The sequence below is a fragment of the Crocodylus siamensis genome, chromosome 14 (genome assembly GCF_052110815.1).
Source record: "Crocodylus siamensis isolate JL-2025a chromosome 14, ASM5211081v1, whole genome shotgun sequence".
NCBI classification, from domain to species: Eukaryota; Metazoa; Chordata; order Crocodylia; family Crocodylidae; genus Crocodylus; species Crocodylus siamensis.
This window is the reverse complement of record NC_143408.1, coordinates 13,657,875-13,873,644: the sequence shown is the minus strand read 5'-3', so window position 1 is coordinate 13,873,644 and position 215,770 is coordinate 13,657,875. Positions and strand designations below refer to the sequence as shown.

General features: G+C 48.4%; 2 protein-coding genes across 5 annotated transcripts; one reads left to right on the top strand and one right to left on the bottom strand.

Moving 5' to 3' along the window:
* Positions 1-7,280: 7,280 nt before the first annotated feature.
* HEPACAM (hepatic and glial cell adhesion molecule) lies at positions 7,281-117,861 on the bottom strand. 2 transcript variants are annotated; one of them, XM_090027045.1, is made up of 7 exons: positions 117,011-117,861; positions 81,053-81,394; positions 54,819-55,100; positions 22,654-22,747; positions 18,926-18,999; positions 14,802-14,872; positions 7,281-10,116 (listed from the first exon to the last, which is right to left on the bottom strand). In XM_090027045.1, exons 1-7 carry the CDS (start codon positions 117,192-117,194, stop codon positions 9,814-9,816), a joined length of 1,350 nt encoding a protein of 449 aa, XP_089883171.1. In that variant the 5' UTR covers positions 117,195-117,861; the 3' UTR covers positions 7,281-9,813. The 2 variants fall into 2 exon arrangements, with proteins under 2 accessions (XP_089883171.1, XP_089883172.1); XM_090027046.1 differs by lacking the exon at positions 117,011-117,861 and adding an exon at positions 103,914-104,013 and having other exon boundaries at positions 7,282-10,116.
* Positions 117,862-117,911: 50 nt separating this feature from the next.
* On the top strand, positions 117,912-166,814 carry CCDC15 (coiled-coil domain containing 15). Of its 3 annotated transcripts, none has more exons than XM_090027043.1 (10): positions 117,912-118,080; positions 119,579-119,728; positions 125,453-125,659; positions 127,730-127,846; positions 134,597-134,764; positions 137,435-137,554; positions 145,813-145,916; positions 164,318-164,494; positions 164,600-164,748; positions 166,238-166,814. In XM_090027043.1, exons 1-10 carry the CDS (start codon positions 118,000-118,002, stop codon positions 166,357-166,359), a joined length of 1,395 nt encoding a protein of 464 aa, XP_089883169.1. In that variant the 5' UTR covers positions 117,912-117,999; the 3' UTR covers positions 166,360-166,814. The 3 variants fall into 3 exon arrangements, with proteins under 3 accessions (XP_089883169.1, XP_089883168.1, XP_089883170.1); XM_090027042.1 differs by having other exon boundaries at positions 117,912-118,164; XM_090027044.1 differs by lacking the exon at positions 125,453-125,659 and having other exon boundaries at positions 117,912-118,164.
* Positions 166,815-215,770: the final 48,956 nt, after the last annotated feature.

The following is a 215,770-nucleotide window of genomic DNA, read 5'->3' as shown; positions in this document are numbered from 1 at the left end:
CAGAACTTATAGGGCCATCCTTACTTATTTACTTGTTGCCTTTTTACCAAGGCTTAGAGTTCATTGACAGAATGTGGTGCCTCACCATGGTGAGGCAAGGCCCCACTTCATTCACCCATACTAATATGGTATTGTGGCTCTTCCAGTCATCCTGCTGATGCTATGCTTCTATGGCTTATGCAGCCTGAACATCTGGATTGCAAAATGAAGCTAAGTAGCTCTACCCTAAACAGCTACAGGATGACAGGGGAATGAGCACTGTAACACCTCGGGGACCCAGCCTCCTACCCTGGTGCTGTGTGTAACAACTTGCAGTTTGAAACCAGACTAGTAGGAAGTAGGGCTGTGCAAGGCTTTGGGGTCCAAAGCAGCATGTTGGGGTCAAAGTGCTGGCCTCATTAGGCTTCCTGAAGCAGTTCAGAGCCACCTGCGAGATCTGGCCATAGGGTATAATGGGGAAACAAAATATCTATAACTTTGTTTTTGTCCAATTTGGATGAAATTTGCAGAGGTGGTAGACTCATGCAGAGAGCATAAAGCCTTGCCAAGCTTCAAGATCAGTGCAGGGGTTTGGGGGAACTGCCTCAAGCTGTGGACAAGCAAAACTTGTCACCAAGGCACTGCAGGGATGGTAGCCCCTGCTTCAGCCACGACACCTGCCAGCTGTTGAGGAGATAGATGCAAGGGCTTCTGGGGCCCTGCACCCCTCGCTGCTGACGGGCAAAACTCATGCCATGGATGCTTGTGGGACTGACTATGTCTGTCTTTGTGGGAGACACTACTGCAGGCCTGGCTGTTAAGCTACTATGTTACCAGTTACCAATCAGTCATGATTCACTTGGGGACCAGCTCAATACACAGTCAGTCCCACAAGCACCCATGTCGCAAGTTCAGTGTGTCAGCAGATGCGGTTGCAGGGCCCTACAACCCCTCTGCACTAATCTCAACAGCTGGCAGGCATTGTGGCCTCAGCAGGGGCCACCATCCCTGCAGCCGTCACCCTGCTGTGCCTTAACACACACAGGGTCACCCATGTCATGAGTTTTGCTTGTCTGTAGCTTAAGGTGTAGTTCCCTCCAAACCCTTTACTGATCTCCTTGAAACTTGGCAGGCTTTGTGGCCTCAGTAAGAGCTACCAGCCCTGCTGTTTTCACTCCCCTGTGGTGTAACACAGCTGTGACATGAGTTTGGCTTTCAGGAATTTGGTGCAGGGGTTGTGGGGGGGAGGGAACTGTACCCCAATCTTCTTGAAACCTGGCAGGTTTCATGCTCTTAGCAGAGGCATCCCTGCTAGTTCCATCCAAATCGAATACAAAACAACAATGTTATAGATACTTCAGTTCTGCCCCCCCCCATTATACCCTGTGGCTGGATCTCCGAGGAGGCTTTGGAGCTGCCAGTAATCTGTGGAGCAGCATGAAGTGAGGCTCACACCTTCAGACTGTTGCTAGCTGGTAGGATACAGATCTGCTCAGTCCTTAGTCTCATCTCATTCCTTTCTGGAGAGGCTGACCAAAGAACCCTTGTCACCTATTCCCAGTCTACATGATTCCAGCAACTGTGGCTCTGCACGCTGTCACACATGCCAATTCAGGCACTTCTGAGGCCTAGGTGCTCTGAGGGATGCTGTGACTTGCTTTAAAGAGCTGAAGGGCCAGTTCCAGGGCTAGAGAAAGCACTGCAGTATCTGTTCTTGAAGCCACACCCCATGGTATTTTGAGCCCCACATTTTGACTGGTTAGAAGCAGTGTGTACAGGCCATAAGAGAACCCCCTTTCTTGGTGTACCCCTTCCCAGCTGCATAAGGGCCTGGCCCACAAGACCCAGGCTTCTACTGGGACCAGGTTTGGACACTTGGCCACAGGAGTATACGTGGTACTTACTTGTGCCCACCTCGTTCCTTGCAACTCTCTGTGGCTCCTGCCTGCCTGCATCTGTGCTTACAGTGTGCAAGGGCAACACCTTCTGTTGATCTTGGTGTATTCAGTAATGGAAGTAGGTTGCAGAATTGTTCTTAAGTCACTGTCAGCCTTTTGCCGATCAGGTGCCACAGGGGTTTGCCTCCAGAGCAGAGCAGGGCAGATGCTGCCCTAAAGGGTCTGTCAGCTGTTGGGATTGGAGCCCCCTGCTCCAATGGTGGGGTCTCCCATCATGTACTGTTCTATTTTTGCCATAGAAACTGTAGTACTTGTAAAACTAGAAATAGTTTTCTTACAGGTAGTGTGAAAACCTGGAAAGGGCTTCCAAGGGAGGTGGTGCTCTCCCTTACCTTGGGGGTCTTTAAGAGGAGACTGGACAAGCGATCTCTTCTTCCCAGGGCAGGGAGTCGTACTCAATGATCTGCTGAGGTCCCTTCTGACCTTAACATCTATGAAGACAATGGCTTACCTACAAAGAACTCTGTGGTAATTTCCAAGACTCACAAAATAAGGGGTCACAAATGGAGGGATCACTAGCTTCCTGCAAGAGCCTCAAATCAGAGCTGAACTAGCAACCATAGATAAGTCTGAGGTTTCCCTCCCAGCAGGAAATGGGAACCTTCACAACAGGAAATGAAGAGGCTTATTTTCAGAGTTGTAGCTCATTGTTCTGTGCTGCAAGTCAGGCCTCCTGTCTTCTTCCACCAAAACAAATATTGCTTTGATTGACACCATTTGATCCAGGGTATCCTTTTTTCTTTTTTTTTTGGTAGAGGACAAAAAGCCACAGCCAGAAATGAAGTGCACTGAAACTTGATAAGACATTTTTAAGACAGAAGAGACCACTTAAGCCCCTCTGGCCTGACCCCTAGGTAACGCAGGACCACTCTATCTTGCACTGGGCCCTGTACTGAGTCCCTGACTCCATGGGAATGCTATTTCCTGCTGCTAACCTGCTTGGCTTTAGTGCCATGCAGCCTGCGAAGTCTCAGACCCTTGCAGTGCTCACTCTCTCCCCTGCCCTCTGGGCCTTAGTTTTCCCTACTGCAGAGTGCTTCCCAGGCACCCTCCACCTCTGGCCTCCTTGCCACTTGAGCCTCCAGTTCTATGCCAGCTACTATTCAAACATAAGCCCCTTCCTGGGTCTCAGCAAACTCCTGTCCTGTAACTGCTGGCTTTCTGTAGCTTCCAAAGGTACCTGTGTTGCCTGGGTGTCCCTTCTCTCGGCTCAGGCCAGTAAGCATTCTGGCCTCAGCAGAAATTAAGACCAGACTGAGCTCTCCAGCTCAGAAACTAGGATTTTAGTATGCTGTGACTACCCCTTTTGGTCATGTGGCCTTCACCTTTCCATGGGGTTTGCAATCAGCCTAGTACTCAGCCTGTTCTGGTTTACTTTGGTTTGCCCTCAAGTGTGGTAACTTCACTTCTGGAGCTGCAGTTATTTCCTTCTTACCTGCCTGGAGCTTTTTCTGCCTCTGCCCATATGGCTAGTATTCCAGCAGTCCCTGCTGCACTTCCAGCTTCTATTTGTGGCTTCCCCTGGCTAATTACTCAGAGGCTGACTCCTGTTCAGCAGCTGACCTGAGTACAGCTCTTTGATACCAGCTTTCAACTCTCTAAGTAGCTGAGCTTAGGGGACCCTGCTATACCTGCCCATCTCAGTGCTCTGTGTATACCAGTAGAGGCCAACCTTTTAGGCAGGCAATACCACAAGGTGAGCCTTAACCCTCTGAGTGCTGCTCTCTTTCCCTGCCTGAACTGTTGCTGTGTTCCCTGCTCCCTCCTTGATCTGCCGTGTGCCATGCACACAGGCTGCTTGTGCCACTCATGGCAACATGCTGAAAGTTGGCCTGCAACCAACACTTTTATTCCCAGTGTTAGCACTGCCTGTCTTGCAAATGTTGAATAGATCCATTCTGAGCCCCATGATGCTGTCTTAGGTAGAGCCTCCATTTGCTCTAAACCAGTTTCTTTCACTCAGATTGCCGTGGCACCCTGGGGTGACTTAAGCCCCTTCCAGAGGTGTTGCAATGCGGGTGATGCCACAGCCAAGGTGATGCGCTCTACATACTTCCTGTAAAAACAGATCAGGAAGCAGTTGCTTGGTCTTATGTCCCTCTGTTTCCAGGAGGAGCATGCAAGGTTGAACTGGGTTGGGTCACAGGAAGAGTGGGAGCTCTGGCCACAGCTCTTTGCACTGCCTGTCAAAATAGTTGCAGTGTGCCCTGATTCTAAAAAGGTTGAAAACCCCTACTCTAAATGCTATCCTCCAAAAAAAGGACTGAAACACAGAAAACCTGACTCTTAGCCTTTTTCCATATTCTACTGCTAGTCATACTCCTTTTCCACAGTAGGAGATATAACCCAGGATTCCTGACTCCCAACCCCACTTCTCCAACCACAAGACCGACGCCCTTGTACTCTCAGACACAAAGACAGACCCAGACAGAACACCACTGCCTCTGTGACTTCTAGCAGATCTTTCTAGTCATTCAACTCCAGTGTCCCCTGAGACATGAGTATCAAACCCAGGAGTTCTGATTCCTAGCCCCCTGCTCTAGAAGAATGCAGCCTAGTGGTTGGAGTAGGGTACAGAACCCTGAACTCTTAGTTTTCTGTTATAGTAGGGAGGGTAATAGAACCCATCTTCCCTAGAAATGTAAACCACTCCAACGTATTTACTTCCAGCCCCTCCTACTCTAACCCCCAGATAAGCTTGATGCCTATACTTCGGACTGAACCAAGGACTCTGGTTCCTAGACCCCACTGTAGTCACTGATCACATTCCCACCCAAGGCTGGCACTGGAATCCTGACTCCCAGCCCCCTCCCTTCTCAGAAGACTACTGCTCTCTCAAACCCTGCATTGAGGAGCTTTCAACTTCCAGCCCCCCACCTATTTTTACTAGTAGATAACCCCTCCCTGCCATTCTGCTGAGGGAGAACCCAGGAGTATTGGCTCCCAGCTCCTACTTCCAACTACTAGATCCCACTGCCTTCTCTGATGTAAAAATAAAACCCAAAAGACCTGGCTCCAAGACCTCCGTTCTAACCACGAGGTTCCATTCCCCTTAAAGAGCTAGGAAAGAATCCAGGAATCCTGGTATCTGTTCCCCTCTCTAGTTCTAAGTACTAATCTTCTCCCACATTCCAGGAGTCCTGGCTCCCAACACTTGCCAGCTTCCCCAGCTGTAACCACTAAACAAACCCCACTCTCTGCTCTCTAGCTGTCAAGAATTTATGTTCAATACTTGGACTGGACATGTCTATTCCCAGAACCCTATCCTGTCTCCATGATGGGTGTTTCACCCATGCTATAAGCATGCCCTTCCTTAGCCCTTCACTTCTGTCTTAGAAGGATATGTATGTACAGCGCACCAAGCCTACCGGCTCTCACCTCAACGTGATCTGAACACTCTGTATCTGTCAGGCACCAGGTGTATCTGGTGCTCTCAGGTCCATGTCCCTGGCTCTGCACAGAGTATCTGTACCAAGAAGCAAACATTGCAGTGTTTCTGTGCTAGGCACCAAGCATTTGAGTTCTCGGTTCCCCATCCTTTCTCAGTGTTAACTTTTCCATGCAGCAGTAATTCAAGTTCTCTGCCCTATTGCCCTCTCAACATTGTGTTGATGCCCTACATTTAGCCTGCCCAGTCTCTGGGCTCCCACACCTGTGTTAATACTAGATGTTTGCACAAGATACAAACCATATACATGCTTTGTCCCCTCATGCCTCTTGATGCTTTTTGTTTGTACCATGTAATAAGAATGCCTAGCTTACCAACCTGATGCAGCAGTGTGGAGCTTTGTCACGTACTAAGCATGTTTGTTCTTAACTTTGTCCCATCTCAGGTCTATTTGTGCCATGTATCAAACATCTGCACCCATTGGTGACATGTAGGGGGTACACACAGGTGCACACGCATCCCTGAGATTGGCCATGCACCCCCTGAGAGGAGAGAAGAGAAGCACTGGCAGCACTTCCGCTGGCAGCAGTGATCAGCACCCCCCCCACCCCCAGTCGGTGATTGGCTGCTGGAACCCTCCCCACCTCCTGGTCAACAATCGGGCCGCTGGTGCCTCCCCAGTATTAGGAGGCACCGCTTGCCCATGTCCGCACCTGTCTCTACAGTCTCTGTGCCATGCAGCGAGTTCATGCTTCCTTAGCTCTCCACCCAATCTCAGTATGTTTTCTGTGCCATGATGAGCATTTCTGTTCTTTACTCCCACCTCCCTCTCGGATTGTGTACCTCGGCTGTGCCCTTAGCACGCCCATTATCAGCTCTCCACCCAGGTCTCTCTGTTGTGTGCCCATTAATGCATTGAGCATGATTCTCAGCTCCTTACATTAGTCTCAGTGCCAGCTGCCTGTGCCAGGTTCAAGAGTACCCATTCTCAGATTCCCAATTCTGGGGCATCATTTTGTGCTTGTGCTATGCCTCTTCTCAGCTCTCTACTCCTGCCTAAAGCAGTTAGATTTGTTCCAGGCACAAAGTCATGGCTGTTTGTAACGGAAAACATTTGTAGGTATGGAGCAAAATCTTGAAGAACTTCTCGTACAGTATGCCCTGCTGAGAAGGGAGCCATGCTTTCTGGGTGTGCGTGGAAGTTAAGCCCCCTGAACAAATTGTCTCTGTTCCCACCAGAGAATAGTATTTACTTACTCAGTCCTAATGGTGACACCAAGGTTTTTTTTCCTTGTAAGGGGCAAAATTGGATCAAATAAGAATTTCTTTTTAATCTTGGACTTAACAAAATCTTGCCGAGCTTTGCAGGGTGCCCAGAATAGGTTCTGGAAGGGGGGGTGCTGAAACTTTGGCAAAGGTTTCCTTCATTCAGAATATCAATCAGGCATTGCAGTTAAATGATTGTTACTAACAAACAAGTCCAGCGGTACCAGTGTCTGACAAGTATTTGAGTACTGCTACTAGTCCCTGCTTCCCCCATATGGTCTCTTCACGTCTTGCTCACTGGTTGCCATGGGCTGAATCTGAATATCTAAGCCCAAAATCAGTTAATTTTACCTGCCTCCTCAGTGTCTTTCTTTGTCCTTACACAGAAGCAAAATGGGCACAGATTATGGGGACCTCCCACAGCCCTTAGATGGCTGCTACATATACAGCCAGTCTCATGCCCTGGCCACAAAGCTGGCAGTGTGTCTCTAGGGCCTCTACATGGGTGCAGAGCTACTGCGAAGCTTGAGGTCTGAGACACTCCCCCACCAAGACCCAGAATTCAGGATTGAGTGAACCAGTGGCTCTCCATCCAGCCCCTGCAGGCTCGCCTAGCACAAGTCAATGGGTTGGGGTAGCCTTCCCCTTCTCAGCAATAGGGGTGATGCCCCAGAGGTCTTGGTTGGGCCAAACCCATCTGTCTATAAGGAGCACAGCAGGGGGTTTGGCAAGTCCCAGAGGATGTGTCCACTAAAGAGATCAGGCCACCAGGTAGTAGGTTTAGTTTATTAGTTGGTAAAGTCTGCTCTTACAGGTCCATGCAGCACAAGCTCTTGGGTGGGGGTACAGTGCCCTACACAGTCCCACTAGACTGAATAGCTTCTCTTCCATTGCAGCTGTGGGGCATATTTCTGCTACATTTGTTTCCCAATAAAATCTAATAGAAAGGCAACATTTAAAATGTGAACATGCATGCAAATCACAAGCAATTTTCACAGAAAATAAAGACACGACAGAGCTGGAGGAAGAAGAGACTATAATGAAACGGAGCTCAGAGCCCAGCAGGTTCAGAGGAAGCGCTCAGCAGTTGATTAAACACAGAAGAAGCACAGCAGTCTCTACTGAGGATGGAAACTCAGAGCAGATCTGCAGTTGAGTGCCATACCTCAAGTTACTCAATAGACATTGGTTGATGGTCCTGAACTTTAAGAGGGGACTTCTGGACAGGAAGCCTGTGATACTGAATTGAACTGATCCTGTGGGCAGAAGAAATTTAAAATAGCAGCCTTTAGCATCCTTCCAGCAGGTGCAGCCATTAGCACAGACACCACGGTACCACTGGCTTAGGTTGCAGAACTGACCTGCTCTCCTGCCCAAGTATGGCAGGGACCCTGGTGGGGCCTGCTCCATAGTAACTCCATTGGGACAAAACAAATCCATGCTGCTGAGGCAGTGACTATGATTTGGGCCACTTTGTTTTTTAGCTCCTCTTCTGGTTCAAAGAGCTGGCAAGCTGCGGACTCCCTAGTTGAAGGGTCCTCAGGAATAGCTTGCTGTCACCCATTTTCTCAGTTGGCATACTGGTCCCTCAGGGCTATGATCACTGTGTGGCCTTGAGACCAGATGCTGTTTTAAAATATGTTTGGACAAGCGTATGGACTTGGGCCAACCCAGAACTGGTCACATGACCAGGAGCTTCCAACTACCCTCCACCAACGCTCTGGTCTTGGCTTCTATTCTATCTGTTCTTGGCCTGTTTGCACTTATTCCTGGAATGGCTCTCTACAGTGCCTCCTTAGGTGTCTCCCAGCCTAGTACGTGCTGGAAGGAGATGCTCAAACAGCAGTGGGGGTTCAGTACTATGCCATGTGCCAACATTGCTAACTCAGAGCGGGCACACACCAGCTTGCCTGTAGCTCAAGTACAGGAAAGTGAGCCAGAGAGTTGGTAGGGGTGATGCTGATATCATTGAACACTGAGAGCATCACTCACCCACTCCAGGGCTTGCTCCCTTCTGCCAGGCTAAGCTGTGAATGTAGGCTTCATTACCCAGGTCTTGACTGTCATCCATCCTGCAATTTGCAACCCAGCATCTCCAGGGGCCTACACTCTTCTCATGGCCAGGACACACACTGTAACCATACTAACCACAGCAATCTACCCAAAAGCTGCCCCTCCCATGGACTGGCCCACATAGAGCTTTGCTTCTGCTGGGCTGTGGGCTTTGCTTCTGCACTGCTGATGACCCTCACTCCCCAAACTGAGCCAGGCTACAAAGGGCAGATCCTCCTCACCCTTTCCATAATTCCCCAGCTCTGAAACCAGCATTACTATTTTTTTCATAAAAGTCTGCAGCCACATACAGTGATGCCTGCACACACATAGAAAGATGGGCTCTGTGCTGGGGCACACCTGTGCACAAATACCTGGGAACAGCCTCCCAGAGGTGTGTGCATAAAAAGATGCATTCCTGTCCCATGTGATTACTTGATGCAGCAAGACATCCACGGGGGTGGGGGCGGGGAGGGTGTGCATGCGCATGTGAAAGATCTCATCTAATGTCTCTCCTTGTCCTTCCACACAGGCATACATGTGCAGTCATACTAGATGCACATAAGTGCAGATTTCCACACCAGTGCTTCTGACACATGCAGTAACGTGGATGCTTCTGTTTGTGCACATGCTGCATGCACACTTTTCCACACTCTCTTCAAGCATGAGACCTTGCATCTAGAGATGAATGTTCATGCAAACACATATACATTCTCACCCTGGAAACACCTATGCTCATTGATTTGCTCTCTGCCATGTATGCTTGCAGGCTGACTCAGGCACACACACATGAATGGAATGGAATGGAAAGCTATAGAAGGAAAACTCTTGAGCTGAAGTGCAGTTAGTCTGACACCATAGGAGGCCAAAGCTTAGGTGAGCTCTGTGTGATCACTAGGGTGTTAAATAGGAATTAGCAACTTTTAAATGCCTGAACATAGAAGCTACTGTAAGTTCTTAACTGGGTTCATTCAGCCAGCTGAGCAATGTCACTCACCTTGATCTACAGGCCATGCCTGGGGCCTGCTCACTGCACATGGGACTTTTATGCACACACGCATGCGTGTGTGTGTACATACACACACACACGTCTGAAGCACATTACATTGCCACCAGTCAGAAACACCTCCCTCACCAGTGGTATCTCCATGGCACACCTGCAGGATGCTCTCAGGCACTGATTTCAACAGCATTGGCCTCCTCCTGCTCCCGGATTATATGAACCCCAGCAGTCCGCACCATGCGCGTGGCACTCCGGGAATGCACAGGGGAGCCTGGAGATCGGGTTGGGGATTTGTGTGTTCTGGAGGAAGCTGGTAATCTGGCTGGGGAGCGGTGGTATCTATGAGCTGATCGTACAGGAGGCCTGGGGGATCTGCCAGGAGGTGTTGGGGAGCTGGAGTAGCTGGGCGGCCCCAGCTCGGCTGTGCCTTGTGATTCGGGAGGGGAATCTTCATCCAGCTCAGGGGAATCCTGCAGAGACAAGAGCAAGGAGGTGAGTGCAGGCAAGCCAGACTAGGACTGCAGCACCATTGCCTTTGGCACTGGCTTCAAACAACTGCGGGAAAGGGTTCTTGTTAGGTGCTCTGGCTCAGCCAGAGCACCAAGCACCACTCAAGGCTTTTTTCCAATGTGTCTAAATATGCCAAGAGGTCAAGCTGTGGACATATTCTGCATTCACAGTATTCATTGCTATTGATGACCTCAGCCGTTGCTTGCAGTCATCTCCCTTCCCCTGTCAGGGAGCAAAGGCTGAGTGTTACAGAAGCCATATCTAAACCCCAGCAATTATGCTCACTGGAATACAAGACCCCAAGAACTCAGAGACGCCTCTCAGCAGATGTCAGCTCTAAGTTCAGGTCAAGATGGTCTTTTTCAATCTCACGAACTATAGACTCTCCCCAGCTCCCCACAGAGTACCAGATTGCAGAGGATTGGAGTTAGGTTACATGTTGCCCTCCTGTAATGTTGCTCTGGGATGCTCTACAATGCCCTACTCCCAGTACATCTACCAGCAGGTGTCACTCATGAGTCACAGTGTGCATGGCACTTCGCAGTCTTTAGTAACTGCAAGTCAGTCTCTGGGTTATGAGCATGAGGGCCACATTATCAGGGCCTATATGTGCCAGTTTTCTATCCCTCCCTTCTAACATCCTGTAAAAAATCTATTCTGTTTGCAATGCCTCAAGCGAGGAGAGAGGAGTGGAAGAGAGCCTGGGCTAAGCCATCTGAGCTGTTGTGAAGCTGAAGGAATTTGAAAAATTGGTGGATTTTCAGTTTCTAACCATCTTGCACTGTTCACTGTCTCCCCGTTGTCTGTCTGGGCTGGAGGCTGGGAATGCCCTGATTGTCTGACAGTTAGTTTTAGAATGTGCTTGCCTAGGTGTCTCTGAGCAGAGCAGGATAGCCTGTGACCATGGACAGATCTGGAGGTGGATCCACCTGTAACTATGGGTAGATCTTTGGCAATGTAATTCATCTGCAGTGAACTCTCAGCTCACTAGCTTTTCAGCATGGCTGCCAGACCCTGTGTTGGTGTGGCCCTGAAATCCAGGAGGTTAGCACCACTGCTGCTCGCCCCCACATCCCCTTGCCCACAGCCAGATTTGGCAGCATGTGAAAAGGAGAGGGTGAGTGGTGGCAGCATGCATCTCCTGGATTGCAGAGCCTCACCAACAGGCTCTGACAGCTGTGATGATGAGACAGTGAGCTTGCTGAGCATGCATCATGCCACCAAAGATGGGGGGTGCTGCTGCATTCCTTGCACCTCCCTATGAATTTCTCATTTGCCTGTGCAGTTGTGGTGCTCCCATGTTCACTGAGCACTGAAAGAGTTCACGGTCCCAGGAGTATGAAGTAAAACAGCCTGGTGGCCAGTGTCCAAGAAGCCCAATTTTTAACCCAAGGTGGAAGCACTAACATTGTACGCATAATCTGTTGTGCAAAGTAATAGGGAGAGGGCTTCTGGAGCTGCATACAAGTGAAAGAAAGTCAGAGAAGTGTTTGCACTGTACATCACATCTCTTGAGATTCAATAAGGTTAAGTAAGGACAAGTGCAAAATCCTGCACTTAGGACAGAACAATCCTATGCATGGGTACAGGTTGGCACTGACTGCAGATAGCAGCTCTGCAGAAAAGGACCTAGGGGTTACAGTGAACAATAAGCTGAATATAAGCCAACAGTGTGCCCTTGTTGCCAAGAAGATTAAGGGCATACTAGGCTGCATTGGTAGCAGTGCAAGGGAAGTGATTATTCTCCTCTACTTAGCACTGGTGAGGCCACATTTGCAGTACTGTGTCCAGTTTTGGCCCCCTTACTACAGAAAGGATATGGAGAAATTGGAGAGAGTCCAGCAGATGGCAACAAAAATGGTTCAGGGGCTGGGGCACATGACTTCTGAGGAGAAGCTAAGGGAACCCGGGCTTATTTAGCCTAGGGAAGACTGAGAGGGAAGAGCAGCCTTTAACTACCTGACAGGGGGTTCCAGAGAAGATGGAGCTGGACTGTTGTCAGTGGCAGCAGATGACAGAACAAGGAGCAATTGTCTCAACTTGCAGCAAGGAAAGTTTAGGTTACATATTAGGAAAAACTTGCTTGCTAGGAGGGTAGTAAAGCACTGGAACAAGCTACTCAGCGAAGTGGTAGAATCCCCATCCATGGATGTTTTTAAGACCCAGCTAGACAAAGGGGATCATCTAATTGGGGATGGTCTTGCTTTGAGTAGGGGGTTGGGCTAGATGACCTCCTGAGGTCCATTCCAACCCTAATTTTCTATGATTCTATGGCATTTAAGTCCTGAACAGCACGTTTAAATATTTGGGGTGAAATGTTCTTCTCTGAGCACACGTGCACACAAAGGTTTCTTTCATCACAGTGATTTATAGAACACCCTTCTAATGGGAGGAATAGATGCAAGATACCAAGCTAGTTTGAAGACAAAATTTATGAGCAGAGTGACATGACACCCTTGTCTGTGATAGCAGGGGCTGGACTCAGTGACCCAGGAGGTCCTTTCTACTCTGAGGCTCCTATATAAGTCACAGGACCCGTAAGTCTCATTACTACATGGACCTGGAGCATACTGACAAAGCAGCTTCCTTGTTGCCACGGCCAAATGTAGCCCAGCAGCTTGCAGTGCATAACAGCAAAGGACACTCCTTGGGGCTGGGCTCCTGTTAATCTGAGAGGCTCCAGGTTTTACTTCAAGTTTCTGGTTCAAATACATTCAAAATCCCAGGATGAAGGTGTCCAATGTTTCAGCTTCGTCTGGCCTCATGGGAAACCTCAATCCTGGGCCTCTGTGCCAAGCGAAAAGCTGACTGAAGCATGCATCACAAAGCCCATTTTTTCCAAACAGTTCAGAGGCGTCCTCCAAGCAGGTCTGCAAACGAAGTCTGTTGGGGCCCAGATCCTGTTTCAGCTAGTGGGCATTCAAGTGGACTTATGCACCTAAGTGATATGGTATCCTATCTTGGTAAAGTCCCTAAAAGTCTATTAATGCATTTATTTTAGTAATATGCTATCATGGGGTTTTTCTAGAAGTGCAATTAATGTGCACGAATAAACTTTGGAGATTACTGCTCAGGAGTTATGGCTCCCAGGCACTACATCTTCATATGCCCCTGGGACTGCAGCAAACTAAGCCAGGTCAGAGCAGCTGTGGCTGGCAAAGGACCCAGGGGTCAGCCTACCAGCCTAGGACTACTCCCCCTGGCTCAACATGATGTGGAGGCACTGGCTGGGGCACAAGGGTGTTTTAGTGTGAGACTAGCCAGCTGGCAGCCCCCACACTGAAGCACCCTCATGCCCAGCCAGCCAAGGCAGCATCTACATGTGTGCTGCTGCGGAGTAAAAAAAACTCCACAGCATGATAGTACTTGTATTTACAAGTGCTAGCCGGCTGCAAAGTAAATTGGTTTACTCCAGACTAATAGGGGCACAGATGTAGATGCATGCTAATAGCTAATTAGTCTACTGCACAGTAAACGTCTTGTGTAGATGTGCCCATGGACTTGCAGGCAGAGACACTCGAGAGGATTCTGTGGCTCCCCTGAAGGCAGGTGGCAAGGAGGCTGGGTGGGATGCTCTGGGGCTGAAGAGAGGGGGGTCCCAGTGAGGAGAGGGAAAGTGGAAGTCCCCAGTGAAGGGAGACAGCAGTGACTGAGGGGAGGTTTACCCCAGAGAATTTTTACAAGAATTTTTATGGGGGCTCAATGGTAGTCTGAACATAAGGTAAGGATTTTGTCAGTTTTGTTTTACCACACTGTGGTCAAAACATTTGATAATATTTTTTTCTTTTTCATACCATTTGTTCTTCCTTGTAATAAACCCTTTTGTTTTTCTGTTACTTTCCCAAAGTGCCTGTGGTAAATCATGACATCTGAGCAAATTAATAATCTGGGTATTAATCTGGGTATATCCATTCGACAGAGTGGAGGACCAAGACAAACCTGCTCTGGATGCAGCTCAGGGTTTTGCCATACCATTGTCCTACCCTTAGGATTGAGTCACTAAAGCAGGGGTAGGCAAAATACAGCCTGCAAACCAGATCCAGGCCAACAGGCAATTTCATCTGGCCCACAGGCACCCACCAATTAATTATACCCTGCCCAGCCCACGCACCTCACCAGGGGAGCTGCAGCTGGGTGCGAGCATGTAGCTGTCAGGAGCGTGGAGCTTGCACCCAGGGGGGTGGTGGGAGCACAGACCTCGGGTGGGCAGGGTGGGTGGGCAGGGTGTGAGTGTGAGGGAGGGCAGGGATGTGTGGGGACCCCCCCACTCTCCTTCCCCATGGTGCACAGCCCCCACCATAGTGTCTAAAAGCAGTAAGTAGAAGGTGAACCCATGGCTTTTTGCATTAACTGGTTTTCAGGGATTTGAGCAGGGTGCAGTAGAATCTACTTAGTTGCTTAAGTCCATTTACTTGCCTAATAGATGGGACAGAATATGGCCCTTGGGACTACATATAGTTTTAAGGCCCCATGACAGTAGCCACATCTGCAAAACCAAGGCAGGTGTTTTCTCTTTGACTTTGCTGTGAATAAAGAATGAAGCTATTCCAGCCCCTCATGCCACAAAAGATCCCCCTCTGCCTTGTTAAGGGAAAGCTGCTTCATTTCTGGCTCACAGGTCCTAGGTTTTTCGCAGTACACTTACCTTGTCCTTTAGGATGTAGAGAGCAACTGGGTTCTTGCGTTCATGTTCTCCAGTGTGAGGGATAATCTCAACTGCACAAAAACAGCAGAAAACATTTGTGACATGTTCCTACCGATGGGAAAAGTAATCTATACACACACCCAACATGTATGTGCATGTGTATGGATGTGGGTGAGGGCGTGTGCTGAAAACTGCTGGAATATTCCTGCACTCCTTGAGTTCCAGGAGCAATTTCCTACCCATCTTCCAGGTTCCTGCATCTCAGGCTTCCCAAGCTTAATTTTGGCAATTGTATAAATTGTCTGGAGGAGAGAGTGACATGTTAGGGGTAGTCATAGGTTGCCTAGCACAAGATCATTTACAAAGAGAAGGCAAATATGTCCATATGCATTGGAGTGCACAAAAAAGTAGCCCAGGAGAGGTTAGGGCTTGCAGCATCAGCTCCAGGGAGTAAATTTCAGTAAAAGTTGTGGGCAGTTGCGCAGTGTCAAACAAATGGTGGGAGTGGGGGTTGAGGGCCATTAGGCCTCACAGGAGCAGAGGTGTTATACCAGGAGCCTGAGATCATGCTAAGTCATTGCTGAGTCTGGGGGAGCAGAACAGCAGTAGGAGAGCCCAGAGAAGTACAGAAACCTCTCCACTCCTGAGCCTAATAGGAGAAATGGGCCCAGTAAGGGAAATGGGGCATGTTATACTAATGCATGGTCTGTAAAGCAATTTAGGAAGGTAAACATAATCCTAGGTTCTATGTGCTGGCAAACAGGTGTCCCCAGCTGGAGCAGGGACCCATCAAACAGGTCTCATCACAACACTAGCCTTGGGTGGCCTCCTGTTCTTGAAACTGCAGCAAAGTAGACTTAGACTGGAGATCAGGAAAAACTTTTTCACTCTTAGAACAGTGAAGCAGTGGAATAGGCTACCTAGGGAAGTTGTGAACTCTCCATCACTGGAGGTATTCAAGAAGAGGTTGGATAAGCATTGGTCAGGCATGATTTAAGAATATAAATGCCTGGAATGGGGCTATGAAGAGGAACCACTGGAAGCTCAGAAGACCCCCACACACACATTGCTCAAAGAAGAGCTCTGCAGACCAGAACAGAAATTGGAGGAATATGTTCAGCCACAGAAGAATGAAGCAGAGTTCCACAACTGACTTGGTTATGAAAAAAGACTAAAGAACAAGGACAAGTTTACGTGGGGAATAGGATGAAAAAAAGAGTTCTGGCTCTCCAGTTAGGTTGTATGATGCATGTGGCTATGTATCTGGTCCTCAGGTTCCAGTGCAGGTAGATGTTTGGTGATCCCATAATTCCAGCCTTTGTTGGTCACCTTATGGGGATGGGAAGATTGTTTTCCCCTCCTTTGCTACAGGTGTCAAGGTTTTTTGCTTTTCTCAGAAGCACTGTCTGTTGGCTATAGCCAAGGCAGGAGATTTTGACTGGGATGTGCCAGTGGTACTTCTGGGACTAAAAAACCCCAGAGGTTCCTGGCTAGAGGGCCTTACTCCTCTGTTCAGGGTCAGACTGATGTTTGGGATCAGGGAGGAATTGTACCCTGCAGTCAGATCAGCATGGATGGGAGTGTGTGTGTGTGGGGGGGACAGGACTGGCACAGGGGAAAATGTCTTCCTCTGAAATGAGGGGCATGGTTCTCTTCTTTGGATCTCTGAATGTATTTTATAAAACTCCTATTTTTCCTTGAAGTACTGGTGCTCTCATTCTCCTGCCTTACCTTAGAATGTTTTGATGTTTTTGGAAGTTGTACAAGAGGGTTGTTTGTGCAGGTTTAAGACTAGATTAGACAAATATTGTCTAAAATAGCTTGGAGAGGGATGATCCTGTCTTGAGCAGGTGGGAAGGCTTGATCGGGGTTACCTAAACGCAGTACAAGTGCCACAAGTAGCATGGGCAGCCTTTCCATGTGGCACAAATCAGAGGGAGCAGGCAGCATAAAAGCAATAGGGCAGAAAGCAGAAAGCAGATCAGGTATGGGAGGAAGTTCAGAGTGGCACAAAGAGGGCAGGGTAAGGGCAAATTTGTGGCATGCCTGTCAAAAAGCTTGTCCCCACAGGACTAGATGACCAGTCCAGTTGAGCCCAGCTTTTCTATGATTCTATTCCTCATGCATGTTTTTGGAGTCATCTCTAACAGAAAACGGTCTCACAGAAGAGACTGGAAGAACGACGGTTCTTGCTTTGTGCACACAATGAGAAGCCTGGAATTGCTCACCCAGAATAATGCATGGGACATATGAGCTAGCTGCCAGGAAAGTTTGAAAAGAGTTTTTGTGAGAACTTCATGCCACAGTGTCTCATCCACAGCTTCAGCTATCAAATATCCCCACCGTGCCCAAAATGTAGAGCAGTGGTATGTTGCATGACAACTCCAGACCAGGAGCTTACAATTGACGGCAGAAAGAAAGCACAACTAAAAGAATGTGCATGGAAAACACAACGTACACTGAGTATTCAAATGTGGCAGGAAACCCTGGCCTTGTTCTCCCCACTTGTCCATTTATTTGATTGGTTTGGGTTGACTTCCTGAAAAAAGAGATTGATTAAATCCGTTGCCCACTTACCTGTTTCTGTTACTTCGAACTGCATCCAGGGCCTCCTGGCAGGCAGGCTTTACAAACACATTGATGATTCTGGGTTGTGATTTTATTTTATTATTATTCTTAAATTAATTTCCTTTTTCATACAACCCTTGAATGTCAACTAGGGTTCAGGGTGCATTTGAATCCCCCTTAGATATTCAGGGGCAAAATCTCTAATTTTACTACCCCAGAACCTGATCTTGCTGACACTAGGTGGTGGGTACTATGCTTCCTATTGGGAGAACTGCAGACCCCAGGGAGCCCTCCCAGCAAATTTGTATTTCCAGGATTGGGCCATAGATCATACAAACCATCAGGTAAGACGCAAATCAGTAAGGATCCCTGAAAAGATGTTACCTTTTGTTAGGGGGCCCCGGTGTGTGGACTCAGGATGTCCCTCATTTGTATAAAGGAGAGGTGGGCAAAATACAGCATGCAGGCTGGATATAGCCCACCACATGAATCTATCCAGTCTGCGGCAGGTCCTTCAGCTGCCAAGAGCAGAGGGTGCTCACATATGTTTCTTGGGCATGCTGGGACATGTATTTCGTTGGGCCAGTGGCATTGCAGTGGGGCAGAGGTGGCACAGCAGCCAGATTCAGCTTCCTGGCACCCCCCATGGTGGTGGCTCCTTCTGGCTGCCATTGTCAATGTCTTTGCCACTGCCACTGGACCCAGCCCTGCTGCTCAGGCACCCTGGCTCATCTGTCCTACACTCACTGCTGGGGGTGCCAGACGGAGTGGGTGGGTGAGTGGGTGGGCAGGCAGGTGGGGTCTCCATGAAGACTGGCTTGGGACCCCTGCAAACAAACTGCACTTGGTTGGGCAAGTGGGATGGAGTCATAGGTGGGCGGGGTGCAGCCTCCAGGAGCCAGGCAGTGACAGAACAGGGCTGGGGCCTGGGGCAGAGCTGCACTCTGCTCCCTGCACATCCCTGCAATGCATGCCAGCCACTGCCCATAGAACTGGCGTTCATCACGGGGATGTGAGGGGAGCGGATTGCAGCTTTGCCCTAGGACCAGGGCCCCAGGTCCCAGCCCTGTGTTGTCAGCACCCCGTGATCCAAGGCCTGGCCTTGCAAGTCTATCCCGCTCTTGGACGCTGCTCCCTGCCTGCCCATGGCTCCATCCCATCTATCTAGCTGAGCACATCCTGTCCACAGTGGTCCCAGGCTGGCCTCCATGAAGACCTTGCCCACCTGCCCACTCTGTCCAGCATACCCAGCAGTGGGTGCAGGGCACATGTGTCCAGGGTAGGAAAGGATCAACTGACATCTCCCCATTCTCTTCCTTCACTCTCCACACTGGGTGGTGTAAACACCAATGATGGGAGACCCAGGCCAAATCAGCACCTGCTCCCCCTCCCCCTCCCCTGCCCCTGTACAACTCACCAAAGCTCTTTAAGTAGTCCTTAAAATAACTGCCCACCCCTCATATAGCAGCAGTACTTAATGGCTGCAATTAGCAACAAAGACTACATAGGCCCCAGCCCTGATCCACAGATACTTGATCCATGGGACAATTATTTACCTTCATGCTTTAAGTGCTCTTCATTCTGATCCACATGTTCAGAAGAGCTCTGCTGGTCCAGTTTCCGTTTGTCCCTATAAAATGTAGAAGGTGCCTGGTGAAAAACAAAGCAGGAGGCTTGTGTGGAAAAGTTTTTTCAGAACAGCTTTTTTCACATTCTCCTCATTGAGCCCCAGCATTTCTGGGAGAAGCTCTGCTCAGTGTGCCAGCTGTTTGTGCCAGGCCTGTAGCACATCTGCTCTGAGGAAGTAATGAGCACTGAGATGCTGCTGTCTGGAAGACTTCCCCAGCTGTACACAAAGCAAAAGCCTCTGCTGGGGAGTGAATTCACTGGATGAGTGGAACAGAAGTCAAGAGACCTGCAAAATGGAAGGAGGGTGATTGCAGCCTAAAGTTAGTGTACTTGGTGCTCTGGGCCTATTTCCTCTGCTGCTGTAAAATTCAGCAAATTCCTAAAACAAAGCAATGGTTTTAAACTCCTTAAGGTTACACAGCAAGGGAGCAGGAAGAAACTAATGGAGCTTAAGTATTAGATTACTGTACCAATGGCACAGTATTTGCTTGGGATCAAAGAGAGCTCCTAGCTCTATATCAGGAGAAAGGAACGCTGGAAAGATTAGTTGTTACAGAGCATATACTAGAAATGAGCTAAGCTAGGCCCATCTGCGGGTGTACTGGCTGGACAGCCAAGATCCTGTTTTGGAGCTTGGGTTCCCTAGTGGGACTGGCCAGAACAGGCTCAGAGTTGGGCTGTTTCATAAGGACAATCCTGTAGCGTGTTCATGGATCTACCCCAGATGCTGGGGTGGGTTGGGATAGGGACAAAAATTACACCTAAACTGGTTTAAGTGATCAGAAACTGCTTTAAATCTGTGACAGAACAGATGTTCAGTGCACATAAACCAGTTTCAAAATGGCTGAAACTGGTTTGTGAAAAAATGGGTTGAACATAGTATCAGACTCAACTGATTGAGATCAAACCAGTTTATGCAATGTCTGCCCCAGATCCCTTGCTGGTTTAAGTTAAACCAGGGGCCCCCAGCATCCTGGCATGCAGGGCTGGCCCCACCCCTCTGCTCCCCAGCTGGAGCAGGGACAGGCAGAGACAGGGGGGTCTGGCCAAACTCTGGCCTTGGACGGGATCAGGGAAGAAGTTTATTCCTCCCCTCCCTCCCCTGTCCCACCAGCATGGACCTCTACTTCTCCATGCTGGCTGCTCCAGCAGCAGGGGCATGGCCAGTTCCAGCAGTAGTTTTGGCTGAACTGGCCACAGAGTGGTTTAATTCCACCCTCCCTGTTCCACCAGCAGGGACCCAAGCTGGGTCTTCCAGGCACTCCCTGTCCTTGTCATGGCACTCCACTCCCAGCAGCACCTGTCATGGCTTCCTGCAGTTGTGGAGCAGGGAAGGTTGCTGCAGACCGTGGTGGTGGCACTGGGGAGGTGTGGGGCTGTGGCCTCCTCCAAACCCCAGTGCTGCATGCACAGTCTGCTGCAGCTCTGCCATCCCCACAGCATCTGGCCGTGCCTGGTCCCACCTCTGCAGCAGCGTGGGGGAATGCCCGGCAGACCTGGCTTGGGTCCCTGCTGGTGGGATGGGGAGGGGGGAGCCTGGGCTGGCCACACTGTCTCTCCCCTTCCCGCCCCAGCACAGCTTCCCTGCAGTCAAGGGTGCACTCTACCGCCCCCTGGTGCCTGGTCTGAGCAACTGCAGGCATGGCCTGCATTTCTTCAGTCCAAAGGGAATGTCTGTACAGTTACAAATCAGTTCAACCTAGGCAGGTTAGACTAACCTGCAAAGATTGAATTAATTCAGGCTCCAGCTTTTTGAATATCTGTCCCTAGCCCTGGAGCTCCCTGGGGTCTGACCCACCTCCTGCATTCCCCAGCCCCTTCTCCCCCACAACCTCTCCAGTCTCTTTCTTCCCTTGTCTTTGTTGTTATACTGAGGAGGCAGTCCCTGGAAGCTGGGAATAGCTTCTGTGATGCTACTCATTCCTGGCTTTGTCCTTGAGCTTCTCTCCCTCACACTCAGTCCTAGGGTTCTTTATCCAAGGACCTAGGCTGGCAGCTCCTTCACAGAGCTATCGTGTGTGTCTGGCATGGCTTATGACAACCCCCAACATGTGCCCATTCTATGAGCAGAGGGAGACCCTGGCACACATGTTCCTTGAGTGCACCAGGTTGTAACCCCTGCACCTCTTCCTTCAGAACTTCTTATTGAGATTTTGACTGCACTTTTCCCCACACTTTTTCACACCCTATCCATGTGTGTGAATTTTTTCATACCCTATCTGTGGCCCTACCAAGCCCCGGGACCTCCTGGTCAACCTCCTCCTGGACCTGGCCAAGCTGGCCACCTATCTTTCTTGCTGGGATCCTATGATCCCTGCTGACTTCCTGCCCCTGGGGCAGGGGGCTGGACTCAATGATCTTCCAAGGTCCCTTCCAGCCCCAGTGTCTATGAATCTATGAATCCTACCAGGAAGGATGCTGGCTGGGAGGATCTCCAGGAACTGTAGGGCCGTTTTCCTGGGCCTCCTACATTCCCGTCTCTGAGCAGAGCACCACTGGGCAGTAGCCACCGGCTAAGTGTAAATTAGTGGGTTTGCCCACATGAAAAAGGTCACAAATAGGCCTAGGGGTCTCTATGCTTCTGCCAGGAGTGTTTCCCCTTTAAGGTAACTCCCCTCAGGCCTCAGAGTATTTGCTGGTGCTTCACCTGTCCCAGTCTTGGACCCCTTTTCTCTAGCTGAGCACTCAGCTCCAGTCCACTGCCTTGGACCTTGGTTCCCCAGTCTCAGCCATTCATGACCCTGCCAAGAGCAGGTCTCTTCCTGCAGAGCACCCCTAGCACACTGTCAGCCACTATCCAAACCTCCAGTAAAATCTGAACACACAACACCAACCCAGACAGTTCTAACTCAAATATAAACCTCTCCTTGGGTCTCTGGTTTCTCCAGCCCTCCTACCTAGGCAGGCTTGTTTCCCCACAGCACAGCAGGTACCTCACCTGGGCTAGCCACACTCCAAACTGAAGCCAGTTCCACACAGAGCTCCTTGCTCTATGACAGCCAGGATAAGGTCACCTCCCAGATCCAGAGGCTGAGCTTATATACCCCCAAGCCAAAACCCCTTCTGGTCATCTGACCCAGCTTTCAAGGGCATGGCAGCATGTGCAAGTCATGGCTGCCCCTATGTGGCCTGATGCCCCAAGCATCTGGCTTCATTGTTATGAACATTTACCTCTCTGGTTCCAAACAACTCCCTCTTTCTAGGGGCCTAACTGCTCTGAGCCTCAGGTCCCATTAGTGTTCTGTTCTCTTCCCACATAATATTGGAGAAGGAAGTAGTCAGCAAGCTCATTTTCACAGGCTCTTATTTGTCAGAGAAAGGGTGGAGGGGATCCTAGTAGGTCAAGTCCTGTCTGATTGTGGAGGGGTGCACAGAAGAGGACAACCCAGGGAGTGGGGTGGGGGGAGGCTATTAATACACTGCTGGGAGTATTTTTGACTTGGTGGCTTGGGGAGGCACTAGCAAATATAGAACTTGTATAGCTGAATCCCATGCCTCTGTGGGAAACTCCTCCTGCCTTGAGTGCAGCATAGCAGTAGGGAGAAGCATAGGAAGAGCTAGGCTCCAGTGCAATCCCAAGGCAAGGCAGAGAGCTGGCAGCCAGAAATGGGGAGCAAGTCACAACCATTTTATTCAAGCTATTCAAAATTCCTACTTTTTTGAGGGTTTCCAACAGGCACAAACAGTCACCAAGGTGACGAGGAGGAAAATGCCCCCAGTGGAGAGGATTATGTAGAGAGAGCTCCTTCCTACAAGAGAAAACATGAGAGCAGGATTATGGTCCACATCCCCACAGAGGACTGTAGCTTGGTTTACAAACATCAGTGAGCAGCCCTAGTGGCTGGACAGTGGGGTTGTTTGGGGTCCTGGAGACCCAGATGACTCTGAAGGTGCGTTGACCAACTGGGGGTTGCACCAAAGGATGCAAGGATTAACAATGCAAGAGCTGAGCCACAGCACACCCCTCCCAGCTCAGCCAGGAAAATACTTCATTTCTTTTGCATTTAACTCTTGTGCCCAGGAAGAGCCAAGTCAGTACATGGGCATGTTGGGGAACATTTAGTGAAAGCAAACTCTGAAACCGGAAATTTGTCTTCATCCCAGAAACCATTGTAATGCTCACCAATACTGCAAGAGGAACAGCCCCATCTGACAGAGGCTTCCCATCCATGGTACTAGACAGGCACCTGCCATCTGTTTGGAGGCATGCGTGCACCCACCACCAGCAAATGGGCTAAGCTGGCACTCTGCAGACTTTGGTGAAGCAGCTTGCAGCCTCCCAGCTGCCTGCCACAGTCTACCTGGGCTCTGGGAAGGCCCCTGCTGCCCACCAAGAAGCCTGGGCAACTTGCAACAGGCAGCAGGGGGGCTGCAAGTTGATGGACCGAAGACAAGGACAACAAAACCCAACTACCTGTGGGGGCACGTGCCTCACGAAAAAAACGCTCTGCCTCCAGTCCCTCAGGCCTGATCCTAAGAGGGAACAAATTATAATGCAAACCACTTTTCAGAGCTGGGCCTATGAAATGCACTTCATCAGCCTCCTAAGTAGTAGGTACAGAAACTCATGGACTCAGTATACACAGTGGAGTGCTGGCACACTGCGACCTGCTGAACATCTGACACCCCAGGCACCTCTGCACCTTTACCTGTGCTGCTACATCCCCCTTTCCCCCCTACCTCGCACCTCAGCCTGTTCCTCACCTCCTGATGCCTCTATTTCCATTTTCACTGACTGGCTTCCTTGCTTGCATTGCAGGCCAGACCAGCCTCTGGTTTCTTTACTATTCCTTCCATCCAGGACCAACTGCAGGTACTTCCTCAGCCTGACAAAGGGGTTTTCAACCCTAAAGCTGGCATCCTGGGCAGCTAAGCTGAGCTCACCAGGAGCCTCACAACTGCACTGCAGCCAACAAACGTCAGGCCTGTCAAAGACGTGACAGATCTGGGCATTCCCCAGCCAGGACTTTGTGTGTGCATGCATTAGCTGGAGGTTATGGCACCTCCTATCTGCCTTTCACCAGGGGATCATTGTTTCTGGCATTTATGGAGTTGTCACACTGCCAGCAGCCCCATCAGACCTCCCTACCCTGGCAGGGTGCAGTTTTAGTGGTCATGCCCAGGACCTGGGGCCTCCTCCTTTCCCATAGCCCCAATCCTATACCTTTAAGTTCGTCATGGCAGGGGAATGAGCTCAGCAGGAACATGTTTTTCCCCTGCTGGCTGGTGATGCAGTTAATGCCCCCTCCAGCTGAGGGCAGGGCATTACTCAGCTTTTAAAAAACTCAAAAAAGGAAATTGGTGCAGATGGAGTGAGAAGGGTGGTACTCAGTCCATCTGCAGGTGGAGCTTGGGGAACCTCTTGGGAGCTAGGAGCAGCGGGGAGAGGAAGGACACAGACACACATGTGTCTTACACACACGTGTGCCCCCTTACCTGACCCGGAGCAGAGGCGAGAGCAGCAGAAGTGAACGGAGCAGCAGCGGGGGAAGCAGCAGCTGATCCCCCTAAGGTAAGTGGGGCAGAGGAACTGACGCAGCTGAGCTGTATCCGGAGGGGAAGCCCCCTGGATCCCTCTTAGCTGAGCCGGTAGGGAGCCATGCGAACAGAGCGCGTAAACAGGTGCGATCTGTAAGAGCGCTCTGGCATGTGCGCCGGAGGGAGAGCAGGAGGGGCCCAGAGGCTGACTCGTGTTAGTGCGGGGCAGAGGACCCAAACTCAGCTAGAAACTCAGAGACTCCTACGATGGTGTTGACACGGAGTGCTGCCAGGGCCCCTGCCCGGGGGGGCGCGGCCTTCCCGGGGCTTGTCTGAGGCCTCCACCCAGACGGAGCCCACGGGGGGGCTGGCGTCCCCCAACCCCTTGGCCTGCGGGAGCTGCCCAGCAAGGCCTGGGGGGGCAGGGACTGGAGACCCCCACATCTGTCCTGCAGGCGCCTGTCTTAGGGCCCTGGAGGCGCAGGTGAGGGAGCTCCAGGAGGAGGTTAGCAGGCTGAGGGGAATCAGGGAGGCAGAGGAGGAAATTGACAGATATTTTCTTTCCCTGCAGGGTTGTACGACCAAGGAAGATGCACCTCAAAATGAGCCCTCCACTGCTAAGTGGCAGACAGTCACCTCCCGTGCCAGGGCTGCTCGAGACACAGCAGCACCAGTTCCTCCAGTCCGGCTGGAGAACAGGTACGAAGCCCTGGCAGCCCTGGAGGAGGAGGAAGGAGAGGACGATACTGGGGAGGAGGCAACTCCACACTCACTGCGTCCCATGCAAGCTGAAGGAGGCAAGAAGGCCAGGAGGAAGAAGCGTCGTGTGATTGTCAGAAGCATCCTGAGAGGTACGGGGGGCCCCATCTGTTGCCGGGACCCCTCGGCACACAAGGTATACTGCCTACCTGGAGCGAGGATTCAGGACGTGAAAGGGATGCTTCAAACCATAATCCAGCCCACTGATTATTACCCCATGGTCCTAGTCCATGTGGGCACTAACGATGCGGCCAGCAGGAGCCCTGATCGCCTGATGGAGGACTACCACACTCTGGGGTGCGTGCTGAAGGAGATGGGTGCACAGGTGGTTTTCTCTTCTATCCTGCCAGTGAGTGGATGAGGCAGACGGCATGAAATGTGTATCGCGGAGACCAACTAGCAGCTGCAGGAATGGTGCTTCGAGGAGGGCTTTGGCTTCCTCAGCCATGACTGGCACATCACGATGAGAGACATGCTGGGATGGGATGGGCTCCACCTTTCCCCTAAAGGTAAGCGTGTGTTCTCTTCTAGATTGGTGGACCTCCTCCGGCGGGCTTTAAACTAGGCTCGTCGGGGGAAGGGGAAGATAAGGGCGGAGGAAACATCAGACTGCCAGACCAAACAGCAACCACAACTACAGCCCAGCCCAGCCCAACAAGCAAAGTGAATAAACAGGTAAGAGATAGGGGGCCAGGGTAACGCTGGGACTAGGGGTCAGTACACACACCCACAGGAGGCCTCAAATGCCTCTACACAAACGCTCATAGTATGGGTAACAAGCAGGAGGAACTCACCCTCCTGCTGGCTGACACCAACCCAGACATAGTGGGGATTACGGAAACGTGGTGGGACGCAACGCATGATTGGGCGATGAATGTCAAGGGCTATAGGCTGTACAGGAGGGACAGAATAGGAAAGAGAGGTGGGGGCATAGCACTCTATATTAAAGAGGAATACACATCCTCGTCAATTAGCAAGGAGTCAGGTGAGGGGCACTTTGAAGTGCTTTGGGTTAGAGTACAAGGCAGTCAAGGGGAAAGAGACTTAACGGTGGGGGTCTAGTACAGACCTCCCAACCAGGGAGAAGAGCTTGACCAGGAATTCTTGGGTCAGCTCACAGAGGTAGTGAAGGCTAAGGATGTGGTAGTCATGGGGGACCTGAACTTCCCGGACATCTGCTGGGAAGAGCAGTCAGCCAGGTCTGAACGCTCACGTAGGTTCTTAGACAGAGTGCAAGACCTCCATCTAACCCAGGAGGTGCACAGCCCCACCAGGGCAGACCCCTTATTGGACCTAGTGCTGGCCACGGGTGATGACCTGGTGCGGAGGCTGCGGGTGCTCAACCACCTGGGCGACAGTGATCATCGCCTGCTGGAATTCACCATCCAGCGCAAGGTGGCAAAGGCATGCAGTAAGGCAGCGGCCCTAGATTTTAGGAGGGCAAACTTCAACAAGCTAAGGAGGATAGCTGGAGAAGCGCTGAGGTCCCGGAGGGGAGGGGAGCCAGGTGTCCAAGGAGAGTGGTCGTTCCTTAAGGAGACGATCCTCCAAGCCCAAAGGAAGGTAATCCCGACAAGGATCAAAGGGAGCAAGAGAGCACACAAGCCTCCGTGGCTCACCAAAAGCATCCGGGAATGTCTCCTTGCTAAAAAGGAGGCTTACACCAAATGGAAAGAAGGGATCATCACCAGGGAGGACTATTCTGTAGTTGCTCGGGGAAGTAGGGGGGTAGTTAGGAAGGCCAAGGCAGAGATGGAACTGGGACTAGCTTCCCAGATTAAGGACAATAAGAAGTCCTTTTTTAAATACATAGGGGGTAAAAAGAAGGTCCCAGGTAATGTGGGGCCCTTGCAGGACGCATTGGGAAACTTGGTCATCACACCAGATGGCAAAGCTAACATGTTTAACAATTTCTTTGCCTCCGTCTTCCTAAGTAGGGACCAGAACAGCCACCTCCCTGCTGGGCCCCCCTAGGGCGCCGGGAGAGGCACACCTGGGCCACGGGTTAGCGAGGACTTAGTCAGGGAGCTTCTGGAGGGGCTGGACGTATTCAAGTCAGCCGGTCCGGATGATCTCCACCCTAGAGTTCTAAAGAAACTGGCCGAGGTCATTGCAAGTCCCCTGGCACGGCTTTACGAGCACTCGTGGTGCTCTGGTGAGGTACCGGAGGACTGGAAGAGGGCCAACGTGGTCCCCATCTTCAAAAAAGGCAGGAAGGAGGACCCGGGAAACTATAGGCCAGTTAGTCTTACCTCGATCCTAGGCAAGCTGTTCGAGAAAATTATTCTGGCACACATCCATGAGGGGCCAGCAGGGGACTGCATGCTTAGGGGCAACCAACACGGGTTCATCAGTGGCAGGTCCTGTCAGACCAACCTGGTGGCCTTTTACAATCAGATTACCAGATCATTAGATGCAGGGGTAGCAGTGGATAAAGTCTTCCTGGACTTCTGGAAGGCTTTCAACACTGTCTCTCACCCTGTTCTCATTAAGAAACTGGGGAGCTGTGGTGTAGACACCCACACAGTCAAATGGGTCACCAACTGGCTGGAGGGCCGCACCCAGAGGGTAGTAGTGGATGGGTCCTTCTCAACCTGGAAGGACGTGGGCAGCAGTGGGGTTCCGAAGGGCTCGGTCCTCGGGCCCACACTGTTCAACATCTTCATCAGTGATTTGGACAAGGGGGTAAAAGGCACCCTGTTCAAATTTGCTGATGACACTAAGATGTTGGGGACATGGGCACACTGGAAGGATGCAACAGGCTACAATCAGACCTCGACAGGTTACAAGGGTGGGCGGATGAGAATAGGATGGGTTTCAACACAGACAAGTGCAAGGTGATGCACCTCAGGAGGAACAACCGGCACCATACCTACAGGTTGGGGAACTCCCCTCTTGTCAGCACGGAGGCGGAAAAGGATCTTGGGGTCATCACTGACTCCAAGAAGAACATGGGCCGGCAGTGTGGGGAGGCAGTTAGGAAGGCCAACCACACCCTGGCATGCATCCACAGATGCATCTTGAGCAGGTCCAAAGAGGTGATCCTCCCCCTCTATGCGGCACTGGTCAGGCCGCAGTTGGAGTACTGCATCCAGTTCTGGGCGCCACACTTCAAGAGGGATGTCGATGGCATGGAGAGAGTCCAGAGGATGCCACTCGCATGATCAGGGGACAGCAGGACAGGCCCTATGAGGAGAGGCTACGGGACCTGAACGTGTTCAGCCTCCAAAAGAGAAGGCTGAGCGGGGATCTTGTGGCCTGTTATAAACTAGTCAGGGGGGATCAGCAGGCATTGGGGGAGTCACTGTTCCCCCGAGCACCGCCAGGAGTGACCAGGAATAACGGTCACAAGCTGGCAGAGGGTAGGTTTAGGTTAGATATCAGGAGGCGCTACTTCACGATCAGGGCGGCTAGGGTCTGGAACCAACTTCCAAGAGAAGTGGTGCAGGCTCCTACCCTGGGGGTGTTTAAGAGGAGATTAGGTGAACATCTTGCTGGGGTTGTTTGACCCCAATATTCTTTCCTGCCATGGCAGGGGGTCAGACTAGATTATCTGCTCAGGTGCCTTCTGACCCTAGAAACTATGAAACCCCAGCAGTGGGAGGTTCACCTTTAGGAACACCAGCTGCTCCACCAATGTAGGATCCAAGCAGGTGTGGTGGGGTGTCAAAACATCCCCAGCAATGCTGAACACCCTCTTGCTTGGAGCACTGGTTGGTGGACAGGACAGGTTTTGCCAGGCAACCATGGCCAGATTCTGCCACATCTGCCTGCGGTTTGCCCAGTAGGCTAAGGGATCGCAGTCCAGTGGCTCCACATCCTCAGCGAGATAGTCACCAAAGCCTCGGTGCTACCTGTCCAAAGCTGGGGTCTGGTGCATTTGGACCCCAGCATTGAAGCCACGTCCATGGCCCACATTGGCAGTGGCTGGCATGGAGGAGACTGGCTGGTACTGGTGCCGGTGCTGGGAGTGCTGGCATGGGAAAGTGGATCTCCCTCTTCCACATCCCCTCCCCTCTGCACTTTGGCCCCCCTGACTTTGTTCACCAGCACCTGTGTCCAGTGATCAAGGATTTGGGGACTACCAGTGCACATGCTCCCCTTCATCCTTGGGTCGCACATGCCCACCATCATGTGGACCATACTGGACCGCAAGGGATCCAGCTATCTCCTGCTGCCCTCTTTCAGCCACCTCACCAGTGCCTGCACATCTGGTGATATCGGCCTGCCCCAGCCAAGAACTTCTCCATTTGGTTCTCAAGTTCCCTTACTATGGGGTTCACCTAGCTGAGGAGGGCATCACTAGCGCTAAGAGTCTCGGTGGCCTCGAGGAAGGGCTTGAGGACCACCAAGATCTGGGAGATGGTACCCAACTCAGCTCTATTCAGGGGGCCGCTGATCCAAAACTCCCCAAGCAAGGCCATCTCACGGATGGCCTTCTGTTGCTTCACCAACCTTCCGAGCATCAAGTATGTGGAGTTCCACGAAGTCTCCACATCCTGCATGATTCTGTGCTGCGGGATGCTCAGCTCTGCCTGTTTCTCCCGCCGCATCTTTCCCCTTGATGCTGCGGTGGGAGTAGCCTGCCACCTTCCTGCATTTTGAAATCAGCTGGCTTGTAGCAGTAGTGGTGATGGTGCCATCACCGGCAACTCTGTCCCCCTCCCTCTTCTAACTCAGTTAAGTTGTCTCAAGCATCCGAATCATTTCCGAAGTGCTTCGGATGTTCCCAACCACTTTGGACAACTTAACTGAGCCTGCCTTTTGATCCAGGCATGCTGCTTTGGATGCTGAAGCAGCCCCGAATCCAAAGCGCAGTCTGAAGCCTCACAGAGCCCTACTGGTTCTGGTCAAAGGGGATGATCTGGTGAGGAATCTGAGGATCGAGGGCAGGCTAGGTGACTGCAACCATGAACTGATCACTTTCTCTGTCCAGTGCAGAGTTGGCAAATCCCTCAGCAAAACAGAAATACTCAACTTTGGGAAGGCTGACTTTCAAAAACTCAGGAGACTGGTCAGTCAAGCATTAAGAGACCATGGCCCCTCAGAAAGCTGATGTCTGATGCCCAAGGAAAAGCCAATCTCCTAAATGATTACTTTGTGTCAGTTTTCCACCTGCCCAAGGGGGTCACACTATCAGACAGGATGCAAAACACCCAGGGAGAAGGAGATGGGCCCACAATTGACATAGATCTGATGAAGGAACACCTGGAGAGGTTAGACATCCATAAGTCTGTGGGCCCACACAGAATGCACCAAAGAGCCTTGAAGGAGCTGGAGGATATCATAGCATCATTTTGAAGATATTCAAAAATTCGTGGTGTTCGGGTGAGGTTCTGGAAGACTGGAAAAGAGCCAACGTGGTCCCAATCTTCAAGAAAGGAAGGAAGGAAGGAAGCTCCAGAAAATTACAGGCCAATCGGTCTGATGTCCATCCCTGGAAAGATCTTGGAGAAAATCATCAAGGGATCCATCAGCAACAGGCTAACAGAAGACAACCTTCTGAATGCCAGTCAACATGGCTTTGTTACTGGCAGGTCTTCCCTGACCAACTGTGTTTCCTTCTATAACTAGGTGACACATTGCCTGGACAAAGGAGATGAGGTTGATCTCATATATCTGGATTTCAAGAAAGCCTTTGACTTAGTCTCCCATGATGTCCTCATGGTTAAGCTGGGGAGCTGCAGCCTCAACCATATCATGGTCCAATGGCTGGGGAACTGGTTTCGGGGTTGGATCCAAAGAGTACTAGTTGATGGGAGTGAATCAACATGGCATGAGGTGACCAGCGTTGACCCTCAGGGATTAGTAATCAAGCCAATACTCTTCAACATTTTCATTAATGATCTGGATTCAGGCGTCAGATGCACACTGGCAAAGTTCACAAAGAACACTAAGCTGTGTGGGAAGGTGGTCACACTAGAAGACAGGCTGGGGATACAGGCTGACCTGGACATACTTACAAAGTGGGCAAACCAAAACCTGATGGCCTTCAACGTAGGAAGTGCAGGGTGCTCCACCTTGGAAGGGAGAACCAGCAGCGTACTTATAGACTCACCAGTGCTACATTCACCAGCACCTCAACCAAAAGAGACTTGTGGGTCTTGATTGATCACAAGATGAATGTGAGCCACCAATGCGATACTCTGGCTGCCAAAGCAAACCAAACACTGGCATGCCTGCATCAATGCATCTCAAGCAAAACCAGGGAAGTCATCCTCCCACTCTACTCAGCCTTAGTAAGGCTGCAGCTGGAGTACTGTGTCCAGTTTTGGGCTCTCCACTTCAGGAGGGATGTGGATAAGCTTGAGAGAGTCCAAAGGAAAGCCATCCATATGATCAAAGGCCAGGAGAGCAAGCCTTATGAGGAGAGACTGAGGGACATGGGACTCTTCAGCCAGGAGAAGAGAAGGCTCAGGGGGGACTTAGTAGCAGCCTACAAGTATATAAGGGGAATACATCAGGACCTGGGAGAACAGTTGTTCACCAGGGCCCCCCAAGGGATAACAATGTGTAATGGCCACAAACTAAACTAGACATAAGGAAAAACTTCTTTACAATCCAAGTGTCCAGGGTCTAGAACAGACTTCCCCAGAGGTGGTGCAAGGGCATACTGTTGGCTCATATGAAGTCTATGAAGTAGACCAGGGGTGGGCAAAATACAGCCCGCAGGCCAGATCTGGCCCACTAGGCCATTCTATCCAGTCCGCGGGGCATCTAAAAAATTTAGAAAATTAGTATTGATCCTGTCAAAGATGACAGGAACCAGGGGAAATAAGACCCAGGGGAAGCCCCAGCAGGTTCCTGCAACAGCAGGGCCCACCTGTTCCCGCCTCACCAGCTGGAAGCCCCAGCAGGGACTTCTGGCTTGGGACCATGTGGCTCCTCAGCTGCACCGGCATGGGAAACTCAGGTAAGGGGGCGGGGAAGGGCAGGGAACAGCTGGTGCTGAGCATGTGGAAAAGTGGCCCTTCCCTTGACCTGTGGCCCATGCTCCCTGCACAGTCAGCCCCATGTGGGCTGTGAGCAGCTGCAGCGCAGGGTGCCAGCCACAGGGCAGAGGAGGGGACACTCTTCCCCACGCTCAGCACCAACTTGTAACTGACCCCTGCCACCAGCCTGGGCAGGCCCCCTGTGCCAGCTCTGGGCTCGCCCATCAGGGCTGCGCCACAGCAGCTGTGCCCCCCCATCCCACCCACTTGCCACACTGGGCAGTGTTTGCTTCTGCTGCCTGGCCAAAGCTCGTGCCGCAGTAGGCTGCAACTGCCACTTTCGTGCTGCCCAGTGTGGGAACTCCGGGCAGGCAGCAGCAGGAAACACTGCCCAGAGCAGTGAGTGGGGGGGCCACTTTCCTCTGCGCTGAGCAGCTGCTGCTGCTGTGGTACAACCCCGATGGGTGAGCCCGGAGCCCATGCAGGGCCCAGGCTGGCAGCAGGGGCAGGTTACAAGCTGGAGCTGAGTGCGGGGGTGGAGAAAAGCATCTTCGCCCCTGCCCTGTGGCCAGCGCACTGCACTGCAGCCACTCACAGCCCATGTGGAACTGCCTGTGCCTGCTCAGGACAGCCCTTGAGCTGCTGCAGCAGGGAGTGCTCCCCATGGGGTGGGGGAGGGGCTGCTTCCCCCCCTTCCCTCAGCACCAGCTTGTTCCTTGCTGGTGAGCATGGGGTCAGGGCTGTATGCTGTGCCCTGAGGGGATGAGGGGGGCACTGGGAGTGAGCAGGCACAGGAGCCAGCAGGAGCACAGGGCCCGCACTGGTGTCCTGGGTCAAGTACTGGCAGGGCCCAGAGCAGGGCAACAGGAGTACAGGGTCCCAGCCAGAAGGGGCTTTATGGAGCCAAGCCAGCTCCCCCCTCTCCCTGCTGGTGCAGCCCAGCCTGGCTCCACAGACCCCTGCCAGCCTGTGCCCCACTCTGGGCCCCGCCAGTGCTGGCCCTGGGACATTGGTCCCAAGATGGTGACCAGGAGGCGGGGCACCTGTCAAGGAACAGGGCAGAGCTACCCATGCAGCCCTCGACAGCTTGCAAAACTGGGTAAGCGGCCCTCTGCCCAATTCAGAACTCTTTGGAGCAGGAGCTCACTCTGTTTCTGTACTGTGTCCTGCACAAAGCAGGCTGATCTTGCTTCAAGCCTCTAGACACTAGCAGAATACAAATAATTAATCATTTAAACAACAGTAGGCATCTTTCACAGTGATCCCATGAGTTAGTCAATGAATAATTGCAAATACATTTGGAGGGGGTTAAAGATGGGACAATTTCTAGCCAGGCATCATATATATATCCATGTGTGTGTGTGTGTGTGCGCATGCGCACGCATGTTCTTCTATTAGTTTGTCATAAATGACATAGATAATACCATTAACATAACTCATTAAAAAGCCTGTAGAGCAGTGATTGGTGGCCTTTTTGTGGCTGCTGGTTGGAATGACCCACCGTGGTTCAGAGGTGGACAGGCAGGCACTAGGACCTATTTGCAGCTACTGTTTCTCCCAGTGGTGGCACAGGGAAACTGCCCACAGATGAAGACCCCCCCTCCACCCTTGCCTGCTGAATGCTGCCAAAGTCCCATGTCATTGGGCTGGAACCAAGAAGTCATTGACCCTTGCTGTAGACTGTTTAACTTGTGATTAGTCTTCCCCCTCCCGTAGGCACAGTTCAGTTCACTCCACAGATAAGGGTGGTGTTCCTGCCCTCACTTTCTTTACTGAAAGAAAAGACATGGCAGAAGTGCTAAGCTCCAGGGGGACAGACCCAAACCACTGCTCTCCTGAGACTTTAGCTGCCCCCAAGAGCCTGGCTAAATGCCATAATTTCTCAAAATATACAAAGTCCCATCTCACTTATTTTACAGCCAGACTTTGCTGTGGAGAGCATCATTTCAGCATGATGATCCTTCTGTGTGAGAGCAGCATCCAGACAATCCTGCCATCCTTCTGCAAACACTCTGCTTAGTCCTCTATTACCCATGATTTACAACTGGCATTTCTTTCTAGAGACATTACTTCAGTCTGACTAAGCCATTATGTTTAAGAATGTGGGAAGAGACCCTGCCTTGATCCCTCATGCTAACCCAGGGCACTGTTGGCTGGCAATGAAAGAAATGTAACATTCTACATTCCAAGAGTTACTCTGAGTCCGAATGAATGACGCTGCCAAGGGTGAATGGGTCTTGGGACTGGACAGGCTCTTCTACCAGAAAGAAAAGAGAAGGCCCCCCATTTTATCTTTCCCCTCACACCCCTCCCCTGGCTTGTATGCTCAGGGCTTCTCTGGCAATGATACAATCAGGCTTTGTGTCCTGGCTACAGGAAACAGAGGTTGAGTGAAAAGAAAGAGGCTACAGTAAGCAATGGCATAAGTCAAGCTCTATGTACCCTGCAGTTCTGAAGACAAGTTCAGCACAACACCGACTTTTTCTCACTCCAGAGTAGACTTAAAGAGGATGCAGACTCCTGGTTTCTTTTCTTCAGCTGCTTCCAAAACGGAGCCATACTATTTGTGACCAGCAGAGTTCTTCATATCACAGAAGAGATCAGCAGAGTGGCTTACATTTGGTTGGTTGCTTGGGTTGGGAATCACTTGCATCTGTTAACTTTTGGAGAGCTGTGAGTTCAGATCATGTGTGTCAAGTTGATATTAATATCCCTTTGTAAATTAATCATATAGATCAAACAGATTTTTATATAGACCAGGGCAAAGATGTATATCTAGGAAGGAAGAATGCAGGCCTGGCATTCTTCAGCATGGAGGCCTATTTCCTCAAAAGCAGAGATTCTAAAAAAAACATATAGGGCTCAGAACCGAAAAGTATTTCAACACAAGCTCTCAGTGTGAGGTCAGTGTGGTAAAAGGCCCAATACAATCCTTCAATGAATAAATGAGGGGTGGACAGGTAATGAGTTAAATAAAGAGGAGATTTTATCTCCATATATGGCACTGGTAAAATTAATGCTGGAACACTAGGTACAGTTCTGGTATTCCCACATTAAAAGGGATGTTTAAAAATTGAAAATATTATAAAATATCCACAAAAATGATCTGATGCCTGAAGGAAATGCGTTAGAGTGAGAGACAAGCTCCATTGTTCAGCTTGTTACAAAGAAGATTGAGAGGTGACTTAATCATAGCATTTAAGAACTTTCATGAGCGGTATCAAGCACTATCCAATCTAATGGGGAGGTTACACGTTACAATTAGACCATGCTAAAGGCATTTAAAACCCTATGTCTGCACATTAAGGCTCATTAATAAATGCTAAGTCCCTCTAGGCATCTTAAAGTTATGTCACATTGGGCAAGGATTATTTTTGAACCCTGCTACCTAACTCAACTTACTGGGGTCTCTGGCGTGCCAGCTGGAGGAGCTCCAGGCCACAGCCCAGAGACTGCGTGCCATCAGGGACTGCGAGCAGGAGACAGACTCCTACTGCCAGGCCCTTCTCCCTTGGGAGCCACAGGGTAGAGCACCGTCTCCCTCCACGACTAAGGAGGACTCTGGGACCTCCCGCTCTGCCCAGTCAGGGGCATGGACCAAGGTGGTCAAGGGCCTCAAGGCCCGCCGCACCAAGGCTCCCTCCTCGCCAGAGCTTAGCAACAGGTTCGCACCTCTTGCAGCCCCAGCAGAAACTGCTCAGTTGCTGGCTCCCATCAGGCAACCCAGGCTCAACCACAGCTACTGGCCCCGCTCTCCCCAAGTCAAAGCGAAAGGTGTTTGTTGTGGGAGACTCCATCCTGCGGGGCACTGAGGGGGCAATCTGCAGCCCTGACCCCTTAGCCCGGGAAGTCTGCTGCTTCCCGGGGGCCTGCATCCGAGACATTGTGGAGAGGATCCCACAGCTCCTCCGGCCCACAGACCACTACCGCATGCTCCTCATTCACGTGGGCACCAATGACACGGCTCGGAGCACCCCCAGCCAGGTCAGGAGGCGCTACAGGGAGTTGGGAGCAGGGCTTTGGGGTCTGGGAGCTCAGGTGGTGTTTTCATCGATCCTCCCAGTCTCAGGCTATGGGCTGAGGAGGGAGAGGAGGATCCACGCGGTGAACCAAAGACTGCGGCGCTGCTGTCATCGGGAAGGCTTTGGCTTCCATGACCACAGCCCGCTCTTTGGCGAGAGAGGCAGCGAGCTGCTGGGAAGAGATGGCCTCCACCTCTCTCCCCTGGGGAGGAGGCTCTTCTCAGCCAGGCTGGCTGACCTGCTCCACCGGGCTTTAAACTAAGCCCGCTGGGGGATGGGGGGACTACTGCCACTGCTGGCCCGCTGAACGGCCCTTGCAAAGCCAGCGGACCAAGGCACTTAAGGGAGCCCACCCCTGCCCCAACCCTGGCACAATCTGTGGGCAAGGCAAGAGCCCCCAAGGGCACACTTGCCTGCCTGTACACTAATGCCAGGAGCCTGGGCAACAAGCAGGACGAGCTCGTCCTCCTGCTCATTGCAAAGAAATATGATGTCATTGGGATAACGGAGACCTGGTGGGACTCCACCCATGACTGGACCACGGGTATAGAGGGCTATACCCTGTACAGGAGGGATCGTGTTGACAAAAGGGGCAGGGGTGTAGCTCTCTATGTGAAGGAAAGCTACATGTCCCTGCAAGCTGATGTTGGCGACCGCCATGGACAGCTAGAGACCCTCTGGGTAAAAATTCGTGGGGAATTCGGCACAGGGGACACAACGGTGGGAGTCTACTACAGACCTCCCACTCAAAGTCCTGAGCTTGACCAGGAGTTCGCCCGGGAACTGACTGAGGCCGCTTGCTCCAGGACCTTGGTTGTCATGGGTGACTTCAATTACCCGGACATCTCGTGGGAAGATCACTCAGCTAAATCTGAGCAGGCGCAAAACTTTCTCTCGTGCATGGATGACCTCTACCTGACTCAAGAAGTCTATGGGCCAACGAGAGGCAAAGCGCTGCTCGACCTGGTACTGGCTACGGGGGACGACCTAATCGGCGACCTAGTGATCGATGGGAAGCTGGGTGACAGCGACCACGAGCTGATCACCTTCACCATCCGCCGTAAAGCTGGCAAGTCAGTCAGCAACACAGAAGTCCTTGACTTCAGAAAAGCCGACTTTGACAAGCTCAGGAGGCTTGTTGGTCGGGCCCTCAGGGACCATGACCCCAGGGAAATGGGAGTTCAAGAAGAGTGGTTGCTTCTCAAGGAAGCGATCCTCAGTGCACAAGCTAAATCTATTCTAACACGGAGGAAAGGCAGCAAGAAGGCACAGCAGCCCTCCTGGCTCTCTAGGGACCTAGCAGACCTCCTGCGGCTAAAAAGGAAAGCCTACAAAGGATGGAGGATGGGATTCACCTCCAAGGAGGATTATTCTGCACTGGTCCGGTCCTGCAGGGAGCAAACCAGGAAAGCCAAGGCTGCAACTGAATTCCAATTGCTTCAAGCATCAAGGACAACAAAAATTCCTTTTTCAGATATGTGGGGAGCCAGAGGAAAAGCAAGGGCAATGTTGGACCCCTGCTAAACCAGATGGGGCAACTGACAACTGACGCCCAGGAAAAAGCCAACCTATTCAATAGGTACTTTGCGTCAGTCTTTCATCAGTCCCATGGGACGCCCATGCCTGCTATGGGACAGGGAGATCCGGGTGATGGGGATCCCCTTCCCTCCATAAATGCTGACCTCATGAAGGAACACCTTGAGAAGCTGGATACCTTCAAGTCAGCTGGCCCTGACAATCTGCACTCCAGGGTACTCAAGGAGCTGGCGAGCGTCATAGCCCAGCCCCTGGCACGGGTCTTTGAGAGCTCCTGGCGCTCTGGTATAGTGCCTGAAGACTGGAAGAAGGCCAATGTGGTGCCAATCTTCAAGAAAGGGAGGAGAGTGGATCCGGCTAACTACAGGCCCATTAGCCTGACTTCTATCCTGGGGAAGATCTTAGAAAAGTTTATTAAGGAGGCCATCCTTGAGGGACTGGCCCAGGCTAACCATCCTAAGGGAGAGCCAGCACGGGTTTGTTGCGGGTAGGTCTTGTTTGACCAATCTCATTTCCTTCTATGACCAGGTGACCTATCACCTGGACAAGGGAGAAGAGATTGATGTCATATATCTTGATTTCAAAAAAGCCTTTGATCTGGTATCCTATGATCACCTCTTGGCCAAACTGCCCAGTTGTGGTCTTGGCTCCACCACGATCCGCTGGCTGGGAAATTGGCTCTGTGGTTGGACCCAGAGGGTTGTAATCGATGGCAGTCACTCATCGTGGTGCCCTGTGACCAGTGGGGTCCCTCAAGGCTCTGTCCTGGGACCCATACTGTTCAACATCTTCATTAATGATGTGGACATTGGAGTCAGGAGTGGACTGGCCAAGTTCGCTGATGACACCAAACTTTGGGGCAAAGCATCCACACCAGAAGACAGGCGGGTGATCCTGGCTGACCTGGACAAGCTCAGCAAATGGGCGGACGAGAACCTCATGGTGTTTAACACCGATAAATGCAAGGTTCTCCACCTTGGGAGGAAAAACCTGCAGCACCCTTATAGGCTCGGCAGTTCTACGTTGGATAGCACTACAGAAGAAAGAGACTTGTGGGTCATCATTGACCACAAAATGAACATGAGCCTCCAATGCAATGCTGTGGCTAGTAAAGCAACCAAAACGCTGGCTTGCATCCATAGATGCTTCTCGAGCAAATCCCGGGACGTCATTCTCCCCTTGTACTCGGCCTTGGGGAGGCCGCAGCTGGAGTACTGCGTCCAGTTTTGGGCTCCACAATTCAAAAAGGATGTGGAGAAGCTTGAGAGAGTCCAGAGGAGAGCCACGCGCATGATCAGAGGTCAGGAAAACAGATCTTATGATGATAGGCTGAGAGACATGGGGCTCTTTATCCTGGAAAAGCGTAGGCTCAGGGGTGATCTGATGGCCACCTATAAGTTTATCGGGGTGACCACCAGGATCTGGGGGAACGGTTGTTCACCAAAGCGCCCCAAGGGATGACGAGGTCAAACGGTCACAAACTCCTGCAAAGCCGTTTCAGGCTGGACATAAGGAAGAATTTCTTTACTGTCCGAGCCCCCAAGGTCTGGAACAGTCTGCCAGCGGAGGTGGTTCAAGCACCTACATTGAACACCTTCAAGAGTAAATTGGATGCTTATCTTGCTGGGATCCTATGACCCCAGCTGACTTCCTGCCCTTTGGGCAGGGGGCTGGACTCGATGATTTCCCAAGGTCTCTTCCAGCCCTAATGTCTATGAAATCTATGAAACTTCTGGCTGTTCGACTGAAATAAAATGACCAATTTTCAGTCCTCCAGCATCCCAGGAGGCAACTGCTCCCAGCGTGAACTATCTTTTCTGCCTTGCAGGGAGCTGCTGGGTAGCTGCTGTGGGGGGGTGGGCCGGCAGCTCCAGGGTTTGGCACGGGCAGGGGGCTGGCTCGCTGGGCACAAGGGCTACCCATCATACCCACCCATCACTGGGAATGAGCTACAAGGAGCCTGGGAGCAGGCAGGGAGGGGGAACCCCCTTCCCCATGGAGTGGGGGGACCAGATGGCAAGGGGCAATCTGAATGGTGGGGGGAGTAATCTGAACAGTGGGAGGGTGATCCAAGTACCGAGGGAGTGGTAAGAGGGTGATCAGAAGAGGGGATCCAAGGAGTGGGGGTGGGGCATTAGGGAGTGGAGGGGTGATCCAAGCTGCAGGAGGGTGACTGGGGGACAATCCAGCCCTACCCCCTTCCTTCACTCACCCCCTTCCTACCTTCCCACCTTGCCTTTACTGTCGCCAGAGTTGGCAAGCTGTGCAGGCACAGAGCAGACTTGAAAGCTCCTAGCCACACCCCTGCTCAGCAGCCCTCCAGCAGCAGGTCAGAGCTGTGCATGTTAGAGAGGGTATTAACCCTTACTACGCAACTGTTAACTTTAACATGTGCTAAATTTAATACAAACTATCCTTCCTTAGAGTGAACACCTATTAACTGTAATGTGTAACTGCACCTTAAGAAATAAAGCCCAACAAATTCATATTACACACATGGCAGAGATTTTTAACAGGGAGGACAATTAACACTTGGCACAAACCTTCTAGTGAAGAGGTGGATTCTGTATCATTTGATGTCTTCAGCTCAAGACAGTCTGCCTTTCTTGAAGACAGGCTTTAGTTAAAAATATATGATTAGCCCCAAGCCTGTATGACTAGATAAGATTTTGTTTGCTAGTCAGACTAGATGATCAATGTTTTTTTCTGCACTTTCACACACTTTTCCAAAGGCTTTCCTTTTCTCAGCAACTAATAATTCCTCATAGTTGTTAGAAATATTATTAAAAATGCATTATCAATAGCAGATTTAGAAAAAAAACACAGCTGCTACCCCTCCTTGTCTCCTTAATGGGAGAGGGAAGGAGGGGGTTGGAAATTGAAGGGAAAAACCACCAAAGGCCCTTTGTACTAAGGTATCACTCCCTCTCTGTTCTGCAAATTTACTATCTCTTTGTTACACTAAATCACACTTTCTTTCATGACCCCCACATTCTTAGGCTAAGATAAGAGCAAATGCCATTTTTGCCTTCAGGTTGAACCTTGAGTAACCTTGGGTCCCATCTACGCACGCGTGATAACCTAATGCATATTAAGCCTACCCGCCCCGCATACTTAAGTAGTTAATTATAATGCACATGGGACGTATGAAGCGACATGTTTACATATATGTTTGTAAAACCGGAAATGAGTTGTAAAAATTCCTCCTTCTGCACACGTGGTCAGGAGAGAGGGGATAAAAGCCTGCTAATGATTGTGCCCGGGGGCAGAGTGATTGATCTTTTGTCTCTCTCTCTGACCCTATTTGCAAATATATACCTTTTGTGTTGCTAATAAAGTGTGTCTGTAGCTGAAGATTTTTTTCCGCCTCCCGAGAAACGAACCACGATTTTTAATTCATAATGATGACTTGATACTGATGTGCAAACAAAAATCAGAGGAGTGTGAATGATCCTGTTTTCTGCAGGGAAGCACTTCCGTGGCTGTTCTACCTCAAGTGACTTGCTCCATAAGCAAATGCAATGAATCGAGGGATCCAAACTCTGCCAAAGCCCATGGCCAAGGAGGAATGCTCCAATTCCACATGCTACTGGCAACAAGCTGGAACAAAGCCACATGATGTGCAATATCTATTTGACTCTATCCTTGCCACATGTGAATATGAAAGTATTCTGTCAACACTACAAAAGATATGTACACAAGAGCAGCACAGAGAGGGCTTTGTGCCCAAAATACCCAATAGGCACATCTATACAAGATGTTTACCATTGAGTAGACTAATTAGCTGTGCAGTAAATGTCTCAGCATCTACACATGTGCCCCTGTTAGGCTGGAGTAAACTAATTTAATCCACAGCAGGATATTACTGATAAATACAACTACTATTCTGCTGTGGAATAAAAAACTAGCAGTGCATGTGTAAACACTACCCTGGCTGCCAGCTGGCTAGCCCTTCACTGAAGTACCCTTGTACCCCAGCCAGCCCCTCCACAGCCCATTGAGCCAGGGGGAGCAACCTCAGCCTGGCAAGCTGACCCCAGGGCCCCTCTGCCAGCTGGGACTGTTCTGGCCCAGCTCAGTGTGCTGCAGTCCTGGGCATACATGTGAATGGCAATAAGTTCTGGAGTTTATTACTTCACATTAATTGCATGTGCAGCTGCACCCAGTGAGGTAGCATACAACTCACTCAGACTAAAATGCTGTGGGATTTCCAGCATCCGCTGGGAAACTGCATCACAACTGTTTGGAGATACTCCTACTCCATGCTAGTCACATCCTTTTTATGTGGTCCAGATGGTGTTGCTAGACAGGGTGTGATACAGTTACCACATTACCAGGGCCCTGAACCATACGTATCATGGGAAGATTCCAACAAAGCCTTTCTGCTGGGAAAGGCTGAGCAACCTACAAAGCCTGCCAGTCTGAACCTGAGACCACCACTCTCAAAGACTGGTAACATGCATTACAAATTATCAGAATTGCACATAAGGTGTATGTTGTAGTTTTAATTACATGAATAATAATTATAGAACTGTGTAATCCTGTGTAATTCATATACTAGCTGAAATCTGCAAAACACTTCCAATTAAATTTTTATTACAAAAGTCTTTATTTAAATACAGGACTTTTAGTTATCTTTTGACTGAATACTTTAACGGAATCAAAACTTCTCACCCTCAAATAGGCTACATAAAGCTGACAGAGGCTTAGGAATATAAATACACATTTTGTCAAACATCTGACCTTATGACTTGTTTACACATGACTTTTGTACACATGAGGAAATTGCCCCTTTAGTGGTTTAATTGACCTTTTTAACAATTTAATTGTGTAACAGTGTACATGTTCAGCAGCATGTTATGATTAAATTTCATAACAGTGTACATATTTGGTGGTGCATTTTGCTTTAAATTACTTTTTTACATAGCAAACTAAAACACATCCCATGTATTTTAATTGCCTTTGTAACAAATTAAAAGCAATATTCCTCATGTGTAAAAGGGCCCTATCTGGAAAAGGCAGTAGGGATTGTGTGCAGAGCGATGGAAGTCTGGGCATGCTTGGAGAAGCTTGGGCTTGGCAGGCTTCTGGTGCCCTGTGCACCATCCCTATTGCCTTTTCCAGCTAGCAGCACACCCAGCTGCCCTCCTGTCACTTTCCTGGGGCAGCCAGCCCATTCCCACATGGTCCCAGGCAGTAGGAAGCCAGCAGGGACAGTGCGTGGGGTGTTGGAAGTCCACCAAGCCCAAGCTTTCCCGAGCATGCCTGGGCTCCCAGTGCCCCATGCACTGTTGGATCTGGCAGGTGCTGCCTGTGAGCTGGGGCTGCACCCATGCAGTTAGCACCCAGCCTGGGTGGCCCCAGGGGGCACTGCCGCTGTGGAGGGAAACTCCAGGCCCCCCTGCAGCTTAGGAACTGCGCGACCCAGTGGCAGTTCATATGGGCAGGCTCCGCTGAGGGAAAAAATAAAACAAAAGCAGTGAGGGGCCTGATCTTTTTTTTTCTCCCAGAGCCTGCCTGTCTCCTGTGGCTGGGGAGTGAACTGCCAGTGGGTCGTGCAGCCCATGAGCTGTGTGGGACCCTGGTGCTTCCCTTCACCACAGCAGAGCCCCAGGCAGTCCCAGGGGAAGCCGCTGCCATAGAGGGAAACACTGGGGCCCCCAACAGCTTGGAGGTCACTAGCAGCTCACCCCACGGCCATGGGAGAGGCGGGCAGGCTCTGGGGGAAAAAAAAGGATTGGGCTGTCACCGCTTTTTTTTTTCCTTTTGACGGATCCTGCCCGCTCCGTGGCAGGGGGCCCTGGTGCTTCATTTTACCTCTGACTTGCTGCGTTTCTGTTCGAAATGCCTCAGGATCTATAATAATAACAACACACTTTGTCTGTCTGTCTGGAGTACTCTGATTGGTTGTTTCAGTAAGCACTGTTATTGGCTGCCAAGACAACCAATCAGAGTGCTCCGGACAGACAGACTAAGCCCATTATTATTATAGATTGTTATGTATTTATATGAACCCAAGCTAACTTTCCCAGATGCTTCTGAGACAAGTACAGTGCAAATAGGAGTGGCACAAATTTGAGCCAGGGATTTTTACCTCAGCGTATGTGCCTGGACAAGCATTTTGGTATGGAGCAAGTTGTGCCACTTGGTGCAAAATAACCCTGCCCAGCTCCTCCGGGATCTGCAGCCGGGGAAAGCTAGAGCCTGGGGAGTGGTTGGGACACCACAGTGGCTGAGTCTGTACTCCACCCTCATCCCACGAGGCCACTGGGGACCTCAGCTGGCAGCTCCTCTATGGACCTCAGCTGGTGGCTCCTCCCAGTCCCCCCACAGGGCCAAGAGCCCCCTGCCGGTCCCCCCCCAGCCCCAGCCCCAGCCCCAGCCCCCCCGCACTGCCTGCAGCTTAGCAGCAGCAGTGATTTGGGGCACTCAGGGCCTCATGGCACAGCCCCACCACATGGCACAGGGCAGCATGGGGCAGTGTGGATCATCTCTGCCAGCCTGACACCCACGCTGCCTCTGCCACATTGCGCAGGTGCAGCTTGGCTCAGTGCTATGCACTTTCGGGCAGTTCAGAGTCACTTGGGCTGTCACCTGGGACCCCTCCCCATTTGTGGGGACTTCCTGCCATGTTGAGCCAGGTCCAGTATGCACGGAACCAGCCCAGCCCAATGGCACATGGGGCCTATGCACGCAGGACCTGGCCTGGTGTGGCAGGCAGTCCCTGTGAGCAGCGCAGGTCCCCGGGTGACAGCCTGAGTGGCCCTGAGCTGCCTGAAAGTGCATAGTGCTGCGCAGCACGACACTGAGCCAGGTCACACCTGCGTAATGTGGCAGAGCCAGGAGGCCTGGGATAAGCTGTACTGCTGTGTGGGGGACTGCCATGAGGCCCTGAGTGCCCCGACTGGTGCTGCTGGTAAGCTGTAGGTAGTGCAGGGGGGCTGGTGTCAGGCGGGGGAGGGGGTTGGGGGGCTGGGGGCATTTGGGCCCTATGGGGGGTGGGGGACCCACCCCTCCTGAGTTGCCCCCCCTACTTACCTGGAATGGAGCCCAGGTCCAGGTCACTGCAGCTCGCACCACTGTTTGCCCTGCATGGGCAGGCAGCATGCTTCAGTAGTGGGGCAAGGGCCAGCCATAAAGACACTCTGGCTGGCTTCCAGAGTGTCTCTATGGAGGACCTGAGCCTCTGATTGCCTCAGGGCATGGTCCATGACTGTGCCCTGCCCTGCTTTTTTCCCCCAGGTTATTTTTTGATACCTGGATCTCTAGGTATCAAATTTTGACCCTGCGCTGAACTTTTTTTGTTCCCAGCATGCCTCTTGCATCATCTCAAACTGGTTTTGGATGCTGCAAAAGGCACATGCACCCTCATCTGGACATGCCCTACCTGTTCTAATTGCTAGAATTGACAAGGAATCTCTTAGTGTTGTACCTGCTAGGTATGGCAATTTGTCCAAGTCTGCAATAATTTTGTAGAACAAAGTCAAAAAAAAATAAGGAACAGTCAGTAAACTAGAAAGAAGTGAGAACCGAAGTGAAATGAATGGTATGTTATGTTTTATATATGCCACAATCAGTAAGCACATTCATAAACTGAAGGACTAAATTTAGAAGTGGAGAAAACAACCACAAAGTCTTCCAGGAAGCACAAGCTGCCTCCAATTCTGGGTCATAATTCAATTCTACCTGATCAGCTTTGCCACACCAGAGATTCTGGAGTCACAGCTGAAATGCCTTGTATGCAGTTCTAAATCCATCATATTGCATTTTGATTTGGCCATCACCTTCACCAACAGTCTCTGCCCTCTATCAAATTCCAAACTTGTGTCTTCATTTCCTCTATCACAGAAATGGTCTCTGAGGTTTGAAGCAGAGCCAGCACTATGAGGATCAGCCTGGGCCTGTAGGGTGTGGGGGGCTCTGGCCATGGTTGGGCCCCAGGGGGACAAGCTGACCTGGGTGCTGCCCCCCTCCCTGGCCCAGGGTGGCCCTGATCCCAATCCCACCTCCCCTGGCTCCTCCCAACAGTTCCCCTTGCCTGAGGCAGCCTGTGCCCTGCACCTGCCCACATTCCCAGACAGCCCCGCCTTGGCCCCACCAGGCCCCAGTGGTTCCTCCTGTCCTACTGCCCCGCTTTGGGAAGCTGGCAGTGTGGGGAGCCACAGGGACACCACTGGGCAGCAGGTGCCAGCCAGGACCAGCTGCTGCCCCCCGAGCTCCAGCTCTGCTCCGCTCCCCAGGGGTTGAGCTGGGCTGAGCTGGCTGCTCACAGGGGGTTGCTCATCACCCTGGGCCAGGTGGGTGGAGCCCCCAGGGGAAGGGGCCAGGAGCTGAGGCTGGAGCCCTGAGTGCTGGGGCAAGAGTTCCCCAGCTGCAACTTTCCTGCTGGGATAGACATTTGCTGCCCCAACACGTGTGTGCAGCAGCCCTGTGCACCTACACCCACTGCTCAACCCACCCCACCCCCACCACCCAACACACGCGTGTGTGCTACTCCCATGCACCCACTGCTCAACCAACCCTGCACCCACCCAACCTGAACCTTGGCAGCCATAGCAATGCAGCATTTTCTCCAGTGCTGGGTCCTGCCCACTGGGTGGTTCCTGCCCAGTGTGGGTCCGGCCAGGCTGCAGCTCTATACCCTGTGCCCCACTGTGGGCACAGAAATCTGCAGGGACCCGTGCCTTCCCTCACCCCCCCTCCAACATGGTGCCTTTGCCCCCCCACCCCACCACTTATCAACTATACCTCCCCTTCCCCACATACCCATCCCATTACCCACACACCTATATTCCTTTCCTCACACTCTGGGGGGCTGGGGCCTGAAGCAGTGGGTTGAGAGTCATAGAATCATAGAAGTAGGGTTGGAAGGGACCCTGTAGATCTTCAAGTCTGACCCCCCGCCTGGGCGGGAGAAAAGACTGGACTCAAATGAGTCCAGCCAGGTAGTCATCAAGCCTCTTCTTAAAGATTCCCAGGGTAGGAGCCAGCACCACTTCCCTAGGAAGTTGGTTCCAGCTTCTAGCTGCCCTAACTGTGAAGTTGTTCTTGCGGATGTCTAATCTAAACCTACTCTCTAATAATTTGTGTCCATTGTTCCTTGTCATGCCAGGGGGTGCTAGGGGAAACAGTGTCTCCCCTAAACCCTTCTGGTCCCCCCTAGTGAGTTTACAGACAGTCACCAGGTCCCCCCTCAGCCTTCTCTTGTGACAGGCAACAACAGGGCTGTGGGGATGGGGGCTGTGGGTTGGGAGTGAGACCACTGGCTGAGTCAGGGCTACAGGTCAGGAGTGAGGGGCACCAGCAGTGCTGGGAGGGATGGGAGACAAGGGTTGGAAATGAGGGACACCAACAGGGCCAGGGGGCTGTGTGTAGGGAGTGAGGGGCACCAACAGGGCTAGGAGACTGTGGGTTGGGAGTGGGGCACTGGTGGAGATGAAGGACTGAGGTTTAGGAGTGAGAAGCACTGGCAGGGCTGTGGGGGTCAGGGATTTTTAAACAGACATCCATGATCCCTGCTTATGACTTGGTGGGCGTGTCTACACATGCGCTTTAATGTGCAATAGCCTATTTTACTGCACTTTAAAGCATCATTTAAAAACTGTGTGAGTCCACTAATGGGCAGTAAAATAGGTTAGTGCACATAAAGGGTCAATTAAAAACCATGCACATTTGTTACTGCACATTAAGGTAGCCTAATGTGCATTTGCTTAGTACCTCACATTGGAGGTATTAATTTAATGCATATTAAGAAAAGCAACAAAAGATCAGCCCACCGGGAGTGGTATAGCAGGAAGATACAGAAGAGAGACTGCAGGATGCTCGTTCAAAGTAGAAACTACTGATAAGGACAACATTAACTGGTAACACCCCCCTCCAGGATCCACAAGAATCAGAAAGGTACAATGGAAGAAGAGGAGAAGGGAGAGACCAATATAGAAATGGTTGAGGAAACTCCATGGGTGGGGAAAATGAAGATGGAGGGAAGCAGAACCTCCGTAATAGAGGCTGCACAAGAGAGAACTGAAGATGATATGGAAGGGGAGGAGAGAACAGCAATCAAAACACATGGAGATGGGAGAGGGGAAGAAAGAAGAAGGAGGCAGTCAACAAAAGTGGAGATGGAGCGAGGAAAAGAGCCAGAGAGACAGACGGGGGGAAAGGAATAAAGTGCAGGGACAAAAAGTCAGGAAAGAGAAACCTGATAAAGGAGGAGAGCCAGAGAGCAGCTTCCTGCTATTAACTCCCCCCTTAGGGTAGAAAGCAGAAACTGAGAAGTGGTAGGGAAATGGGAAAATGGAAGCTTTCTTATCTGCAAAAGCTTGTAAGAGCAACAGGTATGTGAAGGGGATGAGGGGGACTTAACTATGATGAGCAGCAATACAGAGGATACTTAAAGGGACAGGTGCATTCAGTTTAACACAAGCACAATTTCACTGACTATAGTTTCAATCAATGCCAGGAGTGTTAAAGAAGGGAACAGATGAAACCAATGTTATATCAAGTAAAGGCAGATGTAATCTGCCTACAAGAATGTGGTATACTGTGGGAGAGGGATTATAAACTTCTTGAGAAGAAGTGGAGATAGTGACCATTGCCAAGTGGCAGTACCATTCAAGAATTCAGAGGTGAAAGCACAGCATGTGGAAGACATTATCAGTGGCAGAATGATAATATCAGTGGGGAATACAGAATTAGAAGTTTTCAGTGTATATATATCACCAGAGTGGGAGGGGAGGAAGGCTCTGCTTAGACAGCCAGCAGTTTGCAGTTGGAGGGAGACTATGGATTATAGCAGGGGACTTCAACTGCATAATAGAAGCATGTAACATACAGAACAGGGGAAGGAGGAAGTGGAACTTGAGACAGTTCATCTAGATCCATAACAAATATATAATTAAGGAGTCACTAAGAGATGTGTTGGCAGGGGAGAAAGTTTTCACTAAAACTGACCCTAGGGAAAAGAAATAAAGAATTGACTTAGTATTTGTATTATAAGCAAAAGAGACAAGGAAAAAAGAAACCATGTGTAGCATTTATTGATCACCAGATGCTGAAGGCAAAACTGAGTCTTGGTGTAACCAGTGCTCACTTGACAGTGTGCAACCAGGTGCATGGGGCTCTAGTTTTCACCTTCTGGGAACTTATTCAACAGCCAATGTTGCATTTAATGTCTGCACCTGTATGCTAAGCCCCTGTTCTCACCCACCACAACTTGGATTTTATTTTATTTAAACTGGGAGGCTTCCACTGCTTAGGGTTTTCAGGTGAGACTAATGGCTGCTTCCTCAGGGCTCCTACCTCCCCTTTCACCCTGGCCATGCACCAACCAGATCTTACTATGTACATAGTTCAAAGTCCTGCTATATCAATTCTGTACTAATGTATTTATACCTAATTAATAAACTCAATAAAAGTCTTATCGTAATTTATAAAGAAAACCATATTACCAATAAACTCACGATTAGGTGTTTTCTGATATTGTTTCTCTATTTCTTATCACGTGCTTTTTCCAGGAATTCCATGGTCTGGGTCCTGCTCCGGAGTCCTGTAAGCCAATCAATTCTCCAAGTAACTGGACTTAGACTGCTCGGCGTCTATCCTCTCATTGTGGTAGACTGCCTATGCCAGGCCACTCCTGGTCCCTTGGCCAGGCAGTCTCCTTTTCCTGGCTTCTGAGTCTGTGTGGATCTTCCCTGGCTTGCCAGCTCTGATGCCAGTCTTCCCCAGCTTGGCTGCTCCGATGCCAGTCTTCCCTGGCTCACAGGCACAGCTGCCTTTGCCAGTCTTCCCCGGCTTGCTTCCCCTGAGCTGTTTGTTGGTTTTCTTTTGAAGCTGGCTTGCTGCTTCTGGCCAAACCAGAAACAGCTGACTGCTCCCTCACGTGCAGCAAGAAAACGCTTTTAAAGCATGCTGGAGGCTACATGGGCATTGTCCACTGCTCTTCTGACACTGCCCGAGCATCCTCCTGCCTGTGAGTAGCAATCACGGCCCTTTTCGGGCCCTCAGTTTTCTTCTTGGGGTCCAACAGCTTTCCCTCTGCCAGTCCCCATTTGGGACTCTCTCAGAGCATGGAGGTGCACTCCCACACTTGATAAGAGTCCCATAAGAGGAAGGGGAGTGCAAAAGTTAAATGTTCAACTGTTGGGGAAATATGTCAAGCATACACGAGACAGTATGAGGGGTGGGCAACACTGAAGAAATATTTTAAGAGTATCAGAGAATGGTGGAGGATGGTGAAGAAGGGGATAGGATAATTCTTTAGGAAGGAACACCGAAGACCCATGGGGAAAAGAACAAAAAAGCTGAAAGAGCTACAAAGAAAGATGCAGGAGCTGCTAAAGGAAGCCACAGAAGGAAGACAGGTATGAGAAGAACTAGAAGAAACAAAGCAAGAGAGACAATGTTTTTAGCATAAATACCCTGGGTGGGAGAAAATGAAGAGTGGGTCTGATACTTTTTGGCCAGATTGAAGATGGCAAAAGAATTAAAAATTGTGTAGGAAGAAGGTGGTAGCCAAGAGGAAAGCAGAAGGTGTTAGAGGCAACAAAAAGATTTTATAAAGAGCTATGCCAGAAGAAGGAAATAAACAGGAAGAAGAAGGGTTTATTGGAAAAGACTGAAGAAAAAGTAGAGGAGGAGGAAGCAAAGATGATGAAAGAAAAGACAAGTTTAAAGGAAGTGGAGGAGTACTTAAAAACCTTCAAAACAGGGAAATCACCAAGAACAGAGGGTTTATTTATGAAATTCTATGAGAAGTTTTGGGTGAGGTAGAGAGGGATATAGAGGAAATATTTGAGGAAATATAGGTTCCCCTAGCTTTCTGTGGGTTCTGTATGTGCGAATTTGCTCTTATGCGATGACCCTTTTTATACCAAAAATTCATGATATGCGAGGTAAATTCACTCTTACATGATCAGTGTGATGGAAACCTGTAGTCAGCTGCTTAGTGAGGTGCACTGTGGGAGTGACATGCACCAAAGTATAGTCTCTTGTGTAGACCTGTGCTCCTCACTCATTGTCTGCGACATGTGTTTCTGTAGATGCCATCCCCATTACAATAGTGCTCTGTGCTTGTGTGTACAGTTTGTTGTTGGTGAGTACCAAAATTGTCTTGTAAAAATGGTAGAAAGTGCTGCACTTTGCTCTCTGCTGCACCTGCCCTGGGAGCAGCCAACGCCACAGAATGAATCATGATTACATATTTGAAGTGGCAGGAAAAATAGAGTTCCCAGAGCAATTTATGTTGGATAAGGTTATTGTATAGAGAAGCAGAGAATCAACTCTAAATTAATGGGCATCTAAGCAAAGCCTTTAGAATCCATCCAGGGATGAGGCAAGGGTGCCTCCTGTCACCACTACTATTGTGCGCAGCATGGACCATTAGCCCAAAGAATAAGAAAAAACAAAGACATAAGCAGAGTAAAGATACTCAGAGAGGGAGAGGTCAAATGGGTATTATACATGGATGATATAAGTGTAGTAGTTAGAGACAGACCTTCGATGGGAATGGTGCTAAAGCATACATCAGAGTATGGAGACTACTCTGAGGAACTAAACTAAATAGATCAAAAAGCACCATAACAGGAGTGGGGAACTTTAAGGTCTTGGAGAAGTTGGGCCTTCAAATGGTAGAGAGAAAATCAGGGTGCTAGGGATCCAGATGGATGCCAAGAGCAAAGGTAATGCAGCATGGGAAGAGATGACAGTAAGGATATGGTGAACACTTTGGTTATGGTTGAGAAGGACACTGTCCATTGCTAGAAAAGTAGCATTTTTAAGGATGTGCTACTGCTGATTATTCTACATACAAGCATTGAATTTCCTCAGAAATTGTGGCAGATAGCAAAAGTACAGGGGCAAATGTGTGTGTTCTTTGGAATGCCAAAAGAGAAAAGGTGGCTAGATTTGAACTGTACAAAGAAAGAGAGATGGGGGGGGGGAGGCTACCAGACTTTTCATCTATGTGAAATATGTAAGCATGATATTAGGCCCATGTGAAGAGGCTAGTATTCACTTCAGATTCAGATTAAGCCAATTTGGGGGACAGTGATTCAATAGGTGATTCAAACCACTGTCCTGAATCAATTTGGAGATTCAGCTGCCGCCAAAGTGGCCAAATTGGTCTTATCCCCTGCCCGCTCTCCCAGCCCTGTCAATGGCTGCCCCACCCTGCCCAGCTCCTGGCTTTTTGAAAAAAAAGCCTGGCACTCACCAGCTGCTACAAGGTCGGGGGAGATCCCCACTGCCCCACATGGTGTGGGGGGCTCTGCCATGAGCCCTCATCCCCCACCCACTCTTGCAGGCCCAGCTCCTGGCTCTTTAAAAAAAAAAAAAAGCAACAAAAAAGCCCCCAATCACTATTCCATCTCAGAGGAAAGGCAGCAAGAGGGCACAGCAGTCCCCTTGGCTCTCCAGGGACCTAGCAGACCTCCTGAGGCTAAAAAGAAAGGCCTACAAAGGATGGAGGATGGGAGTCACCTCCAAAGAGAATTATTCTGCACTGCTCCGGTCCTGCAGGGAGCAAACCAGGAAAGCCAAAGCTGCAACTGAACTCCAACTAGCTTCAAGTATCAAGTACAATAAAAAGTCCTTTTTCAGATAAGTGGGGAGCTGGAGGAAAAGCAAGGGCAACATTTGACCCCTGCTGAACCAGACGGGGCAACTGACAACTGACGCCCAGGAAAAAGCCAACCTATTAAATGGGTACTTTGTGTCGGTCTTTCATCAGTCCCATGGGACGCCCATGCCTGCTACGGGACAGGGAGGTCCAGGTGATGGAGATCCCCTGCCCTCGTGAAGGAACACCTTGAGAAGCTGGATACCTTCAAGTCAGCCAGCCCTGACAATCTACACCCCAGGGTACTCAAGGAGCTGGAGAGCATCATAGCCCAGCCAGGCAGGGTGGGGCAATCCCTGCTGCTCCATGCCATGTGGGGGCTCTGCCATGAGACCCCTGACCCCCACCCGCTCTCCCAGCCTCCTTCCCCCCCCGGGTTGATGGGCACTCAGGAGGTTTGGGGGAGCAGGAAGGGGATGGAGCCTTGCAGAGATCCCCCCATGGTCCCCTACCCCCTCCTCCAGCCCCCCTCTCCTGCCCCCTACTTACCAGCATGGAGTTCATGTCCAGTTCCCTGCAGCAGCGAGCAGGGACTGAAGCTCTCTGAATCTTTTCCAGATCGATTCAGAGAGCTCAAATTGATTCAGACCTTTTAATTGGTCTCCTGATTCAAGTCGGATTTGGAGATTCAGCTGCCGAATCTTCTCCGACTCGAATCAGCACCCAAAGTTTTGCACAGCCCTACATGATATACAGGCCAACAATGGAAGTAGAGGGGAAAGCAGGGCATATTACCAAATTACATACACCTGCAATTTTGAGGAAATGGGGAGTATATCAGACCTCTGTGAAGAGTCCATGGGCATGGCAACCACAGATTCATTACATCAGGATGGAAGGTTTCATGCACAGGTATAAAGTATGGAAGGTAGGGCTGGAGGTCTTGAAGGATCATAACAAATTGCTGAAGGGAGAGAGACATGATGGCACCAGTGAGAAACTTCACTGAAGGACAAGTGAAGAAGGTGTGGGGAACTGTGGCTGGTAAACAACTAAAAGGGGAACATGCTGTCTTAGCATGGATGATTGTAATAAATATTTTACTGATGAGAGAAGTGCAACACAGATGGGGCTTGACAAGCTCAGCTTAGGTTCACAAGAAAGAGGGTCAGCGACAAAGAAACGGTGGGGATGTATTTTGGGAGTGTACCTATGTCAAGGGGGTGTGGGAAAGTGTCTGCCACTGTCTGAGCATCACCAAAATAAATTTGTTAGTGCAGGAGATAGTCCTATATGGACTCATACCAAAGGGACCAGAGGAAATGTTACTAAGGACTTTATTACCATGTTTTAAAACTAGTTTATAGAAAATAAGAAACCTCCACTTTTTTAAGCAGCTGGCTTTCACTGAAAGAGAGTGCCTGAAGCTTGGGCTACATGAATTGAAATACTACATCAATTGGGACAAGGAAGAGATTGGAGAGGAAGAGGTGGAGAAGAAGTGAAGGAAAAAAGACTGGACACACTTGTTTTACTAAGCCAACAGAGAGGACTGATGGGACTGATGGGAGAGTCAGAGAGTTTCAGGTGGTTGCTGAGCAACCCTAATTTTCTATGGTTTTTTTTATTCTAAGCTGATGCATTCTAATTGGAAAATGAGGTTTACATAAAGTATCCCATGGTCACGCTTAAATGCACGGGGGCTTAATACACAAGATGCTGTATTAAGCATCTTCCCCCACCCCTAAGCATATGTATCCGCAGTCAAACACTGCAGGAATGGGTACCAACAAGAAGTCCAGAAGGGAAATACTCCCCCTAGTTAAGGCAAGACACATGTCAGAGGTTCACTCATTCCTTAATAAGGGGAAAATTTTCTTGTCCCTTCTCATTAGTCCCCCAACCAACCTAATTCCCATGCCTTATAGGCTGTTCCCATCCCTCCAAGCCTGGTCTTCTCAGTCCCTATGGACCCAGATCCTCTGTTGTAGCTCCCTCCCTTATGATGCCTCTTCACTGTGGCCAGGCAGTTTCTCCTTTTCTCTGCGCCTCTTGGTCCCTGTAAGTTCTGGTGCCCAGTGCCACAGTGATTCCTAAGGATCTGGAGAAGCAATTGCAAGAATAGTTTTACTGTTCCCTATGCTCCAGTCCTGGACACTGTTCAATGTGACTGAACAGTTTTGCCCCAGGAGGGTCATTTCAAAGGGACAGTGCTGGATGGTGGGCCATGTCAAAGGGGCTCACAGTCTGGATTTAGTCCAGAGGTCAAACTTTGGGAACACTTGGTCTAGGATATTAGCTGCCAGTTTAACAAATGCCTAGTGAGCATGAGGAAATAAAGATTGTTGGATGCCAAATCCAAGCAGATTTACATGGGGACAGCAAACTCACCTCCCTTAAATGTTGTTTAAAACCACCAGATTGTATTCCCTTGTTACCCAGCTCTGGAGAGTTTCTGAAGCCCGTGGAACAAACATGTCACTTCACAAGTTTTATACCTTCCCCAAAGTGTCCATGCTTTAGGAATACTTACTATATACTGTTAGCTTTACTGGGGCACTGCGCCCACTACTAATTGGGTTTTCAACTACACAGCTGTAAATGTCATCATCAGACATTAGGACTCTGGTGATGGTGAGCACCTTCTGATCATGAGAGAGCAGCAGCCGTGAGTCATTGCTGAGAGGCCTGCCATCTTTCAGCCAGGTGTATGTGGGCTTTGTACCATTCTCATGGGAGCAGTTCATGGTGAAATATTCACTGAGCTCTAGCACAGTAGATGATGGAACGACAACTTGAGGCTTTGAAATTGGAACTGAAAGAAACAATAAAGAGAAACATTTCTAATTAACCCTCTCAAAGAGGAAGTGCTTTTCAGTAATGTGACATACCTTTCTGCTCTAGTAGCTTTTTTCATACAGGCCTAAAGAGGGACTGGAAGACCCAGAGCAGAACCCTGTTTATTGGTTACAGTTGGTGACTTCAGAGTTCTTTGGGAGTTTCTTTTCAGACTCACTGTATGCTCTGCTATCACCTGATTTGTGATTCCAGTGCCAGGCAGAGAATGTGGCATCACTGAAAACAGAATCAAAATTCAGCCAATAACTCAGACTGCAACAGATCTGTGGAAAATTCCCAATAGCTGCCTCTCCCCTTGGAGAAGAGAGACAGCTCATATAGGTATTCCCACATTCTCAATACTCAATCACTGTGATACAGAACGTCTGCCCCCCCATGTTGTTAGTGTCACTGGCTTGTACTACAGTTGTGCACAGAAACCTCAAATGGGATTGAGCCACCTTGTGTCCAGCCCAGAACAGACACACCCAACAAGAGACAGTTCCCACCCCAGAGGGTTGATAGTTAAAGCAGACAAAAGGAGGAAGGAACAATTACTTCCCCATTGTATGCAACACTGATGTGTCATTGTCCAATAACAGCTGTCAAGCAGCAATTGTCAGCCTAAGTCTGCAACAGATTTCTAGAATAATCTGATAGTGACCATAGCACTAAGGGTGAGCATAAAAACAACCAAAACCACTGAATGTGTTTGGTACACACTTACCTCTAAGCATCCACATAATGAATACCCAAGTCATAGTGACATGTGGCAGATGCCAACAAGGCGCACTAGGGACATATATGATGCTCAGGCGGCAACTCTTATGTTTCTGAGCTAGCTACTAGAATGAGACTGCTTTTTAGGTATACATTCTAATTCTTGTATATGAGTTAAGTTCCTGGACTGTGGACATTGTACTCTGAGACATTACCATCTGCTTCAAGATTAATGCAGGAGCTGATGTCACAGTAGTTTCTGAGTTGTATAGGTCTGCTCTGGCATGTGTCAAACTTCATCCTTCTGACAAGAACCTATGTGTACCTGAGAAGAGATCCCTGCAGACCACTGGGTTGAAGAATGAGCAGCTCCAGTGCAAGATAGCATTTACATGGGAAAACATTTATATAACCAAAGACCTTGAATAAGCATTGCTGAGCTGTAAGATGAGTGAAGAAACTTATCTTGTATAGAAGCTAAATAAGCTCAAGACTCAAACTGCAAAGATAAAACTAATCCAAAAATTCCTAAAGCCATTCAAGAGACTGGAGAAAGTGAAACATGATCACTCTCAAGAAACAATGCTTAGCCTTTTGCACCCACAGTGCTTCATCAATTTCCACTACTGTTAATTGTCACAGCGTGGGGACCTAGGGGCGGCTGTGATCTCCCTAACACCCCCTACCGTGCCAAGTAGGCGATTCAGCACCCTTTTTCTCGCCCGCCACGTCTTTGATGTTGTCTAAATTTTATAAAGGAGGCTGCCCTTTGTCCCCTTGGACACGGTGCTATGTTAATCCTGTCCCCTGTTCTATATGGAGTGACAGGTGCACCCCAGCCTTATGGGCTATGCGTGCCTCCAACCTCCCCTGTAGCACGTCCCAAGCCTCACCGATGTACCAGACGTTGTCTGGTCAGTTTCCTTCCTGTGCCCTGACTGGCGCTCCTGGGCTTGTCATGCAACTGGAGCCCTGACTGGCGCCCCCGGGCTTGTCAAGCAACCGGCACTCCTCTGCTTTCTGCGCCCTGACTGGCACTCCTAGGCTTGTCATGCAACCGGCACCCTGACTGGCGCCCCCGGGCTTGTCACGCAACCGGCACTCCTCTGCTTTCTGCGCCCTGACTGGCACTCCTAGGCTTGTCACGCAACCGGCACCCTGACTGGCGCCCCCGGGCTTGTCACGCAACCGGCGCCCCTCTGCTTTCTGCACCCTGACTGGCACTCCTGGGCTTGTCACGCAACCGGCACCCTGACTGGCGCCCCCGGGCTTGTCACGCAACCGGCGCCCCTCTGCTTTCTGCACCCTGACTGGCACTCCTGGGGTTGTCACGCAACCAGCGCCCTGACTGGCGCCCCCGGGCTTGTCACGCAACCGGTGCCCCTCTGCTTTCTGCGCCCTGACTGGCGCTCCTGGGCTTGTCACGCAACCAGCGCCCTGACTGGCGCCCCCGGGCTTGTCACACAACCGGCGCCCCTCTGCTTTCTGTGCCCTGACTGGCGCTCCTGGGCTTGTCACGCAACCAGCACCCTGACTGGCGCCCCTAGGCTTGTCAAGCAACCGGCGCCCCTCTGCTTTCTGCGCCCTGACTGGCGCCCCGCTTGTTAGCCCTCTTGGGCCTGCTCAATATGTCTGCCCCTCTTAGGCCCGCTCAATATGCTCGCCCCTTCCTGGGGCTCCTCCGCATACAGACGGTGCCCCCCCTGGGTCCCGTCTCTCCGTGCACTCACCCTCCCCGGGCTTTCTGACCGCGCACTCGCCCTCACTGGGTTCATCTTTATAACAGCACCTCACCCTGGGTTTCGCTTCACGTATGCCCCCTGGGTCTTAACATGAACACCCTCCAAGCATTTGGCTGGTGCCCACACTAGTGCTCTTAGCAATTGGGGCTCAGGTGGCCTTAGCCGTGCCTGGCCCCTCCAAAATCATCTGTTCCCCTTCTCAGGGTTGGGGTATTGCACCCCTAAACTACGGTGCCCGGCTGGCACCGGGGCCTCCACCACTGTGGAGCCCTATTGAGCTTTCCCGACACTATCAATCTGAGTCGGGGTCAGGACACCGCCGAAGTGCAGTGCCCTCACCAGCGCTGGGAGCACCCCACTTTACTGGGGAGCTCCTAATGAGGCCTCCTCCACCCCTACAGCCTCACCCGGTCCTCCGGTCTTACACAAACAACCAAACAGGAAACCCAAAGCTATAAGCCAACCGGCTGTAACACAAAACTAAGCCCCCCGGCTATAACATGCATTCCTGTCAGGGTTCTCTCCCCCCATCTCATCACGTAGACTCTCAGTCAGTCAGTCAGTCAGTCAGCTGTGCCGTGCTCTGCTCCGCAGCAGAGTTGCTGCTCCTCAGGCTGCCAGAGGGGAACTGCCAGCCCGGCTTCAGCCTGGGCTGTTTATAAAGGCCAGGCCCGGCCCCCTTCTTTCTGGTCAGCTGACCCACTGCGGTTGCCGTGGCGACCAACACCTGTTCTCTCATCATAGGAACAGGGCACCAGAGTACCCCTGTGACACTGATGAGGACTGTCTAGAAGCAGCTCCAAGACATGGCCCACAAAGGAATGGTTAAGTCAGGTGGTGCCCCTTTCAACTAGTGTAAGGGGCTTGCACCCATGGTTATTGTGGCCAAGCCTTCTGGAGGCATGCTTATCTGCACTGACGTCTTGGGGATCACCAAGAATGTGGAATGTGAGTATCACCCCATGTCAGCAGTTGAGCACACACTTGACCAGCTGCAAAATACTAACATTTTCAGCAAACCTGAAGCCAACGTAGGGTCTTGGCAGATACAATCATAGAAAAAATGGGCAGGAAGGGACTTCAGGAGGTCATCTAGCCACCTCCCTGCTCAAGGCAGGATCATGCTTGATTAAACCATCCCAGACAAGTGTTTGTCTAACCTACCCTTAAAAATTTCCAAGGATGGATAGTCCATAAACTCTCTTAGTAGCCTGTTCCAGTGTTTAACCATTCACATAGAATGTTCTTCCTACTACCCTACGTAAGATTCCCCTGCTGCAATTTGAGACTATTGCTCCTTGTGCTCCCTGCAACTCTAATGCAGAGTGAACATAGGGACTTGCACAGAAGAAGGCTTATGAGGAGATCAAAAATACCCTTTGCACCTCTCTTGGTTTTCAGCCCAACCAAACCAACTATCATCGTGACTGACACATCCTCCTATGAGTTGGGAGTAGTCTTCTGTATGATGGCAGGATAAGACCTACAGCATACACATCATGGACTCTGCTAGATGGAGAAATATGCAAGAGGCAAGGATATGGGGGTGGGGTGTGATAGCTTTTTCTTGGACCAATAACCTTGAGGTGGTAAAATCAACTAGAAATCTAAGGACATACTGAATATTCGTGCACTCATACATGCAGCTGGCTGGACATTTGTTATAGGACCATAAGAGTGTATTCATATGTCTAACAATAAATACTACAACAGATAGTAAGGGGGTTTAGTGAGAAGCAATAACACATACTTAAAAGCATTTTGCTTTTTAAATATAGTGGGTAGCAAGGTCAGGAAGCCTCCTCATACCAGTCTAAAACAAAATGACAAATTAATAATTTCCAGAGCATCAAGGCCAAATGAAGCCACATGACATAGGAACCAGACCCACAAAAATGGCACAAAGTATTAGAAACCTACTGATCCTTGCGGAAGATTTGGGAGGCCTCGACCTCACGGTGCCAGGCCCAAAACCACACTTTGGGAATCTCCCCTGGGGAGCCTACATCTGGCCATCTCCCTTCCTGGAAAATGCCCACAAGCCTGGGGTAAAGTTGCCACCACTCAGGCACTGGTCTCTGTTAGGGCTCTGTGCAGCCTGGGGTACACAAACCCTGCAAGCCTTGGGGATCCTTTGCCCACAGTGGTATTTCAGAGTGCTTCTTTCAGCCTGAAGCATCCAAAGGTAGCCTCCTGTACCAGAGGGAATTAAATTGCCTACCCCATCTTAGCCAGCTGAGCAAAGGGAGTGAAAAAGGCCTGTCTCTCCCCTAAGGAATTCACAGCCAAGCATACTGAACCAGATAGCTCTTGACTGATTTGGGGAGAGAGTGAGGGAGGGGGTAAAACAAAGGAAGCTAAGAGAAAGCACCTTGAGAAATTTCTAATCAACTGAGTCTTGCAAATCTGGCTTTGGTGGCCCTTTTAATATGCAACTGGAATACTTTGTTCTAATCTACTAGCCAGTTTTCACTTATTGTTCCATCCAGAGAGAGACTCATTCTGGAGGTCCATGCTTCTGTGTCTCAAAATGACTTCCACAGGAAGAGAGCGAGCGGAAGCTCCACTCCCCTCAGAAATGTTTACAGCCCGGTCACCTAGATGACTAGGTTGAACCAGTCAGCCAGAGTGAAACTAGAGGGTTGTATGAATGTCCCAACACAGAGACAGACAGAGGGGGATTTCTTCACACTGCCAACCAGGCCAGAGTTGCAAGGAACACAGTAAGTCCAGGGTGTGTGGGATGAAGGCATCCAGAAACTAAGTTAGGACCTTTGTCTACAATGGGGCAACAGTCAGGCCCTGGAAATCCTGGTGGGGTTGATAAATGCAGGTCTGTGGCATGTTCCAAGAACATCCTCCAGGCTCCCCCATCCAATCTTCCCTTGAGAGTCCACTCTGTTCCCTAGACCAATGCTCATCCACCTACAGCCATCATAGGGGCTCCCTCCAAGCCTTCTGTTTCTGTCTGTTTAAGTGCATCTAGTAGCTAGTTCCTGCCTGGCTGCCCAATCTGTCCCTAGCCTGGGCTTGCTTCCCTCCCTTTAGTCCCTAATCTGTAGCTCCCTTTAGTCCCTAATCTGTAGCTGTGTAGTTCCCTACAATGAACCCTACAATGCTAATACAAGTTCAGAGATACTTCAGAGACTCCTGGGATGGCAGCTCCATTCCCTGCCAATCCCAGGCTGTCCTGAGCAAGCAGATTACCAGGACACTGCCCTTTGCAGCCTTCAGTAATGTCAGAAATATGGTTCCTGCCACTGGCCTGACTGGCAGACTTTACCCTGTGCCCATTCCTGGAGGATGGCTCCTAGGAACTGGTGCCAAAGAAATGTGTGGAAGTAGGAACCTTGCTTGGAAGTGCTGCTCCATGGGGGTGAGGGGGGGTGCCAATAATCTGTGGAACAGGATGAGGTGAGGCTCACACCTTCAGGCTTTGTTGCTAGCTGGTGGAATACAGACCTGCTCAGTCTCCAGTCACATCTCTTTCCTCCCTGGAGAGCTGAGCGAAGAGAGCCCTTGTCACCTACTTCCAGTCTACCTGATCCCAGCAAGTGCAGCTCTGGACAGTATCACACATTTCAGTTCAGATACTTCCGAGGCCGAGGTGCTCTGAGGGATGCTGTGACTTGATTTAAAGAGCTAAAGAGCCAGTTCCAGGACTGGAGAAGGCACTGCAGTATCTGTTCTTGAAGCCACACCCATGGTGTTTTGAGTCCCACGTTTTGACTTGTTAGAAGCAGTGTGTACAGACCATAAGAAAACCCCCTTTCTCGGTGTACCCCTTCCCAGCTGCACAAGGGCCTGGCCCACAAGACCCAGGTTTTTACTGGGACCAGGTTTGGACACTTGGTCACAGGAGTATACATGCTACTTACTCAGGCCCACCTCATCCCTTGCAACTCTCTGTAGATCTTGCCTGCCTGCATCTGTGCTTAGTGTGCAAGGACAACACCTTCTGTTGATATTGATATATTCAGTAACAGAAGAATGTTGAAAAATTGTTGTTAACAGTCACTGTAAAAAGTACTTGGGTTTCATGGTGATCAAATGTCACAGGGGTTTGCCTCCACAGCAGAGCAGAGCAGATGCTGCCCTATAGGATCTGTCAGCTGTTGGGATTGGAGCACTGCCTCTCCCCCGCAACTCCTGTGGGGTCTCCCCTCTCATGTGCTGCTGTATTTCTGGTATAGAAACAAGCAGAAGGAACTCACGCTCCTGCTTGCAAACAAGAACTTTGATTTAGTTAGGCTAACTGAAACTTGGTGGGACCCTACCCACGATCGGGCAGTAAGCATTGAGGGCTATAGGCTATACAGACAAGATAGAGAAGGGAAAAAAGGGAGAGTGGGGGGAAGTTCTGCTCTCTATATTAAAGAGCATCTTCCATAATCAAGATGGAAGCAGAGGAGGGGTAAATGGAGGTACTGTGGGTCACAATGCAGGAGGTATGGGGGAAAGGGACTTGGTAGTGGAGGTCTACTACAAGCTGCCATATCAGGAGGATTAGTTGGACCTGGAATTCTCCAGACAGCTCTCAGAAGCAGTACGGTCAAGGGCAACCTAAACTACCATACTGTCATAGGTAGCCTAAACTACCCTGACATCTGCTGGGAGGAGCAGTCAGCTAGATCCAACCGTTCATGTAGGTTCTTAACCTGCATATAGGACCTTCACCTAACACAGGAGGCATATGGTTCCAACTAGGGGAAATGCCTTACTGGGCTTGGTGCTAGCTACAGGGGATGACTTGGTGGGAGAATCTACTGACAGAAGGTAACTTAGGGGACAGTGACGATCACTTAATTGACTTCACCATCCTTGGTAGAGTGGGAAAGATAACCAGTAAGGCAGAAGTGCTAGACTTCAGAAGGGTTAACTTCAGTGCGCTCAGAAGATTAGCTAGCGAGGCACTGAAGTATTGGTGAGATGGGAAGGGTGGTTGTTCCTAAAGGGAGAAATCCTACAGGTGCAGATGGAGACAATTCCATTGCGCAGAAAAGGGGACAAAGGGGCCAAGAACCCCTCTTGGCTGAACAGGGAAATCCATGAAAGCCTAGGGGCAAAAAAAGAGGCATATAAGCTGTGGAAGCATGGGGTAGCTACCAAGGCAGAGTATACCTACCTGGGCCATGCTTGCAAGGAGGCAGTCAGAAAGAAAATTAAAGACAACAAAAAGTCCTTCTTTAAGTATATAGGGAGTAAAAAGAAGGCACAGGGTAGCTTAGGACCCTTACAGGATAAACTAGGGCAATTAGTGACAGATGGGGGGTGGTCCAGGCTGAGTTCTTCAATTAGCCTCTGTGTTCCCAAACATGGAACAGGACAAATCTCCCAATTGAATCATTCCACAAAAGGGAAACTAGCCCAGCTGTTAGTGCTGACTTAGTGACACTTGGAAGGGCTGGATGTGTTTAAGTCAGCAGGCCCAGATGATCTTCATCCAAGGGTGCTGAAGAAATTAGCAAGTGTCATAGCGAAGTCATTAGCATGGCTGTTTGAGCACTCTTGGTGCTCAGGTCAGGTCCCAGAGGACTGGAAAATGGCCAATGTGGTCCCTATTTTCAAGAAGGGGAGGAAGAAGGATCTGGGTAACTAGAGACCCGTTAGTCTCACCTCTATCCTTGGGAAAACCTTTGAAAAAAATGATTAAGGATCACATTTGTGGGAGTTCAGCAGGAAACACAATGCTGAAGGGCAACAAGCATGGATTCATAGCAGGTAGATCCTGCCTGACTAACCTTGTTTCTTTTTTTGACCAAGTCACAAAATATTTACATACAGGAATCAAGGTAGATGTCATCTACTTGGATTTTAAGAAAGTCTTCAATATGGTCTCTCATCCTATTTTCACAGATAAACTGTGAGGCTGTGAAGCAGATGATCACAAGTTAAGGTGGGTGGCAAATTGGCTTAGGGGTCACACCCAGGGTGTGGTGGTGGATGGATTGGTATTGACCTGGAAAGATATGGGCAGTGGAGTCCCACGGGGCTTGTTCCTTGGATCTGAGCTGTTCAATGTCTTCACCGGTGACTTGGTTAAGGCGAGGAAAGCACTCTGTCCAAAATCGCTGATAATACCAAATTATGGGGTAAAGTTAACACACTATAGTGTATAGAACGAATCCAGGCAGATCTGGACAGGTTGGAAATGTGGGTGGAACAGAATAAGATGCAGTTCAACAAGGACAAGTGCAAGGTGCTGCACCTAGGGAGAAGGAATCAGCAAACGCTTACAGGCTGAGGGAGGAACTTCTCAGCAGCACAGCAGCAGAAAGGGATCTCAGAGTCATTATTGACACCAAAATGAATGAGTCATCAATGTAACAAAGCAATCAGTAAAACTAACTGCACTTTATCATGTATTAGCAGGTGCATGATGAACAGGTCCAGGGAGCTGATACTTCCCCTCTATGTGACATTGGTCAAACTGCAGTTGGAGCACTGTGTCCAGTTTTGGGCACCGCAATTCAAGAGAGATGTGGACAACCTCAAGAAGGTTCATAGGGCCACTCGTATGGTTAGGGGCCTGCAGGCAAAGCCCTACGAGGAGAGATGGAGGGCCCTGGATCTCTTCAGCCTCTGCAAGGAAAGGCTGAGAGGTGATCTTGTGGCTGCCTATCAATTCATCAGGGAGGACAGCAAAGAATAGGAGATGCTCTGTTTATCAGGCCACTCCTTGGGGTAACTAGGAACAAAGGCCACAAACTGACAGAGAGCAGATTTAGGTTAGGCATCAGGAAGAATTTCTTTACAGTGAGGGTTGCCAGAATCTGGAATGGACTTCCAAGGGAGGTGGTGCGCTCCCCTACTTTGGGGGTCTTTAAGAGGAGGCAAGACATGCACCTGGCTGGGGTCACCTGACCCCAGTGCACTTTCCTGACCAGAGCAGGGGGTTGGACTCGATGATCTGCTGAGGTCCCTTCTGACCCAAACATCTATGAAACTATGAAACTGTAGTACAGTAAAAGCTATCTGGCACTTTACCATCCGGAATTCTCTATTAACCGGCATCTGCCATAGACACCATCTTACTGTTCGGGACGCAGCTGAGTGGTGTCGCTAGCACACATTGAGCTTGTCCTTGTGCTTTTGATCACATTGTGCTCACACTGAGCTTGAGCTTGTGCTTCTGATCATGTTGTGATCACGTTGAGCTTGTGCTTTTGATCACGTGATCATGTTGAGCCTTCTGTCTGTGCTTTTCCAGTGACTTTATTGCTGAATATCTTACCCATCCTGCAACTATGGCTATCAGTCAACAAGCAGAGGACACAAGCGAAAGCATGTTGTTTTGATGATTACACAGAAATTGGACAAAATTAAGCACCTGGAAAAAGGAGAAAACAGGAACAGGTTGATGCAGGAATTCAATGATGGCTCATCTATGATCTATGACATCAAGGCACAGAGGGCAGAGTTACTCAAGTTCATGACGAATTCTGAGACAAATAAAGCAATTGAGCAACACCGTACTCTGCACAAACCAAAACTAGAACAATTAGACAAGATACTGTATGAATCGTTTGCCTTAAAACATTCAGAGGGAGCTCCAATTTCTGGCCCAATGCTGATCGAAAAAGCAAAAGACTTCTATTAACAAATGGGAATGACCGAGGCCTGTGTTTTTTCAGATGGATGGTTGTCTTGCTTCAAACTTCGCCATGGTATCAGGAGGCTTGATGTGTCTGGAGAAAAAAAATCTGCTGATCATGAGGCTGCTGAAAAATATTGTGGATTTTTCCAGAAATTGGTTGTGGAGCATAGCTGTAGCCCAGGTAACTTGGGTATATACTTCCCTTCTCCAAAGTCCTTGGGTTTTTCCCAAGCCCTATAAATAAGCTGGTAACTTTAGGGGGACCCTTTTGGTGGGACCTCCCCTTTCAGGAGCCCTTAACTAACCAGGGGGGGACACTCCGCTCCCCGTGGGCATCTTCTTTTCCCTGCAACTTATGGTTCCTAGGCCTGGAGAGTGGTCCTCGTCCTCTGTGCCAGGCTTATAGATAGCCTCTGTGAGTCCTCTGTGCTCTCTCACCTGCAGTGAGTTTCGGAGGGTGGGGATCACTGTCCCCTGAAACAGAGCTCCGCTATGCAGGGTTTCTGGGGCCTCTGGCTTTGCCCTGTCTGCTGGCTCAGTAGCCCAATCACCATCTGGCTCTCTGGACTCAAGCTTTTGCTATGGGTCAGAGGCCCAGGCTGCCTTGTGCAGCACCAGGCTCGGTCCGCTCCCAGATCCTCAGTGCAGCGCTTCCTGCACCAAGCTCCCAGCCTCGTTCCGGGGGTTGAGGACCTGAGCTGCCCAGGCGCTCCAAAGGTCCTACTCCATGCACCGTCCTGTGCACCATGTCTCCGGCCACACATCAGAGGTTGCAGACCTGAGCCGTCTCATGCAGCTGCCAAGGTCTGGATGCCGTATGCCATGTTGCATAATTAAAAGCCTCGCTGCTGGAGCCGTCTGCCATTCCCCGCTGATGGAAGTCTTCAGGGGTGCTTCTGGGCTACTGCTTCACCCTGGAGAGCAGCTCTCCTCAGATCTTCTAAGCCCCGCTCTTCTCTCTCCCGGATGTGTTCCCCCCATTCTAGGTACACAGTTCCTTTTATATGCTCCACGGCTCCGCCCCTGAAGTCTTCTGAACCTGAGTGTTGCAGTCTTTAATCAGGTCCATGGGGGGAGGGGAGGAACTCCTCTCCCCCTTCCCTCCCCTCCCCTCAGGAAAGGGGTGTGACTGAACTCCTCTTGCTGCCTTCTGATTGGGGAATGAGCTCAACCAATCAAAACAGCAAGATTTCAAGCCTGGGACTCAACCCCAGCTCCAAAAGGCAAGCCTGCTACACTCTCCTCTGTGGGAATCTTCACTGTCCCCAGTGAAGGTCACATCCCCAAGTCCAACTCTCACTGGGCCCATAGGCGGTGATGGGTACCTCTCCCAGTATCCCGGGGCATCATATGTAAACTGCCTTCATAGATTTCATAGACATTAGGGCTGGAAGGGACCTCGGGAGATCATCGAGTCCAGCCCCCTGCCCAAAGGGCAGGAAGTCAGCTGGGGTCATAGGATCCCAGCAAGATAAGCATCCAATTTACTCTTGAAGGTGTTCAATGTAGGTGCTTGAACCACCTCCGCTGGCAGACTGTTCCAGACCTTGGGGGCTTGGACAGTAAAGAAATTCTTCCTTATGTCCAGCCTAAAACGGTCTTGCAGGAGTTTGTGACCGTTCGACCTCATCATCCCTTGGGGCGCTCTGGTGAACAAACGTTCCCCCAGATCCTGGTGGTCACCCTTGATAAACTTATAGGTGGCCATCAGATCACCCCTGAGCCTGCGCTTTTCCAGGCTAAAGAGTCCCATGGCTCCTTTTTGACTTGTGGAGCCCAAAACTGGATGCAGTACTCCAGCTGCGGCCTCACCAAGGCCGAGTACAAGGGGAGAATGACGTCCTGGGATTTGATCGAGAAGCATCTATGGATGCAAGCCAGCATTTTGGTCGCTTTACTAGCCGCAGCATCGCATTGCAGGCTCATGTTCATCTTGTGGTCAATGATGACCCCCAAGTCTCTTTCTTCTGTAGTGCTATCCAACGTAGCACTGCCGAGCCTATAAGGAAGCTGCAGGTTTTTCCTCCCAAGGTGGAGAACCTTGCATTTTTCGGTGTTAAACACCATGAGGTTCTCGTCTGCCCATTTGCTGAGCTTGTCCAGGTCAGCCTGGATCACCCGCCTGTCTTCTGGCGTGGATGCTTTGCCCCAAAGTTTGGTGTCATCGGCGAACTTGGCCAGTCCACTCCTGACTCCAATGTCCACATCATTAATGAAGATGTTGAACAGTATGGGTCCAAGGACAGAGCCTTGAGGGACCCCACTGGTCACAGGGCACCACGATGAGTGACTGCCATCAATTACAACCCTCTGGGTCCGACCACGGAGCCAATTTCCCAGCCAGCGGATCGTGGTGGAGCCAAGGCCACAACTGGGCAGTTTGGCCAAGAGGTGATCATAGGATACCAGATCAAAGGCTTTTTTGAAGTGAAGATATATGACATCAATCTCTTCTCCCTTGTCCAGGTGATAGGTCACCTGGTCATAGAAGGAAATGAGATTGGTCAAACAAGACCTACCCGCAACAAACCCGTGCTGGCTATCCCTTAGGATGCTAGCCTGGGCCAGTCCTCCTTAATAAACTTTTCTAAGATCTTCTCCAGGATAGAAGTCAGGCTAATGGGCCTGTAGTTAGCCGGATCCACTCTCCTCCCTTTCTTGAAGATCGGCACCACATTGGCCTTCTTCCAGTCTTCGGGCACTACACCAGAGCGCCCACCACAGTCGGAGTCAGAATCTGCTGGCAGTACGGCAGCTGGAGGGTCAGGTGCAGGTGTACCCTCCTGGCAAGAGAGTCGGGGCTGGGCTTGTGGAGATTGTTGAGCCGGTGGGCAAGGCCCTATCAGTTCCCTTATAGGCAGCAGGAAGTTTCTGAGTATGACTTGCTTTCGTCCAGGCCCAGCCTCTGGGGTAATCTCATATACTGATAAGTTCCCCATTTGTCAAACTACAGTGTATGGTTCGGCCCTCCACTGGTCCACAATCTTATGTCTGCCAGCCAATCTGAGATTGCATAAAAGCACCTGGACACAGTCTCTGCTCCCGTACACGAGCATTATAGTTCTTCTTGTGGTGCTGTTGATTCCTCCCCGCTGCATCGGCTGTTGAGACATTTATACTTCACATCCTCCGCCATCCGTGGCCAGAAGAAACATTCCCTAGCTAGAGCCAGGGTGTGCTCCATAGCCAGATGACCAAAGTCATCATGCAGGGCCCTGAGCACAAGCTCCCACTGCTCCTTATGAAGGATCAGTTGCAGCAGTGTCCTTCCCTCTGGGTCTTGTACTTCAAGGTGCAGCAACCCATCAAGGAGCCACAGCCTTTCCCACTCTCTCACCCGGAGATGGGCCACAAGGGTGACTTGCCCAACAGTGGGAGGGTGCTCAGTGCTCTTCCACCAGGCCCACAATACGTCCCTCACATCAGGGCCCGGTGCCATTCAGCTGCTGTCATCTGAGGAAGAACGGCAGGGGTCAGGGTCATATACTGTATCCATGCCTGTGGGATCCCATCCGGTGGTATTCCTAGGGTCTCAGCTGCACAGACTGTAGTCACTCCCTCAGCCACAGTGGCCCGCACAGGCAGATCACAGAGGGCCCGGACGGTCTCTGGAAGCAGCACGTCCTGGTCAGCTGGGGATGCTGGTCTTGAGAGGGAGTCAGCATCAATGTCCCACTGCCCTGTCCTGTAGTGCAGGCTAAATTAATAGTCTGTCAGAGCACCAATGCCCAGTCATATCCAGCTTTGCGCTGGTCAGTATGTAAGTCAAGGGATTGTTACTGGTCCATACTTGGAATGTGGTTTCATACAAGTAATCTCTGAACTTCTCAGTAACAGCCCACTTAAGAGCCAGAACTCAAGCTTGTGTGCTGGGTATCGGGTCTCACTGGACACCCAACTTTGACTGGCGTAAGCTACTGGGCATCACCATCCTTCATGCAGTTGATACAGAACAGCCCACAGTCCTCATAGACTGGTGTCTGTGTGCAGAATGAATGGGCGATTTGAGTCAGGATACACCAACATGGGTGTTTCCGTAAGGTGCCGAATGATTTTGTGGAACGCATCCTCACACTAAGCATCCCACAGCAACCCAAAAGACTCTGTAGAGCTGCATACCTTCTGAACCCCTTAGGTCGGGTCCTGGGCCCCCCCACCTCTTAGAAGATTTCCCTATTGGGTACCCTTGGTTCAGGGGCCTAGCGATGGCTGCATAGTCTGGTACAAACCTCCTGTAAAACCCCACAAACCCTAGAAATCTCTTAAGTTCCCTGTAGTTGGAAGGATGTGGCCAAGTGATCACTGCCTTGACCTTTTCCGGGTCAGTGCTAACTCCGTTTTGGGATATGATGTGTCCCGCATATTTGACAGAAGCCTGGCAAAATTTGCACTTGTCAAGCACCAACTTAAGCCCAGCAGCTTCAAGACGCAGAGAAGCCTTTTGTTGTGCTCCTCAAGGGTTTTCCCAAACACTATGAGGTCATCCAAGTACACCAGCACCTGGGTTAGATGCAGATCTCCAACTACTTTCTCCATTAAGCGCTGAAACATGGCCGGGGCTCCTGAGATGCCCTGCCACGTGCATTCAAACTGGAAAAACCCCAGTGGGCAGATAGATGCAGTTTTTTCTTTATCTGCCTCTCTCAGTGGGATCTGGTAATATCCACTGTAGAGATCCAGTACAGTGAACCATTTGTTGCCCCCAAGACAGTCCAGGGCCTGTTGTACTCGAGGGATGGTATACTGATCAATCTGCTGTGCGGGCATTCACTACACGGTAGTTGATACACATCCACAGATTCCCATTCTTTTTGCGCACAATCACAATTGGCAAGGCATAGGGACTTTTAGATTCTGTGATAATTTTGTGGTCGAGGAGCTCCTGGAGATGGCGGTATGCAATGCGACCTTTCACAAAAGGGTCTGGGATCATAGAATCATTGAGTCGGAACGGACCTAGACAGATCATCTAGTCCGACCCCCTGCCATGGGCAGGAAGCAGCACTGGGGATGGCAGGGGTCATAAGACCCCAGCCAGGTGCCTATCTAGTCTCCTCTTGAAATTGCTGAGGTGTATCTGGTGCTCAACTCCTTTTGCCTCCCTTACATCCCACTCATGCAGGGAAAATATATTGGCCCGGCCCTGGAGTTTTTTCCATAACTGGGCCTTCCATTCCTCAAGTGCAGGGGAATCCCCAAAGAAAAAATGGTTAGAATCAATGTGCATGGCACTGTCCTTTTTTGCCAGATTCACCACGTCTGCTTCCTGTACAGTGGCCACTTTTTGCCCCAGGTGCTCAACTAAATCTCTTCGGGTTTACCACCAGTAGAGTGACCTGCTTCCCTTTCAATTTTCGAGCCTCAAATACTCCATCAGGGACTCTCAAAGTTCCCAATCCCCTTTTTCCAAAGAGGGTCTCCACCATAAGGGGACCTAGCTGCTGGCGCTCTCCCCTCACCTGCATATAGGGGGTAGGGCCCACTGGCTTTGGGCAGGGATCTTCTGGGGGGCCATCCCAGAGAAATGCAAAGCTCCCAGTATTTGGGGGGATTTCCCCATACACTTTCTGTCCCAGCGGGCATACGCCTCAGAACATAGAGCGTGCATTGGTATCCGCTCCTGATAGTCCGGGCCAGCCTGTTGCCTACAATATTGGGCCAGCACTTGGCATATACTGGAGTTGGCCCCAATGAGGAGGGAGACCCCCTTTATCCAACCTGGGTCCAGGCACATTAGGGCAATGGAGTTCACTTCCTTCTCTACCCCAGTCTACAGATGCGGAAAACTTAATACAAATTTCTAAGTGGTATGGGTACAGGTTCTGGCTAAGCTCACATAGACCCAGCCCAGTAAGAGGATGCAACACCATGTGCTGAAGGTGTTTTTTATAGAAGGAGTCAAATATGATGGTCACTTGCAACCCACTATCCATAGAATGGCCATATACCTTTGGCCATTCACCGCCACTGGGACTTCTGCCCTAGGACCTATTAGTCCTACAGGCAGTGAGTTTGAGACCAGGGCTCAGAGAGTCTGGCAGGCTCTGGGGCAGAGCCAACTCCCCTTCTCCACCTGCTGACTCCCCTGCTCCACCCTGGGTTGCCTGGCTGTGTATCCCTTGTTTCCCACCCCCCACTGGGCTGGGGGTGGGGCAAAGGATCGGGGCCGGGGCTGCCTCCCAGGAGGAGCCCTGGAGACCACGGTCACCCACACTGGCTGGGAGAGCTCTTCTTCAACCTCTGAGGGGCCCTCTTCTTGTGCAGTCACCACCATTACCCAACTAACAGGTCCTTGATGTGAGGAGACTTCCTCCCGGACCCACATGGCATCCCGGAGGTGAAGGATCTCCTCCTCCTCCCTCATTTCTTTCACTAATTGGCTGAACCCAGTAGGGTTGGTTTTCCAACCAGCCAGATTCAAAACCCTAATAAGGGCCAGGCTTTATCTTGCCCCTATTTGGACCTGCCGGAGTCTCACATGATCCACCTCACTAGGGCTAATGGCCCCTTGCACAATCACTCTTGGCAACACCTTCTCCAAGCGTAACAAATACAAGGATACAGCCTCTTTTGTGCTGGAACATGCTAAGCAGTTTGTAGTATGCTCCCCTGCCATGGGATGGCCATCCAAAAATGTCCTGTAGAGTCTGAAGGCACTGCTGTGTGGTGATACCAGGATTCTGGAGCTTAGCAGTCCAGATGACTCCAAAGGCGGAGCTCCCTTAATATGCCAAGAAGATGCCACCGCTTCTTTTCACCTGGTATCTGCCATGTCATCAGAGTTTCCTGTATGTGGGCAGTCCAGGATTCAAACCCTTCCTCTCCCGCAAGGACTGGGAGATTTCCTGAGAAGTTCCTCAGTCTTTTATATGCAGCTCAGTCAGTTGAAGAATTTACCACTTCCCTGACAACCTGCTGCAAAGCCATAATCCACTTTCAGAGGTAACACCGGGGGAAGCTGTCACCCTTCCTTGCTCAGAGGATCCTTGCCCATCCACTCCTCCAGATTGTTGAAAACTAGCAGGATCCAACGTGATTCCCTTTCTGGCTCTCTATGGAGACACACACAGCACCTTACAATATCAAATTACCTGCTAACAAATCATGGGCGAGCCCCCAAAAATGTAATCCAGGTAACTTGGTTATATACTCCCCTTCTCCAATTGAAGGGTATTGTTAGCTGGCAGGTATGCTGTGGGGTGGTAACTGCAGACCGCTCAGTTTCCCTCCGTCCCTACAGAACCAGGCCAGGACAGTCAGGGGACTTAACTATATACACATTTACATTAATTTATCACATGGATACAAACATATGTACAGTGTGTGTGTATATATAAGATATCTAAACCAGTAACATAAATAATACCCTCTGGGTAAATGACATAAAACCTTATACCAGTGCTCCAGATACAGGTAAGTCACAGGTAAGTATCTGATCTGAAACAGATAAACCCCCAAGATAAACTTAATCCCGAGAGGAAACCCTTCTTGGGACTCTTATGCTGAGAGGCTATTCCATTATCTGGAAACCAAAAAAGTGGAAAACCCAGCACAGAAGCATGTGATCTTCCTGACAGCCTGTGGTACCAAAACATTTGCCATTGTTCATTTGTTCACAGTACCTGCCTTACCAAACACAAGTCTTATGATGAGCTAATTGCCCTGCTAAAGGCACATTTTTGCCCAAGGCCATCTGTTACCCTGTAGAGATTTCATTGTTTTAAAGAGAACCAAAAGGCCAATGAAGGCATAGCAAATTACCTGACTGAGCACCATTGCCTTGCTGAATTTTGTGAGTTCAGTGATCGCTTGGATGGCCTGATTCGCGACTGTCTCATCTGTGGGGTTCAAGATGGAGCAATCTAAGATCGCCTTCTCTCTCAACCAAATTTGATCTTGGCTACTGCACAAGAAAAAGCATTGGCAGCTGAAGCAGCACCCCATAACACGAAAGAAATTTGCCAGGCATTATCCAGCAATGTCCACTTACTCCAAAAAGTTCAAGAATTAGATCATCACCAGTAAATTCAGCTGATTATATCCTCACCAACAGCACCCCGTAAGCCAATTAATCCACAGACATGTTTGAGTTGTGGTCACCAACATAGACAAAGGGAGTGCAGGTTTAGGACTGTGGAGTGTCATGCCTGCAAGAAGGGCCACGTAGAGAGGATTTGCTGCTTGAAGACCATTTCCGGGAGACAGAAAGACTGTAGCAAATGTATTCATTCCCAAACCACTCACAGAGTAGAGTCCTCCCCAGAACGTGAGGTACAAAAATCATATTTGATTCAAAATGCTGGTGTTATTGAAACTCAAGGTTCTGAGATGATTGCAACAGTAGTAATAAATGGAAAGAATTGCAAAATGGAAGTGGACTCAGGTTCGGGAGTACTTCTCATAGATGAAAACACATTCTTCCAGTTGTTTCGGCACCCTCTTCCCAAGTTAGTGAAACCTGAGTGTCACTTGCGCGACTACAATGGACAGATTATGGAAACTTTGGGTAGCTGCAGTGTTGATGTCCAGTATGGAACTATTAAGACATCATTTACCCCTCCTTGTCGCTAAGGGCTTCCGCAAAAGTCTTCTGGGGACAAATTGGTTCTCACCATTGGGAATCAGTATTCAAGGCGTACACAATCTCTGCACAGAAAGTCTGGAAGGGCTTGCAAGGGAGTTTCCCCAGGTATTCTTTGAGGGATTAGGAATTTACTCTGGTCCACCTGAGACATTCCAAATGGATCCTGCAATAGCCCCCATCTTTATGAAGGCTGGGAATGCACCTTTTGCACTGCAGCCAAAAATTGATGCAGAATTAAATTGGCTTATTGAGCAAGGGGTCCTCGAGCCAATCATACATACAAGCTGGGCCACACCAATTGTTTGTGTTTTAAACCCTAACAACAATGTTCACATCTGTAGGGATTACAAGTGCACTGTTAATAAAGCACTTGAGCAGGACCCACACCCAGTGCCTGGCATTAACTAGTTCTTGCAGCAGGGAAGGTTTTTGCCAAACTTCATTGCCTACTGGATAAAGGAGCTCAGTGGAAGTGGACTTGCCAGCACAACAAAGCCTTCCAGGGCGTCAAGAAGTCACTGACAACAGACACTGTCCTTGTTCACTATGATGAGCAGAAGCCACTGTCCATTACTTGTGATGCCTTGCTGTTTAGAGTTGGCACTGTCCTTAGTCACACACTGCCTGATGGCACGGATGCACCCGTTGCTTTTTACTCAAGAACAATGACTTCAACTGAGAGGAAAGAGAGGTGGGGGCGTGGCACTCTATATTAAGGAGGAATACACATCCTCGTCAATTAGCAAGGAGCCAGGGGAGGGGCACTCTGAAGTGCTTTGGGTTAGAGTACAAGGCAGTCAAGGGGAAAGAGACTTAACGATGGGAGACTACTACAGACCTCCCAACCAGGGAGAAGAGCTTGACCAGGAATTCTTGGGTCAGCTCACAGAGGTAGTGAAGGCTAAGGATGTAGTAGTCATGGGGGACCTGAACTTCCCGGACATCTGCTGGGATGAGCAGTCAGCCAGGTCTGAACGCTCACGTAGGTTCTTAGACAGAGTGCAAGACCTCCATCTAACCCAGGAGGTGCACAGCCCCACCAGGGGAGACGCCTTGTTGGACCTAGTGCTGGCCATGGGTGATGACCTGGTAAGGGGGCTGCGGGTTCTTGACCACCTGGGCAACAGTGATCATCGCCTGCTGGAATTCACCATCCAGCGCAAGGTGGCAAAGGCATGCAGTAAGGCAGCGGCCCTAGATTTTAGGAGGGCAAACTTCAGTGAGCTAAGGACGATAGTTGGAGAAGCGCTGAGGTCTCGGAGGGGAGGGGAGCCAGGTGTCCAAGGAGAGTGGTCGCTCCTTAAGGTGACGATCCTCCAAGCCCAAAGGAAGGTAATCCCAACGGGGATCAAAGGGAGCAGTAGAACACACAAGCCTCTGTGGCTCACCAAAAGCATCTGGGAATGTCTCCTTGCTAAAAAGGAGGCTTACACCCAATGGAAAGAAGGGATCATCACCAGGAAGGACTATTCTGTAGTTGCTCGGGGAAGTAGGGGGGTAGTTAGGGAGGCCAAGGCAGAGATGGAACTGGGACTAGCTTCCCAGATTAAGGACAATAAGAAGTCCTTTTTTAAATATATAGTGGGTAAAAAGAACGTCCTGGGTAATCTGGGGCCCTTGCAGGATGCATTGGAAAATTTGGTTGTCACACCAGATGGCAAAGCTAACAAGTTTAACGATTTCTTTGCCTCCGTCTTCCTAAGTAGGGACCAGAACAGCCACCTCCCTGCTGGGCCCCCCTCGGGCGCTGGGGGAGGCACACCTGGGCCAAGGGTTAGTGAGGATTTAGTCAGGGAGCTTCTGGAGAGGCTGGACATATTCAAGTCAGCCGGTCCGGATGATCTCCACCCTAGAGTTCTAAAGGAATTGGCCGAGGTCATTGCAAGACCCCGGCACGGTTTTACGAGCACTCGTGGTGCTCTGGTGAGGTACCGGAGGACTGGAAGAGGGCCAACGTGGTCCCCATCTTCAAAAAAGGCAGGAAGGAGGACCCGGGAAACTATAGCCTGGTTAGTCTTACCTCGATCCTAGGCAAGCTGTTCGAGAAAATTATTCTGGCACACATCCAGGAGGGGCCAGCAGGGGACTGCATGCTTAGGGGCAACCAACACAGGTTCATCAGTGGCAGGTCCTGTCAGACCTGGTGGCCTTTTACGATCAGATCACCAGATCATTAGACGCAGGCGTAGCAGTGGACATAGTCTTCCTGGACTTCCGGAAGGCTTTTGACACTGTCTCTCACCCCGTTCTCATTAAGAAACTGGGGGGCTGTGGTGTAGACACCCACACAGTCAAATGGGTCGCCAACTGGCTGGAGGGCCGCACCCAGAGGGTGGTAGTGGATGGGTCCTTCTCAACCTGGAAGGACGTGGGCAGTGGGGTTCCGCAGGGCTCTGTCCTCAGGCCCGTGCTGTTCGACATCTTCATCAGTGACTTGGATGAGGGGGTAAAAAGCACCCTGTTCAAATTTGCTGATGACACTAAGATGTGGGGAGACATGGGCACACTGCAAGGATGCAACAGGCTACAATCAGACCTCGACAGGTTACAAGGGTGGGCGGACGAGAATAGGATGGGTTTCAACACAGACAAGTGCAAGGTGATGCACCTCGGGAGGAACAACCGGCACCATACCTACAGGTTAGGGCACTCCCCTCTTGTCAGCACGGAGGCGGAAAAAGATCTTGGAGTCATAATTGACTCCAAGATGAGCATGGGCCGGCAGTGTGGAGAGGCAGTTAGGAAGGCCAGCCGCACCTTGGCATGCATCCACAGATGCATCTCGAGCAGGTCCAAAGAGGTGATCCTCCCCCTCTATGTGGCACTGGTCAGGCCGCAGTTGGGAGTATTGCATCCAGTTCTGGGCGCCACACTTCAAGAGGGATGTCGACAGCATGGAGAGGGTCCAGAGGAGGGCCACTTGCATGATCAGGGGACAGCAGGGCAGGCCCTATGAGGAGAGGCTATGGGACCTGAACCTGTTCAGCCTCCAAAAGAGAAGGCTGAGGGGAGATCTAGTGGCCTGTTATAAACTAGTCAGGGGGGATCAGCAGGCATTGGGGGAGTCACTGTTCCCCCGAGCACCGCCAGGAGTGACCAGGAATAACGGTCACAAGCTGGCAGAGGGTAGGTTTAGGTTAGATATCAGGAAGCGCTACTTCACGGTCAGGGCGGCTAGGGTCTGGAACCAACTTCCAAGAGAAGTGGTGCAGGCTCCTACCCTGGGGGTGTTTAAGAGGCAGTTAGATGAACATCTTGCTGGGGTCGTTTGACCCCAGTACTCTTTCCTGCCATGGCAGGGGGTCAGACTAGATGATCTGCTCAGGTCCCTTCCGACCCTAGAAACTATGAAACTATGAGAGGAATTATGCATAGATTGATAAAGAAGCATTGGCAATCACGGCAGGAGTTAAAAAATTTCAATTATGTTTATGGCCATAAAATTCAAAATCCGAATGGACCACAAACCCCTTCTTGGAATTTTTACTACAGACAAACCAGCTCCTATTTCGTCTCCCTGTATGCAATGCTGGAGCATCATGCTAAATGCATATGACTATACACTCGTGTACAAACCTGGGAAAATGACTGCAAATGCTGATGCATTGGGCCGCCTACCACTACAAATACCTGATAGTGCTACTCCTCCATCAGCAGAAGTCCTCATGCTGGAATCCATGCCAGAAGCCCCTCTTCAAACTGATCAGATAGCAAAGATGACTGCAAAAGACCCTATCCTTGCCCATGTCCTCAACTGAGAGGGGCTGGCCTGCAGACAAATTGGCTGAGGTATTCAGGCCATTTTCATCACATCAGCATGAGCTGTCTGCCCACAAGGGTTGCCTCGTGGGGAAATCGTGTCGTAATTCCAGAAGCAGGAAGCCAATTCACACTGACAACGCTGCATGAAGCACACCCATGCATTGTGAGGATGGAAGTGCTGGCTAGAAGTTATGTATGGTGGTCAGTATGGACAATGACATAGAAAGGGTTGTGAGGGAGTGCAGCATTTGTCAAGCAACCTGTCATAATCCACTGAAGGCACTAGTATTCTCTTGGGAAATGACAAAGGAACCCTGGTCATGCAGCCACATTGATTTTGCTGGCCCTTTTCAAGGTAAGAATTTCTTAATTGTTGTTACCTATTACTCAAAATAGCTTGAAGTGATTACTGTCTCAACCCTTCCATCAACTGCCACTATAACAGCTCTCCGGCAGCTGTTTACAACCCATGGGGTGCCTGACACTATCATTTCTGATAATGGCACCTCAACAGAGTTCCAAGATTTTGGCAGCTGCAACCTCATTCAAACTGTTACCATTGCACCTCACAGGCCACAGGCCAATGGGCAAGCTGAGCGAATGGCACAGACTACAAAAGATGCACGGAAAAGGATTGTTGTAGGAGACTGGCCTACCATTCTGGCCAGATTTCTGTTTGCTCAACATGTAATTCCTTGTCCTACAACAGGGTCCAGCCCATCAGAACTTCTCATGGGTCATCATCTCAAGACATGCCTTGACTGTGTTAACCCAGACCTTGTGAGAAACATGCAGTTTAGAAAAGAAAAGAAGTTGGGCTCTACATTGGCACCTGGTACCTTACATCTTTTCATTCCACAACAGACTGCGTTTGCTCGGAGCTACGGAACAAGCCCACAATGGGTTCAATCTAAAATTGTAAGCACCACAGGACCCATATCATATACAGTCCAGACTGATGACAGACAAGTCTGGAGACGTCACATGGACCAGCTGCATGGCCGTTCTCCTACTGATAACCCTACACGTGAGCAACCTCCTAGCACCAATCAACTGCCAACAGACATGGATTCATTGGAGAAGTGCCTACCTGTTTCCACCAATGCAGATAAGCTCACAAGGCCATCATCTGTTGAACCCCTCACTGAGTCCAGTTCTATGGGAAGACCACAGAGGAAGCAGAACCCTCCCAAATGGTTGGCTGACTATTCTGTCTAGGGGGAAGGGGTGTAGTGTCTTGCTGTGTTTTCTTTGCACTGTCCCTTTCAAGCTAAAGCCCCCATGTTCAGCACTGCAGGGTTCTGCTGTTTTGCAGCTCTGGGGACTCCATGTTCTCTGCCTTGAGGAGCCAGAGGCATTTATGGTTTCTCTCCCTCCACAGGACTGGACTGGGTCAAGTTAGAGGCAGAGCAAGTATAAGATCTGCATACATATACTGATGCAACTGTTAAGATCCACCTGGATGTGATTCCAGAGAGTTATAATAATAAACAATGGCTAGTTCAACACAGCAGTGTCCAGAGTATTGTTGCTGAACCCACAACATATCAGTCATGTGACCTTCACCTTTCCATGGGGTTAGTACTCAGCCTGTTCTGGTTTACTTTGCTCTGCCCTCCAGTGCTGCAGCTTAATTTATGGAGCTGAAGTTATTTCCTCCTTACCTACAGTTCAGTTCCTCCATAACTGCAATTCAGTTTTGGAGGAAAAGGGAATTAGAATTGCATTTAGATGCACAGATATATAACTTGTAGTAAAGGTGGTATCTTTTATTAGACCAACAAGATTTTTGCTTAGCTGCTTTTCTAAATGAAATCTTTGTATTTTCCCAAGCAGGAAGCAACTGTGACCATCTGACACCTGAGCTACTGCTCCTGCCTTTGTTCAAGGTAATTTGCATCATAACAAAACCTCACAGGAGACCTGAGAGACTTTTCACGAGCTAAGAACTGCCTGCCCAGAGGAGCTTTCCATCTACTGACTTCTCTGTGAAATCCTACGAAATATGAACTTGCATTTCAACTTTTACAATCTTTTCTCTCATGCCTGATAAAGGGTGTTTGTGCCTGAAAGCTTGCAATTAAAGTATGTTTTTTGCAAAAGTCTTGTTGGTCTAATAAAAGATATCACCTCTACCATGAGTTCTGATTGTTTTTTCCTCTAGAGCAATATAGCTACAACCTGGATACCTGATGTGTGTAACTGGCACTTATGCACCACTACCTGAGGTTACAGAATTCTGACCCATGCCTCTCCACAGAATTAGAGTGTACCTCTAATTCTGGGTCTCTACATTAGGATCTTGTTAACACCTACCCATTAGACATCCACTGGGTGAACCAGAATTAAACGCATCATGTCTGCCATGTTCTGACCTTCCCTTGCAACCTACATGAAGGTTTAACTGGTACCCAAGGCCATCATTTTCATTTGGACTGAGGCTTTCCAATTGGTTTTGACTGATCTGTCTGCATTCATGTTGAAAACTGAAGTGTTAAGCACTCCAGAAAAAAAAAGCAAAAAATGATGTGTTATCTCCATGAACCTTAATTATAGCAATCAGTGAGCCCTTATTTCTGAACAAATATCTGCAATAAATGGAAAATCTGACAAGCGAAGTGCAAAGTACAAACAGGACTCCATGGCAGCTACCAGGTCATCAAGTTCAATCCCGATTATCATGTAGTCCTATTAACATAATTATCATGCCACAACTTAAAATTAATTTTTACATGACATAATTATAACAGTTTTGGGCCCTTTAATTCTATAGTCAATGGGAAACATGTTGATTTGATGACTTATGCAATCTAAGGAAGCAAGGGACTGCAACAGATTAGATTTTAAACTGCTTAAGTGGGCAATAGGCACTTTGTAAGCAGTACCATCCATACCATAAAAATGGCAAAACATGGGAAAACCAAGGACACCATAGAACCAACAGATAAACAGCCTGAGAGGGATGAAAACCAGGTCAAAAAGACATCCTGAGAGGGGTAAAAGGTGTGGCATTGTCAAGGCAACCAAGGGGAAAGAGCAGACCACACACAAACGAGCAAACAAAAATGAGAACTAGGGATTTCCACCCCATCTGCCAAGAACTGTGGGCCCCAGAAACTACTGAATGCCTGGCCAGTTGCAGGGAGACACTCTGTCCTCAGGACTATATAACACTTATGCAAAATTTCTGTTGTCTTAATTTAGGCAAAGATTTCTGTTGTTTCTTTGCCTTATGCTTAAAATTGTAAATTGCTGTAAACCATAAACGCTCTCTTCAGAGAATGGTCTAGTCTTGTCCAAGCCATTTGCATGACTTCAGTGCCACAACCTAGATTCTAACATTAAGTTTAAGCAACAATGATGCAAATACCTTACTGCAACACCATGCTGGCTGACAGAGACACCTAATCTGGAGCAATCTTTTAAAGGCACAGCTCTAAAGAGAAGCATACATAGCCTCCAAGGATATCCACACTGAGGAAGACAGCTGTGTTAATTTTTTAGGCCAACATCCCTGCACTTACTGTCCACTGTGAGGTTAATAGTCTTCTCCCCTGTGAAGGTGTCATCTGTGATGGAGATCTCCACCTCGTAGGTGCCCTCATCTGACAACTGCAGTTGACTGATCAGCAGAGAACCATTCTCGAAGATTTTAATCCGGTCCTTGTAGCCAGGCCGCAGGTTGCCAATGATCTCTGTGCCAATAGACTGCACTACAGTGACTGCCTTGTCTCGCTTCAACTGCCATTTGACCACTGGTTTGTCGGAGCTGGTGCTAGTATATTTAACGGAGAGCAGGGCAGGTTTGCCAACTGCACCATGGATCAGCAGGACTGGGCTGGTGATATTGATGCCCTCCAGTAGACCTAGGAAAAAAAGACAAAAGGGCTAGTTAAGGCAAGACTGGGACTTACTTTCAGCAGGGACACACAGAGCTGCATGTAGCAGAAAGAAACTTGGACACACCAGTGGGGACAGACTGAGCATCACGCAATGGAGAGACTAAACTCTGTGTACTGGGGTGGGACTGAGTCATGCCTCATGGGAAAAGTCTGAGCCACACACAGTAGAAAGAGGGTGAGACAACTGCAGGAGACAGACTGAGCCATGTGCACCAGGGACAGCCTGAACTGCATGCAACAGGAGAAAACTGAAGTGCCTACAGAGAAAAAACTAAGCTGCACACAGTGGGCACATTCCCACAAGCACACACATACGTTTCCCCAAGGACAAACAACAGTGGCACATAGTTGTGATGCTGCTACTTGTCCCCAGGGAATGCTCCTGCATGCACACTCTGGCATGTGGCAAATTGCCTTGGGTGGGGTAGGGGAGGCTGGGGCCAGCACTTGGGGTTCTGGGGGCCTCCTGGGGCTGTAGTGGCAGTGATCTAGGTGCATGGAGCCTGGCTGGCAGCTGGAGCATGACTCTGTCTGGCCAGGCACCAGTCTTGGGTGGTGCATGCTGCAGCCACATGCGTGGCCCTGCTCTTTTTTGAAGTTTTTTTAAAATATTGGGATTTCCCAGTATTTAATTTTGTCTCTGTGCTGCAAATATGCAGCGCACAGAACCTTTTCATGTGTGCTGCATGCATTTTGTGGTGCCTCAAAAGCCTTTGTGTTGCTGCAAAGCACACATTCCTGCTCATCTGGATGAGCCAAGTGGGGCCAGAGTGAGCCCCATGCAGCAAGGCGTCTGAATTCAATTTAAAAGAAGACAGTTGTCTTAGCAGGGCTACATTAAGTGGTCTCTGATAAATACTCCCAAGTAAGCATCCAGAAACAGTCAAGGGATGTGCAGAATGACCTGTTTTCCCTGGGTGTCTATCTAACAGGGGCAGGCAATTATTTTGGCTGGAGGGCCACTTACTGAGTTTTGGCAAGCTGTTGAGAGCAACATGCGTAGCTTCGCCCCTTGACTGGTGCCCCATCCCCTGGTCACCATCTTGGGACAGGAAGTTCCACCCCGTAACCCTTGACCTTTGCCACCATATGTCCCCTTGGCCCTGGAAGTACTCCTTTCAGCAAGAGGTTTTGCCATTTTGGCTTTCGGCAATGAGAAAAATACCAAATTATATTCTAAAAAGCAGACATCTACAACATTCATTAGTTTGATTTCAAAAAATATTTTTGACCTGATCTACATGTGCTTGTGCAGTGTACACAGAGGTGATTCCACAATAGCTTAAAACGAAGTCTTACTCTTGTATACTCTGGGGGTGATGGGGGTTGTATAAGTTTGTGGGGGGCTGTGGGTGTGTGAGGTGTGGGGGAGGGTGTGGCGGTGTGGGGGAGATTTTGTTTGCATGTGGATAGATGTATGTGAGTGTGTGTGTGTGCAGTGAGGGAGGGACAGAATGTACATGTGTGTGCATGTGTGCAATTTGGGTGTGTGAGTGGATATATGGTGTGGGTGAGTACGGGGTTTGTGGGGGGCTGTGAGTATGTGGGGGAGGGTGGCTGGGGAGGGTTGTGGCATGTGTGGAGGGTGGTGGTGGCTGGGGTATGTGAGGGGGTGTGGGTGCAGGGGTCTGCATGTAAGGCAGTGTGAGGGGGGATGTGGCTGCATGTGTATGATGGAGTGCTCCTGTTGGAGGCCCTGTAACTGGCATGAATGAGAAGAAATAAACAGCAGATTTTATTGTGGAGCAGCTAGCAAAACACCCTTTTTGTGTCTTAACAGCTATGAACAAACTGAGGGACCATCTCCCAATCCACAACTCTTCTTATGGAATTAGGGAGTGTCTCTAAACTATAACTTTTATCACTGTCAGCAATAATTACAAAAATCAATTACCCCCAAATCCATTAATGCCCATCTAGAGAGAAAAGATCAGTAGCATGTCACTGTGAAGTGAGTCTTTGACTTTCCTATTTCCCTATTTTGGTAGCTCTGTTAACAAGTATCTACAAGTAGAAATGGATGTGCCTTTAAAGGTTTTTGGCAGCACAAAGTAAAAGCAAACAGATGTCCCTGCCTCCTGTTGTGCTATGGCCATGATAGGTGGTACTGATAAACTGAGTTGCTTTATTGCAGTTGATGTCTGTTTATTTATGTTGGGAGAACACAGGCAGCCTGAAGTTGCCTATGCTCTCCAGCTACCCCAGGCAAGGGCTCCACAGGCTTGAGAAGCCCTGTCTTTTGTACCCTGGAGATTGCTGGGCAGGATCAGGTCCCTGAAGTCTTGGGAGTGCCTGTCTTGCTTTCCCCACTTATTCAGACACATCTCTAGGGCATGTCTAAGTAAGCAGGCAAGCTGGGGCTTCACTCCAACATGGGGTATGTGTCTTCAAATGGAGGCTCCCCACTTCTAGACATGTGCCCCTATTGGAGCACAGCAGTGATAGGTGCACCAGGAAAATCCCTCTGGACCTCCAATAGGAGGTCCCCTTTGCATTTGCAGCTTGTGCCCTGCACTGGTGCAGCATAAGCTGTAAGTGCAGAGGGGGAAACCCCTATGGGAGTTATCACCCTCTACACTTGCAGACATGGGCCAGGGAAATCCTCTGAAGATAGATTCACCTAGCACATGTGAACAGGGATGGGGGAACTCCCACCTCTGAGGCATGCTCTGAAGAAATGCCCTATAGGGGATTCCCCTGCCTCCCACTATGGGGGCATCTCTGCAAGGGAGAGTTTTCCCCCCACTTGCAAATGCACCCAAGGCAGGGAACAGCACCTGGTGACATCTGTTGACATGTGGCATGCCCTTACAGCAGTCAGCTGTGCCACAACACAGCTAATCAAATGCCACAGGTGGAATCCATTTCCAACCTTCCTGCACACGTGCTTGTAAGCTCTCTCCTTTAGCAGTTTTCTAGCCAATGGAAAATTTCTCTCTTTGACATGGCTGTTTCTGACCACATTATTCTGCAGCCTTCACAGTTCCTGCTCCCCTGAAATTTGGATACTCTTTTCTAGGGACAGGTCTTCCTCTTGTAATAATCTTTCTTGTAATGCAACGTCTGTAATTCCACATATAATCAGAGATTCAGTCAAGTTCCCAAAAGCACAGTTCTTGCTTAGTCTCTGTAGTTCAGTAACTTACTGATGTATTCTTTCTCCTGATGCTTGTTTGCACATCAAAACAAAACAAAACTTGTATCTCTCAAGGGTCTCAAAACATTGGCATGCAATACTCTTAAAATCTGGACAGTATTGCAGTTAACTGTGAATGTTAGCAGTCTTTGAAGGTAAAGATGTAGTAAATAGTCAGGGCTTCCTCCCCAGCAGTATGCAGGAAGACTAAATATTTGACTTGTATCTTTTTTTTCTACTCCTTTGGTTGCTAGATACTATTCAAACCTCTGTCTAAATACCTTCCAGTTCTCTGCTGTATTGCCCAACAGAAAGGCAGTGGACACTTCCATGATTAACTGTCCTTCTATTTAGAGTTTTACTGTGCAAGAAGATCACTCAGAGTCCTTTGTCCTCCCATGTGGCTGTGTTGCTTTACTTGCTCTCTGTTTCCAACTTCTTTTTCAGTTTGGTACTTAAATTCTTTCAAATTTTCTCATTCTCCACTCTGACACTATGTACTGAGCACTAGGCCTGTGTGAATAGGGAAGTATTCGATTCAGATTTGGCTGATTCAGAGGACAGTGACTCAATTTGGAGATTCGGATCACTGTCCCAAATCGATTAGGCTGAATTGGGTTTGGAAGGTTCAGTCATAGACTATCATGGGGAATCACTGAAATACCTGTAACTTACCTGTCATTTTTTGGCAGATTTGGATGAAAACAGCAGGGATGGTATCCCCTTCCAAGGGCATGAAGCCTGCCAAGTTTCACGGAGATAGGTGCAGGAGTTTCTGGGAAACTGAACCTCAAACTGCTTAAATCAAAACTCGTGTCATGTGTGTTAAGGCAGATTTGGATGAAAAGAGCAGGGATGTTAGCCTGTAACAGGGAGCCTTCCTGATACTTGTTAGATCTCCACCTGCCCAGCTCTTTCTGGGCCAGCTGCCCACACCTCTTCTGCTCAGGCAGAAACAGCTCACAAAAGGGACAGAAAGGCTGCAGACAGAGGCTTATGTGCTGTTTCTATGTTCCTCCCCCAGAGCACTGTAATTGGAAGGGGACTCAGGGAACGTTCACAGTCACTGGCCAGCTACAGATGTCAGTTTCCCACCTCTCCTCTGCTCCCCCTCCCTCTTCTCAGTTTCTGTTCCCCTGAAAAACTGTCTTCTGAATCTCCGAGTCTTTTTCTGAATCTTTTCCGAATAGATTTGGAGGCTCTGAATTGATTCAGAGGGTTTTTTGGTCTCCTGATTCGATTCAGATTCGGTGATTCAGCCACTGAATCAGGCCAAATCTTCTCTGAATTGGGCCGAATCTTCTTCAAATACAACTGGCGACTGAAGCTTCATACACCGTTATTGATCACCAGATTCAATAAAGACAGGCATGAAGAACTAAACAAGTTTTATTGTGGAACACTAGGCAAAATTCTGTAGGCCTTTTGTGTTTTTCTTTCTAACAGCTACTACCCAACTGAGGGAGCATCTCATAATTCCCAACTCTTCTAAATAAGGGAGTCTCTCTAAATTATATTTTATAACTACAATAACCACTATATGCTCCACTCCAGTGGTACCCCAAGGAGGGAGCACAGTGGTTTGACAGATGTTCCAATTTCTATTGCCTCCACGCATAGAGGTGCCTGGACCTGACTGGTCTAGCTAGTTTTTGGCCCTCTCAGAAGGCCAAGTCTCTTCTCTTGGCCTTAAATGCCAGGCTTTGGGAATGGGAGAGCGGGAAGTGCTTCCTACTTGAGGCACTGTCAGTTTATAGTATGTCAAAGGTTAATGCTGCATGAAGGATTAGACCGAGGCAGGGATTAGGCCTACCTGACCTCATCAGAGGCCTGTCCAGTATCAGTGCCAGTGTGTTTAACTTGGGACCCGAAGGGGTGTGTATGTTTCTGTTTGTATGCACATGCAAGGTGGATACGTAACTGGTGGGATCATTGTGCTCAATGAGAAATCCTCAGTGACTGAATGTCTAGTTGGAAGGAGGTATCAAGTGGGGTTCCCCAGGGCTTTGTCCTAGGTCTGGTATCGTTCAACATCATCATTAATGATTTGGATGATGGGACTGAGTGCACACTTAGCAAACTTGTGGATGACACCAAGTTGGGTAGAGTTGCAGACTCTCTGGAGGTAGGGCCAAGGTCCAGAAAGACCTGGATAGACTGAAAAAAGATGAGATTCATCAAGGACAAGTGCAAAGTCCTGCATGGGGGGATGGAATCATTGCAAGCAGATTAGGGAATGACTGGGTAGGCTGTGGTACTGCAGAGAATGTCCTGGAGATTACAGTAGACCATAACCTGAATATGAGCAAACAGTGTACTTTTGTTGCCAAAAAGGCAACAGCATAACCAGCTGTATGAGCAGGAGTGTTACTTGCAAATCAAGGGAGTTAGGGACCCTACAACCCTATGTGTGGGTTTGTTTGCACCACGTTTTCCTCATGATTTGTGCAAGCTAGCGTTAGAACGCTTCTGGTCCCTCTTGGAACAAAATCCTCATTTTGGGCCTGACTGCGCCTCCTGTCCCAGTCTCATTTAATGGATGGTTTTGGCAGGATTTGAATTATGCAAAATAAAACGTTTCTACAACCACCTCTAAAGGGCTTTCATCACATGAGCAAAGCATAATAATCCTGAGACTGGCTCCTACTGACACATACAAAAAAGTAGTGCCAAGTGTGTGGGTCCCAGCTCCATCCTATCCTGAGGGCTCACTACTGAAGACAGCTGTGTTTCTTGGCCAACAAGAATCAGTAAGAATCCAAATAGTTTCCTCCTTGAACAAACTGTAGTTTTACCATCCGAAAGGGAAAGTTACACCTCCTTGCCCTGTCCCAGCTTGGCATCAAGAAGAACTGCTTTCACCTCAAGTAAGTCTGGGAGTAGTGCTGCCAACATCCCATAGATGTTGCTGTGCTCATAGAGGGTTACCCAGTAGGGCTGCATGAAATTTCACAACCCACTTTGTTCCGACACTATTTCGACTCATTCTGAGGTTGAAACAGCAAAATTGAAATGAAACAAAGGGCTGCAAAACAGCCTCGAAACAAAATGAGGCTAGATGTTTTGAAAGTTGAAATGTTTGGATGATAGCACTGGGGATAGAAAGTCAGTCCAGCTCGGCTGACTTCCTATTCCCAGTGCTAGATCAGGCAGGGGATGTGGAGTCAGCCCACCTGGGCTGACTTCCCATCCCCGGTGCTAGCCCGGGCAGGGGGGGGGACAGAGTCAGCCCAGCTGGGCTGACTCTCTGTTCCCTGCCCGATCTAGTGCCAGGGACAGGAAGTCAGCCCAGCTGGACAGACTTCGCATCCCCGGGGCTGGGATCGGGCTCGGGCAAGGAAGTCAGCCTAGCTGGGCTGAGTTCCCATCCCCCGCACTAGTTCCGGCTGGGGATGGGAAGTCAGCCCAGCCTGATCTAGCACGGGGGGGATGGGAACTCAACCCAGCTGGGCTGACTTCCTTTCCCCAGTGCAATGGTTGGGCAAAACATCGAAACAGCGTCAAAACAGCCTCACTGTTTTGATGAAGCGAAACAGTGAGGCTGTTTCGACTCATAGTAAAATTTGATACAAAACACTATTCCATCCAGACCTTGAAACTGAAGTTGGAACAGAACAGGGCCATTTCGCACAGCCCTGTTACTCAGAGGAAGTGGGGTTGCCTTGTGGCTGTGGAGGGGAGGCTGTTTCCTTTATATTGTCAGCCTTTTTTCCTATAATAACTTACACAGTTCACCAACCCGATCCTCTTTGGCAAAAGGTGAGTGCTGAGATCAGGACATATCCAGCTGCCACCTCTAATGACCTCCTTAGGCAGCCCTGACTTTCAGAACTCACCTATCAGCCTGGATTCAAGGCATAAGACAGGGAGAGACTTCCTGGGTCCTTGAGTCTGGTCTCCTGCCATCACAGGCACAACATGTTACAATCCTATTTGTACACTTATCAACTTCCATCTTAAAAATGATTAGGTTTTTTGCCCCAGTTTCTCCTGTTAGGAGGCTGTTCCAGAACCACATTTCCCTAGTAGTTAGAAACTTCCTTCTAGTTTCCAGGCTACATTTATTGATGCTCAGTTTATAACCATTTGGTCTTATGCCAACACTGTCATTTGTCTGAGACAGCTCTCCTCCTCCCTGATGTTAGCCTTGCCTCAGCACCTCCATATCTGTGGGGGATTTTTTGTTGTTAGTTTTTTGGGTTTTTTTTTTTTACAGACAGCAATTCAAGATTTCATGGAAACCACAAGATCCACAGTTGTCCATGAAAATCAACTTAAAAAAACCCAGCTAAAACAATTGTCATAGTGGGGAGTACCCTGACAACCAATGCAGGGGTGATAAGACCCCAAGAGGTACCCCTGTCGGCCCTCAAGGGTGGTGTGCAGAAGCAGTTGATCCCCACCTCCAGGGCTGGGACTTACCTGCAAGGATGCTAGCAGTGCTGTCTGGAGAGCTCCAGACATTGCAGCTGCTATGCTTTACAAGATCATGCCAGATCTGGGTTGGCTGGTGCACAGGAGCTGATGTCATAAAGATGCACCCCACACCAGCTGGAGAGGGAACAGAGACCCAGGACCACAGCTGCAGAAGTGTGGAGCCTAAGTGAATCATGCCCCAACAGGAGTAAAGGGAGCAGGGAAGAATCTTCTCATCTGATTAGCAGCTCAGAGGAGCCTTTAGACCACAGGACCCAAACCCCTACCTGAAGGAGCAAACAACATGATGTGGAAGCACAAAGAGACATCATTTGCCTCAGTGGAATGGCAAGAGTGATGAACTGTGAGTCCGTTCTGGAAGGGGATCCAGGGTCCCACACTTGCGTTGAGATTTAACAACCTTAGATGTGTGGAAGTTAAAGACATAACAGACAATCCCTACTGGGTATAGTCACAGAAGCACAATGAACTGTGACTAAGGGAATGAAACATTAAGCATCGGGTTATCCTACCTCAAAGGGGCTGAAGGGAAAAGACTAGGGATATTTGAGCAAACTTAGAGGATAATGGGTTGGCTAGAGATGCATGAACCGTGCAATAGACTGAAGGGCACAAGCATTTAGTGTAGAACCCAGCACAGGTGGCTCGGCCAGCTGGACACATGGACTGCAATAACAGGGCAGAGAGAGACTCTCTTTAACCTGTTGGGACTACTAATTGGGCCTGAGGCTGGCTGACTGATTTGTGGACAATGCCATCCTATCACCAGATAGCCCAAAGCCTGGCTAGATTATGAAACTTGGTTGGCATAAGGAGTCATAGATATTTTTCTTCCCATTTTGCTGCAAAACAATTGTATTTTTCAAAATCTCAGAATTATTTTTTGGGCTGGAAAATTCCTAGCCCTGTTGCTTGCAGTGAAATCCTTAGAAGATGCAGCCACTTCCTTTGGTACCTAAATGAAAGCTGAGTTCCCCTACTCTTGGGCATTATAGGTGGTGACCAGGCATGCAACTTCTTCTTTGTAGCTGGAGCAATATAAAGATACTGCAGCACAACACATAAACAGTAGGCCTGTGAGAAGCAGCTAGTATTCGCTTTGGATTTGGATTCGACCGATTTGTGGGACAGTGATTCTATTAGGTGATTCGAATCACTGCCCTGAATCGGTTCAGCTGACTCTGATTTGGACATTCAGCTCCTGGTGAATCGCCAAATCACCCAGGCCAGGCCCATCCTCCACCCGCTCTCCCAGCCTGGAAATGGCTGCCCCACCCACCCCAGCTCCCAGTACTTTGAAAAAAAAAAAGCCCCAACTCATCAGGTGCTGCCAAGCGGGGGGAGATCCCCACTTCCCCATGCTGTGTGGGGAGCTCTGGACAAGGCCCCTGCCTCCCCGCCACTGTCCCAGCCCCGCCATGGCTGCCCCGCCCACCCCAGCTCTGGCCCTTTAAGAAAAAAAAAAACAGTGAATACAGGGTTTTTCTTGTTCCTACCAGTGGGGGGTGATCCCCACTGGCCCCCACTTTCCCATGCTACATAGTAGGCTCTGCAGAGCCTGCCAAAGCCCCAAGGCCACTGCCTGAGCCGAGAGTCCTAGGGGTTTTCTCTGGTTTTTTTTCTTAAAGGGACGGAGCTGGCCCAGGCAGGGTACCCATGGGGGCACTGGGGGGAGCAAGAGGAGGGAAGGGGGCTTGTGGCACAGCCCTCCATGCAGGGTGAGGCAGTGGGGTTCACCCCCCTGCCCATTAGCACCCAGTGAGCACTGGGGCTTTTCTTTAAAGGGCCAGGAGCTAGGGTGGAAGAGGCAGCCATAGGAGGGCTGGGGGAGCAGGGAGGGGCTGGGGGCTGGCAGGGGTCCCCCATGGTTCCCTTCCCTCTCCCCCAGCACCACCTCCCCTGCCCCTAGTACTTACCAGCTCCGAGTCTGGCTACAGCTCTCTGCTGCAGCCACTGGGGACTGTCCAAATCATCAAAGCTCTCCAGATCTTTTCTGAAGATTCAGAGACCTTTAAATTGATTTGGACCTTTTAATTGGCCCCCTGATTTGAGTCAGATTCAGAGATTCAGCCACCGCATCTCCTCCAATCAAATCACCGCCCATAGCTTTGCACAGCCCTAATAAACAGGCCAAGAGACAGAAATAAACTAGGCAATTCTTCACATTTATGTAATGTCTGGGATAAAGTGCTCTGTTGGGAAAAGCTGCTTCTGGCCCTTGATGGATTCTGAAGGGATTAGTGAATTTCGGAACATGATCAAAGAATAGGACAGAAGGTTAACATTGGTACCTATCACCAAAACACCTAAGCACCTTCCAAGTAAAATTTAAAAAAAAATGAGTAACAACAATGGTTCTTTCCCTCGGTTAGTGAAAGAAGCAGAGATAGAACTAAATTAAGGATTGAATCCCATAAACTTTTTTGTGGAAAAAAAAGATAGAAGCAGTAGAAATGATTTTGGAGCAGGGAACTAGAATTTAGTTGGTACAACCTCAGACAATTGGGTTGCAGTACTGCTCTTGCTTCTGCTTTAACAGTAACTGACATTCATGGTAGCAGAGGTCCTGGCAGTAAAGGACTGGAACTTGGGAAGTAGGATACAAATGGTGCTTTAGTAACAGGAGTAGGGAGGGAAGGGAGCTTGAGACTAAAGAATGAATGAAAACATGCTATGGGAAGGGGGAGAATGAAGACATGATTTAGATAGCTGAGGTGTAATTATTGTATAAAAGATTTGCACAGCATAAGGGTAGGAGACAGGGCCAGAAATCAGGCCATCTTTCTCTTACAGCAGCACCCACTGCACTCAGCTAAAGAGCCAAACTCCTCTGGCTTACTCTCTCCTTGGTTCTATACATCTTCCTTTCTGGGTCCCAGGGGGATAGCTTTAATAGGAAGGGTAGAGAATGCTCCTGACATTCCCTAGCTCAAGACCAGGGCTAGGAACAGAAGTTACATACAAGTCATCAGAAGTTGTTTTAAACCTGTAACAAAAGTTCAGTACACACAATCCAGTTTCAAAATGGCTGAAACTGGTTTAAGATAAATCAGATTGAATGCAGGATCAGACTTAATTGATTTGGGTCAAACTAGTTGTGGCTGAGCACTTGTACTGCCTGCCACTTTAAGGGCTGAGTCAGGCATCCAGTAGGTGCCTGATGACAGAAGCCATTTTGAGAACCTAAAGGGCTGCAGTCCCCTAGTGCCGGGGGGGAGAGAAGTATGGTCTAGCTGAACTGCAGCAGGAACAACCAGGAGGTAAGGGCAAGAGCTTATAGGATTGGATAGGAGGCTCTTAGTCCTGGGCATGACCTAAAACTGCACCCTGCCAGGGATGGGTGGCCTGGTAAGGCTCCCGGTGGTGTGGGAGTCCCCAGAAAATGCTGGGCCAGTTATCACCCTGGTGATAGGTGGGTTGGGGTGCCTTAACCCCTAACCCCCACAACGCTATGGGCACAAGGGAGCCAGGCACAGCTATGGCTACTTGAGCTGGAAGAGGGTGTAAGATCCAAGTGGGACCAGGCATGGCTGTGACCACCTGAACTGCCACAGGGGAGGGAAACCCCAGAGCCCTGAAGGAGGGGGTAGATGTGTAGACTCAGAGAGGGGGTGGTAGTGAGGGCCTGCAAGAGGGTTGAGTAGGGCTGAAGGGCAGTACATGGGCCAACCCCTGGAGAGAAAGCTGAGAGAAATGTGGAGTCCCAGAAAGGGGGAACAGTGGACTAGGAGCCCAGTGTGTGGGGCTAGGGGCCCAGTGTGTTTTTATGTATGCTTATGTAAAGCTTCCCTGGGAGGGGGCAGGGCAAGTTTGGTCCAGGACAGGAACTTGGCTGACCACTACCCAGGTGAGGGTCACAAGACAGGCCCAAGAGACTGTATGTCTACCACCCAAGTTGTGATCTGGATAAAGCCTATGGGAGCTGCTCAAAGAGGGAGCAGGGTGGGACAAGTTGTAAATGTGAGATGGACCCTGTGAGACGGGGTGGAGTGTGAGACTCCCTAGTGAGGAGAGTGGAATGAATGTGTCTGAAAGAGATCTGACTGACAGTGAGGACTAGGTTTGGCCTGGCTCTAGGCTGCGAGTATAATGACACCATGGATGCCATCTATGAAGCATACCCTGTGGTGTAGGGGAGGCTTGGAGCTGCAGGTAGCGCCCCCTGGCATCAGATCAGGTAATGGGCAGTCTCCTGCATTATACCACCTGTTTTGAGACCCACAAAGTCATGGCAGGTGGGAGTGGGCAGACTGCCCCATAGATAAATGGGTGAGCTGGCATGAGACCCAGCCTTGAGCTGCTTCCTATATGAAACTTCTATCCCAGACAAACCTGAACCAGACCTCTAAATCAGCCCCACAGCATGCTTTCCAGCCCTGAGCTGGGCTGTGCTGTCTGCTCCAGCAGAAAAGGGTTTAGGGCTGGGGGGTGGCGGGAAGGCAGGGACTGCCTCTTTCCCCCCCCCCCCGACAAACCCTGGCTGGGAGCTGGGGCCAGAAAGGGGAGTTCAATTTCCCTTCCCCTGAGTAGAGTTGCCCTACCCTGCTAAAAACCTTGCTACTGGTTGCAGCTGTGAACTACAAAGCCCAGAGGCACCTGGAGGCACAAAGAGGACATGATGAGCAACTCTGCAGAGTCCTGTTGCTGCCCCTGAGGTTTCTGGGATTTGTAATCCAGAATCATAGCAGGAAGAAGAAACAAACACATAGCTCATCCTGGCTATGTGCCAGAGAGCCATGCTGTAGCATTCCCTGGCTTCTGGCCTAAGCCACTGCAGGTATGTGGCTTGATTTCCTAAATCAAAGCAAATGTCTGACGAGCTGTTTCTCAGTTTGCTCTCTGCAACTTGATTTAGCCTTTGCAAGTTAGTCTAATTCCGCCTCCGTCTTTTGACTGTCTGTACTGGTGATTGGGACACTTTGCTAAGTAGTAGAGAATGCATGTTCAAAACTTCTGTTCAGAACGGCCCCTAGAACTAGAGTGTTTTACTTTCTTGGTAAGTACCTCAAGAACATAACTAAGAAGATGGTGAATCTTCCATCAGACTGTTTCTGGGACCTATGCAGGATTACGTGCTTGGCCCAGGAGGAACTGTAGAACAACAGAGCAGAAATATCTGTAGTGAATATGCTGAGAAGAATAAGTCAAGTTGCAGTTGGGAATAAGACCTAAAACGGGCTTAAATTGCACACAGCACTGATTTATGTGTTTTTAACTCTAGGCAGCTGAAAAGAACTTAACCACTTAAGGAGGAGTTGCTCCTGTGGAGCTGGGGTCCCTAGGAACATCTCTGAGGTGGCAACTGAAATCTACTCTAGCCCACAAATTGGCCATAGCAGCAAAAAAACCAAGAACCAACAGGGGTGTGAAAGCAGCAACTCTCCTGCCATCCTCAAGGGTGGCCCTGCATGGAAGTATGCAGGGAATAACCTAGGTAGTATATGTGGAGGCTGCTTATGCTACTGTAGTAGATCCTGTCTCTTTTTACAGAATAGACAAGGGGATGTAAGGGTTAAATATCTATATAAGGCAGGAGAAGAAAACAGTCCTTAATGAATAAGGGCCTGAGCATAGTTGGGAATCTGACATGAAAGAGGTTACAGCAAATAGGGACACTGACCCTTTGCTGAAGTCCTTTTAACTCCACAGGAGGGACAATTTTCTTAGCTGTCTGGTGTACAACATCTCCTGTGTTATGGAGAATCTGATATATCAGGGGCCCTTTTGTAACTTGTGGGAAATGTCTTCAGGGAATTCAGCCTGACCTAACACATACTGTACAGCGGGGTTATAGAGGGACTGCAACATTGCTTGCCTCCACCCTGTCAGTGCAGAGAGGAGTGCAGCTTAATTGCACTCCTTATTTCAGGCTCTGGAAAAGACCTGTGGAAACACTACCCAGCAAATGGACAGCACAGGGCAAGGGCACATACCTCCAAACATGATGTTGTGAAAAGAAGAAATTTTCAGTATGTGGTAAGCTGCCTTAGCAAGACATGGGCCTGCAGCCTGGATGCAGTAATCCCCAGGGCAAACAAAACCCCTATTGAAATGCAGCAGAGGGAAAATGATTCATCTGGGTGACAATTAAGTGTTAGATTTAGGAGCTATGCACAGCAGCACAAGGAAGGGCTTCAACAAGTCTGCAAGTCATGAGACCTATTAGTATGCAAGCCATCTCCTGCCTTCCCTCTTCAGTGCAACCAGCAGAGAAAGCTATTACTAACCAGTGAGCTAAATGCAAGGTCTGATTAAAAACACAAGTTCCTGAATAACATGCTTTTACTTCCTCAGTAGCAGATTGTGCTAGAGCTGAAGGGCATGTTAACTTAAAGCATCTGTTCCCCAATTAAACTGGTGCTGCTGCTGATTGTCACTAGGGCAAGGTTCATCCTTCAAGCACACCCCCAAACCTTCTTAAGATTTCACCTTAGATGGTGAAGCATGCACTGAATTTATCTTGCCTTGGCTTTCTCCTCTACCTGATCCTTTATTATTCATGTTGCATCCTAGCGAGGAAGGAACTAGATGCAAGACGGGCAACTTTCTCCATCTTTGGGTGCCCAGTACTGAGGGGGGATTTAGAAACCTAGCCTGTTTGTAACAGCTTTTAAAAGCCAATGGTATTTAGGCACCTTACTCCTTTCGAGGGTGCTGTAAAATCCCTCTGTGCAACTAAGTTCTTCTGCAAATCTCGCCCTTCTTCCTCGGTGTCTTTGCCACTCTTATTCTTGGCAGCTTGTAAATAAAAATCAAAGCTTAACCCAGCAATGCAGGGACCTTGCTTCAAAAGGCAAAGTAGTTACTGTCTGGTTCCAACCTCAACTGTTTCCACAGGTGCTTACTTGCCAAATCTTAGAGCAACTCCCAACCCAATGTGTTCTCTGGTGTGCGGGTGATAAAGCCAAAGGTTCTGCTGGGCATTGATTCACAAAATGTGTACCAAATATTTCATGGAGCTTTAGCCACCCACAAAAAAACCTTTCTGGATGATGGTGACTAACATGATACACATGCTCGGAAAGAGAAACCCAACAAGCCACACAGTCCTCTCCTCTCCACCCTTCCTTTCATCCACAAGTACAAATGGGACAACTTGCTGCAAGCAAGTGACACCCAACTCTGAGATGGGAATATGGGTAGCAAGAGAAGGCACATTCATGGACACCTTCCTCATAGCTTCCCATCTGAGCTCAGGCCCAGCAGGGGAGCCACGGGGAAGAATCTCAGGAAACAATGGTGTGCTCCAGGGTTTCAACATAAGCTTGTTGGAAGTTAGAGCAGCAAGACAGATGGAGAGCAAGCAGCCCCAAGACAGGGTCTCCCCTGCTAAGTCCCATGGAAAAAGATGGGGAATGGGGGACAGAGGAGGGCACAGGGATGGTTTTAGGAAGGAGTGTCACTACAGGTCCTGACTGACATGGGAAAGGAGTGAGGGGAGGGTGTTGTCCAGCCCTATGTGGAGAAGGGAGAATAAGGAACATGACGTTGCAGGGCCGATATGATGGGAGGCAGCTTGCACTGAAAGAAAGGGGTTGCTGAGGACAGAGTTCCAAGGCAGCTGGCCTTCCTCCACTCACCCTTATGCTCAGATAAGTGGGGGTCTTGTAGTGTAAGTCCCTGGGAAAATGTCTAGTTCACTGACCACCCTAAGACTAATAATCATTAGAAAGGAACAGCTCTGATTTCAGCACCTAACAGCCCTTCTAGCGGGGCTGGAGAAAACACCCTCCAGAAGGACGTTCAAAAAACTCAGTCTGTTCGGTTCATCACAGAGGAGATTGAGAAGTGGCTTGATCTTAGCATATAAGGCTTTTTTTAAAGGAGAAGATAGCAGATACTAACACATGGGTGGGCAAAATACAACCTGCATGTCAGGTCCAGCCTATCAAGGGATTTTATCCAGCTTATAGTGGGGCCCGGGGGGGACAGGCTTCCAGTCTTGCTGCCCCCAGGCATCCAGTGGGGCTGGGGTAGTGTGGTGGCTGGACTTGCTTCCCAGCAGCTCCTTTTAGCTGCTGCTGGACATGGTCCTGCTGCCTGAGCACCCAGGCCTGTCTGCCCACACCCACCAATGGAGGTGCCAGATGGAGCAGGCTGGAAGGGTATTCACAGAGACTGGCTGGAGACCTGCATGGGCAGGGCACGCTCTGCTAGGTGGATGGGATGGTGCTGTGGGCAGGTGGGGAGCAGAACAGGTGGAGATTGGGATTGCAGGGTGGTGACAGCATGGAACAGAGCCATGCTCTATTGCCACATGTCCCTGCAACAGGTTCTGGTTCTGCAGGCAGGGCCATGCAGGGAGTAGATCACAGCTCTGGCCCCTGGCTCTGGCCCCATGATCCTGATCCCAGCCCCACCCATTCACTCCCTGCTTACTTGTGGCCCCATCCCATCCACCCAACTGAGTGTGCCCTGCCTTGGAGGGTTCCAGGCTAGTCTCCACAGAAACATGAAGATGGACAACAGGAAGACCAGCTGGGAGCCCCACCCAGGGAATGCTTGGAAGACAGTGTTGCCTTGGGTCCCAAGACATGCAGTACCAGGGTCGCTCCTCCCTTGGACAAAAGGGTGAGAAACAGTTAGAGGAGTGGGAAAAAGGAGACAGTGTGGGAATGCAGAAACAACGAAAGTACAGGGGTGTCCTTTTGTCATGCCAGACCTCTCTGGTACAGTCTTCTGGCCCCTTATCCTAGCACTGCTCCCCGAAGAAGGGAATGGAAAGCAACTGCTGAATTTCACCCCATGTGGTTCATGGAGGGCAAGCACAGTTGGTGGCCATTTGCCTGCTATTAAGTGGCCTGAACAAGAGGGTACAATTACAGCATTTACCCTGTCTGTGTAGGGGCTGCACTCCCAGAACTGACCTCAGGGTCTGGAGCAGTAAAGGCTGCCAAAAGCAGAAGACAATGCGCTCAGCTGTTGAGCCAATTCCTTTCTGGCTCAAGTTTAACAAGCTGCTGTGTCAGGAAGTTCAATGTTTGTGATTCACAAAACAACAGCATGGACCTGGTGAGCTGCACAGAAACAGTAGGGAGGGTGAGCTTCAGCACTCTAATCAGAGGTGGCAGTGCCATTTAGAAGAGCCCTTACGTCAAATAGATGCCTACTTTGTTCAGCAATCATCATCCAGCAGAGGAAAGTATTTGGGGCTGTAACTCAGGCAGCAAGGAGCACAGTCCAGTAAGTCCATTGTGGTGGAAGAGGCAAGGAGAGGCAGACCAATGCACCGCGCAGTGAGGGAGGGGGCAGGGGCAGGTGCTGTCCAGTGAGCACGGGATGGAGCCATGGCTCATGGGGTGGGGGGCAGCTCCCGCTGCTGCTTGCACCCCAGGAGGGCATGGGGGGAGGGGCTGTGTGCCTTCAGATTTGCATGGGGTGGATGGCCTGCAGCCAGAGTTGCGCGGGGCTCTTCTCGGTGGGGATGGGCCTTGGAGTGGGCACTGGGAGGGGGCTGCAGCCAACCCAAATTTTGCTGCAGCTCTGCCGCCAACCACCTGGCACAGCCCCAGCTCAATGCCCTGCCTCCACCCATGTGCCAGGAAGAGCCAAGGCTGCACTGGGTGGCTGGCAGTGGCAGCTGGGAGTGGAGCTGCAGTGAAATTTGGGGTGGCTTCAGCCCCCTCCCAGCGCCACCAGTGCCCACTCTGAGCCCAGTCCCTGCTGAGAAGAGCCCCATGCAGCTCCAGCTCCAGCCCATAGCTGCAACCTGCCCCACCACATGCAAATCCAAAGGGCACATGTCCCCACATGCCCTCTCAGTGTGCAAGCAGTGGCAGGAGCAACTCTCCCTGCCACAAGCCACGGCTCCATCCCACACCCACCCCGCCCCAACTGCTCCTGCCCCCTCACTCACCGTGGTGGGTGTTGATCTGCCCCCCCAATGCCCCTTCCCTCCCCCCACAATGGACTTACAGCTGGAGGCAGCTGTATCAGAAATCAGATCGGTATCCACCGATATAGCTCCTTAAATATCGGGTATTGGCCCCAAGATCTCTATAAGTGCACCCCTAAGATAAAGTTATGTGGAATTTATGTGAATGTTGCCTGCCTCAGTGCAGATAAATATCCTATAGCTTGCATACAAATTCACTCTAAAGCTGATCAGAATCTGGAATTTCTCTTCCAAGAAGTTCTGGAACCCCAAAACATTTTGTTCTGCATCAGAATCAAAGCTCCCAATTTCAAAATTTCCCATGGAAAAAAGTGGTCTGAAATGTGTGCATTTGTGTGTAATCACTTCATGTCAGCTTTTTCTGTTGAAAGTCACGAGTTCCCTGAGCAGCCTGGAGTTCTAACTCCCACCAAGAAGCTGGGAACCCAGAAGCCCAGCTCAGCCCAGAACTTCCACCCCCTCCCCAAGGCTACCACAAAATCCTGGCATGATTTTCTCTCAGCTTGCTCACCTTAGGGGCTGCCACATGTATGAGGCCTTGAAAACCCTGGCAGCTTCAGTTAGAACTGAATCATGGCATCCCACGAGGGTAGCAAAGGGACAAGAAACCATGTGTCTCTTGGAAATAGGATTGGCCTCCACTTGAAGAACTGATTAAATTAATACATACCAATGTGATTGCATGATTTTATAGGCCTCTGTTATATACCCTCTCATTTGTCTTTTCTCTGACCTGTTAAGCCCTAGTCTGTTTAGTCCCTTCTGCTCTCTGTGCCCCGATCACCCTTGTTGCTCTTCTCTGTTCCTTTTCTGTCTCTGCTTTATCCTTTTGGAGGTGGCAAGACCAGAACTGCATGCAGTTCTCAAAGTGTGGGCATAACATGATTTTATACAGGGTGTAACTCTAAATACATTTTCCTGTGTTATTTTCAGTGCCCATCTTACTAACTCCTGCCATTCTATTTGCAATTTTGACAGCTAAACTTGAGCCAGCACTGGACTGATGTTTTCAAAGAACAGTCTACAATAATTCCAACATCTCAGTCTTCACTAGTGACAGTTAATAGGTTTGTGCATCTTATGTTATTTTTTTTACACGTGCATCACTTTTAACTTATCAACACTGAAATTCACAGCTTGTGAAGATATGAACATTTCATTTTTAAAAATCAGCTAAAATTCGATATTTTCCCCAAGCAGGCAGCAACTGTGACCACCTGAAACCTGAGATCCTCCTCCTGTCTCTGTTTCAAGGCAATTTGCATCATCACAGATCCTCACAGAAGGTGAGAGGTTTCATACCAGCTGTGAACTGACTGCCCAGAGGAGTTTTCCATCTGTTGACTCCTCTGTGAAATCCTGTGAAATGTGAACTTTCATTTCTACCCAGAAGAACTTTTACAATCTTTTCTCCAATGCCTGATGAAAGGTGTTCATGTCCAAAAGCTTGCAATTAAAGAAAGTATTTTTGCAAAAATCTTGTTGGTCTAATAAAAGTTATCATCTCTAATATGAGTCCTGATTGGCAGCATTTCAGTGGCAGAGGGCTTCATCTGGGTGGTAGGAAGATTCAGTAGCTGGGACTAGCAGTGGAACCAGCACTACAGTGCGGTGTAGTACTGTGCAGCTCCAGTTCTAGCTTTGGTTCCAGTTGTTCAAACCAGGTTGCAAGCAGCCTATGTTTGGGGCAAAGCTCTATTAAAGCAGCTTCCCAACTCCCTTGTGGCCTCCAGCTGCTGAATGTAACTGCACCGCATTCTTCAGGGAAATAAAAGTCAAACAGAACAGTGATCAACAGAAAACTCCAACAAGGCAGCAACTAGTATTCTTGAGGAAAGAAACTGTGAAAGGCTGTAGGAGCAAAAGGAAAGAAAATGATGCAGGATATATGCTAGTGGCTATCAGAGAAGCAAGGGGGAGATGAATGGGAGGCTGTGGAGAAGGGTAGGAGGGAAGGAGAGCATTTTTAAATAAACTGGGGTCTTATCATTTGGAAATGGCAAAAGGTTAAAAAGACCTATGTGTATTAGTCCTACCAAGATGATTATAAGCCATCAATCTGATGTGCACAGAAAAAGTCTGGTATTTCCTGCAGAGATTGGGAAATCCTCTGTATCAAATGGATCATTATACAAATGCCATCATCCTTGCTGAAGCCAATGTTATCAACAAGCAGCAGCCCACTTCAAGGTCAAGCATCTTCCCCACAAAGCAGGAAAGAGAAGAGCGAAGGAAGGAAAAAGAATTTCTAGCCTATGGCCTACTCTCCCCTGCAAAAAGACCTGCAATTGCTGCAGATGGATCTGTAGCTCAAGGATTGGTTTCTGTCACCTCAAGACCCATCAATCAGCCATGATAGAGAGCATCTAGAATCACTAGTGCATAGAGAGCATCTTTGAATCAAGCGATTACTGGCAGGTTGAGCTAATTCTAAATGAGCTATCTCACGTACCAGAAGCAGTCTACCTCTGACCTCTGATCTGAGATAATTTATCCTACTTCTTGGCAGCTGAATCATAGAAAATTAGGGTTGGAAGGTCCTTAGGAGGTCATCTAGTCCAGACCTTTGCTGAAAGCAGGACTATCCCCAACTAATCATCCCAGTCCCTTGCCTTTGTCTAGCTGAGTCTTAAAAACCTCCAAAGATGGAGCTTCCACAACCTGTCTGGCTGTTCCAGTGTTTTACTACCCTCCTAGTGAGAGAGTTTTTCCTAATATCTAACCTAAGCTTCCCTTGCTGCAACTTGAGACCATTGCTTCTTGTTCTGTCACTTGTCATGACAGAACAACCGTTGCATTTTAGGGTCATATAATAAAGGCCCTCCCTAAGCAGTAAACACCCCTGGTGAGAGTACCCCTCAGGCCTGTTTATAACACACCCCCACTGCCACTGGTAGCCCCTAGAGAAAGATGCATAGCACATTCACACCCATATAACTTACATTAATTTTGTACATTGATATAAATGACACCTTTATGCAGAACATTTGAGGTAACTGCATTCAGGAGATAGCTATTACACAGCCTCACCACTAGGTGGTGGGGAGGCTGGCAAAAGCCTTTTTGCCTTGAGCAAACTGCTATCCCAGGACAAGCTCCAGATATGCAACACTTAAACTCATATTACTTCCATCTAGAGAATTTTATCCTGATTTCTACCAGAGTAATTCTATATTAGATTCAAGTAAGTTTCATGAATGCAGGGCCTTTCATGAGTCAGCTCCTTTTTGTTCCAGGTGTAAAGGCTCATTATGCTAGTGTAGACAAGCTATACCTAGGCCTTTGGCTAGCAGGACCGAGGAGGGCATTGTGGTAGCCTTGCTAGCCATGTTCATAGGCATGCAGAGTTGATATGGAGCTGCCATTTTACAGTATGTTCATATTATCACAAAAGAAGAAAAGTGACCTATCTCCAAGAGTACTACTTTCACAAAGTTTGGTCTTGGATCTCACAGGCCAAGACCAGCTCCCCGTTATATCTCAGCACAAGAAGGCACTGGCAGTGAAAGCACAGCAAAGCTTCAGCAAATTGTTGGATTTGGTGGAAGCACTCTGCCTGTTGTGCTGTGCTTCCATGTATATACAAGGTAATGTAAGCCTTTATTCTGCATCTGGTTCTTTCCTTAATCCCAGTAGATGGATTCTTGGAGTGGATAATCTGCCTGGGGCAGCAGAAGCCATCCATAAGAGCATTTAGAGACTCTGTAGTGTAGAGCACTTTGAGGTGCTATGGCTGACTCCCAGGCAGCATAGGTTCTGTATTACCTACTCCTTGTGTCAGACCTAAGGGCCCTTTTCACTGAGCATGGACACTTTACCCTGCTTGCCACTCCTTGGAAGTCTCTCAGCCTTCGCTCAAGATCCGTTACTGTTATGGTAGAGTGCTGTTTATAGAGCTGTTTTCACAAAAAAGCACAGGACCTTCTGCAGCCATGCAGTTCTTTATCTCTGATGGCTGAAAAGTGTGGAACACACTGTTCCAAATGTGCTCATGCACAACCCTGTCAGCTGAGACAAACACTGGGACTTTTGCCACTAACAAGCTACTGTAAACTGCCTGCAAGTGGGTTAGCATTAGCACAGCACACTACCAATGGGGACATTTTCAAAGATAAATAAAAAGAGAAACCAAAACCCAGCCCCTATAAAAAGCCCAGATGCCTGCCAACCTATCTAAGTGTATTCCAGATCATTTCCAATATGCATGTGTGGGCTGCTTAAGAAACAATGATGAGAGAAAGAGAGTTCATCTCCATGGCAGCTGAGTAGGTCATACAGTATCGAAGCTAGCACATAGATCCCATTAAATTCCACTTCTCTGAGGAGCTGGGGAAAGAATTCAAACAGAGAGGACTTTTTGCAGGAGCAGGGTTTTCAAATAAAACTCCTTTCCCCACATTTCTAGAATAATACTAGGGACCAATTGCCTTTTAAATATTCCATTTAATTTGGTGTGGATAAGAAGGCGGCACACCAAATGCGTGAAACCTGGATATATTCCATTACATCTTCTACAGTCATAGGGCTCAAGCCAAAATTTATGCCCAGCATCAGTGCCTATATCTGAATAACAGTTGTTAAAACTTTCCACCACTTTTATCTTGGACCAAACTTCAAAACAGCTGAATTATCAACTGAATCAACTTGAACTGTCTTTCAAAAAGAATATTAGATTAACTGTAACATCAAACTGTCCTGCTTTGAAAACTCACTCAAAAACAGGATTCAAAATCCTGATTTTGGTGGCACAGATAAGTTATTTGTTCCATAAGAAACTACTTAATTCCCATTTAAAACTTCTAAATCTTTTTCCAAAGACAGGGACCTGCTACATTGGGAGAAGAAAAGGCATTAAAAGATGTTACATGAATAAATAAATCCCACTTCTTCATGCATGGGTAAGCACAGTAAGCTCATAAACACACTGGTATTTACTTAAACCTCACCACACATATCAAGACATCTGCAAACCCACTCACCATTCACAAATTCTTTAGAGAGTAGTGTTCTCTTACCTGTGTGGATAAGAAGGCACACCAAATGCGTGAAACCTGGAGTGCTGAGGACTCTGGTCAAGGCGCCTCTTTCTCTCTTCATTTTGGGTTTAGTTTTAGGTCCCTCTCACAGACAATTAGCACGATTTTTCCACTCTGGGCACGTCCCTTAGTACTGCTTGGAGTTTTCTGCCACCGCTCAGCCCTGCCAATTCCTCTCTGAATACACAGAGCTCTGTGTGTTGCTGGATTTTTTTTTATTTTGGTCAGACCTGACATTTTCTGGTTTTGTGAACCCAACATCCTTTTCTTCAGGGAATTAGATGCCAAAACTGAGAAATAATGAGCATATTCCCAAATCTTCAAATGCAACGTAACAGCAAAGGCTTGTTTTAAACTGAAAATAAGAAGCTTCTGAATCCCAGCTAATAACTGACCCTAGCTCTCTACCCAACGTTCTGAGAGCAGCACACTGGGCTGGCTGTCTTATTATCTTGAAAGAACCCTGGCCAGACAAGGGGAAACTGTGAGGACACTTGCATTTTCTAGCCACCTGTGGTCAAGCTAGTGCCTTTCTGTTTTGACAACAGGAGTTGTTTTCTTAGCAGTAAGTGCATTACTGGGTCTCTGGATTAGAAAAAGCCTAGATTCAGTGTATAAAATCGCCATATTTTTCTCTTCTGCTTTTATTCAACAGGATATTTGTGTGGGAAGTAGAGACAGGAGACATTGATGCTCCCTAAAGGAAAGATCCATGCCACAGCAAACTGGGTGTGAATGCTATCTTGACTCATGTTTTCCCATCCTTGCAGGAGGTCTGTAGTTGCTGAGTATGGGATGCTACTTATAAAGGACATTCACATGCAGTTTGTGTTCCTTTGAGCACACTGCTGCCATGGCCTGTCTTGGTATATGTGGAATGATTTGCCTGCTGAAGGCTGCTTTTTGTGGGAACAGTAAATCACATATCTTCAGGACTAGGCTGTCCTTAATATAGTAAAGGGTGGGGGCAGGGAAGAGTAGGTATGCCAGAGGGTAGGGCTAGGATTCAGAGTGAGCTAGACAAATTGGAGGATTGGACCAAAAGAAATCTCGTAAGGTTCAACAAGGAAAAGTGCAAAGCCCCAAACTTAGGTCAGAACAATCCCACATATAGCCAGTACGGGCTGGGGGATGACAGGCTGGGCAGCAGCTCTGCAAAAAAATGACCTGGGGGTTACAGGGGACAATAAGCAGAATATGAGCCAACAGTGTGCCCTTGTTGCCAAGAAGGCTAACAGCACGCTAAGCTGTATTGGTAGGAGTGTTGCCAGCAGGTCAAGGGAAGTGATTATTCCCCTCTATTCAGCACTGGTGAGGTCACATCTGGGGTACTGTGTCCAGTTTTGGGCCCCCCCACAGATATGGACAAATTGGAGAGAGTCCAGCAGAGGGCAACAAAAATAGTTCAGGGGCTGGGGCACATGACTCCTGGGAAGAGGCTGGTGAAACTGGATTTATTTAGTCTAGAGAAGAGAAGACTGAGAGGGGATTTAATAGCAGCCTTCAACTACTTGTAGGGGAGTTCGAAAGAGAATGGCAGAAGTTCTCAATGGTGGCAGATGATAGAACAAGGAACAATGGTCTCAAGTTGCAGCAAGGGAAGTTTAAGTTAGATATTAGGAAGGATTTTCTTACTAGGAGGGCAGCAAAACACTGGAACAACTTACCATGGGAGGTTGTGGACTCTTCATCCTTGGAGGTCTTTGAGACCTGGTTAGACGAAGCCTTGCTTGGGATGGTCTAGTTGGAGACAGTTCTGCTTTGAGCAGGGGTTTGGACTAGATGACCTCCTGAGGTCCCTTCCAATCATAATTTTCTATGAATGGGTGAGTCACATAGCAGAGCAAGTAACAATGGGTTATGCACAGTATGTGTGGGGAAGTTGTTAGTTTGAGGGGCATGTGGGCATAAACTTGCAGTGGTTAGTTGAGGGGCATATGGAGAAGAGGTCAGTAAATATATAAGTAAAAAAAACTGGATGAAGCATGGAACTCACACGGCATATGCTAATTGGTCCTCATCTCTCTTAGTATCTTGTTGGCCCTTCTGCTGTGCTCTACCTGCATTTGTCTTTTTGACTGCACAGATTAGGGGCAACTGGCATGTTTTTGTAAGGCACCCAGGGTCCAAGCATTCAGTCCCAAAATGTGATTGTGCCCTTTGACTACTACAGCAAAAAAGAACTTGGCAAAATTGTAAGGGGTCAAAATCAGGTAAGGCCCATTTGGATTCATCTGAGAAGCCACAGACTATTAGTAGACTTTTCACAAGCACTGCTCCGTCAACTTGCAAGTAATATCAAACCCCAAAAATTTTCAACATTGTCTGCCTGAACTATCCTCTCATACAGCTGTTAATTCTTTGTCACTGCTCTTTCCCTCCTCATGGGTGATTAAAGTTTATGAGTTGGCTGAAGCTACCAATCTCAGGGGTTGGCTACCTGGCTCAGACAGAGGAAACTCATATGCTCCTGGACTCTCAGCTCCCAGGCCCAGTCCCTCCGGAGGATAGCCTCTGTGTGCCACTGCACACAGTAGCCCCTAATCATTTACACATTTAGTTTGCTCTCTTTTTCCTTTCTTCTACAAGAGAGAGAAAGTTGCCCTCAGTAATTGCTCTCCTTTCCTCTCTTTACACATCAGTCTATTCTTCAACACTTCCTCTTTTATCTTCCTTTTGCCTTTGTAACGGAAGCAAGATGTTCTCCTGTGTGGGCAGCCTGTCTCATCCTTTCCTGCCACATCTTGATGTATTACTTGTTGGAAAAATATAATGTGGGAGGCTCCCTTAGGTATGCAGCCCTGATGTCAGCTCCACCACCTCCTACACCATGTCCATCTCCACCCTCAGATCTTAACAGCACTGGTCAGTCAACAGATCTTTTAGTTAGGGCTTGTGATGGTCTCGTTTGCCCTCTGAACTTCAGTGATAGGTGAAGGACAATTAGCAGTCCTCAAGTCTAATTCTCTACTTTTATTAAGCTGCCAATGGAACTAGTAACTTAAAGGGTTATCACTCGTCATAATGGCAAACCAATATAGTAATATACAGTAAGGAGTTGGTATCCTTTCACCAATCTTCCTCTTTCTAGAATTCCTCTTTACAGGATGGCCTCTTGTGGCCTCACTTGCAGTGTCCTGGGATCTGTTAGCTACAATCCAGGCTGTAGTAAGCCAACAAATCACTGGCCACCCTTAGCCACCTGGTTCTTCCCCTGGTACAGTTACTGTCCCTTCCGAGTTGCCTTATGTTGTTATTGCTCACAACATGGGACCAACTCTGTCTCCACCAGCAACTGAATCATCTCTGTGCCCAACGATTGCTTGCAAGGTACAGTCCTTTCCCAACCGGGGTCTTCACCACCCAGGTCATGTCTCACCCCGTGTTTGGAACTTAGCTCCTTACTTATGGTTTCTGCCCAAAAGCACCTCTGCCATTTTCTTTCAGGCCATTTTCTTTCAGGCTCTTCTCCTGCAGGTCCAGAGAATCTCACATCATTAGAATCTCCACTAAACTGTCCTGGTCCGGTGTTGCCTGTCAAGCTTGCTGCTCCAGCGTTTGCCTACCAGCACCTCCGTGCCAGCACTGGTAAGTACAATGTCCCAGTTCTGAACCCTATCCCAAGGCCCATCCTCTGCTCCCTGTGGTTGGGAGTCTTCCTCCTTCCCCAGCTTCAGTGTCCCTTTTAAGGGTCACGCACCCCTGACATCATTTTCCTTCATGAAGTTTAAAGGGGCTGCACTTGTGTTTATTCTCATCTCACCACTACCTTTCCTTGTCAGCTCATCTGCCAGTTAAGTGTAGCAGGAGCAAACTCTGACTCCCTTCTACAGCCTTACTATTCCCCTTTAAAAGATCACTCCCCACAAAATTATATGTGTGATCAGTAGCAGGAATGGAGCAAGAGGCATGCAGTCCCCCCCGTGCTACATAGTGGCTTGGCTACATGTTCAATTAATGCGCATGAATAAACTCTGGAGTATATTCTTGGGCAGCACACTGAGCCTGGTCAGAGCAGCCTTGGCTGGCAGCAGCTCAGGGCTGCTCCAACCAGGATCAAGATGCTGTGGGGGACCTGGCTGGGGCATGAGGGTGCTTCAGCATGAGGCTAGCTGGCAGGCAGCCCCTGCACTGAAGCACCCTCATGCCTCAACTAGCCAGGTATTGTCTACTTGTACGCTGCTGCTCATGAAAAAACTCTGGGGCAGGCTAGTTCTTGTATTTACAAGAACTAGCTTGATGTGGAGGTTACTAGTTTCATGCGCCCTAATAGGGACACACATGTAGATGCAGAAATGTTTATTGCAGAGATAATTAGGCAGCTCTGCAGTAAATGTCTCATGTACACATGCACAGTGAGACCTGGAGCTCAGGTTATAGTGACTTATCTCCCACAAAGCTTTCAGGACTAAAGGTGGGTTATTTTTTACTGGTGCTTGATGGAGCTGTTCAGTAATTCCAACAAATACCTACCGAAGGGCCACATGTCTAGAGAAATGGAATAAGGCAGTCCTTGGACTTATGTACACAATTGGTTCCTGAAAACTGTGTCTTAAGTCAAAACGTTGCAACTTGGAACCAATTTTCTCATAAGAAACAATGTCATAAATGGGGGATTGGTTCCTGAACCAAGGCCTGATACCCTATTTTCACCAAAAATACCCCAGAATTTTGTATTCAATCAATTACAGATGAGTAATATGGCTACATTAATGTATTTATATTGTAAATAGCAATCATATTGATTTGGAAGGAATTCTTTGAGGTGACTTGGTTGGACTTTTTGAAGGGTACTTGGGCTGCAGTCTTCTCAGGAGTCTTGGCTACAGGTTTTCCTGGCGTCTTGCCTGCTTTCTTAAAGAAAGTGTCCAAGGAAATTTGGACAGATGTTCTCCAGGGAGATGAGCGATGCAGCGAACTTGTTCGCTAGCGTGGCATTGCATCCGATCAAGCGTTGTAAAGTCGAAATTGATGTCATAAACTTGAAACAAGGTGTCAATTTATAAATGTTTTAAGTGTGAAACATTGCAACTCAAAATGTTGTAAGTCGAGGACTGCCTGTATACGAAAGGAAAAGACAGCTGGCCAGTGCAACTGTCTTTGCAGCCCCAAAATCATAGGAACACAAAACACCACGCCCATGTTCACAGGGTTTGGACCAAGCTGCTCTGCAATATAGCTTGTTGGGCCCACTTCTGAGAAGCATCCTAAGGTGCTGCCTGGATATATTTTCAGAGCATGGCACAGCAACATTGGGCTCCAAACCTTCAAGAGTTTGAACGAGCTTCAGCCAAGAAGCCATGTGACAGCCCTATGATCAACCCCAGGATTTGTATGTCAGTGTCCTGCATTAGCTCAGCTCTGAAAGCGCTCCTGGTCAGGGCCAGATTAACCCTTTAGTGGGCCCTAGCTAAACAAACTTGTGGGCTCTGGGCTGGTCGAGGCCCCCTCCCCACCACGGCACTATCACCTGTAGGGAGCAGGGCTGCAGCTAGGAAGCAGCTGCTATGGCAGCAAGGTGAGAAAAGGGAGGCAGATGGGGCTATTTGCATTGCCACTGTGGGGGTAGAGGGGGAAGGACTGGGACCCCCTGCAGCTCAGCCTAGTTTACCTATGTGTTAATCTGGCCCTGTTCCCCATAGTACCTTTTCAGCAGGAGGTGCTGCAGTACTATGCTCTGAGAGCAGCTAGGGCAGTTCAGGAGCTATCTGGCACAGAGCCAGGCTTATTCCATTGCTAAGGAAGTGTTACTGAGCTCATCTAGGGAACAATGAGATCAGGGATAAAAAGGTCCTAAAGGGTCTCCTTTCCTTGATTTCACTGATGAGAGCATTCAGTTCTTCTCTGCTTTTGGTCCCTGTAGCTTCAAAAGGATCCCCTGTCTGCTGTAACATCTGTCCTGTCTCCTGCCAATAAGGGTCCTTTGCTTTCCATAGCTGCTGACCAGGGGATGAGCAGGAGCCTTCTTCAGTGACAGGAAAGAGCTGAGCATTCTTCAGAGTCCAGATCTGCTGTAGCTCATAAAATCCAATATTAGCTATATGCAGAAATCCTCTATTATCATACACGGACTGAGTCGTCCCTTGAAAGGGGTGAATTGGGGTGACCGCCCAGGGCCCCGCACTTTGGAGGGCCCTGTGGACAGTGCTGTACAGGCTACCCGCACTACTCATCAACCCTCCCCCACCCCACCACCCTGCACAACCTATGCTGTGTGAACATAGGCTGGCCACTTCATATTTCTCTGAGTTTGGGATACAAGAACAGTAACCCTGATATAGTTAATGAATCTATATGCAGCATGTGCTGGAAGGACATGGTTTTAGTGTGGGTGCTGTTTTGTTTTCAGCCTCCACATTCCTTAGGAACCAAACCTAAGACCAATTCATAACCAAGTTTCAGCACAGCCAGCACAAGCACTGAGGCAGGGCACATCATAAGGGAATGTATAATAATGGAAGCAATCCAAGCCAGGGATACAGGAATAACTAGGTACTCTATATGGCGCTCTCCAGGGGGCAAGATTTCAGGATTGGCACATGTCAGTGCTTCTAGACAAAATGTGTGAAAAGTTCCTTGGTTTTGCCTCACCTTTTTTGGATAAATTCTATCCCAAGGTACAGTAAGCAATTCTACAATCACCTACTATAAGTTAGGAGTCATCTTTAGTGGAGTCCAGGCACGACCCTGGTATAAGGGGCAGGAGTAAGATTAGAATCAGAACCAAAGCAGTCTGGCATGTCTACAGCACCTGCACACTGGGCTAGGGGGCACCACCATGAAGCACACCATGCCCACCCTTCCCGCTGCAGCCCTGAAGACTGTAATATAACTCCCCTTCATGCAGCTGGGCATGTGCAAACATGACTGATTATAGCATCTGCCTAGCACAGAACATGGGACAGTTCAATTACTGGTGCCTCCTCCATGCAGTCTGCATGGAGAAGAACAGTGCTTCCCAGTAGGGCTGTGCAAAGCTTTGGGTGCTGATTCGATTCAGAGGAGATTCAGCCCGATTTGGTGGTTAAGTCTCCAAATCCGAATCAAATCAGGAGACCAATGAAAAGGTTGAATCGATTCAAAGTTCTGATGACCTTTGATGATTCGGACAGTCCCCGCCGGCTGCAGCAAGGAGCTGCGGCTGGACTTGAAGCTGGTAAAATGAGAACAACCCTGGGACTCACTGCTCCTGCAGCGGCCTCAAGGGGCTTGTGCAGAGCCCACCATGTGGCATGAGGCAGTGGGGATTGCCCTTCCACCAGGCAGAAACTGGTGAGTGTGTTTTTTTTTTCCTTAAAGGGCCAGAGCTGGGGTGGGCAGGGCAGCTGTGGGGGTGAGGGCTGGGACAGTGGTGGGTGGAGGACAGGGGGCTTGTGCAGAGCCCCCCCCCCCCCCCCCCCCCAGCGCGGGGCAGTGGGAATCACACCTGGCAGCACCGGGTGAGTAGAGGCTTTTTTTTTCCAAAGTGCCAGGAGCTGGGGCGGGCAGGGCAGCCATTGCTGGGCTGGGAGAGTGGGTGAGGGTTGGGGCCTGGATGATTCAGCCGAATTGATTCAGGACAGTGATTTGAATCATCGAATTGAATCACTGTCCCCTGATTCTGCTGAATCCGAAGCGAATACTAGCCACTTCGCACAGGCCTACTTCCCAGCATAATTAAGGAGCTAGTATAAACATGCCTCATAGGTGCCATCGATCTTGGAACTGGCAGAGTGAAAGGTAAGAAAGGTTCTGTAAGGCTTCTGAGTTACAGCTTGAGTCAGCTCTGTAAAGCTCAGGCAGGCTCTTGCCCTGAAACCCTCGTTTAGTGTACTGATCCTCAGTCCACCCAGCTGACCCAGTGTCTTCTCTCCGATTGATTCTGGAGTTGGGTTAAAGGCACTCCTCCAGCACCTTCAGTCCTGGGCTGCTCCTATCCCAGTGATTTCCTTGGTTCCTGATCTTTCCTTCAGCTTGCTCCTGGATTTTAGCCCTTGGATTTTCTCTACAGACCTTTTTCCTGACCTGGCTTACTCTTTGTCATGTAAATTACCCTTCAGAATTGGTAACTAGATTTTTGATTCCTGGCTCCTAACCCTGACCTGGCATTCTGGCTCCTGACTTACGGTTTCAGACCCTTACCCCTTCAATCCTCAACTCAACACCTGTCTCTAGTGGATCCTAATAGGCTTAAGCTACTGTCAGGTCAATAAATTGGAAAATGCAGAGGTCAAAGTTACTGTAAGGTCTGTGAAAGGAAAGTTGTGAAGTCAAAGCCTACCACCATGTCAATAAGAGAGAAAAGGTTCAAGGTCCAAATTCCTGCAGCTGGCAAACAGGGCTGAGTACAAGAGGTAAGTATACAGAGTAGGGAGAGGAGCTGATGTAGAAGTAAGAATATCATTCCTGCCAGCATGCTTCCCTGTTACCCACTAAAGGCGCATTTGCTTGGGCAGGTGGTCGCAAAAGGGTATGACATGACAAAGGACTCTGTTCATGAGTAGTGAGAAGTAGTTAGCTGCATTAGTCAAAAGTCAGGTGGAAGGCATGGTAGAGTTAGTTACAACATAACCAGATGATGTTGTCTATGAAAGCTTAAACATATCTGAATTAGTCTATAAGATGCAACTCTACCCTGCCTCTTGGGCTTCTATTTAAATGGAAAGCGAGACTGCAGGATTTCCTCAGCAGAGTGGCCCTGTACCAGCACTGAAGTTAAAAGAGCAAGCCCCACCCTCCTGTAGTCCATAAGGAGAAGGCCTCTACTCTGCTTGATGAATGGGATTTGCACCATGTGCTTGTCTGGGCCCAAGCACCTCTGTTCTCAGGAGTCCTGTTTTATAGGGCTTTGGTGGCCTAGATCCCCATCAGCCTCTTTAATATAGGCACAGGTATGCAAAGCTGTTCTGATGCAGCACAGCCATGGTCAAGAGTCTGCCCTTGAGAAAGTGTGAGTTACTTTTTTAGACTCAAGGTACCCTTTTATCGACTCCAGGCACCCCTCAAAGCGCCAGGTTTTAGTTTTCACTCATTTTTGATGTATAGAAAAAAATAGAACAATACTTCTGTTGCAATGAACTCAGAAAGACCACAACAGGCCAGAATGTTGTTAACACTATAGAATCATAGAAAATTAGGGTGGGAAGGGACCTCAAGAGGTCATCTAATCCACCCCCTTGCTCAAAGCAGGACCATCTCCAACTAGACTATCCCAGTCAAGGCTTTGTCTAGCTGGGTCTTAAAAACCTCCAAAGATGAAGAGTCCACAACCTCTCTGGGTAACCTGTTCCAGTGTTTTACTGCCCTCCTAGTGAGAAAATTCTTTCTAATATCTAACCTAAACTTCTTCTGCTGCAACTTGAGACCGTTACTCTTTGTTCTGACATGTGCCATCACAGAACTTCTGCCATTCTCTTTTGAACTCCCCCCTTCAGATAACTGAAGGCTGCTATTAAATCCTTTTTCAGTCTTCTCTAGAGTAAAGAAACCCAGCTCCCTCATCCTCTCCTCAGAAGTCATGTGCCCCAGCCCCTGAACCACTTTTGCAGCCTTCTGCTGGACTTTCTCCAATTTATCCACTTCCTTTCTGAAGTGGGGGGTCCCAAAACTGGACACAGTACTCCAGATGTGGCCTCACCAGTGCTGAATAGAAGGGAATTATCACTTCCTTTGACCTGCTGGCAATACTCCTACCAATGTAGCCCAGTATGCTGTTGCCAAGAAGGCTAACAAGAGCATCTTGTTGGCTCATATACCACTTATTGTCCAATGTAACCCCAGGTCATTTTTTGCAGAGCTTCTGCCCAGCCAGTCAGTCTCCAGCCTGTACTGGTGCATGGGATCGTTCTGACCTAAGTGCGGGACTTTGCACTTTTCCTTGTTTGAACCTCATGAGACTTCTTTTGGTCCAATTCTCCAATTTGCCTAGGTTACTCTGAATCTTAGCCCTACCGTCCGACATATCTACTGCTCCCCCCAACTTGGTGTCTGCAAGCTTGCTGAGGGTGCACACTCATTCCCTTCTTCCAGGTCATTGATGGACATATGGAATTAAACTCTCCCCAGGATAAGCCCTAGGACATTCCACTTGAGACCACCTGCCTACTAGACATTGAGCCATTTCATATATTTCATAGGCATTTGGGCTGGAAGGGACCCCAGAGGATCATCGAGTCCAGCCCCCTGCCCTAGGGGCAGGAAGTCAGCAGGGATCATAGGATCCCAGCAAGATAAGCATCCAAATGTGCCTTGAAGGTGTTCAAAGTGGGTGCTTGAACCGCCTCCAGTGGCAGTCTATTCCAAACCTTGGGAGCTCAGACCGTGAAGTTCTTTCTTATGTCCAGCCTGAAATTGGTCGCAGCAGAGTTTGTGACTGTTCGATCTTGTCATCCTTTAGGGCGCTCTGGTGAACAGACGTTCCCCCAGATCCTGATGAGCACCCCAATAAACTTATAGGTGGCCACCAGATCACCCCTGAGCCTGCGCACATCCTTTTTGAATTGCAGAGCCCAAAACTGGACGCAGTAGTCCAGCTGCGACCTCACCAAGGCCAAGTACAATGGGAGAATGACATCCTGGGATTTGCTTGAGAAACATCTATGGATGCAAGCCAGCATTTTGCTCGCTTTACTAGCCATAGCATCACACCAAAGGCTTATGTTCATCTTGTGGTCAATAATGACCCCCAAGTCCCTTTCATTCGTAGTACTAACCAGCGTAGCACTACCAAGCCTATAACCATGCTGCAGGTTTTTCCTCCCAAGGTGGGAGAGAGCCATTGATTACTACCCTTTGGGCCAAATTATCCAGACAGTTTTCTGTCCACCTTATAGTCTATTTATCCAACCCATGCTTCCACAGCTTACTTGTGAGAATGTTGTGGGAGACTGTATCAAAAGTTTTACCTAAGTCAAAGTATATAATGTCCTGCATCCACACAGCCAGTCATCTCATCATAGAAGGCAATTAAGTTGGTCAGGTAGGATTTGCCCTTGGTGAATCCATGTGGACTGTTCCTAATCACCACCACCTTCTCCAAGTGCTTACAATGAATTCCTTGAGGATCTGCTCCATGATTTTTCCAGGGACTGAGGTGAGGCTGACTGGTCTGTAGTTCATCAGACCCTCCCTTCTTCCCTGTCTTAAAGATAGGCACTATATTTTGCCTTTTCTCAACTGCCCGGGACCTCTCCCAATTGCCATGAGTTTTCAAGGTAATGGCCAGTGGCTCTGCAGTCACACTGGCCAACTCCCTCAGCACTCTTGGGTGCATCCCATCCAGCCCCATGGACTTGTACATGTCCAGCTTTTCTAAATAGTCCCTAAACTGTTCTTACACCACTGTTGGCTGCTCACCTCCTTCTCAAGCTGCACTTCAGTTCAGTTCCATGACTGTATGCAAGGACTTCCAATTCTTCCTGCTTGTTTCCCAGGCTCCGTGCATTTTTGTACAGACACCTCAGGTAACTTGCCAATTGCCCTCTCCTGCTTGCACTTCCTCCAGCTCTCCTGCTTCCACACTTACCTCAGGGCTCTGTTCTCCATCCCCTGGTAAACCTAGTTTAAAACTCTCCTCACTAGGTAACATGCTCTTCCCCCTCTTTCTCAGGTGGATCCTGTTTCTTCCTAGCAATCCTTCTTCTTGGAACAACATCCCATGGTTGAAGAAGTGAAAGCCCTGCTGGCAATACTATATATGCAGCCACACAGATCCACAGGGTATGTCCACTCCTGCCCAGGCCCTTCCTTTTGACTGGAAGGACCAAAAAGAACACTGTCTGAGCTCTTGTCCCTCCCCCTTACTCATGCACCCAGGGCCCTGTAGTCACTTCTTGATCTGGTCAGGGTCCCCCCTGGCAGCATCCTTGTTGCCCATATAGAGCAGCATGGGGTAGTAGTTAGAGGGCCAGATGAGTCTCAGTAATCCTTCTGTGACATCCTGGATACAGGTTTGGGCCAAGCAGCAAACCTCCCAAGAAAACAGGTCAGGCCTGCTAATGCATACCTCTGTCCCCAGCAGAAAGGAGACTCCAACCACCACCACCTATGGCTTCCTGTTGGTGGCAGTGGCCTTCCCAACCTTGGAGATTTCTGGTCTGGCTGCCTGCTCCAATGGAATGTCCTCCTCCCCCTCTGTTGCTAGGGCTCCATATCTATTCTTCAGGCAAACTGCTTCAGGTGGAGATGAAGACTCCTGCCTGCTGCCAGAGGTCACAAGTTTCCAGCTTCCACCTTCCTGGGCAACCACATTCTCTTCCTTCTCTAGTTCTCCCTCTGGTCATCCTTCCTCTACAGTCCTATAAGTCTCCTCCAGCACTGAATCAATAAAGTCCTCATAGCAGAGGATGCTGCAGAGCCTTGCCGCCACCTCCTGTGGGGATGCTACCAGGAGGTATTGCTCACATGACAGGCAGTCTCCCACCTGGCTACTGCTGGACGGCACTCACAAGCTGCAGTCTCCACAGCATGAAACCAGGATTTGGGTGGAAGCCTCAATGGTGAGTGGTCCTGCTTAGAAACTTCACAAGTTTCTAAGCAGAGGAAGAGCTGCCAGTGGCTCTGACACTGCAACATCCTCCAGGCATTTCTGTGTCTCTTAATCTACTGCCTGTCTTTCTAAGCAGACCTTCCCTAGCAGACTGACCTATTCACTTCACTGTTCCTTGGTCCCAAAACATTCCTCTTTTCCTGCTAACCTGCTTCCTTTCACTCAGCTTACACTGAAGGAAAGTGAGAGAGTTTCTGGGCAAATGCCCCTTCTCTGCAGTCTAGTTAACAAGGGACTTAAATACTGATCTAACTCTTGAAAATTACACTAAATATATGTAGGTTAGCTGCTCTTAATTAAAAGAAAGAGCTTACCTTAAAGGCTCCCCTTCAAAGAGGGGGGCAGCAAACTACGCTGTTTGCTCACTCTGTGGTTGCTCCTTTTATACCCTGTTGGGGCTGGACTGGCTTGGCCCTTGTTAGGGCTTTTGTCAGACACAGGCAACAATCACGCAGCTAGCAGCACTCTTGCTCAGAGCACACCCCCAACAGGCAGCCCACCAAACAAATCATTAGCAAGCCAAACACAGAGGCAGCCCTAGCTCACTTACCTTCCTGGACCAGCATCTGGCACCTGGCTCCTCTTTGTCTTCCCCTTGTTCCTCTTGCTCCCAGCAAACTACCTGCAAACTGCTGGTCTTTGTGCCTGTTCAGTCGTTTTGTTTGCAACTTCTTGATGCTCTCTGCAGTCCACAGGGGCTGACGCATGCTGAAGGCACAAAAGTCTTTTACCATACACAAGGCACACTGTGGGTGCAGTTTAGCTCCAGAAGCTTTGATACTGATAATTGTAGTGCTTAATATGGAAAGAAATCTTTTAACATTTAAAACTGTATTGATGAATAGGAAATGTGTATGCCTGGGCAGCAAAGAAATACACTATTGGCTTCTGTTTAAAACAGCTCCTTGCTTTGTGTTAATTTCCTAGTTGTGTGCACAGAGCTGGTACCTCGGTGGATGTAAGCTTGGGGGTGGGGAGTTTCTTCATGCCCGAGTAGTTCCTATGGTGCTATCTTGTGACCAGGGCATAGCCCCTTGCCTCTTGACAGGCTCCCCTTGCTTCGGCTTGTCCACATATGGCGGCTAGGAAGGCTGCCCAGGTGACAGGTGCGGAGCCATCCACATTCAAGAGAAGGTGAAGGCAGTTAAGAGCATGTAGCCAGGAGAGGGGGCGGGTGCCGACAACCAGCTGGTGGACAGGGAGAGACTACGTGGCCTGCGGCGGCGCTCGGGATGCTCCCTCCCGTCACTGGCTTCTGGACCCGAGCAAGCTCGTGTTTGCAGAGAATGGGGCTCCCGACGGACACAGCCGTAGCCGCCCCAGCGCTTCCCTCACACGACCCCACCGCACTCCGCAGGCTGCCGCAGCTGCAAGCAAGCCCGCCGGGAGCAGGCGGCCGTTGGGCGGAAGTCGGTCGGCGGGGGCGGGGCCCGGGGTTGCCATGGCGGCGGCCGCCGGGACTGGGTGGGGTCAGGCTGCAGCTGCGCTTCCGTTGTTGCCGTAGCGCCCCGTTTCGAGCAAGGCCCCGCGGGTCGGAGCATGGCCGGGGCTCGCCTGAAGGCACCTGTCGGGAGACCGCGGCGGATGGTGCTGGCGGAGAGGAACCAGCGCGTGGCGCCGGTGGGCGCCTGGGTGGAGCGGGCCGGGGCCGGGGCCGGGGCCGGGGCCGGGGCCGAGGTCGAGCCGCCGCAGGGCCTGGCCTTCGTGAGTGCTGCGCCGCGTCCTCGCCTTTGCCCCCCTTCTCTTCCCCTCTTGCTCTAAGCCCGGCGGTCTCGGAGTCGGCCGGCTGCTCGGCTGCCTTCCTGCGCTCCCTTTCCCTTGGCGGCACCGCTCCCGATACTCGCGCAGCGCGGACCCCAGGCGATGGAGCTTGCCCCCTGCTTCCCGGTGGAGTTCCATGAGCTGCACGTGGCAGCAGGGAGTGGGGTAGGCAGCTGGCTCCATTGCACAGGCCTTTCCCTTGGTGGGCGAGTGCTGGGAGCTGCATGTGAGTCCTGCACACTAGAGTTGGGCCGGCTTGGCTCTGCTCCTTGCTGCCGTGTGCAGTTCCCAGAACTGGCCAGAGCTGTGCCACCAGGTGCCAGCACCTCCACGGGTCATGAGCACCCTGAGGGCCTGCTGCCTTCTGCTGCTGCCACCAGTGGCGGGGGCTGTGCGCCATGGGGGGGAGTTGCTCACCTCTCGTCTTCCCTCACACCCCGCAAAACACATTCACCCACACCCTGCTCCCACATGTACGCATACCCCACAACATGCCTTACACCCCACACCTTGTCACACCCCCCAACCATACTCCACATATTCTCCCACACACAATATACAAGACTAAGACTTCATTTTTGCATTATTATGCAGTCACTTCTATATACACTATGCAAACACAAATCATAACAAAAATATTTTTTTAAATAAAAGAAAGTTAGAGTAGATGTTTGACTTTTAGTATATGATGTGGATTTTTTTCTGGTTCCAGGATGGCAACTCCCTTTCCCCACAGGAATATTTCTGGGGGTAAGGGGAGGAAGCTCCTGTGAGCTTCCTCAGGGGTTAGGGATGAGACTTCTGGGGTCAGGGGTTAGGGATGAGATTTCTGGTCCCAAGATGGCAGTCAGAGGGTGGGGCACCTGTCATGGGGCAGGGCTACCATTACAGCCCTCAATAGCTCCCCAAAACTCAATGAGCAGCCCTCCAGCCAAAATAATTGCGCACCCCTGTTCTAATACTTAATTCTACCTACTGTTTGTGCCTTTTACTTTGCCTGCATTTGTCTAGAGTCAGCTTTTTATTACTGTATCTTTATTCTACTTGCTAAGTTGAAATAGATTTTTCTGTGATATCTCTTTATCTTGTAGCCCCCCCCCCCAAACAACTGTGATTAATTTGACCCTTTTGTCCATATTGAAATGCTGGATTGCTTGGACCCAGCTCTGCATGCAGTCCATATTGGTCTGAATCAGTGATTTGGTCTTCACAGCTTAGGCTTCCCCAAGTTATTTGCATCATTTGAAACTGACATCATTAATCTTATTTGACTTCTCTGACACAAGAAGCTGAAGTGCAGCTACAGCTTTTGTAAAGCTACAAAATAAAGTAAAAAAGCCACTCTTCCCTTTACCAGGTTTCAGCATTTCAGGTTGAAGAGGAGCTAAAGGAGCAACAAAAGGAGAAAGAGGAGAGTCTGAGACGCTTTCAGGAGGAAGTGAAGCAGAGGGTGAATCAGCAGGCCAGGAGGAGGAGAAAGCATCAGCTTCAGAAATCCTATGAAGCGGTAGGACAAGCTTCTATCAATCCCCATCTCTGGTCTGCTATATATGAGGACTCATGCCTGGAAAATAGTATTCTTTGGTTTTGAAGCAACACCATATTGATATAATTTGTACAACCTTTGTTGAAATTTTGATTGGAAAAAAAGTTGGGGAATGGAAATTATAATTTTTCATGTTATTTTAGTTTCAGGCCTCTTGCATGCACCCAAAAGTCACTTTACCCAGCTGTATAAATGCCACTTTTAGCACTTCTGTGCAGTGTGGATGTAGAAATGTCTTCTTTGCTTCTAAGTAGGCTGCACTTGTTTGGCAGGTACATGGATTTTGCACCTCAGTTCAACTCTGAATTTGTAGCCTGGTAAATTAGGCTAAAATACTGGGGTCCTTCCATTGCTCCAGCCCAGGGGCTGGGAAGAAATATATTAACCCAATAGTGTAATAGCTTGAAATCTCTGGGGTACTTCATAGATTTCATAGATATTAGGGCTGGAAGGGACCTCGGAAGATCATCAAGTTCAGCCCCCTGCTGCAGGTGAAGGAAGTCAGCTGGGTTCATAAGATCCCAGTAAGATAACATCCATATTTCTCTTGAAGGCGTTAAAAGTAGGTGCTTGAACCACCTCTGATGGCAGGCTATTCCAGACCTTGGGGGCTCGGACAGTAAAGAAGTTCTTCCTTATGTCCAGCCTGAAACAGTCTCGGAGGAGTTTATAACCATTCGACCTTGTCATCCCTTGGGGCGCTCTGGTGAACAAACCAGATCCTGGTGAACATCCCTTATAAACTTATAGATGGCCATCAGATCACCCCTGAGCCTCTGCTTTTCCAGGCTGAAGAGTCCCATAGCTCTCAGCCTCTCATCGTAAGGTCTGTTTTCCTGACCTCTGATTATGCGCGTGGCTCTCCTCTGCACTCTCTCAAGCTTCTCCCCATCCTTTTTGAATTGTGGAGCCCAAAACTGGATGCAGTATTCCAGCTGTGGCCTCACCAAGGCTGAGTACAATGGGAGAATGATGTCCTGGAATTTGCTCGAAGCATCTATGGATGCAAGTCAGTGTTTTGCTCACTTTACTAGCCGCAGCACCACACTGAAGGCTCACATTCATTTTGTGGTCAATCATGACCCCCAAGTCCCTTGCATCTGTAGTGCTAGCCAGCGTAGCACTGCCGAGCCTTATATGCATGCTGCGGTTTTTCCCTTACATTTTTTGGTGTTAAACACCATCAGGTTCTCATCCGCCCATTTCCTGAGCCTGTCAAGGTCAGCCTGGATTGCCGTCCTGTACTCTGGTTTCATAGTTTCATAGTTTCATAGTAGCTAGAGTCGGAAGGGACCTAGGTAGATCATCTAGTCCGACCCCCTGCCTTGGCAGGAAAGAGCACCGGGGTCAGATGACCCTGGCAAGGTGCTCATCTAACTTCCTTTTAAAAATCCCCAGGCTAGGAGCCTGCACCACTTCCCCTGGAAGCTGGTTCCAGGCCCTAGCCGCCCTGACTGTGAAGTAGCGCCTCCTAATATCTAATCTAAACTTACCCTCCGCCAGCTTGTGACCGTTATTCCTGGTCACTCCTGGCAGCGCACGGGGGAACAGGGACTCCCCCAATACCTGCTGATCCCCCCTGACCAGTTTGTAGCAGGCCACAAGGTCCCCCCTTAACCTTCTCTTGTGGAGGCTAAACAGGTTCAGGTCCCGTAGCCTCTCCTCATAAGGCCTGCCCTGCTGACCCTTGATCATACGAGTGGCCCTCCTCTGAACTCTTTCCATATCGTCCACGTCCCTCTTGAAGTGTGGCGCCCAGAACTGGACGCAGTACTCCAGCTGCGGCCTGACCAGTGCCGCATAGAGGGGGAGGATCACCTCCCTGGACCTGCTCGAGATGCATCTGTGGATGCATGACAGGGTACGATTGGCCTTCTTGACTGCCTCCCCACACTGCCGGCCCATGTTCATCGTGGAGTCAATGACGACTCCAAGATCCTTTTCCGTCTCCGTGCTGGCAAGAGGGGAGTTCCCCAACCTGTAAGTGTGGTGCCGGTTCTTCCTCCCCATGTGCAACACCTTGCACTTATCAGTGTTAAACCCCATCCTATTCTCATCCGCCCACCGTTGCAACCTGTCAAGGTCAGCTTGTAGGTCTGGATGCTTCACATCAAAGTTTGGTATTATCAGCAAACTTGGCCAGTCTGCTTCTGATACCAATGTGTACATCATTAATGAAGATGTTGAACAAAATAGGTCCAAGTTCAGAGCCTTGAGGGACCCCACTGGTCACAGGGCACCACGACGATTGACTTCCATCAACCACCACACTCTGGGTCTGACCACGGAGCCAATTCCCCAGCCAGCAGATCACGGTTGACCTGAGGCTGCATGTGACAGGAGTATCAATATCGGAGCCTTTCCAGGAGTGGCTCCGCCCTCCTGTAACAGGTCAACTCGCCTGCCATGCCTTGATCTTACTTGATTAGTGGATTGTTGTAATCAGTGGGAGGCTGCCTATTTTTTGCGCCCCGGTGACAGGGGGCGCTACCTGCGGCTCCTTTTCCTCCTCTGCACCACAGCCTAAGCCTCGCAGATGGTGTTGACATGGTTTAACCTGGGCCCTGTTATGTCTTGGCCCTCCTCTTTACTCGTGGGGCTTCTTGCTGCCCCCTATCACTCTGGGGCTCCTCACTGCTCCCCACAAATGCTGCACCCTCTCCGGTGCCAGGAACCCCCGCACTACTGGGGGGGTCCCTATGAGGCCTCCTCCAACCCCTAATAGCCTCACCTGGTCCTCTGGTCAAAAAAAATAAACATAAAAACACAAGGCCCCTGGGCTACAATATAAAACTAGACCATTCGGTCAAACCAGATTCACTCCCTGCTAGAGTGGGAGGGAGGGAGGGAGGGCTCCCCAACCCCAGCAGTAACCAGGGGATGTTCACACCGCCAGAGTTCTCCCCTCTGCCTGTCCGAGCTGAGTTCCTACTCCCACAGCCACTGGAGAGGAACTGCTCTCCTGGCCTCCAGCCTGAGCTTAAGAAGGGTTAAGCCCTGCCCCTTCCTGTCAGCTGGTTTTACTGGTTGCCTCGGCAACCAGCACCCATGCAGCCCTGGTGACTGGCAGCTGAGCTTCCCCCTTCCTGCCACTAGGGGTCTCTCCTGAGCCATATCTGCTTTCAGGTGCAGGGCACCTGAGTGCACTGCAACATCACAGTTAGCCAGTTTTGCCAACAGGTGATCATGGGATACCAGATCTAAGGCTTTTTTAAAGTCAAGATATACAGCATCAATCTCTTCTCCCTTGTCCAGATGATAGGTCACCTGGTTGTAAAAGGAAATAAGATTGGTCAAACAAGACCTACCCACAACAAACCTGTGCTGGCTATCCCTCAGGATATTGCCATCAGTCAGTCCGTTAAGAATGGCCTCTTTTATAACCTTTTCTAAGACCTTCCCCAGGATAGAAGTCAAGCTGATGGGCCTGTAATTTGCCAGATCCACTTTCCTCCCTTTCTTAAAGATAGGCACCACTTTGGCCTTCTTTCAGTCTTCGGGCATTTCACCAGAGCGCCAGGAGTTCTCGAAGATCTGTGCCAGGGGCTGCGCTATGATGCTGGCCAGCTCCTTGAGTACCCTGGGGTGTAAACTGTCAGAGCCGGCTGACTTGAAGGTGCCCAGCCTCTCAGCGTGTTCCTTCATGAGGTCAGCATTGATGGAGGGCAGGGTATTTCCCCAACCGGACCTCCCTGTCCCGTAATGGGCAGGGGCATCCCATGGGACTGGTGAAAGACTGACGCAAAGTATCCATTTAGTAGTTTGCCTTTTTCCTGGGCATCAGTCGTCAGTTGTCCCATCTGGTTTAGCATGGGTACAGTGTTCCCCTTGCTTTTCCTCCAGCTCCCCACATATCTAAAAAAAACCCTTTTTATTATCCTTGATACTTGTAGCCAGTTGGAGTTCCATTGCAGCCTTGGCTTTCCTGGTTCTCTCCCTGCAGGTCCGGACCAGTGCAGAATATTCCTCCTTTGAGGTGGATCCCATCCTTCATCTTTTGTAGGTCTTTCTTTTTAAACGCAGGAAATCCGCTAGTTTCTTGCTGAGCCAGGGGGGCTGCTGTGCCCTTTTGCTTCCTTTTCTCTGAGGCGGAATAGCCTTAGCTTGTGCATCGAAGATTGCTCCCTTGAGGAGCAACCATTCTTCCTGAGCTCCCCTCCCCTTGCGGTCGTGGTCCTTTAGGGCCTCACCTACAAGCCTCCTGAGCTTGTCAAAGTCAGCTTTCCTGAAGTTGAAGACTTCTGTATTGCTGACTGACTTGTCAGCTTTTCAGTGAACGGTGAAGGTGATCAGCTCATGGTCGCTGTCACCCAGCTTCCCTTTGATCGTTAGGTCGCTGATTAGGTTATCCCCAGTTGCCAGTACCAGGTTGAGCAGCGCTTTACCTCTCGTTGGCCCATAGACTTCTTGTGTCAGAGCTCATCCACGCATGAGAGGAAGTTTTGCAACGGCTCGGATTTTGCCAAACGCTCTTCCCACGAGACGTCTGGGTAGTTGAAGTCTCCCATAACAACCATGGGCCAGGAGCATGAGGCCTCAGCCAATTCCCTGGTGAGCTCCTGGTCAAGCTCTTGATTTTGGGTGGGAGGCCTGTAGTAGACTCCCACTGTTGTGTCCCCTGTGCCATGTTCCCCATGGTTTTTAACCCAGAGGGTCTCCAGTCCACTCTGGTCACCAGTATTGGCTTGCAGGGACACATAGCTTTCCTTTACATAGAGAGCTACACCCCCGTCACTTTTGTCCACTTGATTCCTCCTGTACAAGGTATACCCGTCTATATCTGTGGCCCAGTCATGGGTGGAGTCCCAACAGGTCTCCATTATCCCTTTGACATCATAGTGATTTGTGTTAAGCAGGAGAACAAGTTCCTCCTGTTTATTCCCCAAGCTCCTAGCATTTGTGTACAGGCATGCAAGTGTCCCTTTGGTGGCCCTTGCCTTGCCTACAGCTCGTTCCAGGACTGGGGCAGGGGTGGGCTCCCTTAAGTGCCTTGGCCTGTTGGCTTTGCAAGGGTTGCTCAGTGGGCCAGCAGTGGCAGTAGTCCCATCCCCCCCCCCCGATCCCCTGGCAGGCTTAGTTTAAAGCCCGATGGAGCAGGTCAGCCAATGTGGCTGAAAAGAGCCTCCTCCCCAGCGGAGAGAGGTTATCCAGGACTTTATCGTCTTTGCTGTGATTTCACTCAGCAGTAAAAGGACCTACTGAAGCTAAATGTGTCTTGTTCTCTTCCCCAGTCCATGTGGGGTCAGCTGTAGCATGACAATGGAGAAAGATACTGCTTTTTCCAAATTGATCCTACCTGCTAGTTTTGCATTTTTGAAATTAGACATGAGACAGAAATGACCTGGGAGAAGGGCCCGCACTATTTGGCTCTGACATGTTCAGATCTGTTTTCAGCTATACCTATGAGAACTGAAGAAGCACTAACCTTCAGGTGCAATTGCCCCTTGAATACAGAGCCATAGAGTCAGTAAAGCTCCCAAACCCAGCAGATCTGGCTAAATTACCTTTTCTCTCTCTCTTTTTTTTCTTAATGGGAAGAGAAAATTGCTACTACAGGTAGCATTGGGGTAACTTGTGCACAGATATATTTGAAGTTTGAATTTAGGAAGATGACTTTTAAGAACTTGCTTTCCTTTTTTCTTTTTCCTTGGTTTGTTTGGGGTGGTGGTCCTTTTTTCACTGCAGGCAGAAAAGGAGAGTTGTGTTCTGATGCAATGCTCAGATTCTGCACTGCACTTAACTCCTAAGAAGAATACATGTGTGTATCGGAGTAATGCAAAATCTGCCATCTGCAGTTTGGGCACTAATCTGGTTCCTCGGCAGCAACTTGGTGATAATCTAGAAGAACAGGGAGAAAACCAAAGCAGATTATTTCAGCAGCAAGTGACTGTGGTGAGTATTTAGTGACATTTTTGGGACTGTAACAGGGTGGCCTGTCCTCTTAAGAGAAGGTAGATAGTTAAAATGAAGGGGAAGCAGCTGAGGGAAGGCTAATAAGGGTATGGCTTGCTGGAAATTCAAGTAGATGTGCTGGAGAGTGGGGCTAGGATTCAGAGAGACCTAGACAAATTGGAGGATTAGACCTCAAGAAATCTCACGAGGTTCAGTAAAGAGAAGTGCAAAGTCCTGCATTTCAGATGAAACAATCCCATGCTCTGGTTCTGACTGGCTAAGCAGTAGCTCTGCAGAAAAGGACCAGAGTTACAGTGGACAATAAGCTGAATATGAGCCAACAGTGTGCCCTTGTGAAGAAGGTACGCTGGGATGCATTTAGTAGGAGTGTTGCCAGTGGATTGAGGGAAGTGATTATTCTCCTCTATTCAGCAGCACTGGTGAGCCTACATCTGCAGTACTGTGTCCAGTTTTGGGCCCCCCACTACAGAAAAGGATGTGGACAAATTGGAGGGAGTCAAGCAAAGGGCAACGGAAATGGTTAAGGGGCTGGGTTATGAGTTATGAGGAGAGGCTGAGGGAACTGGGCTTATTTAGTCTGGAAAAAAGACTGGAGGTGTGAAGCTAGACTTCTCACTGGTAGCAGATAGAATGAGGATCGTTTATCTCTGTTTGCAGCAAGGGAAGTTTAGGAGGATAGAAAAGGACTGAAATGGGCTAACCAGGGAGGTTATGGAAGGCTTTTAAGACCTGGCTAGATAAAGCTTTGGCTGGGATGATTTAGTTAGGGATGGTCCTGCTTTGAGCAGAGCATAGGACTACAGGTTTCCCTCGCTTTATACTGTACGTGCATTCCTGGAAAATGGCGCATAACTTGAATTTGCATAAAGGGAACCCACTTTACAATGTAACAAATAGGGATATGTTCCAAGGCCTTGATTGTACTGACCCCCGGGCCCATTTCTACCCTTTTACAAGACAGTTTTGGTGCTCACCAAAAGCAGACAGTATGCACAAGCACAGGCCACTATCATAATGGGGATGGCAACTACACAAACATGTCACAGATGAGCGAGGAGCACAGATCCACACAGGAGAGTATTTTGGTGCACATCACTCCCACAGTGCACCACACAAAGCAGCAACTGTGGGCTTCCACCACACTGATTGTGTAAGAATGAATTTACCTCGCATATAACGAATTTTTCGTATAAAAAAGGTCATCTCCTAAGAGTGAGTTTGCACATACGGAACTTGCGTAAAGTGAGGGAAACCTGTAGATGACCTCCTGAGGTCTATTTCAACCCTTATTTCCTATGATTCTATGACTCCCACATTTACAAGGTAATGTGGTGATGGTGTTTAGCTGGCTGACTATAGTAATGCGTTTCATTTCTTGTCATGCCTGGTTAGTAGAGCTGGTATAATTTTTCTTTTTTTGGCCATTTCAGTTGCAAAGTTTGTTTTAGTCTTTAAGCAGAATACGATGATGATTTCTTTCTGAATGAATAAAAGAGAGAGAATAAAGTTACATCAGTTTTTTTTTCTTTTCTCTCTTTAATTCAGTATAATAGGTGTGTACTTCACTACCATATAAGAAACTTCATAATAATAATTGTAGTGAGAAAAACCACAACAGTCTGTCATTAAAATTAGCAGTTACCCTTTATGAGGATGTTGCATCTATGCTTGAACTATTGTCAGTGTTTGCATTTCATCTGGCAGAAAAAAACAGCTAAATAAAACCTCTGTACAATAGCACTTCCACATTGGTGTGTAATGTTGCCCAGGAGGCAGTAGGTGGTACTGTTTCCTCACTTGTGTGCCCCAGCTCGATTTATTAAGTGTATTTGTGTGCATTATTTTAACTGAATTTTGCAATGTAGTTTTGCAGTCTTTTTAAAGAATAACTTGCCCAACCAACCTTCCCAGTATGAACACTAGAGGTATCTAGATTTGAGGCTGTACTTCAGTGCCTTCTTGAATAATATCCTTCAATATACAAAATCCTGCTAACCTTCATTATGTTGGAGTTATTTCCTTACTGTTTACATGGTATCTTTCTGGCAGCTTAGCAAAACTATGAAGCAGGTCCGTCGCAGACTGGCATCCTGCAAAACTGTGCCTGAAGGAGCGGCTCCTTTTGAACTATCAGCAGGCATACGGAGAATCGGTCTAACCAGAGAGGTAAGTAAGTGGCTGACAGCTTAGCCACAAGTACAGTGATGGTAAGTTATTTGTTATGCTGTGTGAAGACTTTCAACTTAATCAAGTCAAGCTGTACCAGACACTTCAATGGCTCTTTTCTACAGTGCGTAAAGCAAAGTAGTTTGGGTTGCCACTAATTTAACTTAGACAATTGCTAAATTCCCTTGGATTGAGGCATCCAAAGATGCCTCAAGAATACTTTTGCGATGCAGAGTAGTTTGCCTTGGACTGTCCTGTTAAACTCTTTCATTCCTGCAGCCCTTCTATTACTACTCAGTATTCAAATAAAGCAGTTTTCATTTAATTACTTAATTTGCCAGACCTAACGTGAGAAGATTTAGGCCTTGTGTATGGCAGGAGAGATGATTTTGGGAACAAGGCTCACAGCCCAATTGCATACTTTCTACTTGCTAGCATAAGCAGAGTCTAGCTCTTCTGCACCAGCATGTTGAAAGCCAGGTGCCCATAGGTGACTGTCTCAAACCCTTGGGCTGTTCAGGCCAGGGCTGAAAACCTTGTGTGCAACCTAGCTCCCTGGGACCTGGCATTTAAAAATGCCTTGCAGGTCCAGAAAGGCTGCAGAGCAAAGCAAAAGGGGCTGCCAGGCACAGGTGTTGCCAAGGAATCTTGCAAACTAATTCTCTGGTAGCCCATTCCTGGCTTTGAGACTGGGGCTCTCCTAATCCTGATGCCAAATATCAAAAGTCAGCTGATTGTCAGCATCAGGCTAGGGACATTTGGTTTATGGCCTCATACAAACAAGCCAAAAAGATGTTCCATATATTCTATGGATTATCTTTTGTGTCTGGTTTACCACATTATAGTGCTATAATTTGGCTGAGTGTGTAGCACTGTTGTTACTTATGGCACAATTTAATAACACCATAAATGTTGTGTGTTGGAGGCTGCTAAAATTAGGAAATATGAGAACTGAAACAAATGTAAAAGCGTAACCAAATTTAGAAGAAACACTAAACTGTCAGTCCCAAGCCCATCTGCAGGGAACTTTGGGAACCCTAAATTTCTCCCCATTGTGCTGCCATTTGTACCAAGGAACAGACCAAGATAAAGAGCTGTCTCGGCACCGGTGATTCTGTGCAGCTACAGTGAAGGATATCTACCTGCCCCAAGTGGCCCCTCACTTTTGGGTTATGAAATAAATTACAGGTCTCCCTCTCCATGGAGAGGGTTAGCCTGGATTATCACCTGTCCAGAAATCACTAACTACCTTATTTGAAATAAAAAAATAAATCAAAATTGTGTTTGTATCAAATAGTGTAATGTACACATTGGAGACAATAGAAATGAACAGTTGTGCACTAGCTTTAATTAAAGACCAAATGCCCCAATAGTGAACCTAATTCAGAATAATATCCATGCCTACCACATGGTAGCCCCAAAACGTAACTCCATCTTAGGATAACCTCTGGTCTACTCTAAACATTGAATGTAAAGGTGATGACTCCTTGTACCTTGTAGAACTAAAATTTGAAACCTGCGAGTCATCCATTTCCCCAGGGTACCTGACTTGACGTATTTTGGAAGTTTTTTTAAATGATGATACATTTTCATGTAGAGAAATCTGGACATGGGTAACTAAAAGTTTTGCTTTCTACCAGAATACTTGTTCCATCAGACTCATGATGTTCAAAAACTGGATTTGTCAGAAAGAGCAACAAACAAGTTTACTTATTGACTTAAAATTTCGGATGCACACACATGCTTCTAAACAGTATTCTACAAAATCCATGGTGCGTTCAGACTGTACAACAGAATAAAACTACTGTATTTTGCTGGTATACTCTTCTGTTGTCCCTTCAGGGCTTGTAAGTAATGCTGTCATTGAATTTTTGGACTAGTCAAACCATTAGTCCTTGTAGCTTTGCCTGGCACATTGCAGGGTTTCAAGAACCTTCTTTGTTCAAGCTATAGGAATAGCAAGGCAGAACAAAATCCTAACTCCCCTGTTTGTCTGTCTGTTTTTGTCCCTTATCTTTTTCACAGGCCCTCCTTTAGATTCACTTAGCCTGAATTAAGGCTTTGTCTGCCTTGTGGTAGATATTGTTCTCTACCTTGTATAACTTGAGGAAATTTTGTGTATTAAACATGTGCATGTATGTGTGTATGTAGTTATTGCATGTACATATACATGTTACATCAGTAAATACATTACAGTACGGTACATCATGTACATACATATACATATATAAATATATATAAAAGTATATAGGTTTCTGCTTGAGGCTTTTTTAACTCCAGAAAATATCCATTGTCTTTAGGTAGTTGAGGCATGTAGAGTCTAATTTATGAGTTCCAAACACATCCAACAGGGTGCCCTACACTGACGGTCATGAAATTCCAAATGGTGCTATCTATGACATTTGAATTGCAAATGTAGTGAGTTGTCATGGATGTCCCCAGTTCTAAGGGTCAGTGTGGATGGGTAGTGTATGTTGTCTTTCTGCATTTTCAGGAGATGCTAGTATTCAAATAAGATGACAACTTCCCTAGTTTTACTAGCTTGTTTTTGCAGTCTACGGTATTGCACACCACTTAAATGGCTTGTTCAGATTCTTTTGGTCCAACTCCTTCAGTGAAGTTTTGAGCATGTCCTTTTGTAACCTATCTCATCTTCATTCACAGAACAGCCCTTCAGATAGTCCCACGGTGTGCTCAGGGCAATATGAACATATGCTGTTTTTTCAATAAACTAATGCAATTAAGGGTATAGATAGATGTAACAATTATGTGCATTATCAAATTCTATATAATGTAACTCTTAATGTAGGCATTCTCTTATAGTGATAACCGGGATCCTAGTTTTCTCTGTTTAAAAATCCCAAAGTCTCTGATTAAATAACCCAAAATCCATGCTTTTCCATGATTAGGATGAAATGCCACTATATATAGTTATCAGCTGAACACGTTTCATTCATGTATTTTACAAGTTTAAAGTAATTTGGAAGCCTATCAGTGCCTCAGTCATTAAAATAATAAAATACATTCTAAATACATACCGTGTTTGGGAGTTTTCTTTTGGGGGCTGCTGTATTGGTGTGGAGCTATATGGTAGACAGAGTCTTTTGGTTTGAGTTGTTATCTTTTATTAGACCAACTTGGAGGGTTGATGTCTGTAGCAAGCTTTCAGATAACACAGTATCCTTTTTCAAGCTAAGTGGAGTGCAGAAGGGGGAGACTCCCCTGTGTATACTGGGGAATCTGTCAGTAGTCTACGCAAGTGGTTATGGCAGTTGAGCTGAAGTGCTCTAAGGCCAATAATACATTCCATATTTTGGCGGGAAGCGGAAAAAATTTTGTGGGTTATGGTATGAGTACTTGGTATGGTTGGGGTTTAGGCAGACTAGTGAGGAAGCTCATGTCTGTTCAGTCCATGATTTTTCATGTCCAGAGGAGTGATGAAGCTGAGCTCATGGGCACATCTTTTGAAGGTGTTTTGTAAATTTCCTTTAAGGATAAGGACTGAGATCTGACAGAGAGTGGTCATTTTGGGAGAAATGTGCCCCTACAGGTAAATGTGGGTTTCTGTCTTTAATGGATTTCCTATGTGCATTCATTTGTGATCTCAGGTTCTGGCTTGTCTCTCCCACGTACCTACCATCTGAGCATTTTGCACATTGGATGAAGTATGTCGCATTCTTTGATGTTCAGGTATAGGATCCAGGGATGGTGATAGTTTTGTTTTCTGATGTAGATATTCTGGGGGCTGTGGAGATGTGTTGACATGTTTTGCATCTCTTTTCTAGGCATGGTTTGGATCCATTGGTTGTGATTTGGGCTGTGGGAAGTTTACTTCTGATGATGAGTCTTGCCAGATTTGTAGCCCATTTAAAGGCAAGGATGGGGGTGGGTCAGGAAAGATCTCTTTTAGTTTTGGGTCTTTTTCAAGTATCGGTTGAAGTTATTTAAGGATTTTCCTTACTGGTTCAATGGAGGTATGGTAGGTCAATACTAGCAGAGTATTAGACATGGGGTTTTTTGTTTTGTAATGGAGTAATTCCCCACATGGTGTCTGTGTGGCTTTTTCAAAGGTGCAGTCTATTTCTCTAGAGAAATGTCCCTGTTGCATGAGGGCTGTTTTGAGGTTTCCAAGTTGAAGTTCTCATGTATTTTCCTCAGTGCAGATACGGTGGTATCTGAGGGCTTGTTTGTATATGACAGCTTTTTTTAGTGTGTTCTGGATGGTTTCTAGTTCTGTGTAGATCTGTGTTCTGGTTTGTAGGTTTTCTGTATATGGAGGTTTGTATTGTACCATTGTATCTAAGAACAGAGTATTAGTATTGGTGTACTCCAGAGATAGTTGGATGGAGGGGTGTTAGTTGTTAAATTGTTGGTGGAAATCTCAGAGCATCAAGGTTGGCTGTCCATATCATGAAAATGTCATCTATATATTGAAGGTAGAGTGAGGGTTTGACAGTACAGTTCCCGAGAGAGGTTTCTTCCAGAGAGGCCATAAAGAAATTAGTGTATTGTAGGGCCATTTTAGTGCCCATAGCTGTGCCCTTAATTTGAAGAAAGTGTTGGTTATTGAGGGTAAAGTTGTTGTGTGTGAGCATGAATCATATAAGTTTGGAGATCTCTTCTGATGTCTATTCAGAGGCATGTTTTTGTTCCTATAAATAACTGATACAGACTTGGACGCCATCCTGGTGTGGGATGTTGGTATATAAGCTTGTGATGTCCATGGTGGCTAGGATGGTGTTGTCAGGAAGGTGGTCAAAACTCTTCAGTTTACAGAGGAAGTCTGTTGTGTCTTGGACAAAGCTTTTTCTTTGGATTACAAGAGGTTTGAGGATGGATTCAACAAGACCTGATATTCCTTCAGTGAGTGTTCCAGTGTTTGATACAATGGGTCTGCCTGTGTTCCCTCGTTTATGGATTTTGGAGTGCATGTAGAAGGTCTTTGGATTAGGGGATGGAGGAATCAATGCATGGTCTATGCCCCCTTTCTTCTGCCCTCATGGACTTACCTGGGGGTAAAGAAGTGAGGAAAAAAATTTCCGAGTTCATAACAGGGAAATTCACTGGCCCAGCCGGAATCAACAGCAACGATAGACTGGCAGCTGCCACGGTTCATCAGCAGCTGTTCAATCAGCCTCAGCCCTGTCCGTGGCAGTGCCAGTATTTCTGGCCTGCTGCCAGGGCCAGGGGAGGAGAGAGACAGACGCAGGACAGAGGCAGAGAGCCAGGAATGCCGGTATGATGGCGAAGAAGCTTTGGACCAGGGGTAACTGGTGGAGACAATCCTTGGGAGTTTGGAGGGGCTCTATTAGTTTAAGCGGCTGCCAGAAAGGCTGCAAGAGCAGGGACAGCAGGCAATGCCAGCCGGGAGACATGCTGAGGGAAGGCGCCATCAGGAGAGCTGACTGCCCTGAACACGTTTTGTTTTGTGTTACTTTCCCTTTTGCTTCTTTTTTTTTCCTCTGTACTTTGGCATTAGGCCTGGGAAGCAGGACTGTAGCCCCTGAGAAAAGGGAAAGGAAAGAACCAACACCATCTGAGGCAAGCCAGCAGGGAGACCAGCTTCAATCTCAGCCGGAGTAGAGTGAGAAGAGCGGGCCGATGGACCCACCACGCTGGGAAACGTGGCAGGTGTTGCTAAAGTCTTGATAGCTGGGTGCCTAGGCATCCAAGGCTGAGAAGGGGACCGGGAAGGCTCATCTAGATTGATTTATTTTTTGGTCTCTGTTTTCTTTTGCGAGGGCCCTGCACCTGAGATAAGTCCACAGCTCTAAGGACCAAACGGTCTTGAGGCCCGTGGACAAAGCCGGCGGCAGCAGTGGCTCTAGAGGTTGTGACTTACTGAGTTCCTTCTACTGTTTGGGTTGTCCTCCATTCCTCCTCCACTGATCTCACCGATTGGAGGATCAGCTCAGTCATGGTTGTCGTAACCCAGGCTTGAGACAAATGAGGACTTCTGGTGGGATAAAGAACAGAAGAAGATTGCCCATTGAGAGTCAAGGGCGCAACAGACGCAGTAACAACAGTGTTGTACTAGGACGGAGTGTAGGGGAGTTTGGAACCCCAAAGAAGAACCAGACCCAACTCATCCAGAATTATACACAGTGGAAGTAGGCCATCTCTGACTAAGACAAGTTCAACACCAAGATGTGGCATGCAAAAATTGGGTAATCTCTGTTGGGCGTAAGAACTAGGTGAGTCCGCACCCCCACAGCATAGTTCTGCAGGGCTGCCGGGCCCCATGGCCCTATCTTACACTCTGCTAACAGGGATCTGTGGGAGCTGCTGTCCACTGCTGCCCAGCTGCCAGGTGCATGTGTGTGTGCACCCTCACATGGTGCCCCCTGCGTCCCACTCCCCCCCAAGCCCTAAGCAGCCCCTTGGAGGCTGGAAATCTGGCAGCCTGCAAGGTGAAACCCACAGTTTCCCATGGTTTTTTTTTTTCCTTTAAAGGAGGAAATCTATTTATTTTTCTCTGTTAAAGGGAAAGTTCCTGTTTTCTGCAGCAAACAGAAAACCTGAATTCCCAGTGATAAGAACCTAACAAAACTTTAACCCTGTTTCATTCAATGTTACAGCTTTTCTAGATAACTTGTATCACTGTAAGATCATGTAGACCTAACATTTACATTGTAACAACTGATGCATGGTCCTGAGTGGTACCTCCTCCTCCTCCTCTTTTAAAGCAGCTAAAAATTAAATTTGTCCATAGTCTGTGTTTTAAATCTCATGTTTATTTTGTTTCTTCAGAAATTAGAATCTCAAAGTATAAAGCCATTACACAGAGAAGAGGTGGATAATGAAGAGTTACCTCTGGCAGGGCATCATGACCTTCCTGCTGAACTACAAGACCAGATGGCAACCAAAACCCAGACAAAACAGGGAGATGAGTTATACTTCAAATCAGAATCTGGAAAAGTAAGAATTGTACAAGGCTTTTCTTAATGTTGGTGAGGCTGGTTCAGCTGGTCTTTAAATATGCATGGTGATGGTGCCAGAACAACAATCCTGTTGACAACGTTGCATTTCCAAAATAGGTATTGTGTGAGCAGTGACAGTGCATATTTCTTTTGCGTTGCCCTGCAAGTTAAAACTCGGGTTGTGTACCAGATAGAGTTCAGACCTTGCCTTGACTTCTCTGCTGAGACTGATTGCGAAGAGCATCATTTGCAAGGGTGACTTTTTACATGGCTTTGTATTCACACAAGTCACCAAGCAGTTACTTAGTGCCTTTTTAGTTCTTTTGCAGAAATGTTTCACCTTGCAGGGTGCTTGTAGATGTCTTTTAACTACAATTATTAACTGAGGTTGGTCATCTTAATCTCACAATTTTGTTTCTGTTCCCTGAATGGATTACAGTTATTTGTGGTGACAGGTGGGGAGGGGGGAGTAGTGAATGTAATTAAGAGTGTACATGTCTTAAACAGTTTTCTGCAAATACCATGTCCCAGAGACAAGTATTAAATTCAATTTCTTGTCCTTTAAGAATGGGCTTACAAAGTGAACTGCAGAATGGTTTTGTTTGCATGTGCAAGAATGAACTGAAAGATAGTCCCAGTGTAGCCAAAGCTCAGAATTTGTGTTTCTTGTGTAGGAGCTGTCTGCATCAAAGAACTTGTATTCCTATACAGTATTCCAAAACTCTTCCCCATTCTTTAACAGCAACCCCTAGGCCTAGATTGGGCAACCCCAGGGGTCTTCAACCTAACCCCTATGGTAATGATTCTCAAATGGGGTACCATGCAATGTTAGCACTGTTAGGTATACAAACATGATTCAGAAGATAAAGCCAGAGATTTCAAATAGCAATTCATTATGTGAAAGAAATTCCAACCTGTTGTGGTTTTCTGAGTTCTTGGCAACAGAAGAATCATTTTATTATTTTTTTGTAGTCAAAAAATGAGTGAAAACTAAGAACTAGAATTTTCTGAGAGGTGCCTTGAATCTAAAAAGATCAAGAACCATTGCTCTATATGGAGACGTGTCCCCCCCCCCGAGCTCCGAAACCACATTCTTGAGCCTAGCTGGGAGTCCCTTTGCTGCTGCAACTCCCTCTTAAAAGAAGAAAGCCTACCCATGGGAGCCCTACATAACAAATTCTTCCCTTATCTGCAAGACATGAGCATCTACCTGCCCCTCCACTATCCCCAAGAGCTTTGCAATTATCCATACCCTTCATTTAGTTTTGACCTGACCTGTCCCATCTGTCAGTACAGCCCCAACCATGGCTTAACACCTAGAGCTAGCTCTGGGCAGCCCTACCAGCCTTCAGCCTTGTCTCTCTAGATTCCCTGTAGGTGAAATCCCTACCATGCACATTGAAATGTTCTGCTGTTGGCAAATTTTGGCTGATTTCATGATTATGTGAAATTGTCCTGGACTGTCCACATATGGACTCTTCAGATAACATGTTTAAAAAATCAATTTTTGTTTACATTTCATGTGTTGCTAACTAGATGAGCACTGAACACTTTGTACCCTTTAAAGACTCTTGACCTTAAAGCATTGACCTGGATTTTTACTATTTGTTTGGAAATGAAAAAGGCTGGTATAATTGTAGGGAAGGATGCAAACTTGCTCCTTTCCAGTACAAATCCTACAGAGTGGTTGTGGCGGTATGTTTTAGTACCTCATGTATGGGTTTGTATAACTTCTCTCTAAATCTGAATTTATCAGGATTTTTTTTTAATTTCATATGAGAGAAGAAAAAATGGTAGTGACCCTGTTAATGAACAAGTGCAAGGAGGTTCTATATTTAATAGCACAGAAGGCTTTTTTCCCAGCAGTTTGAGACTCTAGGTATTAAAGAAAAAAGGATAGCTTAAGGAGAGTGTTACTATGCAATCATAGTTAAAATTAGGGTGTGTCTTAACTGTGCATTCCCATGTTTTCAAATGTCTTGTATTTTTCTAGCTCCATTCCCTCCCTCACTGTGGGGCCCTCAATCTGCATCCAGGGGCCCCAGCCAGAAGGCATATTATATTTATCACTGACATTATTGGCTACACTGACCAAAAAAAGCTGATAGCTGATAATGTTAATTTTCCTTTTTATTGGTGCCAATCCAATATGATACCAATATACTGGTGCACCTCTAATAACTGCCAAAAAAGACAGTTTTTTTTATTTTATATTTAATTTAATCGCCAAACAAATTTACATAGCAATGTTTAAAAATGCCAGTAGATATTTTCTGGTATATGTCACCCTCTGCCATGCATAAAATTGCAAAGAAGCTTGCGTTAATGGCCGATGTTGTGCATCACTTTATAAATAGTGAAGAGGGCTCACCTGCTGGTTCAAGAGATCTGTATTTTTGCTATGACCTGAGAGTAAAGATAGTGTAACAACCAGAACAGTGGTATCTTTTGGTGTCAGTAAAATTATAACTGCTATGAGCCTATAGGGATATAAGTGTAGCATAACCATTCTGTCTTTGACCCAGAATGAAACGGGGTAAGTGTTAGAGTTGGTATGAGCTCCTATACTATAACTCCCCCTTTTCTCTTAAAGTTGTTAAAATATGTTTGTACTGGAAAGAGCCTGCCCTCTACTTGCTGTATTTTGTGATTCTCTCTCTTTTAACAGGTTTATAATAGATTAATGGAGGAATCGTGCCTTTCTGGCCCTTCTTTAGCATTCAGGACTGATTACCAAGCTCCCCTGGTACTTTGGCCTGGGATAGATGGAGAGGAAACAAAGAAACAGGTGTGTCAACACTGAGTCTTAATCACATTATTGGCATATGGGACTGAATTATATTGCAAGATGAGGGTGGGACATTGTTCTTTACAGGTTTTCCTCACTTTATGCTGTACATGCCTTCCTGGAAAACAGCGCATGACTCGAATTCGCATAAAGGGAACCCACTGTACAATGTAACAAATAGAGATATGTTCCAAGACCTTGACTGTACTGACCCCCAGACCCATTTGTATCACTTTTACAAGTCAGTTTTGGTACTCACCAACAGCAGACAGTACACACAAGCACAGGGCAATAATGAATCCCCATAAGGGGATAGCAACTACAGAAACGTGTCGCATAGCGAGGAGCACAGAACCACATAGGAGACTATATTTTGGTGTGCATCACTACCACAGTGCACTGCATAAAGCAGCTAATTGCGGGCTTCCACAACACCAATTGCATATAACTAATTTTTGTTATAAAAAGTATCATCGCATAAGACCAAATTCACACATACAGAACCCCCATAAAGCGAGGGAAACCTGTACAGGCAACCCCCGCTTAGCGCTCTTAATTGGTTCCAGAAAAACTGAGCACTAAGCAAAACAGTGTTAAGTGAAACCCATTTCCCCATAGGATTTAATGTAAATAAAGATAATTGGTTTGCACCACCTGCCAGCCCAGACCCTGTGCTCCTGGAGCCCTACCATGGGCCCTGCTGGCCTGGACCCCGCACTCCCGCTGTCCCTGGCTGGGCCACTCTCAGCAAGGTACCATACATGCTCCACCAGGCAAGGCATCAACTCCTCCCAGCCTCATTGTTCCTTCGCTGCGATGGCCCCTGCCAGCCACCAGTGTACCTGTGCGTGGCCCCAGCTGCCCTGCCTGTGGGGCCTGAGTCGGGAACCCACCCGCCCAGGAATTTATGGTGAGAAGGCAGCAGGGCTGTGGTGCGGGGGAAGCAGTGGAGGTGCCCACCCACCTGTGCCCTGCTTTGCCCAATGGGGGCTCCCTCCATGGCACCCGGTACTGAGATGAGCTGCCACCACCAGATCACTGCGGGCTTGGGGCGGCATCCACGCCCCACGGGTGAGTGTGTGAACGGAGCGGAACGGGGCACAGGCTGCAGCCCAGGGGTGGAGGGTCTCTGGGCTTGGCTTGCACCAGCCCAGGCCCTGCACTCCTGCTGGCCCTGGCCTTTGGCCTCACGCTCCTACTGCCTGGGCCCCACACTCATGCCCCTCCACCCACCCCTTCTCGCTCCTGCCGCCACTCCTCCCCACCCGCTCACCACTCCAGTACCATGTGCCAGAGTGGACCCTGTGCTCCTGACACCCTGACCTGGGCCCCAGTGGCCTGGGCTCCCAAGCTCATGCTGTCCAGCTCCGCCCGCCCCTTACTGCTACCACTCCGCCCTACCTGCTCCTGCCTCATATGCAGGAGCGGACCCCAGGATCCTGCTACCCCTCCCTGGGTTCCCGCTGGCTGCCACTCACTTCACTTGTTGCTGCCATCACTCCTTCTCCCCACCCCCACGCTGAGCGTTATAATGAAACGCGCTGAGCACTGAGTGAAACCAGGTAGGTATTTTAAATGAGCACTATAACGAAACTGCAGTAAGTGAAACTGCATTAACTGGGGGTTGCCTGTACTCTAAAAAAGCAGGAGAAACTGGTGCAATATATCAAAAGCTGTCAGCATAATTATGTACACAGTAACATCTCTAAGACTGCTGGTAAATTTTATTATGGAATAGTTGAAGATCTGGAACCATAACTACATACCTCGTTCCGGTTTCCTAGGTTTCATAGACATTAGGGCTGGAAAGGACCTCAGAAGATCATCAAATCCAGCCCCCTGCCAAAGGGCAGGAAGTCAGCTGGGGTCATAGGATCCCAGCAAGATAAGCATCCAATTTACTCTTGAAGGTGTTCAATGTAGGTGCTTGAACCACCTCCAATCGCAGGCTGTTCCAAACCTTGGGGCCTCAGATAGTAAAGAAATTCTTCCTTCTGTCCAGCCTGAAACGGTCTTTTAGTAGTTTATGACTATTCGACCTCGTCGTCCCTTGGGGACCTCTGGTGAACAAACGTTCCCCCAGGTATTGGTGGTCACCCCGATAAACTTATAGGTGACCATCAGATCACCCCTGAGCCTGTGCTTTTCCAGGCTAAAGAGCCCCATGGCTCTCAGCCTGTCATCATAGGGTCTGCTTTCCTGACCTCTGATCATGCGTGTGGCCCTTCTCTGGACTCTCTCAAGCTTCTCCACATCCTTTTTGAATTGTGGAGCCCAAAACTGGACGCAGTACTCCAGCTGCTGCTTCACAAAGGCCAAGTACAGGGGGAGAAGGACATCCTGGGATTTGTTTGAGAAGTATCTTTGGATGCATGCCAGTGTTTTGATCACTTTACTAGCCACAGCATCACATTGCAGGCTCGTGTTCATCTTGTGGTCAATGATGACCCCCAAGTCTCTTTCTTCCATAGTGCTAGCCAGCATAGCACTGCCAAACCTATAAGGATGCTGCAGGTTTTTCTTAGAATCATAGAATCAATGAGTCGGAAGGGACCTAGACAGATCATCTAGTCCGACCCCCTGCCATGGGCAGGAAGGAGCACTGGGGCTGGCAGGGGTCATAAGACCCCAGCCAGGTGCCTATCCAGTCTTCTCTTGAAGATTTCCAGAGAAGGTGAGAGCACCACCTCTCTGGGAAGCCTATTCCAAGCTCTGGCCCCTCTTACAGTGAAGTAGTTCTTCCTAATATCTAAACCAAAATCTTCGTCGGCCAGTCCATTAAGGATGGCCTCTTTAATTCTTCCCAAGGTGGAGAACCTTGCATTTTTGGGTGTTAAACACCATCAGGTTCTCATCCACCCGTTTGCTGAGCCTGTTCAGGTCAGCCTGGATCACCCACCTGTCTTCTGGTGTGGATGCTTTGCCCCAAAGTTTGGTGTCATCGGCGAACTTGGCCAGTCCGCTTCTGACTCCACTGTCCATATCATTAATGAAGATGTTGAACAATATGGGTCCAAGGACAGAGCCTTGGGGGACCCCACTGGTCATGGGACGCCATGATGAGTGACTTTCATCAATTACTACCCTCTGGATTTGACCATGGAGCCAGTTTTCCAGCCAGTGGATTATGGTGGACCCAAGGCCACAATTGGCCAGTTTTGCCAAGAGGTGATCACGGGATACCACATCGAAGGCTTTTTTGAAGTCAAGATATATGACTTCAATCTCTTTTCCCTAATCCAGGTGATACGTCACCTGGTCATAGAAGGAAATGAGTTTGGTCAAGCAACACCTACCCGAAACAAACCCATGCTGGGTATCCCTTAGGATGTTGACGTCGGCCAGTCCATTAAGGATGGCCTCTTTAATAAACTTTTTAAGATCTTCCCCAGGATGGAAGTCAGGCTAATGGGCCTAAAGTTAGCTGAATCCACTTTCCTCCCTTTCTTGAAGATAGGCGCCACATTGGCCTTCTTTCAGTCTTCGGATATTTCACCAGAGTGCCAGGAGTTTTCTAAGATCCATGCCAGAGGCTGGGCTATGATGCTCTCCAGCTCCTTGAGTACCCTGGGGTGTAGATTGTCAGGGCTGGCTGACTTGAAGGTATCCAGCTTCTCAAGGTGTTCCTTCACGAGGGTAGGGGATCTCCATCACCTGGACCTCCCTGTCCCATAGCAAGCATGGGCGTCCCATGGGACTGATGAAAGACCGACACAAAGTACCCATTTAATAGGTTGGCTTTTTCCTGGGCGTCAGTTGTCAGTTGCCCCATCTGGTTCAGCAGGGGTCAAATGTTGCCCTTGCTTTTCCTCCAGCTCCCCACTTATCTGAAGAAGGACTTTTTATTGTACTTGATGCTCGAAGCTAGTTGGAGTTCAGTTGCAGCCTTGGCTTTCCTGGTTTGCTCCCTGCAGGACCAGAGCAGTGCAGAATAATTCTCTTTGGAGGTGACTCCCATCCTCCATCCTTTGTAGGCCTTTCTTTTTAGCCTCAGGAGGTCTGCTAGGTCCCTGGAGAGCCAAGGGGGCTGCTGTGCCCTCTTGCTGCCTTTCCTCTGAGATGGAATAGACTTAACTTGTGCATTGAGGATGGCTCCCTTGAGGAGCAACCACTCTTTTTGAATTCCCCTCTCCTTGGGGTCATGGTCCCTTAAGGCCTGACTGACAAGCCTCCTGAGCTTGTCAAAGTCGGTTTTCCTGAAGTCAAGGACTTCTGTACTGCTGACTGACTTGCCAGCTTTACAGCGGATGGTGAAGGTAATCAGCTCATGGTCGCTGTCACCCAGCTTCCCATCAATCGCTAGGTTGCCGATTAGGTCATCCCTAGTAGCCAGTACCAAGTCGAGCAGCGCTTTGCCTCTCGTTGGCCCATAGACTTCTTGAGTCAGGTTGAGGTCATCCAAGCACAGGAGGGAGCTTTGTCACCGCTGGGATTTTGATGAGATGTTGATGAGATGATCCTACTTCTTTGCTTAACTATCTACTTTTTGGTGAAAGGCTGGCAAAAACACTCAAGCCAAGGGGAATAGAATACTTACTCAGACTTTGCCCTTTCCTCTGGGAAAATGGGGGTTGTTTTAACTGAGATTTGAATCAACATTGTTGAAGTCTCAACACTTTTACAAAAATATCTTCTTTCCTGTAAGGTGAGCCCTTTTTTAAGTACAATCAAAGTTTATTTTGTTATTTGCATAAATTGGAGCCCAAACAAACTACAAAGTATCTTTTATGGAAGATGAAGATGGAATATGAAGTTTGGGGGGAGGTGAGAGACCTACTCAGTAGACAGGGTATGTACAAGAATCAATAGGTATGAGAAGTGTTGGGGGCAAAGAAGAGTTGCATTAAGACTGGAATGCATATGATAAGACAGGAAGTTCTGGTTCAAGGTTCTGTGTGTGTGTGTGTGCATGCATGCTTCCTAGATTGACTGGGGACTCTTCCATACTGAAATGTTGGGCGAGGAGGGGGCAGGGGAAGAGGAGGGGGTGTACTCATTTAGGGAGTTGGTGGCGGGGAGTTGTTGTTTTTTTCTGTTGGCGGCTTTGTGGCTTTTGCTGATCACCAGCTGGGGCCATGGAAAAATTCTGCCCCCTCCCTTTCCCCTTCCCCTTCCCCCCTGCCTTGTGCATGCTCTTTGCTGGTTTTGCCTTCAACCACTGGGACATTGTCCACAGATAATGAATGCCAGGAGGTTGGATTGGGGTGAGCTAATGGTTCTACTAATATGTAACAAATTCAGGGATTACTAGCTGGATGGTCTTGCTGATTTACCAGTTCTGGAGACAGGAAAGAATTTTCCTGTAGCTCAGTCTTGTAGGCTGGTGGGATGGGGAAGACAGTATCTTTTTCTGTAGTATGGTGCATAGCCCTTTTACTTAAGATCTTCTCAGCATGTATTAACACACTGCTTCTCTGTCACCACAGTGGCAGGGCATTGGCAGTGAACTAATCTCCCCTACTTATACCTATGGCAAGACATACTTAACTGGGGGAGGGGAAGGACTTAGTCTTGGATTCAGATAAATGTGGTAGTTTTCAAGTGGAGTTGAGTAGCTTATAAGATTTCTTGATCTTACTAGTCTCACTGGAGGACAGCTCAGGAGCTCATTCTTTTGATGACCTGCAAAATAGTCCTTGAGTTTCCAGGGGACATTATAGGAACATAGCCCAGGAAGCCCTTTCTGATCCTATCGAGCCAACTGCCTTGTATTCACAGTAATTTAATCAAGGAACCAACCCCTAACATTTCTACTTCAAGCCCTCACACAGACACAACACCCAAAACACCCTATGACCTGCCATAGGAATAAGTAGGGGAGATTAGATCACTGTCAGTGCCCTGCCACTGTGATGACAATGAAGCAGTCTGTTGATACTCTGAAAGGCCTTATAGGGAGCAAGTGTTGAAATAGAAAGTGTGATTTAAATACAAAGGATACAGAAGGGGGTAAGAAAGGAGAGGGGGCACTGATGAGAGAGGCAAAGGCAGCTTGAAGAGAAAAAACAAAAGTAACCCCATAGAGACATAGGGCTCATAGAGTAATCCAGGTAATGGGGGGAAAGTCTGTTTAAATGTACTTAACACACATTAAACCTGAATGTCTTTTTATAGCATCTTACTAAGTAAGCTGTTTAGGAAAGCTGATACATCTTAGAATTAGTCTGAAGTAAGGCAGAGTTAGAATTATAGAAAGTTAGGGTTGGAAGGGACCTCAGAAGGTCATCTGTTCAAACCCCCTGCTCAAAGCAGGACCATCCCAAACTAGATCTTCCCAGCCAAAGCTTTGTCTAGCCAGGTTTTGAAAACTCCCAAGGATGCAGCTTCCACCACCTCTCTGAGTAACCTCTCTGAGTAACCAGTGTTTTACTACCCTTGCTGGGTGTCTCATAAACTTCCCTTGCTGCAACTTGAGACAGTTGCTTCTTGTTCTGTCCTCTGCCACTACTGAAAATAGTCTAGCTCCATCCTCTTTCATATCCCTCTTCAGGTAGTTGCACCTTGTAGACTAATACAACTTTCTTGCAGTCTTTTTAAAAATAACTGTGTTATTATAGGTGTTTCTAATACGTAGAATGTGAGATTATCTGGAAGCTTTCCAAAGCTTATCTGTAGTACATAGCAGATTTTCCTCCCTTCTGATTGCTCTAGTTACAATGGAAGCCTTGGGACCGAAGATTTCCTTCAGTCAGTATTTGAGTAGGGATTCTGATTCCACACATATCACATCTAAGGGGATCAAGATAGAGCTTAAAACAATGTGGTCTCAGTAGAAAATGTTTGAAAGGTGTCAAATGAAGAAATATCTTCAGTCTTTCTTTTTGCTCGTCTCCTGTATCAACTGCTTTCACTTCCTAAGTCAGCGCCTCTCTCGGGGTTGTCCTTCCTTTCAGGGACTCTAGTGTAGAAGTCTTGTGAGAACTGTCCAAGGAGTGTTGGGGGCAGGGTACCAACTCCCCCTGCATGGTGATCCGGAAATTGTTTCATTACATCATGTAATTTTCTTTAACCATAATAATAAAATATTTAAAGTTAATTTGAAACTATGGTAAGAATAAAATTAAAAATTCCATTTTGATTTCATAAGATAGTAGGTTTAGAAGGAGTTTCATAGGATAGTAGGTTAGTAGGTTTCATAGGATCATAGGATAGTAGGTTTAGAAGATCATCTGGTCCAATTTCCTGCCCAGAGCAGGACTGACCCTGTCTAAACCATCTCAATCTCCGTCTAACCTGCTTTTAAAAATCTCCAAGGATGTCCGTTTCACAGCCTCTCTGCATAGCCTGTTCTGGTGCTTAACCATTTATAGTAAGAATGTTGTACAAAATATCCAGCCTAAATTTCCCTTGCTACAATTTAAGACTCTTGCTCCCAATCCTCTCCCTAAGGCAAAGTCCTTTTTGGGGAGGAGGGATACCAAAAGGTGAACTGGACCTGGTCCATGAAGCCACATCATGTGGCCTGCAGGGCTTCCCACAGGTCCAGAAATTTGGTGATGGGTAGTGTGGTGTCAGTGTTAATTGCCACAGCCCCATGAGCCAGATGAGACAGCGTCATGTGCTGGGTCAGGACTGTAGATGAATCCTGCACAGCCAGGTGAGTTGAGCACCACTAGTCTCTCTCCATCTTCTCTGTATTCACCTTTCAGTTGGTTGAAGGTTGTTATCAAATCCACCACTGCCCCCTCACTCCCAGTAGTCTCTTCTCCAGGATAAATAACTGTACTTTTAAGAAATGTACCTGAATTTTTTTTTACCAGCTCCAGTAAATATTTTCTGTTTCCCACATTATATCTTGTAGCAGCTAAAGCAATTACTTGAGTAAATGGAAGGAAAGAATTCATGAGTCCACTGTTGTTATTAAGAGGGCACTCTGGAAAGGTTTGAGATCTTGGTCTTTTCCTTGCTATTAGGTAGCATATGATGCTGTGTCTTTCATTCAGTCCTGCAGCATATCCAATGTGAAAACATATTCTTCCATTGAGGAGAAACAGAAGCTCTAAGTTGATAAGCAGGGATTAATCAGAGATGATTCACATCTCTGTGAATCTGGTCTGTGGCCAGAATTAATGTTTTTGTAGCAGCCAGTGACAGGCAAATTCTGTAGCAGATTCTACAGGGTTTTGATTATAGGTTTTTTTGTGATTATAGGATTTCTGCGATTTGGAGAATCATCTTGGCTCAAACATAAACCCATCAATGCTCACAGTGCAAGTCCTTGCATTGCCACTAAGACATCCTGTTTTTCTTTCCTGTAGCGTCAAAACCAGTACCTGAGATACAGACGTCTCTTTATGGATATTGAAAGAGAACAAGTAAAGGAACAGCAAAGACTAAAAGGACAACAAAAGAAAATAGCAAAGTAAGTGGACCAGCAACTGGAGGCCTAAAATTGGGCAACGCCTGTCAAATTTGTGCGGGGGTGGGCAGAGAGAACTTACTGAAAATAAAATACTGGCTCCCCGGGGGGTGGGGAGGCACGGCTGGCTGGCTGTATGATGGACAGCCCTTGCAACCAGTCAGTGGCAAGGGGGAGGGCCCTGCCACGATCAACCCATGAAAATGGTGGCCAGCCCTGCGATCTTCCCATGAAATCAATTGGCCATCTCCTGGAGTTGGACAGATCCCTACTAAAAGGGCATTTGTGACTTACCTAGTTTGACCTTTCCCATAACATAGGAATCTTTTATAAAAAGTGGAAATTGGTTATATGGGCCAAATACAGCCCATGGAACCAGAGGTATCCAGCCTACGAGGCTCCCCACAAGTCAGGAAACATGGCAGCAGGGGCCCAGTGGCTGTAAATATGGCTACCCTACCCTGCTGCCAAATTCCCAAAACCCAAGCCCTGTAGAGCAGGTTAGGGCTGGGTCACACCCAGTCTCACAGCTGGTTGGGGTCAGGCCACATCCCCTTCCCCTATGGGGTAGGGTTGGGGCCAGGTCAGATTTCCCTCCCTACCTCCTCCTCTCCCCCCTCCATGGGGTTGGGCCACACCGCCTTCCCCCCCTGCCCTCCAGGGCTGGGGCATGCCCCTTTCCCCTGTGGTACCAGGCCATACCCTGCCTCCTGCCTGCAGAGCCAGATTAGAGCCAGTCTGCCCTTGCCCCCCTCTATGTGGCCAACTGCTCTGTGCTGGATTGGGACCACTGGCAAATCTGGTGTGCAGATGGCCTGGCCATTACCCACATGACCTGCTAGCTAAAAAAGTTGAGCACTGCTGATCTAATCCAACCCCTTTTGTGACACAGAGTCATACCTGTGTCAACCCATCCTATATGAATTCATTGTCTAATCTTTTTGCAAAACTACATGGTAAACCCTGACACAACACAAGACATAACACCCATACCTGCCACAGGTAAAACTGGGGGACTATGGTGGCCAGTGTCTCAGTGCTGTAAAGGTTACTTATATAACCTTGAGAGACCCAAGTAAGAGGGCCGTGCCCCCTGCTATAGGGGAAGGTAAAAGCCCCCAGAGTCCATACCAATCTGACTATGGTGTAAAATTTCTTCCTGACCCAAAATAGTGATGAATATGACCCTGAGCAGAGGGACAAGATCCTCTAGCCAGGAACCTCTGGCTTTAAGTCCCAGCAGAAGTACTGGCACACCTCAGTTGAAATCCCAGCCCTGGCTGCAGCCAGTACCCAGTGCCTCTGAGGAAGGCTTAAAAAACCTGACGTAGCAGCAAGGGTGAAAATTCCCTCCCAGCCCCATGTGGCAACCAGCAAAGCCCAGAAGCATGGGAAATACCTATAGTAGAATGTAGAGACATAACTGCTATGGTCCTCCCCAACCAGTGGCTGTCCAACCTCTCCTTGAACACCTCCAGTGGTGAAGAATCCACAACTTCCTTAGGCAGTCTATTCAACTGCTTCACTATTCTGACAGTGAAGAAGTTTTCCAGATATCCACTTTTAACCTCCTTTGCTGCAACTTCAGGCCATTGGACTGCATCCTCCTTTTTGCAGCAGGAGGGAAAAGGTACTTTCCCTCTTTATAACAGCCCTTCAACTGTTTGAAGACTGCTATTATGTCCCCTCAAGCACCTTTTTCTGGAAGCTAAATATTTCATAGATTTCATAGACATTAGGGCTGGAAGGGACCTAGGAAGATCATCGAGTCCGGCCCCCCGCCCAAAGGGCAGGAACTCAGCTGGGGCCGTAGGATCCCAGCAAGATAAGCATCCAATTTACTCTTGAAGGTGTTCAGTGTAGGTGCTTGAACTACCTCCAATGGCAGGCTGTTCCAGGCCTTGGGGGGCTCAGACAGTAAAGAAATTCTTCCTTATGTCCAGCCTGAAACAGTCTTGCAGTAGTTTATAACTGTTCGACCTCGTCGTCCCTTGGGGTGCTCTGGTGAACAAACGTTCCCCCAGATACTGGTGGTCACCCCGATAAACTTATAGGTGGCCATCAGATCACCCCTGAGCCTGCGCTTTTCCAAGCTAAAGAGCCCCATGGCTCTCACCTGTCATCACAAGGTCTGTTTTCCTGACTTCTGATCATGTGCGTGGCTCTTCTCTGGACTTTCTCATAGTTTTATAGTTTCGTAATTTCATAGTTTCTAGGGTCGGAAGGGACCTGAGCAGATCATCAAGTCCAACCCCCTGCCATGGCAGGAAAGAGTACTGGAGTCAAACAACCCCAGCAAGGTGTTCATCTAGCCTCCTCTTAAAGACCCCCAGGGTAGGAGCCAGCACCACTTCTCCTGGAAGTTGGTTCCAGATCCTAGCCACCCTGACTATGAAGTAGCGCCTCCTGATATCTAACCTAAACCTACCCTCTGCCAACTTCTGACTGTTATTCCTGGTCACTCCTGGTAGTGCTCAGGGGAAAAGGGACTTCCCCAGTGCCAGCTGGTCCCCTCTGACTAGTTTGTAACAGGCCACTAGATCCCCCCTCAGCCTTCTCTTGTGGAGGCTGAACAGGTTCAAGTCCCATAGCCTCTCTTCATAGGTCCTGCCCTGCTGCCCCCTGATCATGTGAGTGGCCTCCTCTGGACCCTCTCCATGTTGTCCACATCCCTCTTGAAGAGTAGTGCCCAGAACTGGACGCAGTACTCCAGCTGCGGCCTGAACAGTGCCCCATAGAGGGAGAGTATCACCTCCTTAGACCTCTGTGGATGCATGACAAGGTATGGTTGGCCTTCCTGACTGCATCCCATGTTCACTGCTGGCCCATGTTCATCCTGGAGTCAGCGATGACTCCAAGATCCATTTATGCCTCTGTACTGACAAAAAGGGAGTTCCCCAACCTGTAGGTATGGTGCTGGTTGTTCCTCTCCGGGTGCATCACTTTGCACTTGTTGGTGTTGAATCCCATCCTATTCTCATCCGCCCACCCCTGTAACTTGTGTAGGTCCAATTGCAGCCTATTCCTCCCTTCTAGCATGCCCACATCCCCCCACATCTTAGTGTCAAAGCAAATTTGATCAGGGTGCTTTTTACCCCCTCATCCAAGTCACTGATGAAGATGTTTAAACAGTGCGGGCCCAAGGACCGAGCCTTGGGGGGCCCCACTGCCCACATCCCTCCAAGTCGAAAATGACCTATCCACCACCACTCTCTGGGTGTGGCCCTCCAGCCAGTTGGCGACCCAATTGACTGTGTGGGTGTCGACACCACAGTCGCCCAATTTCTTAATGTGAATGGGGTGAGAGACAGTGTTGAAGGCCTTCCGAAAGTCCAGGAAGACAATGTCCACTGCTACCCCTGCGTCTAAGGATTTGGTGATCTGGTCATAGAAGGCTACCAGGTTGGTTTGACAGGACCTGCCGCTAATGAACCCGTGCTGGTTGCCTGTAAGCATAATCTCCCCTGCTGGCCTCTTGTGGATATGCGCCAGAATAATTTTCTCAAAAAGCTTGCCCAGGATCGAGGTAAGACTAACTGGCCTATAGTTTCCCGGGTCCTCCTTCCTCCCCTTTTTGAAGATGGGAACCACACTGGCCCTCTTCCAGTCCTCTGGCACCACACCAGAGCACCACGAGTGCTCATAAAGCCGTGCCAGGGGTCCCACAATGACCTCAGCTAATTCCCTCAGTACTCGAGGGTGGAGATCATCTGGACCACCTGATTTGAATACATCCAGTCCCTCCAGAAGTTCCGTAACTAGTTCCTCACAAACCCTTGGCCTAGGTGCACCTCCCCTGGGATCTAAGGGGGGCCCAGAGTTGGGGGTGACTGTTCCGGTCCCTGCTTAGGAAAATGGAGGCAAAGAAATAGTTAAGTATATTGGCTTTGTTGTCTGGTGTGATGACCAAATTTCCTAGCGTGTCCTGCAGGGGCCCCACATTACCCAGAACCTTCTTTTTACGCCCTATGTGTTTAAAAAAGGACTTCTTGTTGTCGTTGTTGCGGGAAGCTAGTCCCAGTTCCATCTCCACCTTGGACTTCCTGACTGCCCCCCTGCATCCCCAAGCAACTGCAATATAGTCCTCCCTGGTGATGGCCCCTCCCTTCCATTTGGTGTATGCCTCCCTTTTTGCTAGGAGACATTCCCAGATGCTTTTGGTGAGCCATGGGGGCTTATGTGCCCTCCTGCTCCCCTTGATTCGTGTTGGGATTACCTCCCTTTGGGCTTGGAGGATCATCTCCTTAAGGAGCGACCACTCTCCTTGGACACCTGGCTCCCCTCCCCTCCGGGACCTCAGTGCTTCCCCAGCTATTCTCCTTAGCTCATTGAAGTCTGCCCTCCTGAAATCTAGGGCTGCTGCCTTGCTGTAGGCCTTTGCCACCTTGCACTGGATGGTGAATTCCAGCAGATGATGATCACTGTCGCCCAGGTGGTTGAGGACCCGCAGCCCCCTCACCAGGTCATCACCCGTGGCCAGCACCAGATCCAACAAGGCGTCTCCCCTGGTGGAGCTGTGCACCCCCTGGGTTAGATGGAGGTCCTGCATTCTCGCTTGGAACTTATGTGAGCGGTCAGACCTGGCTGACTGCTCTTCCCAGCAGATGTCTGGAAAGTTCAGGTCCCCCATGACGACCACATCCTTTGACTTCACTACCTCTGTGACCTGACTCTCAAGCTTCTCCACATACTTTTTGAATTGTGGAGCCCAAAACTGGACGCAGTACTCCAGCTGTGGCCTCACCAAGGCCTAGTACAAGGGGAGAATGACGTCCCAGGATTTGCTTGAAAAGCATCTATGGATGCATGCCAGTGTTTTGGTCACCTTATTAGCCGCAGCATCAACATTGCAGGCTCATGTTCATCTTGTGGTCAGTGATGACCCCCAAGTCTCTTTCTTCTGTAGCGCTAGCCAGCGTAGCACTGCCAAGCCTATAAGGATGCAGCAGGTTTTTCCTCCCAAGGTGGAGAACCTTGCATTTTTCAGTGCTAAACACCATCAGGTTCTCGTCCGCCCATTTGCTGAGCCTGTCCAGGTCAGCCTGGATCGCCCTCCTGTCTTCTGGTGTGGATGCTTTGCCCCAACATTTGGTGTGATTGGTGAGCTTGGCCAGTCCGTTTCTGACTTGAATGTTCACATCATTAACAAAGATGTTGAACAATATGGGTCCAAAGACAGAGCCTTGGGGGACCCCACTGGTCACCAGGCACCATGACAATGGACTTCCGTCAATTACTACCTTCTGGGTCCATCCAAGGAGTCAACTTCCCAGCCAGCAGATCATGGTGGACCCAAGGCCACAATCGGCCAGTTTCACTAAAAGGTGATCATGGGATACCAGATTAAAGGTTTTTTTGAAGTCAAGATATATGACATCAATCTCTCCTCCCTTGTCCAGGTGATAGGCTCCTTCAGCCTGTCCTTGTGCGACTTGCCTTCCAAGCCCTTTGTTGCCCACCTCTGGACCCTTCCAACCTCTCCATATCCTTTTAAAAATGTGGAGCCCAAAACTGCACACAGTACTCCAGGTAAGGCCTAACCAGTCCTGAGTACAGAGGCCCTATCTCAGAGGTAGGCAACGTTTTTTGACCAGAGTGCCAAAAAAACCACAAAGTCTGCTTTGGAAGGTACTGGAGTGCCAGCATGCCAAAAAAACAAAATGCGGGGGCGGGCGGGGTGGTAGTACATGGCAGGACACACTAGTGCATGTGTAGTCACGTGCATGGAGCTGATGCCGGAGCTGTGGAGCCCAGCACAGCTGTTTGCAGCCTGGTTGCTACAGCTGCCTAGAGCCCAGGCTGGCTACAAACAGCTGCACCAGGCTCTGGAACCCCACCCTCAGCTCTGTGCCAGCAGTGGGGGAGACCGGGGTTAAGCTGCCTCAGGCCCCCATCCCTCCCCTGGTGCTCTGAGACGTGCATGCACACGCTGGTACAGAGCTGATGCTGGAGTCCGGCACAGCTGTTTGCTGCCTGCTTGCTGCACCCAGCCTCGGCTCTGGGTAGTTGTTGCCAAGCATGGAGCCTGGGCTGCTTGCAGCTTCCCAGCCGCCTGCTGGGAGCAGCCCGGGCTCCGGGGTTGGCAGGAACTACCCAGAGCTGAGGCTGGGGGTGGCGTGCCAAGCAAAATGGCCTCGCATGCCATGCTCGGCACGTGTGCTGGGGATTGCTAACCCCTGCCCTATCACCTCCTGTGTCTTGCACCTAATGCTTGTTGATGTAACCTAAAACTACATTTGCCTTTTTTGCACCTGTAGACTCATACTGCAGACTCATACTGAGCCTGTGATCTATCAAAACTTCCAGATCCTTTTCCATAATGCTGCCATCCAGCCCCATGTCACCTATTTTGTATTTGTGTTTTTGATTTACTCTTCCTGGCGTATAGCGTCTTGCATTTGTCAGTGGTGAACTTTATCTTGTTGGCTCTAGCTTAGCTTTCCAGGTGTGAAGATCCTTCTGAATTGTGCCTCCCATCCTCCAATGTGTTCACAGTCCTTCTTAGTTTTGTGTTGCTTAAAGAGGGAGACAAACAGCCTAGAGTAGTAGAACTACTTTGGAAAAGAGACCACTCAAGGCGATTGCAAGAGCCTGGAGACAAGCTTTTTTCTTGTGGCCATAGGGCACAGGGCTAGGAGTAGTGGCCTCAAGTTGCACCAGAGGAAATTTTAAGTTGGAAGTCAGAAAGAACTTTCTGACTATCTAGAGAAATTGTAGGATCTTCATCCTTAGAAATTTTCGAGAGCAGACATTTATCTGGGATAGTTTAGTCAGGATGACCCTGCCTTAAGCAGGAGGCTGGACTAGGTTAATTTGAGGTCCCTTCCAGCCCTACTTTCATGTGATCATATTATTTCTTGATCTTTTGGGATTACCAGGGAAACCTATAAAGGCTCAAGGCATGATTATTCAGCATTTGTCCACTAAAACAGTTGGTCCTTTTCCCATACCTCTCCCATGCACCATGAGCATTCTGTTCTCCTTGGGTCATCAGCATGCCTGCTGGAGCCTGCATCAGCATGAGTCCAGAACCCAGAGTGTGAATGTCACTGCCACTTGCCCCCATACCCTTGCTTGTCACCCAGTTCAGCAGCAGGGGGGTGGGGGGGTAGGGAGGGAGAGGGGGAGGTGGAGAGCAGCAGTGCCATTCTCCCCCTTGGATTCCTGAGTTGGGACAACTCAGGCTCAAGAGCAGGAGTGGGCAAAATGGTGGATCTGGCCAGTGGCCCGACTCCATTTCCAACTAGCCCCTGGCTGGGGCCAGTTTCCATGGAGACCCCAGCAGCAGCCAAGCTGTGATAGCATAAGGCTGGGGTTTCTGTGGAGACCAGTCCCAGGAGGGCACATGGCAGGGCACACAGCTGCTCTGGAGCCAGAGCCACTGCGGTGTGACAGCATGGTCTAGAGCCAGGGCAAAGCCACGATCTGCAGCCTGCAAGCTCCAAGCAGAGATGTGCAGGCAGTGGATCGTGGCTCTGCCCTGGCTCTTTGCAGCAGTGACAACACAGTCTGGAGCCAGGGCAGAGCCATGATCCACTGCCTGCACACTCCTGCCCAGGGTGCACAGGCTGCAGATTGCAGCTCTGGCCTGTCTGGACCATGCTGTCACCACTATAAAATCTGAGCCTGGCTCCGAAGCAGCTGCCCATGCTGCAGCACACCCTGCTAGCAGGGGCAGTGCTAGGGAAGGGCTTGGGGGAGCTATAGACACCCAGAAATTCCCTGTAGCCCCCCGTAGTTGCCCCTCTCAGTGGTGCTGCCCTGCTGCCCATCCTGCATAGGCAGCTGCAGCTGAGCCCACCCTACTTCCACCTGCAGCACAACCCCCCGTCAGTCCTCCTACCAGGAAGACAGTGGTGCTGCTGGGGCCTGTCTCCACAGAAACCCCAGCCCCATGCTATCACAGCACGGCTGCTGCTGTGGTCTCTCTGGAAACTGGCCTCAGTCACGCAGACAAGGGCTGCTGGGAAATGGAGTCCACTGCTGGCTGCATCTAGCCCATGGACTGAACTTTGCCCACCCCTGCTCCAGAGGCCAGTGAGCTCAGAGAATTCATTGTGCATGTGCTGCACTGCTGAAGGGATGTATGTCTGACTTCTGCTGCTGGTCCATATGAACCCTACATATGGCACTGTTTCTTCCCTCCTGTTCAGTTCTTGCTGCCTTGGTCAGCTATGTTATGCTTCTGGTGCCTGTAAATTCATTGAGCCTTGACATATTCTCCTCACAATGGTATTGTGTCCAACACAGTCATTTAGCTTTCTCTCCCCTGTTCCACTGGCACAGCCTTAAATAAGTTTTCAACATCATCCTTGTGAAAAACACCAATTCTGACACTAGTTGGCTACTACTGCCATGTTACATGCAACCGCAAGGCTTGCTGCATTGTTGCAGAACATCCTATGGGACTAACCACTGTCTCAGTGGCATACAAGCTATCCCATTCTACCAGTCTGGCCTGTTTGACCTTGAACCTGCTAGCAGGCCCTGTGTAACCTGGCAAACTAGGTTTAGCTCTTGGTTCCTCCATGTCATATTTCCTGTTAATGTTGAGTTATCTTAGTTTCTCTCCAGACCACTAAAAACACTGATCCCTAACAAGAGACTCTTGGGAACCTTCTTCCCAGGCACCACTTGATACAATTGTGGCTTCTAGGCTTGAAGAGTTGCTTACGCACTCATAATCTCCCTGGAGGAGATTTGATTATTATTTCTTGATTCCTAAGAGAAAAGTCCAAAATCAGTTGCCTTCCTCCTTAAGAAGGCTTAACGTTTACTTTTGTTCACAAACTCAAGTTCAAGATGGTCACCCTTGGAAAGCATTATTCTGTTCTTATATGTGAAGGAATGATTTGCATCTCTTTCAACACAGAACATTTACTTCAATATGGCTGTATGACTTGCAGTTTTTGTCATTCACAACCATCACCTATACAAGGTCCTGTGCTTTGGCCTCTCTGTGGCCCCAAGTATCTTCACCAAGGTCCTTTTGGTGATAGCCCCAAAGGGAGGCAGAGAATCAATCTACTCTTATCTCAACAAATGATTATTAGGAGGAGCTGCCTTCAGACAAAAACAGCCAAATGACAGTAAGCCCATTCCAGTCTTTAGGACTGATGTCATGGTGCGTGTGTGCTATAGACCACCAGACCAAGTGGATGAGGCTTTCTTCAAACATCTAGCAGAAGCTTCCTGATCACAGGCCCTGGTTCTTATGGGGGACTTAAATCACTCTGACATCTGGTGGAAGAGAATACGGCAGTGCACAGGCAATCCAGGAAGTTTTTGGAGAGTACTGGGGGCAACTTCCTGGTGCAAGTGTTGGAGAGGCCAACTAGGGGTCATGCTCTTCTTGACCTGCTGCTCACAAACAGTTCCTGCGGAGAGGAAGGAAGAACAGCAGCAGAGTAAGGACCCTGAACTTTAGAAAAGAGACTTAGACTCAGGGACCTGATGGGCAGGATCCCCTGGGAGGCCAGTCCTGAGGAAGAAAGGAGCCCAGAAGAGCTGGTTGTATTTAAAAAAAAGCCTTACTAAGGGTGCAAGACAGGAAGACTAGTAAGTATGGCAAAAGGCTAGTTTGTCTAAGCAGGGAACTCCTCAGTGGGCTAAAACACAAAAAGGAAGTTTACAAGAAGTGGAAGCTTGGGCAAAGGACTAAGGAAGAGTACAAGAGTATTGCTTGGGCATGCAGGGTTGAAGTCAGGAAGGCCAAAGTGCAACTGGAGTTGCAGCTAGCAAGGGATGTGAAGGGTAACAAGAAGGGTTTCTACAAGTAACAAGAGGAAGATGAGGGAAAGTTCAGGTCCCTTACTAAGTTGGGAAGGCAATCTAGTCGCAGAGAATGCAGAACAGGCTGAAGGGCTTGGTGCTTTTTTAACTTTAGTCTTCACAGGCAGGTCAGCTCCCAGACTACTGCACTGGGCAGCACAGCTTGAGGAGGAGGTGAGAAGCCAACAGTGGTGAAAGAACAGGTTAGGGACTATTTATAAAAGCTGGACTTGTAAAAGTCCATGAGGCTGGTCACAATGCACCCGAGGGTGCTGAGGAAGTTGGCTGATGTGATTGCAGAGCCGCTGGCCATTACCTTGAAAACTTGTGGCAACTGGGAGAGTTCCCAGGTGATTGGAAAAGGGCAAATATGGTGCCCATCTTTAAGAAAGGGAAGGAGGATCTGGAGAACTACAGACCGGTCAGCCTCACCTCTGTCTCTGGAAAAGTCACAGAGCAGGTCTGCAAGGAATCCAGTTCTAAGCAGTCAGAAGAGGTGGTGGTAATTAGGAAGAGTCAGCATTGATTTATCAAGGGTCACATTATGCCTGACTAACCTGATTGCCTTCTACGATGAGATGACTAGCTTTTTAAATGGGGGAGGAGCACTAGATGTTATATACCTTGACTTAGGCAAAACATTTGATGCAGACAGCATTCTCCGATAGCATTCTAACAACATTCTCACAAGCAAGCTAAGGAAGTACGGGTTGGATGAATATAGGTTTTTTTTATGCATAAGGTGGATAAGAAACTAGCTGGATTGTCAGGCTCAAAGGGTAGTGATCAATAGCTCAATGTCTAGTTGGCAGCTGATCTGAAGTAGAGAGTTCCAGCAGTTGGTCATGGGGCCAGTTTTGTTCAGTATATCTATTAGTGACTTGGAAGGTGGGAGGGAGTGCACCCTCAGCAAGCTTACAGATAACACCAAAGGCGTGGGAGTAGTAGATATACTGGAGGATAGGGCTAGGATTCAGAGACACCTTTACAAATTGGAGGATTGGACCAAAAGAAGTTTCATGAGGTTCAATGAGGAAAAGTCCTATACTTAGGACAGGAAAGTCCCATGTAGCCATACAGGCTGGGGACTGACTGGCTAAGCATTAGCTCTGCAGAAAAGGACCTGGGGGTTTCATTGGACAATAAGTGGTATATAAGCCAGCAGTGTCTCCTTGTTGTGAAGACGTCTGCCAGCATACTGGCGTAGGAGTGTTGCCAGTAGATCGAGGAAAGCGATTATTCCCCTCTGCTTGGTACCAGTGAGGCTCATCTGGGGTACTGCATCCAGTTTTGAGCCCCCTGCTACAGAAAGAATGTGGACAAATTGGAGACAGTCCAGTGGAAGGCAATGAAAATGATTAGGGGCTGGACCACATGACTTCTCAGGAGAGCCTGGGGGAATTGGATTTATTTAATCTGGAGAAGAGAAGGCTGAGGTGGGTATTTAATAGCAGCCTTTAAACTACATGAAGGGTGGTTTCAAAAAGAATGGAGTCTGACTGTTCTTAGTGGTGTCAGATAACAGAATCAGGAGCAATGGATGCCTCTAGCTGTGTGGGACATCTGCTCCGGCACACTAACTACAGCGTGTTGGAGCAGACTCTGATTATTTGAGTCTGCTGGATAATGCTAATTAGCATGTGCCAACAGCCTAAGCATCTCATGTATTCAGCATCCCTGCACTTCAAAATGGTGGCAGGGACACTTAACTAGAGCTTTAGGTAAAGCACCCCTGCCGCTGTTTTGAAGCACAGGACACTGAATACACATGACTCTGCCGACACTTTAATTAGTGGCTCACAAGAGCATGGAAAGCAGCTTCCTCCCTGCCCTCCTCTCCAAAAGTGGCTTCCCCCCTGCCCGCAAGCATGTGCAAAGACACCCACTGGTTTCCAGTTGCAGCAAGGGAAGTTTAGGTTAGATATTAGGAAAAACTTTCTCACTAGCAGAATAGTAAAACACTAGAACAGGTTACCCAGAAAGGTTGTAGAATCTCTATCCTTAGAGGGTTTTAATACCTAAGCCTTGGCTGAGATGATCTAGTTGGGCATGGTCCCGCTTTAAGCAAGAGATTGGACTAGATGACCTCCTGAGGTCCCTTCTAACTCTAATTTTCTATGATTCTATGGTTGTCAATCTGGAAAAACCAAAGCTGGTCTTCATATGAAGACTTTGCTTTATAGGAGCCATCCATGACTTTGTGCTAGCAAAAGTTTCTCTCTCTCAAGGCTGCTACTAGCTAAGGGAGCTCATCATTTTGGTCAAGATGGTGTACAACAACAACAGAAAGGACTTGCTTCTCCATTACTAGATTCTTGGTCTCTCATCTTTCATGATTGTACACCAAGGTGGGCAAAACGGCAGATCTGGACAGCAGCTAGGTTGCATTTCCCAGCAGCCCCTGCCCACGTCACTGAAGCCAGTTTCCATGAAGACCCCAGTAGCAGTGGCACCATGACAGTGTGGGGCCAGGGTTTCCTTGGAAACTGGCCTCAGCTGTGCTGGTAGGGTGCACAGCTGGGTGGGGAGCTGCTCTGGGGCCAGGGCTGGGATCTTGCAGTAGTGATGATAGCACCACTGTCCAGCAGATAGTGCTTAGGGATTGTTAAAGCACAATTAAGCCTTAAATGGAACATGAAATACAAACACAGACAACTCAGTGTCCTAAAATCAATCTAACTTTATTAGTACAACAAGTATTATCTTAGCAGTTTCTATATTCAGAGAGAGAAAAACACTTAGTACAATTATCTCACCCAATCCCAGATGTTATTTTGCTCAACAGTAAAGACTGCCACTCAGTTCCTGAAGCAAAGGGTGCTGAAGCATTGGCTGGGCGTTGAAAGATGGATTTATGATGACGATGATGACTACAATGCTTAACTTTCTTGCTCCCCACTTTTAGGCTTTTCTTTAACTTGACTCTTTTCATGACTCCTTGCTTTCAGATTGGTCTCTCTGCAATCAGCATAGCGTCCCTATTTTATCCTGTCAGCTTATTCCTTTGTTCAACAGACCCATCATGAGCACACCTCTTAATTTGGCCATTTCCCAGTATTTTACTTTGGGCATTGTCCATTGATCTCCTTTATCACTTTTTATTAACATAGCCAATCATTTAATCCCTTTGGTTCAGCTGGTTAGTGCCAAGTTCAGTTAATTTGAGCTAGTAACAAAACTATTGTTATGTTGTGTTAGAAAAACTTCTCACGGTGGTAGAAAAGGAAAGAAACATCATGCAAACAAACTCAAGGCCACAAGCTGATTACAAGAGGCAAGGCCAGCTGATATTGAAAACACCAGCAGAATGAAAAGTTCAGATAACAATGAAGCTATACAGAACTTTAGGCTGAATATAAAAGAAAACTTCAAACAATACTATAATTCAGTACTCTAGAAATGGGTGCAACTTTAAGCATAAAATATGACAAGCTACCCTAAGTGACAGCGTGGTCTGGAGCCAGGGCACAGATGCAATCCACTGCTTCTACCACACCCCTTGTTCAGGACTTGCAGACAGTGGATCAGTTCTGCCCTAGTTCCAAACCATGCTGTCACTGCTGGAAGATCCCAGCTCTGGAGCAGCTCCATACCCAGCTGCGCCCCCTGTCTGTGCTTCTGGGGCCAGTCTCTATGGAAACCAGTCAGTGACCCAGCAGGGGCTGCTGGGAAATGGGGTGTACTGTGGGCTTGTTCTGGCCCATTAGTTGGACTTTGCTCGTCCATGTTGTACACCATCCTTCACCTCTGGGACTTACAAACCTGGATGGGTGTGTGCTACTCTCTTTGGACATGATTGACATAGAACTTGGTATTGTTCTTGGTTGAAAAATCTGGCAAGTCTTTGACAGGAGTCATATATTTACGCTCTTTTTCTCCCTGTGCATAAAAACTGTAATAAGCAGTTCTTGGCTGGGCTGGGGATAACAGACCTGAGATCAACAGGTGCAAGGTCCCTGGGTTCCAGAGGAGATGAACCTCCAGATTTGATCAACTGGAACTGTAGGCAATATAGAGAGCATGCAGGGTCTTCCTTGCACATAATTCAGGGGTGACATCTGTGCCCCCTACCCCCCAGCCCTCAACAGCTCACCAAAACTCCTAAAGTGATCCTCCAGCCCAAGGAATTTTCTGCATTTCACCTGTCAGTCAGTAGACCACAGATGTTGTCTCTTCCAACAGCTATCAGGTTTCTTAGGGGCATAACTAAGGTTTTTTTTCCCACATGAGGAACCCATTTCTACAATGAATGTACTATAGGACAGCCAAAGTGGAACTACCCTCAGTGATGTGGCAGATCAAGCAAATTTCTTAGCTTCCCACACTAAGTGTTTCCTTTAGACCTCTGCAGGACAGCCTTCTGGAATGTTATACGCATCTTATCAAAGCATCCCACCATTGTGGAAGCATCAAGGGCATGTGCTGCATTAAATAGGGTAGCTCCAAAGCAGTGACCAATAAGAAAGAGCAACTATGTATGCAGAGAGAGAGAAATTATTTACTAGTAACTAGTGTTCTTCAAGCTGTATTGTCCAAATTGCATCCTGCTCTCCTTTGCTTTCTTCTCTTCCTCAGAGTCCAATATACTGTAAGATGCTGCAGTTGAAAGGGAATTCCACAATGCCTTTTATCCCTTTGGTGCGAGGGCACAAAGAGAGGTAGAGCTGGAGTCCGCTCTATACCTACTGCTAAAGCAAAAAGCTTTTGAAATTAAGGAGCACAAAACACACCCAGAGTAGAAATGTGTATGGAGACAGTACATTTCAAAGAATACCAGTTACTGGGAAATAACTTCTCCTTAGCCAGTTTTCTAATTAGTTTTCTCTGACTTCTGTATGAGATAACATCTTTTTATGGCTGTGAATTTGGGGCTGGGGTAAGCAGGAAGAGGGCCTGCCAGCTGTAGACCCCTATTGGGCATGCATGTTGGCAGTGGAGTTAACTCCTTCACTACCCTTCACTCCACTGTCAGGCCTGGATCTGTTTTGCAAGACTTCTTGCAGTCTGGATGCAGCCCATGAGGATCCTCACAGTCCAGATCTAGCCCAGGACCACAAGTGAGATTTATACCCCAGACCTATACTGACCAAGGTTGTCAAACTTATCACCTCCTCTCTCCTTGAGATTACAAGTACTATTTTTCCCTAAAATCATACTGATTGGTAATAATTATATTAATATCCTTTAGTCACTTATTAATTTCTCAAATCGTAAGTTCCATTGTTTTACCCAAAACTGTTTAGCTACCAAAGCTTCTGAAGTTGGATTGAAAGAAGCTTTATATACTTGATTTATTGAACAGCTGCTAAGTAGGAAAGCAGTAGAAACAATGCTGTGGTGATATTTAAAGAGCCCAAAGGGAGAGAGAGGTCATATGGTATGTTATAAGGACTGCATCTAATAAATAGGGGATAAAGCTCAGTGTAAAATGCAGTCCAGACTGTAAGATCTGTTCATTGAGAAATGTTACCCCATGTATAGAAATGCAAAACTATAGAACTCTTGGTTCAGAGATGCTACCTTTTATTAGGCCAACTAAAAATCACAAGAAAATTATCTTTTTCTGTAAGCTTTAAGGCACACACACATCCATCTTCAGGTTCAGGGAAAATTAAAGATGGTAAAAAGTCCCCATAGATAGAAAGTAAACATCATTTTTACACAGCAGGGCTCGGTCCTCGGGCCCGCACTGTTCAACATCTTCATCAGTGATTTGGACGAGGGGGTAAAAGGCACCCTGTTCAAATTTGCTGATGACACTAAGATGTGGGGGGACGCGGGTACATTGGAAGGATGCAACAGGCTGCAATCAGACCTAGACAGGTTACAAGGGTGGGCGGACGAGAATAGGATGGGTTTCAACACAGACAAGTGCAAGGTGCTGCACCTCGGGAGGAACAACCGGCACCATACCTACAGGTTGGGGAACTCCCCTCTTGTCAGCATAGAGACGGAAAGGGATCTGGAGGTCATCATTGACTCCAAGATGAACATGGGCCGGCAGTGTGGAAAGGCAGTTAGGAAGGCCAACCGCACCTTGGCATGCATCCACAGATGCATCTCGAGCAGGTCCAAAGAGGTGATCCTCCCCCTCTGTGTGGCATTGGTCAGGCCGCAGCTGGAGTATTCCGTCCAGTTCTGGGCGCCACACTTCAAGAGGGATGTCGACAGCATGGAGAGGGTCCAGAGGAGGGCCACTCGTATGATCAGGGGACAACAGGGCAGGCCCTATGAGGAGAGGCTACGGGACCTGAACCTGTTCAGCCTCCAAAAGAGAAGAGTGAGGGGGGATCTTGTGGCCTGTTATAAAGTAGTCAGGGGGGATCAGCAGGCATTGGGGGAGTCACTGTTCCCCCGAGCACCGCCAGGAGTGACCAGGAATAACAGTCACAAGCTGGCAGAGGGTAGGTTTAGGTTAGATATCAGGAGGCGCGACTTCACGGTCAGGGCGGCTAGGGTCTGGAACCAACTTCCAAGAGAAGTGGTGCAGGCTCCTACCCGGGGGTGTTTAAGAGGAGGTTAGATGAACATCTTGCTGGGGTCATTTGACCCCAGTATTCTTTCCTGCCATGGCAGGGGGTCAGACTAGATGATCTGCTCAGGTGCCTTCTGACCCTAGAAACTATGAAACTATGAAATCAATACCTAAAAAAAACCTTCTTTCGCAGCAACCAAGAAATAAGCATATTGAAATACAGGCAGTCCTCAACTTACGACTCTTCGAATTATGACAAACAGCACTTAACAGCTGCGTCCAGATGGTAAGTCTGGTATGGTGGAGGGGAGAGGGAAGGGAAGGATGTGGGGGGGCAGATCAAGGTCCCCCACAGTGAGGGAGGAGTTAGGGCTGGGGGAAGTTGCTGGTCTGGCAGCTCCCACCACTTGTCCAGGAGGGCATGGCGGGGGGGGGGGGTGACCCTTGCATCTGTGCGGGGTGGGCAGGGCCAGGAGTGCACTGGGAGTGGGGACTAAGCCTTCTCGCCACTCGCCCAACTGGGGTGGGGTGGGTTGGGGCAGGCAAAGAACAAGGCTGCTGCGCAGCCTCTGGACGAGCAGCGCACGGTGGCAGGAACTACTGCCATGCCCCCCCCAGACGAGCCACAGCTCCGTCCCACACCCACCTTGCCCCAGCTGGGCGAGCGGCATAAGGGTATGGGGTATAATGTGCCTCCGGATTGGGGCAGGGCCAGGGCTGTGCCGAGCTGCACTCCAGTCGAGTGGTGGGACCTATGGAAGAGCTATGGCACCCTCCCCCATAGCCTCCACTCCACCTCCCCTCCACCCCCATGCCCTGCCACCTTTCACCTGCCTGGGGTAGGGCAGGCATGGGACAGAGCCCTGACTTGTCCAGGGGTGTAGGAGGGGTTCCCACTGCTGCACGCTGCTTGTCCAGAGGCAGCGCAGCAACCCCATCCCGCACCCACCCCACCTCACCCTGGCTGGCAAGTGGTGGAAGGGCATAGCCCCCACTCCCAGCACAGCTCAGTGCAGCCCTGGCCCTGCCTGTCCCACCCTACCCCATGCAGATCCGGGGGCACACCTCCCACCCCACATGCCCTCCCAGACAAGCAGCAGGAGCCACCAGATGAGCAGCTTACCCCAGCCCCTCCCTCACCATGGGGGGCCTTCATCTGCCCTCGCACACCCCTTCCTTTCCCCCTCCCCTTCTACCACACCAGACTTAACCAGCTGGACACAGCTGTATCCAGCGTCCTAAAGGAACCAATCCTCAATTTATAACAGTGTTCCCATAGGAAAATTCTTTCTGAATTATGATGTTTTGACTTAAGACAAGGTTTTGAGGAACCAATTGTGTCATAAGTCTGAGGACTGCCTGTATCTTAAGTGGCTTCTTGAACATGTGAGCTAATCTATCCATGAATTTTAGGATTCTGGGTGTCATACTTTCATATAGTTTCTGTCAAACAGGATTGTCCCTTTCTTTACACTGATGCCTTTACACTTCTTTAAATCAGCAGCTGGCAGCCTTTTAAGGCTGCAGTCCAGATTGACCCAGTTTGGATCAGAGGCAAGTAGAATCTCAAATGCTAGGACTCAGCAGCTTCTGCTGAGCTGGCTTGGAGAAGGTATTACCACCCTTTTCTCTATGCCTTGCCACTGCCACTTTTCCCTGGACCTGTGGCCACCACTTTTCTTATGACATGAGGGAAATGGCCACTGCCCCTGCTTTTCTCTGTATTGGCTTGGTGGAGAAAGTGATTGCTGCTAAAGTCCCCTATTGCCAAATGCCACTGAAGTCCCATGTCTGCAGGCTGGATCAAAAAGGCATGATGCTTTGCAGTGTAAGAAAGATCCAGAAGAGGAAAGCAGCTCTAACAAATCACAAGAGACAGACTTGTTTCCAAGCTTGTAATAGACACTGATACTACAGTTATACACAGTGCAGAATTAATCTACAGGTGACTATGGGCCTTTGGATAGACCAGCAGACTACAACATCTTGCAATGACTGTAGATCCAGCACCCCTGAGAGGAGAATGTTGTGTCATTCTAACAGTTTAGGGGGAACAGGATAAGTCCCTTGGGTGACCAGGAATTAGACAATACAGCTCAGACAATATGGCCATCCTCTCTCTCTTTGAAGGTCCAATGAAATCCATTTCTGTCCACAGAATTAAGAGAGAGAAGGAGCACCAGCGTCATGTGGAGGAGAAGAGGATTCAGGAGATGGCCTTCTGGAAAGATTCCTGCCCTAGTGAAAGAGCATGTGAAATACTGGCCCAGCTCAAGCTGGAGGAGCAAAGTGTGAAGAATAAGAAAAAGCAGCAGCAAAATAAAGAATACGTAAGGTAAGTTGATGGGCTTCTTTATTAGGTGCCCAACCTTGGGCATAGAGGCAGACTCTACAGCAGGGTCTTTCTATCAGAGGGAAATAAATGTATTTTATTTTTCAGATACATTGAAGCTTTAAGAGCCCAGATGAGGGAGAAGATGAAACTGTATAACATTGATTTGCCTCCATTGTGTTGCTGTGGGTCAGATTTCTGGGACTGTCATCCTGACACTTGTGCCAACAACTGTATGTTTTACAAAAACCACAAAGGTATGAATTCTTCTTTATAAGCAAGAGACAGCATAATCCCAGTAACAGAGAGCAGATATGTCAGAGTTTTGTAGGTAAACATCAGACAAAGCTAGGAGGTCTGTTCTCATAGTTTCAGGCTCCTGTCACCTACTGTTGTTCTGAAAAAATTTAAGGCCGTTGTAGCCATTAACTTATTCCAAACATGGTTCTGCTCAGACAGGCATGTGCATATAGACCCTTACAGGTACCACTGACCCATTTTAGTAGGCTTGTATTTGACTTTGCTACAGAGAGAGTTTATGATATTATACAGATGTTCAATGGACCTTGTTGAGCACCAAATGTTCATCTTGCTAGTACAGGACTAGAGAGATGACAACTCCAAGACCTAGGGAAACTTGGACATTCTATAGACTGCCCTCCACCAATTTTTTGCACCCGTTTCTTCAGGGATTTGCAGTTGTGACACCAAGGTTTAGGTGCATCCCTAGAGCAAGCCTTTGACCCATCTCTATTGCAGTCCGTAATGCTTTAATATTTAATAGGACTGGTATAATGCAAATGTGTTCTCTGTCATTGTGACCCTGGGTATAAGATATTCTGTATTCTCCTGTGGTTACTTTGAAAACAGAGCCAACCTGAGCAGGGTGCAGAGCCCAGGGCAAATCATCCCATGTGTGGCCCCGCCCCTGCTCCGATTCCATGGGCCCTGAGCCTGAAGAAGCTGCCACGGCGGGGGGCAGCAGCGGTGGGGGGGAGGGGGTAGCGGGTAGTGAGCGGCTGGATGTGGAGCCACTGCTGTGCCCAGTTCCATGCCGCCACTGCTCCACCCAGCTCCATGGGGCCCCCCAAAGCGCAGGGCCCTGGGTGGTCACCCCGATTCACACCCCACCCTCCCCCAGGGATGGCCCTGTATGAAAAGTATTAGTAGTGTTAGGGCCAGAAAATGCTCCCGTTTTAGTAGTTGGTGATCTGAGGAAACGCAGCCCTGAACACATGATCTGGCTTATTATAGTGAGCTGTGACCTTACTGTTCAGACTCTGGTCTTTAAATGCTTGTACACCACATAATAAATGCCATGTTCTTATTGTATGTGGAGACTGAAAATGAAAGAGCCCCATTAATTGCCTAGCCCCATGAGCATGCTTGCTTCTTCAGTGTTCCTCCTTCTGCACTGTCTCTATGTCCCACATTGAAGTTTGCCAAGCAACTGCTCTGCCCACACATTAGTGCTAAAAGTCTTTCATGTTGCTTAGTTATGCAGTAGCAAAAGCACATGACCACTCCGTTACCATGGATCTCATGGATTCCCCCCTTTGAGAATTATGTCCTTGGGAAAAATGCTGCTTCCTGTTTGTTAAGACATCTAGGTTCATTTCTTTTAATTCCTGCTGTAGTGAATAACTCTGAAAGCAACCCTCAGCTTTGTGGGAAGCTGGAGTGAATGCTAGGGTGCTAGTACTGAGTGTGAGTTTAATACTGTTACTCAACCCCTCTTCATTTCAGCTTATAGTCAAGCTCTGCAGTCTGTCATCTCCTCATGTGACACTTTGGATGGGAACTCAACCACAAGACTTGCAATCAACAGCTTTGCTGCTTTGCATGCACGTTCTTTGAAGAGTGTATGAAAGGTGTACTGGAATCAGCTTTTTCTAAATGTCTAGTCACAAACTCTTTTTTAAGCAGATATGTGGTCTGTGCACCATATCCTAGATGCTAGGAATAGAGTTATCCCAAAGTGTTTACTCCCAAAGTGTCCCAGAGTTATCCCAAAGTGTTTACTCTTCTCTTTGTTTACTGGCCCTTATCTAAATGTATTTTAAGTCCATTTCTACTAAATTCAAATTCAAATAAATTCGTATCTGTGTTTTTCTTTGGTGATCCATATAGAGTGAGCCTTCCAAAAACCCAGAATCAGCTTTACTTACTAGTAATACAGAAATTAGACATAAGGTGAATATAAGGTAGAAATAGATCAGTAACATGTTCTTTTCCTGCTACCCCCTCCACCTGTTCCCCCACAAGCACTAAATAGAACTCTCTCTGTTTGTCTGACTTCTGAATACACTGTTCCAAATTCTAAGGCTCTGTGGGATTCTTTTGTACTTACAGTCATTTATGCTGGAAATTTGTAAAAATTTTCCATAACAGATAGGCCCTAGAGCATAGTCCTAATATGATGCATTTTTCCTTCCCTGTCCCACATTCTCAACAATCCGTGTGCTATTCAAGTCTGTCTGATAGTCGCCTGCCTCTGGTTTTCAAAAAAACTGAACTGCTTAGAAAAGAGATTGTGCAAGTTTGTCCCCTCGAAGAAAAACATTTGGGGAGTGAGAAAGTGGCTGTTTACAAATAAAAGAAACCACACAGTCCTGCATGATATTTGTTCCACATTTTTTGCGTGGAATCATAGGAAAATTAGACTGGAATGGACCTCAGGAAACCACCTAGTCCAGCCCTCAGCTTAAGGTGGGATCATCCCTGGCTAAACCATCCTAGCCAAGTGTCTGTCTAACCTGCTGTTGAAAATTTCCAGGGATGAAGATGCTACAGTTTCCCTGGGGAGACTGTTCCAGTGCTTGACTGCCCTGATAGTGAAAACAGTCTTCCTGGTCTTCAACTTAAACTTCTGCTACAGTTTGCTTCTAGTCCTGGCCCTTTCCATGACAAAGAAAAGTCTCCTTCCATATGTTTTATAATAGTCCTTCAGGTATTTGAAGGCTATAATCAAATCCTCCTTCCATTTTCTTTTCTCCAAACTAAATAATTCTAGTTCATTCAACCTTTCCCCATAATGTGCTTTTGGATTTTTCCTTCTACTAGATTATGTCAGTAATGAGATTTCTGGACTGGGTTTTCTTTTGAGTCCTGTGTTTTCTCATTCTGCCCTATGGAAGTTGCTCTGTCAAAGTAAGAATCTAGAATAGCCAGGACCTGCACTAAAAGATGTGCTTCCCAGCAGAGTTGTGGTCAGCTCCTGTTGACAGTGTACAATAAGTGTGCATCTCCCATGCTTTCTCCAGCCCATTTCCCACCTCCACAGAACTGCATGTTAAATATGGCCATGGAGGTCAATACAATATGCAAATACTGTATATTAAGTTTCATCCTTATGCTAATGGGAACTTTGCAGCTGACACAAAACTGCTGATTTCCTTGTTCCTGATGCCTCGGTGTCCCAGGGGAAGAGATGGTCAAGTCCTATTGCATGTTGGACCATTCAGTTCTGGGAATTCTTCTGTTCATTTCTTTTCCCAGTAACTCCTAGGGCCAGATAGGTTTTAATTGTTGTATAACCAGAGTTAAACTGTCCATTGCAGAATCAAGTGTTCCCCCAGATAAGCAGCTTGAAGAGGAGTCAGAGCCCACATTCAGCTTCTTGTATGGAAATAGATGGGGCAGAAAGGAACTCTACCAGAAAGATCCATAAAACTGACCTCTAGTCACTCAGTGTGATACCTTTATAAAGCTATGGTGCCTTCAGAATCATCCACCGCAGAGAAGATGCCTCAGGTGTGCTTTAGAAGTTCAGTGAGATTTAACTATTTGGAGTGAAACTCTGGTTGGTTTTGTTTCTCCTCCTGCTGTCTTTCTCCCCTTCTATAATTTTCCTTACCATTTATAGCACCCCAACATATTGGGCCAGGACAGAGGTTACAGTGTTTGCTTCCTTCTGAGCTTCATCCTACTCAAGATAAGTGCCTGGAGCCAAGCTCTGATGGCTTATGCTTAGTTGCTAAAGAGCTCCTGGAAAGTTTCTCACTGCCAGAAGTTTGCATTTAATCTAATAATGAGAATGTAGTATTTTCCTAGAGCAGTGTGGCGGAAAGCCACCTTGTTTCTCCCCAAAATTTCTGCCCTGTGACACCGTGACTAAAATCTCTGAGCAGCAACCATTTGATTAGGGTGGGTCAGCACGGAGGAGACCACACCCTGGCCTGTCTCTTTAGGTAACTTGAACTGGCTGCATTCCTGAGGGAGGGGGGAAACCTGCTTCCTCTGCCAAGTGACTTGCATCAATTACCTGGGTGGGGGGTTTCTACCTGGGGAGCTGGAATCTGCCTGGTAACAGGTGATGTATTTCGAATTGGTTGGCTGACAGCCAACTGGGGCCGACCTCCACTGGACCAGGTGAATGAGGTCACGGGGGCTATATAGGTTGGGAGGGGGAGGAGGCTCGGCCATGAGGTGAAGCAGCAGCCAAGCAGGGGAGACAGAGGAGCCTTGCCATCGGGACCTAGCTCGCTCTCTCACCCCAAGACTCCAGAGGGGAAACAGAAGAACTCTGGAAGATACTTGTGAGTAAGCTACTCGAGAGCTGATTAGATATCTAGCTGGCAGTAACTCAGATGCGTGATCAAAGGCTACCTCAGCCAGACTGTTTGCTCTTTAGGATTTCTAGGATATTGCTCAATCTTGTACCTTATTTTCACCCTACCCCTGTAATCAATAAAGTTCTCCTTTGTGACTGGTGTGGGAGACTTATTGAGGGGTGGGTCTAAATTACGCCAGAGAGACCCCTTAGGTCTGCGGACTAAGGGAGACTTTACTTTTTGCCCCTAGACTTGGGGAAGTGCCCCAAGTGCCTGTACTGGGTCAAGTACCCGTCGGACTATTAGGCCTGTGTTTCCCCGAGGACATGGCCGAGGCAGTCCCTTCTCGGGGTGGTGGCGGCACGTTACCCCCAGACTAGCGAGTGTGCTCCGGGAGAGGGGTCGGCCAAGCATAAGGCGCCCCTAGGGAGGCATTCAGAGCCTGGCAGGTGGTCGGGCGCAGGGAGGTGGGCGGCTCAACGCAGGAGCGCCCCCTACTGGCCCGCCACAAGCATCACAGTCACTCACATAGAAGTTGTTGTGAAACAGAGCCCCAGATCATGCTGGACAACACATCCATGTTTGCTAGAAGAGAAGAGCAGCCCAGAGCATGCCATGAAGGAAACAGTCCCTCCCAGAAGAGGAATTGCACCAGCTGTCTAAGTTCACAGAGTTAATGTCAGAACTGACACCTCTATGTGAAGGAGCAGTACACCTCCTTGGAGTCTGACATCAGCTCCAAAGAAAAACAGCTTGAAACGCTCTGGGTCAAGCTACTGTGGGGGGTGGGGGGCAAGAGAGACCTAACTGTAGGTGTATACTACAGACCACCAAGCCAGGGGGAGGGACTTGATTGAGGGTTCACCGGAGAACTGACAGAGGCTATGCATGTACAGGACGTGGTTGTCATGGGTGACTTCAATTATCCAGACATCTCTTGGGGGGAACACTCAGCCAGGTTGGATCGGTCACATTCCTTCCTGACCTGCTTCAAAGAGCTTTTTCTAACTCAGGAGGTACACAGGCCAACCAGAGATAACACTCTTTTAGACTTGGTCCTGACCAAAGGAGATGACTTGATGACTGATTTAAACATAGAGGGCAGCCTGGGTGATAGCAACCATGAAGCCATTACGTTCACTGTCTGTTGTAAGGAAGACAAATTAGATAGCAGGCCTGAAGTTTTGGTCTTCAAAACTGCAAATTTCAACAAGTTCAGGTCACTAGTAGGGAAAGTACTGGAGGACCAGGGACTGAAGGGGAAAGGAATACATGAATGGTTGTTCTTTAAAGACATGATCCTTGAAGCACAAACGAAGTCCATTCCCATGCGGCGGGAAGGTGGAAAAAGGGCTAGGAAGCCCACTTGGCTAAACTGAGAAATCATGGTTCTCTTAAGAAAGAAGAAAGAGCTGTACAGACAATGTAAGCTTAGGACAGGCCCCAAGGAGGACTATACTACAATGGCCCACACTGGTAGGAATCAGATTACAAGAGCTAAGGCAGTGACTGAACTAGAATTAGCAACAGGAATCAAGGACAAGAAGTTCATAGGGAATAGGAGGAAAACAAATGGGAGTGTGGGGCCTCTGCTCAACAACTCAGGACAGCTGGTTACCAGCACTCAGGAGAAAACAGCTCCTGAATGACTACTTTGCTTCAGTCTTTCACTGGGCCAAGGGGAAAATCATGCCAGATAGGGTACAGAACGAGCAGGGTAGAAATGGCCGCCTTCCTACTATTGCTGTAGAACTGGCGTGTGATCAGTTAAAAAAAACTAGACATATATAAGTCATCAGGACCGGATGAACTCCATCCAAGAGTGCTAAAGGAGCTGGTTGAAGTCATTGCGGAACCCCTGGCGAAGCTCTTCCAAAACTCATGGCGCTCTGGAGAGGTCCCTGAGGACTGGAAGAGGGCCAATGTGCCCATCTTCAAGAAGGGGAGAAGGGAGGATCTGGGCAACTATAGGCCAATTAGCCTAACTTCTATCCCAGGGAAGATCCCGGAAAATTCATTAAGGAGTCTATGTGCTACATGCTTGCAGAAGGTAGGATGCTGAATGACAGCCATCAAGGCTTTATCATGGACAGGTCTTGTCTTCCTGACCTTATCTCCTTTTATAATCAGGTAACTTGCCACTTGGATAAGAGAAAGGAGGCTGTATACCTTGACTTCCAAGAAGCTTTTGATCTGGTATCCTATAATGTTCTCACGAGAAAATTGGAGGGTTGTGGGCTTAACTGTGAGACAGTTAGGTGGGTAGGAAGCTGGTTGCGGGGTAGGACCCAGAGAGTTCTAATAAATGAAACTGTGTCATCTTGGTGAGAAGTGGCCAGTGGTGTCCCTCAGGGGTCGGTGCCTGGTCCAGTGCTATTCAATATCTTCATCAATGATTTGGATGTGGGGGTGAAGAGCTCACTGGCTAAGTTTGCGGAAGTTATGGGGAAACATAGTCATGCTTGAAGATAGGCTGCAGATACAGGCAGACCTAGACCTAGGCAGGCTGGCAAGTTGGGTGAATTGGAACCAGATGAAGTTTAACATTGAGAAATGTAAAGTGCTTCACCTGGGGAAGAACAGTCCCCTGCACACCTACAGGCTTGGCAATGCCAATCTGACCGGCACTACAAATGAAAGGAACCTGGGTAATAGACCACAGTATGAGCCGGCAGTGCGACACCATAGCCAGCAGGGCTAACAATATCCTGGCATGCATCAGTTGATGCATCTCCGGCAAAACCAAGGATGTGATTCTTCCACTCTGCTCAGCATTGGTGAGGCCACAGCTCAAGTACTGCATCCAGTTCTGGGTGCTGCACTTTAACAAGGACATGACAAAGCTTGAGAGAGTCCAGAGAAGGGCCACCCATATGATCACAGACTTGCACAGCAAGCCATACGAGGAAAGGCTGAGGGACCTAGGACTCTTCAGCCTGAAAAAGAGAAGGCTGAGAGGGGACTTGGCAGCAGCTTACCACTACATCAGGGAAATGCATCAAGGGCTCAGTAAAATGCATCAACTGTTCACCAGGGCACCCTTAGGGAAAACTAATAGTAATGGTCATAAACTCCTGGAAGACCGTTTCAGGCTCAACATTAGGAAAAACATCTTCACAGTTAGGGTGTCCAGACTGTGGAATAAGCTCCCTCCAGAGGTGGTGCAATCATGTACCCTGGAAATCTTCAAGAGGAGGTTGGACAGTCACCCTGTTGGCGTCACCTGACCCCAGTTGTCTTTCCTGCTTGATGCAGGGGGCTGGATCCAATGATCTTTTGAGGTCCCTTCCAGACTTACAATCTATGAATCTTTGATGATGGTCATAAGCTTGCAGGTCTAGAGACCTTCATGGAGAACATGGTGGAGAATTGCTAATTGCTGGGAATCAGCTCTTTCCTGGTTTAAGTCTGTGCCAAGTCAAAAGAGAGACTAATGGAATCTGTAAGATATGGCTATGAGTTATTTCCATGCTAATGCTATCATACGAGTGCAGAAATGCCCTGATAAGATTATAGGACAAATTGACTGTTTTGGACTCTTTCTATTGCAGGCTGGATTTATAATGATTATGCATCAGTGTTTTTGCTAATACCTTTTATAATCCTCACGCATAGGAAAAGAGAGTCATTTTAGCAGAGTGGACTGCACTTGGGGTCAACTGGTAGCCCATGGCCGGCAGACTCCTTGAGTAGCCATTGCCCTTTCCACTGCTGTTGCTGCTGTGGCAGCTGAGGTCTCTGCACTCTCCCTTCCTCCTCTGGTTTCTGTTTACTGTCCTGCTCCTGAGGGCAGTGTGGCACTGCCGTTGGAGGGATCCATTTGCTCCACAAATGGCCAGAGGGTAGGTCTTGGCTGCCTGAGCTACCCGTGTGATGAAGGGTGGGCGTAGGGCTGTATGTATGGCTGAGAGAGGAGCCAGGCTGCTTGTATGGGGGGAGGGGGAAGCCAGATTCTGCCTGCACAAGTGGAAGAGGGGCTGAACTGTCCACACAATGACGAAGAGCTGTGAGGGCTGCCTATGCTGCATGTGCAGTGAGGGGTAGGGCCATTCTGTGCAGCCTGGGCCCTTTCAGCCTACTTGGCGTGTGGTTTCTTCCCCTCCCTCAATATTTTAGGATGTGAGGTGAAGGGAGGACTGAGGAGTAGACATGGGCTTTGGTGTTCTGCCTGGCCAGCCATGTGGAGGTTTGCCTGGACCAGGGGTGGGCAAAGTCTGGTCCATGGGCTGGATTGGGCCCATGGCAGTCTCCATTTCCCAGAAGCCCCTGGTTGCTGCTGCAGGACCCAGCCCTGCTGCCTGGGCCCATCTCCTCACCCGTCACCGGGGATGGGACCTACACAGGCAGGATGTGCAGCTAGGTGGCTATGTAATTTCCAGGGTGGATGAAGGTCATCGAAGGCTGCCTATTCTCAGGAGGCAGGGGAAACTAATGGGCTTTATAATAATCATTTGCAATCATTTGTAACAGGGCTAAGGAAGAAATATGGACAAGCAGATGTGGTAACTCCTAACAGAAGTAAATGCCAGGAGGGGTTAGGAAAATAATAAATCAAAAGAGGTTAATTGAGAGGATAATTACTCATAAGCTCAAAGGGTGGCCCACAAATAAAGAACTTTTGGGTAAGCTCATTAGTGTGTTATTGAGAAGCCAGCACTACGTTAATGTAGCTTTCGATTTCCCTACATGACTGCTTTCTTGATTTGTCATTAATTTACAACTCCTGATATTTGTGCCTGATATTCTTACAGTGTCAAAGAATATGGGAAGTCAAATGGAGCAACTGCACTGGGAGATACTCTAGAAGCCTGAAAAACTGTTACAAGAACTTATTTTGAGTCTATTGGTTTTAAGCACTGAAGTACAGAACAATGCTGAGTCCTTGATTTATCATACCATAAATAGATATCATGGTCAAGGCCTCCCTTCTACACACTGGCACATAACTTGTAACCATAGTTCAGAGGTTGTTTTGAACTTGGGCAGGAGGTTTTTCATCACACATGCTTAGGTTTATCTCCTTTCAACCCACTTATTTCCTCCTACGCCCTAACTAAGTCATCTTTAATCACTTTAATATCCATCAACACTATTTATTAATTGGAATCTCATGAGCAATTTGCGTCACAGCAAAATCAACAAAGCATCAATAAAGGTCACAAAGCCAGATTTTTAAAGTGGTCAAAGATGCAAATAGGTGCCTGGCAGGAGGTTTCCAAAGTGCCTAATTTTCTAACTTCCATTGACTTCAGTGGGCATTTGGCACATGGGCCTAGATCCGCAATAGATCATAGGTGACTTACTGGTGCCTAGTTACTCCTGTAGACAGAGAAAAGCAAAACCTTAATTCAGTTGCTATATAACCCTGGAGGTGCCTCAGTTTCCATCAGTAAAGTCCCTCAGGAAATGTCTGCTTTTGGGAGTACCCAGTACTACCTAAGTTTTGACAGTTCTCAGTAGCTTGGTCCCTAGGCCACACTTAACCCCACTGTGATCCACAAATTACCTGTCCCTCTGCCTATCTCTTGTCTGGGACCCAATGCAGTAGAGCACACCTAATGGAAAGAGTAATGATCATCCCTGTTCCCTTTACTTAATAGTTGTTAGAGCACACTCCTGGAAATGTGTTGGGCCAGTTCCAACTCCAATGATAATACATGTATAATTAAGCATTCGCTGAAACCTGAAATAAAATTCATTTTCTCTCCCCCCTGCTCACCCCTTCCAGTAAGTGCTCTAATCACCAAGTAAGGTAGAACAGCTTCAAGAGAAGAGGCTGAAATGATCCAGCCCCAGAATATCCTAGAGTGGGAGTGGGTAGGGAAGTGGGGAATATGTGGGGGTGCCTGGTGTTTAGAAAATGCCTATGTGAGATGTGGGATCAAACCCTTTCAATTAGAGCAGGGACTTGAATCTTGGTGTCTCATATCCCGGCCGACTGCTCTGATCACTCTTGGATAAAAGTTGGGGTGACACTTCTTTTTCTGGCTGTATTTTGTGAGAGGGACTGATTTATGCACATTGCTCCAGGAGGGGGTTCATGGCTGTTACTGCCTAGTAGTAGGAGCTGCCTCTCTGCCACTGAGGACTGAACGCCTGCCTCTCTTTGAGAGGGGGAAGGGCATCAGCCACAATTCTCTCCACAGCATGTCCTATTGGCTAGCATAGGTAATTTCTCACTCAGCATGCTGGCTGACCTGGAGTCCATTCTTAAGCACCTAACTCCCTGTGGGCAAATCTACACATGTGCTTTAATGCGCAGCAGCCTATTTTACTGTGCATTAAAGCATCTTGTCAAAAATGGTGCTAATATGCTAATATTCAGTAAAAATAGGCTACTGCACATTAAGCATCGCTTAAAAAGCATGCACTTTTGCTACTGCGCATTAGGGCAGCCTAATACATATTTATTTAGTACCTCACATTAGAGGGTGTTTATACTTATTTTAATGTGCAGTAACAAAAAGACATTAATGAACATGTAGACACACCCTGTGTTCAGCATACAGAGCCTAGGCACCTAAGTTGGAACTGTTAATACCACCAGGCGGCAGGACATCTAAGTCTTGTAAATCTAGCCTATTGGTTCTTAACCAAGGATGCTTGTAGCACCCTGGTGTACCTTGAGATCTTTTCAAAGGTTCTTTGTGACTCACAAAATAAACCCAGAGATTTCAAATAGGAATTCAGGATGTTAAAAACATTTTGACCTTTTGTGGACTTTCTGAGTTCTTTGCAATAGAATTGGTTTATTGTTTTTCTGTAATAAAAATGAGTGAAAGTTAAGAGTTGGCATTTTCCAAGGGGTGCCTTGAGTTTAATGAAGAGATGCCTTGAATCTAAAAAAGTTAAGAACTACTGATTTAGACCCCAGGGCTTTTTGAAAATCCTACTGGATACTACTTTGCATCTTAAGTTTCCTAAATACCTCTCATAATGCCTAAAGTTAAAGACCTGCCCTACAGACAGTAGCACCACATGAGCTGGTAAGATAGAAACAAGAAAGTAACTTAAAATGAAATATGTAATAATCATTTAACATGGCTTCACACAAAGAAGTTGCTGTAAAACATGCTTTGTGGTCAATAAATTTAAAGTCTGTAAAGGCCTTTGTTGTATTTTTACTGCCCAAGCACTGTATTGGCAAGGTATTACCATAATGGCAATGCTCAGTGAGACACTGAGGTGGCTTTAGCCCATGATCTGAGGGTATAGGTACACAAGCAAGTTACTGCAAGGCAAGGTAGGCCATGAATGTACAGTGCTGCTCAGTGTGCATGATCTTAATCTGTAGTAAATGTAAGAGCTTATCCTACTTTCACAGAGAGGCAAGCTACCTCTCTCTTACTGCACGGTTATAGCATCCACATGTGCCATTACTACAAAGCAGCCAATATCCTGTTTGTGTAAGCATAGCTCCGAAGTGGTTTCCATAGAAAATGAATATGCTATGCCTATTTTAACTATTCCATTATGGCCACTAGAGGACACCAGGGGGTAAATTCACATATTAAGGAAAGAGACCTGCTGATACTTTAAAAGAAAAGCAGCTCAGTCTTGCAAACAAAATGAAATACAGCCCATGACCATTACGGGGACTTGGATACTGGGAAAACAGGAAGATTTCTGGCTAGGAGTCGAAATATTAAGAGAGGCTGAGCTGAATATAGATTGTAGAACTAGACAGCCTCCTGGACCACTGAGAACAGTCTACTGAAGTCATCCATTCCAAATCTTCACATAACACAACTGCAAAGTGCAAAAGTAGAAATACCAAAAACACCCTATGGCATCCCATAGGTAAAACACAGGTGAAACAAGAGCACTCTCAGTGCCTTGCTACTTCAATGGCAGGGTCATAGTTGCTTAATAAGCACAGACGATCCCAGGAAAAAGTCTATGTCCTACACTACAGAGAAAGGAAAAACCCCACAGTTCTTGCCAATCTGACTTTGGGAGAATTTTTTCTTGACCCCAGATTTGGCAATCAGTTTGTTCCTGAGCAGAGGAGGCGGCCCTTCTAACCAGAAACCTATGAAGTTTCCAAGTACTGACAAAGTACCAAGTTACTGTAATCAACACCTCCCACTTCCAGCTTCAGCTCTAGCCAACGTTCAGTAAGGCTATGCAAAATTTCACCACCAGTTTTGTTTTGGCCTGTTTTGACTTCAAAACAGCAAAATTGAAACAAAACAGATATTGTCAGAACAGCCACAAAACAAAACGAGGCAAGTTGAAACGCTTTGCCGTTTCAATGCTGTTTCTACATTTCACCCATAGGCTATAATGGGGAAGGTTGAAACAGCTTATAACTTTGTCATTTCTGGCCTGATTTGGATGAAACTTGCAAAAATAGTAGCCCCTTCCGAGGGCATGATGCTTACCAAGTTTCAAGGAGATAGGTGCAGCCCTGCTAGACCCTGCTGAGGCCACGAAGCCTGCCAGCTGTCAAGGAGGTAGGTGCAGGAGCTTCTGAGTTCTGGGGCCCTGCACCTCTAGCTGCTGACAGGCAAAACTCATGCCATGGGTGCTTGTGCAACTGACTGTGTCTGTCTTGGGGCAGAGGGGCGTGAAAACTGCAGGCCTGCTAGCCCCTGCTGCAGCCACGATGTTGGCTACAAAGGACCACCTCGCAGGATCATCATAAAATTCTAGTTTATTAGATGGATGCAAAAGTCAGATGATAAACCTTGGGACTGATCCCCTCAAACACACACGTTCATGCACACCCACACACTCACAGTAGCTAGCTATGAGTACTAAGCACCGGTGTCAAGATATACCTATCTCCAAGCGCTGGAGTGTGCCATCAATGGCCAGTCGAGGCTTCTTTCAGTGTGATGTTGCTTCAGAAGGAGGTCGCTGGCTGGTTCTACTGGCTGGACAGGCAGTGTGCTGTTCAGGTCAAAGAGGGCACCATTGGGAGTCATTCTTCACTGCCTTTTATCTCTCTCTGGCAGACTTTGGTGATTCCCCAATTCTCAGGCTTACCCAACCCAGGGGTTGTTGACCTTGTGGGATGTCCTGCTTGGTGGCTGCTGGATGGCAGCTGTCAGCCCCAAGGGGGTCACGTCCCGGAGTTCATGCAGTCTCAGGAGTCTGTTGATGAATTTTGATTAATTCACTGCCATGATGAATAGAGCTCTGAGAGTGGTTGACTGGGGGGGTATTCAGTCCCAAGAGTTAGTCTCCAGCGTTCATTAGTTCAAACTGGGGCTTCAGTATCTTTAACAGTGAAGTTTCAAGGAGTTCCTGGCTCTGTATTGATTCTTTCCTCTTAGTCTGTGGTATCCTAGGTGTTAATCCTTGCTCCTTAACTTGTTAACCTAGCTAGCTACTGTCTTATGCAAACGATCATGATTCACTTAGGGACCAGCTCAATGCAGGGAGGCAGTGGTTTGATTCCCACCCTTGCTAACATTGTTATATGGTACAACTTACTTTTAAACATAAAGTACATTTGTTGCAAAGTTAAGGTATACTTGTAATAAAAATATATTTGTAGGTGCTCTTATGGATGTAAAATAGTATTCTGCATCGGTATGTCTTCCCCCTCATTGTATTTGGTCGATTTGTTTTATGTGCCATGACATTTCACCCTTTTATATTTTATGCTTTTTAACTTTGTAACAAATGTACTTTATGTTTAAAAGTAAAAAAAATATAAAATATAAAAAGGTGAACTGGGGAGTCACCAAAGTCTGCCAGAGAGGGACAAAAGGCAGCGAAGAATGATTCCCAATGGCGCCCTCTTTGACCTGAACAGCCCGCTGCCTGTCCAGCCAGTAGAACCAGCCAGTGACCCCCTTCTGAAGCAACAGTGCACTGAAAGAAGCCTCGACTGGCCATTGATGGCAGACTCCAGTGCTTGAAGATAGGTATATCTTGACACCGGTGCTTAGTATTCATAGCTAGCTACCGTGAGTGTGTGGGTGTGCATGAACGTGTGTGTTTGAGGGGATCAGCCCCAAGGTTTATCATCTGACTTTTGCATCCATCTAATAAACTAGAATTTTATGATGATCCTGTGAGGTGGTCCTTTGTAGCCAACATCATGGCTGCAGCAGGGGCTAGCAGACCTGCAGTTTTCACGCCCCTCTGCCCCAAGACAGACACAGTCAGTTGCACAAGCACCCATGGCATGAGTTTTGCCTATCAGCAGCCAGAGGTGCAGGGCCTCAGAACCCTCCTGCACCTATCTCTTTGACAGCTGGCAGGCTTCATGGCCTCAGCAGGGGCTACCATCCCTGCAGCTTTCATCCTGCTGCACCTTAACACACACACACTATCACCCATGTCATGAGTTTTGCGTGTCCACAGCTTGAGGTACAGGTTCCCCCAAATCCCTTTACCTAGCTCCTTGAAACTTGGCAGGCTTTGTGGCCTCAGCAGGGGATAGCATATCTGTAGTTTTGACCCCACTGTGGCTAACATATACATGTGGCATAAGATTTGCTTTCAAGACTTTGGGGTGCAGTTTCTCTGAACCACTTGCACCTATCTCCTTGAAACTTGGTAGGCATCATGCCCTGAGAAGAGGCTACCATTTCTGCAAGTTTCATCCATATCAGGCCAGAAATGACAGAGGTATTGGCTGTTTCACCCTTCCCCATTATAGCCTATAGGCAAAACGTTGAAGCAGTTTTGCCGTTTTGACCCTGTTTCTACGGAACAGAATGGAACAGCTGTTTCAAATTGATTCAAAATTCGAAACAAAACACCAAATGTTAAAATGTCAAAACACTGGTTAAAATGGAACGCTGCCGTTTCACGCAGCCCTAATGTACAGTACTTTTGAGAAAGGTAGCACAGGAAAAAAACAAAACAGAAGTCATTAAAGCACTATGAAAGAGATGGTGGGGAGCGGGGAGTAATTTCTGGGCCCTGCAGCTGATCGGAAAAAGCCCTGAAGCACAGGATTGCCAAGCAATTAATATAAAAGGAAAGAGTTACTTTCCACGCCCAAACATGAGTATTTTCACAGACTTGAAGCCATGTATCACTATGTATATGTTGAACCAAAACCGCTTTATCCTACCAAAATATCCCTTCCATAAACATCAAGGTGGAGCACAAAGCTAGTCATGTTCTTTGCACCTAAAAACTGATAGGAGCCAAGACAATCTATATGGAACACCACTAGAACCACTCTCCAGTCTTGAAGCTCATCTTTTAACATAAGCCACTGTAGTCTCCCTTTTAGCCAGCTCCTTATCCATTTCGCAGCTGTAACATTGCTTCCCTCCCCTCACATTTAGCCAATGATTTCCCATGAGGCACAGCAGCAAAACCATTTCTTAAGTATAGTTTCATTAGTCTATTGTAATGCTATTATCTAAGAAGCCCATTATCTTGTCATAGAAAAGATATTAAATTACTGTGTTGTGATCCTCCTTGGCTAAAGCCTTGTGCTTTGTTTAATTTTCTGTTTATTTCCAAATGTGTGGGTTTTTTGCCTTCAATATCTGTTCTAAGAGCTTATATACTGCTGCAGTCAAGGCTCTGTAGTTGGCCTGGTCACTCATTCTCTCTTTTCTCTCCTACAATTCATTAGTGCACAGTGTTGCTCCACCTCTTTTACTTTTAATACTGTTTTCCTAAACAGTTTTTACCATTCAATACTTGTATTTTGGTTATTACTATTCTTCCACCATGTTTCTAGTATTCCTATCATGTCTGCTTTTTGGTATTACTTCAGGAGTTCCAGTTACTCCATTGCATTGGCCAGTCTCCTTGCATTGTTATACAGACTTTTACAGTTTTTGTCTGGCTGTTCCCACATTCCTGGGTTGAATACATACAGTGGAGATCCTTATCTTATTTCTACCTGCAGTTATTGCTGCAATCAAATCGCAACCTCAATTGTTATTGTTTTCCATTTCCCTTGCATTTTTGCTGCATCTTTCTCATTGGCCATTTCTACATTTTCCTGCTTATCCTCCTGTCATACCTTAGTTCCCAGTGTGGAAATCTTGTGGGTTTCTCCCTACCATCTCTTATTTCCCCACTAATCAAATGAAGCATGGGGAAAAGTTGTTCATCTGTGAATGGCTGCTGTTCATCAAACATCCCAAACAAAGTCTTCTTGATAGTAGCAGCCCCTGAGCCATTCATTGATCTTCATTGTGGCCTGCCTTTTCCCTCTTTTGGGGACAGGAAGACTCTTACTGGAGCTTTACATCTTTAAGAGTCTTCTGCCTAGCATGGTCATTTTTTATTTTTGTTTGTGAGTAACTACATAAACAATGATTAATATATTTTTGCCTGCTCCCATAACAGTCTTTTTCAACCTCCAGCCTATTTCCTGGATCTTTACTCCTGGCAGACAGCATTCCTCCTGTTTTCCAGGTTGTTCCTTTTGTCGGTCCGTTTGTCTTAGGAGCGAGTCCCCAGTGACACAAACCTATCTTTTTCTGGAGTTTGTAAGTACATATTGTAAAAGGTGATCTGATGGACAGATCTTCAGAAGAAGAGGGGAAACGCATGGAGTCATGTGACTATGGGAACAAGGCAAAGTAAGCAACCAGATACTGGAGATGAAATAGAATTGAGAAATTTGTTTAGCATATTGACTACTGAAAAAGGAAAATAGGCAAGATCAGACAACACTTTGGCAGGGAAAAAAGAGAAGAGCAGCTTTCCCAAAGTGCGTGTTGGGGGGGCAGGGAGGGAGAGAGAGACAGAGGTATCAAGGGCTTCTCGTACATACACGCACCTTCACCTCTCCTTTGTTTCATCATCTCTTCAAAATCCTGTCTAAACTCCATCGTTGTTTTCATCTGTACAATAGTACCAGCTGGATTGGTCCTTTGGGTTTCTTTTAATCTGAAAAATGGTTGGTGGCCACTATGGTTTTTTTTGTTAATGCAATGGGCAGTAGGGGTGTTCAAAATGGGCCCTATTCTATTCAGATTCAGCCGAAATCAGGGACAGTGATTCGATCCGTTGATTCGGATCACTGTCCCCGATTTGATTCAGCCAGATCCGAATCTGATGATTTGATGCTGATTCAGTGAATCAGAGATTTGGACGCAGGCACAGCTTTAAAAGTTTTTTCTACATACCCTGAGGTAGAAGCATGGCTCATGATCGCTGTAGCGCTGGTGTGGATGGAGTGTCCCACAGCAGTGGGGTGCTGCGGATGGAGCATCCCACAGCAGTAGTTCCGGTCCGCTTCCAGGTCTGCTGGTGAGTGTGCGGGGGGCCCCCACTCAGCCCCCTGTGATTGGCCATAGGGGGACCCCAGGTGCTCCCCCCAGACCCAGAAGGCACCAGTTGCCAAGCCAAGGGGTGTGGGGGGGCCCCCCCCCCATCATGCTCCAAGGTAGACCTGGAAGTGCTTCTGGTTCACTTCTGGGTTTGCTGCCAAGTGCACTGGGGAGCTCCCTGTGCTTCTGTGGGACCTGCGTCTGCCCCAGCATGGCAGCATTCAGAGCCCCTGCTACCTAGAAGGAAGGAAGCTTTATCTATGTCCAAATCTGTCCAGATTGATTCAGAGGGTTCCAAATCAGTTTGGAGAGATTCAAGGGTCCTCTGATTTGATTCAGATTCGGAGATTCGGGCACCGCATCTGGCTGAACCTCTGCTGAAGTGCATCAGGGACTGAAGCTTCGCACAGCCTTAATGGGCAGCCTCAGTAGGGCACTGAGATGAACATCAGGGACTGTTGTACCATGGTGGTGAGTCCCAACTCCAGGTTTGAAGTAGCAGCCCCTGTACTTCCTTGGGCCTCACACAAGCTTGGCCAAATCTACCAGTTCCCTATCAGATGCCCTGGAGAGCGATTTCTGTTGCTTTGGGCAGAAGTAAGTGATGGGGAGCATGTGGGATGTGATAAAACATCTGTGTTACATCAAAGGAAGAGCTGCTCCAGCGGTGGGTGTGGGTGCATAGGGGTAGTGCACATGCAGGTGTTGGGGCATCTGTGTGTGCACAGTAGGGTAGCAGTTGCCTAGCCCAGCAGGGAAGTTTTAGCTGGGCGGCTCCTGCCCCAAAGCTCGGGCCTCTAGCCTCAGCTCTTGGCCCCTTTCCCTGGTGGCTCCACATACCCAGTCTGAGGCAATGAGCAGCCCCCTGTGAATGGCTGGCCCAGCCCGGCCGAGCCCCCAGGGAAGGGGCCGGAGCTGGAGCTCTGGGGGCAGCAGCTAATCCTGGCTGGCACCTGCTACCTGGTGCTATCCCCACAGCTTCCCACGCTGCCAGCTTCCCAGAGCGGGGTGGTGAGGGCAGCAGGACAGGAGGAGCTGCTGGGGGTTGGGGGCTGAGCAGCACCAGGCACCATAGCACAGCCCTGTGGGAGCCTGGCAGGGCCAGCATGGGGCTGAATGGGAGCACAGGCAGATGCAGGGCACAGGCTGCCTCAGGTGGGGGGCACTGCTGGAAGAAGCCAGGGGCAGTGGAATCAGGATTGGGGCCACCCTGGGCCAAGGGGGGCCAGGCAGCGGGTGGGGGGCCTCCACCGTGATCCCCCCGCACACACACCCTCAGGCAGGGAGGCAGGGGTAGCCCTGGTTCTCAGGGGAAGAGGTGAAGGCAGGCAGAGGGGAGGGAGCCGCCACCACCACCTCGGGTAGGGAGGCATGGGGAATCCCTGCTGCCCTGGTGGCCAGGGCATGTTTGTTGCTGCCATAAACTTCCCCAGCAGCAGTGCATACTGGGGCCTGCACAGCCAATCGCCACCTGCCTTCTCAGCAGCATATGCACAGTTGGCTAAAAGCATTAGGAAAGACAGACTAACCACTCTTTTATATGAGATATTTCAAGTTAAGAGGAGTTTCCTTGTAGAGAGGGATTCCCCTCCCCCCACCTCAGTTGCACAAGCACTAAAACTGTATCAGAGTGCATTTAAACGTTTACACATTTAAGAATTCAAACTGCTTTCCCAGTTGCTCCCAAGAGAGTAGTCACCTTACCATAAGGTCAGTGAAGCTTGCTCTTGGGTTTATTTAATAAATCAGCTGTTTTCAACCTTTTTCAGTCCAAGTACCCCCGAAAGCTGAGGGAAGGGGGTGGCATACGGCCAGACACAGAGCAGGGAGGTGGGGACGGCATGCAGGCGGGCGGGGACAGAGCACTGCCTCCTCCTAGAAGCAGGGCCAGGGCAGGGAAGCTCACTGGGCTGGGGTGCGGGCAGCGGTGCCCCGCTGTGCTGGTGGCAGCCACCACATGTGAGCTTCCCCACCCCACAAAGGGGCACTGCTGTCCTCGCTTCGCCCTGGCCCTGCTCCTGGGAGGTGGCAGCACTCCATCCCCACCTGCCCACACATACCCCCTAGGACCAGTCCAAGTACCCCCAGGGGTACACATACCCCCAATTGATAACCCCTGAAATAGATTATAAAGATTGCAGTAAAGTACAAGGAAATGTAGTTTGACTGGGCTCATCACCAATTCCTGCACACTTCAAACCCTAAAATTTTTAACTTACGTATTAAAAGAACGTTGCAGAGCAATCTCTCCATAGGAGGGACTGACACAATCAGTTTATTCTAGCACTACGGAGCTGGTTGAACAAGGTCTGGGACATTCTGACAATGAAGACACTCACTAATCCTCAGAATATTATGACTATGCAATACAAATTTATTTCATTGAGAAGGCAAAACCCAACAGGTGTTCTGTAAAACATTAATGTTTGTAAGCTGCTCTGACAACAGATATCCTCTCTGAAGTCTATATAGTACAGTACTTCATCCCTCTCTAAGTACCAGTTCCTGCAGCCCTTTGTGCACACGCAGGCTGTAGTTTAGGTCCCAACTAGCATGCTGCTCCTTTACTCCACACAGGCAGCAGCGGGCTTGCTGAGTGCCAGCACTGTTTCATTCTTTGCATCCCTCTGTTCTCCAAGCTTCACAGTAGCAGCAGCTGCTTCTCTGCCAGCAGGCACAGGAGGCAGAGGATGCCAAGGCAGTGGGTGGGCTCCATGGCACAGGGTGGCACATAAGCCCCCAGCTGCCAAAAGGGAAAACTCTGCGCTGGTGTGCCACCCTGCTCTGGCCACATGTGTGCACACACACATAGCACCCCCTGCCTCCTATTTCCCCCAGCCCCAAGCAGCCCCTTGCAGGCTGGAACACTGTCAGCTTACAAGGGGAAACCCATGGTTTCCCATGTTTTTCTCCTTTAAAGGAGAAAATCCTCATTTTTCTATGGTGAATGGAAAACCTGGATCCTTGCTGATGAGAGGGGGATTTAGCTTAGCACAAGGGTATTCACTGCTCTTCCTGCTTAATCTGTGGCTCCTCTTGGTGTGCTGTCTGTGCATGTCCCGATTTCTGCCACCTCCCTTGCAGACTACGCTCTAAACAAAGTTTACAAAGATACAAATACAAACAACTCTGGAAACACTTATAGCATGAATGAGTGAAGCTGCCAGAGCTCAAAACATATGCTTCAGAATTGTAATTTATGACAGATTAAAATCAATACTAACAATGCCATAAAGCCCCTCTCCGAGCAGTTTGTGAGTTACCATAAAAAGTTAAATCCTCTGGGTGTTCTAGAGCTGCATCCAGAAAAAGGGGAAACAGGATTTTTTGTGGTCTTCAGTTGTGCAAGAGGAGACCCAAAACTAGGAAAAAAAGAAGCACTAAGACAGGGGGAGTAAGCAAAACTGCTACTGGAAGGAAGGCTGGAGGAAGTAGAGCTGCAAGATTTTGAGCAACTGAGGAGGTGACAGAGAGCCCTGTTGCCGATTTGGATAACTAGCAGCACTGAACCTTGTTCTCCCAGGGAGTCGGGTTAGGTGATTGAAAGTGGGAGGAGTCCAGGGCCACATAAGTCTGGGGGCTGGAGGCTCAGTCTGATCCAGATCTAAATACAGGAGCTCTGCTGGAAGCTGTGTGCAGAGAGATATAAACTGTATGTTTTGTTTCTGTTTTGGGTGTGTTTACTGAAAGTTTTGGGATGGCTTAAAGGGGAGGGGAAGGCCCTGGGTGGGGTGCCCAGGAGGTACTCTGTACTACGAGAGGATGGAGACCTCCAAGTGTCTGAGACTCAGTGGGCTGTGTGGGGCTAAAGCCTAGGAAAAGTGGGTAGAGCCCAGATAAAGCCAGGTGTCATGGAGTGGGGCCTGTGAGTGACCATGAGCCCGCTAGCACCCCCTGCCGTGTCAATTAAGGTGGTCCAGCACCCTCTACTCGCCCGCCACCTCTTTGTTCTTAAGTTCAGTTATGGGAGGCTGCCTACTTCCACCTTGACACCTTGCTGGGATTATCTCTGTTCCACGTGGAGTGCCCCCAACACCCCCAGCCTTATGGGCAAATGCATGCCTCCAAACCTCCCCTTTAGCACGCCCCAAGCCTCGCAGCTGTTCCTGGACGTTTATTCTGTCCTTGCCCTCTGACACCCTCTCTGGCACCCCTTGACTCGTCCTGCCCTGGTGCCCCTCTCTGGCACCCCCGGGCTTGTCACCCGCCTGGCGCCCCTGGGGCTTGTCACACCCCGGCACCTGTCTCCACACCGCCTGGGCCTATCGCTACTGGCACCCCTTTACCGGCGCCTCTGGGTTGGTCGCGCACCTGTCGCCCGTTTACCGGCGCCTCTGGGCCGGTTAAGCAACCTGCACCCGGTTACCGGCGCCTCTGGGCTTGCCTTGCCCCAGGCCTTGCCCCGCTGGGCCTGTCTTGCGGCTCTTCCACCGCTCCTCGCCCTCTGCGGAGCCTTTGCTGTACTTCAAGTGCTTCTCGTCCCCTCTGGGGCCTCTCGCCGCGCCTCTCGCGCCCGCTGCCCCGCTCTGGGGCCTCGCGCCGCGCCTCTCGCGCCCGCTGCCCCGCTCTGGGGCCTCGCGCCGCGCCTCTCGTGGCTGGGGCTACAACCCCACACCCCGAGCGCCTTTCTGGCACTCCTCGTGCTGTGCCCACAGTGGCACTACGCACTGTGCCCCTGCTGGGCACCGGGAACCCCCAAGCTACTGGGGAGCTCCCGTGAGGCCTCCTCACACCCCTACAGCCTCACCCGGTCCCCCGGTGTAACCATAACACAAACCAAGCCCAAACAGCTGTAACAAAACCAACAAAGAGCCTTCCCGCTGGTAATGCAAACTCCCAGCCCCCAGCTGGGCTTCCACCGTACCTCTCTTCAGGGCTCTCTCCCCACTAGCATCATTGCGGCCGGTCAGCAAGGTAAGGCTGCTGCCACCACCAGCTCAGCTCAGCTCAGCTCCTGCTCCTGCTCCTGCTCCTGCTCCTGCTCCTGCTCCTGCTCCTGCTCCTGCTCCTGCTCCTGCTCCTGCTCCTGCTCCTGCTCCTGCTCCTGCTCCTGCTCCTGCTAGAAGGGAACTGTTTTTGTCAGGCTCCGGCCTGGGCTGTTTATAAAGGCCCAGCCCTGCCCCCTTCTGGTCACCTGACCTATCTGGTTGCTGCGGCAACCAGCACCTGAGTTGCCACTGGTGATTGGCAGCTCCTTAACCCTATATTAGTCACAGGACATCTCCTTGATCCTGTGACACCAGGAGACAGGCTAGAGTCTTGGCAGGTGGAGTGCTTGGAAGGCACTCTGTGTTATGAGGTGCTGATGCCCAAGTAGATCCCTGCAAGAGGCTGTGACCCAGTGAGCTGAGATGGGAGCCCATATAGAGCCCTGCAAGAGTCCAGGACCTGATGGGCTGCAAGGGGCTAAAGTGTGGGGGGAGGGACTGAAGTCTGAAAGTGGCTGAAGTCCAGATGAGAGCAAAACAGGGCCAAGGGCCCAGCGCGAGTGAGACGCACTGAACTGGATCTTTGAAAACTCCTGGCGCTCTGGTGTAGTGCCCAAAGACTGGAAGAAGGCCAATGTGGTGCCGATCTTCAAAAAAGGGAGGAGAGTGGATCCGGCTAACTACAGGCCCATCAGCCTGACTTCTTTCCTGGGGAAGATCTTAGAAAAGTTTATTAAGGAGGCCATCCTTGAGGGACTGGCCCAGGCTAGCATCCTAAGGGATAGCCAGCATGGGTTTGTTGCGGGTAGGTCTTGTTTGACCAATCTCATTTCCTTCTATGACCAGGTGACCTATCACCTGAACAAGGGAGAAGAGATTGATGTCATATATTTGACTTCAAAAAAGCTTTTGATCTGGTATCCCATGATCACCTCTTGGCCAAACTGGCCAGTTGTGGCTTTGGCTCCACCACGATCCGCTGGCTGGGAAATTGGCTCCGTGGTCGGACCCAGAGGGTTGTGATTGATGGCAGTCACTCATCGTGGTGCCCTGTGACCAGTGGGGTCACTCAAGGCTCTGTCCTGGGACCCATACTGTTCAACATCTTCATTAACGATGTGGACATTGGAGTCAGGAGTGGACTGGCCAAGTTCGCCGATGACACCAAACTTTGGGGCAAAGCATCCACGCCAGAAGATAGGCGGGTGATCCAGGCTGACCTGGACAAGCTTAGCAAATGGGCAGACGAGAACGTCATGGTGTTTAACACCGAAAAATGCAAGGTTCTCCACCTTGGGAGGAAAAACCTGCAGCATCCTTATAGGCTCGGCAGTGCTACGTTGGTTAGCACTACAGAAGAAAAAGACTTGGGGGTCATCACTGACCACAAGATGAACATGAGCCTCCAATGCGATGCTGCGGCTAGTAAAGCGACCAAAATGCTGGCGTGCATCCATAGATGCTTCTCGAGCAAATCCCGGGACATCATTCTCCCTTTGTACTTGGCCTTAGTGAGGCCGCAGCTGGAGTACTGCGTCCAGTTTTGGGCTCCACAATTCAAAAAGGATGTGGAGAAGCTTGAGAGAGTCCAGAGGAGAGCCACGCGCATGATCAGAGATCAGGAAAACAGATCTTACGATGACAGGTGAGAGCCATGGGGCTCTTTAGCCTGGAAAAGCACAGGCTCAGGGGTGATCTGATGGCCACCTACAAGTTTATCAGGGGTGACCACCAGGATCTGGGGGAACGTCTGTTCACCAGAGCGCCCCAAGGGATGACGAGGTCACAAACTCCTGCAAGACCGTTTCAGGCTGGACATAAGGAAGAATTTCTTTACTGTCCGAGCCCCCAAGGTCTGGAACAGTCTGCCAGGGGAGGTGGTTCAAGCGCCTACATTGAACACCTTCAAGAGTAGATTGGATGCTTATCTTGCTGGGATCCTATGACCCCAGCTGACTTCCTGCCCTTTGGGCAGGGGGCTGGACTCGATGATCTCCCGAGGTCCCTTCCAGCCCTAATGTCTATGAAATCTATGAACTCTGGGAGAGCTAGGTACCCAACCAGAGTGAGACTGGGCTAGGTACCCAAGCCAGGAGCCCAGGATGAGGAGGCAAAGAGACAGTGCCCTGCTTAGGCTACAGTGTGAGGACTAGGCTGACTGGCAGCCTAATGATGAGCAGGGTAGATCCAGGCACCAAAGGTTGAACTCTGGTTCTCTGAAGGCAGCCTACTAATGTAACTCAGACATCAAGAAGTGGCAGGTGAGAGGACAAGGTCAAAATGGTAAGCCAGTGTAGGAGGATGGGTGTAGTGTGACCACCAGAGGGTGCCTCGGCTGCCCCTGAAGGTGCACCCAGTTACAGAGGGAAATATATTTTTAAAAACCTGGATTTAGAAACCTTTTCCTAAGCATTAGACATACGTCTCCCTAAGCAGAACAGCACGTTCCAAACAAATGAACTCCTGCATATCATAAGACAAATAAACTTTTGCATGTGAATAGATGTACACTTTAACTTCCTTAAGGGAAAACAAGAGACTAGCATGTTATTAACATGAAGAGCAGTTACCTAAATTCATTTTCACAAGGATTTAATCTACAAACCCTCAATACTTCATATTTGGCTCTCGGTTTGGCTGTTGTTTGAATCGGTGGTATTTGTGGCAGAAAGCCACCTTGGTTTCTCCCCAAAATCTCTGCCCTGTGACAATGTGATTAAGATGGGTCCAGCACAGAGGATTCACACCTCAGCCTATCTCTTTAGGTAACCTGAGCTGGCTGCATTCCTGAGAGAGGGGGGAAACCTGCTCCCTCTGCCTACGTGACTGGCATCAGCTACCTGGGTGAGGGGCATCTACCTGGTGGGCAGGAATCTGCCCGGTAACTGGTGATGTATTTCAAATTGGTTGGCAGACAGCCAACCGGAGCCAGCCTTCACTGGACCAGTTGAATGAGGTCACAGGGGCTATATAAGTTAGGACTGCCCAGGAGGAAGGGGCAGCAGCTGTGCAGGGGACTCAGAGGAGCACATGACCATCTGAAACTGGCTCTCTCCCCCAAAACTCATGAGCAAGGAACTGCCTGCCTCCAGAGGGGAAACTTCACCGGCCTTTAGAAGATACTTGTGAGTAAGCTACTCGAGAGCTGATTAGATATCTAGCTGGCAGTAACTCAGATGCGTGATCAAAGGCTACCTCAGCCAGACTGTTTGCTCTTTAGGATTTCTAGGATATTGCTCAATCTTGTACTCTATTTTCACCCTACCCCTGTAATCAATAAAGTTCTCCTTTGTGACTGGTGTGGGAGACTTATTGAGGAGTGGATCTAAATTATGCCTAAGAGACCCCTTAGGTCTGCTGACTAAGGGAGACTTTACTTTTTGCCCCTAGACTTGGGGAAGTGCCCCAAGTGCCTGTACTGGGTTGAGTACCCGTAGGACTTTAGGCCTGTGTTTCCCCGAGGACATGGGGCCGAGAGTGAGTCCATTCTCGGGGTGGTGGCAGCTACGTTACCCCCAGGCTAGCCAGCGTGCTCCAGGAAGGGGGTCAGCCAGACGTAAGGCGCCCCTAGGGAGGCATCCAGAGCCTGGCAGGTGGGCGGGCACAGGGAGGTGGGCGGCTCAATGCAGGAGTGCCCCCTACTGGCCCGCCACAGTATTAAACCAAATATTGCTGATCTTGCATGTTCAAAAATCATATATCAGACCTCCCAAACCATGAAGCAGACTGACTTAAATTATGGGCATCTTTATATGTGTTCCAGGGGTGGGGGAATGCTTTAATTGAAGCTGCTCTGAGAGCAGCTCTAATTAAAGCACCCGTAGTATCTTGTGTATTCAGTATCCCCGCACTTCAAAATGGCACCAGGGGCACCCCGTCACCCTGTTGAAGCACTGGGATGCTGAATACACCAGACAGATGCTGCTGGAGTGCACCAGTTGCCATGCTCCAGCAGACTATGAATCGAGTCTTCTCTGATGCACTGTAATTACAGCATGTTGGAGCAGTGTACCCGCATTTCTACAGGTACCCTATCAGTAAGTAAGTAATATCAAGTAATAATATTGTATTTACCCAAATCCAAGATGACTTCAAATTCAAGACAACTCCCCTATTTTCTCCCCCTCCCCAAATAATTAGTTTCTATACATGAAAAATCATAAATTTGTTTTAATTTTTCCATGTATAGAATCTTATTAACAGATCATTTTAACTTGCACCCCACCCCTCCCTTCTGCTGTGGTAAGCAGCAGTTGGGGGTGGGGTGAGGGACAAGAACCCTGCTCCTTGTCCCCCTGTGCCAGTGCCCCTCCTACTGCCTGTCCCATGCTCCTTACTCCCTGTGTCTGTATTTACTCCCCTTTGCTGCCTGGCCACCACCACAACAGCTCCAGATTCAATGACAGCAGTTTCAGCAGAAATTGAAAGAGGAGCAGCATTTTTATGCTTCAGCAGCTAAACGAGGTGAAGCCCAATGCTTCCCAATGGCCTTGAGATCAGTGGGCTATCAAGATATCTCCCTACTTGACCAGGGAAGCTAAGGATGCATGCAATTATGATGCCTTCAAAGCTACCATTTTAGACTGTATGAGGCTTACATACTGATGTCAGTTCTGGGCAGAGCTATTTTGCCTAGACTCTGCTCCATGCAGTTGCACAGTACCTTAAAGACTTATGCACCTGGTATCTGGCAGTATAAGGTAGGTAGTGCCACCAGGAGCCTGGGAGTGGCTTTACAGCCACTGTTTTGTGGACCTTAAGGAGGCAGTCCACCTCCAAAGACTTTTTGGAGGCCAATTTAGTGTGAGAAGTCTTTGGCTGGGACAAGGAGATGGGCCCAGCAAAACAAATGTAAAGCAAGGAGAACCGACCATGGCTCGTGAGCTGTTGAATGGAGGTTAAAGTCTGATCTGGGAGAGCTGTTTTGCTCCCTAGAATGGAAAGGGCAGACTAAGCAATGCTGAGCCACTGAGTCAGGGGCCAAAGAGAATCCCTTCTAGGTAAAGGGGAGCTCTCAGTTTTTCATGTGTCCAGCCTGGTCACTGGTTCTGGGATTGCCTGCTTATGGATTGGTATCGTCTGGAAACCCCATGACACTAGGGGATGTCTAGGTCCTGGGCCTTGTAGACTCTAGCTCCAGGAAGATGTTTGTTGGTAGGTGGCTTGTGAATCCTGCCCAGCTATCAATTGTGGAGTGCATCTGCATGGATTGTATACGCAGGAACGCTCAGCCCTATCTCTCCACAAAGGTACAACTCTCAATTAGAGAGACTGGATGACTGAACTGATAGCAGCAGTAGCCAGTCACTTTTCCCACCTGGTAGTGGTGGGTCAGGACTGGGGCTTGCTGACCAAGTTGCTATGCCTAGCAGCATAAAATAGGGAGGATCCAAAGTTGCAAGATCAGCACCAGGATCAACTAGGGGAAATATTTCCCTTTGACCCTGAGATCTTTGGACCCCATGACCTGCCATGCTGGGAGCACCAAATGGTTAAGAGGGAGGCCCTTGCAGTGCAGAAAAGTCAGGGAAAATGTGTTAGGGTCAAATATGAGCTGGGTGGGCCCAGAGAGGACTCCCTAAAACCAAGCTCTGTGTTCAGTCTGCCTGAGGCTGAGGTTCAGAGCCTTGCCCTGCTTTATGGCCAGCTGACCCACGTACATGATACAATAATAGATTGTCATCTAGCTGCCCAAGATCCCTACTGTAAACTGTAAGGGGCTGTCCTGATGGGGGGTCTCATGGGATAGGACAGCCAGAATCTGGAGAGCTCAGCTGCTGCCAAAGTTGCACCATTCTTCACTGCTCACTTCTTTATATACTGAATGTGTGTCTGAACCAAGGCTGTGGATTCCACTAATTGGCAGGGAGTCGAGATACCTTGCTAAGCATTATAAAGACCTTTGGTGAATTTAGTCCAAAAAATTTTCATAGAAGAATTCTATTTGTGTTGTAAAGTAGCCTCATCATTTGTGTAACTGAATATAAAAACTCACTTGTTTTTATGCCTGTTACCCTAATTCTCTATCCTAGTGACACCACGCTAAACCCTGGGTATAAAGACAGATGTTCATTTGGTAATGAGATGGTAAGGCATAGAGCTTCCTGCCTCCTCTAGACTCATGTATACCACATCACATGGACCATCTGCATCCCAACTCTGCAGTATTTTAGCTGCTTTACAGCAGTACAAATTCTGTCATGTCTTTGTGCAGACATGAGAGCTATAAATCAAATCAAAGTTAGAAAAAACAAAGCCATATAACTTTATTAGATCTTATCAGGTTCTTTGGTGCCTGACCACACTCTGACATAAATGGTCAGTGGCATGAGATATAAATGAGTCAGCCATTCTTCATAACAGCTGAAGCAGCCTGGCTATTCCTATGAGCAATACCAATCCACCGTTACTTTCTAAGAGGGTGTCTGCCCTGCCACCCAAGGCTCAGGGCCAAGGCTCTTGCTTTGAGGAACATGGATAACTCACCAACTTTCACTGTCTGGCACCCTCAGAACTCCTTAAGGCACCTTAAGTTAAGAGTTTTAGTGCCCAGGACTAATCATCATTTTCCCCTGTGAGAGAGCAGTAAATAGTAGATACAGGTCCAGGCTGTCATTTTGAATGTCACAACAAAAGCAATAAGGAAAGACGGCACATAATTATACAAAGAGAGGAGGACCAGCTCCAGGTAATTAATAGCTATAGCTCTTTTAGCTATACGTCACCTGAACAAGATTGAACATTGCATAAAATTGATATGTATGTGTAGTGCAGTGATAAATAGGAACATGCCCTTTACCTAAGATTAAGGACTTGGACACATGTTATGTTTATACTGGTGTAAGCAAGAATTGGACACACATAAGTTACAATTGTGTGTAGTTATGCATTATCTGACTATGGTTTAGAACAGGGGTGGGCAAAATATAGCCCGCAGGCTGGATTTGGCCCACCAGGCACTATCATCTAGCTCGCAGGCATCTGCCAACCAATTGTACCCTGCCCAGCCCTTCCACCCATAAGGGTGGGAGTGAGGCACCCAGGTATACAACCCTCCCTCCAACATACCCACTTTGCTTTCACCCTCGTGGGCAGAAGGGCCTGGCCCAGCCAGCAATCATTCTAGGCAGGGCTGCTGAAGCCACCCTGGAGGAGACCTCCTCAGCATCCACGGCATCCCGCTGGCTCTGGGCAGCAGGTAGGGAAGCAGTGGGGGCAGGGAGAAGCTGCAGCTGGGTGGGAAACCTGTGCCCAGGGGATGGTGGAAGCACAGCACTTGGCTGGACAGGGTGTGGGCCAGAGCTATTATCCACTCCCTGCATGCCCCTGCTCATGGAACCAGAACCCTCTCCCCTCTGCAGCAGCTCACTAAAACTCCCTAAGAAGCTCTCCCCACACTCTGCTGGGCAGATGGGATGGGGCCACACGTGGGCAGGAAGATGGGGAGTGGCATCCAGGAGCAGGACAGACTGCTAGGACTGGGATCAGGGTGAGGGAGGGTGTGGGGACCCTCCACATACTCTCCCATGCAGCAGGCAGGAGTGCTTCGGGCACTGGTACCCTGCACAGGCACTGGTACCTGGCCAGTGTTGTACGTGGGGGTGAGGAGCACAGCCTGCCCTGCCTGCTTCTATCCAGCCCCACACTAGACCCAGCTGCCTTCTGCACCCCCTGCCATGCAGGACTCCACCACAGTTGGATGGGAGCCCCGCTCTCTACTCCCCTGCAGAGTCCTGGGACCTGCGTGACAGGGGGCAGGGAAGGTAGATGGCTCCTGCATGGGGCTTCCCCTGGTGCCACACAAGTGCAGGTGCACTGTGTGGAGCCCCCACAAGAGGCAGGCAAGGCAGGCTGTGCTCCTTGATCCCATGCTCAGCGCTGACCACAGCTGTGTTTCACCAGACACCAGTGCCTGTGCAGGGCATAAGTGCCCCAAGCAGCCCTGCCTGCTGCTGCTTCTGGCAGGGGGTGCGGCACGCCATGTTTTGCTGAGTTGTCACAGCCAGGGTCAGCACTCACCCTCTCCCCTCTGCAGCAGCTCACTAAAACTCCCTAAGAAGCTCTCCCCACACTCTGCTGGGAAGATGGGATGGGGCCACACATGGGCAGGAAGATGGGGAATGGCATCTAGGAGCAGGACAGACTGCTAGGACTGGGATCAGGATCACTGGGCAGTGACAGCATGAGACCAGGATCTGGGGTAGAGCCGTGATCTGCTTCCTGCACACCTCTGCAATGGGCACCAGTTCTGTGGGCAGGGGCATGCAGGGAGCAGATTGTGGCTCTGCCCCGGGCCCTAGCTCCACTCTGTCACTGCCCAGTGATCCCAGGGTCTTCATAGAGGCAGATAGGATGGGACTGCAGGTGGGCAGGGAGCAGTATCTGGGAGTGAGAAAGACAGCCAGGGCTGGGCCAGGACTGTGACAGTATGGGGCCAGGATAGTGGGCCTTGGACAGAGCCATGATCTATCTGCTCCCTGCACATCACTGCAATGGGCTCTGGTTCCATGAGCAGGGGCATGCAGGGAGTGGATCATAGCTCTGGCCCAGGCCTGGCAATCCTAGTCCCGCACTAGCACAGCCCCATGAACCTGATCCTGGACCTGGCCCCACCTGTCTACCCCAGAAGTCATGGCACTAGGGCAGGCATGGGCAATTATTTCAGGTGGAGGGCCACTTACTGAGTTTTGGCAAGCCATCGAGATCCACATGACAGGCAGCCAGGGCAGATAAAAAAATTTAGAAAATTAATATTTAGGGGCCCTGTGGGCCAGATAGAATGGCTGGCAGGCCGCATCTGGCCCACAGGCCACTTTTTGCCCACTAGGGGCTGGATCTGGCCCCCAGGTCAGGGGTTAAGCACCCCAGCTCTAAAGCCAAAGGTCTTGACTCTCCCTTGAGGCATCAGGCATAAATCCACTGGAACAGTTGGAGTTATACAGGTGCTACAAGTATGGTTTCCCCTGGAGTCTGACTGAAAAGGCTTTTTTCTTAACTTACAGAACAAACCAACTGAAAAATTTTACTCAGCCACATGCAAGCTTTGCTGAATGCAATGCAGCAGAAGAAGCAAATGGAGAAGAAAAACTCCAGGAATAGACTTCTTCAGAGCTATCCCAGAAACAGGCTGAAGTCTGAGAGGAAAAAACTTCAAGCACAAAATCTTCTACCATGGAGATGCATAAGAGGGGAAAAAGGTGTTCTCTCTGTCTAGTCTGAGTCATTAACATGCATAGTCCAACACCACGAGAAAAGGTTGGCAAATGTGTTCTGTGCTCTTGTCATACAAACAAATAAAGAAATATTTGGCACTGCCTGTTTTTCAGAGGAAATACTTTGAAAACTATCCATTAAAGGCTCTGTATAGCTAGTATTTATGGTAAGATCTTATCTAACTGCCATTATAACTCTCTAGCCAGTGACACAGCCTCTTATCTCTTAAAAGACAACAATAGATTATCAGTCAGCTAAGGAAATGTTTAGTTTGCAATGAATCCTTCCTCATCTCAAGATTACTGTGCCATTAAAGATAACATTTAAAGCTCACCCACAACAGTGCCTATGATTATGATACTCAAGCAGTTTCAGTTGGGGAGTGAGGGGGGCAGGCATTTGAGATCTGGGCAGCTACTCAGACTAGGAACTTGACCACTTCTGCAAAAACATCATATGACAAAAGATGTTTATAGAGAAGACTGACTTATTGGTTCCATGGAATGATTTATCATAGTATCTGTTAACAATGAAAATCCCTTAATTGAAGAGTTTATTTTATTATAATCCTACATAAGTGAAGGAGTCCAAAAGGTAACACCCTCCCCCCCCCGCAACATATTCAGTAGGAAGAGTCCATCAGAAACTCTGCCAGCTGGAGCAGAGATGATTAACTGAGGCAGGCACAGTCAAGGAGCTTAAAAAATATTGGCATAACGGGGGAGCCACCTGTGAGTGGAAATGTGAGCTTTGAGATTCTGTGTTTTCCGCTCATGTTGAGGCCCAAAGCAGCCAAAGTAGTTTGAAATTTGGTGTTTGTTCTGGTGATTCAGTTAGCTGTGTCTGGAAAGCAGATTTTAGCTTCCACAAAATATTTAAAATGTTTCTCTCTAATCAGGACAAAGTCAAATGTGAACTTTCTCCACATGAGCTAAATGCTCAAAAATCTTGTTCCAGGGGTGGTGAAACAGTATTTCAGCTTTACCCAGTGCTGTCTGGCTCCTCAAGCCCTGGGAGTCCATTATATGGCAAAAGGGGAGCTGGGAGCCAGCTTCTGTAGGTAGACTAGAATCCCAGGCCCATCCAGGAGCTGCAAGACTTGCTGCTAAGGAGTTGAGGAGGATGAAGGATGCAGGCATAAGATGTCAGAAAAAACAGATAGGTAAGCAGGTTGATCAGTGTCACCCTACCTGAGTTGGCCAGATGATCTGCCTGATTCCACTGAAATTTTCAGTAGCATTGTTACATCCTTGAAAAAAAGTTTCAGTTTACTGAGTCAACATTTTCGCAATGGAAAACTTGTGTTGAAAAATTTCCCACTGGCCCAAGATTCAGTGTCTGGTGATAGTGATCTGCATGGTTCCTCACTGTGCATTTCTCCACTTGCTTGAAAGAGCATCTCACAGGATACTTGAACTGTACTGGTACTGAAACCAGACAGGGTGGAGAGTGTGTCTGACCTGTCAAGGTAATTTATTATGAGCATTCTCCCTACACCCACTTGAATGCTCTCTTGATCAAGCCAGATTTACTTTAAAAACAATGAGCCCCCATCTATATGAGACAGGTATTGCTCAGTTGCCTGGAGGCTAGTTACATGTGCAAAGTAGCAATCACACAATAAATAGCTCCAACCAACTAGGAAATTAGAACTTGAAAATATGTACTAACTTTTATAGCTGGTTGCTAGTGAGCACTGATTTTCACATGTAGCAAGATCTCCGTTGCAGCGGTGTAAAACTCCCTGTGTAAAATCCCTGGGTTGGCTGGCAGGTGTGGGAAACCTCTGGGCTATGGGGATCACCTCAGGAGCAATCCCACCTGCCCTGGGGTGTGTCCCAGCTGCCTATGGAGGGTTCGGGATTGAGAGTGTGGTCAGGGGTAATAGATAAGAAAGATTTATTGACTTAACAAAAACACGACTACACATAATATAATAAGACAGACGAAAATAATTTGCATCAGCAACTTATCAGCAGTCCCCTCTGATGCCTGATATGTATGACAAGTTCTTTTTCCACAAAGCTCAGTGAAGTCAGGCATCCCCGATCAGCACTGTCTGAGGGGTACCAGGAAGGACCCCGGTATTCAGTCCTTGGGCTCCTTGAGATCCATGGGCCCACCGAATCCAGGTCAGCAGCTAATCAGTAGTTTGTTTGTGCCTTCTAATGATTTCCAGATGTGCCAGCCAATTTATAACTGCCAAGCTATGCTGATAACTTACAGCCATCCAGATTTTCCCATTATAGTTATTCTTAGGAGAATTATTCTTGAGACTGTTGGCCTCAAAGTGAGTCTGGATGCCATGCCATCCCAGCCCTGCTGCACGCCTGGGCAGCAGCAGGACCAGCTGCATGCACCATAGCCAGGCTGTCCCCCACACCTGGGCTGGGTGAAGTTGAGGGACTTTCTGCAGGCTCAATAAAATCCCTTGGTGGGCTGGATCCGGCTCATAGGCTGTATTTTGCCCACCCCCGTTCTAGAACAAATCCCTGAATGTTACATAGGACTACGTCAGGAATGGCCTGCCCTTCCCTGTGCTCTACAACTCATTGTTCCAAGAGACTTTTAAAGTATCACAAAATCACTCCTTTATATCTTGCCTTGTGACATTTGACCAGTCTCTGTCTAGAGAGTTAAATACCCTGTTATAAGCTTCTTATTAGAATTCTCGGCTGCTTTGAATGCTCAAAGACCAACATTATCTAAAATGCCCTATAATTTTTGGTGCCCAAGTTTAAGTTCTTGGGCCTGATTTTCATAGAGGCTGAATATTCACAACTGACTGACTTCATGCTGAGTTGTAGATAAAGGCTTCTAATTATCAGGCTCTAGAAATCTTAAGTTTAGTACCAAAACAATTGGGCATTGTGGATTATTATGGCTGTAATTTGTACAATACTCTTTCTCAGAAGCTACAGCAAGGATAGGGGTTACTTATGGTTTGGGGGCAAAAGCTCTCAATGGCTTCTAAATCTGCCCCCTCCTAAAGACCACGCTTTGTTTTAGATTATGCCAATATAGAACTTGAACAACATATAGCTCAGGTGTGAAAATGTATTAGGGTAAGTTTGGCAGAACACTGCTACTTCTGGAGTTTGACTAAAATATAAGATGGGACCGAGTGGAGCTTTAGAAACTAAATCATCATTTGGGAAGATACAGCTTTTGTGCTCAAGGGCTACAAAAGTTTGACCCAGAGGGAATCAAAGTGACTGCAAGGAAGAGAATAACTCCTTCCCAGACCCATGTCTAAACCCCAAATCTACAGTCTGTCTCTGTTCTAGGCTCTGAGACCAGTTCTCATGCAAAATGTTAAGTTATTTGGGATGGGTTTCAGAGGCTTTTTGGGGGATGGGAGAGAGTAGGGAGAGAAAGAGGGATTTGTATGCTTAATAAACTAGCAATGTTCAACTGTTAAACCTTGCTGACTTGTGACTGGATTTTTCCAAAGTGCCACCTGAAAACATTCCAGCCTGAGGTAAAGACACAGCACAGAGGAGAGTCCAATGTCCCAGACAACCTGTGAGCTCAGACCTTATGAGAACAGGTGACTTTGGTCTTTATATGTTGACCAAAATAAAACACCACCCTTCATTAATTATTGTGTCCAGTTTCTAAGCACATGAAGGTCCATCCAGAAGCATTTTGTGTTTTGTGGTTCCTAGTAACAGCAATTGAGTGTCATCAGCAAGCTGCCTGCAACAGTGACAGTCTCTCTCCAGTTACTCAACCAAATGTACTAATGACGTGCTTAACAAAACTCTGCCACCAGATGCCAGGAAGAGCTGTTTGATTCCCAAGTATCCAAGTCATTATCTCTTCTATGTGTGCTGCTCTAGCAATCCTGACATTACTTTGATCAGTAAAGAAAGTTACATCTGGGAGAGGTATAAGAACAAGGGAAGAAGTGGTGCCACCATGAAATAAGAAAGGGACAGAAGTTAAAGAAAATCTAGCTATGATATGGAAGCTTTAATGAAAAGTAAGGTGAAATATTTGCTTAGGACAATAATACTCACTATGGAACCAAAGGTGGGATGGCTAACGGGGACTGCTTCAACCTGGGAGACCAAATAATCTTCATTCCAGCATTCGGAAAGAACTAGCCAATGGCCTGTCAAGAATGACCCCGGGGGGAGAAGACGGATCACCGCCACCCACTGGCCTGCACTGCCGCCACTCTGCCTCCAGCCCCATGTGCTCCCCAGTCTGGTTCTGTGCACCCCCCTGCCCCCCTGCTGCTCCACCTCATGGCTCCACTGCCTCCCAGGTGCAGGCAAGGGGGTGGGAAGCTTGCATGCGGCAGCTGCAGCCACTACCCAGCGCTGCCACTGCTGCGCATCCAGTTGCATGCAATTCCCTCCCCCTCGTGGCTGTTTTCAGGGCCTGGCAGCAGCAGTACTCACAGCACACCACCACTGTGCCCCCCCTCGTCCCTTCCTGCTTCCCTCCTTCCCAGCTTTTGTCAGGGCCTGGCAGGAGCGGCGAGCTCTGAGGCCAGCACTGTGCTGCCAGCACCCCATGCTGCTGCCTCCAAGGAGCGGGGGGTGGGACGGGGGGGTAGAACCCTGCCCTGCTGTCCCCTCCATCCCCCTTGGCCAGCACCTCATGCCACCACCTCTGCTTCCAGGGTGCAGGGCTGGGAGGCAGGGGGTGAGGCCAGCCGCGCTCGCCTTGCCCTCCCACTGTTAGCTCTGTCGCTGCTGCCTCCTGCCTGGAGCACTCTTGGAGCAGTCAGATTGGTTGTTTCAGATAACCAATCAGAGTGCGAATAAAACATTGCAGCCAGACTAAAGCTTTTCTAATATTAGAATTGGCACATAAAATTGCAAATGTAGTAACAAAAGATTTATAATACATCTGTCATATCAGAAGTAATACAAGAACTGTTAAAATAGGCAAGGAAATGTCTTTTAGGAAGGATTACAATAGGCTGAGTTTACCACTGGAATTTCTAAAGGAGTGCTGATTGATTTTATTTAATATTTGCCATAATAACTGTAACACAAGAGGCAAAAGTGTCCTAATGATATCTGTTAACAACACAAAACTGAGAGGCCTTGTCAATATAGAGAAAGATCAGAATATTATATATATGAAGAACTCGGTGATTTGAAGCTGGAGTAATAGGAATGGATTGAAGTTGAATAATATGAAGTGCAAAGTCATGGATTTAGGGGTTAGTAACATTCATTTTATATATTAACTTGGGACTTGTCATTGGTAAACAGTGGGAGAAAGAGAAAGTCCTGTCTGTCCTGGAGTATTATTGGATCGAAAAAGATAGTTATGAGTAGGATGACCATAATAATTTGAGGGAAATCTGGAATGGGAGGGCACCAGGGGGTACAAATGTACATGTGCATGCAGTGCCCCCCTCTCCCCCCAGCTCTCAGGAGCGAGGTCAGGCAGAACAGCATGGCATGTGTGGGCACGTGTACACACACGTGACTCCCTCACCTCAACCCTGATGTTATAGCACAGTCTACTCAGCTCACAGCCCAGCAGAAAGTAGCCCATTGTCTGGACTGCCTGGAAAAAACTGAAGCAAAAGTCCTAGATTTGGTGGGACCTCAGGAGCCAGGCACATGCAGGTGGATTTGTACCAATCTGGGACTTTTGCTTCAATTTTGTCCAACAGCTGGGACACCGAGACAGTCTCCAAAACCCAGGCCTGCCCTGGCCAGTCCAGGACATATGGCCACCCTATTTATGAGCCACCAATGTGATGCAGCTAGGATGCAAAACTAGGATGTATCAGATAAAATATTTCTAATAGCTATAGGGGAAGTATTAGTGTTCTTGTACAAGACATTGGTACAGATTCTTTTGGAATATTATGCATAGTTCTGATCACCCAAGTTCAAAAGGATGAATTCATAACAGAACAGAGATAAAGAAGGGCTGGTAGGATGGTCAGGATCATGGAGAACCAATCTTACTGCACTACAGTAAAAAAGCTTGGCATTGTTTAGCAAACCAAAGGCTGGGGAAGCAGTAATTGCAGTTCATAAATACATCAGAGAAGTAAATACTGGGGAAGAAAGGATGTTTAAGCTTAAAAGACACAAGAACAAATGGGAGTAAACTGTCCATGAATAAATTGTAGGTTGGAAATTAGAAGAATTTTTTTAAGCATCGGAGCAATAAAATTCTGGAACAGCCTCCAGACAGGGACTGTGAGGGCAAGAAGTCAAATAGTTTTGAGATGGAGATTTCATTTTATGAAAGAGATTTATAAAAGAGCTTTTCTGTGGTACTAGGCAGCCCTACATTCATCTGATTTATCCCTTAAACTCAGACTTCTAAAAAATGTGGTATTCTTGCTTTTGAAATTGTATGGATTGCACTGAAATCATGATGAATAAAATAATAATGGTACATTTTCATGGAGAAGAAGCACTCTCATACTGGCTGCCAGATCCTCTGCTCCCTGTCCCTGTGACACAAGCTGAATTCTCCTATTTGCATCAACACCATCAGGATATTTATAGAATATTAATTTAATACAAATCCACTTGCTGCAGATTATCAACTCCCTCTTTAACTAGTAGGGAGGGTCTCAGCAGCGTGTAATACAGCTGGTCATGGAGGTTAGCAAAGGCCAAGGCAGGACATTTCTGGGAAAGCATTTGTCTAAGAGTCTGTATATCCCTGAAATATATGTTCCCAGTTGAGGAACATTTTTTCTCCAAGTCATTGTTAAGGGTGTTGGTTGTAGCTGTGTTGCAATTCTTCTTGCAAAGAAGAATTTTTCTGATTATTTTAGTTAGTCTAATAAAAGATATCAGATTTACCCAAAGAACCTTGTCTGCCTTGTTAAGAGTGTTATTCAACACTGAGTCTGGTACATAACTCTGGGCCTGACTTCTATTAACTTCTTTCCATTTTGAAGACAGGCTGCATTAACCTATTACCTAAGCAGTGTTTATTCCATAACAAGACTTTGTCCCTTGCCCCATGGTTATTTAGTTTCTCTAATAATCCTTTATGAGGATTCTTATCAAAAGCTTCTTGGAAACCCAAGTAAATTATGGATCTGAGGTCACCTTTGTCTACTACTTAATTAAATATTTTAAATAAACTAATAGGTTAGAGATTTCCCATGCTATTTTGAGCCTGTCAGTTTTTATGCATCTAAAAGTTCTTCTTGCCTGTCAGCAACAATAAACGACAGGGGCTGTTATTGCCACACAAGCTGGATATGCTTACACTTGAAATACAAATGAGCCTGCTAACCCACTCAAAAGATGTGTGCACTCTCAGCAGTAAATTGTGGAACAGTATCCCTAGGAAAACAAAGGGAGGCCTTCACTTGAATTTAAAGCTAAACTAAATAAAGAACTAGGAAATGCACAGAGACAATCATTCATTGAACCTAGAGAAGAATCAGGTTACCTACAGCCATAGTTCTCTAGATTTGAGACATCCCTCAGAAAATGCCAGCTCTTAGTATTCACTTGTTTTTTTGACTACAGAAAAATAGAACAATTCATCTGCTGCAAAGACTTTGCAAGGAGCACAACGGACAAGGTGATCAGTACATTGCCATAGTGCGCTGTATGGCGACATAACACATTGCTACGTCGCCATCAGGTGATGTGTAGATGCACCCTTTCTGGCCCAGTGGGCTACCAGTGGGCTACTGGCAGTTGGCGGACATGGCCTGCCACAGAATTCGGGGCCCTTTGGTGGTGATCTTGGCTTACTGCTGCTGCTTCTGGACCTCTCCCCTAGATCCACTGCCACCACTGGACAGCGCACTGACTCTCATGTGTATCTACATGTGATCACCAGCTACATCACCGTAGCAGTGTGCTCCCCAGGTATAGGTTGTCATATAGTTAGTGTAGACGTGCCCATAAAGTAGCTCCAGGTACTGTATTTCATCTGCTTGCTGTATGTTTCACAATGTCAGTGTTACAGTATTTCTGGCTGCAAAGGGACTCTGTTATTTATCTACAACTGAGAATTTTTCCTTCACCACACACAATAAGGCTCCTTTCTGAGCACTGAGGAAGCCCTGGCTGCATGCCTTTGGTGGAGCTACACACTGGAGTAGCCTTGGTAGCCGGAGATGACATGAAGGCCTGTGGTGGCTGGCATGGTCTCCCAGAATTGTCCTAGAACTTATGGAACTTGGGAGCAGGTGGGCAGAGAACAGTGTTCAGGAACAGAATGGGCAGATGGGGCGAGAGCTGGGAGTGGGATTGCGGGGCAGTGACAGCGTACAACCAGGGCACACCTGCGATCTGTTCTCCACTTGCCCCTGCGCACAGAACCATTGCCCATCAGAGGGACATGCTGGCAGCAGACCCTGACTCTGCCCTAGACCCCAGCCCCATGCTGTCACTTCCCCGTGATCCCAAACCCCGCCCCCACCCACAGCTCCAGTGCCGTCACCGACCCAGTCCCACTGTGTGCCCAGGCATAGTGGGACTGCTGTATGTGCCATGGCCCAGGCTGACCCTGCACCTGGTCCAGGCAGGGCTGAGGGACCCACTGAAATCTTGATAAAATCCCTTGGTGAGCCTAATTTAGCCCAGAGGCTGTATTTTGCCCAAACCTGGTCTATAATGTGCTACTCTGCCCTGCTTTCTGCCTAACCTCCTACCCTTGATTACCACATTTTCCTCCTCTCTGACCTCCCAGACACAAGCACATTAATCCCTTACCATGTGTTTAAAATAATACTACTGAACTTACTTTCATTGTCAGTTGGTTTTCATGCAACTCGCCTTGTACATTCTCTCCATTGGCTTCCCATATGACATTATATCATATTTAAGCTTCTTGGGCTCCTATGCACATGCAGGATGTCTGGTCTGACATGCTGGAAATCCAGCACATGAGAGCAGACTTGATTAATTGGGTCTGCTGAAGTGCAGAAATTATCATGCTACAGCAGACTGTAGTCTCATGTGTATCAGTGTCCACACTGAAAAATGGCAGTGGGCTGCTTTGAACTAAAGCTCATTCAGTGAGCTTTAGTTTAAAATGTCCCACCACCATTTTTCAGCATGGGGACACTATGACATGTGGGTGTTTTTAATTGGCATGGCACATTAATTAAAGTGCCTTCCATGCCTCCTGGAGCATATGTAAAAATGCCCCTTGTTACTACTTTCAGAACTGTCTAACACTGTGCCCTGCTTCCTTATTTACCTTTGTCAACCTCTGTGTTGCAAACCCTGAGCCCCTGTATTCCACCCAAGCTTCCAATCCTGTTTGACAGGCAATGGGTGCTCAACACTTTCTCAAAGTCAGACCTTTTTACAATATCTTAAAAGAGACCTGATACAAACACAATAGCACTTCTGAAAATTTTAGTTTCATAGTTTCATAGTTTCATAGTAGCTAGAGTCGGAAGGGACCTAGGTAGATCATCTAGTCCGACCCCCTGCCTTGGCAGGAAAGAGCACCGGGGTCAGATGACCCCGGCAAGGTGCTCATCTAACTTCCTTTTAAAAATCCCCAGGCTAGGAGCCTGCACCACTTCCCCTGGAAGCCGGTTCCAGGCCCTAGCCACCCTGACTGTGAAGTAGCGCCTCCTAATATCTAATCTAAACTTACCCTCCGCCAGCTTGTGACCGTTATTCCTGGTCACTCCTGGCAGCGCACGGGGGAACAGGGACTCCCCCAATACCTGCTGATCCCCCCTGACCAGTTTGTAGCAGGCCACAAGGTCCCCCCTTAACCTTCTCTTGTGGAGGCTACATAGGTTCAGGTCCCGTAGCCTCTCCTCATAAGGCCTGCCCTGCTGACCCCTGATCATACGAGTGGCCCTCCTCTGAACTCTTTCCATATCGTCCAAGTCCCTCTTGAAGTGTGGCGCCCAGAACTGGACGCAGTACTCCAGCTGTGGCCTGACCAGTGTCGCATAGAGGGGGAGGATCACCTCCCTGGACCTGCTCGAGATGCATCTGTGGATGCATGACAGGGTACGGTTGGCCTTCTTGACTGCCTCCCCACACTGCCGGCCCATGTTCATCGTGGAGTCAATGACGACTCCAAGATCCTTTTCCGTCTCCGTGCTGGCAAGAGGGGAGTTCCCCAACCTGTAAGTGTGGTGCCGGTTCTTCCTCCCCATGTGCAACACCTTGCAATTACTGCTTCCCCAGCCTTTGGTTTGCTAAACAATGCCAAGCTTTTTTACATGTACTAAAGATAACATGGCTACACATCATGGGGTTGAACATCCTGAGACAGAGGAACTGGAAAATGCAGCCTATTACGAAAGAGAATTCAAGAAAAGCACATAAAAGGAAACTATTTTTCCATCATTCTTCCAAAGTACATGATGCCCACATGGTAACTGTGGCAAGGAATAATGACTAAGAGCAAAACAGTAATTAAACCATTTTAATTACTATCCAAACTACTACAGTAGGGAGCAAAGCTATGATAAGCCATTTTTGAACTTAAATGTCACTGGCTAGATTACCTTAGGGTCAACAATGCACAAAGGCAAAGATGAATCAATAGGGTGCAGTCAAAGGACATGGGTCAATGACATACATTGCTAAACTTCTTAATTGAATGTCAGTACTCAGCAGGACAGAAATTTCCCAGAATCCAACACAAGCTAAGTAAGTGTGTGGTGCCCTCAGTCATATGCTCCTGTACTGAAAAAAAGCATTCATCGTCTCAGTGAGTGCACCTACACAAGATGTTTACTGCACAGTTGACTAATTAGCTGAACAGTAAATATCTCACTGTCTACATGTGGGCCCCGATTAGTCTGGAGTAGATTAATTTACTCCACAGCAGGATAGTACTTGTAAATAAAAGTAAAACTGCAGCAGTACACATATAGACGCTAGAGGGGCTGGCTGGGCACAAGGGTGCTTCAGTGTGTGGGCTACCTGCTGGCTAGCCCACACACTGAAGCACCCTCATGACCCAGCCAGCACCTCCTCACTGTATTGAGTCAGGGGGAGAAGCCCTGGGTTGGTAGTCTGACCCCAGGGCCCCCTGCCAGCTGGGCTGCTCTAACTCAGCTCCAAATGCTGCACATGAATAAACTCTGGAGCTTATTGATAAGGAGATAAAAATGTTCTAGTGTTTAATTCCCACAACTGTTACAAATGTATGCACACTAGGCTTAAATGGCAATTAACTTAAATTAGCCATGATTGTTCCAAGGGGAAGTGTTAATTCAGTTATTTTACAGGTACTTGATATGGAACCCTAACTGGGCTTGCCTGCCTGTAAGGTCTGGGGTTTTCTGTGAGATAAAATGAAGCCAGTTTTCTGTTAGCCTCATAGCTGGTAAACTGGATGGAGATAGGGCTTCCTGAAAGAACCTGAGATGAAAGGGGGTATGCCTATACATTGCCCTACAGTCATTTAGCATGTTGCTACATCACTGTATGGTGCACTACAGTGCCGTAGCAATCATGTGGGCCTACATGTGACTGGCAGCTACATCACCATAGCGGTGCACTCCGTTGGTATAGCATGCTGCTATGGCGATGTAGCAGTATGGTGCACAACGGGCAGTTACTTCACTGTGCTTTAGTGCTTCCAAGAGGAAGTATGAAAGCATGGCACCATAGCAACATTGCCATATGGTGACATGTAAACTTGCCCAGGAAGGTGCATATATATGGAAAGGGAAGTGCTTGGCACAGTGAGATTCGGGATATATAATGTAGAGTGGAAGTGTGTTGAAAGTGAGGGAGTGGGACTGGGGCTGTATAATGGAGAGTGGGAGTGTTGAAAGTGGGAGTGTGTATGTGTGTAAGGAAAAGATAATATGGAGAGTGAGTGTATATGGGAGAGACAGGGACAGGGTTGAGGACTAGCATGGAATAGAGATAGAAATGATGTGTATAGGAAGGATGGGCAGGACTGATTTAATGTACCTGGCAGGGGAGATACCAGGAGGTGGTTTTCAGTCCAGGTTTTACTTACTTGGCAGGGGAGATATCCTTCTTGAATGACATGCTGTAGTTAGAAGTTGAAGACCTGTCCCTTGCACTATGGGCAAGAAGGTGATTTGGCAGCTGGGATCACAACTGAGCAGTTCTTTTTGGATCCTCTCTGCTCATCCCACACAGGGAGAGGCACTAGAAAAGGTGCCCCAAACATAGGCTGTCCCACTTTACCTTACTTCTTTGGTAGAACAGGTTTGTGCTCACCCTGATGAAATCCTGAGTACCATCCCCAAAGAGGACAAGATCATCCTTCTGGGAGACTTCAGTGTGAGAATTGGCCAGGACTTTAACATGTGGAGGGGCACCACTGGGAAGCAAGGAGTGAGTAATGCCAATTCCAATGACATCTTTTTACTCAATGTGTGGAGCATGACCTTGTTATTTCTAACACTATCTTCAGATAGGTACAAAACAACATGGCAACACCCTGACTTGAAACAATGGCACCTGCTTGACTGTGTCATTGTAAAAGTACATAATCTTAAAAAAATCCACATTGTGTATCATGAGACAAGCCAATGACTGCTGGACCGATCATCATTTAGTACAGTGGCTCCCAACCTTGGGTCATGACCCAAATAAGGGTCGCAGGGCATCCACCCCTCACTCCGCCCCTCCCACCTGCAGGACTCTCCTGGTGCACAGTCTGTGCGGCTCTTGCCGCCACTACCCTCTGTAATCCCGACCTGGTCCATGTTCTGCTGGCACCGCCAGGCATGAGTGAGTCAACGGTGGGGTCGGGGACGGGAGTCGTAGCCCGGATTTAGGGTCACAACATAAAAAGGTTGGGAGCCACTGATTTAGTAAGATCAATTATGTTCATCAGGATTGCACTGAAACATCAAAAGCAACCCAAATCAGTCTGAAGAGGGTACAACATCAGATGCCTTCAGACCCCCTAGACACTGCAATGCCCTCCAAACACATCTCAGTAAGAAACTCATCAATTTTAGGATTGAAAATAACAACACTTGTGTTGAGAAAGATTGGCAAGCTCTAAAAGAGATCATCCATGAGGCTTGCATGGAATTGTTTGGTTTTATCACCTGATGCTATTAGGACTGGTTTGATTAAAATAATGCTGAGATAAAAGCTCTTCTCGATTGGAAGAGAAAAGCTTTCTGTGACTGGCAAAACCATCTTACATCCAGTCAGAAGCAGGGAACTTTTCAACAGCTTAAAGCTGAAACCCAGAGGAAGATTCAAGAAATCAAAAACAAATGGTGGGAAGAGAAGGCAAAAGAAATTTAACAATTCGTAGACAATCATGACACACAGAGCTTCTTCAGTGCAATCAAGTTGGGTACAGTCCAAATTCTTGTGAACTCACCCCACTTAGATGTGAAGATGGCAGTACACTCCTCAAAGACAAGTCCATCAAAACCCACTGGAAGGAGCACTACCAAAAGCTCCTGAACCAAGAATCAATGGTGACTGACAAAGCTATTGAATCCATCCTGCAGCATCCAGTAAAGGAAGCACTTGCCAGTTCACCAGCCTCTGAAGAAGCTCACCAGGTGATAGGACAGATGAAGAACAAGAAAGTTCCTGATGGCATACCAGCTGAGATCTTTAAAGTTGGTGGGGAAACTGTGACCAGTAAGCTCCATACATTGGGAGCCTACACATGTGCAGTCAAGCTGCTTCAATGTGCAGTAATTATAGTGGATCAGAGCAGACTCAATTAATCGAGTCTGCTGGAGTGTGGTAATTGCCGCACTCCAGCAGACTCCAGTGTTATGTGTATCAGCATCCCTGTACTGAAAAATGGTGGTGGGGCGCTTCAACTAAAGCTTGTTCAGCAAACTTTAACTGAAGTGCCTCAGTGCCATTTTTCAACTCTCAGCTGCTCTAATTAAAGTGTGCCCCCGCCCCACTCCTTGGAGCATGTCTATAAATGCCCACTGTTTCTTAAAATCTGGAACACTAAGGAAATTCCCAATGACCTAAACAATACCAATATTGTCAACATTTTTTAAAGGGAGATAAATCTGATTGTGGAAACTATCAAGGAGCCCAGATCCGAGATGTCATGGAATGACAACCGAGACTCATCTGGCCCTCTGACTACTACCCCATGCTGCTCATCCATGTGGGCCCAATTATACTGACAAGGGAGGCCGTGAGCATATGAAAAGTAACTACACAGCTCTGGGTGTAAGGGTGTGGGGGTCTGGAACTCAGGTTTTATTTTTGTCAATCCTTCTGATCAAGGGAAAGGGCCCAGGCAGGAGCAGGTGCATCCTACAGGTCAACAACTGGCTGCACAGGTAATGTTGCCAGCAGGGCTTTGGCTTCTTTGACCGTAGGATGTTCTTCCAAGAAGGATTGCTGGGAAGAGATGGAATCCACCTGACACAGAGAGGCAAGAGCATCTTCACAGACAGACTTGCTAATCTAGTGAAGAGGGCTTTAAACTAGGTTCACCAGGGGATGGAGACCAAAACCCTGAGGTAAGTGGGGAAGCTGGAATCCTGGAGGGAAAGCAAGCAGGAGGGGGCAACTCTCATACTTTCTGAGAAATCAGGGCAAGCAACTAGTTACCTCAGGTGCCTGTACACAAATGCACAGAGCTTAGGAAACAAGCAGGAAGAACTGGAAGTCCTTGCACACTCAGAGGACTGTGACATGATTGGAACAACAGAGACTTGGTGGGAAGGTTTGCATGATTGGAGCGCTGTCACAGATGGGTACAGACTGTAGTGGGCAAACTGATAGCCCAGGCCTTCCCAGAACTAAGCAACAAAACTGACTGGAGCGCCTTCTGTGGCACTGGGAGATGTGAGCACTATGATTGGGCACTAGGTGAACAGGGGACAACACTTTCCCTATAAGAAATGTGGCTGGCACAGTGCCAAGGGATTGGTGTACTATATTGGGAATGCTTGGCACAGAGTCAAAGGATTAGACAATTTGGGATGACAAAAGTTACAAAAGTGATGGACTGTGAATGTGTTGGGTAATATCTCCTTGTTCTTCCTGCACCCGCCTGGAAGGAGATCAGTAAGTTGTTAACGACCATGATCAAGAAATAGCACCCAGATGTTGCATGTTTAAACTATAGATTTATTATTTCTTTTAAAACAGAGGATATAATAACAATAACCTTGTAAATTTCTTCATTGGTGAAGGCAGTTGTTTTGAAAGAGAGAAAGACTCTGAACTGAAACTTCCAAAAGTTAATTTTGTTTAAACCAATCTAAACCACTAATTGCCTTATTAGTGTAGAGCGATCCCCACATCTTTCACTCTTCGTCCAGAGTTTAGGCTGGAAGCGTCTCCTTGTAGCTCCCACACCATTCTTCTCATTATGTTTTAAACAGTGTTCTGTCCCAGTGGGGTCAGGGACATATCAAATACACTGTTTCCCCGTGCAGTGTCCCAAAAGCTATGTCTTTTAATCAACTCTCTGCCAAGCCTGTTCCCGTTGCCTCAGCGTTTTTCTGCACTCACCACAGCAGCATTGTCCTTTGTAACAGCGCCTGTCTGGGTCTGACCTGTTGAGTCTTCAGGTAGTCTGGAGCTCCTGATGTCCTTCTAAGCCACAAGTTAGACTTTTCCGTTTTCCTCTCTCTGGGGACTCAAATACCCGCTTGTTCCTCATCTGTAAATGTCCCACAGCCAGTTTTATCCTTGGTTTTCATGGGCTAATCATCCGATCCCTTGTCAGGTGTGAAATCTTCTTTACCTGACCCGGTGCATTCAAAGGTCACTCCTCCCGGGGTTAGTCCAAGTAACAGGGCTCCCACCTGAATCTCTGTTACATGGACAAACAAAGAAAAACTGTGTTAGTTCCAGAAACTAACATCCCACACACTCAGCAGAGGATCTGAGGCTGGTACCACCAAAGCTTGCTGTTGTAATGCCTAAGGAACCATTTGCCAGGTGGCATTATGGGGAGGAAACCTGTAATAAAGTTTAGGGATTACTATTAAAGTTTACTTCATACCAAATCAGATGAGCGGCTGTGTCAATCCTTGGAGGGGTCTGGCAAAAAGAATCCTAGTAGCAACACAAACTGTTCAGGAAGGACAGGCAGGGGAGAAGAGGAGGAGGAGCAGTTGCACTTTATGTAAAAGAGCCATATGATTGTTCAGAGCTCCAGTTTGAAGCTGGAGATAGGCCTGTTGAGAGTCTCTGGGTTAGGGTCAGAGGGGAGAGCAACAAGGGTAATATCGTGGTGGGGGTCTGCTATATACCACCAAATCAGGAGAAAGTAGAGGATGAGGCTTTCTTCAAACAGCTAGCTGAAGCTTCCCAGTCACAAGCCCTGGTTCTCATGGGGGAGTTCAATTACTCTAACATCTGCTGGGAGGGCAATACAGCAGTGCCCAGGCAATCCAGGAAGTTTTTGGAGAGTGTTGTGGATAACTTGGTGTAAGTGCTGGAGCAGCCAACTAGTGGCCATGCTCTTCTTGACTGCTCACAAACAGGGAAGAATTGGTGGAGAATGTAGTGGTGGATGGCAACTTGGGCAGCAACGACCATGAGATGATTGAGTTCAGGAGACAGAAATGAAGGATTGCAGCCGAGTTAGGACCCTGGACTTCAGAAAAGCAGACTTTGACTCACTCAGAGAACTCATGATCAGGATCCTCTGGGAAGCCAGACTGAGGGGGAGAGGAGTCCAGGAGAGATGGCTGTACTTTAAAGAAGCCTTACTAAGGGTGCAGGAACAAACTATTGCGATGCTCAGGAAGACTAGCAAGTATGGCAGACCAGCTTGGCTTCGCAGGGCGCTCTACAGTAAACTAAATCACAGAAAAGGAAGTTTACAAGAAGTGGAAACTTAGACAAATAACTAAGGAAGACTATAACAGTATTGCTTGGGCATGCAGGGATAAAGTCAGGAAGGCCAAAGTGCAATTGTAGTTGCAGTTAGCAAGGGACATGAAGGGTAACAAGAAGGATTTCTACTATGATTCACTTTCTGGGCCTTTCCAGAGCCATGGAAACCAAATCCGTCAGCTTGTAGGCCACAAATGGACACCTGTTTTGAATCCAGCTGGGGGGTTCTGCCCCCCGTTGTCCCCTGTTCAGTACTGCTAAACTCTCCACGTGGGTCCTTTGCCTCAGAACCATCCCAACTCACAGGGGGCTGGACCCGATGTTCTGTAAGATCCACCCCAGCCTCTAACAACTAGGAAACTATGAAGTATGTCAGTAGCAAGAGGAGGATCAGGGAGTGTGGGTCCCTTGCTGAATGGGAGAGGTAACCTAGTGACAGATGATACGGAAATGGCTGAAGTGCTCAAAGCCTTTTTCACTTCAGTCTTCACAGACAAGACCAGCTCCAAGATTACTGCACTGGGCAGCACAGTTTGGGGAGGTGAGCAGCCAACAGTGGCAAAAGAAAAGGTTAGGGACTATTTAGAAAAGCTGGATATGTACAAGGCTATGGGGCTGGATGCAATTCATCTGAGGGGCTTGAGGGAGTTGGCTGATGTGATTACGGAGCCACTGGCCATTATCTCGTCTTTGAAAACTCATGGTGACCAGGAGAGGTCCCAGATGATTGGAAAAGGGCAAACATAGTGCCCATATTTAAGAAAGGGAAAAAGGAGGATCCAGAGAACTACAGACCAGTCAGCCTCACCTCAGTCCCCAGAAAAATCATGGACCAGATCCTCAAGGAATCATTTGTAAGTCCTTGGAGGAGAAGAAGGTGATTAGGAACAGTCAGCATGAATTCACCAAAGACAAGTCATGCCTGACCAACCTGATTGCCTGAGATGGTTGGCTCTGTGGATGTGGGGAGACAAGTGGATGGGGCATACCTTGATTTTAACAAGGCTTTTGATATGGTCTCCCACACCATTCTTGCATGTGAGATAAGGAAGTACAGGTTGCATGAATGGACTGTAAGGTAGATAGAAAACTGGCAGGAGCATCTGGCTCATAGAGTAATAATCAGTGGCTTGTTGTCTAGTTGGCAGCCGGTATCAAGTGGAGTGCCCTATGGATCAGTCCTAGGGTCAGTTTTGTTCAAAGTCTTCATCAATGACCTGGAAGATGAGACGTGCACCCTTAGCAGGTTTGCAGATGCCACCAAGCTGAGGGGAGTAGTTGATACAATAGCGGGTAGGGCTAGGATTCAGAGTGACCTAGACAAATTGGAGGTTTGGGTCAAAAGAAGTTTCATGAGGTTCAACAATGAAAAGAGCAAAGTCCCACACTTAGGATGGAACAGTCCCATGCACCAGTACAGGCTGGGGGCTGACTGGCTGGACAGCAATTCTTCAGAAAAGGACCTGGGGGTTACAGTGGACAATAAGCTGAGTATGAGCCAGCGGTGTGCCCTTGTTGCCAGGAAAGCTAATGGCATACTGGACTGCATCAGTAGGTGTGTTTCCAGTAGGTTAAGGAAAGTGATTATACTTTTCTATTCAGCACTGGTGAGGCCACATCTGGAGTACTATGTTCATTTTTGGGCCTCCCACTACAGAAAGCATGTGTACAAACTAGAGTGTTCAGCAAAGGGCAACAAAAATAGGCTCGGGCACATGGTTTCTGAGGAGAGGCTGGGCTTATTTAGTCTAGGGAAGAAAAGACTGAGAGAGGATTTAATAGCAGACTTCGACTACCTGAAGGGAAGGAATGCCTGTGCGCTACTGTATTGCCCTCCCAGCAGATGTCAGAGTGCTTGAAGTACCCCATGAGAGGCCTGAGCTAGATTCCTCCAAAGGAGGATGGAGTTAGGCTGTTCTCAGTGGTGGCAGATGCCGGAGCAAGGAGCAATAGTTTCAAGCTGCAGCAAGGGAAGTTTAGGTTAGATATTAGGAAGAATTTGTGCACTAGGATGGTAGTAAAGCACTGAAACAGGTTGTTAACTCTCCCAGACGGGTTGTAGACTTGGAGGTTGTTAAGACCCAGCTAGACAAAGCTTTGGCTGGGATGATCTACTTGGGGTTGGCCCTGCTTTGAGCAGGGGGTTGGATTAGATGACCTCCTGAGGTCCCTTCCAACTCTAATTTTCTGTGATTCTATCACCCTCTGCTCCATTGCTGGGAAGATCCTTGCTCAAATTCTAAAGATCCATCTGCTCCCTCTTGCTGAGAAAATCCTTCCTGAGTCTCGACGTGGCTTCAGAACATCAAGAGGCACCATGGACATGATTTTTCTGGTCTGGCAGATCCAGGAAAAATGCTGAGAACAACACCAGGAACTGTATATGACTTTTATTTATTTGACCAACACCTTTGACTCTGTTAACTGTGAGGCTCTATGGAAGATCTTATCAAAGTTTGGCTGCCCAGGGAAATTTATTACCATCTTAAGATTCTTTCATGGCCAGGTGACTGTCTCTGACCTATGCGATGCCTCCGCTATAAAGCCCTTTACCATTCAAACTGGCATCAAGCAGGGTTGAGTGATTGCATCAGTTCTGTTTTCTATTTTTCTTGCGGTCATCAAGATGCTCATCTGTGACTGTCTG

Coding starts and splice junctions, on each gene's coding strand:
- CCDC15 (XM_090027042.1), top strand. CDS start 118,000: ATGGCCGGGGCTCGCCTGAAGGCACCTGTCGGGAGACCGCGGCGGATG. Junction 127,847..134,596: donor GAATCGGTCTAACCAGAGAG/GTAAGTAAGTGG, acceptor TTGTTTCTTCAG/AAATTAGAATCTCAAAGTAT. Junction 145,917..164,317: donor CAACAAAAGAAAATAGCAAA/GTAAGTGGACCA, acceptor TTCTGTCCACAG/AATTAAGAGAGAGAAGGAGC.
- HEPACAM (XM_090027045.1), bottom strand. CDS start 117,194: ATGGTAAAAGACTTTTGTGCCTTCAGCATGCGTCAGCCCCTGTGGACT. Junction 55,101..81,052: donor TATTAACCTCACAGTGGACA/GTAAGTGCAGGG, acceptor TGTTTCTTTCAG/TTCCAATTTCAAAGCCTCAA. Junction 22,748..54,818: donor AGTAAAGCTAACAGTATATA/GTAAGTATTCCT, acceptor TTTCTCTTGTAG/GAAGGAGCTCTCTCTACATA.